The sequence below is a fragment of the Ipomoea nil genome, unplaced genomic scaffold (assembly GCF_001879475.1).
Source record: "Ipomoea nil cultivar Tokyo-kokei standard unplaced genomic scaffold, Asagao_1.1 scaffold3030, whole genome shotgun sequence".
NCBI lineage: Eukaryota > Viridiplantae > Streptophyta > Magnoliopsida > Solanales > Convolvulaceae > Ipomoea > Ipomoea nil.
The window spans coordinates 1,605,099-1,893,456 of record NW_017619458.1 but is presented as its reverse complement, the minus strand read 5'-3'; positions in this window follow the sequence as shown (position 1 = coordinate 1,893,456).

Below are 288,358 nucleotides of genomic sequence, written 5' to 3'. Positions count from 1 at the left end.
CCATCCCCTCCGGAACGGAAGAATTCGAGGTCTACAGCGATGCATCCAAGAAAGGGTTGGGATGCGTGCTGATGCAAAAAGGGAAGGTAATAGCATACGCATCCAGACAACTCAAAACCCACAAAGAAAATTACCCCACCCATGACCTCGAACTAGCCGCTATCGTTTTCGCACTAAAAATCTGGAGGCACTACTTGTATGGGGTACAATGCAAAATCTACACCGACCATAAGAGCTTAAAGTACATCTTCACCCAAAAGGACCTAAACATGAGACAACGAAGGTGGCTAGAACTCATAAAAGACTACGACCTAGACATCCAATACCACGAGGGAAAATCCAATGTCGCTGCAGACGCCCTAAGCCGAAAGATGAACCATTCCCTCAACACCACGTGGGTCTTACCGGACCAACTGTACAGGGACTTCCAAAAACTACACTTGGAAATAATAGAGCAAGGACAAACCCGCCCCAATGCCTACCTACTCAACACGCAAGCTATACCCGCCCTCTTCGAGGAGATCAAAGCAGGGCAACACCAAGACCCGGAACTAGATAAGATCCGCCACGACCTAACCCAAGGGAAGGAAGGCCCCTTCGAAGCACGCCCGGACGGTAGCCTCCGTTACAAAGGAAGGTGGTGTGTACCCTCAACGCACCCTCACTTGAAATAACGGATCTTGGAGGAAGGACACAACTCCCCGTACTCGGTCCACCCGGGAGGTGACAAGTTATACCAAGACGTAAGGAGAACGTTTTGGTGGCCAAACATGAAGAAGGAAATCGCAGATTTCGTGGCCAGGTGCCTGAATTGCCAAAGAGTAAAGGCTGAACAATGCAAGCCCAAGGGGCTCGTACAACCCCTTGAAATACCACAAGGAAAATGGGATTCCATATCCATGGACTTCGTCGGAGGGTTACCCCCAACAAGAACCGGCAAGGACAAAATCTGGGTCATAGTGGATCGGCTGACCAAAACGGCACGATTCATTGCCATCAAGGAAACTTGGACAATGACGCAACTAGCCCAAGCCTACATAAATCGAGTGGTGAAATACCACGGAGTCCCCCGAAACATTGTGTCCGATAGAGATTCCAGATTCCTCTCACAATTCTAGAAATCACTACAATCAGCATTGGGAACGCACCTAAAACTAAGCACAGCCTTTCACCCCACCACAGACGGCCAAACCGAGAGAACCATCCAAACCCTCGAGGACATGCTAAGAGCCTGCACACTAGACTTCCGAGGGACGTGGGAAGAACACCTAGACCTCATCGAGTTCTCATACAACAACAGCTACCACGCGAGCATTCGCATGGCGCCCTACGAAGCACTGTATGGTCAGAAATGTAGAACCCCATTATGTTGGGAAGATATGGTCAACCCGGTAACACTGGGCCCCCAATACCTACAAGACACCATAGTTAAAGTCAAACACATCCAGGAAAGGATGAAGGCCGCCCAAGACCGCCAGAAGTCTTACGCCGACCTAAAGAGGAAATAAGCCGAATTCAACCTCGGGGACAAGGTCTGGCTAAGGATCTCGCCCACACGAGGAGTAATGAGGTTCGGAAGAAAAGGAAAACTCAGCCCCCGGTTCATCGGTCCTTACGAAATCGTGGAGAAAATCGGGGACTTGGCCTACCGCCTCGCCTTACCCATCGAACTAGAACGAGTACACAACGTGTTCCACGTATCTCAGCTAAAGAAATACATACACGATCCAAGCCACGTACTCCAACACGAGACCATAGACCTCGACGAGTCACTAGTATACGAAGAGAAACCCGTAAGAATCCTGGACACCAAGACAAGAAATACCCGGAACCGAGTCACAGAAATGGTGAAAGTCCTCTGGACCAACCACGGGACCGAGGAAGCAACGTGGGAACTTAAGGACATGATGAAGGAGCGGTATCTCGAACTGTTCACTCCAGGTAACTAAGAGAAAACCTTTTTCACCAAGGGCTAAGCTTCGGGGACGAAGCTTCCTGTTAAGGGGGGGAGAGTGTAACACCCCGTGTTACGAGTCCTAAAACCAATTAATTAATTAATTAATAGCCCAAGAGAAAGAATAAATTATAATGATTAATTAGGGAAAAAGGCCCACCGTAGCCCATGGGCCCTCCTATATAAACCCAACCCCTAATCCCAATAGGATTAGACCCTAAATAAGATCCCTAGATCTATAAAAAGGGAACTTAGGGAGCACATAGAACTCCTCCCACAAGTCTAACGCCCCACCACCCCAAAAGAGCTCCAAGAATCCCCTTAGGATAAATCAAGAAAGCAAGGAAGCTTAAAGAAAGATCCTTCACAGCCAAGGAATTAATTAAGGCTAAGAGGTAACCCATGTCTCAACAAAACCTATTTTCATAGCTATGGTTCCCCCTTAGGGTTTCCCCCATATTATTGTGTATTGGCGAGATATGATGATTATTATTGATGTTTGATGTGATGATCCCATGAGGGATCTTGATAATCTTGATATTGGGAGATTCTTAAAGATTATGGAATTCTTGATGATTATATAGAGTTCTTGATGATTATGTGTTGTTCTTGATAATTGTGTGATGCTCCTGATGCTTATGCGTTATTCTTACCGAATCTTGTAATTAGAAGACGAACCGTATTCTTGTTGATATAAAAGTGATTAGAACCCTAGGTTGTATCGTATGATATTATTCTTGGTTTAACGGGTGGGGAAATCGCATGTTTGGGTGTTGATTATGTTTAGAAAAGCATGATAGGTTATGTGCCGTTCGTTTCTCGTATTTGATCCGTTAATTGTCTACGTGTTGTCCTTAATTGCGTTGTAAAGTGTCTAAGCATGGTTTCGGGTTCCACAACGGTTCCCGGGGCGAAATTATGAGATAAGAGTCAGTGGGGGGTAGGTGGGGGGGTGGGGACCCACCACCTACCCACGGCCGGAAATAGTATATCCGGCAGCGGGCAGCTTCCCGCCGGCGACCCGCTGCCCGGAACAGTGAGTCCGGCGGGTGGCCCCCCACCCACCGGCTACCCGCTGGAAATTCCCCCAACTTGGGATCCCGGCTTCCCCGTTTGATGTTCCCCGTTCCCCGTGGTGTCCCAACGGACTCCGTTTATCGTGCCTATGTCTAGTTTGATGTTTCAGGTACCGTTCGTATGTTTATGGGTCTATTATATTGCATGCTAGTTGAATTGGTATCCCGTTGACCTAGGTGGAAGAAGTATGAACCCCTTAGGACTATTCTTAGTAAGTGATGGATCACGCATAGGCTTTGTTATACGTTCTCTCCCCCTTCCTAATGTGTAATGTGGGTTGCGTGTGCTTGCTATGTGTTATGTGTGTGTTACCCCAATTCGGTTGCGATCGGATTGGTTATCCTAAGCTACGGTTCAGAAGCTGGCTGCAGTCAGATTGATACTCTTGGGCTACGGTCCACCGTTTGGTTGCGATCAAACGTTTCTATACGAGCTACGGTTCGTCCTTTTTCCTGGCTGCGGTCAGATGACATTCTCTTGGGCTGCGGTCCACTGTTTGGTTGCGATCAAACACTATGATGAGCTGCGGTTCATCGGTCGGTTGCGATCGACCCCTCCGTGTTGCGATACGGGGCAGGGTGCTGCGGGCCGTGTCAGAGCTATATGCGCTGACCCTCATGTATGGGCATGCGATTGGTCCTGTGGCGCCAACAAAGTGTGTTATGTGTTGTGACCTTGACAAGTTGTGATTACGAGTGTCTTGGGGAATGTGACTATGGGATTTATATTGGGGATTGTTCATGTTGGGTTATGATCATTGTTTATGCTTTGCCTTATCTGCCTTATCTGTTGTGAACTGCATATCTCGTTATAACTGTGCTTGTGTCTGGCCTTATCTGTCGAGTCATTCCCGGTTTTAAAGCTAGAGTTCATAGGATATATCTTCATGCTCAAAATGGTTTTCGTATATCTATATATATCTCTATATGTATTGTATTTCAACGCGTTGGAGTGGGTTACCAGCATCTCTCGCTGAACAGATATATTTGGCTTTCAGGCATAGAAGATTAAGTCACTGGAGCACGCTAGAACTTGGAATATAGAAGTAGATAGTTTTCCTTTTTGGCCTGCGAGCCACGGTTACGTAATTACGCTTTGAGGATATTAGTTAGTTAGCCTGAGCACTTGGGTTCTCTAGCCCAGGTGTGGCATAGCACCCCATACGCTTGTATTTATTTCTTGGGATTTAATGAGATTCTACCTTTATTATAAGTTTAAAAAGTCTTGAAAATCTGGGGTGTTACAGGAACGTAGGGAATTGGTTGATCGATTGGACATCTCCAACAAAAAGCTCAAGCGAGCCATGCAAGATTGCGGAGGTACGGAGGGAAATGAGGGACAAGAGGAGGAAGACGGGCCTAACCCGTCAGTGCACCCACAGCCAGGAGGGAACCCGAGGGGACAAGACGAGGGTTCGGTCAACGAACGCATACTCGCACAGCTCGACCGGCAGAATCAAATCATGGAAGAAGGGTTTTCATCCTTGATTCGCACCACACGCGCACTCGATCAAAGGGTAGCAGCGATCGAGGCCGCCTTGGACACTCGCGGTGCATCCAGTTCCAGCGCAGGAAACCGAAGTACAACCGAAAACTTCTCTATCACAACACCATCAAAAGTTCAGCCTACCCCAAGCCAAGACAAACGTAAGGCCGCACCCCTAAATCAGGAGGCCAAGCTACGAGGTGTCTAGGGGTGAAAGGATGGACTATAACACCGGGCTTCGGGGACGAAGCCCCTCGTAAGGGGGGGAGAGTGTAACACCCCGTGTTACGGCCCTAAAACCACTTTATTAATTAATCAATAGCCCAAGAGAAGGAATAAATTATAATGATTAATTAGGGAAAAAGGCCCACCATAGTGCATGGGCCCTCATATATAAACCCAACCCCTAAACCCAATCCTTAGTTCCAAAAGGAATAGAATTAGCGAGCCTATAATATTAGTTCCTAATTAGGACTCCTAAATATATAAATAGGGGACTTAGGAGGCACCTAGAACTTCCCACAAGATTAACGCCCCACCACCCCAAAAGAGCTCCAAGAATCCCCTTAGGAGAAATCAAGAAAGCAAGGAAGCTTAAAGAAAGATCCTTCATAGCCAAGGAATTAATTAAGGCTAAGAGGTAACCCATGTCTCAACAAAACCTATTTTCATAGCTATGATTCCCCCTTAGGGTTTCCCCCATATTATTGTGTATTGGCGAGATATGATGATTATTATTGATGTTTGATGTGATGATCCCATGAGGGATCTTGATGATCTTGATATTGGGAGATTCTTGATGATTATGGAATTCTTGATGATTATATAGAGTTCTTGATGATTATGTGTTGTTCTTGATAATTGTGTGATGCTCTTGATGTTTATGTGTTATTCTTACCGAATCTTGCAATTAGAAGACGAACCGTATACTTGTTGATATAAAAGTGATTAGAACCATAGGTTGTATCGTATGATCTTATTCTTGGATTATCGGGTGGGGAAATCGCATGGTTGGGTGTTGATTATATTAGAAAAGCATGATAGGTTATGTGTCGTTCGTTTGTCGTATTTGATCCGTTAATTGTCTACGTGTTAATTATTAGTTGCGTTGTAAAGTGTCTAAGCATGGTTTCGGGTTCCACAAAGGTTCCCGGGACGTTATTGTGTGAAACGAGTCAGTGGGGGGTAGGGGACCCGCCACCTACCCACGGCCGAGAAACACCGCCTGGCAGCGGGTAGCCGGCGGGCGGGCAGCTGCCCGCTGGCGACCCGCTGCCCAGAACAGTAAAGTCCGGCGGGCAGCCGGTGGGTGGGGTGCTGCGGGGCCGTGTCAGAGCTATGTGCTGACCCTCATGTATGGGCATGCGATTGGTCCTGTGGCGCCAACAAAGTGTGTTATGTGTTGTGACAGGGACGAGTTGTGATTACGAGTATCTTGGGGGATGTGACTATGGGATTTATGTTGGGTATTGTCCATGTTGGGTTATTATCATTGTTTATGCCTTGTCTTATCTGCCGTATCTGGTGTGAACTGCATATGCTCGTTATAACTGTTGCTTGTGTCTGGCCTTATCTGTCGAGTCATTCCCGATTTTAAAGCTAGAGTTCATAGGATATATCTTCATGCTCAAAATGGTTTTCGTATATCTATATATATCTCTATATGTATTGTATTTCAACGCGTTGGAGTGGGTTACCAGCATCTCTCGCTGAACAGATATATTTGGCTTTCAGGCACAGAGGACTAGAGCACTGGAGCGCGCTAGAACTAGAGCATAGAAGTAGATTAGCTTCCCTTTCGGCCTGCGTGCCATGTTATGCATTGTATTTCAATGGATATTAGTTAGACAGCCTGTGCACCTGGGTTCTCTAGCCCAGGTGTGGCATAGCACCCCGTACACTTATGATATACGTTGGGATGTAATGAGATATTACCTTTATTATATAAGCTTAAAATGTGTTGAAAATCTGGGGTGTTACAGTTGCACCCTTACCTTGGTGTGGTAAGCGTAGGGGGAGTTCTTTTAGAGAGGGATAAAGTGAGGGGAGGTGATGTGTAGGTTTCACAATCTCACCGCGAGTCTTAAGATTCATGATTCCTATGTTCCTTAATACCTAGAGTTCAAGCCTAATGTCCTAAAGTCCGGTCTTAAGAGTCTTATCAACTTAGGCTCTAGTACCAACTGTAACACCCCAGATTTTCAAGACATTTAAAACTTATAAAATAAAGGTGAAATCTCATTAAATCCCAAAACATAATACAAGAGTACGGGGTGCTTTGCCACACCTGAGCTAGAGAACTCAAGTGCACAGGCTAACTAACTAATATCCTCAATAATGTAAATGCATAAGCATGGCAGGCAGGCCGAAAGGGAAACTATCTACTTCTACGCTCCAAGTTCTAGCGCGCTCCAGTGACTTATTCTTCTGTGCCTGAAAGCCAAATATATCTGTTCAGCGAGAGATGCTGGTAACCCACTCCAACGCGTTGAAATACAATACATATAGTTATATACATAGATATACGAAAAGTAATTTCGAAGCATGGAGATATATCCTAAGAGACTCTAGCTTTCAAATCAGGGAACCGACTCAACAAATAGGGGTACACACAATCAACAGTCATAATCAAGCATATACAATTCTCACATAGGGTACATGTATAGATAAGCACAACCAATAATCACAATTAAGCATTACTAGCAAGAGCCCTATGGTCACGTTTCCATAACAGTCATATCATCAATTCTTCTCATCTCATCACATAGCACACTTTGTTGGCGCCACAGGACCAATCGCATGCCCATACATGAGGGTCAGTGCATATAGCTCTGACACGGCCCTGCAGCACCCTGCCCCGTCTCACAATACGGAGGGGTCGATCGCAACCGACCGATGAACCGCAGCTCTGTATAATATTTATATACCTGACCGGTCTTTACCAGCCTGGTTAACAGTTGGGATGGTTCTCAACCCATTCAACTACCCGTATAGTGGACCTCAGTCCTATATAATATTTATATACCTGACCGATCTCTACCAGCCTATTAACAGTTGGGATGGTTCTCAACCCATTCAACTGCCCGTATAGTGGACCTCAGTCCTATATAATATTTATATACCTGACCGGTCTCTACCAGCCTGGTTAACAGCTGGTATGGTTCTCAGCCCATCCGACTGCCCGTATAGCCCGATTGATCTCAACCAAATCGGGGTAACATGCACACATAACACATAGCAAGCACATGGAACACACAATAACACATTGGGAAGGGGGAGAAAACGTATAACAAAACCTATGCGTGATCCTTCACATACTAAGAATAATCCTAAGGGGTTCATATTTCTTTCACCTAGGTCAACGGGATACCAATTCAACAAGCATGCAATATATAAGACTCATAGAACCTACGAACAGTACCCGAGATATCAAACTAGACATAAGCACGATAGACGGAGTCCGTTGGGACACCACAGGGGTCGGGGGAACATCAAACGGGGAAGCCAAAATCCCAAGGTGGGGTACAAATCAGAGGGTAGCCGGTGGGTGAGGGGTTACCTGCCGGCGGCACTGTTCCGTGCAGCGGGTGCCCGGCGGGCAGCTGCCCGCCCGCCGGCTGCCCGCGTTCGGCGTTGCCCAACTAGGCCGCGGGTAGGTGGCGGGTCCCCTACCCCCCACTGACTCTTTTATCACTGGAAACGCCCTGGGAACCTTTGTGGAACCCAAAACCATGCTTAGACACTTTCAAACGCAATTGATAACACACGTAGACAATTAACGGATCAGAATCAAGAAACATACGACACATAACCTATCATGATTTTCTAAACATAATCAACACCCAATCATGCGAATTCCCACCCAATATACCAAGAATAATTCCATACGAATTCCACAATATAACCTAGGGTTCTAATTATTTTTAAATCAACAAGAACACAATTCATCTTCCAAATTCAAGATTCGGTAGGAATATCATATAATTATCAAGAACCTCATATAATCATTAAGAACATTAAGAATACCATTTAATCATCAAGAACGTCATATAATCATCAAGAACGTCATAATTATCAAGAACCTTTCACCATCAAGATCACCCATGGAGTCATCCCACCAATCATCAATAATAATATCACAAATCATCAATACACAATAATATGGGGAAATCCTAAGAGGGGAATCATAGCTATGAAAATAGGTTTTGTTGAGACATGGGTTACCTCTTAGCCTTAATTAATTCCTTGGCTATGAAGGGTCTTTCTTTAAGCTTTCTTCTTTCTTGATTTCTCCTAAGGGGATTCTTGGAACTTCTTGTGTGGTGAGATATTATTGTGGTGAAAGATCTAGGTGCCTTCTATATCCCTATTTATATATTTAAGACTCCTAATTAGGGCTTGAATGGTATGGGTTTACTAATTATATTCCTTATAGGACTAAGGACTTGTTTTAGGGATAAGGGTCCGTGGTCCATAGTGGACCATATTAATTAATTAAAGAGAATCCTAATCATAATCTGAATAGTAAAAGGCCTACTTCCTTTATTCCTAATAGGCCTAAGACTCTCATTTAGGCAAGGGTCCACAGTTCATGGTGGACTTCATTAATTAATTAAAGGGAAACTTAACCGAATTAAATCATATTTAATTATTATTAACGGGATTAATTAAATAATTAATCCGGGATTGAAGGCCGTAACACGGGGTGTTACAGGTACCATGTCTTACGAAGAAAGACCGCTTCGGATTTTGGATTCCAAAACCAGGGAGACTTGCAGGAAGTCAGTAAATATGTAAAAGTTTGGTGGTCTCATCATGGTGTAGAAGAAGCAACTTTAGAGTTGGAGTTGGCTATGAGAGAGCGTTATCCGGAGTTGTTCACCTCAGGTACCTCGTCCTATCTTTCTTGTTGAATAGTTTTGGGAGTAGGCGTAGGTTTGTAGTTGATGTTTTGAGCTTAAGTGTGGTTTAGAAGGCTTTTGGTTGTTGTGTCTTGGCCTTAGAGTTTGTGTTGCTCAAGGAATTTCTTTTGTGATATCTTAAAATCTTGCAATGTCTTGACTTCCTGACAACCTTACACCTTTTGAATTCTTGAAGTTTTGGTAAAGAGGTATTCTTGCTTTCCTTTGTCACATTGTTGATTCATGTTACCCGTCTTGTTTGAACTCGTCGTGCCCAAGCTTCGAGGACGAAGCTTCTTGTTAGGGGGAGAGAATGTGACACCCCGTAAATCCGAACTCTAGTTAAGGATTAATTAGAGAATTAATCCTAGCATTCTTGTTAATTTATTTCTAAAAAAATCCTGAAAATTCAATAGTCGGAGGACTAGAATTTGACTTGTCAACCAAGGTCAAAGGGTTGTACCTTATGCTTGTTGGGTTGTTCCCTTGTTTCCTTATTCTTCTAACTTTAGTAAGGGAAAAGGTGTCTTTCTACCTAAAGTTTGTGCTTCAAGCTAACCTAGCAACATCCCTTCATTTCATCCACCAACACTCTAAACACAAAATCTCCATCTTCTCTCTAAGAATTTGGGTAGCTTCTTCTCCAAGCCTAAAATTGGGCATCCAAAATCTTATAAGTTATCTTCGAAGATTCTTACTTTCCTAATCTTGAGCACAGGGGAGGGTAAGATCCTTGATCTCTTGGTGTTTTTAGCATCCTTTTAGTTGTCTTTTTCTAAAAATAGAATCTTTGTTGTCTTTTGTTTTGTTTATGAAGTTGGTGTTGAACAAGGGCTTTAAGAGAAGCTTTCTAAGTGTGAGAAAGTGAAGTTTTAGGCTTCAAAGGTAACCCACGCTTTACAAAACCTATTTTCTTACTTATATGATGATTTTTTGGATTCTACTTGTGATTCTTGTATTTAAATGTGAGATTTGATGCATTGTCTTGTGGTAATGCATGTTTAGAGCTTGTTATTAGGGTTCTTGTATGCCATTGCTTGGATATTTCTTGGGTTCAAGTCATATTGTTGTATTGTGTGAGATTTTGGGTGTTTTGGACTTGAATTTGAACTTGTTGTTGAAAATCCCCGAAGGGATTATTTTAGAGCACAGGTCGGTACCCGCGAGCGGAACGGCAGGCAGAGGCCTACCCGCCGCCCCACCCGCGGGGAACAAGGCTCGTAGGTTCTGTACCCGCGGGTGGAACCACGGGCGGAGGTCCACCCGTGGCCCCACCCGCGGGGAACACATATGGTGGTTGGCGGGGTTTTATCCCCGTGATTCTTTTGATTCGGTATTGATGTTTTGACCCCCCGATGTTGTTTTATTGGGTTATTTGTGAGTCTTCTTGATGTTTCGTATGTCTGGAACGGTATGTTAGGAATCCATGTAGGATTTGGTGTCTTGAATCGTGCTAAGTGTCCAACTTTGTGATTCATTGGACTATTGTGAGTCTTGTATGTTCTATGGAACTACTTTTGGTTTACCCGTTTGATAAGCATGCTAGTTTGATGTTGAAATGCTAGTGTGTGCGGTTTGTTCTTTCCTATTGAGATTGGAAACTTGTGTTCACCATCGTTTGGTGTCGGATTGTGATCCTTCGTTGTTGAGTACGGTTTCATGTAGTCTTTGTTGTGATCCATTGATTGATTCCTATGATGTGACCGTGTGTAAGCGTTGTACCCTTTGATTGATGCTTGATTAGGGTATTATGGAACCTTAGTCTTCCTTGTAATGATGAGGTCCTCGTGTGTCCATGATTGAAATTAGTGGTGTGACCTGAGCGTAGGCTCATATGTAGGTGGTTGTGTGAATGAAATGAATAGTACCCTCGTGTACTCATATGTAGGTGGTTTTGTTGGAGGTTGTTGGAGGGGGTATGACGGTCCCTGGCGGTATAAGGTTGGACTCAGAAGTACAGGGTGGCACTCGGAGGTAATGGTTGGAACTGAAATAAGGCCGGGGGTAGCCATAAGGTTGTAACAGGGCATAAGGTTGGAACTATGATACTTGTGACATGTACTTGTCACTGTGGCATGTAGTTGCCAATGTGTTTATGTGTATTCTTTGCTAATGAGCATGTCTTCATGTATTCTACTTTATGATAAGTAGAATACATCTCGAGTTGTGTTGGTTACAATGGGTATTCTTGTCTTGTTGTTGTCATAAGGATGTTGATTTCTTTTTCCTTGAGAGTGTGAATGAGTCTTTGAAGTTGACTTCTTCTCTATGACTTTTGAAATGATATATACTGTATTCCGTTTCGAAAATAGTTTTGACTTATACTTATTTATATACGCTATTTAACGCGTATTGATGGGTTACCAGCAATGTTCGTTGACCGGGTGTCATCCCCTATCTTTATGTTGCTTTACAGGTTTGAGTAGCATCTTGGAGAGCGCGCTAGCAGATCGTTAGTTAGTGTAGCTCCTTGTGACTTGTTTTAGTTAGACTTGTGGCCTTTGAGCCGTGGATTTTTATAAGAATGACTATGACGTCTTGTTTAGACTTAGCCTGTGCACCTATAGATGTGTAGGTGTGGCATAACATCTCCCGTACTTGTCTATTAGCTTCCGCTTAATTTAATCTTGATGAGTAGACTTTATCTCTTCCTTAAGCTTTAATTGGTTTTAAAAGTTGTTGAAAATCGGGGGTGTTACATACAGTATATAGCATTTCAAAACCATAGAGAGAAGTCAACTTCAAAGACTCATCAAACACTCTCAAAGAAAAGGGGGATTACCATCCTCACAACAACGACAAGACCTCAAACATAAGAGACAAACAACTCGGGATGCATTCTACTGATCACAAAGTAGAATACATCAAGACATGCTCATAAGCAAGGAATCACATTCACACAGTGGCAACTACATGCCAAAGTGACAACTACATGTCACAAGTATCCCAAATAGTTCCAACCTTTTGCCCTGTTCCAACCTTATAGCAACCCCTGGCCTTATTTCAGTTCCAACCATTACCTCCGAGTGCCACCTTGTACTTCTGAGTCCAACCTTATACCTGTAACACCCCATGTTACGACCCCTAAGATCAACTAAATCATTTAATCAATTACCCAAAAGAAAGAATTAAATCACAATAATTAATTAGGAAAGGCCCACCATAGTCCACGGGCCCTTATCCCTAAACCCAATCCTTAGTCCCAAAAGAGATAGAATTAGCAAGCCCATAATATTAGTTCCTAACTAGGACTCCTAAATATATAAATAGGGGACTTAAGAGGCACCTAGAAACACCCCACCACAATAAACGCCCCAACACCCCAAAGAGCTCCAAGAATCCCCTAGAAGAAATCAAGAAAGCAAGAAAGCTTAAAGAAAGACCCTTCATAGCCGAGGAATAAATTAAGGCTAAGAGGTAACCCATGTCTCAACAAAACCTATTTCATAGCTAAGATTTCCCCATAGGATTTCCCCATATTATTGTGTATTGATGATTTGTGATATTATTATTGATGATTGATGGGATAATTCCATGGGTGATCTTGATGATAAAAGGTTCTTGATAACTATGGTGTTCTTAACGATTATGTGGAGTTCTTGATGATTATATGGTGTTCTTGATAATTGTATGGTGTTCTTGATGCTTAAGTGTTATTTGTATCGAATCTTGTAATTAGAAGGCGAACCGTATTCTTGTTGATATAAAAGTAATTAGAACCCTAGGTTGATGTTCTTGATGCTTATGTGATATTGTAATTAGAAGATGAATCATATTCTTGTTGGATTAAAAATAATTAGAACCCTAGGTTATATCGTGGAATTCGCATGGTATTATTCTTGGTGTATTGGGTGGGATTTCGCATGATTGGGTGGTTATTAGGTATAGAAAAGCATGATAGGTTATGTACCGTTTGATTCTTGATTTTGATCCGTTAAATCGTCTACGTGTGTTATCAATTGCGTTTGAAAGTGTCTAAGCATGGTCTCGGGTTCCACAAAGGTTCCCGGGGCGTTTTTTGTGTTAATGAGTCAGTGGGGGGTAGGTGGGGGTAGGAAACCCGCCAACTACCCGCGGTAAAAAAGGGGCTGTTCCGGCAGCGGGCAGCCGGCGGGCGGGCAGCTGCCCGCCGGCGACCCGCTGCCCGGAACAGTGTTTACCGGCGGGCAGCCGGCGGGTGGCCCCCACCCACCCGCTACCCGCTGGAAATTCCCACACTTGGGACCCCGACTTCCCCGTTTGATGTTTCCCCGACCACCGTGGTGTCCCAACGGACTCCGTCTATCGTGCCTATGTATAGTTTGATGTTTCGGGTACCGTTCGTAGGTTGTATGAGTCCTATATATTGCATGCTAGTTGAATTGGTATCCCACTGACCTAGGTGAAACGAGTATGAACCCCTTAGGACCATTCTTAGTATGTGAAGGATCACGCATAGGTTTTGTTATACGTTTTCTCCCCCTTCCCAATGTGTTAATGTGGGTTGCATGTGCTTGCTATGTGTTATGTGTGCATGTTACCCCGATTTGGTTGAGATCAATCGGGCTATACGGGCAGTCGGTTGTGCTGAGAACCGTACCGGCTGTTAACCAGGCTGGTAGAGACCGGTCAGGTATATAAATATTATATAGGACTAAGTTCCACTATACGAGCAGTCGGATGGGCTGAGAACCATACCAGCTGTTAACCAGGCTGGTAAAGACCGGTCAGGTATATAAATATTATATAGGACAAAGGTCCACTATACGGGCAGTTGAATGGGTTGAGAACCATCCCAACTGTTAACCAGGCTGGTAAAGACCGATCAGGTATATAAACATTATATAGTACTGCGGTTCATTAGTCGGTTGCGGTCGACTCCTCCGTAATGTGAGACGGGGCAGGGTGCTGCGGGGCCGTGTCAGAGCTATATGCGCTGACCCTCATGTATGGGCATGCGATTGGTCCTGTGGCGCGAACAAAGTGTGCTATGTGATGAGATATGGATGAGTTGTGTTTATGAGTATATTGGGGGATGTGACTATGGGATCTATGCTGGGGATTGTTTATGTTGGGTCATGATTATTAATTGTGCTCAGCTTTATCTGTCTTGCCTGTTGTGGATTGTATACGCTTGTTATAACTGTTGCTTGTGTCTAGCCTTATCTGTCGAGTCATTCCCGGTTTTAAAAGCTAGAGTTTCGTAGGATATATCTTCATGCTTTAAAATGGTTTTCGTATATCTATATATATCTCTATATGTATTGTATTTCAACGCGTTGGAGTGGGTTACCAGCATCTCTTGCTGAACAGATATATTTGGCTTTCAGGCACAGACGAGTAGTTCACTGGAGCGCGCTAGAAGCTTGGACGTAGCTTAGATAGTTTTTCCCTTTCGGCCTGCTTGGCATGATTTAGTACTGATACTATTTGAGGATATGACTCTAGGATAAGACTCTTAAGACCAGACTTTAGGACAATAGGCTCGAACTCTAAGTATTTAGGAACATAGGATTCAGGAATCTTAGGACACGCGGTGAGATTGTGAAACCTACACATAACCTCCCTTACCTGGAGAAAAACTTTCCCCCAAAGAAAGACACCAAGCCCCAATTTAACGTTCTTATAAACATTGACCCAGGAAGACGACAACATGGCACCCAACAGAAGACAATCAAGGACTCCAGAACCCGCCGCGCACGACCCCCTAACCCAAACGCTACAACAACTAACACAAGTCGCCCAAGCACTAAGCGACGTGGCTCTCCGCAACGACAGGCCCCCACCACCTCCGTCGAACGCAAAACGCAGACTTCGCCCAACAAGTCTCTAACCACCGACCACCCACGTTCTCAGGAGAGGAGGATCTCGTAATCCTGGAAGAATGGATCCGAACCCTTGACAAAATTCTCGGGTTAGTGGAATGCCCAGAAGAACGCCGCGTGGAGATAGCCTCGTTCTACTTCGGACACGAGGCCAATCTCTGGTGGATCCACGAGGGTCCCACTTACCAACAAGAACCGGGGTTCAACTGGGAACAACTCAAAACGCGACTACGAGAGAGGTTCTATCCAACACACGTGAGAGCATCCATGTACGAGGAGTTTCTCCATCTGAAACAAGGGACAACTACCGTTATGGAATACCACAAACGATTCCTTGAACTAGCACGCTTCGCACCCGAACTTGTCCCCACCGAGGTAACCAAAATAGAGAGATTCGAATCGGGCCTCAACTTTGAAGCCCGAAAAGCACTAGTGGTAAGCAGACCTCGGACTCTCAACGAGGCTTACTCCAGTGCCGCTAATCTCTACCGAATCCAACTACTCCAACGCGGGGTTCAGGAGCAAATGCGAAAGAGGAACCCCGGAGGAGGGGCACCACCAGTAAAAAGAACAAGAAGCGACGCCAACACGAGGCCAGGCAACCTGACCAACCAAAGGCCACCTCTGGGGAACAACGACGCTAGCGACAGGGGCTTTCCTTGCCCGAAATGCAACAAGAACCATAGAGGCAAGGATTGCATGGGCAAACCCTTGTGATGCTTCAACTGCGGAGAGGAAGGACACAAGGCCTTCCTTTGCACCCAACCCCAAAGAGCACGCACTACCACCATGGGACAACATGGGGGCACCGCTCATCAAGGAAACTACGGCGCTCCCGGAAAAATATTCGTCATGAGCCGCACCCAAGCCGACCTCGGGAACGAGGGAAATCTCGAGGGAGGAAACCTGAGCCCAGAAGACGGGGACCACGCAAACCCCGTGGGAGAAAGCCAAGAAGACGAATTCTGTCTAGGTTAGATTGGCAATTTCTTGTAATCACCTTCGTGGTAGAACTACTTACTTAGCTTAATTACTTGAAAATATTATAAATAAAAGATTAGTTCGAAATTCGGTTCTATTTACGAGGGGTAGAACTAAAAATAAAAACTATACAAACCTCACCACTAGAAACTGAAATAAGGAAAAAGACAAGGGCCCCATCATCAAAGAGCCTAATGTCACCAATGAGAATTGAACTCTTAACCTCCCACTTATAAGACCAAGGTCTTAACCACTAGGCTAAATGTGTTTCTTGAAACTTCAAGGGAACACTACCTTTTTAAAACCCCACAAAATCCCTAAAACCCACAAAATCCCCAAATCAAAAACCCTTCTCCTTCTTCTTCCTCCCTTTCTCCTTCCCCATTATTTCCTTCTCCCTCTCACACCACACCGCCCCACCCAAAGGACCCGGCGACCACCCAACACCACCGCCAACGAATCTCCACCGTTGGCCGAACACCGCCCGTCAGCGCCACGCCGCCGCGCCACCGCCCCCGTCGCGCACGACGCACACGGCAGCAACCCGCTGCCACGCAACGCCGAACGCACAAGGCTACCGTCACCAGCACGCCGTCGCCTCCCCTCGCCGGACCAACGCCAGAACGCCGCTCGCCGTCGTCTCCCGCGAAAAACAAAGAAAAAACTGCCACCGTGAATTCGCCGAAAAACTCGCCGGAAAACCACCGCCGTCTCGCCGGAAAAGGAACCGCCAGAAAACGTCACCAACAAACGAGCACCCCAATGCCAAAGAAACCCCTCGGAATCCGCACCCCGGAGTGGAGCAATGCCGATTACACCGTAATCGGAGGTAAAACACTTGAACCCGACCAATTCTCTCCGGAATTGGTTGACATGCTTAAACATCAAGGGCTCTTAGACACTTACCTCGCCATCAAAGGGGATACATACCCCGACTTGGTGAAAGAATTCTACCAACACCTTGTGGCCACCAAACGAGGTGACAAGGTAGAAATCACCACCAAGGTCCGTGGCAAGGAAATTGTGCTTTCCGATGGCCGTTTGGCCAAACTCTTGAAATTGACCACCACAGGTGTGGCAAACTACGACCGAAAAGGGTGGATCGATACCCAACACACGGGGTACAAGGACTACCTCGGGTACCTACTCGGGAAAGAGGACGGGTTCACCTCGGCCACGCGACCCAACCGGAAGTGGCTATCGGCGGAGCAAAAGATATTGGTTATGATTGTAACCGATAACCTCCTGCCCACCAATAATAAGAGCAAGGACGTAGGGAGCTGAGAGTGCACCTTTGCCTATCTACTGAAACATAAAATCAAGTTCAACCTGCCGGCACTCATGCTAAAACACATGGAGTTTTGCAAGACAAACAACCGTCTTAGCCTACCCTGCGGGATGACCCTGAGTTGGATCATGGAGAAAAAGGGGGTGGATCTAAGCCACACCGAGGTCAAGACCGCAAATGGCATGGTCTTTAACGCCCAAAACCTACGCCGCAATGACATCTACTACACCGAGGGAGGACATTACCTCACCCTCGAAGAAATCTGCAAAAAACCCGAGGATGAGCGAAGAGAACTGGTCGACCAACTAGACATCTCCAACAAAAAGCTCAAGGGGCAATGCAAGACTGCGGAATTCTGGAGGGAAATGAGGACCAGGAGGAGGATGACGAGCCCAACCCAATAGTGCAACCACGATCAGGAGGAAATCCAAAGGAGCAAAACGAGGGCTCAATCAATGAACGCATACTCGCACAGCTCAACCGACAAAACCAAATCATGGAGGAAGGATTCTCATCCTTGATCCGTACGACACGTGCACTAGACTAGAGGGTGGCAGCAGTCGAGGCCACCTTGGGCACTCGCGGGGCGTCCAGCTCAGGAGCAGGAGACCGACGTAGACCTAAAACCCTTCTATCACAACACCACCAGAAATCCAGTCTACCCCAGCTAAGGCAAAACGTGGGGCCACATTCCTAACCAGGAGGCCAAGATGCGGGATGCCTGGGGGTGAAAGAATGGATTAATACACCGGGCTTCGGGGACGAAGCCCCTCATAAGGGGGGGAGAGTGTAACACCCCGTGTTACGACCCCTAAGATCAACTAAATCATTTAATCAATTACCCAAAAGGAAGAATTAAATCACAATAATTAATTAGGAAAGGCCCACCATAGTCCACGGGCCCTTATCCCTAAACCCAATCCTTAGTCCCAAAAGAGATAGAATTAGCAAGCCCATAATATTAGTTCCTAACTAGGACTCCTAACTATATAAATAGGGGACTTAAGAGGCACCTAGAAACCCCCCACCACAATAAACGCCCCACCATCCCAAAGAGCTCGAAGAATCCCCTAGAAGAAATCAAGAAAGCAAGAAAGCTTAAAGAAAGACCCTTCATAGCCGAGGAATTAATTAAGGCTAAGAGGTAACCCATGTCTCAACAAAATCTATTTTCATAGCTATGATTTCCCCATAGGATTTCCCCATATTATTGTGTATTGATGATTTGTGATATTATTATTGATGATTGATGGGATAATTCCATGGGTGATCTTGATGATAAAAGGTTCTTGATAACTATGGTGTTCTTAACGATTATGTGGAGTTCTTGATGATTATATGGTGTTCTTGATGCTTAAGTGTTATTTGTATCGAATCTTGTAATTAGAAGACGAACCGTATTCTTGTTGATATAAAAGTAATTAGAACCCTAGGTTGATGTTCTTGTTGGCGTTCTTGATGCTTATGTGAAATTGTAATTAGAAGACAAATCATATTCTTGTTGGATTAAAAATAATTAGAACCCTAGGTTTTATCGTGGAATTCGCATGGTATTATTCTTGGTGTATTGGGTGGGATTTCGCATGATTGGGTGGTTATTAGGTCTAGAAAAGCATGATAGGTTATGCACCGTTTGATTCTTGATTTTGATCCGTTAAATCGTCTACGTGTGTTATCAATTGCGTTTGAAAGTGTTTAAGCATGGTCTCGGGTTCCACGAAGGTTCCCGGGGCGTTTTTGGTGTTAATGAGTCAGTGGGGGGTAGGTGGGGGTAGGGGACCCGCCACCTACCCGCGGTAAAAAAGGGGCAGTTCCGGCAGTGGGCAGCTGCCCGCCGGCGACCAGCTGCCCGGAACAGTGTTTACCGACGGGCAGCCGGCGGGTGGCCCCCACCCACTGGCTACCCGCTGGAAATTCCCACACTTGGGACCCCGACTTCCCCGTTTCATGTTTCCCCGACCCCCATGGTGTCCCAACGGACTCCGTCTATCATGCCTATGTCTAGTTTGATGCTTCGGGTACCGTTCGTAGGTTGTATGAGTCCTATATATTGCATGCTAGTTGAATTGGTATCCCGCTGACCTAGGTGAAAGGAGTATGAATCCCTTAGGACCATTCTTAGTATGTGAAGGATCACGCATAGGTTTTGTTATCTGTTTTCTCCCCCTTCCCAATGTGTTAATGTGGGTTGCATGTGCTTGCTATGTGTTATGTGTGCATGTTACCCCGATTTGGTTGAGATCAATCGGGCTATACGGGCAGTCGGGTGGGCTGAGAACCATACCGGCTGTTAACCAGGCTGGTAGAGACCGGTCAGGTATATAAATATTATATAGGACTAAGTTCCACTATACGGGCAGTCGGATGGGCTGAAAACCATACCGGCTGTTAACCAGGCTGGTAAAGACTGGTCAAGTATATAAATATTATATAGGACAAAGGTCCACTATACGGGCAGTTGAATGGGTTGAGAACCATCCCAACTGTTAACCAGGCTGGTAAAGACCGATCAGGTATATAAACATTATATAGAACTGCGGTTCATTAGTCGGTTGCGATCGACTCCTCCGTAATGTGAGACGGAGCAGGGTGCTGCGGGGCCGTGTCAGAGCTATATGCGCTGACCCTCATGTATGGGCATGCGATTGGTCCTGTGGCGCCAATAAAGTGTGCTATGTGATGAGATATGGATGAGTTGTGTTTATGAGTATATTGGGGGATGTGACTATGGGATCTATGCTGGGGATTGTTTATGTTGGGTCATGATTATTAATTGTGCTCAGCTTTATCTGTCTTGCCTGTTGTGGATTGTATACGCTTGTTATAACTGTTGCTTGTGTCTAGCCTTATCTGTCGAGTCATTCCCGGTTTTAAAAGCTAGAGTCTCGTAGGATATATCTTCATGCTTTAAAATGGTTTTCGTATATCTATATATATCTCTATATGTATTGTATTTCAACGCGTTGGAGTGGGTTACCAGCATCTTTCGCTGAACAGATATATTTGGCTTTCAGGCACAGACGAGTAGTTCACTGGAGCGCGCTAGAAGCTTGGACGTAGCTTAGATAGTTTTTCCCTTTCGGCCTGCGTGGCATGATTTAGTACTGATACTATTTGAGGATATTAGTCAGTTTGTCTGTGCACCTGAGTTCTCTAGCTCAGGTGTGGCATAGCACCCCATACTCTTGTACTATGTTTTGGGATTCAACGAGATTTCACCTTTATTTTATAAGTTTTAAATATCCTGAAAATCTGGGGTGTTACAATACCGCCAGGGACCGTCATCCCCCCTCCAACAACCTCCATCAAAACCACCTACATATGAGTACACAACCACCTCCGAGTAACCCCTGTACTTCTGTGTCCAACCTTATGCCTCTGGGAACCGTCGTTCCCCCCACCAACATTTCCACCAACAGATCAGTACACGAGGGTATGATTCATTTCACACAACCACCAACATGTGACCCAAGCTCAAGTAACAACCACCAACATATAAAATCATAGTCACACAAGTCATCATCATTACCAAGAAGACTAAGGCCCAACAATAGGAATCAATCAAGAGATCACAATGAAGATATGAGCCCATACTCAATCAACAAAGGATTACAATCCAACACCAAATGATTGTCAACACAAGTTGCCAATCCCAATAAGAAGGAACAAACCACACATACTAGCATTTCAACATCAAACTATCATGCTTATCAAACGGGTAAACCAAAAGTAGTTCCAAAAAATATTCAAGACTCACATTAGTCCAACGAATCACAAAGTCAGACTCTTAGCACGATTCAAGACCCCAAATCCTACATGGATTCCTAACACACCGTTCTAGACATACGAAACATCAAGAAGAATCACAAATAGCTCAATAAAACAACATCGGGAGGTCAAAACATCAATATCGAGTGAAAAGAATCAAGGGGAACAAATCCCCGGCTAACACCAAAATAGTACCCCGCTGGTGGAGCCACGGGTAGACCACCACATGCGGTTCCGCCCGCGGGTACATAACCCACGAGGCACCTGTTCCCCGCGGGTGGCGGCGGGTAGGCCTCTGCCCGCCGTTCCGCCCGCAGTTACTACACCCTGTACACCATAATCCCTTCGGGGATTTTCAACAACAAGTCCAAATTCAAGTCCAAAACTCCCAAAATCTCACTCACAACAACAATATGACTTGAACCCAAGAAATAGCCAAGCAATGGCGTTCAAGAACAATAAAAACAAGCTCTAAACATGCATCACCACAAGACAATGCATCAAATCTCACAAAATCAATTCAAAAACCACAAGTAGAAGCCAAGAATCATCATATAAGTAAGAAAATAGGTTCTGTAACGCATGGGTTACCTTTGTAGCCTAATAACTTCCTCTTATCACCCTTAGAAAGCCTTTCTTAAAGCTCCTCTTCCACACCAACTTCATACACAAACCATAAGACAACAAAGATTCTATCTTTAGAAAAAGACACCTAAAAGGAGGTTAAAAACACCAAAAGGCCAAGGATCTTACCCTCCCCTATGCTCAAGATGAAGAAAGTAGGAATCTTGGAAGCCAAACTTGCAAGACTTGGATGCTCAAATCCTAGCTTAGAGAAGAAGCTACACCTTTTTAGAGAGAGACTAGAGATTTTTGTGTTCAGATTGTAGGGTGAATGAAATGAAAGAGTGTTGCAAGGTTAGCTTGAACCACAAACCTTATGTAAAAAGACACCCCTACCTTTACTAATGTTGGAAAGACAAGGAAACAAGGGCACAACTCAAGAAGCACAAGGTACAACCCTTTGACTTAAGTGACTAGTCCAAAATCAAGTCCCTCGACTATTGAATTTCAGGATTTTTAGGAATAAATTAACAAAGAGGCTAGGATTAATTCTCTAATTAATCCTTGATTAGAGTTTGGATTTACGGGGTGTCACATCCTCTCCCCCTAATAAGAAGCTTTGTCCCCAAAGCTCGGGCACGACGAGTTCAAACAAACAGGTAACAACGAATCACAATGTGACAAAAAGGAATAAGAATACCAATAAACAAGACTTCAAGGATCCAAAAGGTGTAAAATTTTCAAGAATCATGAAAATGCAAGGTTTCATAAGGTCACAAAAGTAATTTCTTGAGCAACACAAGCATTAACACTACCTTACAAACAGCTAGGAGCTTTCTACACCGCACCTAAACTCAACACAACTAGATTCTAACAAAGAAAAACAACTAAACCAACGACCCAAACAACAAACTAACAAACAAGATAAATGAGAAAGAGCAACAAGCACAGCCAACAAGTAACAACTACTAAACGGCAACAACAAATGAGAAAAGAAACGAGCTTACCCCAACTCCGGGCATAAGAGGACTCATCCTCCGACTCCTCGGCATCCTCGTCCAAGTCTTCCTCAGCTCCACCACGGATAGAACCGGCCTCCAACTTGTCCAACATCCGGTTGACGGCGACGAACTGAGTCTTCATGAAAGAGAAACCTTCCTCAATCATCCGGTTCTACGGACGAAGAAGGGTCACCACACGCTCCTTGTGTGTCATTGCATCATGCTCCTTTTTGGTTCTCACTTCTTTCCTCCTTATGTTTTCTTCACTTTCGGAGTCGCTCTCCTCGACCTCCTCTGCTTCTTCTCCTTCTTCTCCCTCTTCCCGCTCCCCTTCACCTTCGCTCTCGACATCTCCACCCAAGCTCTGAACCGCTAGGTTCAACTTCCCAACGGGAATCTCAAGCTCTTCAACTAACGAACTCCTCTCAGCCGGGGTTTTCCTTGCGACCTCTTCAAGAGTGATGTATTCACCATCATCCAGCTGAAACAGGTTGCAACTGCGGAGATTTGTGGCATCCAGAACCATCTTGCCCATCGGTTTAGGCACACACCCTTCAACACTCACTCCCTTCTCAGTAAAGATCCAACTTAAAACCATGCCATAAGGCAAACTCTTCCGGTTATGGTCTCGACAATAGACCATATGTTGCAACATCAACGCAGGCAGGTTGAACTTCACCTTGTTTTTCTGATAGAAAGCAAACGTGCATTCCAGCTTACCCAACAAACGACTTTTGTTGTTATTAGGCAACAAGCAGTCAGAAACGAGCATGACCAAAATCTTTTGCTCGGCAGATAGCCACTTCCTCTCCGGCCTCGTGGCGTGGGTGAACCCACTAGTTCTTCCCAAAAGATAACTCAGATAATATCGATAACTCATGTTGTTCGTCTCAATCCAAGAGTCACCACTGTACTGCGAGACTCCCGTAGTTGTCAAACTCAAAAGTTGAGCCAACCGCTTTTTGGTCAAGACAACCTTCACACCTCCCACTTTAGAGGTAACTTCCAACCTTCCACTATCTTTGGTCACAGTCATGTGACGGTAGAACTCCTTTACCAAACTCGGGTAAGTCTCGGTCCTAATGGCGAGATACAAATCCAACAACCCTTGGTAGTTCAACAATTCCAACAAAGAACTCGAGAAAGAGTCAGGATCAAAAGCTTTACCTTCCAAGACTAGATAATGGGCATCCAACCATTCCACTCTTCTAGCAGATTTAGACCTCCTAGGCATGACTCTGAGATGACCCAAAACCAAAGTTGACCCAAACTTCTCTTCTTCTTCTTCCTTTTTCTCTTCTCTCTCGGCTTCGATTCCGGCTAGGCGGCGACGACGAGGCGGGGTCGTCGGTGCGGTGGTAACGACAAGGCTGGCGTGGCTGGTCGTCAGCGGGTGGAGTTCGGCGACAGGCAGGGGGGGTGGTCTCGGGTGTTGCTACGCACGGGTGGAGGGAGAAAGGGGGGAAGGGTTTGGGAAATTTGGGGAAAAGAAGATTTTAATTTGGGGATTTTTGGGATAGGTTGGAAATTATAGGTTAAAAGGAATTTAAGTGGAGTAAAGTTCAAAAAATACAATTGGTTTAGATGGTTCAAGGGTTGGGTTAGAAACTTGTAAACTTGGGTTTGAAACTTAGTAGTTATGAATTAAACTCCCATTAACTTTTTAGGCTTAACTTAAGAGGTTACATTAATAATTGGCTGCTGTGAGGTTTGAATTAAATGTGTACTCATAAGGAATCTTTCAAAAGAATAACAAGCAAAGACACCCAAAAAGATGCAACGATAACACGAAAGAAAGTATGCTTGCAAGATAAAAGGTAGGCTCAAGAGGATTACCTGCGGGATCTTCCTCCACCAAACCCTCGGTCTCAGCTTGTGACCGGCTCATCACGAACAATCTGCCCGAAGGCTTCATCCTAGCCACACCTCGATTGGAACCCCCTCCCGACGGTCCACTTGAACCCGAGCTAGGTGGCAAGGCTCTCTAATTGGTTTGGAGTCGGCATTCAAAGGCTTTGTGACCCCTTTCCCCGCACTTGAAGCATCGAAGCGCTTATCCCTGGAAGTCCTTCCCAACGTGGTCTTTCCCACATCTCTTGCATCAAAGAGTCTTCCCTAGAGCTCCACTCTCAACTCGAGTCGATCCTTGAGGTGGAGGAGGTGCGTGTCTGGCTCTGGAATCTTGTCTCGGCTTCTTGAAGCTATGGGACCCACTTCCTTCATTTCTCTTCTTGGCAAACTAAAATGACCCTCGCTGCAGCTGTTGCACTCGATATAGATCGGCCGCACTCAGATAAGCCTCCTTCATAGTTGAGCCCTGCCACAAACTTCTCCATCGTTGCTAGCTCGGTGGGAACTAGTATCCAAACAAAACGGGTGAGCTCAAGGAAGCGCTCGTGGTATTCCACCATGGATGATGACCCCTGCTGAAGATGTAAGAACTCCTCGTACATGGCGGCTCGGACGTGAGATGGATAGAACCGCTCCCTCATCTTGTCTTTCAGGGCTGACCAGTTGAAACCAGGCTCTTCCTAGCAGGCGGGACCCTCGTGCACCCACCAGAGATCAGCCTCGTGACTGAAGTAGAAAGAAGTCAGCTCCACGCGGCGATCCTCAGGACAACCCACAACGGCGAAGATCTTACCAAGCGACCGGATCCACTCCTCGAGTATCATAGGATCCTCCTCTCCGGCAAAAACTGGCGGCCTATGCCCTGAGACTAAGCGTCCCACATCCCGATTCCCGGCAGGCGGCAGCGGAGGAGCAGGGTGGTTGTTGTGCAGAAGGGCTTCACTCAGGGTCTGCATCGTTTGTGTCAGATGCTGCAGGTTCTGAGCCAGCTACTCGTTGGTCGGCGTCTCAGGCGTACAGGCGTGATGACGAGGCAGAGCCATGGCAAGACTTCTATAGAAACAACACGGTTACGGTAGGTACAAACAAATAACGCACCCTTACCTGGCGCTAACTACGAGAACGCTAGAACTAAACATAAACAACGAAGCAATGTAACACGCGACAAACAACACACAGCTCACCGCGTGTCCTAAAAGTCCTAAGTCCTAAACACTTAGACACTTAACTTCTTAAAGTCCGAATCCTAATATCCTAGGCTCAAACCTAGCTTCTGATACCAACTATAACACCGCCGATTTTTACCACATTTTTAAAACTTAAATGCATAGGAAAACGTCTAATCATCAAGATATAAAACAACGGAAGCTATATAAAATCAGGATATGTTATGCCACACCAATTTCAGACATAGGTGCACAGGCGGGAAAAACTAACAATTCAAACAAGTCATAAAGCGTAAAGGCACACAGGCCGCTAACTAGGCTCACAGGCCAACAAAACATAGCGTCAACATAGGACAACAAATCTAACTAGCGATCCATGTCTAGCGCTCTCGGGCATCTACTCATAACCTGTAGAGCAAGGGAAAATAACATTGGGATAACACCCGGTCAGCGAATATTGCTGGGAACCCATCAATACGCGTTAAGTAACATATATAGATAAGAACAAACAAAACCATTTCAAAACGGAATACAGTATATACCATTTCAAAACCATAGAGAGAAGTCAACTTCAAAGACTCATCAAACACTGTCAAAGAAAAGGGGGATTACCATCCTCACAGCAGCGACAAGACCTCAAACATAAGAGACAAACAACTCAGGATGCATTCTACTGATCACAAGTAAAATACATCAAGACATGCACATAAGCAAGGAATCACATTCACACAGTGGCAACTACATGCCACAGTGACAAGTACATGTCACAAGTATCCCAAATAGTTCCAACCTTATGCCCTGTTCCAACCTTATGGCTACCCCCGGCATTATTTCAGTTCCAACCATTACCTCCGAGTAACCCCTGTACTTCTGAGTCCAACCTTATGCCTCCGGGAACCATCGTTCCCTCACCTACATCCACTAACACCAACATTTCCACCAACATATCAGTACACGAGGGTAAGATTCATTTCACACAACCACCATCATGTGAGCCAAGCTCAAGTAACAACCACCAACATATAAATCATAGTCACACAAGTCATCATCATTACCAAGAAGACTAAGACCCAACAATAGCCTCAATCAAGTATCAACAAAGGGTACAACGAATTGCATACATTCACATCATAGGAATCAATCAAGAGATCACAATGAAGATATGAGCCCATACTCAATCAACAAAGGATTACAATCCAACACCAAATGATTGTCAACACAACTTGCCAATCCCAATAAGAAGGAACAAACCACACATACTAGCATTCCAACATCAAACTAGCATGCTTATGAAACGGGTAAACCAAAAGTAGTTCCAAAGAACATTCAAGACTTACATTAGTACAACGAATCACAAAGTCGGACCCATAGCACGATTCAAGGCCCCAAATCCTCCACGGATTCCAAACACACCGTTCTAGACATACAAAACATCTAGAATACTCACAAATAGCCCAATAAAACAACATCAGGAGGTCAAAACATCAATATCGAGTCAAAAGATTCACGGGGAACAAATCCCTGGCCAACACCAAAATGGTACCCCGTGGGTGGGGCCACGGGTGGACCTCCACCCGCGGTTCCGCCCGCGGGTACATAACCCACGAAGGAACTGTTTACCGCGGGTGGGGTGGCGGGTAGGCCTCTACCCGCCGTTCCACCCGCGGGTACCACACCCTGTACACCATAATCCCTTCGGGGATTTTCAACAACAAATCTAAATTCAAGTCCAAAACACCTAAAATCTCGCACACAACAACAACATGACTTGAACCCAAGAAATAGCGAAGCAATGGCATTCAAGAACCCTAAGAACAAGCTCTAAACATGCATCACCACAAGACAATGCTTCAAATCTCACAAAATCAACACAAGAACCACAAGTAAAAGCCAAGAATCATCATATAATTAAGAAAATAGGTTTTTTAAAGCATGGGTTACCTTTGTAGCCTAATAACTTCCTCTTATCACCCTTAGAAAGCCTTTCCTAAAGCTTCTCTTCCACACCAACTTAATACACAAACCAAAAGACAACAAAGATTCTATCTTTAGAAAAAGACACCTAAAAGGAGGTTAAAAACACCAAAAGGCCAAGGATCTTACCCTCCCGTATGCTCAAGATGAAGAAAGTAGGAATCTTGGAAGCCAAACTTGTAAGAATTGGATGCTCAAATCCTAGCTTGGAGAATAAGCTACACCTTTTTAGAGAGAGGCTAGAGATTTTTGTGTTTAGATTGTAAGGTGAATGAAATGAAAGAGTGTTGCTAGGTTAGCTTGAACCACAAGCCTAAGGTAGAAAGACATCCATACCCTTACTAATGTTGGAAAGACAAGGAATCAAGGGCACATCTCAAGAAGCACAAGGTACAACTCTTTGACTTAAGTGACTAGTCCAAAATCTAGTCCCTCGACTATTGAATTTTAGGAATAAATTAACAAAGAGACTAGGATTAATTCTCTAATTAATCCTTGATTAGAGTTTGGATTTACGGGGTGTCACAGTTTTGGTTTCTCTGTTTATAACACCCCCCAAACAAGACCTATATAAAAGCCTTAACACATGTAGATTAAGCGACAAAACTAGCACAACGGAAGATAAAAACGAAACTGAATAAAAAGAAATCCAACGGGGTGTCACGCCACGTCTACCAAACACGGTAAACGCTACGGCAAACAATCTACAAGTGTGTACATCTATACCAAAACATCAGTCTAACTACATTGGCGCACAGGCCACAAAAGCAAGGATAAAGGTGCTAAGCTACCAGGCTCTAAACATCGCGCTCGTCTAAACATCACCTGAAAGATACAAAGACAAACATTGGGACGACGCCCGGTCAGCGAATAATGCTGGTAACCCACCAATACCGTTAAGTATCATAAATAGATAGATATAAGTCATAAAAACCATTTTTGAAATGGAATACATATATATAAGTCAAAACCAAGATCAACAGTCAACACAAGACTCATCACTCTCAAGGATAACACAGGAACACATCCCAAACCACAAAGGTTAACCACACACAAGGATAAAGACTCACCCAACGGCAACACATGCCACAACAACACAAGCCTCCGTGACTACACACGTCACGAGAGAAGATCACACAACGCCGGCTTTACAAGCCCTCGCAACATCACCCATCACAAGTTGGTATGCCTTCCTTATGCCATGTTCCAACCTTATGGCTACCCCCAACCTTGTACCTTCTTTCCAACCATTACCTCCAGGAACCCCTGTACTTCTTAGTCCAACCTTATTCCCCCGGGACCATCGTCCCCCACCAACAACCACCAACGAACACCACCAATCACGGCAACACATGCCGGGATAACACATTTTATCCCCCAAAAACGTGGACCCATCACTCAGGCCACAACTCCATAATCACGTCACGACCACCACGAGGACCGCTGCAATACCTTGGTGACTAGTGTCCCATACCACTAATCGTGCAATCCAGGTAGAGCCACACACGCACCACAACTCAACAAGAGTCAAACAACGGATCACAACGAAGGTATGAAACATACTCAATCAAGGAACGGGTCACAGCCCAACGACAACAAAGATGAATAACACAAGTTATCATCAACCAAACGGAAGGTACAAACTACACACACGCTAGCATTAAGATAACAAACTAGCATGCTTATCAACGGGGAAACTCAAGATAGTTCCGAGGAACACACAAGACACCTCTTGGTCCAACGAAACACAATGTTGAACACTTAGCACGATTCAAGACACCAAAGTCCTACATGGGTACCTACCATATAGTTCTAGACGTACGAAACATCAAGAAGACGCTCAAATAGTTCCACAAAAGAACAACGGGAAGCCAAAAGATCAAATACCGAGTCAAACGAATCACGGGGAACAAATCCCATCTCAACTCCACTGTGTTCCCCGCAGGTGGACCCACGGGTAGGCTCCCACCCGTGGTTCCGCCCGCGAGTACACTACCCACGAGGCTACATGTTCCCCGTGGGTGGGCGGCGGGTGGAGCTCGAGCCGTCGTTCCGCCCGCGGGTATATCTACCTGTGCAAAATAATCCCTTCGGGGATTTTCTTCTCCAAACACAAATTCAAGTCCAAAACATGCCAAATCTCACCAAACACAACAAAATGACTTGAACCATGGAAAATGCCAAGCAATGGCACAAAGGAACCCTAAACACAAGCTCTAGATACGCAATGTCACAAGACAAATGCATAAACCCTCACATTTCATAGCAAAACACATGTAGAATCCAAGAAATCACATATAGGTAAGCAAAATTGGTTTTGTAGAGCATGGGTTACCTCTTGAAGACAAAAAGACTTCACTCTACACCACAACAAACTCTCCACAAGGCTTACTTTCCAAACCCACTTCAAGATTAAACCAAAAGATCATAAAGATCCTACCTTTAAGAAAAAGACAACTAAGATGGAACCAAAAACACAAGATGAACTTAGATCTTACCCTCCTAGATGCCCAAATGGGTGAAAGGTTGAATCTTGGAAGCAAATCTTGGAATCTTGAGAAGGGTCTCAACTTGGCTTGGAGAATAAGCTACACTTCTTTTCTAGAGAGAAGGTAGAACTATTTTCTAAGAATTGTAGGGAATGAAATGAAGAAGTCTTCTAGGTTAGGTTACAATACTAACTCTTGGTGAAAAAACAAGAATACCCTTACTAACCCTTAGAAAGTGTAAGGAACAAGGGAACTCCCCTCAAAGCACAAGGTACAACACAACTTAAACGTTGACTAGTCAAATTTTAGGAATTAATTCCTCAAATAAAAATAGGATTAATTACTCAATTAATCCATGGATTGAATGTGGATTTTTGGGGTGTCACACTGTTGCCTTAGCAATTGTTGCGCGGTGCAAAATGTTTAAAAGTCTATTCACCCCCCCCCCCCCCCTCCTCCCTATAGACTTTTATCTTACCTCTTTTGGGACCAACAATTGGTATCAGAGCATGTTGCCTATTTGGGTCAACCTGTTTCTGACAACTAGGCAGATCCATTTTATCCAGTGTGCGTAATTAGATTATTTATCTCTCACATCATTCGAGAAGATGCATAAAGATTTAGCTCAAAATCTATTATTCTCACTTGATAAATTTGATGATTGGAAAGTTCGTATGAAGGTTCATTTATCGGCGTTACATGATGAAATGTGAGAAGTTATCTCTAATGGCCCGATCGAAATATTGAAAGTAAATACGACATTTTTTCTATCACTGGATGCTCAATAGTTCGTACCAAAGCCAAAACCGGAATGGGCGTCGAATGATAGAAAAAGGAACAATCTTGACAACATTGCTAAAGATATTCTGTTCAAAGCCATTTATGATACAATATTCCCAAAAGTTCGAAAATGTTCAAGTGCCAAAGAAATTTGGGATACTCTCATCAAGATTGGAGAAGGAGATGAACAAGAGAAACACAATAAGCTCACTATTGCCATGAAGACGTTCGAGGACTTCAAGATGCTCTCAAATGAATCCATTGTTGATATGGAAGCTCGAATGATCAAGATTGTTGGAGAAATTAATGTCCTTGGCAAAAATATTAGCCAAAAGGAAATTATTCTCAAAATCCTACGAGGCATACCATCTACATGGGACATGAAGGTTACGGCTATGCGAGATCACCGAGATCTAAGAATATTGTCAACCGACAAATATTTTAGTTATCTTAAAGCATATGAGTTCGAGTTGAAGGCCAAAGATGATGAAGTTCATGAAGCTCGAAATTCTGCTCTAAGGGCCCAACAACCGTCAACCTCTAGGTCAGTAGATACTATTGATTTTATGACTGACGAACAGTTTGCTCTTTTTTGTTAGAAAATTCAAAAGGTTCATGCAAAAGGGAGACAACAAAAACTTCTCTCGTGGAATCCAAAATGCTGTTCGAAAAGCTCATGAAGAAAAACTAGAAGATGAAAATAAAGATCTATGCTACAATTGCCGCAAACCCATACATTTTAAAATGAATTGTCCATATCCGATCATTAGCAAGAATCAAGGAAAAAATGTTGAATCTACACCGAATAAATCCGAAAGCAAGGATCGAAAGTTCAAGCGTGACAAAAGAAAAGCTCTCGTTAGCAACGAACCAACTGAAAATGATTAGTCGGATGGATTGTCATCAAGCGATGAAAGCTCAAGTTCGGAAGATGACACGGCTCTAGTATGCAAGTCAATTGAGTTGAGTACAAGTGAAGATTTCTTTATGGCTCTTGGAGCAGAGGAGGAAAAGGTAACATCTAATTATTTCAATTCTGTTAGTTCCTCTTTTTCTCGTGAATCTATTAGCAGTCTAATGCGAGATTATCAAGAGATTTTGCTCACTCATCCTCAACTCAAGGAGCGCAATAATATTCTAATTTTGAAAAAGAAGAGTTGAATAAAAGAATGCAAGATGCTTTACATGAAGTGAGTAAGTGGAAGAGTGAAAATATTCACCTTCAAGAAGAGTGTAAAGCAAGAGAGGTTAGAGAACATAACCTTCGAGCTACCATTGCTACGTTTACTAATTCGTCGAAAATCATGGATAAAATGGTGAGCATGCAAAAGCCATATGGAGATAGAACCGGACTTGGTTATGACTCCACATGTTCTCAAACCCCTCAAAATCTGACTAATCTTACTACTCCTTTAACTAATAAAGTGCAAATGATAAAATTTGTGAAAAGTAGAATAGCACGATGAGGCAAGGACTTGGCTATCATGAGAAAGAAAAGTTGACGATAGGTCGAAACAGTTCAATACTAGGGCAAAGCAACAAAAATTCTTCAAGCAAAGATATGTCAAAGAGTCAAGTGCAAAAATAATTTTTAGAAAAGAGGGAAGCTTTTCTAGAAATAGAGTTGGGAGATTATATCCCACTGAACAGGATTAGTTGTATGATAGATTTAATGCTTTTTATAGACCAAAGCAACAATCCTCTTCCCAGGTGCCAAAATATAAAAATGTTTTTCAAAACTCGGCGCCAAAAATGTTTTCAAAAGTCAATTATGATTATCGTGTCTCAAACGGTTACAAACCGCCTTATCTTAATTCAATAGGATCTAGGTGGGTTTTGTAACACCCCGTGTTACGACCTCTAACCCAAACTAATTATTTAATTACTTACCCTAAAAAGAGAATTAATTTCCATTAATTAACTAGGAAGCGTCCACCATAGACCGTGGACCCTTATCCCTAAACCAAACCCATAGTCCTATAAGAAATAGAATTAGCAAACCCATATCATTCAGACCCAAATTAGGACACTTAGACTTATAAATAGGGACATAGGAGGCACCTAGAATTGAAACCGCAATAGATATCACCACACAAGAATCCCAAAGAATTCTCTTATCACCCACATAGGAGAAATCAAGAAGAAGAGATCTTAGAGAAAGAACCTTAATAGCCAAGGAATCTAATTAAGGCTAAGAGGTAACCCATGTCTCAACAAAACCTATTTTCTTTGCTATAATCTTCTTCTTTGGCTCATTCTCTATGCTTGTGTCTTGATAAATCTTTTATGATGATGATGATATGATCTTGATATTGATGAGATGATCTTATGAGTTGATCTTGATATTCTTGATGATTACAATAGGATCTTGATAATTGTGTGTTGATTCTTGATAAATCTTGATGTTCTTGATTTTAAAGATAAAGTATGATTTTGTGATTTAAATATGATTAGAGCCCTAGGTTGAATCGTGAATTTCGTATTATGATATTCTTGGTATATTTGGGTGGGAATTCGCATGTTCGGGTGTTGATTATGTTAGAAGTCATGTTAGGATGTGTTCGATGTGATTCTTGGTTTTGATCCGTTATTTGACTACGTGGTGTCGTCGTTTGCGTTTAAAAGTGTCTAAACATGGTTTCGGGTTCCACAAAAGATCCCGGGACCCAAGTATTGAAAAAGAGTCAGTGGGGCGGTAGGTGGGAACCCGCCACCTACCCGCTGCCCCTAAAAGGCGTCGCCGGCAGCGTGCAGCCGGCGGCAGGCGACTGTCCGTCGGGCACCCGCTGCCCAGCATCTCGCCGCCGGCGGGTGGTCCTCCACCAGCCCGCCACCCGCTGGAAATTCCCAAGTGGGAAGGTGGTTTTTCCCCGTTTGATGTTTCCCCAACCCTCGTGGTGTCCCAACGGACTCCGTTTTATCGTGCTTGAGTCTAGTTTGATGTTTCGGGTACCATTCGTAGGATAAAAGAGTCTTGTGTATTGCATGCTAGTTGAATTGGTATCCCGTTGGCCTAGGTGACAGATGTATGAACCCCTTAAGAATATTCCTAGTATGTGGATGACCATGCATAAGTTTATTTAGACGTTTTCTACCCCTTCCCAATGTGCTAAAGTGGGTTCCATGTGCTTGCTATGTGTTATGTGTTCATGATACCCCAATTTGATTGCGATCAACTTGGCTATATGGGCAGTTGGATGGGTTGAGAACCATACCAACTGTTAACCAGGCGGTTGCGATAGGTCAGGTATATAAATATTATATAGGGCTACGGTCCACCGTTTGGTTGCGATCAAACGTTTTACATGAGCTGCGGTTCATAATCTGGTTTCGTTCAGAAATACACTTTGGGTTGCGGTCCACTGTTTGGTTGCGATCAAACATTATGATGAGCTGCAGTTCATCGGTCGGTTGTGATCGACCCCTTGTGCTGCGGTACAAGCAGGGTGTAACACCCCCTAAAAACATGCTATATAAAAGCCTTAAACATGCAGATAACAAAACCAAAAAAACAATCACAGCGGAAGACTGAAAGATAGATAGATAGATAGATAGATAGATATAATCTGGAACACGGGGTGCTATGCCACGTTCACCAACAACAACACGGGAACACATCCCAAGACCACAAAGAACAACACGACTCACAAGAACGGCTCAAGGCATGATCTATCGTCACACAATAGATCAAAACCCGACATTGTAACACCCCAATTTTCCACGACCAAAATTCGAGAAAATTTTAATTTTTTTTCTTCTTTTATTTAATTAGAAACCATCGTATAGTTTACGGAAGCTAAACAAAACAAGGGGAAAAGGGATGCTACCGCCACGTTTAGATACAAGCTATATCTAAACGCACAGGCTAAAATTAACACTACTAAAACAACTAATAATATAATATATTACAATGCATTAAATACAATTGTCTAAATTGTCTAGTAAATTAAAAACTCCAAATACTAATCAATAAGGGTAAAATCGCTCTCATGCTCCAAATGCTCATGCAACATCACCTGCAAAATAACTAAAAAGGGGACAAACTCAGCATTGAACAGCTGGTAAGACTTACTCCACCCTGTAAAACATTTGCACATAACACATAACACATAGGAGCATATAACTTGCACATAAACCCCTTATAACATTTTTACTCTCAATAATACCAATAGTCTTTAATCATTAAAAAAATATATATATTGAGGAAATCACACATCCAATTACAAAAATATCCATAACAACTTCTAGCAAATCGACTAAGGCATTGCCTATCCATAGTCCAAGATTATTCAACCATTATTCTTTCCTCAAAATTCGCCACAAACCTTTATCTCAACATTTTCATATAACCATATCCTCAAAACATTTCATAACATCATCACCACTCAAAAATTCCATTAGATCATACTATAATCACCAAAATAATTTCCATATAACCAATTAAGGAAAATTACCAAACTCACAATTTAACAAACAAAAGAGAGTTTCCAATCTCTCAAGATAACCACTAAATGGAGAGTATCCAAAACTCTCAAAATAACCAGCAAAGGTAAATTTTTCCAATAATTGGTTAAACTTTTCACATGTCCAACAATAGTTAATATATATAGTGTCAAGGAGGAATGGATCCAAATGGAAAATTTCAAGCTTCCAAACCAAATCATAACAAAACCAAATCCAAAATATATAAACCAGACGAATCTACGAACCGGTGGCCAATCAAATTAGAGAGATCTCGGCTCTCATAATAATAATAGTAACCAAAAAAGAGAGTTCAAAACTCCAAGTATCACCATCCTTCGAGATAAAATATCTATGCAACTATAACTTTCAAAATTCGCATCTTATATCAAAAGTCGTTGCACCCAAGTAATACTTTCAACCTTACACTTGTCTCTACAACCATTATAACGATTAGCATGCCATGAACCAAATATAAATAGGCCATCAATACTAATCTTTCAACTAATACTAATATACCAAATACACATGCTTTACACCTAATTATTGAACTAAGACACATTGTATGTAATTATACATAACCAAATATCCTACACTAATCACTGTGCACAACACACTAATTATTTACCTCTGTATACACACAACTTACGTATTCATTCCAAATCACAATTTCCAAGCATATAGACATACACTGCCTAATACATATATACGAGTAGATGAACTTACAATACACATACGAATTATTCCATACAAACATATATATCTATTACAAATAATTTAGATACTAAACACAATTTTCACCAGGATCATGAGTCACATAAACACTTAGTAAAATGATTTTGCTTTGGGGTAAATAAATTTTTGGATAGACATAAATCTTACCCAAGAAATAAAAGTGTCCACTTCGTATACCCGAAATACTAAAAGTTGATGATTCTCATCCACTAGCTCTAATTGATGATGATAGAGAAGACTATGATGATGAAGAATAACATTCTTTTCTTGGTTGTTCGGCAAATGAGTGTAGGAGATGGAGAGAAAATAATTGAAAAAGGAATTGAAGATGAATAGAAAAATATATTTAGGTAATTAGGATAATTAATTAAGAAGATTAGAAATATTAGAAATGGGGTGGATTTGAGTAGATTAGGGAGAGTTGTATGTAATGTGTGTGTGTGTATTAAAAAAAATTGGGCATTGATTAGGAATGATTAGGTAATTTATCTATATATATATATATATATATATATATAAATATAACATAAGAATTGACTAGGAATAATTAGCTACCGAATAGGTACACATATATTTAGGTAATTAGGATAATTAATTAAGAAGATTAGAAATATTAGAAATATATACAATACACGTACCACATACAAATATCACATATATAGCAAGTATATACCATATACTTAAGAAGCTAAGTGTTAGGCTTAGGACTCTAGGTTGCGCGGTGAGCTGTGTGTTGCTTTCTGTCTTGCTTGTTTGCTCTCTTTTGGTAAGCTCGTTGTTGTTGTAGAAGTTTGCGATGCCTCCTCGTCCTCGCGCTCGCACCCCGGAGACACCGACGAACGAGCAGCTCGCTCAGAATCTCCATCAGCTGACGCAGACGATGCAGACGCTCAGTGAAGCCTTGCTGAACAACAATCAAGCTGTGCCGCCTCCTCCCCCTGCTGGGCACCGCGATGTAGGTCGTTTGGTGTCGGGACATCGGAGTTTGATAAAGAAGACCCGGTAGTCTTGGAAGAGTAGCTACGGGTGTTTGATAAGATCTTCACCGTTGTGGGTTGCCCCGAGGAGAGAAGAGTAGAACTGGCAACGTTCTACTTCTGCCAAGAAGCTGATCTATGGTGGGTCCACTAAGGTCCGACCTTCATTGAAGAGCCTGGGTTTGATTGGACCGCGCTCAAGGACAGAATGCGCGAGAGGTTCTACCCAGCGCATGTGCGAGCCGCCATGTTTGATGAGTTCCTTCATCTGCAACAAGGATCCTTATCTGTGGTCGAATACCACAAGAAGTTCTTAGATTTTGCGCACTTCACGAGGATGCTTGTGCCTACGGAGCTTGCTAAGGTTGATCGTTTCATTGCCGATCTGAATTATGAGGCACGAAAAGCGTTGACGGTGAGTAGGCCAAGTTCCCTTAAGGATGCGTATCTGAGTGCCGCGGATCTGTATCGTGTTCAGCAACTTCAGAAAGGATCGTATGAGCTAGCTAGGAAGAGAGTTGAGAGCTGAGGTTCTTCCACCTTCAAGAAGCCCCGACCGAGTTTTCAAGTCAAGGCCATGTCATCTTCTTCTCAAGGACCTATCAGTGTGGAGCATCAAGATCAAGCTTAGTCGGTTGTTTGTCGAAGATGTGGGAAGGTGCACGCAGGCCAAGATTGCCATGGCCAGGCGTTTAGATGTTTCCGATGCGGGGATCATGGTCACAAAGTCGCGGAGTGTCCCCAGCTTGCCGGTCAGAGAGCGTTGTCGCCACCCCCGAGAGCCGGAGGAGCGTCAGGAGGGAGTTCGGGTCGCGGAGCTGTCGGAGCTAGGCCACCTGGAAGGGTTTTCGTGATGGCACGTTCTCAGGCTGAGTCAGATGGCTTGATGGAGGATGAAGTGGCAAGTAACCCCTTTCTTCTAGCCTATCCTTGTTTTTCCGAAATCATCGTGTCCGTTGTTGTCTTGAGTGTTACCTTGTGTTTCATAGTTATCTTTTGCTTGGCAATCTTTGGTATGCCTTTCTTTGATAGCAACTCTTTTGGGGTTTAATGTAGACCATTCTTGCTAAGTGATTCCTTTAGTTTGGTATATAAGCTTCGTTGTGAAGTTAGCAATCCATTCTTGTCATGTTTTGCGATTTGGGCCAATTCTACAATCTTTATATTTGGTTGTTCTTACAACAATTCCTTGTGAACTCCCTAAATTTTCCGAGTATTCTTTGAATTTGGAAATAGCAAAATTCATGCCAAAAACCGAGCCTAATCTTTGTTAACCCAACCTCTAAACCACTTGAGCCAATTGTCTTTCTTGAAACCTAACCAATTTTAATTCCACTTAAACCACAAATTTTCACTTTACCCAAATCCCTAAATTAAATCATCTTTTTCCCCAATTTCTCCCAAATCCCTAAATTTCCCAAATCTTCTTCCCTCTTCTTCTTTCCCACCCATGTGTAGCCGAGCACCCCACCCCGTAGCTTCACCTGCAACCCGCCACCACCAACCCGTCGTCGCTCTACCTGCCGCCATTTGCCGCCGAGTCGCCGCTGTCGTGCCGTCGCCGGAGCTGTGCCGCCGAGAGGGGGAAGCCGAGCAAGAGAGCGAGAGAGAGAGGACAAAGAGGAGAAGCCTTGGGTCCTTTTTGTTGAGCTTTGGATCATCTTCAATCATACCTAGAAGGTCAAGTTTGGCAAGAAAATCGGAATGGGTGGATACCAATTACCTCGTCCTTGAAGGTAAAGCTTTTGATCTGGAATCTTTTCCTAGTTCCTTGATGGATATGCTTAGGTATCAAGGTTTGTTGGATGGGTTTCTCACCATAAGGGCCGAGACTTACCCGAGTTTGGTGAAAGAGTTTTATCATCACATGGTTGTGACAAGGGAGGGTGATAAGTTGGAGATCACCTCTAAGGTGAGGGGTATGAAGGTTGTGTTATCTGAAAAGAGGTTGGCTCAGTTGTTGAGTTTGTCTGCTACCGGAGTGGCTCAGTACAGTGGTCATTCTTAGGTTAGTACGGATACCATGGGATACCGTGACTATTTGAGCTATCTGTTGGGCCGTACGAGTGGTTTCACTCAAGCCTCTAGGCCGGAGAAGAAGTGGTTGTCTGCGGAGCAAAGGATCTTGGTGATGTTGGTGTCGGATTGTTTGTTGCCTAATAACAACAAAAGCAGTTTGTTGGGTAAGTTGGAGTGCACCTTTGCCTTTTGCCTCAAGAACATGGTTAAGTTTAACCTGCCTGCTTTGATGATGCAACACATGGTGTTTTGCCGGGATCACAATCAGAAGAGCTTACCTTATGGGATGGTGCTGAGTTGGATCTTGGTTAAGAAGGGTGTTAGTGTGGACGGCTGCCTCCCAAAGGCCGTGAGAAAGATGGTGTTGGATACCACCAATCTACGGAGTTGCAATCTGTTTCGGTTGTATGATGATGAGTACATCACGCATGAAGAGGTTGCAAGGAAAGCACCTGATGAGCGGGCGGAGTTAGCTGCTGAGCTTGGAATCCATGCCGGAAAGTTGAGCCTCGTAGTCTAGAGTTTGGGCGGTGACGAAGAAGCTGAGGAGGAAGCAGACCAAGAGGAAGAAGTAGGAGCACCGGAGGCCGTCGAAGAAGAAGAGAGTGATACGGACAATGAGGAATACCGGAGGAGGAAAGAAGCTCGCACGAAGAGGGAGCATGACGTCATGGCGCATGAGGAGCGCGTTGCCACCTTGCTTCTTCAGCAGAACAGCATGATCGCCGAAGGCTTTGCGTTTATGAAGGCGCAGTTCGTCGCAGTGCATCAGAGGTTGGATCAGATTGAAGCTAGTTCTAGCCGCAGAGACGAAGACGAAGAGGAGTCTGAAGAGGCCGAGGAGTCGGAGAGTGAGGAGTTCTAGCTGGTGTTGCGGTAATCCCGTTCGCCTTTTTCCTTGTTGTTTCCTCCTTAGCCGTTGTTAGGTTGGTGATAGGTTGTTGTTTGCCTTGTGTGCTTGCTTGTTTTTGCTTGTTGCCTTGTTGTTTCGCTAGTGTGGTAGTTGGTGTTTGGGTTGTTAGTCTAGTTCTTGTGTAACACCCCGAAATTTTTCAACTTTTAAGACTTATATAATAAAGGTAAATTCTCATTAAATCCCAAAACATAATATGATAGAGTGCGGGGTGCTATGCCACACCTGAGCTAGAGAACTCAGGTGCACAGGCTAACTAACTAATATTCTCAATAATGTAAATACATAAGCATGGCACGCAGGCCGAACGGGAAACTATCTACTCTACGCTCCAAGTCTCTAGCGCGCTCCAGTGTCTACTCCTCTGTGCCTGAAAGCCAAATATATCTGTTCAGCGAGAGATGCTGGTAACCCACTCCAACGCGTTGAAATATAGTATAGATATATATATATATATATATATATATATATATATATATATATATATATATATATATATATATATATAGTTTTAAAACCAGGAATAGACTCAGCAAATAGGGATAAGCACATCAGACAACAATAATAACATCATAAGGAATACGCATTTACGGTCACAAGCCACTTCTCAATTCCAATCCACATCATCATCCAATCATCATTCATATCACATAATCATTGATGGCGCCACGGGACCAATCGCATGCCCTGAACATGAGGGTTAATGCCTATAGCATTAACACGGCCTCGCAGCACCCTACCTCAGTACCGCGGTACGAGGGGAGTTGATCGCAACCAACCCTTTGAGAACCGCTGACGAACCCAACGTCGGACCACGATCCGACACACCGCTGACGCGCATAGTCGGTGGACCGCGATCCCCTTAACAAGGGGGGACTTACGACCCTACACACCGTTGATGCGCACAATCGGTAGACCGTAGCGGATCAAGCCCGAAACACCGCTGAGCTAAACTCAGTCGGTGGGCAAAGATCCTCGGAGACTATGGTCCTACATACCGATGTCCCACCACTCGGTGGATCGCAGCCAGCCGTAGCCCTACACACCGCCTGATTGCTCAGGTCGGTGGACTACAGCCTTCCTTGGCTTGTTGGCCCTACACACCGCCTGGCGCGTCCAGGTCGGTGGGTCATATCACCGAGGTCCATGTGGACCTTCAGTCCTATACATAATCTTTATATACCTGACTGGTCTCTACCAGCCTGGTTAACAGTTGGGATGGTTCTCAGCCCATTCAACTGCTCGTACAGTGGACCTTAGTCTTATATCATATCAATATCCCTGACCGATCTTAACCGGCCCGGTTAACAGTTGGGATGGTTCTCAACCCATTCAACTGCCCATATAGCCCAATTGATCTTAACCAAGTTGGGGTCATGCATCACGTAACACACAATAACACATAATTCACATAGGGAAGGGGGAGACATATAATTAAGCTTACTTGTGATCATTCACATACTAAGAATAATTCCTAACGGCTCATATAACTTCCACCTAGGTCCACGGGTTACCAATTCAACTAGCATGCAATTCCTAGGACTTGTTTAACCTACGAATGGTACCCAAAATTCCAAACTAGACTCAGGCACGACAAACGGGTCCGTTGGGACACCATGGGGAATGGGGAACATCAAACGGGGAAGCCGTGGACCCGGGGTGGGGTATGGACCAGAGCCGCTGGGTGGGGGTCACCTGCCGGCTGCCCGCTGGTGGGCACTGTTCCGGGCCGGCTGCCCGCTGCCTGGCAGTGCCCCTTTGGGCAGCGGGTAGGTGGTGGGTTCCCCCACCCCCACCAACCCCCCACTGACTCATTCATCACAAATTCGTCCCGGGATCCTTTTTGGAACCCGAAACCATGCTTAGACACTTTTAAACGCAAATAACGACATCACATAAGCAATTAACGGATCAAAAGCAAGAATCAAGCAAGAATCATGTAGGACTTATCCTATTACGGCTTCTAAATATAAGCAACACCCGATTATGCGAATTCCCGCCCAAATATAAATCAAGAACATTCTCAATACAAATTCCCAAACCAACCTAGGGCTCTAATCCCACCCAAATTATCATGAACATATTTTATTTTTAACATCAAGAAAATATCAAGATTCTTCAAGAATCATCAATTCATAATCAAGAACTTCTTTCTAACATCAAGGTCATCAAGATTCTCAAGAAAGCATATATCTTATCAATCATCAAGAACATAACATAATTATCATAGAATAATTCAATCAAGACACAAGAATATAGAGCGAGGACAAGGAAAGAGATTATAGCGAATAAAATAGGTTTTGTTGAGACATGGGTTACCTCTTAGCCTTAACTAATTTCCTTGGCTATGAAGGGTCTTTCTTTAAGATTTCCCCTTTCTTGATTTCTCCTAAGGGAATTCTTGGAACTTCTTGTGTGGTGAGAGATTATTTGTGGTGTGAATTCTAGGTTCCTCCTATGCCTCTATTTATATAATTAAGAGTTCTAATTAGGGTCTAGGTGGCATGGGTTTACTAATTCTATTTATTATAGGACTAAGGGGTTGGCTTTAGGAATAAAGGCCCACGGACCATGGTGGACCCCCTTTTAGCTAATTAGTAGATTTTAACTCCCTTTTTGGGCTGAGTACTTAATTAATTAATTTGGGGTTTAGGGATCGTAACACGGGGTGTTACATCTTGGTTGTTGTCTAGAAGTCGGTGGTTGGGTTGAGGCTAGAGTTCTTGATGCTCAATCTATCTGTTTGTTAAACTCTTGCCAATCCTTGAATTTGAAATGCCTTCTTCTTTGCTTTGGAATCCTTGTGAGTTCTTTTGGAGTCTTTGACAAAAGAGTAATTCTTGAACTTCTTGTCACAATGTCGTTTCCACTCACCATTTGCTTTTAATTCGTCGTACACAAGCTTCGGGGACGAAGCTTCTTTGAAGGGGGAGAGGATGTGACACCCCAAAAATCCACATTCCATCCATGGAATAATTGATTAATTAATTCTATTTTATTTGAAGAATTAATTCCTAAAATCCTGATTTTTAATACTCAAGGACTTGTATTTGACTAGTCAACCTTAAAGTTGTGTTGTACCTTTAGCTTTGAGGGGAGTTCCCTTGTTCCTTACACTTTCTAAAGGTTAGTAAGGGTATTCTTGACTTTTCACCAAGTGTTAGTATTGTAACCTAACTTAGAAGACTTCTTCATTTCATTCCTTACAATTCTTAGAAATTAGCTCTACCTTCTATCTAGAAAAGAAGTGTAGCTTATTCTCCAAGCCAAGTTGAGACCCTTGTCAAGATTCCAAGATTTGCTTCCATGATTCAACCTTTCACCTATTCGGGCATCTATGAGGGTAAGATCTAAGTTCATCTTGTGTTTTTGGTTCCATCTTAGTTGTCTTTTTCTTAAAGGTAGGATCTTTATGATCTTTTGGTTTAATATTGAAGTGGGTTTGGAAAATAAGCCTTGTGGGGAGCTTGTTGTGGTGTAAAGTGAAGTCTTTTGAGCTACAAGAGGTAACCCACGCTCTACAAAACCTATTTTGCTTACCTATATGTGATTTCTTGGATTCTACTTGTGCTTTGCCATGAAATGTGAGGGTTTATTCATTTGTCTTGTGATATTGCATATCTAGAGCTTGTGTTTAGGGTTCCTTTGTGCCATTGCTTGGCATTTTCCATGATTCAAGTCATTTTGTTGTGTTGGGTGAGATTTGGCATGTTTTGGACTTGAATTTAAGTTTGGAGAAGAAAATCCCCGAAGGGATTTGTTGTGGAACAGGAGTGTTCCCGCGGGCGGAACGGCGGCCGGGGCACCACCCGCCGGCCTACCCGCGGGTACACGGCCTTGTGGGAATATGTTCCCGCGGGTGGAACCACGGGTGGGGCACTACCCGTGGATCCAACCGCGGGGAACACAATGGTGTTGAGATGGGAATTGTTCCCCGTGATTCTTTTGACTCGGTATTTGGTCTTTTGACTTCCCGATGTTCTTTTGTGGAACTATTTGAGTGTCTTCTTGATGTTTCGTATGTCTAGAACTATATGGTAGGTATCCATGTAGGACTTTGGTGTCTTGAATCACGCTAAGTGTTCAACATTGTGTTTCGTTGGACCAAGAGGTGTCTTGTGTGTTCCTCGGAACAATCTTGAGTTTCTCCGTTGTTAAGCATGCTAGTTTATTGTCTTAATGCTAGCGTGTGTGTGGTTTGTACCTTCCGTTTGGTTGATGATAACTTGTGTTATTCATCGTTGATGTTGTTGGGCTGTGACCCATTCCTTGATTGACTATGTTTCATACCTTCGTTGTGATCCATTGTTTGACTCTTGTTGAGTTGTGGTGCGTGTGTGGCTTTACCTGGACTGCACGATTTGTGGTATGGGACACTAGTCACCAAGGTATTGCAGCGGTCCTCGTGGTGGTCGTGACGTGATTATGGAGTTGTGGCCTTTGTGTAAGGTTCACGTTTTTGGGGGATAACATGTGTTATCCGGGCATGTGTTGCCGTGTAGGGTACCTTGTGTACTATGAATTGGTGGTCTCGTTGGTGGTCGTTGGTGGGGGACGACGGTCCCGGGGAAATCAAGTTGCACTACGAAGTACAAGGGTCCTGGAGGTACTGGTTGGAAGAAGATATAAGGTTGGGGGTAGCCATAAGGTTGGAACAGGGCATAACGAAGGCATATCAACTCGTGATGGGTGATGTTGCGAGGGCTTGTATAGCCGGCATTGTGTGTTCTTCTCTCGTGACATGTGTAGTCACAGAGGCATGTGTTGCTTTGGCAAGTGTTGCCGTTGGGTGAGTCTTATTCCTTTGCGTTGAGGTTAACCTTTGTGTTTTGGGATGTGTTCCCGTGTTATCTTTGTGAGCGATGAGTTTTGTGTTGACTGTTGATCTTGGCTTTTGACTTATATACTTATGTATTCCGTTTCGAAAATGGTTTTACAACTTATATCTATTTATGTATGATATTTCACATGTATTGGTGGGTTACCAGCAATTATCGCTGATCGGGCGTCGTCCCAATGTTTATCTTTGTATCTTTTAGGTGATGCTTAGACGAGCGCGATGTCTAGTTCCTGGTAGCTTCGTACCCTCATCCTTGTTTTGTGGCCTGTGCGCCAATGTAGTTTTAGACTGATGTTTTTGGGATAGATGTATACACTTTCAGATTGTTTGCCAAAGCGTTTACTGTGTTTGGTAGACGTGGCGTGACACCCCGTTCGAATTTCTTTTATCCAGTTTTCGTTTTATCTTCCGCTGTGCTAGTTTTGTCGTCTAATCTTCATGTGTTAAGGCTTTTTACCTAGCCTGTTTAGGGGGGGGGGGTGTTACAGTTGGTATCAGAGCCTTGGTTTTGAGCCTAGGAAGAGTTAAGTCTAGACTTTCTAAGTGGTTAAGTGTGTTTTGAGACCTTAGGACTCTAGGTTGCGCAGTGAGCTGTGTGTTGTTTTCTGTCTTTCTTGTTTGCTCTCTTTTGGTAACCTCGTTGTTGTTGTAGAAGTTTGCGATGCCTCCTCTTCCTCGCACTCGCACCCCGGAGACTCCGACGAACGAGCAGCTCGCTCAGAATCTCCAAAAGCTGACACAGACGATGCACCCCTGTACAACCAAGCCCAACCTTTTCCCTCCTGGGACCGTCGTCCCCCACCAACGAGACCACCAATTTCATAGTACACGAGGGTACCGTACACACACACGGCAACACATGCCACCCAAGAATCATGTGAAACTTACACAAAGGTCACAACTCCATAATCACGTGACGGCCACCACGAGGACTGCTGCAATACCTTGGTGACTAGTGTCCCATACCACTAATCGTGCAATCCAGGTAAAGCCACACACACATCACACCTCAACAGGAATGAATCAACGGATCACAACGAAGATATGAAACCATACTCAATCAAGGAATGGATCACAGTCCAACAACAACAACGATGAATAACACAAGTTATCATCAACCAATAGGAATGTAAAAACAACACACATGCTAGCATTTAAACACCGAACTAGCATGCTTATCATATGGGTAAACCAAACGTAGTTCCGAGGAACACACAAGACTCATCACGGTTCAACGAAACACAATGTTGAACACTTAGCACGATTCAAGACACCAAAACCTACATGGAATCCTATCATATAGTTCTAGACATATGAAACATCAAGAAGACACTCAAATAGTTCCACGAAAGAACATCGGGAAGTCAAAAGACCAAATACCTAGTTAAAAGAATCACGGGGAACAAATCCCTCAACATCCACAACACGTACCCTGTGGGTGGGCCCACGGGTAGGCCCTTACCCGCGGTTCCGCCTGCGGGTACAGGCTACCCAACCAGTGTACCCCGCGGGTGGGCGGCGGGTTGGACCCCTACTCGTCGTTCCGCCCGCGGGTATGACCCTGTACACAATTCAACACTTTGCGGATTTTCTTCTCCAAACTCAAATTCAAGTCCAAAACATGCCAAATCTCACGAAATACAACAAAATGACTTGAATCAAAGGAAATTCCAAGCAATGGCACAAATGAACCCTAAACACAAGCTCTAGATATGCATTTTCACAAGATCATGCATCAACACTCACATTTCATAGCAAAACACATGTAGAATCCAAGAAATCTTCATATAGGTAATCAAAATAGATTTTGTAGAGCATGGGTTACCTCTTGTAGACTAAAGACTTCACTTTACACCTTAATAAGCTCTTCTCAAGGCTCACCTTCCAAACCCACTTCAAGAACAAACCAAAAGATCATAAAGATTCTATCTTTACGAAAAGACACCTAAGATGAAACCAAAAACACAAGATGAACTTTGATCTTACCCTCCTAGATGCTCAAATATAAGAAAGGTTGAATCTTGGAAGCAACTCTTAAAGTCTTGGCAAGGCTCCAACTTGGCTTGGAAGAAAAACTACTCACCTTTTTTAGAGATAAGGTGGAGCAAGATATTTAGATAGTGTAAGGATAGAATGAAGAAGGTCTACTAGGTTAGGTTACAATACTAACACCAAGTGAAAGGTCAAGAATACCCTTACTAACATAAGGAGGTGTAAGGAACAAGGGAACTCCTTACAAAGCTTAAGGTACAACTTTGACTTTGGGGTTGACTAGTCAATTACTAGTCCCCAACTATTAAATTTTCAGGATTTTATGAATTAATTCACCAATGGAAATAGGATTAATTACTCAATTAATCCCTTAATTGAATTTGGATTTCGGGGTGTCACACAGGGTGCTTTGGGGCAATGCCAGAGCTATATGTGCTGGCACTTCGTGTATGGGCGCGTGAAGGGTCCTGCGTCACCACCAAAATGTGCTTATGTGATTGAGATAATGACTGAATGATAATATGAATGATGTGAAACAATCTTGTGACCTTAGGATATATGCTAGTACCTTTATATGCATGATTATAACTGTTGCATGTGCTTGTCCCTACTTATTGAGTCTATTATCGGTTTTAAAAACTAGAGTCTCCTAAGTATATATCTTCCTACTTCAAAATTGTTTTCCTACATCTATATATATATATATATATATATATATATATATATATATATATATATATATATATATATATATATATATATATATATATATATATAATATACATGTGTATTCAAATGAGGACAAGTATATTATAGAGGATTGTGAGGACAGATGTAGTGTGTGCCATTAGCTGGTATGTCGTGTGCATGGCCGAATGTAGTCGTGTGCCACAATTTGTATGTCGCGTACTAAATTTGTTAATTTATAGAGCCTAGGTTCGAAACCTGATATCTACATATATTCTTGTGTGCCATTATGTATTAAGTTGTGTGCTTGTTATTAATTTGTTGTGTGCCCATTATTTGTCCTCACTGTCCTCTATATATTGTTGTCCTCATTTGAACTCAACCCTATATATATATATATATATATATATATATATATATATATATATATATATGCCTATATTGTATTTTAACTTGTTGGAGTGGGCTACCAGCATTATTCGCTGAACAGATATATTTGGATTTCAGGAAAATATGAGTAGCTCCGGAGCGCGCTAGAGGACCGAGGCTTAGATAGTTAGTTTTCCTTTCGGCCTGCGTGCCATGATGATGTATTGACATTGGTTTGAGGATATTTAGTTAGTATAGCCTGTGCATCTGAGTTCTCCAGCTCAGATGTGGCATAGCACCCCAAACTCTTAAGTTTAGCAATGCTCTATTTTGGTATTAATAATAGTATTACCTTTATTATATAAGTTTTCAAAAATTTCGAAAATCAGGGGTGTTACAAGTTTATTTACCAAAAATCACTAACAGTAAAGGACCCAAGCAAGTATGGGTACCCAAAACCAACTAATCTTTTTTGCAGGATATTTGGTACATCGATAGTGGTTGATCACGCCACATGACTAGAAATAAATCATATCTAGTGAATTTCAAGAAAATCCATGGAGCAAAAGTTATATTTGGAGGAAATCAAAATTATGGAATTACAAAAGGAGTTGGTTAGTTCAATTGAAAGAAATGGATTAAAGATCGAAGATGTCTCAATCGTTGAAGGCCTAAAATTCAATTTGTTGAGCACTAGTCAATTTTTTGATAAACGCTATCTTGTGGAATTTTCCAAAGATAATTGTCTAATAAAAATGAGCTCTCAAATGAAGTTGTGCTCACTAGAAAAAGGCGAAAGAACATGTACGTTGTTGATTGGAGCACAAGCAAGGATTTTGTATGCTTAATGGCCAGAAATTCGAATGAAGCAAATTGGGAATGGCATAGAAAGCTCAATCACTTAAACTTCAATACTATCAATCAACTTGCAAAGAAAAATCTATTTGAAGGATTACCAAGTATCGTCTTCAAGAAGGACCAAGTGTGTGATGCATGCCAACGCGGAAAGCAAATCAAATCATCATTCAAGTCTAAGACGAACGAATCAACATCAAGACCGCTAAGCTTGCTACACATGGACTTAATTGGACCGGTTGATCCAATAAGTGTAAGTGGTAAGAAATATACTCTTGTTTTTGTTGATGTTTTTTCCAGGTACACTTGGACCGTGTTTCTCAAGAAGAAGAACGAAGTTGAGCAAGTGTTGCTGAAGCTGTTGAAGCAATTTCAAAACGAGAAAGAATTGCAAATATCAAAAATTCGAACTGATCGTGGAACCGAGTTCGTGAACAGCGTGATACAATCATTTTGAAATACGCAAGAAATTTCACATCAATTATCTGCCGCAAGAACACCACAACAAAATGGTGTTGCCGAAAGATGAAACCGGACGCTTAAAGAAGTCGCACGAGTGATGATTAGTGCAGCTGGTCTCCCGAAAAGATATTGGGCGGAATCTATCACACTGCCTGTTACACTCAAAATCGATGCATGATCCACAAGTGGAGCTATTCAAATTGAGAAAACCAAATATTGGTTATTTTCATATTTTTGGATGCAAGTGCTTTATTCATATTAATGATAAATTGCATCTAAAAGCTTTTGATGAGTGTGCAGATGAAGGAATTTTTCTTGGATATTCAACTACCAGCAAAGGAATCAGAGTTTTGAACAAAAGAACAATGGTGGTTGAAGAGTCCATACACATGGTATTTGATGAAAAATCACACGTCAATATTGGAGCTCTGGACGAAAATGACGAAAATATTGAACAAAATGGTAACAAGTGTCATATTGATTTTTGTGATACTGATGATACGTGTGAAGATAATATTTTGCAGGGAATGGATGAGTTGGAAATTAATTGTCTAGAAATTCTCATCTCTCATCCAGTAAGAAATGAAGTTAGCGATGCAGTTGGTATTGAAATTGCAAATCAACCCAAGGATGCAGTTGAAGTAGAAATTGCAAATCATCCCTTGGATACAATTATATTACTGGAGAAGTTGGTAATCAATTTCAAGAAGAAATTTGAACCAGTGCTACTAGTTCTTAACCACTGGATCCACCCAGTACCATGCACCCATTTGAACCAGACTTAAGATGGCTCAAAAATCACCCACCAGAATTAGTGATCGGAAATGTTCGAGATGACGTGAAAACAAGATCATCTACCATGGAAGCATTGTTCACATGTTATCTATCTCAGATTGAACCAAAAGAAGTGGACGAAGCTCTAAATGATCCGAGTTGGATTGACGCCATGCAAGAGGAACTCGATCAATTCAAGCGGAATGACGTTTGGGAACTTGTTCCAAGACCAATGAACCACAATCTCGTAGGAACTAAATGGGTCTGCCAGAACAAAGCAAACGAAGAAGGCGTGATTGTTAGGAATAAAGCAAGGCTCGTTGCAAAGGGATACTCTCAAGAAGAATGAATAGATTTTGATGAAACTTTTGCACCAGTAGCCAGACTTGAAGCAATAATGATTTTCCTAGCCTACTCGAAGAAGAAGTTTATGTCGAACAACCCCCAGGTTTTGAGGTAAAAGGCGAAGGTGATAAAGTCTACAAACTTAAAAAGGCATTGTATAGGTTAAAACAAGCACCTAGAGCTTGGTATGATACCTTGTCAATGTTCTTGATAAGCTATGGATTCACCAAAGGCCTTGTTGAAAAAACTCTCTTTAAAATTCAAGATGGTAATAATATTTTATTAGTGCAAATCTATGTTCATGATATTATTTTTGGAAGCACTAACAATTCTTTGTGTGGGAAGTTTTCAAAGCTTATGCAGAATAAATTCGAAATGAGCATGATGGGTGAATTGAATGATTTCATGGGCTTACAAATCAAACATTTGAAGGAAGGAATATTCATCAATCAAGCAAAGTACACCCGCGGCTTGATAAAGAAGTTTGGCCTTGATGGAAAATCATCAATCAAAATTCCAATGAGTACATCAATGAGGCTAGACAAGGGCGAAGATGGAAAAGATGTCGATTAAATGAAATATAGAGGAATGATTGGTTCACTTTTATACCTCACTGCAAGCAGGCCAGACAATTCATTCATTTCTTCAGTGTCGAATTAATTTTAAAAATAGAACAAAATTATTTTATTCATACACCGATTGATTGTAAAATTTTTTAATAGGATGAAAAAGCTACTTTGGAATTTCTTAATACTGGATTTATAAAAATAATATTTTGGGTTGTTACACTCTATCCCCCTTAAAGGAAGTTTCGTCCCGAAAATTAGAAGGAACGGATCGATTTTCTCAAAACGGAAGCTTTCAAAAAGATGGTAAGAATCTCAAGAATTGGCTTAAAAGTTTCTCTTGGAATTCTAAGAAGAAATGGAATCTCTGAGTTCCAAAACAAGTACCGAAGCAACTAAGGCACTAAGCTTAATCTAACTGCTAGAATTCACTAATTCAAAGCTTCTTTGTTACTTCCCTTATTCTTATCGTTCTTACCACTTCCTTGGTCTCCACATTTGAACTTCTACGTTTTCTCTCATGAAAACTGAGAGTGTTTCACAAACACTTTTCTTTCTTATTCAGTAGCATCTTTGTAACACCCCGGATTTTCAAGACTTTTAAAACTTATATAATAAAGATAGAATCTCATTAAATCCCAAAATACGATACAAAGAGTACGGGGTGCAATGCCACACCTAAGCTAGAGAACTCAGGTGCACAGGCTAACTAACTAATATCCTCAATAATGTAAACGCATAGACATGGCACGCAGGCCGAAAGGGAAACTATCTACTTCTACGCTCCAAGTTCTAGCACGCTCCAGTGACTTACTCTTCTGTGCCTGAAAGCCAAATATATCTGTTCAGCGAGAGATGCTGGTAACCCACTCCAACGCGTTAAAATACAATACATATAGATATATATATATATAGATATACGAAAACCATTTTGAACATGAAGATATATTCTACGAAATCTAGCTTTTGAAACAGGGATAGACTCAACAGATGGGGCTAAGCACAGATAGCAGTTTATACCAAGCATATACAATTCACAATAGGCAAGACAGACAAGATAAACACAATTAATAATCATAACCTAACACATACGATTCCCAATATGAATCCCATAGTCACATCCCCAAGGCACTCATAACAAAAACTCCTCCATATCTCATCACATAGCACACTTTCTTGGCGCCACAGGACCAATCGTATGCCCATACATGAGGGTCAGTGCATATAGCTCTGACACTGCCCCGCAGCACCCTGTCCCGTATCGCAACACGGAGGGGTCGATCGCAACCGACCAATGAACCGCAGCTCATCATAGTTTGATCGCAACCAAACAGTGGACCGCAGCCCAAGAGTATGTCATCTGACCGCAGCCAGGAAATATGAACCGCAGCTCATGTAGAAACGTTTGATCGCAACTAAACGGTGGACCGCAGCCCAAGAGTGTAAATCTGACCGCAGCCAGCTTCTGAACCGCAGCTCAGGAATAACCAATCCGATCGCAACCGAATTGGGGCATCATGCACACATAACACATAGCAAGCACATGCAACCGACATTAACACATTGAGAAGGGGGAGAAAACGTATAACCAAAACCAATGCGTGATCCTTCACATACTAAGAATAATCCTAAGGGGTTCATACTTCTTTCACCTAGGTCAACGGGATACCAATTCAACTAGCATGCAATATATAAGACTCATACAACCTACGAACGGTACCCGAAATATCAAACTAGACATAGGCACGATAGACGGAGTCCGTTGGGACACCACGGGGGTCGGGGAAACAACAAACAGGGAAGCCAAAATCCCAAAGTGGGGTCCAAACCAGCGGGTAGCCGGTGGGTGAGGGATCACCCGCCAGCTGCCCGCCAGCGGTAGCTAATCCGGGCAGCGGGTGCCCGGCGGGCAGTTGCCCGCCCGCCGGCTGCCCGCTACCGGCGTTGCCCAAGAAGGCCACGGGTAGGTGGCGGGTCCCCTACCCCCACCTTCCCCCCACTGACTCTTTTTCACCAAAAACGCCCCGGGAACCTTTGTGGAACCCGAAACCATGCTTAGACACTTTCAAACGCAATTGATAACACACGTAGACAATTAACGGGTCAAAGATGGAGAAACATATGGCACATAACCTATCATGCTTTTCTAAACATAATCAACACCCAATCATGCGAATTCCCACCCAATATACCAAGAATAATTCCATACGATACAACCTAGGGTTCTAATTATTTTTAAATCAACAAGGACACAATTCATCTTCCAATATCAAGATTCGGTAAGAATATCTTATAAACATCAAGAACATCCTACAATCATCAAGAACATCATATAATCATCAAGAACGTCATATAATCATCAAGAACACCATAATTATCAAGAACCTTTTATCATCAAGATCACCCATGGAATTATCCCATCAATCATCAATAATAATATCACAAATCATCAATACACAATAATATGGGGAAATCCTACGGGGGAAACCATAGCTATGAAAATAGGTTTTGTTGATACATGGGTTACCTCTTAGCCTTAATTAATTCCTTGGCTATGAAGGGTCTTTCTTGAAGCTTTCTTCTTTCTTGATTTCTCCTAGGGGAATTCTTGGAACTTCTTGTGTGGTGAGGGATTATTGTGGTGGGGATTCTAGGTGCCTCCTTATGTTCCCTATTTATATATCTAAGAGTCTTACTTAGGCCTAATTACTATAGGTTTGCTAACTCTATTCCTTTTGGGACTAAGGATTGGGTTAGGGATAAGGGCCCGTGGACTATGGTCGGCCTTTCCTAATTAATTATTCTGATTTAATTCTTTCTTTTGGGTAATTTGGTTAAATGATTAATTGGGTTTAGGTATCGTAACACGGGGTGTTACACTCTCCCCCCCTTAACAGGAAGCTTCGTCCCCGAAGCTTGGTCCTTGTCGAGTGACTTCTTCTTAGTTACCTGGTGTGAAATGTTCGGGGTAGCGCTCCTTCATTGTGTCCTTGAGTTCCCATGTCGCTTCCTCGGTCCCATGGTTGGTCCAGAGGACTTTCACCATTTCTATGGCTCGACGTCGGGTGGTTCTTGTCTTGGTGTCCATGATTCTCACGGGTTTTTCTTCGTATACTAGTGACTCGTCGAGGTCCACGACCCCGGGTTGAAGCACGTGGCTTGGGTCGTGCATGTATTTCTTTAGCTGGGATATGTGGAATACGTTGTGTACTCGTTCTAGTTCAACAGGTAGAGCGAGGCGATAGGCTAGGTTCCCAACTCTTTCTATGATTTCATAGGGGCCGATAAATCGTGGGCTGAGTTTCCCTTTTCTTCCGAATCTCACTACCCCCCGTGTGGGCGAGATTCTCAACCAGACCTTGTCCCCGGTGTTGAATTCGGCTTGTTTCCTCCTTAGGTCGGCGTAGGACTTCTGGCGGTCCTGGGCAGCCTTCATCCTTTCCTGGATGTGTTTGACCTTGGTTATGGTATCTTGTAGGTATTGGGGTCCTAGTGCTACTGGGTCTACCATGTCTTCCCAACAAAAGGGGGTTCTACACTTCTGTCCGTATAAAGCTTCGTAGGGTGCCATACGAATGCTTGCGTGGTAGCTGTTGTTGTATGAGAATTCAATAAGGTCTAGGTGTTCCTCCCATGTCCCTTGAAAGTCTAACACACAGGCTCTTAACATGTCTTCGAGAGTCTGAATGGTTCTCTCGTTTTGGCCGTCAGTGGTGGGGTGGAAGGCGGTGCTCAGCTTTAGTTGTGTCCCCAAACTAATTGCAGCGATTTCCAGAATTGTGAGAGAAACCGAGAGTCTCTATCCGACAACATGTTCCGGGGGACTCCGTGGTACTTCACTATTCGGCTCAAGTAGGCTTGGGCCAGTTGTGTCATTGTCCATGTTTCCTTCATGGCATTGAATCGTGCCGTTTTGGTTAGTCGGTCCACTACGACCCAAATTTTATCCTTGCCGGTTTTTGTTGGGGGTAACCCTCCGACGAAGTCCATGGATATGGAATCCCACTTTCCTTATGGTATCTCAAGGGGTTGTACGAGTCCCTTGGGTTTGCATCGTTCGGCCTTCACCCTTTGGCAATTCAGGCATTTGGCCACGAAATCTGCGATTTCCCTTCTCATGTTGGGCCACCAAAATGACCTTTTCACATCTTGGTATAGTTTGTCACCCCCTGGGTGAACTGAGTATGGGGAGTTGTGCCCTTCTTCCAAGATCTGTTGTTTCAGGTGGCGGTGCGTCGAGGGCACGCACCACCTATCTCGGTAACGGAGACTGCCGTCTTCGTGTATTTCGAAAGGCCCTTCCTTCCCCTGGGTTAGGTCGAGACGGATTTTATCTAGTTCCGGATCCTGCTGTTGTCCTATTTTGATTTCCTCGAAGAGTGTAGGTATGATTTGCGTGTTGAATAAGTGGACGTCGGGGTGGACTTGATCTTGGTCTATTATTTCCAAATTCAAAGTCTTTGGAAGTCCTTGTACGACTGGTCCGGTAGGATCCAGGTGGCATTGAGGGAGTGGTTAGTCTTCCTGCTTAGGGCCTCTGCCACAATGTTAGCTTTCCCTTCGTGGTATTAGATGTCTAGATCGTAGTCCTTTATGAGTTCTAGCCATCTTCGTTGTCTCATGTTTAGGTCTTTCTGGGTGAAGATGTACTTTAGGCTCTTATGGTCCGTGTAAATCTTGCATTACACCCCATATAAGTAATGCCTCCAAATCTTTAGTGTGAACACGATAGCGGCTAGTTCGAGGTCGTGGGTGGGGTAGTTCTCTTTGTGGGTTTTGAGTTGCCTAGATGCGTATGCTATTACCCTGCCCTTTTTGCATTAGCACGCACCCCAATCCCTTTTTGGACGCGTCACTGAAGACCTCGAACCCTTCCTCCCCGGAGGGGATGGCGAGCACGGGTGCCGTGGTCAGCTTATCCTTCAATTCTTGAAAGGCCGAGATACAGTCATTGTCCCATCGGAAGGGGGTTTCCTTTTTCATGAGTTTGTTGAGGGGTTGGGCTATCCTGGTGAAGTCGGGTACAAACCTCCTGTAGTAGCCAGCCAAGACTAGGAAGCTTCGGACTTCTGTGTTGTCCATTCCTTAACGGCACGGATTTTGGCGGGGTCCACCTTAATTCCTTCCTTGGCTATCACGTAGCCTAGGAAGACCACACTGTCTTTCCAGAATTCGCATTTAGTGAACTTGGCGTATAGTTGGTGCTCTCTCAGGGTCTGCAGGGTTATGCGGAGGTGTCTTTCATGTTCTTCCTTGTTTCGGGAGTAGACTAGGATGTCGTCAATGAATACAATGACGAAGTCATCCAAGTGGGGTCAGAATACCCGGTTCATGAGGTCCATGAATATGGCGGGTGCATTAGTGAGTCCGAAGGGCATTACTGTGAATTCATAGTGGTCGTAACAGGTCCGGAAGGCTGTTTTCTAGATGTCTGGTTTGGCCACTTGTATTTGGCGATATCCGGACCTTAGGTCAATTTTTGAGAATACCCCTGCCCCTTTTAGTTGGTCGAAAAAGTCATCGATCCGAGGGTATTCTTTATTGTGACTTGGTTAAGTTCCCGGTAGTCGATGCACAGGCGCATGCTTCCATCCTTCTTTTTAACAAATAGTACTGGTGCCCCCCATGGGAAGGTGCTGGGGCGGATGTACCCTTTATCTAGCAATTCCTGTAGTTGTGTTTTCAGTTCCTTCATTTCTTTTGGTGCCAACCTGTAGAGTGGTTTAGAGATCGGGGCAGTGCCAGGTATGAGGTCAATGGTGAACTCGACTTCTCTGACTGGGGGTGCCCTGGGGATTTCGTCCGGGAAGACGTCGGTGAATTCGTTTACCACTGGAATGGTTTGTGGTCCGGGGGTTTTGGTGTTGAGGTCCTCGACCGAGCATAGGAAGGCCTCGCTTCCCTTGGTTAGGTATTTCTTCATTTTCATCATGTTCACCAATTTGATCCCTGATTCCTGGGGGGGGTCCCGCGGTGTGATACCTTTTTACCGTTTGGTCCCCGTAGGACCACTTTTTGTTCTCCACATAGGATTTGCGCTTGGAATTTCCCTAGCTAGTCCATGCCCAAGATCACTTGTACCCCATCTAGCTTGAATTGTATTAAGTTGCTAGGAAATTCCAGCCCTTGGATGGTAATCATTACGTTCTCGTACATGCGGTTGCATTTTATGATTTCGCCGGAGGCCACCATGACCTGAAGTCGGACCTTGGTGCTGGTGTTGAGGCCGAGCTGAGTGGCAAACTCGATTGCTATAAACGAGTTGGTAGCCCCTGAGTAGAACAATATAGTGGCGGGGGTGGCGTGTACCAGGAAGGTTCCGGAGACTATGTTGTTGTCTCCGATCCTGGCTTTGCTTAGAGTAAGGATCCTTTCCTGAATGGTTGGCGTTGAGACCTTGTGAGGTGAGATGGCCCTCGGGTGGGGTTTGTGTGATCCCCCTTAGGTTTCCTTTTGTACCCCAGACGTGTCTCCCGGGGTTGGTTTGATACTTGTTGTAGTTGAGATGCCTTGGCATAGGCTTCCCCGAGGGTTCCTGGCTCTTGTGTGGGCGGGGCTTTTTGGTGTTCGGGATCAAGGCCTGTTATGAACTTCTTGATCTTGATCCTCTCGGTGGGTACTAGCTCGGGGATGAGGCAGGCCAGCCGATGGAATCGTTGGTAGTATTCCGTGATTGGGGCTGCACCTTGTTTTATGTGGAGGAACTCTTCATATACGGTGGCTCTTAGATGATTGGGGTAGAATTGTTCTCGTAGTCATGTTTTTAGAGTTTCCCAGTTAAATTCGTGGTTTTGTTCACATGCGGGTCCCTCGTAGGCCCACCAGGCATCGGCCTCGTGCCTGAAGTAGAAGGAGGCTATTCTGACTTGGTGGTCTTCTGGGCATTCGGTTGTCCGGAATATCTTGTCAAAAGTTTCGATCCATTCCTCGAGGACCGTGGGATCTTCGCTCCCCGAGAAGGTGGGTGGTCGATGATTTGAAACTTGTCGGGCGACGTCTGAGTTTGTGTTTGATGGAGGAGGCAGGGGCATGTTGTTGCGAAGAGCTACGTCGCTTAGTGCCTGGGCGACTTGCGTTAGTTGTTGTAGTGTTTGGGTCAGGGGGTCGTGTATGGTGGGTTCCGGAGTCCTTGATTGTCTTCTGTTGGGTGCCATGCTGTCATCTTTTTGAGTCAATGTTTATAAGAACATTAAATTGGAGCTTGGCGTCCTTCTTTGACGTGATAAGCGGAGGAAGGTTTTCTTTAGACAAGGAAGGAATGAAGTGAGGGGGTTTATGTGTAGGTTTCACAATCTCACCGCGCGTCCTAAAATTCCCGCGTCCTATGTTCCTAAATACCTAGAGTTCAAGCCTAATGTCCTAAAGTCCGGTTTCAAGAGTCTTATCCTAGGGTCAAACTTAGGCTCTGATACCAACTGTAACACCCCAGATTTTCAAGACTTTTAAAACTTATATAATAAAGATAGAATCTCATTAAACCCCAAAATACGATACAAAGAGTACGGGGTGCTACGCCACACCTAAGCTAGAGAACTCAGGTGCACAGGCTAACTAACTAATATCCTCAATAATGTAAACGCATAGACATGGCACGCAGGCCGAAAGGGAAACTATCTACTTCTACGATCCAAGTTCTAGTGCGCTCCAGTGACTTACTCTTCTGTGCCTAAAAGCCAAATATATCTGTTCAGCGAGAGATGCTGGTAACCCACTCCAACGCGTTAAAATACAATACATATAGATATATATATATATAGATATACGAAAACCATTTTGAACATGAAGATATATTCTACGAAATCTAGCTTTTGAAACAGGGATAGACTCAACAGATAGGGCTAAGCACAGATAGCAGTTTATACCAAGCATATACAGTTCACAATAGGCAAGACAGACAAGATAAGCACAATTAATAATCATAACCTAACATATACGATTCCCAATATGAATCCCATAGTCACATCCCCAAGGCACTCATAACAACAACTCCTCCATATCTCATCACATACCACACTTTGTTGGAGCCACAGGACCAATCGCATGCCCATACATGAGGGTCAGCGCTTATAGCTCTGACACAGCGCCGGAGCACCCTGCCCCGTATCGCAACACGGAGGGGTCGATCGCAACCGACCGATGAACCGCAGCTCATCATAGTTTGATCGCAACCAAACAGTGGACCGCAGCCCAAGAGTATGTCATCTGACTGCAGCCAGGAAATATGAACCGCAGCTCATGTAGAAACGTTTGATCGCAACCAAACGGTGGACCGCAGCCCAAGAGTGTAAATCTGACCGCAGCTCAGGAATAACCAATCCGATCACAACCGAATTGGGGCATCATGCACACATAACACATAGCAAGCATATGCAACCCACATTAACGCATTGGGAAGGGGGAGAAAACGTATAACCAAAACCTATGCGTGATCCTTCACATACTAAGAATAATCCTAAGGGGTTCATACTTCTTTCACCTAGGTCAACGGGATACCAATTCAACTAGCATGCAATATATAAGACTCATACAACGTACGAACGGTACCCGAAATATCAAACTAGACATAGGCACAATAGACGGAGTCCGTTGGGACACCACGGGGGTCGGGGGAACATCAAACGGGGAAGCCAAAATCCCAAAGTGGGGTCCAAACCAGCGGGTCGCCGGTGGGTGAGGGATCACCCGCCGGTGGTAGCTAATTCGAGCAGCGGGTGCCCGGCGGGCAGCTGCCCGCTGCCGGCATTGCCCAAGAAGGCCGCGGGTAGGTGGCGGGTCCCCTACCCCCCACTGACTCTTTTTCACCAAAAATGCCCCGGGAACCTTTGTGGAACCCAAAACCGTGCTTAGACACTTTCAAACGCAATTGATAACACACGTAGACAATTAACGGGTCAAAGATCGAGAAACATATGGCACATACCCTATCATGCTTTGCTAAACATAATCAACACCCAATCATGCGAATTCCCACCCAATATACCAAGAATAATTCCATACGATACAACCTAGGGTTCTAATCATTTTTAAATTAACAAGGACACAGTTCATCTTCCAATATCAAGATTCGGTAAGAATATCATATAAACATCAAGAACATCCTACAATCATCAAGAACATCATATAATCATCAAGAACATCATATAATCATCAAGAACACCATAATTATCAAGAACCTTTTATCATCAAGATCACCCATGGAATTATCCCATCAATCATCAATAATAATATCACAAATCATCAATACACAATAATATGGGGAAATCCTACGGGGGAAATCATAGCTATGAAAATAGGTTTTGTTGTGTAACACCCCTGATTTTCAAGACATTTAAAACTTAATAATAAAGGTAACATCTCATTAAATCCCAAAGCGTAACATAAGTGTACGGGGTGCTATGCCACACCTGGGCTAGAGAACCCAGGTGCACAGGCTGTCTAACTACTATCCTCCGAAATATAAATGCATAACATGGCACGCAGGCCGAAAGGGAAACTATACTACTTCTACGCTCCAGTTCTAGCGCGCTCCAGTGCTCTAATCCTCTGTGCCTGAAAGCCAAATATATCTGTTCAGCGAGAGATGCTGGTAACCCACTCCAACGCGTTGAAATACAATACATATAGCAATATATATATAAACATACGAAAACCATTTTGAGCATGAGAATATATCCTACGAACTCTAGCTTTAAAACCGGGAATGACTCGACAGATAAGGTCAGACACAAGCAACAGTTATAACGAGCATATGCAGTTCACAACAGATAAGGCAGATAAGGCAGAGCATAAACAATGATCATAACCCAACATGAACAATCCCCAATATAAATCCCATAGTCACATCCCCCAGGACACTCATAATCACAACTCGTCCACGTCACAACACATAACGCACGTTGTTGGCGCCACAGGACCACTCGCATGCCCATACATGCGGGTCAGCGCATATAGCTCTGACACGGCCCCACAGCACCATGCCCCGTATCGCAACACGGGGAGGTCGATCGCAACCGACCGATGAACCGCAGCTCATCATAATGTTTGATCGCAACCAAACAGTGGACCGCAGCCCAAGAGAGTGTGTCATCCGACTGTAGCCAGGAATTCCCATCTGACTACAGCCAGCCTCTGAACCGCAGCTCAGGAAAGATGTCACCTGATTGCAGCCAGGAATTCCCATCTGACTACAACCAGCTTCTGGACCGCAGCCCAGGATACCGTCATCCGACTGCAGCCAGGAATTCCCATCTAACTGTAGCCGGCTTCTGAACCGCAGCTCAGGATAACCAATCCGATCGCAACCAAATTGGGGCAACACGCACACATAACACATAGCAAGCACATGCAACCCACATTACACATTGGGAAGGGGGATAGAGCGTATAACAACCTTATGCGTGATCCATCACGTACTAAGAATAGTCCTAAGGGGTTCATACTTCTTCCACCTAGGTCAACGGGATACCAATTCAACTAGCATGCAATATAATAGACTCATAAACCTACGAACGGTACCCGAAATATCAAACTAGACATAGGCACGACCAACGGGGTCCGTTGGGACACCACAGGGATCGGGGAAACATCAAACAGGGAAGCCGGGGTCCCGAGGGGGGGGAAAATTCCAGCGGGTAGCCGGTGGGTGGGGGTCCACCCGCCGGCTGCCCGCCGGCCATCACTGTTCCGGGCAGCGGGTGCCCGGCGGGCAGCTGCCCGCCCGCCGGCTGCCCGCTGCCGGAACTGCCCGGAGTTGCCACGGGTAGGTGGCGGGTCCCCTACCCCCACCTACCCCCCACTGACTCTTTTCATCACTTTTCACCCCGGGAACCGTTGTGGAACCCGAAACCATGCTTAGACGCTTTTCAACGCAATTAACGACAACACGTAGACAATTAACGGATCAAATACGAGAAACGAACGGCACCTAACCTATCATGCTTTTCTAAACATAATCAACACCCAAACATGCGATTTTCCCACCCGATAATCCAAGAATAATATCATACGATACAACCTAGGGTTCTAATCACTTTTATATCAACAAGAATACAATTTGTCTTCTAATTGCAAGATTCGGTAGGAACAACACATAATCATCAAGGATACCAATTAATCATCAAAAACATCATAATCATTAAGAACAACACATAATCATCAAAACCCCAATTAATCATCAAGAACATCATAATTATCAAGAAACTCCCAATATCAAGATTATCAAGATTCCTCATGGAATCATTATATCGACATCAATAATAATCATCATCAATCGCCATTTACAACAACATGGGGGAAACCCAAAGGGGAAATCATAGCAATGAAAATAGGTTTTGTTGAGACATGGGTTACCTCTTAGCCTTAATTAATTCCTTGGCTATGAAGGATCTTTCTTTAAGCTTTCTTGCTTTCTTGATTTCTTCTAAGGGAATACTTGGAGCTCTCCTGGGATGATGGGGCGTCTAGGCGTGTGGGAGGGGGTTCTAGGTGCTCCCTAAGTTCCCTATTTATAGATCCAAGGTTTATTTAGAGTTTATTCCTATTGGGTTTAGGGGTTGGGTTTATATAATTGGGCCCATGGGCTATGGTGGCCTTTTTCCCTAATTAACCATTATAATTTATTCTTTCTCCTGGGTTATTAATTAATTAATTAATTAATCAGTTGGTTTTAGGATCCGTAACACGGGGTGTTACATGTTGAGACATGGGTTACCTCTTAGCCTTAATTAATTCCTTGGCTATGAAGGGTCTTTCTTGAAGCTTTCTTCTTTCTTGATTTCTCCTAGGGGAATTCTTGGAACTTCTTGTGTGGTGAGGGATTATTGTGGTGGGGATTCTAGGTGCCTCCTTATGTTCCCTATTTATATATCTAAGAGTCTTGCTTAGGCCTAATTACTATAGGTTTGCTAACTCTATTACTTTTGGGACTAAGGATTGGGTTAGGGATAAGGGCCCGTGGACTATGGTGGGCCTTTCCTAATTAATTATTCTGATTTAATTCTTTCTTTTGGGTAATTTGGTTAAATGATTAATTGGTTTTAGGGATCGTAACACGGGGTGTTACAATCTTGCTCATCTTTACTAGGGTCAAACACCCATAAAGTTCGAGTTAAAACCGATCTCAACCTCTCTTGCTTGAACTACTATATACTTCCTTTCATACTGTTATCACCCCTCAAGGATAAGTTACACGTAATGAGATCTAATTCTCATAACACTGCTACTTTCACTCTGATCGTAGTTGATAAACTTCAACTACCTCGATCCTTTCGTTTGACGTCATCACTTCCTCACCGTTTACTTAATCCTTTAACTATTGATAGCAAACAAAATCAACCTTCACTACCGCTTTCACTTCTCAAGTTCATCATTCAATTTCTATTATTATACTAGACATAATGTCGTAGTCCTTCTTTCATACCATACATGGGTACTCATCTTAAGGATATATCAACCCTCCTGACCACGTAATGTGATCCAACTCACTCTTAGTTCTCTTTATTACAGACAAAAATGTAGCAATTTTCTTTCAATCTGGTTCGGTGTATTCCTTTATGGCTTCCTTAATACTTCCATGGTATAACTTATCCCTTTACCAAGCACTTCGTTATAAAACTTCTTGATACTACTTAACTTTCCTTGTTACTTTTATCAACTTGTTACTTATCTCTTGCTAGCCTTGTTCACCTTCTCTACCTCAAGGGATTTCCCACACGAGAAATACGATCATACACCCCTCTTCACTTTAAATCAGTGCCAACTTATAAGTCTCTTTTACTAAGTCTTTTCCAAAACTTATTATTGTTCGATAAACTCCGAATTGATTATTCCCCTTCTTACTAATATTTACCATCGCTTTTATACGAAACTCTTATCGTTACTTTCTTCCTTGCCTTAGCGACGTTCATCCTTTCAGAAGTCCTTCGATGCAAAGTCTCATTCTTCATCAAGAAAGTTATACGATTGTGCTAATCGTTTAGATTTACTTCTGCCAATCTCATTCCTTCAATTGCCCAATCATTCTATTGTAAGTTCAACTGCTTCTTGTTTCATTCTCATTACCAACATTCTTCTTTAAGTTCTCACATAACTTATCCTCCTTTAAACTTACATTCTTTTACTTGTCCCTTTATGCTTAGTTCTTTCCTTAACTTCTTCACACCTCATGGGAACCCACAACTTACTGACAACGCTCCTTACTATCTTTATATCTTTCATAGCCCAATGTTACCATCCATCGTCTTAGAGTTCCACAACTTTAGAGTTCACAACTCCTAGCTCGTTTCCTTCTTATCTTCTTAAAGGTAGATGGTACTGCCTTCTGTTTGTGTAATCCAATCCTAAGTTCCAAGTCTTCTATTTCCCGAGTTTAACTCTTACTCTTTGGTTTAACCTTTTGTCTTCACGTTTGATCTTTGAAGGTTCCTTCACCATTGATCTCGAAAGCATCCACTTGGCGTAGTTTGTTTCTTTCTACTTGCATTAGCATTCACACTTGTCTTTACTTCACGATTGAGAACCTTTAAACCTTCATCTTTACGCTCCCGTTTCTTCTTTTTCTTCATATTTATCTCCAATTGTTTCTTCATATTTGTCTCTACTTGCACGGAGATTCTCTTCTACTTTTTGGGGTTTGCTTAGGTCTTGCAGACGATGCTACACGTGCGAGGATGCCTCTCTTTTCGAGCAAGGACAGCTGCAACTGACTCCAAACTGCACGTGGAGTAAATTCTTCATCACGTTCTCCGATTGTCTGGTTGCCATGCTACTACCTTACTTCTTTGCAACAAAAGATCTAACTACTTCTAACTTTCCTTTCTCAAAAGCAAAGATCACACAAATAACACACAAATAGGATATAAGCACAACTCTTATACTTAGCACATTAACAACTTTCACATAACTTTTAAATTCTCAACTTTTAACTCTTCAACTTTTTAAGGGTAACAACAAGGCTTAAACAAGCCAACTGTTGAACTAACAAACTTGAATTCACCAGATAGGTGTACACTTGATTTGAAGGAATTTCGACTTCACAAAAGAGGAAAGTAAGAGATTTCTAAATTTGAAACTTGAGAGAACTATTGGTTACAACCCAAGTCCTGCTTATCAAAGTCAAGATTTTCCAAGATTCAACAAAGTCTTGTGAAACAAAACTGTAGACCGGATCCCAAAAGAAGGTATAAAAGAGAGATGATCTAGAATCAATAGCTCAATAGCTCAATAACAAGGAAAGGATGTCACACTGGACGATCTTAATACTATGCCAACTTGATCCGTGTGTACAAAAAGAACACATGGTCAATAAAATAGCTCTTCAAGAACAAAACACTTTCAAGAATACTCAATAGATACAAGCTCATAGGAATTACTCAACAAATATGGATTCCAACGACATAACAACAACGAATAGATTTTGGCTCAACGTCTCAATAGATTCCAACAATATGGATTTCAAGGGATATAAGCTTAATTCAAATACAATGAGATCCCAAGAATAGGGCTTTCAACAAGATCTTACTAGCTTCAAGATTTAATTATACTAGCATTGCAAGTCAACGGAAGCTCACAAGAATACTTAGAAGGAATTTATAAACATTCTAGATGCAGATTCAACAATAAATCGTGGAATGTCAAGAATAGACATTAGCAATGATTCAAGGCTCAACTCAAACAAAACTACTTCTCATACTCAACTCTAGACATTAGATAGCTTCGATAGATATTGAAAACAAACTGAAAGTAGTCAGAATGACTCAGGGATCAATATCAAGCTACGAGAAAATTTCCAGATGCATAAGCTCAAACTCGATGATAAAATTTCAAGAATTATCATACCATTAACAACAAGGGATTTGGAATGGAAGTTTGGCAGAATGAGCACAACAAGATACACAGGAATTAACTACTTTTAACTTCTCTATTCTTTAAGCAAGGCTTACAACAAGTAAGACACATAAACAAGCAAAGACATCTCTTCTCATCTACTTTAACAACTTTACAAGAACAACTTCTCTTCTAAGCTTTAACTTCCAAGCTCTTGGTTTTTCTCTTTCAACTACTCTCTTTACTTTTCTACTTTACTCAAAGCAGATATCAAAGGCATAACAAGCACATTGGTAAATCATATAAACAAGGCACAAGTATAAACTCGTATACTTTCATACTAGCACTCTTATAAAACTTCCACTTTCAAACTTTAACTTTCACAATCTCAACTTTTAACTTTCACTATAGCTTCTCACTGAAAAACTTCTCTGTTTCACTTTCAAAAGATAGAAACACGTACTTTAAACACAATGATAAAGCACAAACATATAAGCAAACACAAAGGAAATCACGAGATCTCCGCGTTCTTAACTGACACTTAGAGTTTCTCTTAACTCTGATTCTCATACTCGGTCACTGGACTTAGAGTCCTTCTCATCTCAGTTTTCATAAGTTAGGGTCCTTCCCCTAATCTTATCCTTCTTAGGATTTCACTTAGAGTTATCATCTTAACTTGTCTTTCTTAAGAATTCAACTTAAAGGTCTTTCCTCAACTTGTCCTTCCTAGGACTTGCACTTAGAGTTTCTATACTCAATCTTAAGGGTCAAACTTCCTAAGTTTCCCGCGGTTCGTACCGCTCTGATACAAATCTGTAACACCCCACTTTTGTAACTCTTAATTATCTCTCTAAACAGTCATTAATATAAACTAAGCAACAGAAAATTAGATGAAAGTAGTGAGGGTGTCACCGCCACAACCACCACTCTTGGTAATTGCACAGGCTAAAGGGGTAAAACTATAACATACGATTAAGTCTGGGTACTAAAATAAATACTGAAAAGTAAGGGGGAAATACGTCACCCCCAAAACAGTCTACAAACATCATCATAAAGTATAGGGCCATAAGTCTAAATCCATAAAGACATCATAAGTAAAACTAGAGTTTAGACAACTCAGACTAAGAGACTAATCTAACTCGATCTCTTCTCACTGCTAGGCCCACCTGAAAGGGGTTTTGCAATCAACACATAAACAAACAGGAAAAACACCCGTTAGCACGAAGCTAAGTATAACCACACTCAACCCTGTAAAGCATTTTAGCATGTACTTGGAAAACATTTAATATCATTATATCAACAAACTAATCTCAAATCATCTTTAGATTATCGTATTCTTTCTAGATGCTTGCACCCTATAATAACAGCTGACATGCTTATATATGTATAAGACTGATCACGTAGATTCATCAGCATATAGGCTTCTCAGATAGCTTATCAAGCAATTCATGCTTACAAATAGGATCATGCTAAAAGACCATATAAATCAGGTGTTCACTTGCTTCCACACTTTTATCACATAACTTATTAAGTAGAACTTCTACTACATCACAATAGTCATGCTCGAGGAAATATATCAAGTTAAACTTCTCAAATAACAATCTTTTACAAAGCTCTATTCGTATACAAACATGTATAGCATTATGATTCTTCTTATGCAATCATGTGCAACCATATATTCTTACTCGTATGCAATCTCGTGCAACAATATAATCATACTCTTATGCAATCTAGTGAAAAAATATACTCATACTCATATGCAATCTTGTGCAACAATATAATCATATTCTTATGCAATCTAGTGCAACAATATACTCTTTCTCATATGCAATCTCGTACAACAATATAATCATATTCTTATGCAATCTAGTGCAACAATATACTCTTTCTCATATGCAATCTCGTGCAACAATATAATCATATTCTTATGCAATCTAGAGCAACAATATACTCTTACTCATATGCAATCTCGTGCAACAATACACTCTTACTCATATGCAATCTAGTGTATCAAAATAACCATGTTCTTATGCAATCTAGTACAATAATATAATCATACACTCATTTGTATATATTAAAGTACTTTCTGTGGAGGTTCCTGTGTTACTTTCTCGAGTCTCTCTTGACTCTCTTTCTTTCTATCGAGTCTATATTGACTCTCTTTCCTGAGTCTCGGTTGACTCTCTTTCGCGAGTCTCTGTTGACTCTCTTTCTTTCTATCGAGTCTATATTGAATCTCTTTCTTGAGTCTCTGTTTACTCTCTTTCTCGGGTCTCTGTTGACTCTCTTTCTCTCTCTTACACTCGTAGATGACTTAGGGTTTCACAGAAGTGTGACTTACCCCATCGGGAACGGCATAATTCCGACCCAATATCTCCTACCGTCTACGGAACCAATCTCATGGTTCAAACTCTGTGGAATCAGGTATCGAACTATTAGTGTGCACACCCCCTAATTAGGATTCCAAGCCCGGTGGGAAGTTTCCAACCTCGTAACATGGGAATACGCCGTGTTACATATACTGGGACCGCAATGTCCATAATAATCTTCCGAGATGAACATAGTCCAAACGGTATCCTCCAAAACCTCATCGATATAGATAATACATAATTATATCTCTCATGCATCAATCTCATGCACGCAACAATTCTATTATTTCTTAATGCATCAAAGAATGATATACCACATGTTTATGGTTTTTGAAAGTATTTTTGGACTCACGTAGGTCCCTTATGCATTTTCGAAATATGCATCATGTGAAATGTCAAAATGCTCTATAACATGCTTCTAAATCATGTATACACTAACATGAAGTATTCAAAAATATATCAACATGCTCGGTTTGCAAAATAGCAGTTTCTATACATTTCACTCAACATCTATGCTTCTATTCTCATTGATCAAATAATACAATTTAATCATGCTTTCGTAATAAATCTACTTCTTAAAGGATCATGCTTCTTTACTCAATAAAATCGTTATTTGATCACAAAATCAACAATTTCTCAAACACAGAGAGTTTAGTCAAATATGCACTGTGTAACATTTCTTCACAAAATCCTTCTTAACATACTTGTTTTTAATCCAAATTCAATGAAATCAACGCCAAAACGTGCGTCAAGACGATCCCGAAGAGCCGAGCCATAAGGGCCCGTAACACTCGGTCCGAAACGACACGCAGTTGAGCCACAAGGGCCCGTCCACTGCACAAAATCTCATCAGTACCAAACTCAAGGACCTGGGGCGGGACTCTTCATGGTCCGCCCCTAGAGCCCTGTTAAGAAGCCGAGACTAGGCGACGGCCCTCTTCTAGGGCCGTGCCCTAGTCCTGTGGTGGCACGGCTCTAGCAGGCGGGCCTTTCGATGGGTCGCGGCTAGGGCCGCCACTCTGGTCTGGTGCACACTGTGTTGTGCACCAGATAGCATTTCTCGTACAAAAACTTCTTCAAACATGTCCAAAACAATCTCAACAACTCATAAACACATACCAAAGCATTTCTAAGCATAAACACATCAAAAGGTCATAGTTTCTACTCATTTCTACTCAAAACTAGGTTTCACAAAGCCAAATCTAAAGAGGAACCCATGGGGTTATACCTCTTGTAGTGTAGTCTTCTTACTTGGATCTCTTCTTCCTCTTGGCCTAGCTTGAACCTCCTTCACCACCTACATTTCCCGACACACCTTCTATCCTTAGCCTATAACCTTAAAGACCAAAGAAAACTACAAGAGAAAAGATGCTATAGGATTGAGGATGAACAAGCTTACTAGGTTGATGTTTCTCTCCTTTGATGTTGGCAGCCAAAGTTGGGAGGAAGAGGCAAAGATTGAAATCAGGAAAATGAGATGGAATAAGGGGTTTATATAGGGTTCAAAACCCTAGGATGATTCACAATAACTGGTTGAGGGTAAAGGGGTAATTTCCCTAAGCTAACAGATGACTTTATAAGGAATTTTTGGATGTCTTGTGGTCCACCATGTATCATGAACCATAGACTAGAAATGATATTTCTTTATTACTTTGGGGTGGAAAGTGAATTTTCCCAAAAGCTATATGGATGAACACTTGTTCAAAATTCCCTTTTGAATTCTCCCGGTCTCAGTCGGATAAAATTCTCGATTTAAATCTTGGTACGCAAAGTACCTGAAAACTTTGGAATTTTCGAACGAAATTCATTTGTTCGGTGTCGAATTAATTTTAAAAATGGAACAAAATTATTTTATTCATACACCGATTGATCGCAAAAAATTTTAATATGATGAAAAAGCTACTTTGAAATTTCTTAATACTGAATATATAAAAATAATATTTTGGGTTGTTATAATATCGTATTTATCAAGGAGGAGTGGATACCAAGTGTAGAGTCTTTAAGCTCTCAACTTAACCACCAAGAGGCATCATAAGCCAATCATGAAAAAAAAAATTAGAATTCCAATGTGAGTTCTACCGGCTCACTCCGGTTTCCATAACTGAGATAAATTTCAAATTTGTGAGTTCTTCCGGCTCACTCGGGTATAATAAAAAAATATTTTTGTGAGTTCTCCCAACTCACCCCGATAGAATGACCAAATTCCAGTCAGTTGGTTGTGAGTTTTCCGGCTCACACCAGCACCAAATATCACCATCCTCCAAGACTAAGATATGTATATATATATAAACTTTCATGTCAAAATATTTCTTTTCCAAACTTTAGTTGATAATAAACTAATAATATGAACGTGGAATAATTTGATTTCACCACATATATAAATGGCAATCGTTATGCTGTGCATCCGTATGCACCATGCATGGTGCATACGGATGCCAAAACGACCTCGTTTTATTAAAAAACGCGCGTCTCCCCTTTAAAAAAAAAATTCAGGTTCGATTCCCAGCAACAACATTATATTGTTCATTCATTCTGGAATTTTAGTTCATAGATTATGGAATTATAGTTCATTGATTATGGAATTATAGTTCATCGATTATGGAATTGTAGTTCATCGATTATGAAATTTTAGTTTATAGATTTTGGAATTTTAGTTCATTCATTCTGGAATTTTTAGTTCATAGATTAGATTATGGAATTATAGTTCATCGATTATGGAATTATAGTTCATCGATTATGGAATTATAGTCCATCGATTATGGAATTTTAGTTCATATGTTGTTGCTGGGAATCGAACCTGATTTTTTTTTTTAAGGGGAGACGCGCGTTTTATTAAAACGACGTCGTTTTGGCATCCGTATGCACCATGCATGGTGCATACGGATGCACAACATAATTTGCCTATAAATGGTGTAGCTTGTCAAAGAGTTAATACCATCTGAGGTCCTCCGAGTATAGTGATTTTTCCACGTTTAGTCCTAAACTTTCAAATTGACCATCTGTGGTCCTTCGACTTTCAAATTTAACCATCCGTGGTCCAAGTTAACCACCCATGGTCCTTCAACTATTAAATTTTAACCAACCATGGTCCTTTTAAGAGGACCACAACTGGTTAAATTTCAAAACTTGAAGGACCATATGTGGTTAACTTGGACCACAAATGGTTAAATTTGAAAGTCGAAGCACCATAAATGGTCAATTTGAAAGTTTAGGACTAAACGTGGCAAAACCACTATACTCGGAGGACCTCGGATGGTATTAACTCCTTGTCAAAATTACACTTTTTTCAAATTGATCACATTTGATCATTATTTTTAATATATAAATTTCAAAAATTCCAAGCCAAGTATTTACACAACACACGGGTTCGACACATCGAAACCCATTCTCGATACTTCGAGAATCACCACTCACAACGTTACCATTTATCGATAAATGTACTTGTGTCACCATAATATTATAATCACATAATATCACACATAATTTGTGAAATCATATAACTTTGATTTATATAACATCATATCATAACCACATTCACACATTATTAAAACATATATATACTTTGAGGTAAATATAAAATTTTAGTGAACATGAAATCTTACCAAAATGATGATCCTAGCAACTCTATAAACTGCACAACCTCCATCTCTTATCCTTCTTTCTCTCCTCTTTCTTCTTTCTTTTCGTCCCTTTTCTTTCTTTTTCTTCGATTCATCCCCTACGGCCCCCTTCTTATATAACCTTTATTTCTTGTAATAATAAATAATGAATAATGATATTACCTAATCTGCTAATCAATTAACAAACAATATACTGCTACTCCAATCATTATAATAACGGCTAATCACCTTTTTTTTTTATCCAATCATTTCTCTGCTGAAATCAAAACAAAATAACCATTTTGCAACTTGCAACCTAAAACCCCAAGATTAACATACAAGTCTCAAACCACCACACCAATTCATATCTTGAGTTATCTCTTATCCAATTAAATATATATTTATACATATACGAAAAAGAATATAAGGCTTTCTTTTAGGCATAATAGATAAATATATCAATTTAATTTTTATAGGAATAATTTTCAAAAATTCTATTTTCAAAAATTCTTTTGCAACATACAAAAATATTTTAAGGGTGAACTAAATAATATTTTCTCAAAATTATATTTTTGTTTAAAATTACCGGGTATCACAATATTGATATACTACTTTGAGATTATATCCTTGTTGAATCTTTCTTTGGAACCCGGCCCGTTGGTATTGATCTATTACTTTGGGATTACATCCTTCTTATATCCTTCTTTAGAATCCGTTGGCATTGAAGTATTATTTTGAGATTACATCTTTGTTGTACCTTATCTTGGTAATCTGTTGATATTGAACTATTGCTTGAGATTATTCATTGTTGAATATCATTCTATTTTACTGTCCATGCTTCTTGAGATTCCTTTGTCGAATTGAATCCCTTGTTCCCTTTTGAGGTGGGATCCCTCATTTTCCTTATAGAACTGAGTACCCTTTTCTTGACGAATCCTTTCTATCTTTTCAACCTCGTTCTTGTTTTTCTCTTGAAATGATTCTATGCAAGGTAACAACCATATTTTCTAAGTTGTCATATTGATAACCCGGGCGTTTTTCTTGACCTATGTTGTTCTTAGTATAAATTTAAACCCTTCTTCCAAAAAGGCTGAACCCCAACCCTAAGGGCCCCCCACACCCCGACCCGACAGAGCATAAATTTAAACCCTTCATTCTTCTTGTGAAATTAAATACCTCTCTGTTAAGAAGTTATTTTCATTTCTTTCAAATCTCTTTAGTGTGATCGTCATCGTGACCTTGATAACCTTGACCTTGTTCTTGATCAACAGTACTCTTGAGTTCAAATTTCAAGACTTCTTATTTTTCTCACTCCGTGAAGTCAAACTCTTTTAAAAATCAAGTGTACATTCTTAAATGTTTTCCTTGAACTCACTCCTACTTTGGTTCAACTCTTCTTCCCTACCCCGGTTGAAGCTTCGGGGACTAAGCCTGTTTTTAAGGTGTGTATAATGTAACAACCCAAAAATTATTCTTTCCAAATAAGCCTATTTTATAAATAACTAGTCAAAATCTCTTCCAAAAGTCAACACAAAAGTCAATCTGAGAGGAACCTGTGAACCTAATAGTCAAGTTTTCTTTCAAAACTTGATTTCAAAATAAGCCAATCGTATTTCTACATCTCTTATATTGTATTATAGTTTGAATTTAACCTAACTTTTGACCTGAAATTATAACCCAAAGTTCAAAACCCAAATTCCCAATTTTACCCCCCTTTGGCGTGAAATGATCAGATTTGAATAACCTAGGGTTTTGTGCCCAAGGTACATAATGTTACTATTCCAAGAGATGTTGCCGGAGAAGAAGATGATGTATCAGCTTCAGGAGCTTGAGAAATAGCTATTGGATGATAATGATGAGGAGGAAGGCAATATAGTATCTACCATAACCAACAAGTGCGAGGTGGTGTAACCAAATAATCCTATGAAAAGATTATTTTTAGAAAAAATACAACCACAAGCAACAAAAGGTTTAGGGTTAATACGAGTCAAGCAAAACACTCTTTTTTTTTTTAAATATTATTTGCTACCTCACAAAGGTGCTAGCAGCGTTGTAACTTACGTTTCCCAAGATAAAACATACTACAACTCAATGTTTAAGCAATCAAACAAGTGAGCCTAACCAATTAGAACACGGGATGAACATAGAAATAAAGGGAGAAAGATGAGCATATTTTTTGGGGAGTAAAAACGTAGGCAAAAATTGTATTTTTTTTTTTTAAAATCTGCTACACGACCATGGAATATATAGAAGATATTGTATTCAATAACATTAAACCTGGAATTTATACTGATATTTAAATCGGTCTGTGTAACCTTCATAACAGACAACCATTAGTCTAGAAATTAATTCAATATTTTAAAATTGAAATTAATTTGTAACTAATTATGTAACATCATAGTTAATTCCCAGAATGATACTCCGAAGAATGGTTCGAATGGTTCAAAATGTGAGTAGTTCGAAAGGTAACTATTTCGAATTATACCCGAAAGCTTATGACGGGACCTTTAGTTTTGATCCCCACAGATGGCGCCAATGGGCCAACCTTCTTTACTCTAACAGGCTCAAAGGCTTTATTATAGACAAGGGTACACGGTCCACCATGGACCATATCAATAGTTTATGAGATTCTAGGCCAAATTAATTTCTTTTAACCACTCTTAACGGACATTATTAAAATAATGATGGGGCGACTTAAGAATTAATTAAATAATTAGTTCGGATTTGGAGGGTAAAATTACGGGGTGTTACAATACTCGCCTGGGATCCTGGTCTCCCGAGTGCTTGCACTGCTGGGGCTACGATAGATGCCCTTTCTCATGAATCGATATATATTCTGCCACACTCAAGTCTGACTACCATTTTCGCTCCACAGGCTGAGTACCAGATTTGGGGTATCTATTAGGTACGTTTAAAGAATATTTGGCAAAATATATAGCGTCAATATTCAACCCACCTGAGCTCTAGAAGAGTCATGAGATTATTATACAGAATGTTAACTGTAGTGACAATCTTGATGGTTGTATAATATCATTTTTACATTCTTTTTGAAACAAAGTTTTTATCATATTTATTCATGTAGACTTTGAAGATTGTTATTCAGAGGGAGAGACGGGGAGTACATTTTACTCACTAGATTTTTCCCGTTGAGTTTTTCTAGTATGGTTTTTAACGAGGCATGAGTCTGATATAGTAATAACTAACAATGGGAAAAGTTTCAAATAAATACTTAATAGACAAACTCCAAAATCATAGAGATAATGCCCCGAAGGCTTATAGTTATACTTTTTTTCTCTTAACTAAGTATTTTTCCCATAGGATTTTCTTAAGTTAAGGTTTTTAATGAGGCAACCAAAATAACACATGCATAAATTACCCATATAATCGTGTACTCTTTTCTCAACTAGGTTTTTTCCACAGGGTTTTTCTAGCGAGTTTATAACGAGGCATGATTATGGTAAGATAATGTCCAAGGGGGAGTGTTATAAATAATATTATGTGTGGATATTATGATTTGTAAGGGTTGTAACGGCAATATTATTATTGTCATTATTATTAGTCTATTATACATATGTTGTACCCTTTTGTATTGAAGATGATGATGGAATGAAATGGTTACAACTTTGTCTCAACATTGTTATTCTCTTCTTCTTCCTTTCATTTGTTTGTTTTCATTACAAATACGATTCCGTTATCCGGAAATGGCTACGAGTGATAAGCAATAATCACAACACATTTGTGAATATTCAATTCTGTACACATTTTAACAATTACAATCGATTTGGTTTAAAAAAATAAAAAATAAAAATTAGAATCAAGTTATTATTCCTTTTTGTTTTGCAAACTGAATACGGAACGGTATCACCATTACAATTAATATGAGACTAATAATTTCAACCCATTCTAACCATTTTTATTTAAATAATGAAATATCAAATAAGTTATTCTTTTCATTCAAAATAATGAAATTTTTTTTCAGCATATTCTATCACAATATAAAAAGAATAATGCAATATTATGAAATAGTATAATCTGCATTTGGTAAATTTGGATGGAGTAAAGTAGGGTGTGCACGAGTCACTAAGGGCATATTTTGTATCTATGAATCGCACAAATATAAAACATTGGCAAAATTTTAATTTTTTTGACTTATAATTTTTCTCACTAAAATGATTTTAATTACCAAAATATAATAGATTGGAAAAATTCAATATTATAATTTTCACCAAATTTAAAAATTTCATATTCATTAGTCAAATGTGAAATTCATCAATTTAATTTCAATTTAGTAAAAAAGTTGTGTAAATTACAAATTTGTAACATTATTTATTATTGTACCATGTATAGTAAAATAACAAAATATGGTAATCATTTTCCTAGTTAGGATATTCACGTTGATTTCTTTGGATAGATTTACACATCGGTTACAATATTTTATAAGAAATTACCCTAAATTGCCTCAAAGACAATGCATATAAATGCCTAAGAATCAGACTTCAAAAGAAACAACTCAAAGGTCATATACAAATACAAAGAGAAAGATGGTGTCGAGTAAAACGGTGTCCATGCTTGTCTTCTTTATGGTTATTCTATTAGGTTTGTTTTATCTCTTCTTCCCTTTAGGCTTTATTAATAACAAAGTATTAAAACGATAATTCTAATTTTTATTTCAAAGAAGTAAAAATAAATAAAATTGAGATTATGGTTTCCTAACTCAATATGCAATTATTTTGCAGCTTCACCAGTAGTGAATGTTATGGGACAGTCTATTTCAAATGGTGCAGGAGGTGGTTTTGCCTCCCCAAATAGTTGCGTGACGGATAAAGATTGTGACAAAAGTTGTCATTGTCCTCCCTCTGGCATCGGAAATAAGTGCGATGGAGGGCTTTGTGTTTGTGGTTGTACAATTGGCCGTAACAATGGCCATTAATTCAGATTAATTTCTTAAATGATGACTAATATGATTTTTAAAATCTGCATCAATATTCAATATTGTTCTATTTTATTTTGATACATATATTCAGGCATGTAGAATAATTTCTTATTCGAATTCATATTATTTTCGTATATTGAGTAAACCAATCCTATTTAATTAACGTAATAAAATGAATTAAAGTTATAAATGATGTTAAATCTACAACGTAAGTTAACCATTGTGAAAATAGAAATTAAGCCGTTAGAGACTTTCCTTAGTAGGTAGTGATCCACCTAGCTTCCATGGCATATCAGCAATGTCACATAAAGCATGAACCATAGTCGACGTATTCGAGTTCTTGTATGTTGCGCAATCCACAGATCCCAAAAAGAATGATGTTGACTATCCTCCTGGAATTTGCGTTAGAAACTCTCTCATTATTCTTAGTAGTGCCGAAATCCAAGGGAAAACCGTTGGAAGAGATGTCTAAACAGATTGAGAGAGAAGAAGAAGAGATATAAAGCACACTCAAAGGAATTTGACTTAATGGCCAGATGAGCTGCACTTTTAGAGCAAGAAATGGAGAAGAAAGAGAAGTGAGGAAGAAAAGACAAATTTGCCCACATTTTTTAGCCATTAAAAATTTCTGGCGAGTTCAAGCCGACAATTTGATCTGAGTAATTAAAATTGAGAAAAATTGATTAATTATGGAGTTAAATTGACAGTTTTTAAACTCGTTGACTCCAATTAAAAATATCATTATTGTCTTTGGATAAAAAATGAATTTTATCAAAATTTATGTTTAGTATATTGCAATTAGTATATTATATGTTCATATTTTGTCAGTTCATTATGTTTTTATAATGGTCCCGTTTTAGTATATTGCAAGTCAAAATGAACTGGTAATATACTAAAAATGACCCTTCAATATACTAAATGAATCGGTATTACGAGTCCAGCTTGCTTCATGAACGTTCAGTTGTTATACAATGGACCATGGTCCAATATGATGGTCTAATGATAGAGTTAAAATGATACTTTAGTGTTGCATCATAATTAAAATTGAAATTAATTTGTGTCTAATTATGTAACATCATAATTAATTCCTAGAATGGTACTCCGAAGACTTGTTTGAATGGCTCAAAACGTGAGTAGTTCGAAAGGTAACTATTTCGAATGATACCCGAAAGCTTATGACGGGACCTCTAGTTTTGATCCCCACAGATAGCGCCAATGTTGGTTTTACGACCTTGGGTAGCCGTTCGGCAGGCCAACACTACCGTACAATACTAGGGTTTTAGATTGGACTAAGAGATGGTTAAAGAGAGACAGAATAACAAGATGCTATTAAAGAAGATTTTGACGCTTTACATGGTGACCCCGAGGGAGCATTTATATATGGATATAGATCCTCTATAAGGTAAGTAGGCCAAAGGAAATATTCAAATCAACTTTCGAATCTACCATAATTAATGATGTAAATCCTTAAACTGAAAAAATGAAGCTAGTTGTTGAACAAGGAAAGGAATCTCCGCAGAATCTATCTTTAACCGCCTCTCGGCGCACACTCGATCGGGGACTTATCGACTGCGCTGCGAGATTGCCTGGCTAGGGAGGCTGAGGCACCTAGACACGAACACCCCGACTATCGAGCCTGGTCGCCAATTTGAGCCCTCTAGAGAATTCAGTTAGCTCTACGAGGCTTGTCGCCCGTCTCAGCCAGCCGGGTACCCTGACCAGGAGCATACCTGTAACACCCCTGATTTTCAGGCATATTTTAAAACAATTAAAGCTTACGAAATATGAATAAGTCTATCATTAATACCAAAATAAGCGGAAGCTAATCAAGATAGTTGGAGGTGTTATGCCATATCTAAGCTTGAGAACTTAGATGCACATGCTACAAACTAACTAATCAAGATCCATAATCATTCGAATACAAAATGGCTCACAGGCCGTCCAACTAAAGCTAATACTAACTATGTTTGGGAACCACGGCTCCATCTAGCGCGCTCTCATATCAACTAGTCTGTACCTGAAAAACATATGGTGTAGCAACCGTTAGCGAATAATGCTAAGTAACCCACTCCCACGCGTTGAGTACAATATATGTAGATATAAGAAAATCATTTTGAGACTTGGGAACACATAAATATAGTCTTAAACAACTCTAGCATTAAAATCATATTATCGACTTGTAGGAGGATACACTCATCAACATAACCAGACTCATGACATACCAATAGCATTGACACGATAAGACCACATTAAGATACAAGCATACAAACCATGACCACATGAAAAGACAACGATGAGAGACCACAACAACAGACCATGACCATATGACACATCCATGTTCCAACCTTATACCAAGTTCCAACCTTTACACCGCTCCATCCTTATATCATTTCCAACCTGTACCTCCGAGGCCACCCTGTACACCAGTCCAACCTTATCCCTCCGGAGCGATGCTCCCCGCCTGCTTTTTAGCCTACTTGTCTAACGATCTTAGCACACACAGTGCCATAAACTTGATTGTACTGCAATACAATAATCTAAGCACACGCAGTGCCATAAACCTAATTGCACCGCAGCGCAATAATCTAAGCACACGCAGTGCCATAACCTGATTGTATCGCAACACAATAATCTAAGCACACGCAGTGCCATAACATAGGTACCGCAGCACTGTAACACAAGATAAATGCACCGCAGTGCAATATCATAAGCACATGCAATGCCACCCCATAAGATAATTGTACCGCAGCACAATATCATAACGCCAACTTCAATTCAACATCATGGACTTCAATACAACATTCAAGACTCGACAATGTCATCAACAAGGGACATGCAATCAAGGAAGGGTACGACATATGTACAAACTCATAATGACAAGTGACATCAAGACAACCATAAGACCCACCGGGAACATCATAGGCCAAACTTTGAACCAACGAGATACAGATTTTAGACCACATGCATAATTCGAGACTCACGAATCCTACTATGGTACATAGGACATCATTCTAGACTTGCAAACATCGAAGAAGACACTTCTTGGCACGGAGATCGTCCCAACGGAGGCCGATGGAGCATCGCGCCGGACATGCAAGCGGGTGGACAACCACCCATCGGACTACCCGCCGGCGGAACCACCTGTTCCAGCAGTTGGAGCGGCGGGTGGTCGTCCACCCGCCAGCCGCCCGCTGGAACAGCACACACGAGTGGTCAGGGTTCGTCCCCCCACCGACTACCCGCTGGTACCAAACATATGGCTAATTTCCCCACTTCGGGAATCAAACAATTATGCCCAAATTCAAGTCCAAACACATCAAAACTCACATCAACAATAATAGGGACTTGAATAAATAGAATAACCCAAAGAATAACATTATTGAACCCTAATCACAAGCTCTAAACATGCATAAACACAAGAATATGCATAAAATCACTCAAGATCATCAAGAACATCAAGAAACCCAAGAAATCATAATACAAACCATAAATACAAGCTCTATCAAGGCATAATCACAAGATAACGCATTACATCATTCGAGGATACCAATAAATCATAATATAACAAAGAAAATAGGTTTTGTAAGACATGTGTTACCTTTTAGCTTAATTAAACTTCTCACAACTCCTAAGATCTTCCTTCAAGGTCCTCTTCCAATTGATCCTTCCTAAGCTTGGTGATGGGGAATTCTTTGACTACGTTTTGGGGAGGGATTTTCGAGTGAGAGAATAGGGATGGGTGAAAAGGGTTCTAAATTCTTTCTAATTCCTTTTAAATATGTTTAGGATTCCTAATGAGAATCTGAAAAGTAATGGGCCTACCTTCTTTAATCTAATAGGCTCAAAGGCTTTATTATAGACAAGGGTACACGGTCCACCATGGACCATATCAATAATTTATGAGATTCTAGGCCAAATTAATTTCTTTTAACCACTCTTAATGGAAATTATTAAAATAATGATGGGGCGACTTAAGAATTAATTAAATAATTAGTTTGGGTTTGGAGGGTAAAATTACGGGGTGGTACAATACTCGCCTGGGATCCTGGTCTCCTGAGTGCTTGCGCTGTTGGGGCTACAATAGATGCCCTTTCTCATGAATCGATATGTATTCTGCCACACTCGAGTCTGACTACCCCTTTCGCTCCCCAGGCTGAGTACCAGATTTGCGGTATCTATTAGGTACGTTTAAAGAATATTTGGCAAAATATATAGCGTCAATATTCAACCCACCTGAGCTCTAGAAGAGTCATGAGATTATTATGCAGAATGTTAACTCTAGTGACAATCTTGAAGGTTGTATAATATCATTTTTACATTCTTTTTGAAACAATGTTTTTATCATATTTATTCATGTAGACTTTGAAGATTGTTATATTCAGAGGGAGAGACGGGGAGTACATTTTACTCACTAGATTTTTCCCGTTGAGTTTTTCTAGTATGGTTTTTAACGAGGCATGAGTATGATATAGTAATAACTAACAATGGGAAAAGTTTCAAATAAATACTTAATAGACAAACTCCAAAATCTTAGAGATAATGCCCTGAAGGCTTATAGTTGTACTTTTTTTCTCTTAACTAAGTATTTTTCCATAGGGTTTTCTTAAGTTAAGGTTTTTAATGAGGCAACCAAAATAACACATATGCATAAATTACCCATATAATCGTGTACTCTTTTCTCAACTAGGTTTCTTGCACAGGGTTTTTCTAGCGAGTTTATAACGAGACATGATTATGGTAAGATAATGTCCAAGGGGAGTGCTATAAATAATATTATGTGTGGATATTATGATTTGTAACGGGTGTAACGGCAATATTATTATTGTCATTATTATTAGTCTATTATACATATGTTGTACCCTTTTGTATTGAAGATGATGATGGAATGAAATGGTTACAACTTTGTCTCTACATTGTTATTCTCTTCTTCTTCCTTTCATTTGTTTGTTTCCATTACAAATACGATTCCGTTATCCGGAAATGTCTACGAGTGATAAGCAATAATCACAACACATTTGTGAATATTCAATTCTGTACACATTTTAACAATTACAATCGATTTGGGTTAAAAAAAAAATAAAACAATTAGAATCAAGTTATTATTCCTTTTTGTTTTGCAAACTGAATACGGAACGGTATCACCATTACAATTAATATGAGACTAATAATTTCAACCCATTCTAACCTTTTTTATTTGAATAATGAAATATCAAATAAGTTATTCTTTTCACTCAAAAATAATGAAATTTTTTTTCAGCATATTCTATCACAATATAAAAAGGATAATGCAATATTATGAAATAGTATAATCAGCATCTGGTATATTTGGATGGAGTAAAGCGGGTGTGCACGAGTCACTAAGGGCATATTTTGAATATATGCATCGCACAAATATAAAAGATTGGCAAAATTTTAATTTTTTTGACTTATAATTTGTCTCACTAAAGTGATTTTAATTACCAAAATATAATATTTTTTTAAAAATTCAATATTATAATTTTCACCAAACTTATAAATTTCATATTCATTAGTCAAATGTGGAATTCATTAGTTTAATTTCAATTTAGTAAAAAAGTTGTGTAAATTACAAATTTGTAACATTATTTATTATTGTACCATGTATAGTAAAACAACAAAATAAGATAATCATTTTCCTAGTTAGGATATTCACGTTGATTTCTTTGGAAAGATTTACACATCGGTTACAATATTTTATAAGAAATTACCCTAAATTGCCTCAAGACAATGCATATAAATACCTAAGAGTCAGACTTCAAAAGAAACAACTCAAAGGGCATATAAAAATACAAAGACAAAGATGGTGTCGACCAAAACGGTGTCCATGCTTGTCTTCTTTGTGGTTATTCTATTAGGTTCGTTTTATCTCTTCTTCCCTTTAGGCTTTAATAATAACAAAGTATTAAAACGATAATTCTAATTTTTATTTCAAAGAAGTAAAAATAATTAAAATTGAGATTATGGTTTCCTAACTCAATATGCAATTATTTTGCAGCTTCACCAGTAGTGAATGTTATGGGACAGTCCATTTCAAATGGTGCAGGAGGTGGTTTTGCCTCCCCAAATGGTTGCGTGACGGATAAAGATTGTGACAAAAGTTGTCATTGTCCTCCCTCTGGCATCGGAAATAAGTGCGATGGAGGGCTTTGTGTTTGTGGTTGTACAATTGGCCGTAACAATGGCCATTAATTTAGATTAATTTCTTAAATGATGACTAATATGATTTTTAAAATCTGCTTCAATATTCAATATTGTTCTATTTTATTTTGATACATATATTCAGGGGGAAAATGGCACTTTTTCCTCCTGTGTTATATACTTATAGCACTTTTTCCCCCTATATTATTTAAGTGGCAATTTTCCCCCCTGATATATTAAATGGACATATTTACCCTTAAAATAAATATTTCCTTTATTTTACTTCTCCAACAAATTATAACCACAATTTGAAAAAATAAAATACATTAATTTTAATAAACGGAAACCCAAATATTGGGTTATGTTATGAATCATAACCGAATTTTTTTTTATTTGATTGCTATAGTGTTCGGTTCAGTTCGAACCGAACCGTGGCCATCCCTACGTATAAACAATAATTTGTTGAACAAGAGAAATAAATAAAATATGTATTTAAGGGTAAAAATGTCTATTTAATATTATCAGGGGGAAAAACCGCCACTTTTATAATAATTGAGGGGGCAAATGTGGATGCATGAATAACTCAGGGGGAAAAAGTGCTATAAGCATATAACATAGGGGGAAAAAGTGCCATTTTCCCTATATTCAGGCATGTAGAATAATTTCTTATTCGAATTCATATTATTTTCGTATATTTAGTAATCTAATCGTATTTAATTAACGTAATAATATGAATTGAAGGTTCAAATGATGTTAAATCTACAACGTAACTTAACCATTGTGAAAATAGCAATTAAGCCCTTAGAGACTTTTCTTAGTAGGTAGTGGTCCACCTTGCTTCCATGGCACATCAGCAACGTCAGAGTAAGCAAGAACCATAGTCGACGTATTCGAGTTCTCGTATGTTGCGCAATCTACTGATCCCAAAAAGACTGATGTAGACTATCTTCCTAGAATTTGCGTTAGAAACTCTCCCATTATTCTTGGTAGTGCCGAAATCCAAGGGGAAATCGTTGGAAGAGATATCTAATTAAACAGATTGAGGGAGAAGAAGTAGAGATAGAAAGCACACTCAAAGGAATTTGACTTAATGGCCAGATGAGCTGCACTTTTAGAGCAAGAAATGGAGAAGAAAGAGAAGTGAGGAAGAAAAGACAAATATGCCCACATTTTTTAGCCATTAAAAATTTCTGGCGAGTTCAAGCCGACAATTTGATCTGAGTAATTAAAATTGAGAAAAATTGATTAATTATGGAGTTAAATTGACAGTTTTTAAACTCGTAGACTCCAATTAAAAATATCATTATAGTCTTTGGATAAAAATTGAATTTTATCAAAATTTATGTTTAGTATATTGCAATTAGTATATTATATGTTCATATTTTGTCAGTTCATTATGTTTTTATAATGGTCCCCGTTTTAGTATACTGCAAGTCAAAATGAACTGGTAATATACTAAAAATGAGCCTTCAATATACTAAATGAATCGGTATCACGAGTCCAGCTTGCTTCATGAACGTTCAGTTGTTATACAATGGACCATGGTCCAATATGATGGTCTAATGATAGAGTTAAAATGATACTTTAGTGTTGCATCATAATTAAAATTGAAATTAATTTTTGTCTAATTATGTAACATCATAATTAATTCCTAGAATGGTACTCCGAAGACTTGTTCGAATGGCTCAAAACGTGAGTAGTTCGAAAGGTAACTATTTCGAATGATACCCGAAAGCTTATGACGGGATCTCTAGTTTTGATCCCCACAGATAGCGCCAATGTTGGTTTTACAACCTTGGGTAGCCGTTCGGCAGGCCAACACTACCGTACAATACTAGGGTTTTAGATTGGACTAAGAGATGTTGAAAGAGAGACAGAATAACGAGATGCTATTAAAGAAGATTTTGACGCTTTACATGGTGACCCCGAGGGAGCGTTTATACATGGATATAGATCCTCTATAAGGTAAGTAGGCCAAAGGAAATATTCAAATCAACTTTCGAATCTACCATAATTAATGATCAAATCAATTTTCAGCATATTCTATCACAATATAAAAAGGATAATGCAATATTATGAAATAGTATAATCAGCATCTGGTATATTTGGATGGAGTAAAGCAGGGTGTGCACGAGTCACTAAGGGCATATTTTGAATATATGCATCGCACAAATATAAAAGATTGGCAAAATTTTAATTTTTTTGACTTATAATTTGTCTCACTAAAGTGATTTTAATTACCAAAATATAATATTTTTTTAAAAATTCAATATTATAATTTTCACCAAATTTATAAATTTCATATTCATTAGTCAAATGTGGAATTCATTAGTTTAATTTCAATTTAGTAAAAAAGTTGTGTAAATTACAAATTTGTAACATTATTTATTATTGTACCATGTATAGTAAAACAACAAAATAAGATAATCATTTTCCTAGTTAGGATATTCACGTTGATTTCTTTGGAAAGATTTACACATCGGTTACAATATTTTATAAGAAATTACCCTAAATTGCCTCAAGACAATGCATATAAATACCTAAGAGTCAGACTTCAAAAGAAACAACTCAAAGGGCATATAAAAATACAAAGACAAAGATGGTGTCGACCAAAACGGTGTCCATGCTTGTCTTCTTTGTGGTTATTCTATTAGGTTCGTTTTATCTCTTCTTCCCTTTAGGCTTTAATAATAACAAAGTATTAAAACGATAATTCTAATTTTTATTTCAAAGAAGTAAAAATAAATAAAATTGAGATTATGGTTTCCTAACTCAATATGCAATTATTTTGCAGCTTCACCAGTAGTGAATGTTATGGGACAGTCTATTTCAAATGGTGCAGGAGGTGGTTTTGCCTCCCCAAATGGTTGCGTGACGGATAAAGATTGTGACAAAAGTTGTCATTGTCCTCCCTCTGGCATCGGAAATAAGTGCGATGGAGGGCTTTGTGTTTGTGGTTGTACAATTGGCCGTAACAATGGCCATTAATTTAGATTAATTTCTTAAATGATGACTAATATGATTTTTAAAATCTGCTTCAATATTCAATATTGTTCTATTTTATTTTGATACATATATTCAGGCATGTAGAATAATTTCTTATTCGAATTCATATTATTTTCGTATATTGAGTAATCTAATCGTATTTAATTAACGTAATAATATGAATTGAAGGTTCAAATGATGTTAAATTTACAACGTAACTTAACCATTGTGAAAATAGCAATTAAGCCCTTAGAGACTTTTCTTAGTAGGTAGTGGTCCACCTTGCTTCCATGGCACATCAGCAACGTCAGAGTAAGCAAGAACCATTGTCGACGTATTCGAGTTCTCGTATGTTGCGCAATCTACTGATCCCAAAAAGACTGATGTAGACTATCTTCCTAGAATTTGCGTTAGAAACTCTCCCATTATTCTTGGTAGTGCCGAAATCCAAGGGGAAATCGTTGGAAGAGATATCTAATTAAACAGATTGAGGGAGAAGAAGTAGATATAGAAAGCACACTCAAAGGAATTTGACTTAATGGCCAGATGAGCTGCACTTTTAGAGCAAGAAATGGAGAAGAAAGAGAAGTGAGGAAGAAAAGACAAATTTGCCCACATTTTTTAGCCATTAAAAATTTCTGGCGAGTTCAAGCCGACAATTTGATCTGAGTAATTAAAATTGAGAAAAATTGATTAATTGTGGAGTTAAATTGACAGTTTTTAAACTCGTAGACTCCAATTAAAAATATCATTATAGTCTTTGGATAAAAAATGAATTTTATCAAAATTTATGTTTAGTATATTGCAATTAGTATATTATATGTTCATATTTTGTCAGTTCATTATGTTTTTATAATGGTCCCCGTTTTAGTATACTGCAAGTCAAAATGAACTGGTAATATACTAAAAATGAGCCTTCAATATACTAAATGAATCGGTATTACGAGTCCAGCTTGCTTCATGAACGTTCAGTTGTGGATAGTTATGCTGTGCATCCGTATGCACTATGCATGGTGCATACGGATGCAGAAATGACGTCGTTTTATTAAAAACGCGCGTTTCTCCTTAAAAAAAAAAAAATTCAGGTTCGATTCCCAGCAACAACATTATTCATTCTGGAATTTTAGTTCATAGATTATTGAATTTTAGTTCATTGATTCTGGAATAATAGTTCATCGATTCTGGAATTGTAGTTCATCGATTCTGAAATTTTAGTTCATAGATTCTGGAATTTTAGTTCATTCATTCTGAAATTTTTAGTTCATAGATTAGATTATGGAAATATAGTTCATCGATTATGGAATTATAGTTTATCGATTCTGGAATTCTAATTCATATGTTGTTGATGGGAATCGAACTTGAATTTTTTTTAAGAGGAGACGCGCATTTTTAATAAAACGATGTCGTTTTTGCATCCGTATGCACTATGTATGGTGCATACGGATGCAGAACATAATTTGCCATGTTGTTATACAATGGACCATGGTCCAATATGATTGCGACCGGGCTTGAAATTTCTGTGCTTATTTTCTGGGGTAGGAAATCATTTTTATATGCTTTTACCATGGCCCAACGTTCATGGAAATTTTACTGTGGACTATGGTTCATGTATCACCGTGAACCATATGCTTTTACTATGTTTTTTTTTTTTTTTTTTTTTTTTTTTTGGTTCCATTTTTCATGCACAATAATTTCATTTTTCAGGCACATTAATTTCACTATAACAACACTAAAGTATAATTTTAATTCTTCTACAGTTTCATTTAATAATATACGTTATCGCATGAACTTTATTTTTATTTTTTATTTTTTTGGTTTCATTTTCAATACACAATAGTTTTATTATAATAACATTGAATTATTATTTTAATTACACTTCATGTTCATTCGACAATGTATGTTATTTTATGAGTCCTATTTTTTAGTTTCAATTTTCTTTACACACACTAGTTTCATTATACTAACCCTAAAGTATCATTATAATTTTGCGACAGTTTTATTTGACAATCTACGTTACTACATGAGCTCTGTTTTTTTTGTTTCATTTTCCACCCACATTAGTTTCATTATATATAACAACACTAAAGTATCATTTTAAGTCTGCTATAGTTTCATTTGACAATCATATTGGACCATTGTCCACTATGTAACAACTGAACGTTCATGTTGCAAGCTGGACTCATAATATCTATTCATCTTTAGTATATTGAAGACTTTTTTTTTAGTATATAAACAGTTCATTTTTGACTTGCAATATATTAAAATTGAACCTTTATCAAAACATAATGAACTAACGATTTCCCCTTAGATTTTGAAGGCTCTTCTTCTTCTCCCTCGATCTCTTTAGACATCTCTTCCAACGATTTCCCCTTGGATTTCGGCACAGCGATTTGAACAACATGCCTAAAATGTTGATGCAGCAAAGAACAATTAGAGAGTTTCTAACAAAAATTCCAGGAGGATAGTATACATCAGTCTTTTTGGGTTTAGTGGATTGAGCACCATACAAGAACTCGAATGCACCGCCTATGGTTCATGCTTTCCCTGACGTTGCTGCTATGCCATGGAAGGTGGACGACAACCTACCTAGGAAAGTCTCTGTTGGGACTTATCAGTTTAGGTCTCTTATATCTCCTCTGTTGGCGGAGAAGAAGATGATGTATCAGCTTCAAGAGCTTGAGAAATAGCTATTGGATGATAATGATGAGGAGGAAGGCAATATAGTATCTACCATAACCAACAAGTGCGAGGTGGGTGTAACCAAATAATCCTATGAAAAGATAATTTCTAGAAAAAATACAACCACAAGCAACAAAAGGTTTATGGTTAATACGAGTCGAGTGAAACACTCTTTTTTTAAAATATTATTTGCTACCTCCTAAAGATTCTAATAGCGTTGTAGCCTACGTTTCCCAAGATAAAACGTACTACGACTCAATGTTTGAACAATCAAACAAGTGAGCCTAACCAATTAGAACACGGGATGAACATAGAAAGAAAGGGAGAAAGATGAGCATATTTTTTGGGGAATTAAAACGTAGGCAAAAATTGTATTTTTTTTTTATTAAAAAATCTGCTACACGACCATGGAATATATAAGAGAGATTGTATTCAATAGTATTAAACGTGGCATTTATACTGATATTTGAATCGGTCTGTGTAACCCTTCATAACAGACAACCATATTAGTCTAGAAATTAATTCTAAAATTTAAAATTGAAATTAATTTGTAACTAATTATGTAACATCATAATTAATTCCCAGAATGATACTCGAAGACTGGTTCGAATGATTCAAAACGTGAGTAGTTCTAAAGGTAACTATTTCAAATGATACCCAAAAGCTTATGACGGGACCTTTAGTTTTGATCCCTGTAGATGGCGCCAATGTTGGTTTTATGGCCTTGGGTAGCCGTTCGGCATTCCAACACTGCCGTAAAGTACTAGGGTTTTAGATTTGACTAAGAGATGTTGAAAGAGAGACAGAATAACTAGATGATATTAAAGAAGATTTTGACCCTTTACATGGTGACCCCGAGGGGCAAAGGAAATATTCAAATCAACTTTAGAATCTACCATAATTAATTATGTAACTCCTTAAACTGAAAAAATGAAGCTAATTGTTGAACAAGGAAAGGAATCTCCGCAGAATCCTTCATTAACTGCCTCTCGGCGCACACTTAGTCGGGGACTTACCGACTGCCTAGCGAGATAGCCTGGCTAGGGAGGCTGATGCACCCAGACAAGGACACTCCGACAACCGAGCCTGGTCACCCATTACAGCCCTCTAGAGAACTCAATCAGCGCTACCGAGCCTTGTCGCTCGTCTGAACCAGCAAGGTACCCTGACCAAGAGCATACCCTCCTGGCGGCCTGGTCTCCTGGGTGCTCGCGCTGCTGGGGCTACGAGCGATGCCCTTTCTCATGAATGGATAGGTATTCTGCCACACTCGAGTCTGACTACCCCTTACGCTCCTCAGGCTGAGTGCCAGATTTGGTGTATCTATTAGGTATGTTTAAAGAAAAAATATATAGCGTTAATATTCAACCCACGTGAGCTCTAGAAGAGTCATGGGATTATTATACAGAATGTTAACTCTAGTGACAATCTTGAAGGTGGTAACATATCATTTTTACATTCTTTTTGAAACAATGTTTTTATCATATTTATTCATGTAGGACTTTGAAGAATGTTATCTTCAGGGGTGAGACGGGGAGTACATTTTACTCACTAGATTTTTACCGTTGAGTTTTTCTAGTGTGATTTTTAACGAGGCATGAGTATGTAATATCAATGGGAAAAGTTGCAAATAAGTACTTAATTAGACAAATCCCAAAATCCTAAAGATAATGCCCTGAAGGCTTATAGTTATACTCTTTTTTCCCTTAACTAAGTATTTTTTCCATAGGGTTTTCTTAAGTTAAGGTTTTTAATGAGGAAACCAAAATAACACATGAATTACCCATTTAATCGTGTACTCTTTTCTCAACTAGGTTTTTTTCACAGGGTTTTTCTAGAGAGATTTTAACGAGGCATGATTATGATAAGATAATCCCAAGGAGAAGTGTTACAAATAATATTATGTGTGGATATTATGATTTGTAACGCTTATAACGGGTGTAACAACAATATTATTATTGTCATTATTATTAGTCTATTATACATATGTTGTTCCCTTTTGTATTGAAGATGATGGAATGAAATTGTTACAACTTTGTCTCTACATTTTTATTCTCTTCTTCTTCCGATCATTTCATTTGTTTCTTTCCATTACAAATACGATTCCTTTATCCGGAGATGGCTACTAGTGAATCGCAATAATCACAACATTTTTGTGAATATTCAAAACTGTACACATTTTAACAATTACAATCAAGTTGATTTAAAAAAAAAAACAAAAAAAAATAATTACAATCAAGTTATTATTCGTTTTTGTTTTGCAAACTGCATACGGTATCACTATTACCATTAATATGAGACTAATAATTTCAACCCTTTCTAACCTTTTTTATTTGAATAATGAAATATCAAATAAGTTATTCTTTTCACTCAAAAATAATGAATTTTTTTTCAGCATATTCTATCACAATATAAAAAGGATAATGCAATATTATGAAATAGTATAATCAGCATCTGGTATATTTGGATGGAGTAAAGCAGGGTGTGCACGAGTCACTAAGGGCATATTTTGAATATATGCATCGCACAAATATAAAAGATTGGCAAAATTTTAATTTTTTGACTTATAATTTGTCTCACTAAAGTGATTTTAATTACCAAAATATAATATTTTTTTAAAAATTCAATATTATAATTTTCACCAAATTTATAAATTTCATATTCATTAGTCAAATGTGGAATTCATTAGTTTAATTTCAATTTAGTAAAAAAGTTGTGTAAATTACAAATTTGTAACATTATTTATTATTGTACCATGTATAGTAAAACAACAAAATAAGATAATCATTTTCCTAGTTAGGATATTCACGTTGATTTCTTTGGAAAGATTTACACATCGGTTACAATATTTTATAAGAAATTACCCTAAATTGCCTCAAGACAATGCATATAAATACCTAAGAGTCAGACTTCAAAAGAAACAACTCAAAGGGCATATAAAAATACAAAGACAAAGATGGTGTCGACCAAAACGGTGTCCATGCTTGTCTTCTTTGTGGTTATTCTATTAGGTTCGTTTTATCTCTTCTTCCCTTTAGGCTTTAATAATAACAAAGTATTAAAACGATAATTCTAATTTTTATTTCAAAGAAGTAAAAATAATTAAAATTGAGATTATGGTTTCCTAACTCAATATGCAATTATTTTGCAGCTTCACCAGTAGTGAATGTTATGGGACAGTCTATTTCAAATGGTGCAGGAGGTGGTTTTGCCTCCCCAAATGGTTGCGTGACGGATAAAGATTGTGACAAAAGTTGTCATTGTCCTCCCTCTGGCATCGGAAATAAGTGCGATGGAGGGCTTTGTGTTTGTGGTTGTACAATTGGCCGTAACAATGGCCATTAATTTAGATTAATTTCTTAAATGATGACTAATATGATTTTTAAAATCTGCTTCAATATTCAATATTGTTCTATTTTATTTTGATACATATATTCAGGCATGTAGAATAATTTCTTATTCGAATTCATATTATTTTCGTATATTGAGTAATCTAATCGTATTTAATTAACGTAATAATATGAATTGAAGGTTCAAATGATGTTAAATCTACAACGTAAGTTAACCATTGTGAAAATAGCAATTAAGCCCTTAGAGACTTTTCTTAGTAGGTAGTGGTCCACCTTGCTTCCATGGCACATCAGCAATGTCAGAGTAAGCAAGAACCATAGTCGACGTATTCGAGTTCTCGTATGTTGCGCAATCTACTGATCCCAAAAAGACTGATGTAGACTATCTTCCTAGAATTTGCGTTAGAAACTCTCCCATTATTCTTGGTAGTGCCGAAATCCAAGGGGAAATCGTTGGAAGAGATGTCTAATTAAACAGATTGAGGGAGAAGAAGTAGAGATAGAAAGCACACTCAAAGGAATTTGACTTAATGGCCAGATGAGCTGCACTTTTAGAGCAAGAAATGGAGAAGAAAGAGAAGTGAGGAAGAAAAGACAAATTTGCCCACAGAACAGAGGAAATGCTTTATATCTCCGACCCACAAGGAAGGACGCGGTGGGAAGGAAGCAGCCCCTCCCCGGCCGGAGAGCCTCCAGGACAAGGAGGCGGCCAGTGGGTCCACGGCGACTGGCGGAGCTTTAGCCATTGGCCCACATCCATCTATCCTACCTAAACGGTGGAAGCGAGGGAATCTAGGAGCGTAAAGCGGGGAAGGGATCGTTTGTTTTATTCTTCTGAAGGTGGGAAAAAAGATAAGGTCGTGGAGAGTATCTGCTAAATCGCGGAAACTCCCCGTATGTGGCCGTCGATCGATGAATTGAGAAAGATAGGGGGGAACCTGGCTCACAAACCGGGGGATCTGGGGGCTTTTGCTTGTTTTTTTATTTTTTACGAAAATTTTATTGCGACCGGGCTTGAAATTTCTGTGCATATTTTCTAGGGTAGGAAATCATTTTTATATGCTTTTACCATGGCCCAATGTTCATGAAAATTTTACTGTGGACTATGGTTCATGTATCACCATGAACCATATGCTTTTACCATGTTTTTTTTTCTTTTTTTTTTTTTTTTCATTTTTCATGCACAATAGTTTCATTTTTCAGGCACATTAGTTTCACTATAACAACACTAAAGTATCATTTTAATTCTACTACAGTTTCATTTAATAATATACGTTATGTCATGAACTTTATTTTTTTCTTTTTTTTGGGTTTCATTTTCAATATAAACTAGTTTTATTATAATAACATTGAAGTATTATTTTAATTACATTTCATGTTCATTCGACAATGTATGTTATTTTATGAGTCCTATTTTTTAATTTCAATTTTCTTTACACACACTAGTTTCATTATAGTAACCCTAAAATATCATTATAATTTTACAACAGTTTTATTTGACAATCTACGTTACTACATGAGCTCGGTTTTTTAGTTTCATTTTCCACCAAATTAGTTTCATTATATATAGCAACACTAAAGTATCATTTTAAGTCTGCTATAGTTTCATTTGACAATCATATTGGACCATTGTCCACTATGTAACAACTGAACGTTCATGTTGCAAGCTGGACACATAATATCTATTCATCTTTAGTATATTGAAGGTTTTTTTTTTTTTTTTTTTTTTTTTTTTTTTTTTTTTTTTTTGTATATAAACAGTTCATTTTTGACTTGCAATATATTAAAACTGGACCTTTATCAAAACATAATGAACTAACGGTTTCCCCTTGGATTTTGAAGGCTCTTATTCTTCTTCTCCCTCGATCTCTTTAGACATCTCTTCCAACGATTTCCCCTTCGATTTCGGCACTAGCGATTTGAACAACATGCCTAAAATGTTGATGCAGCAAAGAACAATTAGAGAGTTTCTAACAAAAATTCTAGGAGGATAGTATACATCAGTCTTTTTGGGTTTAGTGGATTGAGCACCATACAAGAACTCGAATGCACCGCCTATGGTTCATGCTTTCCCTGACGTTGCTGCTATGCCATGGAAGGTGGACGACAACCTACCTAGGAAAGTCTCTGTTGGGACTTATCAGTTTAGGTCTCTTATATCTCCTCTGTTGGCGGAGAAGAAGATGATGTATCAGCTTCAAGAGCTTGAGAAATAGCTATTGGATGATAATGATGAGGAGGAAGGCAATATAGTATCTACCATAACCAACAAGTGCGAGGTGGGTGTAACCAAATAATCCTATGAAAAGATAATTTCTAGAAAAAATACAACCACAAGCAACAAAAGGTTTATGGTTAATACGAGTCGAGTGAAACACTCATTTTTTAAAATATTATTTGCTACCTCCTAAAGATTCTAATAGCGTTGTAGCCTACGTTTCCCAAGATAAAACGTACTACGACTCAATGTTTGAGCAATCAAACAAGTGAGCCTAACCAATTAGAACACGGGATGAACATAGAAAGAAAGGGTGAAAGATGAGCATATTTTTCGGGGAGTAAAAACATAGGCGAAAATTGTTTTTTTATTTATTAAAAAATCTGCTACACGACCATGAAATATATAGGAGAGATTGTATTCAATAGCATTATGTTAGGAACTCTTGTATTAGGATTTTGATGATACCAATGTAACTTAGAATGTAGACCCCTAACTTTCGTTATTTCCATCGCTGCTTTCGTTCTAGACGAAAGTTTCCATAACTCATCTTGTAATTCGTGTTAAGTTAGACAAAGACAAGAAAAACGAGTTATGTTTCTTAGTTAGGTCTACGAAAGCGAGAAGAGACAAAGAGCACTAGATCAAAGGCTTCAACAACGAAAGATCACCTCAGGTTATCAACTATCTCGACAAGACAGCAACATTTATGAAGAGTTATCAAGACACAAATTCTCTCCCATAACGAGAATAATGTCTCTACTGTCTGAGTTGATTAACCTTTATAGGGACAAAAAAGACCTTAAAGTGTGAGACACACATACCAAGGAGTATTAATTGAAGCTGTACTATACTTCAGAAGCTAGAAGACAAAAACCCTAAGGTTGTTCATGTCTACAACGGCTACATGGTACAGACCGCATTAATGGAGCATTTATTGCGCCAAGCTTCCCGGTCCTTACCCACTGGATAATAGGTTTGAAATTTCATATCCCTCCAATGGATGAAATTTTCCACTACTATAAATACTCACCTTCATCAACTTAGAAGGTGCTGGTTCTTTTCACTCGATCATACTTTCAAGCAAAAGATCTTATACAAGCTCACATCCTTACCAAGCTTTTGTGAACCAGTTGTCAAGGTGTGAAGATTCTTAAAAGAACTCCATCAATCTTCATCTTCCACTTTGAAGAAGTCTTGCAACTTATACGAAGCAATTATCCTTCATTCAGTCAAGACTTCACCGTGTTGGAGAAATCAGAAATCATTTTCTACCAACCTCAACTCTGAAGAAGACGTTGATAGATGCGGAGTAAACTCGCGGAGTTGAAAAACCTACAAGAAGCTGTCCGGCTTAGTGATCAAGGAAGCTTTCGTGTATTTGTACTAACGAGTGATAGTGCAAACCTTCCATAAGTTGTGGAAGAAGAGTGGAGTAGGCAAAGTTGGCCGAACACTATAAAAACTCTCGTCTCTCTATCTTTTTACTTTCGTGCTTTACATTCTAGCATTGCATTATCATTCGTCCAAACCGAAAGTTTTCTTAAAACTTCAAACTATGCAAAGAAACTAAAAACAACTTAATCTATCCGCTGCACTACAACCCCGAAAGGTTGTTATCTGCCAAAAATCGAGGATAGTCTATTCACCCCCCCCCCCCCTCTAGACTCTCGTTCTAACACTACCGGGACCAATAAGTGGTATCAGAGCCAATACCTTGATCGGTAAAGGTTTTGCATTTACTGCCTGGTAGATCCCTTATCAAAAGTTTTCTGAAAAGTTGCATATTTTCAGCTTTGCACATTTTTCGTAAAAATGGAAAAAGATCATGCTAACCATACAAAAAGGCTTGCCTTTAACCTCTCCAAGTTTGATGACTGGAAAATTAGGATGCATGCTCTTCTCTCAGCAATTCATGACGAAATGTGGGATGTAATAACCACAGGACCAATCACCATCATGATGGCGAATACACAAGCTGCTGCACAAGGAACAGGTGCTGAGTAGATGATACCAAAGCCGAAGAGTCAACTCACTTCAGAGGAAAGAACAAGAGCGAACCTGGATAATGTAGCACGAAACATTCTTTACAACTCTCTCGACGACTCCTTGTTCCCCAGAGTCCGAAAATGCAAAAATGCTATGGAGATCTGGAACGTTCTGATGAACCTGGGTGAAGGAGATAAACATGAGAAGGACAACAAATTGACAGTGGCCATGAAGAAGTTCGAGGACTTCAAGATGTTGCCGAATGAAGCAGTCACAGACATGGAACTAAGGTTCGCCAGGCTCATGGGTGATCTGTCTGATCTCGGGAAGGAATTATCCGAAAAAGAAAAGTGTAACACCCCTCTAAAACAAGCTAAAACAACAGCCTTACACATGCAGATAACTCAACAAAACACTAGCACAGCGGAAGATAAAAAGGTAACTGGATAAAAGCAAATCCAAGCAGGGGTGTTATGCCACGTTTACCAACAATGATAAACGCTACGGCAGTCAAATCTGCATTGTCTACACAACTGTGAGCATATAACCATTAATGTGTATCCAACTATCAGCTTAGGCTTTTAGTTGAGATGGAGCACATGCTTCAATTTGGTATCAGAGCCAGACCAAAGGTCATAGGTTCAAATCTCAGCGCCACCCATAAGCGACTACGGTTTACCGGTCCACGTGTTGCTTGGAACCCACCGCACACGTGAGGGGGCGTGTGAGCATATAAACATTAATGTGTATCCAACTATCAGGTCAGCGAATAATGCTGGTAACCCACCAATACCTGTTTAGTATCATACATAGGTACTCAACACTCGTCAACAAAGATACGAGAACACATCCCAAAACCACAAAGGATAACCGCAACGCACCAAGAGTAAACACCAACTCAACACTCATCAACAAAGATACGAGAACACATCCCAAAACCACAAAGGATAACCGCAACGCAAAGGATAAAGACAAGACCGATCACCTGAAAGATAAACATGGGACGGCCTATCATACATAGGTAGGATATATATATAAAAATCATGTAAACACCAACTCAACACTCGTCAACAAAGAAAATCATGTAAACACCAACTCAACACTCGTCAACAAAGATACGGGAACACATCCCAAAACCACAAAGGATAACCGCAACGCAAAGGATAAAGACAAGACCGATGGCAACACATGCCCTTGTGACTACACACGTCACAAGAAAGAGAACACCAAAGCACGGCAACACAAGCCCTCGTGACATCACCCACCATGAGTTGATATGCCTTCCTTATGCCCTGTTCCAACCTTATGGCTACCCCCAACCTTGTATCTTCTTTCCAACCATTACCTTCAGGACCCCCTGTACTTCTTAGTCCAACCTTATCCTTCCTGGGACAGTCGTCCCCCACCAACAAACCACCAACAAAGCCACCAATTCATAGTACACAAGGTACCGTACACACATGGTACACATGCCCGGATAACACATGTTATCCCCCATAAAACGTGAACCTTACACAAAGGCCACACCTCCATAATCACGTCACGGCCACCACGAGGACTGCTGCAATACCTTGGTGACTAGTGTCCCATACCAGTAATCATGCAATCCAGGTAAAGCCACACACACATCACACCACAACAGTAATCAATCAACGGATCACAACGAAGATATGAAACCATACTCAATCAAGGAATGGGTCAGAGCCCAACTACAACAACGATGAATAACACAAGTTATCATCCACCAATCGGAAGGTACAAACAACACACACGCTAGCATTTAAACACCGAACTAGCATGCTTATCAAACGGGTAAACCAAAGGTAGTTCCGAAGAACACACAAAACTCTTCACGATTCAACGAAACACAATGTTGAACACTTAGCACGATTCAAGACTCCAAAGTCCTACATGGATTCCTACCATATAGTTCTAGACATACGAAACATCAAGAAGACACTCAAATAGTTCCACAAAAGAACATCGGGAAGTCAAAAGACCAAATACCGAGTCAAAAGAATCACGGGGAACAAATCCCATCACAACACCAACCGTGTACCCGCGGGTGGACCCACGGGTAGTGCCCCACCCGTGGTTCCGCCCGCGGGAACACCTTCACACAAGGCCATGTACCCGCGGGTAGGCCGGCGGGTGGTTCCCCGCCCGCCGTTCCGCCCGCGGGTACACACTTGTACCACAACAAATCCCTTCGGGATTTTCTTCTCCAAACACAAATTCAAGTCCAAAACATGCCAAAACTCACCCAATACAACAAAATGACTTGAACCATAGGAAATGCCAAGCAATGGCACACAAGAACCCTAAACACAAGCTCTAGATATGCAATATCATAAGACAAATGCATAAACCCTCACATTTCATAGCAAAACACAAGTAGAATCCAAGAAATCACATATAGGTAAGCAAAATAGGTTTTGTAGAGCATGGGTTACCTCTTGTAGACCAAAAGACTTCACTTTACACAACAACAAGCTCCCCACAAGGCTTACTTTCCAAACCCACTTCAAGATTAAACCAAAAGATCATAAAGATCCTACATTTAAGAAAAAGACAACTAAGATGAAACCAAAAACACAAGATGGACTTAGATCTTACCCTCCTAGATGCCCAAATAGGTGAAAGGTTGAATCTTGGTAGCAAATCTTGGAATCTTGACAAGGGTCTCAACTTAGTTTGGAGAATAAGCTACTCACCTTTCTAGAGAGAAGGTAGAGCTAATTTCTAGGAAATGTAAGGAATGAAATGAAGAAGTCTTCTAGGTTAGGTTACAATACTAACTCTTGGTGAAAAGTCAAGGATACCCTTACTAACCTTTAGAAAGTGTAAGGAACAAGGGAACTCCCCTCAAAGCTCAAAGTACAACATAGCTTTGAAGTTTACTAGTCAAATACTAGTCCTCGAGTATTAAAAATCAGGATTTTAGGAATTAATTCTTCAATTATCAAAATTATGCACATATAGCCCCTCCCGTAACAGACCTGTGGTTCCCCACCGCTGTCCATCGCTGGTACTTCGAGTCGAGGGAGGGAAAAAACAACTAAATTACATATTTAGTCCGACTTAACGGTGTCGTACACTAACGGGGAACCACATGTCCGTTACGGGAGGGGCTGTATGTGCACCATTTTGATAATTGAGAGGCAACATTTACACCACTCATAATTCAGGGGTGACATTGATAATTGACATATTATAGAGGGACATTTTTTACAATTTTCCCTAGGATTAATTACTCAATTAATCCATGGATTGAATGTGGATTTTTGGGGTGTCACATCCTCTCCCCCTTCAACGAAGCTTCGTCCCCGAAGCTTGGGTACGACGAATTAAAAGCAAACGGTGAAAAGAAACAACATTGTGACGAGAGGTTCAAGAACAAATTCTCTTTTGGTCAAAGACTCCAAAAGAACTCACAAGGATTCCAAAGAAAAGAAGTATTCCAAAGCAAGAAAGAAGGCATTTCAAATTCAAGGATTGGTAAGAGGTTTACAAACGAATAGATTGAGCATCAAGAACTCTAGCCTCAACACAACCACCGACTTCTAGAAAACAACCAAGAACTAGACAACTAACTCCAAACACCAACTATCAAGCTAGCTAAACAATAAGGCAACAAGCAAAAACAAGCAAGCACACAAAGCAAGCAACAACCTACCACCAAACTAACAACGGCTAAGAAGGAAACAACAAGGAAAAAGGCGAACGGGATTACCACAACACAAGCTAGAACTCCTCACTCTCTGACTCCTCGGCCTCCTCAGACTCCTCTTCATCTTCGTCTCTGCGGCTCGAACTGGCTTCAATCTGATCCAGCCTCCGATGCACTGCGACGAACTGCGCCTTCATAAACGCGAAGCCTTCTGCGATCATGCTGTTCTGCTGACGAAGCAAGGTGACAACGCGCTCCTCATGCGCCATGACGTCATGCTCCTTCTTCGTGCGAACTTCTTTCCTCCTCCGGTTTTCCTCACTGTCCGAATAACTTTCTTCAGCTTCGGCGGCCTCCGGTGCTCCCACTTCTTCTTCTTGGTCTGCTTCCTCCTCAACTTCTTCGTCACCTCTCAAACTCTGGACTGCGAGGCTCAACTTCCCGGCATGGATTCCAAGCTCAGCTGCTAACTCCGCCCGTTCATCTGGTGCTTTTCTTGCAACCTCATCAAGCGTGATGTACTCACCATCATCCAACTGGAACAGATTACAACTCCGAAGATTGATGGCATCCAACACCATCTTTCCCACGGCCTTCGGAAGACAACCGTCCACACTAACACCCTTCCTAACCAAGATCCAACTCAACACCATCCCGTATGGTAAGCTCTTCCGATTTTGATCCCGGCAAAACACCATGTGTTGCAACATCAAAGCAGGCAAGTTGAACTTAACCATGTTCTTGAGGCAAAAGGCAAAGGTCCACTCCAACTTTCCCAACAAACTGCTTTTGTTGTTATTAGGCAACAAACAATCCGATACCAACATAACCAAAATCCTTTGCTCCGTAGACAACAACTTTTTTTCTGGCCTTGAGGCTTGAGTGAAACCACTCGTACGGCCCAACAGATAGCTCAAATAGTCCCGGTACCCCATGGTATCCGTACTAATCCAAGAATGACCACTGTACTGAGCCACTCCAGTAGCAGACAAACTCAACAACTGAGCCAACCTCTTTTCAGATAACACAACCTTCACACCTCTCACCTTAGAGGTGATCTCAAACTTATCACCCTCCTTTGTCACAACCATGTGACGATAGAATTCCTTAACCAAACTTGGGTAAGTCTCGGCCCTTATGGCGAGAAACCCATCCAACAAACCTTGAAATCTAAACATATACAACAAGGAATTAGGAAAAGATTTCGGATCAAAAGCTTTACCTTCAAGAACGAGGTAATGGACATCCACCAATTCCGCTTTTCTTGCCAAACTTGACCTTCTAGGCATGATTGAAGATGACCCAAAGCTCAACAAAAAGGCCCCAAGATTCTTTCTCTTTTTTTTCTTCTTCTTTCTCTCTTCTCGCTGCTTTCCTTCGCGACCTCCGGCGATCGGCCTGCTCGGCGGGGAAGCTCCGGCGTGCGGCGACAGCAGCTCGGCTTGGCGGCGGTGGTCCGGTGGAGGGTTGCTGGTGGCGACGGGTTGGGGGGGGGGGGTGGTCTCGGCTGAACACACGGGTAGAGAGAGGGGAGGAAGAAAGGAAAACAAATTGGGGTGTAGGGATTTGGGGAAGGAATTGGGGAAAAGATGATTTAATTTGGAGATTTGGGTAAAGATGAAGATTTATGGTCCAAATGGAATTAAAATTGAATAAGTTACAAGGAAAACAATTAGCTCAAGTGGTTTGGAGGTTCGGTTAGCAAAAAATAGGCTCGGGTTCAAAACTCAAAGATTATAATTAAACATTTTGGCTTGACTTTTAAGCTACACAAGAGAGACTTTTCGGTATGGATTTCCTAATTTCAATTCCAAAGAATACTTGGAAAAATTTAAAGGATTCACAAAAGAATAGCTAACTTTCACAACGAAACTTATATGCCAAACTAAAGAAGTCACTTAACAAGAAGAGCTTACGCCTAACTCCAAGAGAATCATTACCAAAGAAAAGCTTGCCAAGGATTGCCAAGTAACTCAAATAGACAACAATGAAACACAAAGTAATACTCAAGACAACAAGGAACACGATATTTGCGAAAAACATTGATGGGCTAAGATAGGATTACCTGCCAACTCCTCTTCCACCAAACCCTCAGACTCTGCTTGTGAACGCCCCATCACGAAGACTCTCCCTGGTGGCCTAGCTCTAACAACTCCATGACCCGAACTACCTCCCGATGTTCCTCCGGCTCCCGGGGGTGGCGGCAACGCTCTCTGACCGGCTAGCTGAGGGCACTCCGCGACCTTGTGACATCGGAAACACCGAAGCACTTGGCCATGACAATCTTGGCCTGCATGCACCTTCCCACATCTTAGGCAAACAACCGACTTAGCTTGATTCCCTTGCTCCATCCAGTTAGGTCCTTGAGATGAGGATGACACTGACTTGGCTTGAAAACTCGGTAGGGGCTTCTTGAAGGTGGAAGAACCTCCGCTCTCAACCCTCTTCCTAGCTGGCTCATACGATCCTTTCTGAAGCTGCTGAACACGATACAGATCCGCGTCACTCAGATATGCATCCTTAAGGGAACTTGGCCTACTCACTGTCAACGCTTTTCGTGCCTCATAATTCAGGCCGGCAACGAATCTCTCAACCTTAGCAAGCTCCGTAGGCACAAGCATCCGAGCAAAGCGCGCCAACTCCAAGAACTTCTTGTGGTACTCAACCACAGACAGGGATCCTTGCTGCAGGTGAAGGAACTCATCAAACATGGCTGCTTGCACATGCGCTGGGTAGAACCTCTCGCGCATCCTATCCTTAAGCGCGGACCAGCCAAACTCAGGCTCTTCAAGGAAGGTCGGATCTTCATGGACCCACCACAGATCAGCTTCTTGGTAAAAGTAGAATGTTGCCAGTTCTACTCTTCTCTCATCGGGACAACCTACAACCGCGAAGATCTTGTCAAACACCCTCATCCATTCTTCCAAAACCAACGGGTCTTCCTCACCCGCGAAGGTTGGCTGTAACACCCCAGATTTTCAAGACATTTTAAGCTTATATAATAAAGGTAATATCTCATTACATCCCAAAGTATATCATAAGTGTACGGGGTGCTATGCCACACCTGGGCTAGAGAACCCAGGTGCACAGGCTGTCTAACTAATATCCATTGAAATAAAATGCATAACATGGCACGCAGGCCGAAAGGGAAGCTAATCTACTTCTATGCTCTAGTTCTAGCGCGCTCCAGTGCTCTAGCCCTCTGTGCCTGAAAGCCAAATATATCTGTTCAGCGAGAGATGCTGGTAACCCACTCTAACGCGTTGAAATACAATACATATAGAGATATATATAGATATACGAAAACCATTTTGAGCATGAAGATATATCCTACGAACTCTAGCTTTAAAATCGGGAATGACTCGACAGATAAGGCCAGACACAAGCAACAGTTATAACGAGCATATGCAGTTCACAACAGATACGGCAGATAAGGCAAGGCATAAACAATGATCATAACCCAACATGGACAATCCCCAACATAAATCCCATAGTCACATCCCCCAAGATACTCGTAATCACAACTCGTCCCTGTCACAACACATAACACACTTTGTTGGCGCCACAGGACCAATCGCATGCCCATACATGAGGCTCAGCGCATATAGCTCTGACACGGCCCCGCAGCACCCTGCCCCATATCGCAACACGAAGGGGTCGATCGCAACCGACCGATGAACCGCAGCTCATCATAGTGTTTGATCGCAACCAAACAGTGGACCGCAGCCCAAGAGAATGTCATCTGACCGCAGCCAGGAAAAAGGACGAACTGCAGCTCGTATAGAAATGTTTGATCGCAACCAAACGGTGGACCGCAGCCCAAGAGTATCAATCTGACCGCAGCCAGCTTCTGAACCGCAGCTCAGGATAACCAATCCGATCGCAACCGAATTGGGGTAACACACACACATAACACATAGCAAGCACATGCATCCCACATTACACATTAGGAAGAGGGAGGAAACGTATAACAAAACCTATGCGTGATCCATCACATACTAAGAATAGTCCTAAGGGATTCATACTTCTACCACCTAGGTCAACGGGATACCAATTCAACTAGCATGCAATATAATAGACTCATAAACCTACGAACGGTACCCGAAACATCAAACTAGACATAGGCACGATAAACGGAGTCCGTTGGGACACCACGGGGAACGGGGGAACATCAAACGGGGAAGCCGGGATCCCAAGGTGGGATAATTTCCAGAGGGTAGCCGGTGGGTGGGGGCCACCCGCCGGCTGCCCGCCGGACTTTACTGTTCCGGGCAGCGGGTCGCCGGCGGGCAGCTGCCTGCCCGTCGGCTACCCGCTGCCGGGCGGTGTTTCTCGGCCGTGGGTAGGTGGCGGGTCCCCTACCCCCCACTGACTCTTTTCACACAATAACGTCCCGGGAACCTTTGTGGAACCCGAAACCATGCTTAGACACTTTACAACGCAACTAATAATTAACACGTAGACAATTAACGGATCAAATACGAGAAACGAACGACACATAACCTATCATGCTTTTCTAATATAATCAACACCCAAACATGCGATTTCCCCACCCGATAATCCAAGAATAAGATCATACGATACAACCTAGGGTTCTAATCACTTTTATATCAACAAGTATACGGTTCGTCTTCTAATTGCAAGATTCGGTAAGAATAACACATAAACATCAAGAGCATCACACAATTATCAAGAACGACACATAATCATCAAGAACTCTATATAATCATCAAGAATTCCATAATCATTAAGAATCTCCCAATATCAAGATCATCAAGATCCCTCATGGGATCATCACATCAAACATCAATAATAATCATCATATCTCGCCAATACACAATAATATAGGGGAAACCCTAAGGGGGAATCATAGCTATGAAAATAGGTTTTGTTGAGACATGGGTTACCTCTTACCCTTAATTAATTCCTTGGCTATGAAGGATCTTTCTTTAAGCTTCCTTGCTTTCTTGATTTCTCCTAAGGGGATTCTTGGAGCTCTTTTGGGGTGGTGGGGCGTTAATCTTGTGGGAAGTTCTAGGTGCCTCCTAAGTCCCCTATTTATATATTTAGGAGTCCTAATTAGGAACTAATATTATAGGCTCGCTAATTCTATTCCTTTTGGAACTAAGGGTTGGGTTTAGGGGTTGGGTTTATATATGAGGGCCCATGGACTATGGTGGGCCTTTTTCCCTAATTAATCATTATAATTTATTCCTTCTCTTGGGCTATTGATTAATTAATTAAATGGTTTTAGGGGCCGTAACACTGGGTGTTACTTTGGCGGCCTAGAATTAGTAAACCCATGCCACCTAGACCCTAATTAGGACTCTTAATTATATAAATAGAGGCATAGGAGGCACCTAGAATTCACACCACAAATAATCTCTCACCACACAAGAAGTTCCAAGAATTCCCTTAGGAGAAATCAAGAAAGGAGAAATCATAAAGAAAGACCCTTCATAGCCAAGGAAATTAATTAAGGCTAAGAGCTAACCCTTGTCTCAACAAAACCTATTTTCTTCGCTATAATCTCTTTCCTTGGCCTCCCTCTATATTCTTGTGTCTTGATTGAATTCTTCTATGATAATTATGTTATGTACTTGATGATTGATAAGATATATGCTTTCTTGAGAATCTTGATGACCTTGATGTTAGAAAGAAGTTCTTGATTATGAATTGATGATTCTTGACGAATCTTGATATTTTCTTGATGTTAAAAATAAAATATGTTCTTGATAATTTGGGTGGGATTAGAGCCCTAGGTTGCATTGGGAATTTGTATTGAGAATGTTCTTGATTTATATTTGGGCGGGAATTCGCATGATCGGGTGTTGCTTATATTTAGAAGCCGTAATAGGATAAGTCCTACATGATTCTTGCTTTTGATCCGTTAATTGCTTATGTGATGTCGTTATTTGCGTTTAAAAGTGTTTAAGCATGGTTTCAGGTTCCACAAAGGATCCCGGGACGAATTTGTGATGAATGAGTCAGTGGGGGGTTGGTGGGGGTGGGGGAACCCACCACCTACCCGCTGCCCAAAGGGGCACTGCCCGGCAGCGGGCAGCCGGCTACCCGCTGCCCTGAACGGTGCCCACCGGCGGGTGACCCCCGCCCACCGGCTACCCGCTAGTCCATACCCCACCCCGAGTCCCCGGCTTCCCTGTTTGATGTTCCCCGTTCCACACGGTGTCCCAACATACCCTGTTTGTCGTGCCTGAGTCTAGTTTGGAATTTCGGGTACCATTCGTAGGTTAACCAAGTCTTAGGAATTGCATGTTAGTTGAATTGGTAACCCGTGGACCTAGGTGGAAGTTATATGAGCCCTTAGGAATTATTCTTAGTATGTGAATGATCACAAGTAAGCTTAATTATATGTCTCCCCCTTCCCTATGTGAATTATGTGCTATTGTATGTTACGTGATGCATGACCCCAACTTGGTTAAGATCAATTGGGCTATACGGGCAGTTGAATGGGTTGAGAACCATCCCAACTGTTAACCGGGCCAGTTAAGATCGGTCAGGGATATTGGTATGATATAGGAGTGAGGTCTACTATACGGGCAGTTGAATGGGCTGAGAACCATCCCAACTGTTAACCAAGCTAGTAGAGACCGGTCAGGTATATAAAGATTATGTATAGGACTGAAGGTCCACATGGTCCTTGGTGATATGACCCACCGACCTGGACACGCCAGGCGGTGTGTAGGCCCAACAAGTCGAGGAAGGCTGTAGTCCACCGACCTGAGCAATCAGGCGGTGTGTAGGGCTACGGCTGGCTGCGATGCACCGAGTGGTGGGACATCGGTATGTAGGACCGTAGTCTCCGAGGATCTTTGCCCACCGACTGAGTTTAGCTCAGCGGTGTGTCGGGCTTGATCCGCTACGGCCCACCGGTTGTGCGCATCAACGGTGTGTAGGGTCGTAAGTCCCCCCTTGTAAAGGGGATCGCGGTCCACCGTCTAGGCGCGTCAGCGGTGTGTCGGATCGTGGTCCGGCGTTGAGTTCGTCAGCGGTTCTCAAAGGGTTGGTTGCGATCAACTCCCCTCGTACCGCGGTACTGAAGTAGGGTGCTGCGGGGTCGTGTTAATGCTATAGGCATTAACCCTCATGTTCGGGGCATGCGATTGGTCCCGTGACGCCATCAATGATTATGTGATATGAATGATGATTGGATGATGATGTGGATTGGAATTGAGAAGTGGCTTGTGACCGTAAATGCGTATTCCTTATGACGTTATTATTGTTGTCTGATGTGCTTATCCCTATTTGCTGAGTCTATTCTTGGTTTTAAAACTAGTGTCTCTTAAGTATATATCTTCCTGCTTCGAAATGATTTTTGTATATCTATATATATATATCTATCTATACTATATTTCAATGCGTTGGAGTGGGTTACCAGCATCTCTCTGTAACACCCCGTGTTATGATCCCTAAAATCAATTAAATCATTTAATCAATTACCAGAAAGAATTAATTAAATCACAATAATTAATTAGGAAAGGCCCACCATAGTCCACGGGCCCTTATCCCTAAACCCAATCCTTAGTTCCAAAAGAAATAGAATTAGCAAGCCTATAATACTAGTTCCTAACTAAGACTCCTAAATATATAAATAGGGGGCTTAAGAGGCACCTAGAAACCCCCCACCACAATAAACGTTCCACCACCCCAAAGAGCTCCAAGAATCCCCTTAGAAGAAATCAAGAAAGCAAGAAAGCTTAAAAAAAGACCCTTCATAGCCAATGAATTAATTAAGGCTAAGAGGTAACCCATGTCTCAACAAAACCTATTTTCATAGCTATGATTCCCCTCTTAGGATTTCCCCATATTATTGTGTATTGCTGATTTGTGATATTATTGATGATTGATGGGATAATTCCATGGGTGATCTTGATGATGAAAGGTTCCTGATAATTATGGTGTTCTTGATGATTATATGACGTTCTTGATGATTATATGATGTTCTTGATGATTATATAATATTCTTACCGGATCTTGATATTAGAAGATGAATCGTGACCTTGTTGATTTAAAATTGATTAGAACCCTAGGTTGTATCGTATGGAATTATTCTTGGTATATTGGGTGGGAATTCGCATGATTGGGTGTTTATTACGTTTAGAAAAGCATGATAGGTTACGTGCCGTTTGTTTCCTGATTTTGATCCGTTAATTGTCTACGTGTGTTATCAATTGCGTTTGAAAGTGTCTAAGCATGGTTTCGGGTTCCACAAAGGTTCCCGGGGCATTTTTGATGAAAAGAGTCGGTGGGGGGTAGGGGACCCGCCACCTACCCGCGGCCTTCTTGGGCAACGCCGGCAGCGGGCAGCTGCCCGCCGGGCACCTGCTGCCCGGAATGGCTGCCGGCTACCCGCTGGTTTGCACCCTAATTGGGGATTTTGGCTTCCCCGTTTGATGTTCCCCCGACCGCCGTGGTGTCCCAACGGACTCCGTCTATCGTGCCTATGTCAAGTTTTATTTTCGGGTATCGTTCGTAGGTCGTATGGGTCTTATATATTGCATGCTAGTTGAATTGGTATCCCGTTGACTTAGGTGAAAGAAGTATGAACCCCTTAGGACTATTCTTAGTATGTGAAGGATCACGCGTAGGTTTTGTTATACGTTTTCTCCCCCTTCCAAATGTGTTAATGTGGGTTGCATGTGCTTGCTATGTGTTATGTGTGCATGTTACCCCGACTTGGTTGAGATCAATCGGGCTATACGGGCAGTCGGGTGGGCTGAGAACCATACCGGCTGTTAACCAGGCTGGTAGAGACCGGTCAGGTATATAAATATTATATAGGAATAAGATCCACTATATGGGCAGTTGAATGGGTTGAGAACCATCCCAACTGTTAACCAGGCTAGTAGAGACCGGTCAGGTATATAAATATTATATAGGACAGAGGTCTCTAACAGCCCGGTTAACAGTTGGGATGGTTCTCAACCCATTCAACTGCCCGTATAGTGGATCTTAGTCCTATATAATATTTATATTCCTGACCGGTCTCTACCAGCCTGGTTAACAGCCGGTATGGTTCTCAACCCACCCGACTGCCCGTATAGCTCGATTGATCTCAACCAAGTCGGGGTTACATGCACACATAACACATAGCAAGCACATGCAACCCACATTAACACATTGGGAAGGGGGAGAAAACGTATAACAAAACCTATGCGTGATCCTTCACATACTAAGAATAGTCCTAAGGGGTTCATACTTCTTTCACCTAAGTCAACGGGGTACCAATTCAACTAGCATGCAATATATAAGACCCATACGACCTACGAACGGTACCCGAAAATCAAACTAGACATAGGCACGATAGACGGGGTCCGTTGGGACACCACGGGGGTCGGGGGAACATCAAACGGGGAAGCCAAAATCCCCAATTGGGGTGCAAACCAGCGGGTAGCCGGTGGGTGTGGGTTCACCCGCCGACGGCAGCCATTCCGGGCAGCGGGTGCCCGGCGGGCAGCTGCCCGCACGCCGGCTGCTCGCTGCCGGCGTTGCCCAAGGAGGCCGCGGGTAGGTGGCGGGTCCCCTACCCCCACCTACCCCCCACTGACTCTTTTCATCAAAAACGCCCCGGGAACCTTTGTGGAACCCGAAACCATGCTTGGACACTTTCAAACGCAATTGATAACACACGTAGACAATTAACGGATCAAAATCAGGAAACAAACGGCACATAACCTATCATGCTTTTCTAAACATAATAAACACCCAATCATGCGAATTCCCACCCAATATACCAAGAATAATTCCATACGATACAACCTAGGGTTCTAATCAATTTTAAATCAACAAGGTCACGATTCATCTTCTAATATCAAGATTCGGTAAGAATATTATATAAACATCGGGAACATCCTACAATCATCAAGAACATCATATAATCATCAAGAACGTCATATAATCATCAAGAACACCATAATTATCAGGAACCTTTCATCATCAAGATCACCCATGGAATTATCCCATCAATCATCAATAATAACACAAATCATCAATACACAATAATATGGGGAAATCCTAAGAGGGGAATCATAGCTATGAAAATAGTTTTTGTTGAGACATGGGTTACCTCTTAGCCTTAATTAATTCCTTAGCTATGAAGGGTCTTTCTTTAAGCTTTCTTGCTTTCTTGATTTCTTCTAAGGGGATTCTTGGAGCTCTTTGGGGTGGTGGAACGTTTATTGTGGTGGGGGTTTCTAGGTGCCTCTCAAGCCCCCTATTTATATATTTAGGAGTCCTAGTTAGGAACTAATATTATAGGCTTGCTAATTCTATTTCTTTTGGAACTAAGGATTAGGTTGGGGGATAAGGGCCCATGGACTATTGTGGGCCTTTCCTAATTAATTATTGTGATTTAATTCTTTCTTTTGGGTAATTTGTTAAATGATTAATTGGTTTTAGGGATCGTAACACGGGGTGTTACACTCGCCCCCTCTTACGAGGGGCTTCGTCCCCGAAGCCCGGTGTGCTAATCCATTCTTTCACCCCTAGGCATCCTGTATCTTGGCCTCTCGGTTAGGAATATGGCCCCACGTTTTGCCTTAGCTGGGGTAGACTGGATTTCTGGTGGTGTTGTGATAGAAAGGTTTTGGGTCTACCTCGGTCTCCTACTCCTGAGCTGGACGCCCCGCGAGTGCCCAGGGTGGCCTCGATAGCTGCCACCCTCTGATCTAGTGCGCGTGTCGTACGGATCAAGGATGAGAACCCTTCTTCCATGATTTGGTTTTGCCGGTTGAGCTGTGCGAGTATTAGTTCATTGATTGAGCCCTCGCTTTGCTCCCTTGGGTTCCCTCCTGATTGTGGTTGCACCGACGGGTTGGGTTCGTCGTCCTCCTCCTGGTCCTCAATTCCCTCTAGGATTCCGCAGTCATGCATTGCTCGTTTGAGCTTCTTGTTGGAGATGTCTAGTTGGTTGACCAATTCTCTTCGTTCATCCTCGGGTTTTCGGCAAATTTCTTCGAGGGTGAGGTAATGTCCTCCCTCGGTGTAGTAGATATCATTGCGGCGTAGGTTCTGGGCATTAAAGACCATGCCATTTGCAGTCTTGACCTTGGTGTGGCTTAGGTCCACCCCCTTTTTCTCCATGATCCAACTTAGGATCATCCCGTAGGGTAGGCTAAGTCGGTTGCTTGATTTGCAAAACTCCATGTGTTTTAGCATGAGGGCCGGCAGGTTGAACTTGATTTTGTGTTTCAAGAAGTAGGCAAAGGTGCACTCTAAACTCCCCACGTCCTTGCTTTTATTGTTCGTAGGCAGGAGGCTATCGGTTACAATCATAACCAATATCTTTTCTTCCGCCGATAGCCACTTTCTATTCGGTCGTGTGGCCGAGGTGAATCCTTCCTCTCTCCCGAGTAGGTACCCGAGGTAGTCTTTGTACCCCGTGTTTTGGGTGTCAATCCACCCCTTTCGGTCATAGCTTGACACACCTGTGGTGGTCAATTTCAAAAGTTTGGCCAAACGACCTTCAGAGAGTATGATTTCCTTGCCGCGGACCTTGGTGGTGATTTCTAGCTTATCACCCCGTTTGGTGGCTACAAGATGTTGATAGAATTCTTTCACCAATTCGGGGTACGTATCCCCCTTGATGGCGAGATACGTATCCAAAAGCCCTTGGTGATTAAGCATATTAACCAATTCCGGAGAAAATTGGTCGGGTTCAAGGGCTTTACCTCCGATTACGGTATAATCGGCGTTGCTCCATTCCGGGGTACGGGTTCCAAGGGGCTTCTTTGGCATCTTGGTTTTCGGCGAGGCGGCGTTTTCCGGCGAGTCTTCGGCGAGTTCTCCGGCGAGTCTTCGGCGAAGAGGTGGCGCGGGTTTCTGGTCGACGCGGCGGCGGCGGGCTTGGCTTCGGCGGTGGTTCGACGCGGTGGTGGTGGTTTTGGGTGGAACCGGCAATGGCGAGGCGTGTGGCAGCGGGGTTCGTCTGGGTGGGTGGCGGATGGTGACGGCGTCGCGGGTTGCCTCCGGGTAGCGACGGTGGTGTGCGGTGGTGCGTTGCTTGGACGGCCGGCGGTGGTTCGGCTAGTGATGGCGACGGGTGGGTGGTGGTTGATGGGTGTTGTTGGGTCGGCGGGGGTGAGAGGGAGAAGAGGGGAGAGAGAGAGAGGGTGTGGAAGAAGAAGAAGAAGAAGAAGAAGAAGGGTTTTTTTGATTTGGGGATTTTGTGGGTTTTAGGGATTTTGTAGTGCTTTAACAAGGGAGTGTTCCCTTGGGGTTTCAAGAAACACCTTTAGCTTAGTGGTCAAGACCTTGATCTTGTAAGTGGGAGGTCAAGGGTTCCATTCCTATTTGTAACACTAGGCTCTATAATGATGGGGCCCTTGTTTTTTTCCTTCTTTTGACTTCTAGTGGTGAGACTTGGCTAGTTTGTATAGTTCTAGTTCGACCGCCGTAAATAGGACTGAATTTTGAACCAATCTTTTATTTATAATATCTCCGAAGTAATTAAGCTAAATAAGTAATTCTACCTAGGGGTGTAAATGAGCCAAGCCGCTCGAGAGTCGCTCGTGAGCGGTTAGGTCAACGCTCGGCTCGAACTCGGTCAAAATCGAGCTCGGCTCGAGCTCGAGCAGCTCGTGGATTAAACAAGCACGAGCCGAGCTTAGGTATTGTAGGCTCGCGGCTCGACGAGCCGCTCGCGAGCCTTATAATATATTATATAATATATATAATATATACTCCGTAATATGATTATATTATATTTAGTATATAAAAATAATAATTAGGGGAGGAAAATTAAAATAGTTTGATAATTATGTATGCATAAAAGTTATAAAACAAAGTAGTTTAAATTTTAAATCAAACAGGTCAAATTCGAGATCAAAATTGAGCTCAAATTCAAACCTAAACTCGAGTTCGAATTCGAGCAGTGCTATCATTAACGAGCTCGAGCATGAGCCTACCCAGGCTCGGGCTCGGCTCGGCTCGTTTACACCCCTAATTCTACCACGAAGGTGGTTACAAGAAATTGCCTACCTAACCTAGACAGAATTCGTCTTCTTGGTTTTCTCCCACAGGGTTTGTGTGGTCCTCGTCTTCCGGGTTTAGGTTTCCTTCCTCGAGATTGCTCTCGTTCCCGAGGTCGGCTTGAGTGCGGCTCATGACGAATATTTTTCCAGGAGCGCCGTAGTTTCCTTGATGGGAGGTGCCCCCATGTTGTCCCATGGTGGTAGTGCGTGGTTTCTGGGGTTGGGCGCAATGGAAGGCCTTGTGTCCTTCTTCTCCGCAGTTGAAGCACCGCAAGGGATTGCCCATGCAATCCTTGCCTCTATGGTTCTTGTTGCACTTTGGACAAGGAAAGCTCCTGTTGTTAGCGTCGTTGTTCCCCAGGGGTGGCCTTTGGTTGGTCGGGTTACTCGGTCTTGTATTGGTGTCGTTTCTTGCTCTCTTTACTGGTGGTGCCCCTCCTCCGGGGTTCCTCTTTCGTATCTGTTCTTGGACCCCGCGTTGGAGTAGTTGGATTCGGTAGAGGTTAGCGGCACTGGAGTAGGCCTCGTTGAGAGTCCGAGGTCTTCTTACCACTAGTGCCTTTCGGGCTTCAAAGTTGAGGCCCGATACGAATCTTTCTATTTTGGTCACCTCGGTGGGGACTAGTTCTGGTGCTAAGCGTGCTAGTTCAAGGAATCGTTTGTGGTATTCCATGACGGTAGCTGCCCCTTGTTTCAGATGGAGAAACTCCTCGTACATGGATGCCCTCACGTGCGTTGGATAGAATCGCTCTCGTAGTCGCGTTTTGAGCTGCTCCCAGTTGAACCCCGGTTCTTGTTGGTAAGTGGGACCCTCGTGGATCCACCAGAGATCGGCCTCGTGTCCGAAGTAGAACGAGGCTTATCTCCACGCGGCGTTCTTCTGGGCATTCCACTAACCTGAGAATTTTGTCAAGGGTTCGGATCCACTCCTCCAGGATCACGGATCCTCTTCTCCTGAGAACGTGGGTGGTCGCTGGTTAGAGACTTGTCGGGCGAAGTCTGCGTTTGCGCTTGACGGAGGTGGTGGGGGCCTGTCGTTGCGGAGAGCCACGTCGCTCAGTGCCTGGGCGACTTGCGTTAGTTGTTGTAGTGTTTGGGTCAGGGGGTCGTGCGTGGTGGGTTCTGGAGTCCTTGATTGTCTTCTGTTGGGTGCCATGCTGTCGTCTTTCTGAGTCAATGTTTATAAGAACATCAAATAAGAGCTTGGTGTCCTTCCTTGACGTGATAAGCGGAGGATGGTTTTCTTTAGACAAGGAAGGAATGAAGTGAGGGGGTTTATGTGTAGGTTTCACAATCTCGCCGCGCGTCCTAAAATTTCCGAGTCCTATGTTCCTAAATACCTAGAGTTCAAGCCTAATGTCCTAAAGTTCGGTCATAAGAGTCTTAACCTAGGGTCAAACTTAGGCTCTGATACCAACTGTAACACCCCAGATTTTCAGGATATTTAAAACTTATAAAATAAAGGTGAAATCTCATTAAATCCCAAAACATAACACAAGAGTATGGGGTGCTATGCCACACCTGAGCTAGAGAACTCAGGTGCACAGGCTAACTAACTAATATCCTCAAATAGTATCAATACTAAATCATGGCACGCAGGCCGAAGGGGAAAAACTATCTAAGTTACGTCCAAGCTTCTAGCGCGCTCCAGTTATCTACTCGTCTGTGCCTGAAAGCCAAATATATCTGTTCAGCGAGAGATGCTGGTAACTCACTCCAACGCGTTGAAATACAATACATATATATATATATATATATATATATATATATATATATATATATATATATATATATATATATATATATATATATATATACATATATGAAAAGTCATTTTGAACATGAGGATATCTCCTACAAACTCTAGCTTTTAAAACAGGGATAGACTCAACAGATAGGGCTAAGCACAGACAGCAGTTATACCGATCATATACAGATTACAACAGGCAAGACAGATAAGATAAGCACAATTAATAATCATAACTCAACATATACAATCCCCGGTATAAATCTCATAGTCTCATCCCCAAGATACTCATAACAACAACTCATCCATACTTCATCACATAGCACACTTTGTTGGCGCCACAAGACCAATCGCATGCCCATACATGAGGGTAAGCGCATATAGCTCTGACACGGCCCCGCAACACCCTGCCCCGTTTCACAGCACGGAGGGGTCGATCGCAACCGACCGATGAGCCGCAGCTCTATATAATGTTTATGTACCTGACCGGTCTCAACCAGCCTGGTTGACAGTTGGGATGGTTCTCAACCCATTCAACTGCCCGTATAGTGGACCTCTGTCCTATATAATATTTATATACCTGACCGGTCTCTACCAGCCTGGTTAACAGTTGGGATGGTTCTCAACCCATTCAACTGCCCGTATAGTGGACATCTGTCCTATATAATATTTATATACCTGACCGGTCTCTACCAGCCTGGTTAACAGTTGGGATGGTTCTCAACCCATTCAACTGCCCGTATAGTGGATCTTAGTCCTATATAATATTTATATACCTGATCGGTCTCTACCAGCCTGGTTAACAGCCGGTATGGTTCTCAGCCCACCCGACTGCCCGTATAGCCCGATTGATCTCAACTAAGTCGGGGTAACATGCACACATAACACATAGCAAGCACATGCAACCCACATTAACACATTGGGAAAGGGGAGAAAACGTATAAGAAAACCTATGCGTGATCCTTCACATACTAAGAATAGTCCTAAGGGGTTCATATTTCTTTCACCTAAGTCAACGGGGTACCAATTCAACTAGCACGCAATATATAAGACCCATACGACCTACGAACGGTACCCGAAAATCAAACTAGACATAGGCACGATAGACGGAGTCCGTTGGGACACCACGGGGGTCGGGGGAACATCAAACGGGGAAGCCAAAATCCCCAATTGGGGTTCAAACCAGCGGGTAGACGGTGGGTGTGGGTTCACCCGCCGGCTGCCCGCCGGTGGCAGCCATTCCGGGCAGCGGGTGCCCGGCGGGCAGCTGCCCGCCCGCCGGCTGCCCGCTGCCGGCGTTGCCCAAGGAGGCCGCGGGTAGGTGGCGGGTCCCCTACCCCCACCTACCCCCCACTAACTCTTTTCATCAAAAACGCCCCGGAAACCTTTGTGGAACCCGAAACCATGGTTGGACACTTTCAAACGCAATTGATAACACACGTAGACAATTAACGGATCAAAATCAGGAAACAAACGGCACATAACCTATCATGATTTTCTAAACATAATAAACACCCAATCATGCGAATTCCCACCCAATATACCAAGAATAATTCCATACGATACAACCTAGGGTTCTAATCAATTTTAAATCAACAAGGTCACGATTCATCTTCTAATATCAAGATTCAGTAAGAATATTATATAAACATCAGGAACATCCTACAATCATCAAGAACATCATATAATCATCAAGAACATCATATAATCATCAAGAACACCGTAATTATCAAGAACCTTTCATCATCAAGATCACCCATGGAATTATCCCATCAATCATCAATAATAACACAAATCATCAATACACAATAATATGGGGAAATCCTAAGAGGGGAATCATAGCTATGAAAATAGGTTTTGTTGAGACATGGGTTACCTCTTAGCCTTAATTAATTCCTTGGCTATGAAGGGTCTTTCTTTAAGCTTTCTTGCTTTCTTGATTTCTTCTAAGGGGATTCTTGGAGCTCTTTGGGGTGGTGGAACGTTTATTGTGGTGGGGGTTTCTAGGTGCCTCTCAAGCCCCCTATTTATATATTTAGGAGTCCTAGTTAGGAACTAATATTATAGGCTTGCTAATTCTATTTCTTTTGGAACTAAGGATTGGGTTGAGGGATAAGGGCCCATGGACTATGGTGGGCCTTTCCTAATTAATTATTGTGATTTAATTCTTTCTTTTGGGTAATTTGTTAAATGATTAATTGGTTTTAGGGATCATAACACGGGGTGTTACATCCATTCTCAACGTGTCCCAGGCATGCCAGAAGGGTCGATTACCAACATATAGCTAACCTTGTTAGTCATGCGCTAGCCGGAAGGGTCGATTACCAACATATAGCTAACCTTGTTAGTCATGCGCTAGCTGGAAGGGTCGATTACCAACATATAGCTAACCTTGTTAGTCATGCGCTAGCCGGAAGGGTCGATTACCAACATATAGCTAACCTTGTTAGTCATGCGCTAGCTGGAAGGGTCGATTACCAACATATAGCTAACCTTGATAGTCATGAGCTAGCCGGAAGAGTCGATTACCAACCCCGGCCCCTATCATACCGCCCTTAACCGCGGCCTACACATCATACCGCACCATTATGAACACCACCCCATATTGTTTTTTTATACTTGATAATTATTATTATTTTGTTGAATTCATAGATTGGTCTTAATTGTAATATAATTGAAAATAAAACTTTAATGAATTTACTTTGAAATTTTGGTGAATAATTTTATATTTAAATATGAACAAAAATAGAACTATTAAATTAACTTTTGAATTGTATTTTTTCTTTGTTAAATTATAGGTAAAAGATAAGGTGTACTACTTTAATACATAAGAGTTGGTGTGGCTTGGTAGATTTAGCTTTGTTTGTTATGTCAATAGTCTTGGGTTTTATCCTTTATGGTGGAATTTTTAACCTATTTTATACAATCATTGTCTTGGTTCTCAAAGACAACACATAAGCAAACTCGTAATATACTAGATGTTGCGCTTGAATACATGAGTGTTGGTGTGGCTTGGTGGGTTTAGCTTAGTTTATTATGTTAGAGGTCTTAGGTTCTATTCTTCTTGGGGTAATTCTTTAACTATTTTTTAAAATTATTGTCTTGGTTTTCACAAACAACACAGAAGCAACCCAGTTATATACGAGATGTTGTACCTTTAAACATAAGAGTTTGTGTTGTTTAGTTGGTTAAATTGTTTATTTGTTAAGTTTGAGGTCATAGGTTCAACTCTTGTTGTTGCATCTTTGCTTATTTGTCTGTGTTTTTAAAACTGTTCTCTTTGTAGTGTTGTGTATTCAAATACGCTTAAAGACAATATACCAAAGACAACGGTTAAATAAAACCGTTGTCTTAAACAAATAAAGAACGCGCAACGACAACGGTTATATAAAACCGTTGTCGTTTTAGTGTTGTGTATTCGAGTGCGCTTAACGACAACACACCAACGACAACGGTTAAATAAAACCGTTGTCCTTTTTTTTAAAAAAAAAAAGACCGCACAAAGACAACGGTTTTAAACAATTGTTGTCTTTCTAGTGTTGTGTATTCCAGTGCGCTTAAAGACAACACACCAATGACAACAGTTAAAAAAAACCGTTGTCTTATTTAAAAAAAAAAAACGCACATAGACAACAGTTTTAAAAAACTGTTGTCGTTGTGGTGTTGTCTTTTCACAAAATGCACAGAGACAACACACTTATAACAACGGTTAAGTAAAAACCGTTGTCTTTGACAAAAGTGTTGCATCAAAGACAACGGTTTTGGATCAAACTGTTGTCTTTTATACAAAAGACAACACTTTTCTTAAAAACTGTTGTCTTTCTAGTGTTGTCTATGTGCATTTTTCTTGTAGTGAAGTCTCTTTTACTAAGTCTTTTCCAAAACTTGTTATAGTTCGATAAACTCCGAATTGATTATTCCCCTTCTTACTAATATTTACCATCACTTTTATACGAAACTCTTATCGTTACTTTCTTCCTTGCCTTAGCCACGTTCATCCTTTTAGAAGTCCTTCGATGCAAAGTCTCATTCTTCTTCAAGAAAGTTATACGATTGTGCTAATCGTTTAGATTTACTTCTGCCAATCTCATTCCTTCAATTGCCCAATCATTCTATTATAAGTTCAACTGCTTCTTGTTTCATTCTCATTACCAACATTCTTCTTTAAGTTCTCACATAACTTATCCTCCTTTAAACTTACATTCTTTTACTTGTCCCTTTGTGCTTAGTTCTTTCCTTAACTTCTTCACACCTCATGGGAACCCACAACTTACTGACAACGCTCCTTACTATCTTTATATCTTTCATAGCCCAAAGTTACCATCCATCGTCTTAGAGTTCCACAACTTTGGAGTTCACAACTCCTAGCCCGTTTCCTTCTTATCTTCTTAAAGGTAGATGGTACTGCCTTCAATTTGTGTAATCCAATCCTAAGTTCCAAGTCTTCTATTTCCCGAGTTTAACTCTTACTCTTTGGTTTAACCTTTTGTCTTCAAGTTTGATCTTTGAAGGTTCCTTCACCATTGATCTCGAAAGCATCCACTTGGCGTAGTTTGTTTCTTTCTACTTGCATTAGCATTCACACTTGTCTTTACTTCACGATTGAGAACCTTTAAACCTTCATCTTTACGCTCCCGTTTCTTCTTTTTCTTCATATTTATCTCCAATTGTTTCTTCATATTTGTCTCTAGTTGCACGGAGATTCTCTTCTACTTTTTGGGGTTTGCTTAGGTCTTGCAGACGATGCTGCACGTGCGAGGATGCCTCTCTTTTCGAGCAAGGACAACTGCAACTGACTCCAAACTGCACGTGGAGTAAACTCTTCATCACGTTCTCCGATTGTCTGGTTGCCATGCTACTACCTTACTTCTTCGCAACAAAAGATCTAACTACTTCTAACTTTCCTTTCTCAAAAACAAAGATCACACAAATAACACACATATAGGATATAAGCACAACTCTTATACTTAGCACATTAACAACTTTCACATAACTTTTAAATTCTCAACTTTTAACTCTTCAACTTTTTAAGGGTAACAACAAGGCTAAACGAGCCAACTGTTGAACTAACAAACTTGAATTCACCAGATAGGTGTACACTTGATTTGAAGGAATTTCGACTTCACAAAAGAGGAAAGTAAGAGATTTCTAAATTTGAAACTTGAGAGAACTATTGGTTACAACCCAAGTCCTGCTTATCAAAGTCAAGATTTTCCAAGATTCAACAAAGTCTTGTGAAACAAAACTGTAGATCGGATCCCAAAAGAAGGTATAAAAGAGAGATGATCTAGAATCAATAGCTCAATAGCTCAATAACAAGGAAAGGATGTCACACTGGACGATCTTAATACTATGCCAACTTGATCCGTGTGTACAAAAAGAACACATGTCAATAAAATAGCTCTTCAAGAACAAAACACTTTCAAGAATACTCAATAGATACAAGCTCATAGGAATTACTCAACAAATATGGATTCCAATGGCATAACAACAACGAATAGATTTTGGCTCAACGTCTCAATAGATTCCAACAATATGGATTTCAAGGGATATAAGCTTAATTCAAATACAATGAGATCCCAAGAATAGGGCTTTCAACAAGATCTTACTAGCTTCAAGATTTAATTATACTAGCATTGCAAGTCAACGGAAGCTCACAAGAATACTTAGAAGGAATTTATAAACATTCTAGATGCAGATTCAACAATAAATCGTGGAATGTCAAGAATAGACATTAGCAATGATTCAAGGCTCAACTCAAACAAAACAACTTCTCATACTCAACTCTAGACATTAGATAGCTTCGATAGATATTGAAAACAAACTGAAAGTAGTCAGAATGACTCAGGGATCAATATCAAGCTACGAGAAAATTTCCAGATGCATAAGCTCAAACTCGATGATAAAATTTCAAGAATTATCATACCATTAACAACAAAGGATTTGGAATGGAAGTTTGGCAGAATGAGCACAACAAGATACTCAGGAATTAACAACTTTTAACTTCTCTATTCTTTAAGCAAGGCTTACAACAAGTAAGATACATAAACAAGCAAAGACATCTCTTCTCATCTACTTTAACAACTTTACAAGAACAACTTCTCTTCTAAGCTTTAACTTCCAAGCTCTTGGTTTTTCTCTTTCAACTACTCTCTTTACTTTTCTACTTTACTCAAAGCAGATATCAAAGGCATAACAAGGACATTGGTAAATCATATAAACAAGGCACAAGTATAAACTCGTATACTTTCATACTAGCACTCTTATAAAACTTCCACTTTCAAACTTTAACTTTCACAATCTCAACTTTTAACTTTCACTTTAGCTTCTCACTGAAAAACTTCTCTGTTTCACTTTCAAAAGATATAAACACGTACTTTAAACACAATGATAAAGCACAAACATATAAGCAAACACAAAGGAAATCACGAGATCTCCGCGTTCTTAACTGACACTTAGAGTTTCTCTTAACTCTGATTCTCATACTCGGTCACTGGACTTAGAGTCCTTCTCATCTCAGTTTTCATAACTTAGGGTCCTTTCCCTAATCTTATCCTTCTTAGGATTTCACTTAGAGTTATCATCTTAACTTGTCTTTCTTAAGAATTCAACTTAAAGGTCTTTCCTCAACTTGTCCTTCCTAGGACTTTCACTTAGAGTTTCTATACTCAATCTTAAGGGTCAAACTTCCTAAGTTTCCCGCGATTCGTACCGCTCTGATACAAATCTGTAACACCCCACTTTTGTAACTCTTAATTATCTCTCTAAATAGTCATTAATAAAACTAAGCAACGGAAAATTAGATGAAAGTAGTGAGGGTGTCACCGCCACAACCACCACTCTTGGTGATTGCACAGGCTAAAGGGGTAAAACTATAACATACGATTAAGTCTGGGTACTAAAATAAATACTGAAAAGTAAGGGGGAAATACGTCACCCCCAAAACAGTCTACAAACATCATCATAAAGTATAGGGCCATAAGTCTAAATCCATAAAGACATCATAAGTAGAACTAGAGTTTAGACAGCTCAGACTAAGAGACTAATCTAACTCGATCTCTTCTCACTGTTGGGCCCACCTGAAAGGGGTTTTGCAAGCAACACATAGACAAACAGGAAAAACACCCGTTAGCACGAAGCTAAGTATAACCACACTCAACCATGTAAAGCATTTTAGCATGTACATGGAAAACATTTAATATCATTATATCAACAAACTAATCTCAAATCATCTTTAGATTATCGTATTCTTTCTAGATGCTTGCACCCTATAATAACAGCTAACATGCTTATATATGTATAAGACTGATCACGTAGATTCATCAGCATATAGACTTCTCAGATAGCTTATCAAGCAATTCATGCTTACAAATAGGATCATGCTAAAAGACCATATAAATCAGGTGTTCACTTGCTTCCACACTTTTATCACATAACTTATTAAGTAGAACTTCTACTACATCACAATAGTCATGCTCGAGGAAATATATCAAGTTAAACTTCTCAAATAACAATCTTTTACGAAGCTCTATTCGTATACAAACATGTATAGCATTATGATCATGCTTCTTATGCAATCAAGTGCAACCATATATTCTTACGCGTATGCAATCTCGTGCAACAATATAATCATACTCTTATGCAATCTAGTGCAAAAATATACTCATACTCATATGCAATCTTGTGCAACAATATAATCATATTCTTATGCAATCTAGTGCAACAATATACTCTTTCTCATATGCAATCTCGTGCAACAATATAATCATATTCTTATGCAATCTAGTGCAACAATATACTCTTTCTCATATGCAATCTCGTGCAACAATATAATCATATTCTTATGCAATCTAGTGCAACAATATACTCTTACTCATATGCAATCTCGTGCAACAATACACTCTTACTCATATGCAATCTAGTGTATCAAAATATCCATGTTCTTATGCAATCTAGTACAATAATATAATCATACACTCATTTGTATATATTAAAGTACTTTCTGTGGAGGTTCCTGTGTTACTTTCTCGAGTCTCTCTTGACTCTCTTTCTTTCTATCGAGTCTATATTGACTCTCTTTCCTGAGTCTCTGTTGACTCTCTTTCTCGAGTCTCTGTTGACTCTCTTTCTTTCTATCGAGTCTATATTGAATCTCTTTCTTGAGTCTCTGTTGACTCTCTTTCTCGGGTCTCTGTTGACTCTCTTTCTTTCTCTTACACTCGTAGACAACTTAGGGTTTCACAGAAGTGTGACTTACCCCATCGGGAACGGCATAATTCCGACCCAATATCTCCTACCGTCTACGGAACCAATCTCGTGGTTCAAACTTTGTGGAATCAGGTATCGAACTATTAGTGTGCACACCCCCTAATTAGGATTCCAAGCCCGATGGGAAGTTTCCAACCTCGTAACATGGGAATACGCCGCGTTACATATACTGGGACCGCAATGTCCATAATAATCTTCCGAGAGGAACATAGTCCAAACGGTATCCTCCAAAACCTCATCGATATAGATAATACATAATTATATCTCTCATGCATCAATCTCATGCACACAACAATTCTATTATTTCTCAATGCATCAAAGAATGATATACCACATGTTTATGATTTTTGAAAGTATTTTTGGACTCACGTTGGTCCCTTATGCATTTTCGAAATATGCATCATGTGAAATGTCAAAATGCTCTATAACATGCTTCTAAATCATGTATACACTAACATGAAGTATTCAAAAATATATCAACATGCTCAGTTTGCAAAATAGCAATTTCTATACATTTCACTCGACATCTATGCTTCTATTCTCATTGATCAAATAATACAATTTAATCATGCTTTCGTAATAAATCTACTTCTCAAAGGATCATGCTTCTTTACTCAATAAAATCGTTATTTGATCACAAAATCAACAATTTCTCAAAACACAGAGAATTTAGCCAAATATGCACTGTGTAACATTTCTTCACAAAATCCTTCTTAACATACTTGTTTTTAATCCAAATTCAACGAAATCAAAGCCAAAACGTGCGTCAAGACGATCCCGAAGAGCCGAGCCACAAGGGCCCGTAACACTCGGTCCGAAACAACACGCAGTTGAGCCACAAGGGCCCGTCCACTGCACAAAATCTCATCAGTACCAAACTCAAGGACCTGGGGCGGGACTCTTCATGGTCCGCCCCTAGAGCCCCGTTAAGAAGCCGAGACTAGGCGACGGCCCTCTTCTAGGGCCGTGCCCTAGTCCTGTGGTGGCACGGCTCTAGCAGGCGGGCCTTCCGATGAGTCGCGGCTAGGGCCGCCACTCTAGTCTGGTGCACACTGTGTTGTGCACCAGATAACTTTTCTCCTGCAAAAACTTCTTCAAACATGTCCAAAACAATCTCAACAACTCATAAACACATACCAAAGCATTTCTAAGCATAAACACATCAAAAGGTCATAGTTTCTACTCATTTCTAATCAAAACTAGGTTTCACAGAGCCAAATCTAAAGAGGAACCCATGGGGTTATACCTCTTGTAGTCTAGTCTTCTTACTTGGATCTCTTCTTCCTCTTGGCCTAGCTTGAACCTCCTTCACCACCTACATTTCCCGACACACCTTCTATCCTTAGCCTATAACCTTAAAGACCAAAGAAAACTACAAGTGAAAAGATGCTATAGGATGGAGGATGAACAAGCTAACTAGGTTGATGTTTCTCTCCTTTGATGTTGGCAGCCAAAGTTGGGAGGAAGAGGCAAAGATTGAAATCAGGAAAATGAGATTGAATAAGGGGTTTATATAGGGTTCAAAACCCTAGGATGATTCACAATAACTGGTTGAGGGTAAAGGGGTAATTTCCCTAAGCTAACAAATGACTTTATAAGGAATTTTTGGATGTCTTGTGGTCCACCATGTATCATGAACCATAGACTAGAAATGATATTTCTTTATTACTTTGGGGTGGAAAGTGAATTTTCCCAAAAGCTTTATGGATGAACACTTGTTCAAAATTCCCTTTTGAATTCTCCCGGTCTCAGTCGGATAAAATTCTCGATTTAAATCTTGGTACGCAAAGTACCTGAAAACTTTAGAATTTTCGAACGAAATTCATTTGTTCGGTGTCGAATTAATTTTAAAAATGGAACAAAATTATTTTATTCATACACCGATTGATCGCAAAAATTTTTAATATGATGAAAAAGCTACTTTGAAATTTCTTAATACTGAATATATAAAAATAATGTTTTGGGTTGTTATAATATCGTATTTATCAAGGAGGAGTGGATACCAAGTGTAGAGTCTTTAAGCTCTCAACTTAACCACCAAGAGGCATCATAAGCCAATCATGAAAAAAAAATTAGAATTCCAATGTGAGTTCTACCGGCTCACTCCGGTTTCCATAACTGAGATAAATTTCAAATTTGTGAGTTCTTCCAGCTCACTCCGGTATAATAAAAAAATATTTTTATGAGTTCTCCCAGCTCAACCCGATAGAATGACCAAATTCCAGTCAGTTGGTTGTGAGTTTTCCGGCTCACACCAGCACCAAATATCACCATCCTCCAAGATTAACATATGTATATATATATATATATATATATATATATATATATATATATATATATATATATATATATATATATATATAAACTTTCATGTCAAAATATTTCTTTTCCAAACTTTAGTTGATAATAAACTAATAATATGAACGTGGAATAATTTGATTTCACCACATATATAAATGGCAATCGTTATGCTGTGCATCCGTATGCACCATGCATGGTGCATACGGATGCCAAAACGACGTCGTTTTATTAAAAAACTCGCGTCTCCCCTTTAAAAAAAATTCAGGTTCGATTCCCAGCAACAACATTATATTGTTCATTCATTCTAGAATTTTAGTTCGTAGATTATGGAATTATAGTTCATTGATTATGGAATTATAGTTCATCGATTATGGAATTGTAGTTCATCGATTATGAAATTTTAGTTTATAGATTTTGGAATTTTAGTTCATTCATTCTGGAAATTTTAGTTCATAGATTAGATTATGGAATTATAGTTCATCGATTATGGAATTATAGTTCATCGATTATGGAATTATAGTCCATCGATTATGGAATTTTAGTTCATATGTTGTTGCTGGGAATCGAACCTGATTTTTTTTTAAGGGGAGACGCGCGTTTTATTAAAACGACGTCATTTTGGCATCCGTATGCACCATGCATGGTGCATACGGATGCACAGCATAATTTGCCTATAAATGGTGTAGCTTGTCAAAATTACACTTTTTTCAAATTGATCACATTTGATCATTATTTTTAATATATAAATTTCAAAAATTCCAAGCCAAGTATTTACACAACACACGAGTTCGACACATCGAAACCCATTCTCGATACTTCGAGAATCACCACTCACAACGTTACCATTTATCGATAAATGTACTTGTGTCACCATAATATTATAATCACATTATATCACACATAATTTGTGAAATCATATAACTTTGATTTATATAACATCATAACATAACCACATTCACACATTATAAAAACATATATACTTTGAGGTAAATATAAAATTTTAGTGAACATGAAATCTTACCAAAATGATGATCCTAGCAACTCTATAAACTGCACAACCTCCATCTCTTATCCTTCTTTCTCTCCTCTTTCTTCTTTCTTTTCGTCCCTTTTCTTTCTTTTTCTTCGATTCATCCCCTACGGCCCCCTTCTTATATAACTTTTATTTCTTGTAATAATAAATAATGAATAATGATATTACCTAATCTGCTAATCAATTAACAAACAATATACTGCTACTCCAATCATTATAATAACGGCTAATCACCTTTTTTTTTTTTTTTCATCCAATCATTTCTCTGCTGAAATCAAAACAAAATAACCATTTTGCAACTTGCAACCTAAAACCCCAAGATTAACATACAAGTCTCAAACCACCACACCAATTCATGTCTTCAGTTATCTCTTATCCAATTAAATATATATTTATACATATACGAAAAAGAATATAAGGCTTTCTTTTAGGCATAATAGATAAATATATCAATTTAATTTTTATAGGAATAATTTTCAAAAATTCTATTTTCAAAAATTCTTTTGCAACATACAAAAATATTTTAAGGGTGAACTAAATAATATTTTCTCAAAATTATATTTTTGTTTAAAATTACCGGGTATCACAATATTGATATACTACTTTGAGATTATATCCTTGTTGAATCTTTCTTTGGAACCCGGCCCGTTGGTATTGATCTATTACTTTGGGATTACATCCTTCTTATATCCTTCTTTAGAATCCGTTGGCATTGAAGTATTATTTTGAGATTACATCTTTGTTGTACCTTATCTTGGTAATCTGTTGATATTGAACTATTGCTTGAGATTATTCATTGTTGAATATCATTCTATTTTACTGTCCATGCTTCTTGAGATTCCTTTGTCGAATTGAATCCCTTGTTCCCTTTTGAGGTGGGATCCCTCATTTTCCTTATAGAACTGAGTACCCTTTTCTTGACGAATCCTTTCTATCTTTTCAACCTCGTTCTTGTTTTTCTCTTGAAATGATTCTATGCAAGGTAACAACCATATTTTCTAAGTTGTCATATTGATAACCCGGGCGTTTTTCTTGACCTATGTTGTTCTTAGTATAAATTTAAACCCTTCTTCCAAAAAGGCTGAACCCCAACCCTAAGGGCCCCCCACACCCCGACCCGACAGAGCATAAATTTAAACCCTTCATTCTTCTTGTGAAATTAAATACCTCATTGTTAAGAAGTCATTTTCATTTCTTTCAAATCTCTTTAGTGTGATCGTCATCGTGACCTTGATAACCTTGACCTTGTTCTTGATCAACAGTACTCTTGAGTTCAAATTTCAAGACTTCTTATTTTTCTCACTCCGTGAAGTCAAACTCTTTTAAAAATCAAGTGTACATTCTTAAATGTTTTCCTTGAACTCACTCCTACTTTGGTTCAACTCTTCTTCCCTACCCCGGTTGAAGCTTCGGGGACTAAGCCTGTTTTTAAGGTGTGTATAATGTAACAACCCAAAAATTATTCTTTCCAAATAAGCCTATTTTATAAATAACTAGTCAAAATCTCTTCCAAAAGTCAACACAAAAGTCAATCTGAGAGGAACCTGTGAACCTAATAGTCAAGTTTTCTTTCAAAACTTGATTTCAAAATAAGCCAATCGTATTTCTACATCTCTTATATTGTATTATAGTTTGAATTTAACCTAACTTTTGACCCAAAATTATAACCCAAAGTTCAAAACCCAAATTCCCAATTTTACCCCCCTTTGGCGTGAAATGATCAGATTTGAATAACCTAGGGTTTTGTGCCCAAGGTACATAATGTTACTATTCCAAGAGATGTTGCCGGAGAAGAAGATGATGTATCAGCTTCAGGAGCTTGAGAAATAGCTATTGGATGATAATGATGAGGAGGAAGGCAATATAGTATCTACCATAACCAACAAGTGCGAGGTGGGTGTAACCAAATAATCCTATGAAAAGATTATTTTTAGAAAAAATACAACCACAAGCAACAAAAGGTTTAGGGTTAATACGAGTCAAGCAAAACACTCTTTTTTTTTTTTAAATATTATTTGCTACCTCACAAAGGTGCTAGCAGCGTTGTAACTTACGTTTCCCAAGATAAAACATACTACGACTCAATGTTTAAGCAATCAAACAAGTGAGCCTAACCAATTAGAACACGGGATGAACATAGAAATAAAGGGAGAAAGATGAGCATATTTTTTGGGGAGTAAAAACGTAGGCAAAAATTGTATTTTTTTTTTAAAAAATCTGCTACACGACCATGGAATATATAGAAGATATTGTATTCAATAACATTAAACCTGGAATTTATACTGATATTTAAATCGGTCTGTGTAACCTTCATAACAGACAACCATTAGTCTAGAAATTAATTCAATATTTTAAAATTGAAATTAATTTGTAACTAATTATGTAACATCATAGTTAATTCCCAGAATGATACTCCGAAGAATGGTTCGAATGGTTCAAAATGTGAGTAGTTCGAAAGGTAACTATTTCAAATTATACCCGAAAGCTTATGACGGGACCTTTAGTTTTGATCCCCACAGATGGCGCCAATGGGCCAACCTTCTTTACTCTAACAGGCTCAAAGGCTTTATTATAGACAAGGGTACACGGTCCACCATGGACCATATCAATACTTTATGAGATTCTAGGCCAAATTAATTTCTTTTAACCACTCTTAACGGACATTATTAAAATAATGATGGGGCGACTTAAGAATTAATTAAATAATTAGTTCGGATTTGGAGGGTAAAATTACGGGGTGTTACAATACTCGCCTGGGATCCTGGTCTCCCGAGTGCTTGCACTGCTGGGGCTACGATAGATGCCCTTTCTCATGAATCGATATATATTCTGCCACACTCAAGTCTGACTACCCCTTTCGCTCCACAGGCTGAGTACCAGATTTGGGGTATCTATTAGGTACGTTTAAAGAATATTTGGCAAAATATATAGCGTCAATATTCAACCCACCTGAGCTCTAGAAGAGTCATGAGATTATTATACAGAATGTTAACTGTAGTGACAATCTTGATGGTTGTATAATATCATTTTTACATTCTTTTTGAAACAAAGTTTTTATCATATTTATTCATGTAGACTTTGAAGATTGTTATTCAGAGGGAGAGACGGGGAGTACATTTTACTCACTAGATTTTTCCCGTTGAGTTTTTCTAGTATGGTTTTTAACGAGGCATGAGTCTGATATAGTAATAACTAACAATGGGAAAAGTTTCAAATAAATACTTAATAGACAAACTCCAAAATCTTAGAGATAATGCCCCGAAGGCTTATAGTTGTACTTTTTTTCTCTTAACTAAGTATTTTTCCCATAGGATTTTCTTAAGTTAAGGTTTTTAATGAGGCAACCAAAATAACACATGCATAAATTACCCATATAATCGTGTACTCTTTTCTCAACTAGGTTTTTCCACAGGGTTTTTCTAGCGAGTTTATAACGAGGCATGATTATGGTAAGATAATGTCCAAGGGGGAGTGTTATAAATAATATTATGTGTGGATATTATGATTTGTAAGGGTTGTAACGGCAATATTATTATTGTCATTATTATTAGTCTATTATACATATGTTGTACCCTTTTGTATTGAAGATGATGATGGAATGAAATGGTTACAACTTTGTCTCTACATTGTTATTCTCTTCTTCTTCCTTTCATTTGTTTGTTTTCATTACAAATACGATTCCGTTATCCGGAAATGGCTACGAGTGATAAGCAATAATCACAACACATTTGTGAATATTCAATTCTGTACACATTTTAACAATTACAATCGATTTGGGTTAAAAAAAAAATAAAACAATTAGAATCAAGTTATTATTCCTTTTTGTTTTGCAAACTGAATACGGAACGGTATAACCATTACAATTAATATGAGACTAATAATTTCAACCCATTCTAACCTTTTTTATTTAAATAATGAAATATCAAATAAGTTATTCTTTTCACTCAAAATAATGAAATTTTTTTTCAGCATATTCTATCACAATATAAAAAGGATAATACAATATTATGAAATAGTATAATCTGCATTTGGTACATTTGGATGGAGTAAAGTAGGGTGTGCACGAGTCACTAAGGGCATATTTTGTATCTATGAATCGCACAAATATAAAACATTGGCAAAATTTTAATTTTTTTGACTTATAATTTTTCTCACTAAAATGATTTTAATTACCAAAATATAATAGATTGGAAAAATTCAATATTATAATTTTCACCAAATTTAAAAATTTCATATTCATTAGTCAAATGTGAAATTCATCAATTTAATTTCAATTTAGTAAAAAAGTTGTGTAAATTACAAATTTGTAACATTATTTATTATTGAACCATGTATAGTAAAACAACAAAATAAGGTAATCATTTTCCAAGTTAGGATATTCACGTTGATTTCTTTGGATAGATTTACACATCGGTTACAATATTTTATAAGAAATTACCCTAAATTGCCTCAAGACAATGCATATAAATACCTAAGAGTCAGACTTCAAAAGAAACAACTCAAAGGGCATATAAAAATACAAAGACAAAGATGGTGTCGACCAAAACGGTGTCCATGCTTGTCTTCTTTGTGGTTATTCTATTAGGTTCGTTTTATCTCTTCTTCCCTTTAGGCTTTAATAATAACAAAGTATTAAAACGATAATTCTAATTTTCATTTCAAAGAAGTAAAAATAATTAAAATTGAGATTATGGTTTCCTAACTCAATATGCAATTATTTTGCAGCTTCACCAGTAGTGAATGTTATGGGACAGTCTATTTCAAATGGTGCAGGAGGTGGTTTTGCCTCCCCAAATGGTTGCGTGACGGATAAAGATTGTGACAAAAGTTGTCATTGTCCTCCCTCTGGCATCGGAAATAAGTGCGATGGAGGGCTTTGTGTTTGTGGTTGTACAATTGGCCGTAACAATGGCCATTAATTTAGATTAATTTCTTAAATGATGACTAATATGATTTTTAAAATCTGCTTCAATATTCAATATTGTTCTATTTTATTTTGATACATATATTCAGGCATGTAGAATAATTTCTTATTCGAATTCATATTATTTTCGTATATTGAGTAATCTAATCGTATTTAATTAACGTAATAATATGAATTGAAGGTTCAAATGATGTTAAATCTACAACGTAACTTAACCATTGTGAAAATAGCAATTAAGCCCTTAGAGACTTTTCTTAGTAGGTAGTGGTCCACCTTGCTTCCATGGCACATCAGCAACATCAGAGTAAGCAAGAACCATAGTCGACGTATTCGAGTTCTCGTATGTTGCGCAATCTACTGATCCCAAAAAGACTGATGTAGACTATCTTCCTAGAATTTGCGTTAGAAACTCTCCCATTATTCTTGGTAGTGCCGAAATCCAAGGGGAAATCGTTGGAAGAGATATCTAATTAAACAGATTGAGGGAGAAGAAGTAGAGATAGAAAGCACACTCAAAGGAATTTGACTTAATGGCCAGATGAGCTGCACTTTTAGAGCAAGAAATGGAGAAGAAAGAGAAGTGAGGAAGAAAAGACAAATTTGCCCACATTTTTTAGCCATTAAAAATTTCTGACGAGTTCAAGCCGACAATTTGATCTGAGTAATTAAAATTGAGAAAAATTGATTAATTATGGAGTTAAATTGACAGTTTTTAAACTCGTAGACTCCAATTAAAAATATCATTATAGTCTTTGGATAAAAAATGAATTTTATCAAAATTTATGTTTAGTATATTGCAATTAGTATATTATATGTTCATATTTTGTCAGTTCATTATGTTTTTATAATGGTCCCCGTTTTAGTATACTGCAAGTCAAAATGAACTGGTAATATACTAAAAATGAGCCTTCAATATACTAAATGAATCGGTATTACGAGTCCAGCTTGCTTCATGAACGTTCAGTTGTTATACAATGGACCATGGTCCAATATGATGGTCTAATGATAGAGTTAAAATGATACTTTAGTGTTGCATCATAATTAAAATTGAAATTAATTTTTGTCTAATTATGTAACATCATAATTAATTCCTAGAATGGTACTCCGAAGACTTGTTCGAATGGCTCAAAACGTGAGTAGTTCGAAAGGTAACTATTTCGAATGATACCCGAAAGCTTATGACGGGACCTCTAGTTTTGATCCCCACAGATAGCGCCAATGTTGGTTTTACGACCTTGGGTAGACGTTCGGCAGGCCAACACTACCGTACAATACTAGGGTTTTAGATTGGACTAAGAGATGTTGAAAGAGAGACAGAATAACGAGATGCTATTAAAGAAGATTTTGACGCTTTACATGGTGACCCCGAGGGAGCATTTATACATGGATATAGATCCTCTATAAGGTAAGTAGGCCAAAGGAAATATTCAAATCAACTTTCGAATCTACCATAATTAATGATCAAATCAATTTTCAGCATATCCTATCACAATATAAAAAGGATAATGCAATATTATGAAATAGTATAATCAGCATCTGGTATATTTGGATGGAGTAAAGCAGGGTGTGCACGAGTCACTAAGGGCATATTTTGAATATGCATCGCACAAATATAAAAGATTGGCAAAATTTTAATTTTTTTGACTTATAATTTGTTTCACTAAAGTGATTTTAATTACCAAAATATAATTTTTTTTAAAAATTCAATATTATAATTTTCACCAAATTTATAAATTTCATATTCATTAGTCAAATGTGGAATTCATTAGTTTAATTTCAATTTAGTAAAAAAGTTGTGTAAATTACAAATTTGTAACATTATTTATTATTGTACCATGTATAGTAAAACAACAAAATAAGATAATCATTTTCCTAGTTAGGATATTCACGTTGATTTCTTTGGAAAGATTTACACATCGGTTACAATATTTTGTAAGAAATTACCCTAAATTGCCTCAAGACAATGCATATAAATACCTAAGAGTCAGACTTCAAAAGAAACAACTCAAAGGGCATATAAAAATACAAAGACAAAGATGGTGTCGACCAAAACGGTGTCCATGCTTGTCTTCTTTGTGGTTATTCTATTAGGTTTGTTTTATCTCTTCTTCCCTTTAGGCTTTAATAATAACAAAGTATTAAAACGATAATTCTAATTTTTATTTCAAAGAAGTAAAAATAATTAAAATTGAGATTATGGTTTCCTAACTCAATATGCAATTATTTTGCAGCTTCACCAGTAGTGAATGTTATGGGACAGTCTATTTCAAATGGTGCAGGAGGTGGTTTTGCCTCCCCAAATGGTTGCGTGACGGATAAAGATTGTGACAAAAGTTGTCATTGTCCTCCCTCTAGCATCGGAAATAAGTGCGATGGAGGGCTTTGTGTTTGTGGTTGTACAATTGGCCGTAACAATGGCCATTAATTTAGATTAATTTCTTAAATGATGACTAATATGATTTTTAAAATCTGCTTCAATATTCAATATTGTTCTATTTTATTTTGATACATATATTCAGGCATGTAGAATAATTTCTTATTCGAATTCATATTATTTTCGTATATTTAGTAATCTAATCGTATTTAATTAACGTAATAATATGAATTGAAGGTTCAAATGATGTTAAATCTACAACGTAACTTAACCATTGTGAAAATAGCAATTAAGCCCTTAGGGACTTTTCTTAGTAGGTAGTGGTCCACCTTGCTTCCATGGCACATCAGCAACGTCAGAGTAAGCAAGAACCATAGTCGACGTATTCGAGTTCTCGTATGTTGCGCAATCTACTGATCCCAAAAAGACTGATGGAGACTATCTTCCTAGAATTTGCGTTAGAAACTCTCCCATTATTCTTGGTAGTGCCGAAATCCAAGGGGAAATCGTTGGAAGAGATATCTAATTAAACAGATTGAGGGAGAAGAAGTAGATATAGAAAGCACACTCAAAGGAATTTGACTTAATGGCCAGATGAGCTGCACTTTTAGAGCAAGAAATGGAGAAGAAAGAGAAGTGAGGAAGAAAAGACAAATTTGCCCACATTTTTTAGCCATTAAAAATTTCTGGCGAGTTCAAGCCGACAATTTGATCTGAGTAATTAAAATTGAGAAAAATTGATTAATTATGGAGTTAAATTGACAGTTTTTAAACTCGTAGACTCCAATTAAAAATATCATTATAGTCTTTGGATAAAAAATGAATTTTATCAAAATTTATGTTTAGTATATTGCAATTAGTATATTATATGTTCATATTTTGTCAGTTCATTATGTTTTTATAATGGTCCCGTTTTAGTATACTGCAAGTCAAAATGAACTGGTAATATACTAAAAATGAGCCTTCAATATACTAAATGAATCGGTATTACGAGCCCAGCTTGCTTCATGAACGTTCAGTTGTTATACAATGGACCATGGTCCAATATGATGGTCTAATGATAGAGTTAAAATGATACTTTAGTGTTGCATCATAATTAAAATTGAAATTAATTTTTGTCTAATTATGTAACATCATAATTAATTCCTAGAATGGTACTCCGAAGACTTGTTCGAATGGCTCAAAACGTGAGTAGTTCGAAAGGTAACTATTTCGAATGATACCCGAAAGCTTATGACGGGACCTCTAGTTTTGATCCCCACAGATAGCGCCAATGTTGGTTTTACGACCTTGGGTAGCCGTTCGGCAAGCCAACACTACCGTACAATACTAGGGTTTTAGATTGGACTAAGAGATGTTGAAAGAGAGACAGAATAACGAGATGCTATTAAAGAAGATTTTGACGCTTTACAAGGTGACCCCGAGGGAGCATTTATACATGGATATAGATCCCCTATAAGGTAAGTAGGCCAAAGGAAATATTCAAATTAACTTTCGAATCTACCATAATTAATGATCAAATCAATTTTCAGCATATTCTATCACAATATAAAAAGGATAATGCAATATTATGAAATAGTATAATCAGCATCTGGTATATTTGGATGGAGTAAAGCAGGGTGTGCACGAGTCACTAAGGGCATATTTTGAATATATGCATCGCACAAATATAAAAGATTGGCAAAATTTTAATTTTTTTGACTTATAATTTGTCTCACTAAACTGATTTTAATTACCAAAATATAATATTTTTTTTAAAATTCAATATTATAATTTTTACCAAATTTATAAATTTCATATTCATTAGTCAAATGTGGAATTCATTAGTTTAATTTCAATTTAGTAAAAAAGTTGTGTAAATTACAAATTTGTAACATTATTTATTATTGTACCATGTATAGTAAAACAACAAAATAAGATAATCATTTTCCTAGTTAGGATATTCACGTTGATTTCTTTGGAAAGATTTACACATCGGTTACAATATTTTATAAGAAATTACCCTAAATTGCCTCAAGACAATGCATATAAATACCTAAGAGTCAGACTTCAAAAGAAACAACTCAAAGGGCATATAAAAATACAAAGACAAAGATGGTGTCGACCAAAACGGTGTCCATGCTTGTCTTCTTTGTGGTTATTCTATTAGGTTTGTTTTATCTCTTCTTCCCTTTAGGCTTTAATAATAACAAAGTATTAAAACGATAATTCTAATTTTTATTTCAAAGAAGTAAAAATAAATAAAATTGAGATTATGGTTTCCTAACTCAATATGCAATTATTTTGCAGCTTCACCAGTAGTGAATGTTATGGGACAGTCTATTTCAAATGGTGCAGGAGGTGGTTTTGCCTCCCCAAATGGTTGCGTGACGGATAAATATTGTGACAAAAGTTGTCATTGTCCTCCCTCTGGCATCGGAAATAAGTGCGATGGAGGGCTTTGTGTTTGTGGTTGTACAATTGGCCGTAACAATGGCCATTAATTTAGATTAATTTCTTAAATGATGACTAATATGATTTTTAAAATCTGCTTCAATATTCAATATTGTTCTATTTTATTTTGATACATATATTCAGGCATATAGAATAATTTCTTATTCGAATTCATATTATTTTCGTATATTGAGTAATCTAATCGTATTTAATTAACGTAATAATATGAATTGAAGGTTCAAATGATGTTAAATCTACAACGTAACTTAACCATTGTGAAAATAGCAATTAAGCCCTTAGAGACTTTTCTTAGTAGGTAGTGGTCCACCTTGCTTCCATGGCACATCAGCAACGTCAGAGTAAGCAAGAACCATAGTCAACGTATTCGAGTTCTCGTATGTTGCGCAATCTACTGATCCCAAAAAGACTGATGTAGACTATCTTCCTAGAATTTGCGTTAGAAACTCTCCCATTATTCTTGGTAGTGCCGAAATTCATGGGGAAATCGTTGGAAGAGATGTCTAATTAAACAGATTGAGGGAGAAGAAGTAGAGATAGAAAGCACACTCAAAGGAATTTGACTTAATGGCCAGATGAGCTGCACTTTTAGAGCAAGAAATGGAGAAGAAAGAGAAGTGAGGAAGAAAAGACAAATTTGCCCACATTTTTTAGCCATTAAAAATTTCTGGCGAGTTCAAGCCGACAATTTGATCTGAGTAATTAAAATTGAGAAAAATTGATTAATTATGGAGTTAAATTGACAGTTTTTAAACTCGTAGACTCCAATTAAAAATATCATTATAGTCTTTGGATAAAAAATGAATTTTATCAAAATTTATGTTTAGTATATTGCAATTAGTATATTATTTGTTCATATTTTGTTAGTTCATTATGTTTTTATAAAGGTCTGATTTTAGTATATTGCAAGTCAAAATAAACTGGTAATATAGTAAAAATGAGCCTTCAATATACTAAATATGAATCGGTATTACGAGTCGAGCTTGGTTCATGAACGTTCAGTTGTGGATAGTTATGCTGTGCATCCGTATGCACTATGCATGGTGCATACGGATGCCAAAACGACGTCGTTTTATTAAAAACGCGCGTTTCTCCTTAAAAAAAAAAAATTCAGGTTCGATTCCCAGCAACAACATTATTCATTCTGGAATTTTACTTCATAGATTATTGAATTTTAGTTCATTGATTCTGGAATAATAGTTTATCGATTCTGGAATTGTAGTTCATCGATTCTGGAATTGTAATTCATCGATTCTGAAATTTTAGTTCATAGATTCTGGAATTTTAGTTCATTCATTCTGAAATTTTTAGTTCATAGATTAGATTATGGAAATATAGTTCATCGATTATGGAATTATAGTTCATCGATTCTGGAATTCTAATTCATATGTTGTTGATGGGAATCGAACTTGAATTTTTTTTAAGAGGAGACGCGCATTTTTAATAAAACGATGTCGTTTTTGCATCCTTATGCACTATGTATGGTGCATACGGATGCAGAACATAATTTGCCATGTTGTTATACAATGGACCATGGTCCAATATGATTGCGACCGGGCTTGAAATTTCTGTGCTTATTTTCTGGGGTAGGAAATCATTTTTATATGCTTTTACCATGGCCCAACGTTCATGGAAATTTTACTGTGGACTATGGTTCATGTATCACCGTGAACCATATGCTTTTACTATGTTTTTTTTTTTTTTTTTGGTTCCATTTTTCATGCACAATAATTTCATTTTTCAGGCACATTAATTTCACTATAACAACACTAAAGTATAATTTTAATTCTTCTACAGTTTCATTTAATAATATACGTTACCGCATGAACTTTATTTTTATTTTTTCTTTTTTTTGGTTTCATTTTCAATACACAATAGTTTTATTATAATAACATTGAATTATTATTTTAATTACACTTCATGTTCATTCGACAATGTATGTTATTTTATGAGTCCTATTTTTTAGTTTCAATTTTCTTTACACACACTAGTTTCATTATACTAACCCTAAAGTATCATTATAATTTTGCAACAGTTTTATTTGACAATCTACGTTACTACATGAGCTCTGTTTTTTTGTTTCATTTTCCACCCACATTAGTTTCATTATATATAACAACACTAAAGTATCATTTTAAGTCTGCTATAGTTTCTTTTGACAATCATATTGGACCATTGTCCACTATGTAACAACTGAACGTTCATGTTGCAAGCTGGACTCATAATATCTATTCATTTTTAGTATATTGAAGACTTTTTTTTTTTAGTATATAAACAGTTCATTTTTGACTTGCAATATATTAAAATTGAACCTTTATCAAAACATAATGAACTAACGATTTCCCCTTGGATTTTGAAGGCTCTTCTTCTTCTCCCTCGATCTCTTTAGACATCTCTTCCAACGATTTCCCCTTGGATTTCGGCACTAGCGATTTGAACAACATGCCTAAAATGTTGATGCAGCAAAGAACAATTAGAGAGTTTCTAACAAAAATTCCAGGAGGATAGTATACATCAGTCTTTTTGGGTTTAGTGGATTGAGCACCATACAAGAACTCGAATGCACCGCCTATGGTTCATGCTTTCCCTGACGTTGCTGCTATGCCATGGAAGGTGGACGACAACCTACCTAGGAAAGTCTCTGTTGGGACTTATCAGTTTAGGTCTCTTATATCTCCTCTGTTGGCGGAGAAGAAGATGATGTATCAGCTTCAAGAGCTTGAGAAATAGCTATTGGATGATAATGATGAGGAGGAAGGCAATATAGTATCTACCATAACCAACAAGTGCGAGGTGGGTGTAACCAAATAATCCTATGAAAAGATAATTTCTAGAAAAAATACAACCACAAGCAACAAAAGGTTTATGGTTAATACGAGTCGAGTGAAACACTCTTTTTTTTTAAAATATTATTTGCTACCTCCTAAAGATTCTAATAGCGTTGTAGCCTACGTTTCCCAAGATAAAACGTACTACGACTCAATGTTTGAGCAATCAAACAAGTGAGCCTAACCAATTAGAACACGGGATGAACATAGAAAGAAAGGGAGAAAGATGAGCATATTTTTTGGGGAATTAAAACGTAGGCAAAAATTGTATTTTTTTTTATTAAAAAATCTGCTACACGACCATGGAATATATAAGAGAGATTGTATTCAATAGTATTAAACGTGGCATTTATACTGATATTTGAATCGGTCTGTGTAACCCTTCATAACAGACAACCATATTAGTCTAGAAATTAATTCTAAAATTTAAAATTGAAATTAATTTGTAACTAATTATGTAACATCATAATTAATTCCCAGAATGATACTCGAAGACTGGTTCGAATGATTCAAAACGTGAGTAGTTCTAAAGGTAACTATTTCAAATGATACCCGAAAGCTTATGACGGGACCTTTAGTTTTGATCCCTGTAGATGGCGCCAATGTTGGTTTTATGGCCTTGGGTAGCCGTTCGGCATTCCAACACTACCGTAAAGTACTAGGGTTTTAGATTGGACTAAGAGATGTTGAAAGAGAGACAGAATAACGAGATGATATTAAAGAAGATTTTGACCCTTTACATGGTGACCCCGAGGGGCAAAGGAAATATTCAAATCAACTTTAGAATCTACCATAATTAATTATGTAACTCCTTAAACTGAAAAAATGAAGCTAATTGTTGAACAAGGAAAGGAATCTCCGCAGAATCCTTCATTAACTGCCTCTCGGCGCACACTCAGTCGGGGACTTACCGACTGCCTAGCGAGATAGCCTGGCTAGGGAGGCTGATGCACCCAGACAAGGACACTCCGACAACCGAGCCTGGTCACCCATTACAGCCCTCTAGAGAACTCAATCAGCGCTACTGAGCCTTGTCGCTCGTCTGAACCAGCAAGGTACCCTGACCAAGAGCATACCCTCCTGGCGGCCTGGTCTCCCGGGTGCTCGCGCTGCTGGGGCTACGAGCGATGCCCTTTCTCATGAATGGATAGGTATTCTGCCACACTCGAGTCTGACTACCCCTTACGCTCCTCAGGCTGAGTGCCAGATTTGGTGTATCTATTAGGTATGTTTAAAGAAAAAATATATAGCGTCAATATTCAACCCACGTGAGCTCTAGAAGAGTCATGGGATTATTATACAGAATGTTAACTCTAGTGACAATCTTGAAGGTGGTAACATATCATTTTTACATTCTTTTTGAAACAATGTTTTTATCATATTTATTCATGTAGGACTTTGAAGAATGTTATCTTCAGGGGTGAGACGGGGAGTACATTTTACTCACTAGATTTTTCCCGTTGAGTTTTTCTAGTGTGATTTTTAACGAGGCATGAGTATGTAATATCAATGGGAAAAGTTGCAAATAAGTACTTAATTAGACAAATCCCAAAATCCTAAAGATAATGCCCTGAAGGCTTATAGTTATACTCTTTTTTCCCTTAACTAAGTATTTTTTCCATAGGGTTTTCTTAAGTTAAGGTTTTTAATGAGGAAACCAAAATAACACATGAATTATCCATTTAATCGTGTACTCTTTTCTCAACTAGGTTTTTTTTCACAGGGTTTTTCTAGAGAGATTTTAACGAGGCATGATTATGATAAGATAATCCCAAGGAGAAGTGTTACAAATAATATTATGTGTGGATATTATGATTTGTAACGCTTATAACGGGTGTAACAGCAATATTATTATTGTCATTATTATTAGTCTATTATACATATGTTGTACCCTTTTGTATTGAAGATGATGGAATGAAATTGTTACAACTTTGTCTCTACATTTTTATTCTCTTCTTCTTCCGATGATTTCATTTGTTTCTTTCCATTACAAATACGATTCCTTTATCCGGAGATGGCTACTAGTGAATCGCAATAATCACAACATTTTTGTGAATATTCAAATCTGTACACATTTTAACAATTACAATCAAGTTGATTTAAAAAAAAAAAACATAAAAAAAAAACAATTACAATCAAGTTATTATTCGTTTTTGTTTTGCAAACTGCATACGGTATCACCATTACCATTAATATGAGACTAATAATTTCAACCCTTTCTAACCTTTTTTATTTGAATAATGAAATAAGTTATTCTTTTCACTCAAAAATAATGAATTTTTTTTTCAGCATATTCTATCACAATATAAAAAGGATAATGCAATATTATGAAATAGTATAATCAGCATCTGGTATATTTGGATGGAGTAAAGCAGGGTGTGCACGAGTCACTAAGGGCATATTTTGAATATATGCATCGCACAAATATAAAAGATTGGCAAAATTTTAATTTTTTTGACTTATAATTTGTCTCACTAAAGTGATTTTAATTACCAAAATATAATATTTTTTTAAAAATTCAATATTATAATTTTCACCAAATTTATAAATTTCATATTCATTAGTCAAATGTGGAATTCATTAGTTTAATTTCAATTTAGTAAAAAAGTTGTGTAAATTACAAATTTGTAACATTATTTATTATTGTACCATGTATAGTAAAACAACAAAATAAGATAATCATTTTCCTAGTTAGGATATTCACGTTGATTTCTTTGAAAAGATTTACACATCGGTTACAATATTTTATAAGAAATTACCCTAAATTGCCTCAAGACAATGCATATAAATACCTAAGAGTCAGACTTCAAAAGAAACAACTCAAAGGGCATATAAAAATACAAAGACAAAGATGGTGTCGACCAAAACGGTGTCCATGCTTGTCTTCTTTGTGGTTATTCTATTAGGTTCGTTTTATCTCTTCTTCCCTTTAGGCTTTAATAATAACAAAGTATTAAAACGATAATTCTAATTTTTATTTCAAAGAAGTAAAAATAAATAAAATTGAGATTATGGTTTCCTAACTCAATATGCAATTATTTTGCAGCTTCACCAGTAGTGAATGTTATGGGACAGTCTATTTCAAATGGTGCAGGAGGTGGTTTTGCCTCCCCAAATGGTTGCGTGACGGATAAAGATTGTGACAAAAGTTGTCATTGTCCTCCCTCTGGCATCGGAAATAAGTGCGATGGAGGGCTTTGTGTTTGTGGTTGTACAATTGGCCGTAACAATGGCCATTAATTTAGATTAATTTCTTAAATGATGACTAATATGATTTTTAAAATCTGCTTCAATATTCAATATTGTTCTATTTTATTTTGATACATATATTCAGGCATATAGAATAATTTCTTATTCGAATTCATATTATTTTCGTATATTGAGTAATCTAATCGTATTTAATTAACGTAATAATATGAATTGAAGGTTCAAATGATGTTAAATCTACAACGTAACTTAACCATTGTGAAAATAGCAATTAAGCCCTTAGAGACTTTTCTTAGTAGGTAGTGGTCCACCTTGCTTCCATGGCACATCAGCAACGTCAGAGTAAGCAAGAACCATAGTCAACGTATTCGAGTTCTCGTATGTTGCGCAATCTACTGATCCCAAAAAGACTGATGTAGACTATCTTCCTAGAATTTGCGTTAGAAACTCTCCCATTATTCTTGGTAGTGCCGAAATTCAAGGGGAAATCGTTGGAAGAGATGTCTAATTAAACAGATTGAGGGAGAAGAAGTAGAGATAGAAAGCACACTCAAAGGAATTTGACTTAATGGCCAGATGAGCTGCACTTTTAGAGCAAGAAATGGAGAAGAAAGAGAAGTGAGGAAGAAAAGACAAATTTGCCCACATTTTTTAGCCATTAAAAATTTCTGGCGAGTTCAAGCCGACAATTTGATCTGAGTAATTAAAATTGAGAAAAATTGATTAATTATGGAGTTAAATTGACAGTTTTTAAACTCGTAGACTCCAATTAAAAATATCATTATAGTCTTTGGATAAAAAATGAATTTTATCAAAATTTATGTTTAGTATATTGCAATTAGTATATTATATGTTCATATTTTGTCAGTTCATTATGTTTTTATAATGGTCCCGTTTTAGTATACTGCAAGTCAAAATGAACTGGTAATATACTAAAAATGAGCCTTCAATATACTAAATGAATCGGTATTACGAGTCCAGCTTGCTTCATGAACGTTCAGTTGTTATACAATGGACCATGGTCCAATATGATGGTCTAATGATAGAGTTAAAATGATACTTTAGTGTTGCATCATAATTAAAATTGAAATTAATTTTTTTCTAATTATGTAACATCATAATTAATTCCTAGAATGGTACTCCGAAGACTTGTTCGAATGGCTCAAAACGTGAGTAGTTCGAAAGGTAACTATTTCGAATGATACCCGAAAGCTTATGACGGGACCTCTAGTTTTGATCCCCACAGATAGCGCCAATGTTGGTTTTACGACCTTGGGTAGCCGTTCGGCAGGCCAACACTACCGTACAATACTAGGGTTTTAGATTGGACTAAGAGATGTTGAAAGAGAGACAGAATAACGAGATGCTATTAAAGAAGATTTTGACGCTTTACATGGTGACCCCGAGGGAGCATTTATACATGGATATAGATCCTCTATAAGGTAAGTTGGCCAAAGGAAATATTCAAATCAACTTTCGAATCTACCATAATTAATGATCAAATCAATTTTCAGCATATTCTATCACAATATAAAAAGGATAATGCAATATTATGAAATAGTATAATCAGCATCTGGTATATTTGGATGGAGTAAAGCAGGGTGTGCACGAGTCACTAAGGGCATATTTTGAATATATGCATCGCACAAATATAAAAGATTGGCAAAGTTTTAATTTTTTTGACTTATAATTTGTCTCACTAAAGTGATTTTAATTACCAAAATATAATATTTTTTTAAAAATTCAATATTATAATTTTTACCAAATTTATAAATTTCATATTCATTAGTCAAATGTGGAATTCATTAGTTTAATTTCAATTTAGTAAAAAAGTTGTGTAAATTACAAATTTGTAACATTATTTATTATTGTACCATGTATAGTAAAACAACAAAATAAGATAATCATTTTCCTAGTTAGGATATTCACGTTGATTTCTTTGGAAAGATTTACACATCGGTTACAATATTTTATAAGAAATTACCCTAAATTGCCTCAAGACAATGCATATAAATACCTAAGAGTCAGACTTCAAAAGAAACAACTCAAAGGGCATATAAAAATACAAAGACAAAGATGGTGTCGACCAAAACGGTGTCCATGCTTGTCTTCTTTGTGGTTATTCTATTAGGTTTGTTTTATCTCTTCTTCCCTTTAGGCTTTAATAATAACAAAGTATTAAAACGATAATTCTAATTTTTATTTCAAAGAAGTAAAAATAAATAAAATTGAGATTATGGTTTCCTAACTCAATATGCAATTATTTTGCAGCTTCACCAGTAGTGAATGTTATGGGACAGTCTATTTCAAATGGTGCAGGAGGTGGTTTTGCCTCCCCAAATGGTTGCGTGACGGATAAAGATTGTGACAAAAGTTGTCATTGTCCTCCCTCTGGCATCGGAAATAAGTGCGATGGAGGGCTTTGTGTTTGTGGTTGTACAATTGGCCGTAACAATGGCCATTAATTTAGATTAATTTCTTAAATGATGACTAATATGATTTTTAAAATCTGCTTCAATATTCAATATTGTTCTATTTTATTTTGATACATATATTCAGGCATATAGAATAATTTCTTATTCGAATTCATATTATTTTCGTATATTGAGTAATCTAATCGTATTTAATTAACGTAATAATATGAATTGAAGGTTCAAATGATGTTAAATCTACAACGTAACTTAACCATTGTGAAAATAGCAATTAAGCCCTTAGAGACTTTTCTTAGTAGGTAGTGGTCCACCTTGCTTCCATGGCACATCAGCAACGTCAGAGTAAGCAAGAACCATAGTCAACGTATTCGAGTTCTCGTATGTTGCGCAATTTACTGATCCCAAAAAGACTGATGTAGACTATCTTCCTAGAATTTGCGTTAGAAACTCTCCCATTATTCTTGGTAGTGCCGAAATTCAAGGGGAAATCGTTGGAAGAGATGTCTAATTAAACAGATTGAGGGAGAAGAAGTAGAGATAGAAAGCACACTCAAAGGAATTTGACTTAATGGCCAGATGAGCTGCACTTTTAGAGCAAGAAATGGAGAAGAAAGAGAAGTGAGGAAGAAAAGACAAATTTGCCCACATTTTTTAGCCATTAAAAATTTCTGGCGAGTTCAAGCCGACAATTTGATCTGAGTAATTAAAATTGAGAAAAATTGATTAATTATGGAGTTAAATTGACAGTTTTTAAACTCGTAGACTCCAATTAAAAATATCATTATAGTCTTTGGATAAAAAATGAATTTTATCAAAATTTATGTTTAGTATATTGCAATTAGTATATTATTTGTTCATATTTTGTTAGTTCATTATGTTTTTATAAAGGTCTGATTTTAGTATATTGCAAGTCAAAATAAACTGGTAATATAGTAAAAATGAGCCTTCAATATACTAAATATGAATCGGTATTACGAGTCGAGCTTGGTTCATGAACGTTCAGTTGTGGATAGTTATGCTGTGCATCCGTATGCACTATGCATGGTGCATACGGATGCCAAAACGACGTCGTTTTATTAAAAACGCGCGTTTCTCCTTAAAAAAAAAAAATTCAGGTTCGATTCCCAGCAACAACATTATTCATTCTGGAATTTTACTTCATAGATTATTGAATTTTAGTTCATTGATTCTGGAATAATAGTTCATTTTTGACTTGCAATATATTAAAACTGGACCTTTATCAAAACATAATGAACTAACGGTTTCCCCTTGGATTTTGAAGGCTCTTCTTCTTCTCCCTCGATCTCTTTAGACATCTCTTCCAACGATTTCCCCTTGGATTTCGGCACTAGCGATTTGAACAACATGCCTAAAATGTTGATGCAGCAAAGAATAATTAGAGAGTTTCTAACAAAAATTCCAGGAGGATAGTATACATCAGTCTTTTTGGGTTTAGTGGATTGAGCACCATACAAGAACTCGAATGCACCGCCTATGGTTCATGCTTTCCCTGACGTTGCTGCTATGCCATGGAAGGTGGACGACAACCTACCTAGGAAAGTCTCTGTTGGGACTTATCAGTTTAGGTCTCTTATATCTCCTCTGTTGGCGGAGAAGAAGATGATGTATCAGCTTCAAGAGCTTGAGAAATAGCTATTGGATGATAATGATGAGGAGGAAGGCAATATAGTATCTACCATAACCAACAAGTGCGAGGTGGGTGTAACCAAATAATCCAATGAAAAGATAATTTCTAGAAAAAATACAACCACAAGCAACAAAAGGTTTATGGTTAATACGAGTCGAGTGAAACACTCTTTTTTTTTTTAAAATATTATTTGCTACCTCCTAAAGATTCTAATAGCGTTGTAGCCTACGTTTCCCAAGATAAAACGTACTACGACTCAATGTTTGAGCAATCAAACAAGTGAGCCTAACCAATTAGAACACGGGATGAACATAGAAAGAAAGGGAGAAAGATGAGCATATTTTTTGGGGAATTAAAACGTAGGCAAAAATTGTATTTTTTTTTTATTAAAAAATCTGCTACATGACCATGGAATATATAAGAGAGATTGTATTCAATAGTATTAAACGTGGCATTTATACTGATATTTGAATCGGTCTGTGTAACCCTTCATAACAGACAACCATATTAGTCTAGAAATTAATTCTAAAATTTAAAATTGAAATTAATTTGTAACTAATTATGTAACATCATAATTAATTCCCAGAATGATACTCGAAGACTGGTTCGAATGATTCAAAACGTGAGTAGTTCTAAAGGTAACTATTTCAAATGATACCCGAAAGCTTATGACGGGACCTTTAGTTTTGATCCCTGTAGATGGCGCCAATGTTGGTTTTATGGCCTTGGGTAGCCGTTCGGCATTCCAACACTACCGTAAAGTACTAGGGTTTTAGATTGGACTAAGAGATGTTGAAAGAGAGACAGAATAACGAGATGATATCAAAGAAGATTTTGACCCTTTACATGGTGACCCCGAGGGGCAAAGGAAATATTCAAATCAACTTTAGAATCTACCATAATTAATTATGTAACTCCTAAAACTGAAAAAATGAAGCTAATTGTTGAACAAGGAAATGAATCTCCGCAGAATCCTTCATTAACTGCCTCTCGGCGCACACTCAGTCGGGGACTTACCGACTGCCTAGCGAGATAGCCTGGCTAGGGAGGCTGATGCACCCAGACAAGGACACTCCGACAACCGAGCCTGGTCACCCATTTCAGCCCTCTAGAGAACTCAATCAGCGCTACTGAGCCTTGTCGCTCGTCTGAACCAGCAAGGTACCCTGACCAAGAGCATACCCTCCTGGCGGCCTGGTCTCCCGGGTGCTCGCGCTGCTGGGGCTACGAGCGATGCCCTTTCTCATGAATAGATAGGTATTTTGCCACACTCGAGTCTGACTACCCCTTACGCTCCTCAGGCTGAGTGCCAGATTTGGTGTATCTATTAGGTATGTTTAAAGAAAAAAATATATAGCGTCAATATTCAACCCACGTGAGCTCTAGAAGAGTCATGGGATTATTATACAGAATGTTAACTCTAGTGACAATCTTGAAGGTGGTAACATATCATTTTTACATTCTTTTTGAAACAATGTTTTTATCATATTTATTCATGTAGGACTTTGAAGAATGTTATCTTCAGGGGTGAGACGGGGAGTACATTTTACTCACTAGATTTTTCCCGTTGAGTTTTTCTAGTGTGATTTTTAACGAGGCATGAGTATGTAATATCAATGGGAAAAGTTGCAAATAAGTACTTAATTAGAAAAATCCCAAAATCCTAAAGATAATGCCCTGAAGGCTTATAGTTATACTCTTTTTTCCCTTAACTAAGTACTTTTTCCATAGGGTTTTCTTAAGTTAAGGTTTTTAATGAGGAAACCAAAATAACACATGAATTACCCATTTAATCGTGTACTCTTTTCTCAACTAGGTTTTTTTCACAGGGTTTTTCTAGAGAGATTTTAACGAGGCATGATTATGATAAGATAATCCCAAGGAGAAGTGTTACAAATAATATTATGTGTGGATATTATGATTTGTAACGCTTATAACGGGTGTAACAGCAATATTATTATTGTCATTATTATTAGTCTATTATACATATGTTGTTCCCTTTTGTATTGAAGATGATGGAATGAAATTGTTACAACTTTGTCTCTACATTTTTATTCTCTTCTTCTTCCGATGATTTCATTTGTTTCTTTCCATTACAAAAACGATTCCTTTATCCGGAGATGGCTACTAGTGAATCGCAATAATCACAACATTTTTGTGAATATTCAAATCTGTACACATTTTAACAATTACAATCAAGTTGATTTAAAAAAAAAAACAAAAAAAAAATAATTACAATCAAGTTATTATTCGTTTTTGTTTTGCAAACTGCATACGGTATCACCATTACCATTAATATGAGACTAATAATTTCAACCCTTTCTAACCTTTTTTATTTGAATAATGAAATATCAAATAAGTTATTCTTTTCACTCAAAAATAATGAATTTTTTTTCAGCATATTCTATCACAATATAAAAAGGATAATGCAATATTATGAAATAGTATAATCAGCATCTGGTATATTTGGATGGAGTAAAGCAGGGTGTGCACGAGTCACTAAGGGCATATTTTGAATATATGCATCGCACAAATATAAAAGATTGGCAAAATTTTAATTTTTTTGACTTATAATTTGTCTCACTAAAGTGATTTTAATTACCAAAATATAATATTTTTTTAAAAATTCAATATTATAATTTTCACCAAATTTATAAATTTCATATTCATTAGTCAAATGTGGAATTCATTAGTTTAATTTCAATTTAGTAAAAAAGTTGTGTAAATTACAAATTTGTAACATTATTTATTATTGTACCATGTATAGTAAAACAACAAAATAAGATAATCATTTTCCTAGTTAGGATATTCACGTTGATTTCTTTGGAAAGATTTACACATCGGTTACAATATTTTATAAGAAATTACCCTAAATTGCCTCAAGACAATGCATATAAATACCTAAGAGTCAGACTTCAAAAGAAACAACTCAAAGGGCATATAAAAATACAAAGACAAAGATGGTGTCGACCAAAACGGTGTCCATGCTTGTCTTCTTTGTGGTTATTCTATTAGGTTCGTTTTATCTCTTCTTCCCTTTAGGCTTTAATAATAACAAAGTATTAAAACGATAATTCTAATTTTTATTTCAAAGAAGTAAAAATAAATAAAATTGAGATTATGGTTTCCTAACTCAATATGCAATTATTTTGCAGCTTCACCATTAGTGAATGTTATGGGACAGTCTATTTCAAATGGTGCAGGAGGTGGTTTTGCCTCCCCAAATGGTTGCGTGACGGATAAAGATTGTGACAAAAGTTGTCATTGTCCTCCCTCTAGCATCGGAAATAAGTGCGATGGAGGGCTTTGTGTTTGTGGTTGTACAATTGGCCGTAACAATGGCCATTAATTTAGATTAATTTCTTAAATGATGACTAATATGATTTTTAAAATCTGCTTCAATATTCAATATTGTTCTATTTTATTTTGATACATATATTCAGGCATGTAGAATAATTTCTTATTCGAATTCATATTATTTTCGTATATTGAGTAATCTAATCTTATTTAATTAACGTAATAATATGAATTGAAGGTTCAAATGATGTTAAATCTACAACGTAACTTAACCATTGTGAAAATAGCAATTAAGCCCTTAGAGACTTTTCTTAGTAGGTAGTGGTCCACCTTGCTTCCATGGCACATCAGCAACGTCAGAGTAAGCAAGAACCATAGTCAACATATTCGAGTTCTCGTATGTTGCGCAATCTACTGATCCCAAAAAGACTGATGTAGACTATCTTCCTAGAATTTGCGTTAGAAACTCTCCCATTATTCTTGGTAGTGCCGAAATCCAAGGGGAAATCGTTGGAAGAGATGTCTAATTGAACAGATTGAGGGAGAAGAAGTAGAGATAGAAAGCACACTCAAAGGAATTTGACTTAATGGCCAGATGAGCTGCACTTTTAGAGCAAGAAATGGAGAAGAAAGAAAACTGAGGAAGAAAAGACAAATTTGCCCCCATTTTTTATCCATTAAAAATTTCTGGCGAGTTCAAGACGACAATTTGATCTGAGGAATTAAAATTGAGAAAATTTGATTAATTGTGGAGTTAAATTGATAGTTTTTAAACTCGTAGACTCCAATTAAAAATATCATTATAGTCTTTGTATAAAAAATGAATTTTATCAAAATTTATGTTTAGTATATTGCAATTAGTATATTATATGTTCATATTTTGTCAGTTCATTATGTTTTTATAAAGGTCTGATTTTAGTATATTGCAAGTCAAAATGAACTGGTAATATACTAAAACTGAGCCTTCAATATACTAAATATGAATCGGTATGACGAGTCCAGCTTGCTTCATGAACGTTCAGTTGTTATACAATGGACCATGAATCAATATGATTGTCAAATGATAGAGTTAAAACGATACTTTAATGTTGCCTGCATTAAGATTTAAAACTTGTCGTCTACTTTCAGGAAATGTTTGGAATTTTACAGGCTGATGGACCTCCGGGCATTGAAACCGGAAAGTATTCACAATAAGGAATGGAATCAAGGGTTCAAGAGCACAGAACAGAGGAAATGCTTTATATCTCAGACACACAAGGAAGGACGCGGTGGGAAGGAAGCAGCCCCTCCCCGGCAGGAGAGCCTCCAGGACAAGGAGGCGGCCAGTGGGTCCACGGCGACTGGCGGAGCTTTAGCCATTGGGCCACATCCATCTATCCTACCTAAACGGTGGAAGCGAGGGAATCTAGGAGCGTAAAGCGGGGAAGGGATCGTTTGTTTTATTCTTCTGAAGGTGGGAAAAAAGATAAGGTCGTGGAGAGTATCTGCTAAATCGCGGAGACTCCCCGTATGTGGCCGTCGATCGATGAATTGAGAAAGATAGGGGGGAACCTGGCTCACAAACCGGGGGATCTGGGGGCTTTTGCTTGTTTTTTTATTTTTTACGAAAATTTTATTGCGACCGGGCTTGAAATTTCTGTGCATATTTTCTAGGGTAGGAAATCATTTTTATATGCTTTTACCATGGCCCAATGTTCATGAAAATTTTACTGTGGACTATGGTTCATGTATCACCATGAACCATATGCTTTTACCATGTTTTTTTTTCTTTTTTTTTTTTTTTTTTTTTTTCATTTTTCATGCACAATAGTTTCATTTTTCAGGCATATTAGTTTCACTATAACAACACTAAAGTATCATTTTAATTCTACTACAGTTTCATTTAATAATATACGTTATGTCATGAACTTTATTTTTTTCTTTTTTTTTGGGTTTCATTTTCAATATAAACTAGTTTTATTATAATAACATTGAAGTATTATTTTAATTACATTTCATGTTCATTCGACAATGTATGTTATTTTATGAGTCCTATTTTTTAATTTCAATTTTCTTTACACACACTAGTTTCATTATAGTAACCCTAAAATATCATTATAATTTTACAACAGTTTTATTTGACAATCTACGTTACTACATGAGCTCGGTTTTTTAGTTTCATTTTCCACCAAATTAGTTTCATTATATATAGCAACACTAAAGTATCATTTTAAGTCTGCTATAGTTTCATTTGACAATCATATTGGACCATTGTCCACTATGTAACAACTGAACGTTCATGTTGTAAGCTGGACACATAATATCTATTCATCTTTAGTATATTGAAGGTTTTTTTTTTTTTTTTTTTTTTTTTTTTTTTTTTTTTTTTGTATATAAACAGTTCATTTTTGACTTGCAATATATTAAAACTGGACCTTTATCAAAACATAATGAACTAACGGTTTCCCCTTGGATTTTGAAGGCTCTTATTCTTCTTCTCCCTCGATCTCTTAAGACATCTCTTCCAACGATTTCCCCTTCGATTTCAGCACTAGCGATGTGAACAACATGCCTAAAATGTTGATGCAGCAAAGAACAATTAGAGAGTTTCTAACAAAAATTCCAAGAGGATAGTTTACATCAGTCTTTTTGGGTTTAATGGACTGAGCACCATACAAGAACTCGAATACTGCCTATGGTTCATGCTTTCCCTGACGTTGCTGCTATGCCTTGGAAGGTGGACCACAACCTACCCCGGAAAGTCTCTGTTGGGACTTATCAACTAAGTTCTCTTATATCTCCTCTGTTGCCGGAGAAGATGATGATATATCAGCTTCAAGAGCTTGAGAAATAGCTATTGGATGATAATGATGAGGAGGAAGGCAATATAGTATCTACCATAACCAACAAGTGCGAGGTGGGTGTAACCAAATAATCATATGAAAAGATTATTTTTAGAAAAAACACAACCACAAGCAACAAAAGGTTTATGGTTAATGTGAGTCGAGAAAAACACTCTTTTTTTAAAATATTATTTGCTACCTCCCAAAGGTGCTAGTAGCGTTGTAGCCTACGTTTCCCAAGATAAAACGTACTACGACTCAATGTTTGAGCAATCAAACAAGTGAGCCTAACCAATTAGAACACGGGATGAACATAGAAAGAAAGGGTGAAAGATGAGCATATTTTTTGGGGAGTAAAAACATAGGCGAAAATTGTTTTTTTATTTATTAAAAAATCTGCTACACGACCATGAAATATATAGGAGAGATTGTATTCAATAGCATTATGTTAGGAACTCTTGTATTAGGATTTTGATGATACCAATGTAACTTAGAATGTAGACCCCTAACTTTCGTTATTTCCATCGCTGCTTTCGTTCTAGACGGAAGTTTCCATAACTCATCTTGTAATTCGTGTTAAGTTAGACAAAGACAAGAAAAACGAGTTATGTTTCTTAGTTAGGTCTACGAAAGCGAGAAGAGACAAAGAGCACTAGATCAAAGGCTTCAACAACGAAAGATCACCTCAGGTTATCAACCATCTCGACAAGACAGCAACATTTATGAAGAGTTATCAAGACACAAATTCTCTCCCATAACGAGAATAATGTCTCTACTGTCTGAGTTGATTAACCTTTATAGGGACAAAAAAGACCTTAAAGTGTGAGACACACATACCAAGGAGTATTAATTGAAGCTGTACTATACTTCAGAAGCTAGAAGACAAAAACCCTAAGGTTGTTCATGTCTACAACGGCTACATGGTACAGACCGCATTAATGGAGCATTTATTGCGCCAAGCTTCCCGGTCCTTACCCACTGGATAATAGGTTTGAAATTTCATATCCTTCCAATGGATGAAATTTTCCACTCCTATAAATACTCACCTTCATCAACTTAGAAGGTGCTGGTTCTTTTCACTCGATCATACTTTCAAGCAAAAGATCTTATACAAGCTCACATCCTTACCAAGCTTTTGTGAACCAGTTGTCAAGGTGTGAAGATTCTTAAAAGAACTCCATCAATCTTCATCTTCCACTTTGAAGAAGTCTTGCAACTTATACGAAGCAATTATCCTTCATTCAGTCAAGACTTCACCGTGTTGGAGAAATCAGAAATCATTTTCTACCAACCTCAACTCTGAAGAAGACGTTGATAGATGCGGAGTAAACTCGCGGAGTTGAAAAACCTACAGGAAGCTGTCCGGCTTAGTGATCAAGGAAGCTTTCGTGTATTTGTACTAACGAGTGATAGTGCAAACCTTCCATAAGTTGTGGAAGAAGAGTGGAGTAGGCAAAGTTGGCCGAACACTATAAAAACTCTCGTCTCTCTATCTTTTTACTTTCATGCTTTACATTCTAGCATTGCATTATCATTCGTCCAAACCGAAAGTTTTCTTAAAACTTCAAACTATGCAAAGAAACTAAAAACAACTTAATCTATCCGCTGCACTACAACCCCGAAAGGTTGTTATCTGCCAAAAATCGAGGATAGTCTATTCACCCCCCCCCCTCTAGACTCTCGTTCTAACACTACCGGGACCAATAAGTGGTATCAGAGCCAATACCTTGATCGGTAAAGGTTTTGCATTTACTGCCTGGTAGATCCCTTATCAAAAGTTTTCTGAAAAGTTGCATATTTTCAGCTTTGCACATTTTTCGTAAAAATGGAAAAAGATCATGCTAACCATACAAAAAGGCTTGCCTTTAACCTCTCCAAGTTTGATGACTGGAAAATTAGGATGCATGCTCTTCTCTCAGCAATTCATGACGAAATGTGGGATGTAATAACCACAGGACCAATCACCATCATGATGGCGAATACACAAGCTGCTGCACAAGGAACAGGTGCCGAGTAGATGATACCAAAGCCGAAGAGTCAACTCACTTCAGAGGAAAGAACAAGAGCGAACCTGGATAATGTAGCACGAAACATTCTTTACAACTCTCTCGACGACTCCTTGTTCCCCAGAGTCCGAAAATGCAAAAATGCTATGGAGATCTGGAACGTTCTGATGAACCTGGGTGAAGGAGATAAACATGAGAAGGACAACAAATTGACAGTGGCCATGAAGAAGTTCGAGGACTTCAAGATGTTGCCGAATGAAGCAGTCACAGACATGGAACTAAGGTTCGCCAGGCTCATGGGTGATCTGTCTGATCTCGGGAAGGAATTATCCGAAAAAGAAAAGTGTAACACCCCTCTAAAACAAGCTAAAACAACAGCCTTACACATGCAGATAACTCAACAAAACACTAGCACAGCGGAAGATAAAAAGGTAACTGGATAAAAGCAAATCCAAGCAGGGGTGTTATGCCACGTTTACCAACAATGATAAACGCTACGGCGGTCAAATCTGCATTGTGTACACAACTGTGAGCATATAACCATTAATGTGTATCCAACTATCAGCTTAGGCTTTTAGTTGAGATGGAGCACATGCTTCAATTTGGTATCAGAGCCAGACCAAAGGTCATAGGTTCAAATCTCAGCGCCACCCGTAAGCGACTACAGTTTACCACGGTTTACCGGTCGACGTGTTGCTTGGAACCCACCGCACACGTGAGGGGGCGTGTGAGCATATAACCATTAATGTGTATCCAACTATCAGGTCAGCGAATAATGCTGGTAACCCACCAATACCTGTTTAGTATCATACATAGGTAGGACCAATACCTGTTTAGTATCATACATGTAACCCACCAATACCTGTTTAGTATCCTACATAGGTAGGACCAATACCTGTTTAGTATCATACATAGGTAGGATATATATACAAATATCATTTCGAAACAGAATACATATATATATGTGTAAAACCAAGAGTAAACACCAACTCAACACTCGTCAACAAAGATACGAGAACACATCCCAAAACCACAAAGGATAACCGCAACGCAAAGGATAAAGACAAGACCGATCACCTGAAAGATAAACATGGGACGGCCTATCATACATAGGTAGGATATATATATAAAAATCATGTAAACACCAACTCAACACTCGTCAACAAAGATACGGGAACACATCCCAAAACCACAAAGGATAACCGCAACGCAAAGGATAAAGACAAGACCGATGGCAACACATGCCCTTGTGACTACACACGTCACAAGAAAGAGAACACCAAAGCACGGCAACACAAGCCCTCGTGACATCACCCACCATGAGTTGATATGCCTTCCTTATGCCCTGTTCCAACCTTATGGCTACCCCCAACCTTGTATCTTCTTTCCAACCATTACCTTCAGGACCCCCTGTACTTCTTAGTCCAACCTTATCCCTCCTGGGACAGTCGTCCCCCACCAACAAACCACCAACAAAGCCACCAATTCATAGTACACAAGGTACCGTACACACATGGTACACATGCCCGGATAACACATGTTATCCCCCATAAAACGTGAACCTTACACAAAGGCCACACCTCCATAATCACGTCACGGCCACCACGAGGACCGCTGCAATACCTTGGTGACTAGTGTCCCATACCAGTAATCATGCAATCCAGGTAAAGCCACACACACATCACACCACAACAGTAATCAATCAACGGATCACAACGAAGATATGAAACCATACTCAATCAAGGAATGGGTCAGAGCCCAACTACAACAACGATGAATAACACAAGTTATCATCCACCAATCGGAAGGTACAAACAACACACACGCTAGCATTTAAACACCGAACTAGCATGCTTATCAAACGGGTAAACTAAAGGTAGTTCCGAAGAACACACAAAACTCTTCACGATTCAACGAAACACAATGTTGAACACTTAGCACGATTCAAGACTCCAAAGTCCTACATGGATTCCTACCATATAGTTCTAGACATACGAAACATCAAGAAGACACTCAAATAGTTTCACAAAAGAACATCGGGAAGTCAAAAGACCAAATACCGAGTCAAAAGAATCACGGGGAACAAATCCCATCACAACACCAACCGTGTACCCGCGGGTGGACCCACGGGTAGTGCCCCACCCGTGGTTTCGCTCGCGGGAACACCTTCACACAAGGCCATGTACCCGCGGGTAGGCCGGCGGGTGGTTCCCCGCCCGCCGTTCCGCCCGCGGGTACACACTTGTACCACAACAAATCCCTTCGGGGATTTTCTTCTCCAAACACAAATTCAAGTCCAAAACATGCCAAATCTCACCCAATACAACAAAATGACTTGAACCATAGGAAATTCCAAGCAATGGCACACAAGAACCCTAAACACAAGCTCTAGATATGCAATATCATAAGACAAATGCATAAACCCTCACATTTCATAGCAAAACACAAGTAGAATCCAAGAAATCACATATAGGTAAGCAAAATAGGTTTTGTAGAGCATGGGTTACCTCTTGTAGACCAAAAGACTTCACTTTACACCACAACAAGCTCCCCACAAGGCTTACTTTCCAAACCCACTTCAAGATTAAACCAAAAGATCATAAAGATCCTACATTTAAGAAAAAGACAACTAAGATGAAACCAAAAACACAAGATGGACTTAGATCTTACCCTCCTAGATGCCCAAATAGGTGAAAGGTTGAATCTTGGTAGCAAATCTTGGAATCTTGACAAGGGTCTCAACTTAGTTTGGAGAATAAGCTACTCACCTTTCTAGAGAGAAGGTAGAGCTAATTTCTAGGAAATGTAAGGAATGAAATGAAGAAGTCTTCTAGGTTAGGTTACAATACTAACTCTTGGTGAAAAGTCAAGGATACCCTTACTAACCTTTAGAAAGTGTAAGGAACAAGGGAACTCCCCTCAAAGTTCAAAGTACAACATAGCTTTGAAGTTTACTAGTCAAATACTAGTCCTCGAGTATTAAAAATCAGGATTTTAGGAATTAATTCTTCAATTATCAAAATTATGCACATATAGCCCCTCCCGTAACAGACCTGTGGTTCCCCACCGCTGTCCATCGCTGGTACTTCGAGTCGAGGGAGGGAAAAAACAACTAAATTACATATTTAGTCCGACTTAACGGTGTCGTACACTAACGGGGAACCACATGTCCGTTACGGGAGGGGCTGTATGTGCACCGTTTTGATAATTGAGAGGCAACATTTACACCACTCATAATTCAGGGGTGACATTGATAATTGGGACATATTATAGAGGGATATTTTTTACAATTTTCCCTAGGATTAATTACTCAATTAATCCATGGATTGAATGTGGATTTTTGGGGTGTCACATCCTCTCCCCCTTCAACGAAGCTTCGTCCCCGAAGCTTGGGTACGACGAATTAAAAGCAAACGGTGAAAAGAAACAACATTGTGACGAGAGGTTCAAGAACAAATTCTCTTTTGGTCAAAGACTCCAAAAGAACTCACAAGGATTCCAAAGAAAAGAAGTATTCCAAAGCAAGAAAGAAGGCATTTCAAATTCAAGGATTGGTAAGAGGTTTACAAACGAATAGATTGAGCATCAAGAACTCTAGCCTCAACACAACCACCGACTTCTAGAAAACAACCAAGAACTAGACAACTAACTCCAAACACCAACTATCAAGCTAGCTAAACAACAAGGCAACAAGCAAAAACAAGCAAGCACACAAAGCAAGCAACAACCTACCACCAAACTAACAACGGCTAAGAAGGAAACAACAAGGAAAAAGGCGAACGGGATTACCACAACACAAGCTAGAACTCCTCACTCTCTGACTCATCGGGACAACCTACAACCGCGAAGATCTTGTCAAACACCCTCATCCATTCTTCCAAAACCAACGGGTCTTCCTCACCCGCGAAGGTTGGCTGTAACACCCCAGATTTTCAAGACATTTTAAGCTTATATAATAAAGGTAATATCTCATTACATCCCAAAGTATATCATAAGTGTACGGGGTGCTATGCCACACCTGGGCTAGAGAACCCAGGTGCACAGGCTGTCTAACTAATATCCATTGAAATAAAATGCATAACATGGTACGCAGGCCGAAAGGGAAGCTAATCTACTTCTATGCTCTAGTTCTAGCGCGCTCCAGTGCTCTAGCCCTCTGTGCCTGAAAGCCAAATATATCTGTTCAGCGAGAGATGCTGGTAACCCACTCTAACGCGTTAAAATACAATACATATAGAGATATATATAGATATACGAAAACCATTTTGAGCATGAAGATATATCCTACGAACTCTAGCTTTAAAACCGGGAATGACTCGACAGATAAGGCCAGAGACAAGCAACAGTTATAACGAGCATATGCAGTTCACAACAGATACGGCAGATAAGGCAAGGCATAAACAATGATCATAACCCAACATGGACAATCCCCAACATAAATCCCATAGTCACATCCCCCAAGATACTCGTAATCACAACTCGTCCCTGTCACAACACATAACACACTTTGTTAGCGCTACAGGACCAATCGCATGCCCATACATGAGGCTCAGCGCATATAGCTCTGACACGCCCCGCAGCACCCTGCCCCGTATCGCAACACGGAGGGGTCGATCGCAACCGACCGATGAACCGCAGCTCATCATAGTGTTTGATCGCAACCAAACAGTGGACCGCAGCCCAAGAGAATGTCATCTGACCGCAGCCAGGAAAAAGGACGAATCGCAGCTCGTATAGAAACGTTTGATCGCAACCAAACGGTGGACCGCAGCCCAAGAGTATCAATCTGACCGCAGCCAGCTTCTGAACCGCAGCTCAGGATAACCAATCTGATCGCAACCGAATTGGGGTAACACACACACATAACACATACCAAGCACATGCAACCCACATTACACATTAGGAAGAGGGAGGAAACGTATAACAAAACCTATGCGTGATCCATCACAGACTAAGAATAGTCCTAAGGGATTCACACTTCTACCACCTAGGTCAACGGGATACCAATTCAACTAGCATGCAATATAATAGACTCATAAACCTACGAACGGTACCTGAAACATCAAACTAGACATAGGCACGATAAACGGAGTCCGTTGGGACACCACGGGGAACGGGGGAACATCAAACGGGGAAGCCGGGATCCCAAGGTGGGATAAATTCCAGCGGGTAGCCGGTGGGTGGGGGGCCACCCGCCGGCTGCCCGCCGGACTTTACTGTTCCGGGCAGCGGGTCGCCGGCGGGCAGCTGCCTGCCCGTCGGCTACCCGCTGCCGGGCGGTGTTTCTCGGCCGTGGGTAGGTGGCGGGTCCCCTACCCCCCACCTACCCCCCACTAACTCTTTTCACACAATAACGTCCCGGGAACCTTTGTGGAACCCGAAACCATGCTTAGACACTTTACAACGCAACTAATAATTAACACGTAGACAATTAACGGATCAAATACGAGAAACGAACGACACATAACCTATCATGCTTTTCTAATATAATCAACACCCAAACATGCGATTTCCCCACCCGATAATCCAAGAATAAGATCATATGATACAACCTAGGGTTCTAATCACTTTTATATCAACAAGTATACGGTTCGTCTTCTAATTGCAAGATTCGGTAAGAATAACACATAAACATCAAGAGCATCACACAATTATCAAGAACGACACGTAATCATCAAGAACTCTATATAATCATCAAGAATTCCATAATCATCAAGAATCTTCCAATATCAAGATCATCAAGATCCCTCATGGGATCATCACATCAAACATCAATAATAATCATCATATCTCACCAATACACAATAATATGGGGGAAACCCTAAGGGGGAATCATAGCTATGAAAATAGGTTTTGTTGAAACATGGGTTACCTCTTAGCCTTAATTAATTCCTTGGCTATGAAGGATCTTTCTTTAAGCTTCCTTGCTTTCTTGATTTCTCCTAAGGGGATTCTTGGAGCTCTTTTGGGGTGGTGGGGCGTTAATCTTGTGGGAAGTTCTAGGTGCCTCCTAAGTCCCTATTTATATATTTAGGAGTCCTAATTAGGAACTAATATTATAGGCTCGCTAATTCTATTCCTTTTGGAACTAAGGATTGGGTTTAGGGGTTGGGTTTATATATGAGGGCCCATGGACTATGGTGGGCCTTTTTCCCTAATTAATCATTATAATTTATTCCTTCTCTTGGGCTATTGATTAATTAATTAAATGGTTTTAGGGGCCGTAACACGGGGTGTTACACTCTCCCCCCCCTTACGAGGGGCTTCGTCCCCGAAGCCTGGTGTTATAGTCTATCCTTTCACCCCTAGACACCTCGTAGCTCGGCCTCCTGATTTAGGGTTGCGGCCTTACGTTTGTCTTGGCTTGGGGTAGGCTGAACTTTTGATGGTGTTGTGATAGAGAAGTTTTCGGTTGTACCTCGGTTTCCTGCGCTGGAACTGGATGCACCGCGAGTGCCCAAGGCGGCCTCGATCGCTGCTACCCTTTGATCGAGTGCGCGTGTGGTGCGAATCAAGGATGAGAACCCTTCTTCCGTGATTTGATTCTGCCGGTCGAGCTGTGAGAGTATGCGTTCGTTGACCGAACCCTCGTCTTGTCCCCTCGGGTTCCCTCCTGGCTGTGGGTGCACTGACGGGTTAGGCCCGTCTTCCTCCTCTTGTCCCTCATTTCCCTCCGTACCTCCGCAATCTTGTATGGCTCACTTGAGCTTTTTGTTGGAGATGTCCAATCGATCAACCAATTCCCTACGTTCCTCCTCGGGTTTTTGGCAAATTTCCTCGAGGGTGAGATAGTGTCCTCCTTCGGTGTAGTAGATGTCGTTGCGGCGGAGGTTCTGGGCATTGAAAACCATGCATTGGCGGTTTTGACCTCAGTGTGGCTTATGTCTACCCCCTTTTTCTCCATGATCCAACTTAGGATCATCCCGTAGGGTAGGCTAAGCCGGTTGTTTGTCTTGCAGAACGCTATGTGCTTTAGCATGAGTGCCGGCAGGTTGAACTTGATTTTATGTTTTAGGAGATACGCAAAGCTGCACTCCAAGCTCCCCACATCCTTGCTCTTGTTATTGGTGGGCAAGAGGCTATCGGTTACAATCATAACCAATATCTTTTGCTCCGCCGATAGCCACTTTCGGTTTGGTCGAGTGGCCGAGGTGAAGCCGTCCCCTTTCCCGAGTAAGTACCCGAGATAGTCCTTGTATCCCGTAGTTTGGGTATCAATCCACCCCTTTCGGTCATAGTTAGACACACCCGTGGTGGTCAATTTCAAGAGCTTGGCCAACCGGCCTTCGGAAAGCACAATTTCCTTGCCACGGACCTTGGTGGCGATTTCTATCTTGTCACCCCATTTGGTGGCCACAAGGTGTTGATAGAACTCCTTCACCAACTCGGGGTATGTATCCCCTTTGAGGGTGAGGTATGCGTCTAGGAGCCCTTGGTGTTTAAGCATATCGACCAATTCCGGAGAGAATTGGTCGGGTTCAAGACTTTTACCTCCGATCACGGTGTAATCGGCGTTGTTCCATTCCGGGGTGCAGATTCCGAGGGGCTTTTTCGGCATCGTGAATCTCTCTTTGGTGGTGAGAAATTCCGGCAAAATTTCCGGCAGCCTTCCGGTGAACCTCCGGCGAACTTTTCTGGCGAGACGGCGGGGCTCCGGCGTGTCCTTCCTGGCGGCCGAGTGTGCGGCGATTCGTGGTGCTCCGGTGGTGGATCAGCGATGGGAGGTGACGGTCTTAGCGAGGGAGAGAGGCGGCTTCGGGGTGGTGCGCCGCGAGACAGCGAATGGTGGCCGGGCAGTCTTCGGGCGAGGGCGGCTGGGCGCTGTTGCGGTGGTGCAGCGGCGCGGACTGGCGGGAGGCGGTCGGACGGTGGCGGCGTTCGTGCGGCGGTGGCGTCGAGTGGTTTGTGGGTGGTTGCTACGGTGGGACGGCGGGTTGTGTGGAAGAGAGAAGGAGAGGGAGTGGGGAAGAAGAAGGGGAGGAAGAAGAAGAAGGGTTTTTGATTTGGGGGTTTTGTGGGTTTTGGGGACTTGGAGGGGTTTAACAAGGGAGTATTCCCTTGAGGTTTCAAGAAACTCTCATGGCTTAGTGGTTAAAAGCTTGGGTTTGTAAGTGTGAGGTCTAGAGTTCAATTCCCATTAGTGATATTAGGCATTTCTTGATGGTATGATTTTTGTCCTTTTCCTTCTTTCGTCCTTTAGTGGGGGAAGGGTTGGGTTGATAGTGTAACTTGTGCTTTACCTCCGTAGTGGAATTGAAATTCGATCAAAATCTTTATTCATAATACTTTCGAAATAGCTAAGCTAAATAAGTGGTCTTTACGACACGGGGGGTGGTTACAAGGGGTGTGAGGGTTTATCCTAGACAGAACTCGTTTTCTGGATTTTCTTCTGTGGGATCCGTATGGTCCTCGTCCTCCGGGATTGGGTTTCCCCCTTCTAGGTCCTCTTCGTTTCCGAGGTTGGCTTGAGTGTGGCTCATAACGAATACCTTTCCGAGAGCGCCGTAACTTCCTTGATCACCGGTGCCCCCGTGTTGGCCCACGGTGGCGGGGCGCGGTCTTTGGGGTCGAGTGCACTGGAAGGCCTTGTGCCCCTCCTCTCCGCAGTTGAAGCATTGCCAGGGGTTGCCTGCGCAATCCTTGCCCCTGTGGCTTTTGTTGCATCTCGGGCAAGGGAAGCTTCTTGGATTAGCTTCGTTGTTTCCCAGGGTCGGTCTTTGGTTGGTCGAGTTGTTCGTCCTTGTGCCGGTGTCGTTTCTCGTTCTTTTCACTGGCGGTGCCCCACTTCCGGTGTTTCTTCTTCGTATTTGTTCCTGAACTCCGCGTTGGAGTAGTTGGATTCGATAGAGATTCGCGGCACTGGAGTAAGCCTCGTTGAGGGTCCGAGGCCTGCTTACCACTAGCACCTTTCGAGCTTCGAAGTTGAGGCCCGACACGAATCTCTCTATCTTGGTTACCTCGGTGGGGACTAGCTCTGGCGCGAAGCGTGCCAGTTCGAGGAATCGTTTATGGTATTCTATGACGGTGGTCGTTCCTTGTTTTAGATGAAGGAACTCTTCGTACATGGATGCTTTTACGTGGGTTGGATAGAATCTCTCTCGTAGTCGTGTCTTGAGGTTCTCCCAATTGAACCCCGGTTCTTGTCGATAAGTGGGTCCCTCGTGGATCCACCAGAGATCGGCCTCGTGCCCGAAGTAGAACGAGGCTATCTCTACGCGGCGTTCCTCCGGGCATTCTACTACCCCAAAAATCTTATCAAGGGTTCGGATCCATTCTTCTAGGACCGCGGGATCCTCTTTTCCCGAAAACGTGGGTGGTCGGTGATTTGAAACTTGTCGGGCGACGTTTGAGTTTGCGTTTGATGGAGGTGGTGGGGGCCTGTTGTTATGAAGGGCCGCGTCACTTAGTGCCTGTGCGATTTGTGTCAGCTGCCGCAGGGTTTGGGTCAAGGGGTCGTCTGTGGCGGGCTCTGGAGTTCTTGAGTGCCTTCTGTTCGGTGCCATGCTATCGTCTTTCTGGTCAGTGTTTATAAGAACGTTAAATTAGAGTCTGACGCACTTCTTACGAAGTGATAAGTGGGGAAGGGTTTTAGAATGAGGAAGGGTAAAGTGTAGGGAATAGGGATGTCAACGGGGCGGGATGGGGGCGGGGGACATACCCCCCATCCCCGTCCCCGACTTTCTTCCCATTCCCCATTCCCCATCCCCATCCCCACCGGGGAATGAAAAATTCCCCAATCCCCATCCCCACGGGGATTATTCGGGGACGGGGAATCCCCACCCCGTTAATAAGTTATTAAAAATAAAAATTAAACATTAAAAAAAATTTAAATAAATAACGCATATATATTCATCCCCAACTCAAAGTTGTATTCAATATTTTACAATTAAAGATTTTATTTAAATATGCATGACATACAATGACAAGAATACTTCTAAAATTATATATTTTGTATACAAAGTACTACATTTGTGTGTGTTGTGTAGCAATATATATATATATATATATATATATATATATATATATATATATATATATATATATATATATATATATATATATATATATATATATATATATATATATATATATATATATATATATATATCGGGGACAGGGCGGGGCGGGGAGAGTACTCCCCATCCCCGCCCCCGTCCCTGGCGGGGAATTCAAAATTGCCCCCATCCCCATCCCCGATCCCCTATTTCTGTCCCCATCCCCGTCCCCGTAGGGACGGGGAATCGAGTTCCCCGTCGGGTGCGGGTTCAATTGACATCCCTAGTAGGGAAGTTATGTGTAGGTTTCACAATCTCACCGCGCGTCCTAAGATTCCTGAGTCCTATGTTCCTAGGTACCTAGAGTTCAAGCCCAATGTCCTAAAGTCCGGTCTTAAGAGTCTTTTCCTAGGGTCAAACATAGGCTCTGATACCAACTGTAACACCCCAGATTTTCAAGACATTTTAAGCTTATATAATAAAGGTAATATCTCATTACATCCCAAAGTATATCATAAGTGTACGGGGTGCTATGCCACACCTGGGCTAGAGAACCCAGGTGCACAGGCTGTCTAACTAATATCCATTGAAATACAATGCATAACATGGCACGCAGGCCGAAAGGGAAGCTAATCTACTTCTATGCTCTAGTTCTAGCGCGCTCCAGTGCTCTAGTCCTCTGTGCCTGAAAGCCAAATATATCTGTTCAGCGAGAGATGCTGGTAACCCACTCTAACGCGTTGAAATACAATACATATAGAGATATATATAGATATACGAAAACCATTTTGAGCATGAAGATATATCCTACGAACTCTAGCTTTAAAACCGGGAATGACTCGACAGATAAGGCCAGACACAAGCAACAGTTATAACGAGCATATGCAGTTCACAACAGATACGGCAGATAAGGCAAGGCATAAACAATGATCATAACCCAACATGGACAATCCCCAACATAAATCCCATAGTCACATCCCCCAAGATACTCGTAATCACAACTCGTCCCTGTCACAACACATAACACACTTTGTTGGCGCCACAGGACCAATCGCATGCCCATACATGAGGCTCAGCGCATATAGCTCTGACACGGCCCCGCAGCACCCTGCCCCGTATCGCAACACGGAGGGGTCGATCGCAACCGACCGATGAACCGCAGCTCATCATAGTGTTTGATCGCAACCAAACAGTGGACCGCAGCCCAAGAGAATGTCATCTGACCGCAGCCAGGAAAAAGGACGAACCGCAGCTCGTATAGAAACGTTTGATCGCAACCAAACGGTGGACCGCAGCCCAAGAGTATCAATCTGACCGCAGCCAGCTTCTGAACCGCAGCTTAGGATAACCAATCCGATCGCAACCGAATTGGGGTAACACACACACATAACACATACCAAGCACATGCAACCCACATTACACATTAGGAAGAGGGAGGAAACGTATAACAAAACCTATGCGTGATCCATCACATACTAAGAATAGTCCTAAGGGATTCATACTTCTACCACCTAGGTCAACGGGATACCAATTCAACTAGCATGCAATATAATAGACTCATAAACCTACGAACGGTACCCGAAACATCAAACTAGACATAGGCACGATAAACGGAGTCCGTTGGGACACCACGGGGAACGGGGTAACATCAAACGGGGAAGCCGGGATCCCAAGGTGGGATAATTTCCAACGGGTAGCCGGTGGGTGGGGGGCCACCCGCCGGCTGCCCGCCGGACTTTACTGTTCCGGGCAGCGGGTCGCCGGCGGGCAGCTGCCCGCCCGCCGGCTACCCGCTGCCGGGCGGTGTTTCTCGGCCGTGGGTAGGTGGCGGGTCCCCTACCCCCCACTGACTCTTTTCACACAATAACGTCCCGGGAACCTTTGTGGAACCCGAAACCATGCTTAGACACTTTACAACGCAACTAATAATTAACACGTAGACAATTAACGGATCAAATACGAGAAACGAACGACACATAACCTATCATGCTTTTCTAATATAATCAACACCCAAACATGCGATTTCCCCACCCGATAATCCAAGAATAAGATCATACGATACAACCTAGGGTTCTAATCACTTTTATATCAACAAGTATACGGTTCGTCTTCTAATTGCAAGATTCGGTAAGAATAACACATAAACATCAAGAGCATCACACAATTATCAAGAATGACACATAATCATCAAGAACTCTATATAATCATCAAGAATTCCATAATCATTAAGAATCTCCCAATATCAAGATCATCAAGATCCCTCATGGGATCATCACATCAAACATCAATAATAATCATCATATCTCGCCAATACACAATAATATGGGGGAAACCCTAAGGGGGAATCATAGCTATGAAAATAGGTTTTGTTGAGACATGGGTTACCTCTTAGCCTTAATTAATTCCTTGGCTATGAAGGATCTTTCTTTAAGCTTCCTTGCTTTCTTGATTTCTCCTAAGGGGATTCTTGGAGCTCTTTTGGGCTGGTGGGTCGTTAATCTTGTGGGAAGTTCTAGGTGCCTCCTAAGTCCCCTATTTATATATTTAGGAGTCCTAATTAGGAACTAATATTATAGGCTCGCTAATTCTATTCCTTTTGGAACTAAGGATTGGGTTTAGGGGTTGGGTTTATATATGAGGGCCCATGGACTATGGTGGGCCTTTTTCCCTAATTAATCATTATAATTTATTCCTTCTCTTGGGCTATTGATTAATTAATTAAATGGTTTTAGGGGCCGTAACACTGGGTGTTACATTGGCGGCCTAGAATTAGTAAACCCATGCCACCTAGACCCTAATTAGGACTCTTAATTATATAAATAGAGGCATAGGAGGCACCTAGAATTCACACCACAAATAATCTCTCACCACACAAGAAGTTCCAAGAATTCCCTTAGGAGAAATCAAGAAAGGAGAAATCTTGAAAGGAGAAATCTTAAAGAAAGACCCTTCATAGCCAAGGAAATTAATTAAGGCTAAGAGCTAACCCTTGTCTCAACAAAACCTATTTTCTTCGCTATAATCTCTTTCCTTGGCCTCCCTCTATATTCTTGTGTCTTGATTGAATTCTTCTATGATAATTATGTTATGTACTTGATGATTGATAAGATATATGCTTTCTTGAGAATCTTGATGACCTTGATGTTAGAAAGAAGTTCTTGATTATGAATTGATGATTATTGACGAATCTTGATATTTTCTTGATGTTAAAAATAAAATATGTTCTTGATAATTTGGGTGGGATTAGAGCCCTAGGTTGCATTGGGAATTTGTATTGAGAATGTTCTTGATTTATATTTGGGCGGGAATTCGCATGATCGGGTGTTGCTTATATTTAGAAGCCGTAATAGGATAAGTCCTACATGATTCTTGCTTTTGATCCGTTAATTGCTTATGTGATGTCGTTATTTGCGTTTAAAAGTGTTTAAGCATGGTTTCAGGTTCCACAAAGGATCCCGGGACGAATTTGTGATGAATGAGTTAGTGGGGGGTTGGTGGGGGTGGGGGAACCCACCACCTACCCGCTGCCCAAAGGGGCACTGCCCGGCAGCAGGCAGCCGGCTACCCGCTGCCCTGAACGGTGCCCACCGGCGGGTGACCCCCACCCACCGGCTACCCGCTAGTCCATACCCCACCCCGAGTCCCCGGCTTCCCTGTTTGATGTTCCCCGTTCCACACGGTGTCCCAACATACCCCGTTTGTCGTGCCTGAGTCTAGTTTGGAATTTCGGGTACCATTCGTAGGTTAACCAAGTCTTAGGAATTGCATGTTAGTTGAATTGGTAACCCGTGGACCTAGGTGGAAGTTATATGAGCCCTTAGGAATTATTCTTAGTATGTGAATGATCACAAGTAAGCTTAATTATATGTCTCCCCCTTCCCTATGTGAATTATGTGCTATTGTATGTTACGTGATGCATGACCCCAACTTGGTTAAGATCAATTGGGCTATACGGGCAGTTGAATGGGTTGAGAACCATCCCAACTGTTAACTTGGCCAGTTAAGATCGGTCAGGGATATTGGTATGATATAGGACTGAGGTCTACTATACGGGCAGTTGAATGGGCTGAGAACCATCCCAACTGTTAACCAAGCTGGTAGAGACCGGTCAGGTATATAAAGATTATGTATAGGACTGAAGGTCCACATGGTCCTCGGTGATATGACCCACCGACCTGGACACGCCAGGCGGTGTGTAGGGCCAACAAGTCGAGGAAGGCTGTAGTCCACCGACCTGAGCAATCAGGCGGTGTGTAGGGCTACGGCTGGCTGCGCTGCACCGAGTGGTGGGACATCGGTATGTAGGACCGTAGTCTCCGAGGATCTTTGCCCACCGACTGAGTTTAGCTTAGCGGTGTGTCGGGCTTGATCCGCTACGGCCCACCGGTTGTGCGCATCAACGGTGTGTAGGGTCGTAAGTCCCCCCTTGTAAAGGGGATCGCGGTCCACCGTCTGGGCGCGTCAGCGGTGTGTCGGATCGTGGTCCGACGTTGAGTTCGTCAGCGGTTCTCAAAGGGTTGGTTGCGATCAACTCCCCTCGTACCGCGGTACTGAGGTAGGGTGCTGCAGGGTCGTGTTAATGCTATAGGCATTAACCCTCATGTTCGGGGCATGCGATTGGTCCCATGACGCCATCAACGATTATGTGATATGAATGATGATTGGATGATGATGTGGATTGGAATTGAGAAGTGGCTTGTGACCGTAAATGCGTATTCCTTATGACGTTATTATTGTTGTCTGATGTGCTTGTCCCTATTTGCTGAGTCTGTTCTTGGTTTTAAAACTAGTGTCTCTTAAGTATATATCTTCCTGCTTCGAAATGATTTTTGTATATCTATATATATATATCTATCTATACTATATTTCAATGCGTTGGAGTGGGTTACCAGCATCTCTCTGTAACACCCCGTGTTATGATCCCTAAAATCAATTAAATCATTTAATCAATTACCCAAAAGAAAGAATTAAATCACAATAATTAATTAGGAAAGGCCCACCATAGTCCACGGGCCCTTATCCCTAAACCCAATCCTTAGTTCCAAAAGAAATAGAATTAGCAAGCCTATAATACTAGTTCCTAACTAAGACTCCTAAATATATAAATAGGGGGCTTAAGAGGCACCTAGAAACCCCCCACCACAATAAACGTTCCACCACCCCAAAGAGCTCCAAGAATCCCCTTAGAAGAAATCAAGAAAGCAAGAAAGCTTAAAAAAAGACCCTTCATAGCCAAGGAATTAATTAAGGCTAAGAGGTAACCCATGTCTCAACAAAACCTATTTTCATAGCTATGATTCCCCTCTTAGGATTTCCCCATATTATTGTGTATTGCTGATTTGTGATATTATTGATGATTGATGGGATAATTCCATGGGTGATCTTGATGATGAAAGGTTCCTGATAATTATGGTGTTCTTGATGATTATATGACGTTCTTGATGATTATATGATGTTCTTGATGATTATATAATATTCTTATCGGATCTTGATATTAGAAGATGAATCGTGACCTTGTTGATTTAAAATTGATTAGAACCCTAGGTTGTATCGTATGGAATTATTCTTGGTATATTGGGTGGGAATTCGCATGATTGGGTGTTTATTACGTTTAGAAAAGCATGATAGGTTACGTGCCGTTTGTTTCCTGATTTTGATCCGTTAATTGTCTACGTGTGTTATCAATTGCGTTTGAAAGTGTCTAAGCATGGTTTCGGGTTCCACAAAGGTTCCCGGGGCATTTTTGATGAAAAGAGTCGGTGGGGGGTAGGTGGGGGTAGGGGACCCGCCACCTACCCGCGGCCTTCTTGGGCAACGCCGGCAGCGGGCAGCTGCCCGCCGGGCACCTGCTGCCCGGAATGGCTGCCGGCTACCCGCTGGTTTGCACCCTAATTGGGGATTTTGGCTTCCCCGTTTGATGTTCCCCCGACCGCCGTGGTGTCCCAACGGACTCCGTCTATCGTGCCTATGTCTAGTTTTATTTTCGGGTACCGTTCGTAGGTCGTATGGGTCTTATATGTTGCATGCTAGTTGAATTGGTATCCCGTTGACTTAGGTGAAAGAAGTATGAACCCTTAGGACTATTCTTAGTATGTGAAGGATCACGCGTAGGTTTTGTTATACGTTTTCTCCCCCTTCCAAATGTGTTAATGTGGGTTGCATGTGCTTGCTATGTGTTATGTGTGCATGTTACCCCGACTTGGTTGAGATCAATCGGGCTATACGGGCAGTCGGGTGGGCTGAGAACCCTACCGGCTGTTAACCAGGCTGGTAGAGACCGGTCAGGTATATAAATATTATATAGGACTAAGATCCACTATACGGGCAGTTGAATGGGTTGAGAACCATCCCAACTGTTAACCAGGCTGGTAGAGACCGGTCAGGTATATAAATATTATATAGGACAGAGGTCTCTACCAGCCCGGTTAACAGTTGGGATGGTTCTCAACCCATTCAACTGCCCGTATAGTGGATCTTAGTCCTATATAATATTTATATTCCTGACCGGTCTCTACCAGCCTGGTTAACAGCCGGTATGGTTCTCAACCCACCCGACTGCCCGTATAGCTCGATTGATCTCAACCAAGTCGGGGTTACATGCACACATAACACATAGCAAGCACATGCAACCCACATTAACACATTGGGAAGGGGGAGAAAACGTATAACAAAACCTATGCGTGATCCTTCACATACTAAGAATAGTCCTAAGGGGTTCATACTTCTTTCACCTAAGTCAACGGGGTACCAATTCAACTAGCATGCAATATATAAGACCCATACGACCTACGAACGGTACCCGAAAATCAAACTAGACATAGGCACGATAGACGGGGTCCGTTGGGACACCACGGGGGTCGGGGAACATCAAACGGGGAAGCCAAAATCCCCAATTGGGGTGCAAACCAGCGGGTAGCCGGTGGGTATGGGTTCACCCGCCGGCGGCAGCCATTCCGGGCAGCGGGTGCCCGGCGGGCAGCTGCCCGCACGCCGGCTGCTCGCTGCCGGCGTTGCCCAAGGAGGCCGCGGGTAGGTGGCGGGTCCCCTACCCCCACCTACCCCCCACTGGCTCTTTTCATCAAAAACGCCCCGGGAACCTTTGTGGAACCCGAAACCATGCTTGGACACTTTCAAACGCAATTGATAACACACGTAGACAATTAACGGATCAAAATCAGGAAACAAACGGCACATAACCTATCATGCTTTTCTAAACATAATAAACACCCAATCATGCGAATTCCCACCCAATATTCCAAGAATAATTCCATACGATACAACCTAGGGTTCTAATCAATTTTAAATCAACAAGGTCACGATTCATCTTCTAATATCAAGATTCGGTAAGAATATTATATAAACATCAGGAACATCCTACAATCATCAAGAACATCATATAATCATCAAGAACGTCATATAATCATCAAGAACACCATAATTATCAGGAACCTTTCATCATCAAGATCACCCATGGAATTATCCCATCAATCATCAATAATAACACAAATCATCAATACACAATAATATGGGGAAATCCTAAGAGGGGAATCATAGCTATGAAAATAGGTTTTGTTGAGACATGGGTTACCTCTTAGCCTTAATTAATTCCTTAGCTATGAAGGGTCTTTCTTTAAGCTTTCTTGCTTTCTTGATTTCTTCTAAGGGGATTCTTGGAGCTCTTTGGGGTGGTGGAACGTTTATTGTGGTGGGGGTTTCTAGGTGCCTCTCAAGCCCCCTATTTATATATTTAGGAGTCCTAGTTAGGAACTAATATTATAGGCTTGCTAATTCTATTTCTTTTGGAACTAAGGATTGGGTTGGGGGATAAGGGCCCATGGACTATTGTGGGCCTTTCCTAATTAATTATTGTGATTTAATTCTTTCTTTTGGGTAATTTGTTAAATGATTAATTGGTTTTAGGGATCGTAACACGGGGTGTTACACTCTCCCCCTCTTACGAGGGGCTTCGTCCCCGAAGCCCGGTGTGCTAATCCATTCTTTCAACCCTAGGCATCCCGTATCTTGGCCTCTCGGTTAGGAATATGGCCCCACGTTTTGCCTTAGCTGGGATAGACTGGATTTCTGGTGGTGTTGTGATAGAAAGGTTTTGGGTCTACCTCGGTCTCCTGCTCCTGAGCTGGACGCCCCGCGAGTGCCCAGGGTGGTCTCGATTGCTGCCACCCTCTGATCTAGTGCGCGTGTCGTACGGATCAAGGATGAGAACCCTTCTTCCATGATTTGGTTTTGCCGGTTGAGCTGTGCGAGTATTAGTTCATTGATTGAGCCCTCGCTTTGCTCCCTTGGGTTCCCTCCTGATTGTGGTTGCACCGACGGGTTGGGTTCGTCGTCCTCCTCCTGGTCCTCAATTCCCTCTAGGATTCCGCAGTCATGCATTGCTCGTTTGAGCTTCTTGTTGGAGATGTCTAGTTGGTTGACCAATTCTCTTCGTTCATCCTCGGGTTTTCGGCAAATTTCTTCGAGGGTGAGGCAATGTCCTCCCTCGGTGTAGTAGATATCATTGCGGCGTAGGTTCTGGGCATTAAAGACCAAGCCATTTGCAGTCTTGACCTCGGTGTGGCTTAGGTCCACCCCCTTTTTCTCCATGATCCAACTTAGGATCATCCCGTAGGGTAGGCTAAGTCGGTTGCTTGATTTGCAAAACTCCATGTGTTTTAGCATGAGGGCCGGCAGGTTGAACTTGATTTTGTGTTTCAAGAAGTAGGCAAAGGTGCACTCTAAACTCCCCATGTCCTTGCTTTTATTGTTCGTAGGCAGGAGGCTATCAGTTACAATCATAACCAATATCTTTTCTTCCGCCGATAGCCACTTTCTATTCGGTCGTGTGGCCGAGGTGAATCCTTCTTCTCTCCTGAGTAGGTACCCGAGGTAGTCTTTGTACCCCGTGTTTTGGGTGTCAATCCACCCCTTTCGGTCATAGCTTGACACACCTGTGGTGGTCAATTTCAAAAGTTTGGCCAAACGGCCTTCAGAGAGTATGATTTCCTTGCCGCGGACCTTGGTGGTGATTTCTAGCTTATCACCCCGTTTGGTGGCTACAAGATGTTGATAGAATTCTTTCACCAATTCGGGGTACGTATCCCCCTTGATGGCGAGATACGTATCCAAAAGCCCTTGGTGATTAAGCATATTAACCAATTCCGGAGAAAATTGGTCGGGTTCAAGGGCTTTACCTCCGATTACGGTATAATCGGCGTTGCTCCATTCTGGGGTACGGGTTCCAAGGGGCTTCTTTGGCATCTTGGTTTTCGGCGAGGCGGCGTTTTCCGGCGAGTCTTCGGCGAGTTCTCCGGCGAGTCTTCGGTGAAGAGGTGGCGCGGGTTTCTGGTCGACGCGGCGGCGGCGGGCTTGGCTTCGGCGGTGGTTCGACGCGGTGGTGGTGGTTTTGGGTGGAACCGGCAATGGCGAGGCGTGTGGCAGCGGGGTTCGTCCGGGTGGGTGGCGGATGGTGACGGCGTCGCGGGTTGCCTCCGGGTAGCGACGGTGGTGTGCGGTGGTGCGTTGCTTGGACGGCCGGCGGTGGTTCGGCTAGTGACGGCGACGGGTGGGTGGTGGTTGATGGGTGTTGTTGGGTCGGCGGGGGTGAGAGGGAGAAGAGGGGAGAGAGAGAGAGGGTGTGGAAGAAGAAGAAGAAGAAGAAGAAGAAGAGGAAGAAGAAGGGTTTTTTTGATTTGGGGATTTTGTGGGTTTTAGGGATTTTGTAGTGCTTTAACAAGGGAGTGTTCCCTTGGGGTTTCAAGAAACACCTTTAGCTTAGTGGTCAAGACCTTGATCTTGTAAGTGGGAGGTCAAGGGTTCCATTCTTATTTGTAACACTAGGCTCTATAATGATGGGGCCCTTGGTTTTTTCCTTCTTTTTGACTTCTAGTGGTGAGACTTGGCTAGTTTATATAGTTCTAGTTCGACCGCCGTAAATAGGACCGAATTTTGAACCGATCTTTTATTTATAATATCTCCGAAGTAATTAAGCTAAATAAGTAATTCTACCTAGGGGTGTAAATGAGCCAAGCCGCTCGAGAGTCGCTCGTGAGCGGTTCGGTCAACGCTCGGCTCGAACTCGGTCAAAATCGAGCTCGGCTCGAGCTCGAGCAGCTCGTGGATTAAACAAGCACGAGCCGAGCTTAGGTATTGTAGGCTCGCGGCTCGACGAGCCGCTCGCGAGCCTTATAATATATTATATAATATATACTCCGTAATATGATTATATTATATTTAGTATATAAAAATAATAATTAGGGGAGGAAAATTAAAATAGTTTGATAATTATGTATGCATAAAAGTTATAAAACAAAGTAGTTTAAATTTTAAATCAAACAGGTCAAATTCGAGATCAAAATTGAGCTCAAATTCAAACCTAAACTCGAGTTCGAATTCGAGCCTAAACTCGAGCTCGAGTTCAGGCTCGAATTCGAGCTCGAGCTCGAGCAGCTCGACAATTGCCGAGCTCGAGCTCGAGCATCAGTTCACGAGTTCGAACGAGCTCGAGCTCGAGCTCGAGCTCGAGCAGTGCTATCATTAACGAGCTCGAGCATGAGCCTACCCAGGCTCGGGCTCGGCTCAGCTCGTTTACACCCCTAATTCTACCACGAAGGTGGTTACAAGAAATTGCCTACCTAACCTAGACAGAATTCGTCTTCTTGGTTTTCTCCCACGGGGTTTGTGTGGTCCTCGTCTTCCGGGATTAGGTTTCCTTCCTCGAGATTGCTCTCGTTCCCGAGGTCGGCTTGAGTGCGGCTCATGACGAATATTTTTCCAGGAGCGCCGTAGTTTCCTTGATGGGAGGTGCCCCCATGTTGTCCCATGGTGGTAGTGCGTGGTTTCTGGGGTTGGGCGCAATGGAAGGCCTTGTGTCCTTCTTCTCCGCAGTTGAAGCACCGCAAGGGATTGCCCATGCAATCCTTGCCTCTATGGTTCTTGTTGCACTTTGGACAAGGAAAGCTCCTGTTGTTAGCGTCGTTGTTCCCCAGGGGTGGCCTTTGGTTGGTCGGGTTACTCGGTCTTGTATTGGTGTGGTTTCTTGCTCTCTTTACTGGTGGTGCCCCTCCTCCGGGGTTCCTCTTTCGTATCTGTTCTTGGACCCCGCGTTGGAGTAGTTGGATTCGGTAGAGGTTAGCGGCACTGGAGTAGGCCTCATTGAGAGTCCGAGGTCTTCTTACCACTAGTGCCTTTCGGGCTTCAAAGTTGAGGCCCGATACGAATCTTTCTATTTTGGTCACCTCGGTGGGGACTAGTTCTGGTGCTAAGCGTGCTAGTTCAAGGAATCGTTTGTGGTATTCCATGATGGTAGCTGCCCCTTGTTTCAGATGGAGAAACTCCTCGTACATGGATGCCCTCACGTGCGTTGGATAGAATCGCTCTCGTAGTCGCGTTTTGAGCTGCTCCCAGTTGAACCCCGGTTCTTGTTGGTAAGTGGGACCCTCGTGGATCCACCAGAGATCGGCCTCGTGTCCGAAGTAGAACGAGGCTTATCTCCACGCGGCGTTCTTCTGGGCATTCTACTAACCTGAGAATTTTGTCAAGGGTTCGGATCCACTCCTCCAGGATCACGGGATCCTCTTCTCCTGAGAACGTGGGTGGTCGCTGGTTAGAGACTTGTCGGGCGAAGTCTGCGTTTGCGCTTGACGGAGGTGGTGGGGGCCTGTCGTTGCGGAGAGCCACGTCGCTCAGTGTCTGGGCGACTTGCGTTAGTTGTTGTAGTGTTTGGGTCAGGGGGTCGTGCGTGGTGGGTTCTGGAGTCCTTGATTGTCTTCTGTTGGGTGCCATGCTGTCGTCTTTCTGAGTCAATGTTTATAAGAACATCAAATTAGAGCTTGGTGTCCTTCCTTGACGTGATAAGCGGAGGATGGTTTTCTTTAGACAAGGAAGGAATGAAGTGAGGGGGTTTATGTGTAGGTTTCACAATCTCGCCGCGCGTCCTAAAATTCCCGAGTCCTATGTTCCTAAATACCTAGAGTTCAAGCCTAATGTCCTAAAGTTCGGTCATAAGAGTCTTAACCTAGGGTCAAACTTAGGCTCTGATACCAACTGTAACACCCCAGATTTTCAGGATATTTAAAACTTATAAAATAAAGGTGAAATCTCATTAAATCCCAAAACATAACACAAGAGTATGGGGTGCTATGCCACACCTGAGCTAGAGAACTCAGGTGCACAGGCTAACTAACTAATATCCTCAAATAGTATCAATACTAAATCATGGCACGCAGGCCGAAGGGGAAAAACTATCTAAGTTACGTCCAAGCTTCTAGCGCGCTCCAGTTATCTACTCGTCTGTGCCTGAAAGCCAAATATATCTGTTCAGCGAGAGATGCTGGTAACCCACTCCAACGCGTTGAAATACAATACATGTAGATATATATATATATATATATATATATATATATATATATATATATATATATATATATATATATATATATATATACATATATGAAAAGTCATTTTGAACATGAGGATATCTCCTACAAACTCTAGCTTTTAAAACAGGGATAGACTCAACAGATAGGGTTAAGCACAGACAGCAGTTATACCGATCATATACAGATTACAACAGGCAAGACAGATAAGATAAGCACAATTAATAATCATAACTCAACATATACAATCCCCGGTATAAATCTCATAGTCTCATCCCCAAGATACTCATAACAACAACTCATCCATACTTCATCACATAGCACACTTTGTTGGCGCCACAAGACCAATCGCATGCCCATACATGAGGGTAAGCGCATATAGCTCTGACACGGCCCCGCAACACCCTGCCCCGTTTCACAGCACGGAGGGGTCGATCGCAACCGACCGATGAGCCGCAGCTCTATATAATGTTTATGTACCTGACCGGTCTCAACCAGCCTGGATGACAGTTGGGATGGTTCTCAACCCATTCAACTGCCCGTATAGTGGACCTCTGTCCTATATAATATTTATATACCTGACCGGTCTCTACCAGCCTGGTTAACAGTTGGGATGGTTCTCAACCCATTCAACTGCCCGTATAGTGGACATCTGTCCTATATAATATTTATATACCTGACCGGTCTCTACCAGCCTGGTTAACAGTTGGGATGGTTCTCAACCCATTCAACTGCCCGTATAGTGGATCTTAGTCCTATATAATATTTATATACCTGATCGGTCTCTACCAGCCTGGTTAACAGCCGGTATGGTTCTCAGCCCACCCGACTGCCCGTATAGCCCGATTGATCTCAACTAAGTCGGGGTAACATGCACACATAACACATAGCAAGCACATGCAACCCACATTAACACATTCGGAAGGGGGAGAAAACGTATAAGAAAACCTATGCGTGATCCTTCACATACTAAGAATAGTCCTAAGGGGTTCATATTTCTTTCACCTAAGTCAACGGGGTACCAATTCAACTAGCACGCAATATATAAGACCCATACGACCTACGAACGGTACCCGAAAATCAAACTAGACATAGGCACGATAGACGGAGTCCGTTGGGACACCACGGGGGTCGGGGGAACATCAAACGGGGAAGCCAAAATCCCCAATTGGGGTTCAAACCAGCGGGTAGACGGTGGGTGTGGGTTCACCCGCCGGCGTTGCCCAAGGAGGCCGCGGGTAGGTGGCGGGTCCCCTACCCCCACCTACCCCCCACTGACTCTTTTCATCAAAAACGCCCCGGAAACCTTTGTGGAACCCGAAACCATGCTTGGACACTTTCAAACGCAATTGATAACACACGTAGACAATTAACGGATCAAAATCAGGAAACAAACAGCACATAACCTATCATGCTTTTCTAAACATATTAAACACCCAATCATGCGAATTCCCACCCAATATACCAAGAATAATTCCATACGATACAACCTAGGGTTCTAATCAATTTTAAATCAACAAGGTCACGATTCATCTTCTAATATCAAGATTCAGTAAGAATATTATATAAACATCAGGAACATCCTACAATCATCAAGAACATCATATAATCATCAAGAACATCATATAATCATCAAGAACACCGTAATTATCAAGAACCTTTCATCATCAAGATCACCCATGGAATTATCCCATCAATCATCAATAATAACACAAATCATCAATACACAATAATATGGGGAAATCCTAAGAGGGGAATCATAGCTATGAAAATAGGTTTTGTTGAGACATGGGTTACCTCTTAGCCTTAATTAATTCCTTGGCTATGAAGGGTCTTTCTTTAAGCTTTCTTGCTTTCTTGATTTCTTCTAAGGGGATTCTTGGAGCTCTTTGGGGTGGTGGAACGTTTATTGTGGTGGGGGTTTCTAGGTGCCTCTCAAGCCCCCTATTTATATATTTAGGAGTCCTAGTTAGGAACTAATATTATAGGCTTGCTAATTCTATTTCTTTTGGAACTAAGGATTGGGTTGAGGGATAAGGGCCCATGGACTATGGTGGGCCTTTCCTAATTAATTATTGTGATTTAATTCTTTCTTTTGGGTAATTTGTTAAATGATTAATTGGTTTTAGGGATCATAACACGGGGTGTTACATCCATTCTCAACGTGTCCCAGGCATGCCAGAAGGGTCGATTACCAACATATAGCTAACCTTGTTAGTCATGCGCTAGCCGGAAGGGTCGATTACCAACATATAGCTAACCTTGTTAGTCATGCGCTAGCCGGAAGGGTCGATTACCAACATATAGCTAACCTTGTTAGTCATGCGCTAGCCGGAAGGGTCGATTACCAACATATAGCTAACCTTGTTAGTCATGCGCTAGCTGGAAGGGTCGATTACCAACATATAGCTAACCTTGATAGTCATGAGCTAGCCGGAAGAGTCGATTACCAACCCCGGCCCCTATCATACCGCCCTTAACCGCGGCCTACACATCATACCGCACCATTATGAACACCACCCCATATTGTTTTTTATACTTGATAATTATTATTATTTTGTTGAATTCATAGATTGGTCTTAATTGTAATATAATTGAAAATAAAACTTTAATGAATTTACTTTGAAATTTTGGTGAATAATTTTATATTTAAATATGAACAAAAATAGAACTATTAAATTAACTTTTGAATTGTATTTTTTCTTTGTTAAATTATAGGTAAAAGATAAGGTGTACTACTTTAATACATAAGAGTTGGTGTGGCTTGGTAGATTTAGCTTTGTTTGTTATGTTAATAGTCTTGGGTTTTATCCTTTATGGTGGCATTTTTAACCTATTTTATACAATCATTGTCTTGGTTCTCAAAGACAACACATAAGCAAACTCGTAATATACTAGATGTTGCGCTTGAATACATGAGTGTTGGTGTGGCTTGGTGGGTTTAGCTTAGTTTATTATGTTAGAAGTCTTAGGTTCTATTCTTCTTGGGGGTAATTCTTCAACTATTTTTTAAAATTATTGTCTTGGTTTTCACAAACAACACAGAAGCAACCCAGTTATATACGAGATGTTGTACCTTTAAACATAAGAGTTTGTGTTGTTTAGTTGGTTAAATTGCTTATTTGTTAAGTTTGAGGTCATAGGTTCAACTCTTGTTGTTGCATCTTTGCTTATTTGCCTGTGTTTTTAAAACTGTTCTCTTTGTAGTGTTGTGTATTCAAATACGCTTAAAGACAATATACCAAAGACAACGGTTAAATAAAACCGTTGTCTTAAACAAATAAAGAACGCGCAACGACAACGGTTATATAAAACCGTTGTCGTTTTAGTGTTGTGTATTCGAGTGCGCTTAACGACAACACACCAACGACAACGGTTAAATAAAACCGTTGTCCTTTTTTTTTAAAAAAAAGACCGCACAAAGACAACGGTTTTAAACAACTGTTGTCTTTCTAGTGTTGTGTATTCCAGTGCGCTTAAAGACAACACACCAATGACAACAGTTAAAAAAAACCGTTGTCTTATTTAAAAAAAAAACGCACATAGACAACAGTTTTAAAAAACTGTTGTCGTTGTGGTGTTGTCTTTTCACAAAATGCACAGAGACAACACACTTATAACAACGGTTAAGTAAAAACCGTTGTCTTTGACAAAAGTGTTGCATCAAAGACAACGGTTTTGGATCAAACTGTTGTCTTTTATACAAAAGACAACACTTTTCTTAAAAACTGTTGTCTTTCTAGTGTTGTCTATGTGCATTTTTCTTGTAGTGAAGTCTCTTTTACTAAGTCTTTTCCAAAACTTGTTATAGTTCGATAAACTCCGAATTGATTATTCCCCTTCTTACTAATATTTACCATCACTTTTATACGAAACTCTTATCGTTACTTTCTTCCTTGCCTTAGCCACGTTCATCCTTTCAGAAGTCCTTCGATGCAAAGTCTCATTCTTCTTCAAGAAAGTTATACGATTGTGCTAATCGTTTAGATTTACTTCTGCCAATCTCATTCCTTCAATTGCCCAATCATTCTATTATAAGTTCAACTGCTTCTTGTTTCATTCTCATTACCAACATTCTTCTTTAAGTTCTCACACAACTTATCCTCCTTTAAACTTACATTCTTTTACTTGTCCCTTTGTGCTTAGTTCTTTCCTTAACTTCTTCACACCTCATGGGAACCCACAACTTACTGACAACGCTCCTTACTATCTTTATATCTTTCATAGCCCAAAGTTACCATCCATCGTCTTAGAGTTCCACAACTTTGGAGTTCACAACTCCTAGCTCGTTTCCTTCTTATCTTCTTAAAGGTAGATGGTATTGCCTTCAATTTGTGTAATCCAATCCTAAGTTCCAAGTCTTCTATTTCCCGAGTTTAACTCTTACTCTTTGGTTTAACCTTTTGTCTTCAAGTTTGATCTTTGAAGGTTCCTTCACCATTGATCTCGAAAGCATCCACTTGGCGTAGTTTGTTTCTTTCTACTTGCATTAGCATTCACACTTGTCTTTACTTCACGATTGAGAACCTTTAAACCTTCATCTTTACGCTCCCGTTTCTTCTTTTTCTTCATATTTATCTCCAATTGTTTCTTCATATTTGTCTCTAGTTGCACGGAGATTCTCTTCTACTTTTTGGGGTTTGCTTAGGTCTTGCAGACGATGCTGCACGTGCGAGGATGCCTCTCTTTTCGAGCAAGGACAGCTGCAACTGACTCCAAACTGCACGTGGAGTAAACTCTTCATCACGTTCTCCGATTGTCTGGTTGCCATGCTACTACCTTACTTCTTCGCAACAAAAGATCTAACTACTTCTAACTTTCCTTTCTCAAAAACAAAGATCACACAAATAACACACATATAGGATATAAGCACAACTCTTATACTTAGCACATTAACAACTTTCACATAACTTTTAAATTCTCAACTTTTAACTCTTCAACTTTTTAAGGGTAACAACAAGGCTAAACGAGCCAACTGTTGAACTAACAAACTTGAATTCACCAGATAGGTGTACACTTGATTTGAAGGAATTTCGACTTCACAAAAGAGGAAAGTAAGAGATTTCTAAATTTGAAACTTGAGAGAACTATTGGTTACAACCCAAGTCCTGCTTATCAAAGTCAAGATTTTCCAAGATTCAACAAAGTCTTGTGAAACAAAACTGTAGATCGGATCCCAAAAGAAGGTATAAAAGAGAGATGATCTAGAATCAATAGCTCAATAGCTCAATAACAAGGAAAGGATGTCACACTGGACGATCTTAATACTATGCCAACTTGATCCGTGTGTACAAAAAGAACACATGTCAATAAAATAGCTCTTCAAGAACAAAACACTTTCAAGAATACTCAATAGATACAAGCTCATAGGAATTACTCAACAAATATGGATTCCAATGGCATAACAACAACGAATAGATTTTGGCTCAACGTCTCAATAGATTCCAACAATATGGATTTCAAGGGATATAAGCTTAATTCAAATACAATGAGATCCCAAGAATAGGGCTTTCAACAAGATCTTACTAGCTTCAAGATTTAATTATACTAGCATTGCAAGTCAACGGAAGCTCACAAGAATACTTAGAAGGAATTTATAAACATTCTAGATGCAGATTCAACAATAAATCGTGGAATGTCAAGAATAGACATTAGCAATGATTCAAGGCTCAACTCAAACAAAACAACTTCTCATACTCAACTCTAGACATTAGATAGCTTCGATAGATATTGAAAACAAACTGAAAGTAGTCAGAATGACTCAGGGATCAATATCAAGCTACGAGAAAATTTCCAGATGCATAAGCTCAAACTCGATGATAAAATTTCAAGAATTATCATACCATTAACAACAAAGGATTTGGAATGGAAGTTTGGCAGAATGAGCACAACAAGATACTCAGGAATTAACTACTTTTAACTTCTCTATTCTTTAAGCAAGGCTTACAACAAGTAAGATACATAAACAAGCAAAGACATCTCTTCTCATCTACTTTAACAACTTTACAAGAACAACTTCTCTTCTAAGCTTTAACTTCCAAGCTCTTGGTTTTTCTCTTTCAACTACTCTCTTTACTTTTCTACTTTACTCAAAGCAGATATCAAAGGCATAACAAGGACATTGGTAAATCATATAAACAAGGCACAAGTATAAACTCGTATACTTTCATACTAGCACTCTTATAAAACTTCCACTTTCAAACTTTAACTTTCACAATCTCAACTTTTAACTTTCACTTTAGCTTCTCACTGAAAAACTTCTCTGTTTCACTTTCAAAAGATAGAAACACGTACTTTAAACACAATGATAAAGCACAAACATATAAGCAAACACAAAGGAAATCACGAGATCTCCGCGTTCTTAACTGACACTTAGAGTTTCTCTTAACTCTGATTCTCATACTCGGTCACTGGACTTAGAGTCCTTCTCATCTCAGTTTTCATAACTTAGGGTCCTTTCCCTAATCTTATCCTTCTTAGGATTTCACTTAGAGTTATCATCTTAACTTGTCTTTCTTAAGAATTCAACTTAAAGGTCTTTCCTCAACTTGTCCTTCCTAGGACTTTCACTTAGAGTTTCTATACTCAATCTTAAGGGTCAAACTTCCTAAGTTTCTCGCGATTCGTACCGCTCTGATACAAATCTGTAACACCCCACTTTTGTAACTCTTAATTATCTCTCTAAATAGTCATTAATATAAACTAAGCAACGGAAAATTAGATGAAAGTAGTGAGGGTGTCACCGCCACAACCACCACTCTTGGTGATTGCACAGGCTAAAGGGGTAAAACTATAACATACGATTAAGTCTGGGTACTAAAATAAATACTGAAAAGTAAGGGGGAAATACGTCACCCCCAAAACAGTCTACAAACATCATCATAAAGTATAGGGCCATAAGTCTAAATCCATAAAGACATCATAAGTAGAACTAGAGTTTAGACAGCTCAGACTAAGAGACTAATCTAACTCGATCTCTTCTCACTGTTGGGCCCACCTGAAAGGGGTTTTGCAAGCAACACATAGACAAACAGGAAAAACACCCGTTAGCACGAAGCTAAGTATAACCACACTCAACCCTGTAAAGCATTTTAGCATGTACATGGAAAACATTTAATATCATTATATCAACAAACTAATCTCAAATCATCTTTAGATTATCGTATTCTTTCTAGATGCTTGCACCCTATAATAACAGCTAACATGCTTATATATGTATAAGACTGATCACGTAGATTCATCAGCATATAGACTTCTCAGATAGCTTATCAAGCAATTCATGCTTACAAATAGGATCATGCTAAAAGACCATATAAATCAGGTGTTCACTTGCTTCCACACTTTTATCACATAACTTATTAAGTAGAACTTCTACTACATCACAATAGTCATGCTCGAGGAAATATATCAAGTTAAACTTCTCAAATAACAATCTTTTACGAAGCTCTATTCGTATACAAACATGTATAGCATTATGATCATGCTTCTTATGCAATCAAGTGCAACCATATATTCTTACGCGTATGCAATCTCGTGCAACAATATAATCATACTCTTATGCAATCTAGTGCAAAAATATACTCATACTCATATGCAATCTTGTGCAACAATATAATCATATTCTTATGCAATCTAGTGCAACAATATACTCTTTCTCATATGCAATCTCGTGCAACAATATAATCATATTCTTATGCAATCTAGTGCAACAATATACTCTTTCTCATATGCAATCTCGTGCAACAATATAATCATATTCTTATGCAATCTAGTGCAACAATATACTCTTACTCATATGCAATCTCGTGCAACAATACACTCTTACTCATATGCAATCTAGTGTATCAAAATATCCATGTTCTTATGCAATCTAGTACAATAATATAATCATACACTCATTTGTATATATTAAAGTACTTTCTGTGGAGGTTCCTGTGTTACTTTCTCGAGTCTCTCTTGACTCTCTTTCTTTCTATCGAGTCTATATTGACTCTCTTTCCTGAGTCTCTGTTGACTCTCTTTCTCGAGTCTCTGTTGACTCTCTTTCTTTCTATCGAGTCTATATTGAATCTCTTTCTTGAGTCTCTGTTGACTCTCTTTCTCGGGTCTCTGTTGACTCTCTTTCTTTCTCTTACACTCGTAGACGACTTAGGGTTTCACAGAAGTGTGACTTACCCCATCGGGAACGGCATAATTCCGACCCAATATCTCCTACCGTCTACGGAACCAATCTCGTGGTTCAAACTTTGTGGAATCAGGTATCGAACTATTAGTGTGCACACCCCCTAATTAGGATTCCAAGCCCGGTGGGAAGTTTCCAACCTCGTAACGTGGGAATACGCCGCGTTACATATACTGGGACCGCAATGTCCATAATAATCTTCCGAGAGGAACATAGTCCAAACGGTATCCTCCAAAACCTCATCGATATAGATAATACATAATTATATCTCTCATGCATCAATCTCATGCACACAACAATTCTATTATTTCTCAATGCATCAAAGAATGATATACCACATGTTTATGGTTTTTGAAAGTATTTTTGGACTCACGTTGGTCCCTTATGCATTTTCGAAATATGCATCATGTGAAATGTCAAAATGCTCTATAACATGCTTCTAAATCATGTATACACTAACATGAAGTATTCAAAAATATATCAACATGCTCAGTTTGCAAAATAGCAATTTCTATACATTTCACTCGACATCTATGCTTCTATTCTCATTGATCAAATAATACAATTTAATCATGCTTTCGTAATAAATCTACTTCTCAAAGGATCATGCTTCTTTACTCAATAAAATCGTTATTTGATCACAAAATCAACAATTTCTCAAAACACAGAGAATTTAGCCAAATATGCACTGTGTAACATTTCTTCACAAAATCCTTCTTAACATACTTGTTTTTAATCCAAATTCAACGAAATCAAAGCCAAAACGTGCGTCAAGACGATATATATATATATATATATATATATATATATATATATATATATATATATACATAAACTTTCATGTCAAAATATTTCTTTTCCAAACTTTAGTTGATAATAAACTAATAATATGAACGTGGAATAATTTGATTTCACCACATATATAAATGGCAATCGTTATGCTGTGCATCCGTATGCACCATGCATGGTGCATACGGATGCCAAAACGACGTCGTTTTATTAAAAAACTCGCGTCTCCCCTTTAAAAAAAATTCAGGTTCGATTCCCAGCAACAACATTATATTGTTCATTCATTCTAGAATTTTAGTTCGTAGATTATGGAATTATAGTTCATTGATTATGGAATTATAGTTCATCGATTATGGAATTGTAGTTCATCGATTATGAAATTTTAGTTTATAGATTTTGGAATTTTAGTTCATTCATTCTGGAAATTTTAGTTCATAGATTAGATTATGGAATTATAGTTCATCGATTATGGAATTATAGTTCATCGATTATGGAATTATAGTCCATCGATTATGGAATTTTAGTTCATATGTTGTTGCTGGGAATCGAACCTGATTTTTTTTAATGGGAGACGCGCGTTTTATTAAAACGACGTCATTTTGGCATCCGTATGCAGAGCATAATTTGCCTATAAATGGTGTAGCTTGTCAAAATTACACTTTTTTCAAATTGATCACATTTGATCATTATTTTTAATATATAAATTTCAAAAATTCCAAGCCAAGTATTTACACAACACACGAGTTCGACACATCGAAACCCATTCTCGATACTTCGAGAATCACCACTCACAACGTTACCATTTATCGAAAAATGTACTTGTGTCACCATAATATTATAATCACATTATATCACACATAATTTGTGAAATCATATAACTTTGATTTATATAACATCATAACATAACCACATTCACACATTATAAAAACATATATACTTTTAGGTAAATATAAAATTTTAGTGAACATGAAATCTTACCAAAATGATGATCCTAGCAACTCTATAAACTGCACAACCTCCATCTCTTATCCTTCTTTCTCTCCTCTTTCTTCTTTCTTTTCGTCCCTTTTCTTTCTTTTTCTTCGATTCATCCCCTACGGCCCCTTCTTATATAACTTTTATTTCTTGTAATAATAAATAATGAATAATGATATTACCTAATCTGCTAATCAATTAACAAACAATATACTGCTACTCCAATCATTATAATAACGGCTAATCACCTTTTTTTTTTTTTTTTCATCCAATCATTTCTCTGCTGAAATCAAAACAAAATAACCATTTTGCAACTTGCAACCTAAAACCCCAAGATTAACATACAAGTCTCAAACCACCACACCAATTCATGTCTTCAGTTATCTCTTATCCAATTAAATATATATTTATACATATACGAAAAAGAATATAAGGCTTTCTTTTAGGCATAATAGATAAATATATCAATTTAATTTTTATAGGAATAATTTTCAAAAATTCTATTTTCAAAAATTCTTTTGCAACATACAAAAATATTTTAAGGGTGAACTAAATAATATTTTCTCAAAATTATATTTTTGTTTAAAATTACCGGGTATCACAATATTGATATACTACTTTGAGATTATATCCTTGTTGAATCTTTCTTTGGAACCCGGCCCGTTGGTATTGATCTATTACTTTGGGATTACATCCTTCTTATATCCTTCTTTAGAATCCGTTGGCATTGAACTATTATTTTGAGATTACATCTTTGTTGTACCTTATCTTTGTAATCTGTTGATATTGAACTATTGCTTGAGATTATTCATTGTTGAATATCATTCTTTTGGAACCTATTTTACTGTCCATGCTTCTTGAGATTCCTTTGTCGAATTGAATCCCTTGTTCCCTTTTGAGGTGGGATCCCTCATTTTCCTTATAGAACTGAGTACCCTTTTCTTGACGAATCCTTTCTATCTTTTCAACCTCGTTCTTGTTTTTCTCTTGAAATAATTCTATGCAAGGTAACAACCGTATTTTCTAAGTTGTCATATTGATAACCCGGGCGTTGTTCTTGACCTATGTTGTTCTTAGTATAAATTTAAACCCTTCTTCCAAAAAAGGCTGAACCCCAACCCTAAGGGCCCCCCACACCCCGACCCGACAGAGCATAAATTTAAACCCTTCATTCTTCTTGTGAAATTAAATACCTCTCTGTTAAGAAGTCATTTTCATTTCTTTCAAACTCTTTAGTGTGATCTTCATCGTGACCTTGATAACCTTGACCTTGTTCTTGATCAACAGTACTCTTGAGTTCAAATTTCAAGACTTCTTATTTTTCTCACTCCGTGAAGTCAAACTCTTTAAAAAATCAAGTGTACATTCTTAAATGTTTTCCTTGAACTCACTCCTACTTTGGTTCAACTCTTCTTCCCTACCCCGGTCGAAGCTTCGGGGACTAAGCCTGTTTTTAAGGTGTGTATAATGTAACAACCCAAAAATTATTCTTTCCAAATAAGCCTATTTTATAAATAACTAGTCAAAATCTCTTCCAAAAGTCAACACAAAAGTCAATCTGAGAGGAACCTTTGAACCTAATAGTCAAGTTTTCTTTCAAAACTTGATTTCAAAATAAGCCAATCGTATTTCTACATCTCTTATATTGTATTATAGTTTGAATTTAACCTAACTTTTGACCCGAAATTATAACCCAAAGTTCAAAACCCAAATTCCCAATTTTACCCCCCTTTGGCGTGAAATGATCAGATTTGAATAGCCTAGGGTTTTGTGCCCAAGGTACATAATGTTACTATTCCAAGAGTTGTTGTCGGAGAAGAAGATGATGTATCAGCGTCAGGAGCTTGAGAAATAGCTATTGGATGATAATGATGAGGAGGAAGGCAATATAGTATCTACCATAACCAACAAGTGCGAGGTGGGTGTAACCAAATAATCCTATGAAAAGATTATTTTTAGAAAAAATACAACCACAAGCAACAAAAGGTTTAGGGTTAATACGAGTCAAGCAAAACACTCTTTTTTTTAAAATATTATTTGCTACCTCACAAAGGTGCTAGCAGCGTTGTAACTTACGTTTCCCAAGATAAAACATACTACGACTCAATGTTTAAGCAATCAAACAAGTGAGCCTAACCAATTAGAACACGGGATGAACAAAGAAAGAAAGGGAGAAAGATGAGCATATTTTTTGGGGAGTAAAACCGTAGGCGAAAATTGTATTTTTTTTTTTAAAAAAATCTGCTACACGACCATGGAATATATAGAAGATATTGTATTCAATAACATTAAACCTGGAATTTATACTGATATTTAAATCGGTCTGTGTAACCTTCATAACAGACAACCATTAGTCTAGAAATTAATTCAATATTTTAAAATCGAAATTAATTTGTAACTAATTATGTAACATCATAGTTAATTCCCAGAATGATACTCCGAAGAATGGTTCGAATGGTTCAAAATGTGAGTAGTTCGAAAGGTAACTATTTCGAATTATACCCGAAAGCTTATGACGGGACCTTTAGTTTTGATCCCCACAGATGGCGCCAATGGGCCAACCTTCTTTACTCTAACAGGCTCAAAGGCTTTATTATAGACAAGGGTACACGGTCCACCATGGACCATATCAATAGTTTATGAGATTCTAGGCCAAATTAATTTCTTTTAACCATTCTTAACGGAAATTATTAAAATAATGATGGGGCGACTTAAGAATTAATTAAATAATTAGTTCGGGTTTGGAGGGTAAAATTACGGGGTGTTACAATACTCGCCTGGGATCTTGGTCTCCCGAGTGCTTGCACTGCTGGGGCTAAGATAGATGCCCTTTCTCATGAATCGATATGTATTCTACCACACTCAAGTCTGACTACCCCTTTCGCTCCACAGGCTGAGTACCAGATTTGGGGTATCTATTAGGTACGTTTAAAGAATATTTGGCAAAATATATAGCGTCAATATTCAACCCACCTGAGCTCTAGAAGAGTCATGAGATTATTATACAGAATGTTAACTGTAGTGACAATCTTGAAGGTTGTATAATATCATTTTTACATTCTTTTTGAAACGATGTTTTTATCATATTTATTCATGTAGACTTTGAAGATTGTTATTCCGAGGGAGAGACGGGGAGTAAATTTTACTCACTAGATTTTTCCCGTTGAGTTTTTCTAGTATGGTTTTTAACGAGGCATGAGTCTGATATAGTAATAACTAACAATGGGAAAAGTTTCAAATAAATACTTAATAGACAAACTCCAAAATCTTAGAGATAATGCCCTGAAGGCTTATAGTTGTACTTTTTTTCTCTTAACTAAGTATTTTTCCCATAGGATTTTCTTAAGTTAAGGTTTTTAATTAGGCAACCAAAATAACACATGCATAAATTACCCATATAATCGTGTACTCTTTTCTCAACTAGGTTTTTTCCACAGGGTTTTTCTAGCGAGTTTATAACGAGGCATGATTATGGTAAGATAATGTCCAAGGGAGAGTGTTATAAATAATATTATGTGTGGATATTATGATTTGTAACGGTTGTAACGGCAATATTATTATTGTCATTATTATTAGTCTATTATACATATGTTGTACCCTTTTGTATTGAAGATGATGATGGAATGAAATGGTTACAACTTTGTCTCTACATTGTTATTCTCTTCTTCTTCCTTTCATTTATTTGTTTCCATTACAAATACGATTCCGTTATCCAGAAATGGCTACGAGTGATAAGCAATAATCACAACACATTTGTGAATATTCAATTATGTACACATTTTAACAATTACAATCGATTTGGTTTTAAAAAAAAAAAAAAACAATTAGAATCAAGTTATTATTCCTTTTTGTTTTGCAAACTGAATACGGAACGGTATCACCATTACAATTAATATGAGACTAATAATTTCAACCCATTCTAACCTTTTTTATTTGAATAATGAAATATCAAATAAGTTATTCTTTTCACTCAAAAATAATGAAATTTTTTTTCAGCATATTCTATCACAATATAAAAAGGATAATGCAATATTATGAAATAGTATAATCTGCATTTGGTATATTTGGATGGAGTAAAGTAGGGTGTGCACGAGTCACTAAGGGCATATTTTGTATCTATGAATCGCACAAATATAAAACATTGGCAAAATTTTAATTTTTTTGAGTTATAATTTTTCTCACTAAAATGATTTTAATTAACAAAATATAATAGATTGGAAAAATTCAATATTACAATTTTCACCAAATTTAAAAATTTCATATTCATTAGTCAAATGTGAAATTCATCAATTTAATTTCAATTTAGTAAAAAAGTTGTGTAAATTACAAATTTGTAACATTATTTATTATTGTACCATGTATAGTAAAACAACAAAATAAGGTAATCATTTTCCTAGTTAGGATATTCACGTTGATTTCTTTGGATAGATTTACACATCGGTTACAATATTTTATAAGAAATTACCCTAAATCGCCTCAAAGACAATGCATATAAATACCTAAGAATCAGACTTCAAAAGAAACAACTCAAAGGTCATATACAAATACAAAGAGAAAGATGGTGTCGAGTAAAACGGTGTCCATGCTTGTCTTCTTTTATGGTTATTCTATTAGGTTTGTTTTATCTCTTCTTCCCTTTAGGCTTTAATAATAACAAATTATTAAAACGATAATTCTAATTTTTATTTCAAAGAAGTAAAAATAAATAAAATTGAGATTATGGTTTCCTAACTCAATATGCAATTATTTTGCAGCTTCACCAGTAGTGAATGTTATGGGACAGTCTATCTCAAATGGTGCAAGAGGTGGTTTTGCCTCCCCAAATAGTTGCGTGACGGATAAAGATTGTGACAAAAGTTGTCATTGTCCTCCCTCTGGCATCGGAAATAAGTGCGATGGAGGGCTTTGTGTTTGTGGTTGTACAATTGGCCGTAACAATGACCATTAATTCAGATTAATTTCTTAAATGATGACTAATATGATTTTTAAAATCTGCATCAATATTCAATATTGTTCTATTTTATTTTGATACATATATTCAGGCATGTAGAATAATTTCTTATTCGAATTCATATTATTTTTGTATATTCAGTAAACCAATCCTATTTAATTAACGTAATAAAATGAATTAAAGTTATAAATGATGTTTAATCTACAACGTAACTTAACCATTGTGAAAATAGAAATTAAGCCCTTAGAGACTTTCCTTAGTAGGTAGTGATCCACCGAGCTTCCATGGCATATCAGCAATGTCACATAAAGCATGAACCATAGTCGACGTATTCGAGTTCTTGTATGTTGCGCAATCCACAGATCCCAAAAAGAATGATGTTGACTATCCTCCTGGAATTTGCGTTAGAAACTCTCTCATTATTCTTAGTAGTGCCGAAATCCAAGGGAAAACCGTTGGAAGAGATGTCTAAACAGATTGAGGGAGAAGAAGAAGAGATATAAAGTACACTCAAAGGAATTTGACTTAATGGCCAGATGAGCTGCACTTTAAGAGCAAGAAATGGAGAAGAAAGAGAAGTGAGGAAGAAAAGACAAATTTGCCCACATTTTTTAGCCATTAAAAATTTCTGGCGAGTTCAAGCCGACAATTTGATCTGAGTAATTAAAATTGAGAAAAATTGATTAATTATGGAGTTAAATTGACAGTTTTTAAACTCGTAGACTCCAATTAAAAATATCATTATAGTCTTTGGATAAAAAATGAATTTTATCAAAATTTATGTTTAGTATATTGCAATTAGTATATTATATGTTCATATTTTGTCAGTTCATTATGTTTTTATAATGGTCCGATTTTAGTATATTGCAAGTCAAAATGGACTAGTAATATACTAAAAATGAGCCTTCAATATACTAAATGAATCGGTACTACGAGTCCAGCTTGCTTCATGAACGTTCAGTTGTTATACAATAGACCATGGTCCAATATGATGGTCTAATGATAGAGTTAAAATGATACTTTAGTGTTGCATCATAATTAAAATTGAAATTAATTTGTAACTAATTATGTAGCATCATAATTAATTCCTAGAATGGTACTCCGAAGACTTGTTCGAATGGTTCAAAACGTGAGTAGTTCGAAAGGTAACTATTTCGAATGATACCCGAAAGCTTATGACGGGACCTCTAGTTTTGATCCTCACAGATAGCGCCAATGTTGGTTTTACGGCCTTGGGTAGCCGTTCGGCAGGCCAACACTACCGTACAATACTAGGGTTTTAGATTGGACTAAGAGATGTTGAAAGAGAGACAGAATAACGAGATGCTATTAAAGAGGATTTTGACGCTTTACATGGTGGCCCCGAGGGAGCATTTATACATGGATATAGATCCTCTATAAGGTAAGTAGGCCAAAGGAAATATTCAAATCAACTTTCGAATCTACCATAATTAATGATGTAAATCCTTAAACTGAAAATATGAAGCTACTTGTTGAACAAGGAAAGGAATCTCCGCAGAATCTATCTTTAACCGCCTCTCGGCGCACACTCGATCGGGGACTTATCGACTGCACTGCGAGATAGCCTGGCTAGGGAGGCTGAGGCACCTAGACACGGACACTCCGACTATCGAGCCTGGTCGCCAATTTGAGCCCTCTAGAGAATTCAGTTAGCTCTACGAGGCTTGTCGCCCGTCTCAGCCAGCTGGGTACCCTGACCAGGAGCATACCTGTAACACCCCTGATTTTCAGGCATATTTTAAAACAATTAAAGCTTACGAAATATGAATAAGTCTATCATTAATACCAAAATAAGCGGAAGCTAATCAAGATAGTTGGAGGTGTTATGCCATATCTAAGCTTGAGAACTTAGATGCACATGCTACAAACTAACTAATCAAGATCCATAATCATTCGAATACAAAATGGCTCACAGGCCGTCCAACTAAAGCTAATACTAACTATGTTTGGGAACCACGGCTCCATCTAGCGCGCTCTCATATCAACTAGTCTGTACCTGAAAAACATATGGTGTAGCAACCGTTAGCGAATAATGCTAAGTAACCCACTCCCACGCGTTGAGTACAATATATGTAGATATAAGAAAATCATTTTGAGACTTGGGAATACATAAATATAGTCTTAAACAACTCTAGCATTAAAATCATATTATCGACTTGTAGGAGGATACACTCATGAACATAACCAGACTCATGACATACCAATAGCATTGACACGATAAGACCACATTAAGATACAAGCATACAAACCATGACCACATGAAAAGACAACGATGAGAGACCACAACAACAGACCTTGACCATATGACACATCCATGTTCCAACCTTATACCAAGTTCCAACCTTTACACCGCTCCATCCTTATATCAGTTACACCAGTCCAACCTTATCCCTCCAGAGCGATGCTCCCCGCCTGCTTTTTAGCCTACTTGTCTAACAATCTTAGCACACACAGTGCCATAAACTTGATTGTACTGCAATATAATAATCTAAGCACACGCAGTGCCATAAACCTAATTGCACCGCAGCGCAATAATCTAAGCACACGTAGTGCCATAACCTGATTGTATCGCAACACAATAATCTAAGCACATGCAGTGCCATAACATAGGTACCGCAGCACTGTAACACAAGATAAATGCACCGCAGTGCAATATCATAAGCACATGCAATGCCACCCCATAAGATAATTGTACCGCAGCACAATATCATAACGCCAGCTTCAATTCAACATCATGGACTTCAATACAACATTCAAGACTCGACAATGTCATCAACAAGGGACATGCAATCAGGGAAGGGTATGACATATGTACAAACTCACAATGACAAGTGACATCAAGACAACCATAAGACCCACCGGGAACATCATAGGCCAAACTTTGAACCAACGAGATACAGGTTTTAGACCACATGCATAATTCGAGACTCACGAATCCTACTATGGTACATAGGACATCATTCTAGACTTGCAAACATCGAAGAAGACACTTCTTGGCACGGAGATCGACCCAACGGAGGCCGATGGAGCATCGCGCCGGACATGCCAGCGGGTGGACAACCACCCGTCGGACTACCCACCTGCGGAACCACCTGTTCCAGCAGTTGGAGCGGCGGGTGGTCGTCCACCCGCCAGCAGCCCGCTGGAACAGCACACACTGACCGGCGGGTGGTCAGGGTTCCTCCCCCCACCGGCTACCCGCTGGTACCAAACATATGGCTAATTTCCCCACTTCGGGAATCAAACAATTATGCCCAAATTCAAGTCCAAACACATCAAAACTCACATCAACAATAATAGGGACTTGAATAAATAGAATAACCCAAAGAATAACATTATTGAACCCTAATCACAAGCTCTAAACATGCATAAACACAAGAATATGCATAAAATCACTCAAGATCATCAAGAACATCAAGAAACCCAAGAAATCATAATACAAACCATAAATACAAGCTCTATCAAGGCATAATCACAAGATAACGCATTACATCATTCGAGGATACCAATAAATCATAATATAGCAAAGAAAATAGGTTTTGTAAGACATGTGTTACCTTTTAGCTTAATTAAACTTCTCACAACTCCTAAGATCTTCCTTCAAGGTCCTCTTCCAATTGATCCTTCCTAAGCTTGGTGATGGGGAATTCTTTGACTGCGTTTTGGGGAGGGATTTTCGAGTGAGAGAATAGGGATGGGTGAAAAGGGTTCTAAATGCTTTCTAATTCCTTTTAAATATGTTTAGGATTCCTAATGAGAATCTGAAAAGTAATGGGCCTACCTTCTTTAATCTAATAGGCTCAAAGGCTTTATTATAGACAAGGGTACACGGTCCACCATGGACCATATCAATAATTTATGAGATTCTAGGCCAAACTAATTTCTTCTAACCACTCTTAATGGACATTATTAAAATAATGATGGGGCGACTTAAGAATTAATTAAATAATTAGTTTGGGTTTGGAGGGTAAAATTACGGGGTGTTACAATACTCGCCTGGGATCCTGGTCTCCTGAGTGCTTGCGCTGTTGGGGCTACGATAGATGCCCTTTCTCATGAATCGATATGTATTCTGCCACACTCGAGTCTGACTACCCCTTTCGCTCCCCAGGCTGAGTACCAGATTTGCGGTATCAATTAGGTACGTTTAAAGAATATTTGGCAAAATATATAGCGTCAATATTCAACCAACCTGAGCTCTAGAAGAGTCATGAGATTATTATGCAGAATGTTAACTCTAGTGACAATCTTGAAGGTTGTATAATATCATTTTTACATTCTTTTTGAAACAATGTTTTTATCATATTTATTCATGTAGACTTTGAAGATTGTTATATTCAGAGGGAGAGACGGGGAGTACATTTTACTCACTAGATTTTCCCCGTTGAATTTTTCTAGTTATTAGATTTTCACCTAGTTACTAGAGACGGGGAGTACATTTTACTCACTAGATTTTCACCATTACCATCAAGTTATTATTCCTTTTTGTTTTGCAAACTGAATACGGTATCACCATTACCATTAATATGAGACTAGTAATTTCAACCCATTCTAACCTTTTTTATTTGAATAATGAAATATAAAATAAGTTATTCTTTTCACTGAAAAATAATGACGTTTTTTTTTTCAGTATATTCTATCACAATATAAAAATGATAATGCAATATTATGAAATAGTATAATCTGCATTTGGTATATTTTGATGGAGTAAAGCAGGGTGTGCACGAGTCACTAAGGGCATATTTTGTATATATGAATCACACAAATATAAAAGATTGGCAAAATTTTAATTTTTTTTGACTTATAATTTGTCTCACTAAAATGATTTTAATTACCAAAATATAATAGATTGGAAAAATTCAATATTATAATTTTCACCAAATTCAAAAATTTCATATTCATTACTCAAATGTGAAATTCATCAGTTTAATTTCAATTTAGTAAAAAACTTGTTGAAATTACAAATTTGTAACATTATATATTATTGTACCATGTATAGTAAAACAACAAAATAAGGTAATCATTTTCCTAGTTAGGATATTCACGTTGATTTCTTTGGATAGATTTACACATCGGTTACAATATTTTATAAGAAATTACCCTAAATTGCCTCAAGACAATGCATATAAATACCTAAGAGTCAGACTTCAAAAGAAACAACTCAAAGGGCATATAAAAATACAAAGAGAAAGATGGTGTCGACCAAAACGGTGTCCATGCTTGTCTTCTTTGTGGTTATTCTATTAGGTTTGTTTTATCTCTTCTTCCCTTTAGGCTTTAATAATAACAAAGTATTAAAACGATAATTCTAATTTTTATTTCAAAGAAGTAAAAATAAATAAAATTGAGATTATGGTTTCCTCACTCAATATGCAATTATTTTGCAGCTTCACCAGTAGTGAATGTTATGGGACAGTCTATTTCAAATGGTGCAGGAGGTGGTTTTGCCTCCCCAAATGGTTGCGTGACGGATAAAGATTGTGACAAAAGTTGTCATTGTCCTCCCTCTGGCATCGGAAATAAGTGCGATGGAGGGCTTTGTGTTTGTGGTTGTACAATTGGCCGTAACAATGGCCATTAATTTAGATTAATTTCTTAAATGATGACTAATATGATTTTTAAAATCTGCTTCAATATTCAATATTGTTCTATTTTATTTTGATACATATATTCAACCATGTAGAATAATTTCTTATTCGAATTCATATTATTTTCGTATATTGAGTAATCTAATCGTATTTAATTAACGTAATAATATGAATTGAAGGTTCAAATGATGTTAAATCTACAACGTAACTTAACCATTGTGAAAATAGCAATTAAACCCTTAGAGACTTTTCTTAGTAGGTAGTGGTCCACCTTGCTTCCATGGCACATCAGCAATGTCAGAGTAAGCAAGAACCATAGTCGACGTATTCGAGTTCTCGTATGTTGCGCAATCTACTGATCCCAAAAAGACTGATGTAGACTATCTTCCTAGAATTTGTGTTAGAAACTCTCCCATTATTCTTGGTAGTGCCGAAATCCAAGGGGAAATCGTTGGAAGAGATGTCTAATTAAACAGATTGCGGGAGAAGAAGTAGAGATAGAAAGCACACTCAAAGGAATTTGACTTAATGGCCAGATGAGCTGCACTTTTAGAGCAAGAAATGGAGAAGAAAGAAAACTGAGGAAGAAAAGACAAATTTGCACCCATTTTTTATCCATTAAAAATTTCTTGCGAGTTCAAGACGACAATTTGATCTGAGGAATTAAAATTGAGAAAAATTGATTAATTATGGAGTTAAATTGACAGTTTTTAAACTCGTAGACTCCAATTAAAAATATCATTATAGTCTTTGTATAAAAAATGAATTTTATCAAAATTTATGTTTAGTATATTGCAATTAGTATATTATATGTTCATATTTTGTCAGTTCATTATGTTTTTATAAAGGTCTGATTTTAGTATATTGCAAGTCAAAATGAACTGTTAATTTATTAAAAATGAGCCTTCAATATACTAAATATGAATCGGTATTACGAGTCCAGCTTGCTTCATGAACGTTCAGTTGTTATACAATGGACCATGGTCCAATATGATTGTCAAATGATAGAGTTAAAACGATACTTTAATGTTGCTACCTTGTTTTTTTATTTTTTACGAAAATTTTATTGCGACCGGGCTTGAAATTTCTGTGCATATTTTCTAGGGTAGGAAATCATTTATATATGCTTTTACCATGGCCCAATGTTCATGAAAATTTTACTGTGGACTATGGTTCATGTATCACCATGAACCATATGCTTTTACCATGTTTTTTTTTTTTTTTTTTTTTTTTTTTTTTTTCATGCACAATAGTTTCATTTTCAGGCACATTAGTTTCACTATAACAACACTAAAGTATCATTTTAATTCTACTACAGTTTCATTTAATAATATACGTTATGGCATGAACTTTATTTTTTTCTTTTTTTGGTTTCATTTTCAATATACACTAGTTTTATTATAATAACATTGAAGTATTATTCTAATTACATTTCATGTTCATTCGACAATGTATGTTATTTTATGAGTCCTATTTTTTAATTTCAATTTTCTTTACACACACTAGTTTCATTATAGTAACCCTAAAGTATCATTATAATTTTACAACAGTTTTATTTGACAATCTACGTTACTACATGAGCTCGGTTTTTTAGTTTCATTTTCCACCAAATTAGTTTCATTATATACAGCAACGCTAAAGTATCATTTTAAGTCTGCTATAGTTTCATTTGACAATCATATTGGACCATTGTCTACTATGTAACAACTGAACGTTCATGTTGCAAGCTGGACTCATAATATCTATTCATCTTTAGTATATTGAAGTTTTTGTTTTTTGTTTTTTTTTTTGTTTTTTTTTTTTTTTGTATATAAACAGTTCATTTTTGACTTGCAATATATTAAAACTGGACCTTTAATTTATCAAAACATAATGAACTAACGATTTCCCCTTGGATTTTGAAGGCTCTTCTTCTTCTTCTCCCTCGATCTCTTTAGACATCTCTTCCAACGATTTCCCCTTGGATTTCGGCACTAGCGATGTGAACAACATGCCTAAAATGTTGATGCAGCAAAGAACAATTAGACAGTTTTTAACAAAAATTCCAAGAGGATAGTTTACATCAGTCTTTTTGGGTTTAATGGACTGAGCACCATACAAGAACTCGAATGCACCGCCTATGGTTCATGCTTTCCCTGACGTTGCTGCTATGCTATGGAAGGTGGACCACAACCTACCCCGGAAAGTCTCTGTTGCGACTTATCAACTTAGTTCTCTTATATCTCCTCTGTTGCCGGAGAAGAAGATGATATATCAGCTTCAAGAGCTTGAGAAATAGCTATTGGATGATAATGATGAGGAGGAAGGCAATATAGTATCTACCATAACCAACAAGTGCGAGGTGGGTGTAACCAAATAATCCTATGAAAAGATTATTTTTAGAAAAAACACAACCACAAGCAACAAAAGGTTTATGGTTAATGCGAGTCGAGAAAAAAACTCTTTTTTTAAAATATTATTTGCTACCTCCCAAATGTGCTAGTAGCGTTGTAGCCTACGTTTCCCAAGATAAAACGTACTACGACTCAATGTTTGAGCAATCAAACAAGTGAGCCTAACCAATTAGAACACGGGATGAACATAGAAAGAAAGGGTGAAAGATGAGCATATTTTTTGGGGAGTAAAAACGTAGGCGAAAATTGTTTTTTTATTTATTAAAAAATCTGCTACACGACCATGGAATATATAGGAGAGATTGTATTCAATAGCATTATGTTAGGAACTCTTGTATTAGGATTTTGATGATACCAATGTAACTTAGAATGTAGACCCCTAACTTTCGTTATTTCCATCGCTGCTTTCGTTCTAGACGTAAGTTTCCATAACTCATCTTGTAATTCGTGTTAAGTTAGACAAACGAGTTATGTTTCTTAGTTAGGTCTACCAAAGCGAGAAGAGACAAAGAGCACGAGATCAAAGGCTTCAACAACGAAAGATCACCTCAGGTTATCAACCATCTCGACAAGACAGCAACATTTATGAAGAGTTATCAAGACACTCATTCTCTCCCATAATGAGAATAATGTCTCTACTGTCTGAGTTGATTAACCTTTATAGGGACAAAAAAGACCTTAAAGTGTGAGACACACATACCAAGGAGTATTAAATGAAGCTGTACTATACTTCAGAAGCTAGAAGACAAAAACCCTAAGGTTGTTCATGTCTACAACGGCTACATGGTACAAACCGCATTAATGGAGCATTTATTGCGCCAAGCTTCCCGGTCCTTACCCACTGGATAATAGGTTTGAAATTTCATATCCCTTCAATGGATGAAATTTTCCACTCCTATAAATACTCACCTTCATCAACTTAGAAGGTGCTGGTTCTTTTCACTCGATCATACTTTCAAGCAAAAGATCTTATACAAGCTCACATCCTTACCAAGCTTTTGTGAACCAGTTGTCAAGGTGTGAAGATTCTTAAAAGAACTCCATCAATCTTCATCTTCCACTTTGAAGAAGTCTTGCAACTTATACGAAGCAATTATCCTTCATTCAGTCAAGACTTCACCGTGTTGGAGAAATCAGAAATCATTTTCTACCAACCTCAACTCTGAAGAAGACGTTGATAGATGCGGATCGGAGTAAACTCGCGGAGTTGAAAAAACCTACAGGAAGCTGTCGGGCTTAGTGATCAAGGAAGCTTTCGTGTATTTGTACTAACGAGTGATAGTGCAAACCTTCCATAAGTTGTGGAAGAAGAGTGGAGTAGGCAAAGTTGGCCGAACACTATAAAAACTCTCGTCTCTCTATCTTTTTACTTTCGTGCTTTACATTCTAGCATTGCATTATCATTCGTCCAAACCGAAAGTTTTCTTAAAACTTCAAACTGTGCAAAGAAACTAAAAACAACTTAATCTATCCGCTGCACTACAACCCCGAAAGGTTGTTATCTGCCAAAAATCGAGGATAGTCTATTCACCCCCCACCCCCCTCTAAACTCTCGTTCTAACACTACCGGGAGCAACGAGTGGTATCAGAGCCAATACCTTGATCGGTAAAGGTTTTGCATTTACTGCCTGGTAGATCCCTTATCAAAAGTTTTCTGAAAAGTTGCATATTTTCAGCTTTGCACATTTTTCGTAAAAATGGAAAAGATCATGCTAACCATACAAAAAGGTTTGCCTTTAACCTCTCCAAGTTTGATGACTGGAAAATTAGGATGCATGCTCTTCTCTCAGCAATTCATGACGAAATGTGGGATGTAATAACCACAAGACCAATCACCATCATGATGGCGAATACACAGGCTGCTGCACAAGGAGCAGGTGCTGAGTAGATGATACCAAAGCTGAAGAGTCAACTCACTTCAGAGGAAAGAACAAGAGCGAACTTGGATAATGTAGCATGAAACATTCCTTACAACTCTCTCGACGACTCCTTGTTCCCCAGAGTCTGAAAATGCAAAAATGCTATGGAAATCTGGAACGTTCTGATGAACCTGGGTGAAGGAGACGAACATGAGAAGGACAACAAATTGACAGTGGCCATGAAGAAGTTCGAGGACTTCAAGATGTTGCCGAATGAAGCAGTCACAGACATGGAACTGATGTTCGCCAGGCTCATGGGTGATCTGTCTGATCTCGGGAAGGAATTATCCGAAAAAGAAAAGTGTAACACCCCTCTAAAACAAGCTAAAACAACAGCCTTACACATGCAGATAACTCAACAAAACACTAGCACAGCGGAAGATAAAAAGGTAACTGGATAAAAGCAAATCCAAGCAGGGGTGTTATGCCACATTTACCAACTATCAGGTCAGCGAATAATGCTGGTAACCCACCAATACCTGTTTAGTATCATACATAGGTAGGATATATATACAAATATCATTTCGAAACAGAATACATATATATATGTGTAAAACCAAGAGTAAACACCAACTCAACACTCGTCAACAAAGATATGAGAACACATCCCAAAACCACAAAGGATAATCGCAACGCAAAGGATAAAGACAAGACCGATCACCTGAAAGATAAACATGGGACGGCCTATCATACATAGGTAGGATATATATACAAAAATCACTTCGAAACGGAATACATATATATATTTGTAAAGCCAAGAGTAAACACCAACTCAACACTCGTCAACAAAGATACGAGAACACATCCCAAAACCACAAAGGATAACCGCAACGCAAAGGATAAAGACAAGACCGATGGCAACACATGCCCTTGTGACTACACACGTCACAAGAAAGAGAACACCAAAGCACGGCAACACAAGCCCTCGTGACATCACCCACCATGAGTTGATATGCCTTCCTTATGCCCTGTTCCAACCTTATGGCTACCCCCAACCTTGTATCTTCTTTCCAACCATTACCTTCAGGACCCCCTGTACTTCTTAGTCCAACCTTATCCCTCCTGGGACAGTCGTCCCCCACCAACAAACCACCAACAAAGCCACCAATTCATAGTACACAAGGTACCATACACACATGGTACACATGCCCGGATAACACATGTTATCCCCCATAAAACGTGAACCGTACACAAAGGCCACACCTCCATAATCACGTCACGCCCACCACGAGGACCACTGCAATACCTTGGTGACTAGTGTCCCATACCAGTAATCGTGCAATCCAGGTAAAGCCACACACACATCACACCACAACAGTAATCAATCAACGGATCACAACGAAGATATGAAACCATACTCAATCAAGGAATGGGTCATAGCCCAACTACAACAACGATGAATAACACAAGTTATCATCCACCAATCGGAAGGTACAAACAACACACACGCTAGCATTTACACACCGAACTAGCATGCTTATCAAACGGGTAAACCAAAGGTAGTTCCGAAGAACACACAAAACTCTTCACGGTTCAACGAAACACAATGTTGAACACTTAGCACGATTCAAGACTCCAAAGTCCTACATGGATTCCTACCATATAGTTCTAGACATACGAAACATCAAGAAGACACTCAAATAGTTCCACAAAAGAACATCGGGAAGTCAAAACACCAAATACCGAGTCAAAAGAATCACGGGGAACAAATCCCATCACAACACCCACCGTGTACCCGCGGGTGGACCCACGGGTAGTGCCCCACCCGTGGTTCCGCCCGCGGGAACACCTTCACACAAGGCCATGTACCCGCGGGTAGGCCGGCGGGTGGTTCCCCGCCCGCCGTTCCGCCCGCGGGTACACACTTGTACCACAACAAATCCCTTCGGGGATTTTTTTCTCCAAACACAAATTCAAGTCCAAAACATGCCAAATCTCACCCAATACAACAAAATGACTTGAACCATAGGAAATGCCAAGCAATGGCACACAAGAACCCTAAACACAAGCTCTAGATATGCAATATCATAAGACAAATGCATAAACCCTCACATTTCATAGCAAAACACAAGTAGAATCCAAGAAATCACATATAGGTAAGCAAAATAGGTTTTGTAGAGCATGGGTTACCTCTTGTAGACCAAAAGACTTCACTTTACACCACAACAAGCTCCCCACAAGGCTTACTTTCCAAACCCACTTCAAGATTAAACCAAAAGATCATAAAGATCCTACATTTAAGAAAAAGACAACTAAGATGAAACCAAAAACACAAGATGGAATTAGATCTTACCCTCCTAGATGCCCAAATAGGTGAAAGGTTGAATCTTGGTAGAAAATCTTGGAATCTTGACAAGGGTCTCAACTTAGTTTGGAGAATAAGCTACTCACCTTTCTAGAGAGAAGGTAGAGCTAATTTCTAGGAAATGTAAGGAATGAAATGAAGAAGTCTTCTAGGTTAGGTTACAATACTAACTCTTGGTGAAAAGTCAAGGATACCCTTACTAACCTTTAGAAAGTGTAAGGAACAAGGGAACTCCCCTCAAAGCTCAAAGTACAACATAGCTTTGAAGTTTACTAGTCAAATACAAGTCCTCGAGTATTAAAAATCAGGATTTTAGGAATTAATTCTTCAATTTTCAAAATTATGCACATATAGCCCCTCCCGTAACAGACCTGTGGTTCCCACCACTGTCCATCGCTGGTACTTCGAGTCGAGGGAGGGAAAAAACAACTAAATTACATATTTAGTCCGACTTAACGGTGTCGTACACTAACGGTGAACCACATGTCCGTTATGGGAGGGGCTATATGTGCACCGTTTTGATAATTGAGGGGCAACATTTACACCACTCATAATTCAGGGGTGACATTGATAATTGACATATTATAGAGGGACATTTTTTACAATTTTCCCTAGGATTAATTACTCAATTAATCCATGGATTGAATGTGGATTTTTGGGGTGTCACATCCTCTCCCCCTTCAACGAAGCTTCGTCCCCGAAGCTTGGGTACGACGAATTAAAAGCAAACGGTGAAAAGAAACAACATTGTGACGAGAGGTTCAAGAACAAATTCTCTTTTGGTCAAAGACTCCAAAAGAACTCACAAGGATTCCAAAGAAAAGAAGTATTCCAAAGCAAGAAAGAAGGCATTTCAAATTCAAGGATTGGTAAGAGGTTTACAAACGAATAGATTGAGCATCAAGAACTCTAGCCTCAACACAATCACCGACTTCTAGAAAACAACCAAGAACTAGACAACTAACTCCAAACACCAACTATCAAGCTAGCTAAACAACAAGGCAACAAGCAAAAACAAGCAAGCACACAAAGCAAGCAACAACCTACCACCAAACTAACAACGGCTAAGAAGGAAACAACAAGGAAAAAGGCGAACGGGATTACCACAACACAAGCTAGAACTCCTCACTCTCTGACTCCTCGGCCTCCTCAGACTCTTCTTTGTCTTCGTCTCTGCGGCTCGAACTGGCTTCAATCTGATCCAGCCTCCGATGCACTGCGACGAACTGCGCCTTCATAAACGCGAAGCCTTCTGCGATCATGCTGTTCTGCTGACGAAGCAAGGTGACAACGCGCTCCTCATGCGCCATGACGTCATGTTCCTTCTTCGTGCGAACTTCTTTCCTCCTCCGATTTTCCTCACTGTCCGAATCACTTTCTTCAGCTTCGGCGGCCTCCGGTGCTCCCACTTCTTCTTCTTGGTCTGCTTCCTCCTCAACTTCTTCGTCACCTCTCAAACTCTGGACTGCGAGGCTCAACTTCCCGGCATGGATTCCAAGCTCAGCTGCTAACTCCGCCCGTTCATCTGGTGCTTTTCTTGCAACCTCATCAAGCGTGATGTACTCACCATCATCCAACTGGAACAGATTACAACTCCGGAGATTGGTGGCATCCAACACCATCTTTCCCACGGCCTTCGGAAGACAACCGTCCACACTAACACCCTTCCTAACCAAGATCCAACTCAACACCATCCCGTATGGTAAGCTCTTCCGATTTTGATCCCGGCAAAACACCATGTGTTGCAACATCAAAGCAGGCAAGTTGAACTTAACCATGTTCTTGAGGCAAAAGGCAAAGGTGCACTCCAACTTTCCCAACAAACTGCTTTTGTTGTTATTAGTCAACAAACAATCCGATACCAACATAACCAAAATCCTTTGCTCCGTAGACAACAACTTTTTTTCTGGCCTTGAGGCTTGAGTGAAACCACTTGTACGGCCCAACAGATAGCTCAAATAGTCCCGGTACCCATGGTATCCGTACTATTCCAAGAATGACCACTGTACTGAGCCACTCCAGTAGCAGACAAACTCAACAACTGAGCCAACCTCTTTTCAGATAACACAACCTTCACACCTCTCACCTTAGAGGTGATCTCAAACTTATCTCCCTCCTTTGTCACAACCATGTGACGATAGAATTCCTTAACCAAACTTGGGTAAGTCTCGGCCCTTATGGCGAGAAACCCATCCAACAAACCTTGAAATCTAAGCATATCCAACAAGGAATTAGGAAAAGATTCTGGATCAAAAGCTTTACCTTCAAGAACGAGGTAATGGACATCCACCAATTCCGCTTTTCTTGGCAAACTTGACCTTCTAAGCATGATTGAAGATGACCCAAAGCTCAACAAAAAGGACCCAAGATTATTTCTCTTTTTTTTCTTCTTTTTTCTCTCTTCTCGCTGCTTTCCTTCGCGACCTCCGGCGATCGGCCTGCTCGGCGGGGAAGCTCCGGCGTGCGGCGGCAGCAGCTCGGCTTGGCGACGGTGGTCCGGTGGAGGGTTGCTGGTGGCGACGGGTTGGGGGAGGGGTGGTCTCGGCTGAACACACGGGTAGAGAGAGGGGAGGAAGAAAGGAAAATAAATTGGGGTCTAGGGATTTGGGGAAGGAATTGGGGAAAAGATGATTTAATTTGGGGATTTGGGTAAAGATGAAGATTTATGGTCCAAATGGAATTAAAATTGAATAAATTTTGAGGAAAACAATTAGCTCAAGTGGTTTGGAGGTTTGATTAGCAAAGAATAGGCTCGGGTTTGAAACTCAAAGATTATAATTAAACATTTTGGCTTGACTTTTAAGCTACACAAGAGAGACTTTTTGGTATGGATTTCCTAATTTTAATTCCAAAGAATACTTGGAAAAATTTAAAGGATTCACAAAAGAATAGCTAAGTTTCACAACGAAACTTATATGCCAAACTAAAGAAGTCACTTAACAAGAAGAGCTTACGCCTAACTCCAAGAGAATCATTACCAAAGAAAAGCTTGCCAATGATTGCCAAGTAACTCAAATAGACAACAACGAAACACAAAGTAATACTCAAGACAACAAGGAACACGATATTTGCAAAAAATATTGATGGGCTAAGATAGGATTACCTGCCAACTCCTCCTCCACCAAACCCTCAGACTCTGCTTGTGAACGCCCCATCACGAAGACTCTCCCTGGTGGCCTAGCTCCAATAGCTCCACGACCCGAACTACCTCCCGATGTTCCTCCGGCTCCCGGGGGTGGCGGCAACGCTCTCTGACCGGCTAGCTGAGGGCACTCCGCGACCTTGTGACCACGATCTCCACATCGGAAACACCGAAGCACTTGGCCATGACAATCTTGGCCTGCGTGCACCTTCCCACATCTTAGGAAAACAACCGACTTAGCTTGATTCCCTTGCTCCATCCGGTTAGGTCCTTGAGATGAGGATGACACTGACTTGGCTTGAAAACTCGGTCGGGGTTTCTTGAAGGTGGAAGAACCTCCGCTCTCAACCCTCTTCCTAGCTAGCTCATACGATCCTTTCTGAAGCTGCTGAACATGATACAGATCCGCGGCACTCAGATACGCATCCTAAAGGGAACTTGGCCTACTCACCGTCAACGCTTTTCGTGCCTCATAATTCAGGCCGGCAACAAATCTCTCAACCTTAGCAAGCTCCGTAGGCACAAGCATCCGAGCAAAGCGCGCCAACTCCAAGAACTTCTTGTGGTACTCAACCACAGACAGGGATCCTTGCTACAGGTGAAGGAACTCATCAAACATGGCTGCTTGCACATGCGCTGGGTAGAACCTCTCGCGCATCCTATCCTTAAGCGCGGACCAGCCAAACTCAGGCTCTTCAAGGAAGGTCGGATCTTCGTGGACCCACCACAGATCAGCTTCTTGGTAAAAGTAGAATGTTGCCAGTTCTACTCTTCTCTCATCGGGACAGCCTACAACCGCGAAGATCTTGTCAAACACCCTCATCCATTCTTCCAAAACCAACGGGTCTTCCTCACCCGCGAAGGTTGGCGGCCTAGAATTAGTAAACCCATGCCACCTAGACCCTAATTAGGACTCTTAATTTTATAAATAGAGGCATAGGAGGCACCTAGAATTCACACCACAAATAGTCTCTCACCACACAAGAAGTTCCAAGAATTCCCTTAGGAGAAATCAAGAAAGGAGAAATCTTAAAGAAAGACCCTTCATAGCCAAGGAAATTAATTAAGGCTAAGAGCTAACCCATGTCTGAACAAAACCTATTTTCTTCGCTATAATCTCTTTCCTTGGCCTCCCTTTTTATTCTTGTGTCTTGATTGAATTCTTCTATGATAATTATGTTATGTACTTGGTGATTGATAAGATATATGCTTTCTTGAGAATCTTGATGACCTTGATGTTAGAAAGAAGTTCTTGATTATGAATTGATGAATCTTGACGAATCTTGATATTTTCTTGATGTTAAAAATAAAATATGTTCTTGATAATTTGGGTGGGATTAGAGCCCTAGGTTGGATTGGGAATTTGTATTGAGAATGTTCTTGATTTATATTTGGGCGGGAATTCGCATGATCGGGTGTTGCTTATATTTAGAAGCCGTAATAGGATAAGTCCTACATGATTCTTGCTTTTGATCCGTTAATTGCTTATGTGATGTCGTTATTTGCGTTTAAAAGTGTCTAAGCATGGTTTCGGGTTCCACAAAGGATCCCGGGACGAATTTGTGATGAATGAGTCAGTGGGGGGTAGGTGGGGGTGGGGGAACCCACCACCTACCCGCTGCCCAAAGGGGCACTGCCCGGCAGCGGGCAGCCACCGGGCAGCCGGCTACCCGCTGCCCTGAACGGTGCCCACCGGCGGGCAGCCGGCGGGTGACCCCCACCCACCGGCTACCTGCTAGTCCATACCCCACCCCGGGTCCCTGGCTTCCCTGTTTGATGTTCCCCATTCCACACGGTGTCCCAACATACCCCGTTTGTCGTGCCTGAGTCTAGTTTGGAATTTTGGTTACGATTCGTAGGTTAAACAAGTCTTAGGAATTGCATGTTAGTTGAATTGGTAACCCGTGGACCTAGGTGGAAGTTATATGAGCCCTTAGGAATTATTCTTAGTATGTGAATGATCACAAGTAAGCTTAATTATATGTCTCCCCCTTCCCTATGTGAATTATGTGCTATTGTGTGTTACGTGATGCATGAACCCAACTTGGTTAAGATCAATTGGGCTATACGGGTAGTTGAATGGGTTGAGAACCATCCCAACTGTTAACCGGGCCAGTTAAGATCGGTCAGGGATTTTGGTATGATATAGGACTGAGGTCTACTATACGGACAGTTGAATGGGCTGAGAACCATCCCAACTGTTAACCAAGCTGGTAGAGACCGGTCAGGTATATAAAGATTATGTATAGGACTGAAGGTCCACATGGTCCTCAGTGATATGACCCACCGACCTGGACGCGCCAGGCGGTGTGTAGGGCCAACAAGCCGAGGAAGGCTGTAGTCCACCGACCTGAGCAAACAGGCGGTGTGTAGGGCTACGGCTGGCTGCGATGCACCGAGTGGTGGGACATCGGTATGTAGGACCGTAGTCTCCGAGGATCTTTGCCCACCGACTGAGTTTAGCTCAGCGGTGTGTCGGGCTTGATCCGCTACGGCCCACCGATTGTGCGCATCAACGGTGTGTAGGGTCGTAAGTCCCCCCTTGTAAAGGGGATCGCGGTCCACCGTCTGGGCGCGTCAGCGGTGTGTCAGATCGTGGTCCGACGTTGAGTTCGTCAGCGGTTCTCAAAGGGTTGGTTGCGATCAACTCCCCTCGTACCGCGGTACTGAGGTAGGGTGCTGCGGGGTCGTGTTAATGCTATAGGCATTAACCCTCATGTTCGGGGCATGCGATTGGTCCCGTGGCGCCATCAATAATTATGTGATATGAATGATGATTGGATGATGATGTGGATTGGAATTGAGAAGTGGCTTGTGACCGTAAATGCGTATTCCTTATGACGTTATTATTGTTGTCTGATGTGCTTATCCCTATTTGCTGAGTCTATTCTTGGTTTTAAAACTAGTGTCTCTTAAGTATATATCTTCCTTCTTCGAAATGATTTTTGTATATCTATATATATATCTATATATACTATATTTCAATGCGTTGGAGTCGGTTACCAGCATCTCTCTGTAACACCCCGTGTTACGATCCCTAAAATCAATTAAATCATTTAATCAATTACCCAAAAGAGAGAATTAAATCACAATAATTAATTAGGAAAGGCCCACCATAGTCCACGGGCCCTTATCCCTAAACCCAATCCTTAGTTCCAAAAGAAATAGAATTAGCAAGCCTATAATATTAATTCCTAACTAAGACTCCTAAATATATAAATAGGGGGCTTAAGAGGCACCTAGAAACCCCCCACCACAATAAACGTTCCACCACCCCAAAGAGCTCCAAGAATCCCCTTAGAAGAAATCAAGAAAGCAAGAAAGCTTAAAGAAAGACCCTTCATAGCCAAGGAATTAATTAAGGCTAAGAGGTAACCCATGTCTCAACAAAACCTATTTTCATAGCTATGATTCCCCTCTTAGGATTTCCCCATATTATTGTGTATTGCTGATTTGTGTTATTATTGATGATTGATGGGATAATTCCATGGGTGATCTTGATGATGAAAGGTTCCTGATAATTATGGTGTTCTTGATGATTATATGACGTTCTTGATGATTATATGATGTTCTTGATGAGTGTAGGATGTCCCTGATGATTATATAATATTCTTACCGAATCTTGATATTAGAAGATGAATCGTGACCTTGTTGATTTAAAATTGATTAGAACCCTAGGTTGTATCGTATGGAATTATTCTTGGTATATTGGGTGGGAATTCGCATGATTGGGTGTTTATTACGTTTAGAAAAGCATGATAGGTTACGTGCCGTTTGTTTCCTGATTTTGATCCGTTAATTGTCTACGTGTGTTATCAATTGCGTTTGAAAGTGTCTAAGCATGGTTTCGGGTTCCACAAAGGTTCCCGGGGCGTTTTTGATGAAAAGAGTCGGTGGGGGGGTAGGTGGGGGTAGGGGACCCGCCACCTACCCGCGGCCTTCTTGGGCAACGCCGGCAGCGGGCAGCTGCCCGCCGGGCACCCGCTGCCCGGAATGGCTGCCGCCGGCGGGCAGCCGGCGGGTGAACCCTCACCCACCGGCTACCCGCTGGTTTGCACCCCAATTGGGGATTTTGGCTTCCCCGTTTGATGTTCCCCCGACCCCCGTGGTGTCCCAACGGACTCCGTCTATCGTGCCTATGTCTAGTTTTATTTTCGGGTACCGTTCGTAGGTCGTATGGGTCTTATATATTGCATGCTAGTTGAATTGGTATCACGTTGACTTAGGTGAAAGAAGTATGAACCCCTTAGGACTATTCTTAGTATGTGAAGGATCACGCATAGGTTTTGTTATACGTTTTCTCCCCCTTCCCAATGTGTTAATGTGGGTTGCATGTGCTTGCTATGTGTTATGTGTGCATGTTACCCCGACTTGGTTGAGATCAATCGGGCTATACGGGCAGTCGGGTGGGCTGAGAACCATACCGGCTGTTAACCAACAGTTATAAAGCCGGGAATGACTCGACAGATAAGGCTAGACACCAGCAACAGTTATAACAAGCGTATACAATCCACAACAGGCAAGACAGATAAAGCTGAACACAATTAATAATCATAACCCAACATAAACAATCCCCAGCATAAATCCCATAGTCAACACCCCCAAGATACTCATTATCACAACTCATCCATATCTCATCACATAGCACACTTTGTTGGCGCCACAGGACCAATCGCATGCCCATACATGAGGGTCAGCGCATATAGCTCTGACACGGCCCCGCAGCACCCTGCCCCGTATCGCAACACGGAGGGGTCGATCGCAACCGACCGATGAACCGTAGCTCATCATAATGTTTGATCGCAACCAAACAGTGGACCGCAGCCCAATAGAATGTCATCTGACCGCAGCCAGGAAATATGAACGGCAGCTCATGTAAAAACGTTTGATCGCAACCAAACGGTGGACCGCAGCCCAAGAGTGTAAATCTGACCGCAGCCAGCTTCTGAACCGCAGCTCAGGGTAACCAATCCGATCGCAACCGAATTGGGGTATCATGCACACATAACACATAGCAAGCACATGCAACCCACATTAACACATTGGGAAGGGGAGGAAGCGTATAACAAAACCTATGCGTGATCCTTCACATACTAAGAATGGTCCTAAGGGGTTCATACTTCTTCCACCTAGGTCAACGGGATACCAATTCAACTAGCATGCAAAATATAAGACTCATAAACCTACGAACGGTACCCGACACATCAAACTAGACACGGCACGATGAACGGAGTCCGTTAGGACACCACGGGGATCGGGGAAACATCAAACGGGGAAGCCGGGGTCCCAAATGGGGGAGATTTCCAGCGGGTAGTCGGTGGGTGGGGAGCCACCCACCGGCAGCCCGCCGGTAAGCACTGTTCCGGGCAGCGGGTCGCCGGCGGGCAGCTGCCCGCTGCCGGAGACGTCCCTTCTGGCCGCGGGTAGGTGGCGGGTCCCCTACCCCCCACCTACCCCCCACTGATTCTTTATACACAAAACGCCCCGGGAACCATTGTGGAACCCGAAACCATGCTTAGACACTTTATAATGCAATTAACGATCAACACGTAGACAATTAACGGATCAAATACGAGAAACGTACGGCACATAACCTATCATGCTTTTCTAAACATAATCGACACCCAAACATGCGATTTCCCCACCTGATACACCAAGAATAATATCATACGATTCAACCTAGGGTTCTAAGAACATAAGCATCAAGAACATCACACAAGCATCAAGAACGCCAACAAGAACATCAACCTAGGGTTCTAATTATTTTTAAATCAACAAGAACACAATTCATCTTCCAAAATCAAGATTCAGTAGGAATATCATATAACTATCAAGAACCTCATATAATCATTAAGAACATCAAGAACACCATATAATTATCAAGAACGTTATACAATCGTCAAGAACACCATAATTATCAAGAACCTCTCATCATCAAGATCACCCATGGAATCATACCACCAATCATCAATAATAATATCACAAATCATTAATACACAATAATATGGGGAAACCCTAAGAGGGGAATCATAGCTATGAAAATAGGTTTTGTTGAGACATGGGTTACCTCTTAGCCTTAATTAATTCCTTGGTTACGAAGGATCTTTCTTTAACCTTTTTTGCTTTCTTGATTTCTTCTAAGGGGATTCTTGGAGCTCTTTTGGGGTGGTGAGGCGTTATTCTTGTTGTGGGGATCTAGGTGCCTCCTATATCCCTATTTATATATTTAAGACTCCTAATTAGGGTCTGAATGGTATAGGTTTACTAATTCTATTCCTTATAGGACTAAGGGCTTATTTTAGGAATAAGGGTCCATGGTCCATAGTGGACCATATTAATTAATTAAGGGGAATCCTAATCGTAGTCTGAGTAGTAAAAGGCGTACTTCCTTTATTCTTAATAGATAACTAGGTCTAGGATTCCTAATTAGAATCTGAATAGTAAAGGGTTTACTTTCTTTATTCCTAATAGGCTTAAGACTCTAATTTTGGCAAGGGTCCACGGTTCATGGTGGACCTTATTAATTAATTTAAAGGAAACCTAACCGAATTAAATTATATTTAATTATTATTAACGGGATTAATTAAATAATTAATCCGGGATTGAAGGCCATAACACGGGGTGTTACACAACCCCTCAACAAACTCATGAAAAAGGAAACCCCCTTCCGATGGGACAACGACTGCATCTCGGCTTTCCAAGAATTGAAGGATAAGCTAACCACGGCACCCGTACTCGCCATCCCTTCCGGAGAGGAAGGATTCGAGGTCTTTAGCGACGCATCCAAAAAGGGACTGGGGTGCATACTAATGCAAAAAGGCCGAGTAAGAGCCTACGCATCCAGGAAGCTCAAAACCCACGAAGAGAACTACCCCACCCACGACCTCGAACTAGCCGTCATCGTGTTCGCACTAAAAATTTGGAGGCATTACTTATATGGGGTGCAATGCAAGATTTACACGGACCATAAGAGCCTAAAATACATCTTCACCCAGAAGGACCTAAACATGAGAGAACGAAGGTGGTTAGAACTCATAAAGGACTACGACCTGGACGTCCAATACAACGAGGGAAAAGCTAACGTTGTGGCGGATGCCCTAAGTAGGAAGACTAGCCACGCCCTCAACACCACCTGGATCCTACCGGACCAGCTGTATAGGGACTTCCAAAGACTGAATTTGGAAATAATAAAGCAAGATCAAATCTACCCCGACGCCCACTTGCTCAACGCACAAGTCATACCTACACTCTTCGAAGAAATCAAAATAGGACAACAGCAGGACCCGGAACTAGATAAGATCTGCCGCGACCTGACCCAGGGGAAGGAAGGGCCCTTCAAAATACACGAAGACGACAGTCTCCGTTACCAAGGAAGGTGGTGCGTGCCCTCAACGCACTCCCACTTGAAACAAAAAATCTTGGAAGAAGGACACAACTCCCCATACTCAGTTCACCCAGGAGGTGACAAACTATACCAAGACTTAAAAAGGTCGTTTTGGTGGCCCAACATGAAAAAGGAGATCGCGGATTTCGTGGCCAAGTGCCTGAATTGCCAAGGGGTGAAGACCGAACGATGCAAGCCCAAGGGACTCGTACAACCCCTTGAGATACCACAAGGGAAGTGGGATTCCATATCCATGGACGTCGGAGGAGGATTACCCCCAACAAAGACCGGCAAGGATAAGATTTGGGTCACAGTAGACCGACTAACCAAAACGGCGCGATTCATCGCTATGAAGGAAACGTGGACAATGACGCAACTAGCCCAAGCCTACTTGAGTCGAGTAGTGAAGTACCACAGAGTTCCCCGAAACATCATATCCGACAGAGACTCCAGGTTCCTATCACAATTCTGGAAATCCCTGCAACTAGCCTTGGGAACACAACTAAAGCTAAGCACCGCCTTCCACCCCACCACGGACGGCCAAACCGAGAGAACCATTCAAACTCTCGAAGACATGCTAAGAGCCTGTGTGTTAGACTTTCAAGGGATAAGGGAGGAACACCTAGACCTCATCGAATTTTCATACAACAACAGCTACTACGCAAGCATTCGTATGGAACCCTACGAAGCTCTATACGGACAAAAGTGTAGAACCCCCTTATGTTGGGAAGACATGGTCGACCCAATAGCACTAGGGCCCCAACACCTACAAGATACCATCACCAAGATCAAGCACATCCGGGAAAGGATGAAGACTGCCCAGGACCGCCAGAAGTCCTATGCCGACCTAAAAAGGAAACAAGCCGAGTTCAACACCGGGGACAAGGTTTGGTTGAGAATCTCGCCTACACGGGGGGTGATGAGATTCGGAAGAAAAGGGAAGCTCAGCCCACGATTCATCGGCCCCTACGAGATTATAGAAAGAGTTGGGAACCTAGCCTATCGCCTCGCGCTACCTGTTGAACTAGAACGAGTACACAACGTATTCCACGTATCCCAGCTAAAGAAATACATGCACGATCCGAGACACGTACTTCAACCAGAGGTTGTGGACCTCGACGAGTCACTAGTATACGAAGAAAAACCCGTGAGAATCCTTGACACCAAGACGCGGACGACACGACGTCGAACCATAGAAATGGTGAAACTTCTCTGGACCCATCATGGGACCGAGGAAGCAACATGGGAACTCAAGGACACGATGAGGGAACGCTACCTCGAACTATTCGCACCAGGTAACTCGGAAGAAGTCACTCGACAAGGACCAAGCTTCGGGGACGAAGCTTCCTGTTAAGGGGGGGGGGGGGGGGGGAGAGTGTAACACCCCGTGTTACGATCCCTAAAATCAATTACCCAAAAGAAAGAATTAAATCACAATAATTAATTAGGAAAGGCCCACCATAGTCCACGGGCCCTTATCCCTAAACCCAATCCTTAGTTCCAAAAGAAATAGAATTAGCTAGCCTATACTATTAGTTCCTAACTAAGACTCCTAAATATATAAATAGGGGGCTTAAGAGGCACCTAGAAACCCCCCACCACAATAAACGTTCCACCACCCCAAAGAGCTCCAAGAATCCCCTTAGAAGAAATCAAGAAAGCAAGAAAGCTTAAAGAAAGACCCTTCATTGCCAAGGAATTAATTAAGGCTAAGAGGTAACCCATGTCTCAACAAAACCTATTTTCATAGCTATGATTCCCCTCTTAGGATTTCCCCATATTATTGTGTATTGCTGATTTGTGTTATTATTGATGATTGATGGGATAATTCCATGGGTGATTTTGATGATGAAAGGTTCCTGATAATTATGGTGTTCTTGATGATTATATGACGTTCTTGATGATTATATGATGTTCTTGATGAGTGTAGGATGTCCCTGATGATTATATAATATTCTTACGAATCTTGATATTAGAAAATGAATCGTGACCTTGTTGATTTAAAATTGATTAGAACCCTAGGTTGTATCGTATGGAATTATTCTTGGTATATTGGGTGGGAATTCGCATGATTGGGTGTTTATTACGTTTAGAAAAGCATGATAGGTTACGTGCCATTTGTTTCCTGATTTTGATCCGTTAATTGTCTACGTGTGTTATCAATTGCGTTTGAAAGTGTCTAAGCATGGTTTCGGGTTCCACAAAGGTTCCCGGGGCGTTTTTGATGAAAAGAGTTGGTGGGGGGTAGGTGGGGGTAGGGGACCCGCCCCCTACCCGTGGCCTTCTTGGGCAACACCGGCAGCGGGCGGGCAGCTGCCCGCCGGGCACCCGCTGCCCGGAATGGCTGTCGCCGGCGGGCAGTCGGCGGGTGAACCCTCACCCACCGGCTACCCGCTGGTTTGCACCCCAATTGGGGATTTTGACTTTCCCATTTGATGTTCCCTCGACCCCCGTGGTGTCCCAACGGACTCCGTCTATCGTGCCTATGTCTAGTTTGATTTTCGGGTACCGTTCGTAGGTCGTATGGGTCTTATATATTGCATGCTAGTTGAATTGGTATCCCATTGACTTAGGTGAAAGAAGTATGAACCCCTTAGGACTATTCTTAGTATGTGAAGGATCACGCATAGGTTTTGTTATACGTTTTCTCCCCCTTCCCAATGTGTTAATGTGGGTTGCATGTGCTTGCTATGTGTTATGTGTGCATGTTACCCCGACTTGGTTGAGATCAATCGGACTATACGGGCTGTCGGGTGGGCTGAGAACCATACCTGTGATACCCGGTATTTTTCTATGGCTATGCTTCGGGGACGAAGCATCTTTTAAGGAGGGTAGAGTGTCATACCCCATATTTTTCGACACTGTATGTATATTTCGTAATCCTTGTTCTCCGGATTTTATTTTAATTCTTAGGCTTCCTAATAATCCTGCAGTTAATATTCTTAATCCTACGATATATGTATATATATAAATTCCTAATCCTATGATGTATATAACTTGCGTACAGTGTAAGTATATAGATATGATAGGAATATATATATGATGTTACGTACCTAATCTATATATTTTATACATATGTATATTTTAATATATAAGTCAGCACATGCTGGATATAATAAAAAAAATAAAGGAAAACCTAGGCTATGTGATATAGATATTTATATAGTTATATATTACGTGTACAGTTATAGATAGGTGCCTAAGCTAATTATTAGATTATCCTAATTAGTTATTATTAGCTAATGTAGGTATCCTACTCCCTGACCACGACTAATATTAGTAGTTTCATTAGACTAAGTAATCTCAAATAGTGTTGGTAATTATGCACGGCTAAATAGGAGAAGGCAGAACCTAGCAAATCCGGAATTTTGTTTACTAATTTCCTCAAACAACGTCACCAGTTTCTCATCATCATCATCTTTAGCCGACACCATTAATTCACACCTCGCCTTCTCAATTCGAATGAGAGTTTACGGAGGGACGATCGTAGGATTCGGTTCAAGGATTTTATTGATTTAAGAATTTAGGTAAGATTTATGTTCACTCAAAATATTTTACCCCAAATCAAAAACTGATTTTACTAAGTGTTTATGTGCAAAATCTCTCAAAGATTATCCTCTTAATATTTTTGAATAATTGCTATGTGCCTTTGATTTTCGTAGAATTGGTGGCAAATACATGAGATTATATGCTGTGGAATTTCCTATGTATGATCATATGTTATTAGCAGTTTCGAAATATCATATTTGGGCACATGAAATTTGGGTATATTTTCTATAATTATTGCATTCAGGTGAGTACATGATTATGTGTTCGTATGTTGGCCGCAGTGTATATAATTGTGTTTCTGTATCTATATATAAAAGATTTGTATGTTTTGCATTCTGTACTTAAATATATGTTTATGTGCAATTAGTACTTTGGTGCTATAATTCAATAACATTTATTATTATATGATATACAGTATGGATATTTGATACATTATATTTAGTACGGTAATTAGGTGTAAATCACTTATATGAGGAATTTGGAGTAAATATTTGATACATGGTATGCTAAGTGATGTATATGGAGTATGTTAAATGGTGTGTACATTTGAATAAGTGTGGCAGTGTGTTATATTACACATATATTTGATTATGGTGGAGAGAACAAACTATTTGGTATAAAACTTACATTTAATTAAATTTGGTCATGGAGGATTTGTACCTGGATTTTTATTGTGAGGTTGGTCTCTCACATTTGATTATGGAACCAGTGTGGGGTTGGTCTCGCACATTTGATTCTGGAATATTATTATATACCTTGTGGGGTTGGTCTCTCACAATCGAGTTCGTTCTACCCATTGGGGTTGGTCTCTCAATGGGGGTATGCATACTTAAGGGATTGATCTCGTGCCAACTGGGTTGGTCTCTGGTTGGTTGGTTTTGGTCACTGGGGCCGAAGTAATGGTCCTTGCCTTGTATTTTTCCTCCTCATTGATTTGGTGGTTAATAAAGGATTAAATCCTAATGTTGATAAAAGTGGTAAAATGTGGAAGTTGTGAAATTATAAATTATATTTATTATGTGGTTGATTTGTTAATTGGTAATTAAATGTGAAGAAGTGGTATTAGGGAATGTTGCAAGTATAATATGATTAAGGGGTTAATGTGGAATTATATGCTCCAAGGTGTTATGTGTTATGTGTAAAATGTTTACAGGGTGGAGTAAGTCTTACCAGCTGTTGTATGCTGAATTTGTTCCCCCTTTAGTTATTTTGCAGGTAATGTGGAACGAGTATCTGGAGCATGAGAGCGATTCATCTTTTAGAACTTTGAAGTTTTATATTATTTTAGAAAAATCTAGAAGTGAATTCTTAGACAATTGTATTTAATGCGTTGTAATAGAACAAATTATGGGTTGTTTTTAGTAGTGTTGTTTTTAGCCTGTGGGTTTGGATATAGGTTGTTGTCTAAACGTGGCGGTAGCATCCCCTTTTCCTTTTGTTTTGTTTAGCTTCCGCAACTAAAAATGGTTTTTAATAAAATAAATTCATTTTTATAAGTTATTTTGGTTAATGGAAAATGGGGGTGTTACAATACCGGCTGTTAACCAGGCTGGTAGAGACCGGTCAGGTATATAAATATTATATAGGACTAAGATCCACTATACGGGCAGTTGAATGGGTTGAGAACCATCCCAACTGTTAACCAGACTAGTAGAGACCGATCAGGTATATAAATATTATATAGGACAGAGGTCCACTATACGGGCAGTTGAATGGGTTGAGAACCATCCCAACTGTTAACCAGGCTGGTAGAGACCGGTCAGGTATATAAATATTATATAGAGCTGCGGCTCATCGGTCGGTTGCGATCGACCCCTCCGTGCTGTGAGACGGGGCAGGGTGCTGCGGGCCGTGTCAGAGCTATATGCGCTGACCCTCATGTATGGGCATGCGATTGGTCCTGTGGCGCCAACAAAGTGTGCTATGTGATGAAGTATGGATGAGTTGTTGTTATGAGTATCTTGGGGATGAGACTATGAGATTTATACCGGGGATTGTATATGTTGGGTTATGATCATTAATTGTGCTCATCTTATCTGTCTTGCCTGTTGTAAACTGTATATGATCAGTATAACTGCTGTCTGTGCTTAGCCCTATCTGTTGAGTCTATCCCTGTTTTAAAAGCTAGAGTTCGTAGGAGATATCCTCATGTTCAAAATGACTTTTCATATATCTATATATATATATATATATGTATTGTATTTCAACGCGTTGGAGTGGGTTACCAGCATCTCTCGCTGAACAGATATATTTGGCTTTCAGGCACAAACGAGTAGATCACTGGAGTGCGCTAGAAGCTTGGACGTAGCTTAGATAGTTTTTCCCTTTCGGCCTGCGTGCCATGATTTAGTATTGATACTATTTGAGGATATTAGTCAGTTAGCCTGTGCACCTGAGTTCTCTAGCTCAGGTGTGGCATAGCACCCCATACTCTCGTATTATGTTTTGGGATTTAATGAGATTTCACCGTTATTTTATAAGTTTTAAATATCCTGAAAATCTGGGGTGTTACACTCTCGCTAAACAGATATATTTGGCTTTTAGGCACAGAGGAGTAGACACTGGAGCGCGCTAGAGACTTGGAGCGTAGAGTAGATAGTTTCCCTTTCAGCCTTCGTGCCATGCTTATGTATTTACATTATTGAGGATAATAGTTAGTTAGCCTGTGCACCTGAGTTCTCTAGCTCAGGTGTGACATAGCACCCCGCACTCTATCATATTATGTTTTGGGATTTAATGAGAATTTACCTTTATTATATATATATATAAGTCTTAAAAGTTGAAAAATTTCGGGCTGTTATAGCAAACTTCTAGAACAACAACACTTTTACGAAAAGATAGCAAACAAGCAAAGAACAGAAAGCAACACACAGCTCATCGCGCAACCTAGAGTTCTAAGCCTAACACTTAGCTTCTTAAGGTCGCATAGAAGTCTCAAAACACACTTAACCACTTAGAAAGTCTAGACTTAACCCTTCCTAGGCTCAAAACCTAGGCTTTGATACCAACTGTAACACCCCTCTAAAACAAGCTAAAACAACAGCCTTACACATGCAGATAACACAACAAAACACTAGCATAGCGGAAGATAAAAAGGAAACTGGATAAAAGCAAATCCAAGCAGGGGGGTTATGCCACGTTTACCAACAATGATAAACGCTACGGTGGTCAAATCTGCATTGTGTACACAACTATCCCAAAATCCATAAGTCTATCACTACATTGGCTCACAGGCCAAAAACAAGGGAAATGCACTAAACTACCAGGCACTAGACATCTCGCTCGTCTAAACATCACCTGAAAGATCACAAAGATAAACATGGGACGACGCCCGGTCAACAAATAATGCTGGTAACCCACCAATACCTGTTAAATATCATACATAGGTAGGATATATATACAAAAATCATTTCGAAACGGAATACATATACATATATATGTGTTAAACCAAGAGAAAACACCAACTCAAGACTCAACACTCGTCAACAAAGATACGGGAACACATCCCAAAACCACAAAGGATAACCGCAACGCAAAGGATAAAGATAAGACCGATGGCAACACATGCGCTTGTGACTACACATGTCACAAGACAGTTCTTAGTCCAACCTTATCCCTCTTGGGACCGTCGTCCCCCACCAACAAACCACCAACAAAGCCACCAATTCATAGTACACAAGGTACCGTACACACATGACACACATGCCCGGATAACACATGTTATCCCCCATAAAACGTGAACCTTACACAAAGGTCACAACTCCATAATCACGTCACGACCACGACGAGGACCGCTGCAATACCTTGATGACTAGTGTCCCATACCACTTATTGTGCAATCCAGGTAAAACCACACACACATCACACCACAACAGTAATCAATCAACGGATCGCAACGAAGATATGAAACCATACTCAATCAAGGAATGGGTCACAGCCCAACTACAACAACGATGAATAACACAAGTTATCATCTACCAATCGAAAGGTACAAACAACACACACGCTAGCAGTTAAACACCGAACTATCATGCTTATCAAACGGGTAAACCAAAGGTAGTTCCAAAGAACACACAAAACTCTTCACGGTTCAACGAAACACAATGTTGAACACTTAGCACGATTCAAGACACCAAAGTCCTGAAGATCCTTCAAATAAAATAGGATTAATTACTTAATTAATCCATGGATTGAATGTGGATTTTTGGGGTGTCACAAAAAGAACCTGAAGATCCTTCGTGGCCTACCGAAGTCTTGGGAGATGAAGGTCACAACAATGAGAGATCACCGAGACATGAAGACCACATGCACAACAAAGATTTTTAGTGATCTTAAGGCTTACGAGTTTGAGCATGAACCAAAGGATGCTGATGAACCCAAAACAAGAAATGTCGCTCTTGTGGCCAACCAGCAAGCATCAACATCAAATAGGTCAAAGTCTAACTCTTGTGAATTTCTATCTGATGAACAATATGCTCTATTTGTTAGGAAAATGAAGAGGTTTATGAGGAAGAACAACCTCCAAGATTCTCATCGTTCGGGACACCGAAGACAACACGAGAGTTCACCCTAAGCCAGGACATTTCAAGGCAAATTATCCACATCTAATTGTGAATAAGCACTAAGATGGCAATGATATTAAAAGCCCATCCAACGAAGCAGGAGAAAGCTACAAGAGAAATGACAAGCCATAATCATCGAACTCTAGAAACGAAAGAAGAAGGAAAGCTATGGTAGTGAACAAAACATCTGACACTACCGAAGCCGAAAGCAGTTCCTCAAGTTCAAGTTCGGATTATGATAGTACTGAAGAAGAAAATGGACTGCTATATCTGTTTAGCCAAGAGTCAGATGAACTATGCCTTATGGCCGATGATGATGAGGTAAATTCACAATCATCCTCCTGTTATTCAGCAGAGTCTAGTTCTATAAGAAGTCAAGCTTCCAATGAATCAGTTACCGAAATGATGAGGGAGTTCAAGATAACAAAAGTCACATACTCTAAATTAAAGGAGGAGAACTCTCGGCTTATGATCAGCTACAATGCGCTAAGGCAAGTTCGAATTGAGAACATAAAGCTAGCCATTGCTAAAGATCAACTTGAGAAAAATGTTCTCGCTCTAAAAGAGCAGTGTACAGAAAGAGAAAAGAGAGAGCAACGATTACATGAAATCTTACATTCATTCAACAATTCGTCCAATCTAATGGACCGAGTGGTGAACGGATCAAGATTGCCCGGGGAAAGAACGAGAATTGGTTTTGACCCCAGTTCCTCTTCACAAATCGTCTTGAACAAATCCACCAATGCTTACTCTCAGGAGAGTTTTCAATCAGCATTTGTTCAAGGCCCCACCCAGATGTCTGAGCCTATGACGAATGTTAACAGTGTCGCTATGCCACAATCAACAAGCCAAACGAAAGGAAAGGCTGTACAACGAATTGTGGAACATAGAGTTGAAAAATTCTTCAAAGCCAATCCTAGACATAGATATGTCAAAAGGAATGGACCAAATGGCAATGGACAAAACCTACACCATAAAAAGGGCCAGCCTTATAGGAATATTCAATCAAGGAAGACACCGAATGTTAACCAGAGGCAATATCGTCCAAAATCCACACGAAAGAATCATGCTCAAGGAATCCCGAGAAATGGACGATCAGACAAAACGAAAGATCCTTCAAAAGATCTGGATATGGCAATGGATGGACTGGGCCATCAGAGGAAGATTGGTTTGTTTACCCAGAACCTCTATCAAGAGAACAATTTGAGAAAATACATCTGCGTAAACAAACTAATTATTTCAAGCAGTTTCACAATCCTCCTGAAGAATATTTTTGAGAGAGATACAATGCTAAAACCTTTGCCAAGATCAATTATGATTATCGCAAATCTAATGAATATAGAGGACCAAGGATGAGTCAAGGAAACTCTAGCTTCATGTGGATCCCAAAGTTGACATCTAACCCTCAAGGACCTGTAACTCAAGGGGTACCTAAAAGCGTATAATCTTTCTTGCGGGATAAACAAGTCATATGGTATGTTAATAGTGGTTACTCAAGACATATGACTGGTGACAAAGCAATGTTGAGCAACTTTAAAGAAATTGACGGACCCAAAGTCATCTTTGGAGGCGAAACGAGTGGCAAAACACGTGGAACAGGAGACATTATAAAAAATGGAATAACTATTCAAGATGTATCGTACGTTGAAGGGCTAAAATTCAATCTTCTAAGCACGAGTCAATTCTGTGACAAAGGCTACAAAGTTGAATTCTCTAAAGACAAATGTAGTATAGTCAGCACGAGAGATGGTGAAACTGTTCTAACAGGCCAGCGAAAGAAAAACATGTACGTTGTTTCTTGGAATTCATTTAACGCTAACGTTTGTCTTGTTGTTAAGAATAATGCAGATTTAAGCCAGGAATGGCACAACAAGTTGAGTTACCTAAATCTAAAGACAATCAACAAGCTTGCCAAGAAAGATCTCGTGAAAGGCCTACCGAAGGGAAACAAATCAAATCATCATTCAAATCCAAAGACACTGATGCAAACTCTCGACCTTTAAATCTTCAACATATGGATCTCTTCGGACCAGTTGATCCAGCAAGTCTAAGTGGGAGAAAGTATACTCTCGTTGTAGTAGATGATCACACGAGATATACTTGTGTGCTCTTCTTAAAGAAAAAGAATGAAACGGAAATTGTTCTACCAAATCTCTTGAGACAGCTTCAAACAGAAAAGGAAGTCAAAATTATCTGAATAAGATCAGATCAAGGAACTGAATTCGCCAATAAAGTTATTGTAACACCCCAGATTTTCAAAACTTTTGAAACTTATATAAAGAAGGTTAAATCTCATTAAATCCCAAAATATAATATAAAGAGTACGGGGTGCTATGCCACACCTGAGCTAGAGAACTCAGGTGCACAGGCTAACTAACTAATATCCTCAACAAAGCGAATGTGGCACGCATGCCGAAAGGGAAACAATCTACTACTATGCTCCACGGTTCTAGCGCGCTCCAGTGTCTACTCTTCTGTGCCTGAAAGCCAAATATATCTGTTCAGCGAGAGATGCTGGTAACCCACTCCAACGCGTTGAAATACAATACATATAGACATATATATAGATATACGAAAACCATTTTGAAGCATGAAGATATATCCTAAGAAACTCTAGCTTTCAAAACAGGGAATAGACTTAACAGATAGAGCTTAGCATAGGCAACGGTCATAATCAAGCATATACAATTCATAAGCATAGGGAAACAGGCAAGGCAGATAAAGATAAGCATAGTTAATATCCATAACCCGACATATATGATTCCCGGCACAAATACCAAAGTCACCTCCCAAGACACTCATAACAACAACTCATTCATATCTCATCACATAGCACACTTTGTTGGCGCCACAAGACCAATCGCATGCCCATACATGAGGGTCAGCGCATATAGCTCTGACACGGCCCCGCAGCACCCTGCCCCGTATCGCAACACGGAGGGGTCGATCGCAACCGACTGATGAACCGCAGCTCATCATAGTTTGATCGCAACCAAACAGTGGACCGCAGCCCAAGAGTATGTCATTTGACCGCAGCTAGGAAATATGAACCGCAGCTCATGCAGAAACGTTTGATCGCAACCAAACAGTGGACTGCAGGCCGAGAGTGTAGATCTGACCGTAGCCAGCTTCTGAACCGCAGCTCAGGAATAACCAATCCGATCGCAACCGGATTGGGATATCATGCACACATAACACATAGCAAGCACATGCAACCCACATTAACACATTGGGAAGGGGGAGAAAACGTATAACAAAACCTATGCGTGATCCTTCACATACTAAGAATAGTCCTAAGGGGTACATACCTCTTTCACCTAGGTCAACGGGATACCAATTCAACTAGCATGCAATATATAAGACTCATACAACCTACGAACGGTACCCGAAATATCAAACTAGACATAGGCACGATAGACGGAGTCCGTTGGGACACCACGGGGATCGGGGGTGGGGGGGGGGGGGGAGACATCAACGGGGAAGCCAAAATCCCAAGGTGGGGTACAAACCAGCGGGTAGCTGGTGGGTCAGAGTTCACCCTCTGGCTGCCCGCCGGCGGCAGCCTTCTCGGGCAGCGGGTGCCCGGCGGGCAGCTGCCCGCCCGCTGCCGGCGACGCCATCTTTAGCCGCGGGTAGGTGGCGGGTCCCCTACCCCCACCTACCCCCCACTGACTCTTTTTCACCAATTAACGCCCCGGGAACCTTTGGGGAACCCGAAACCATGCTTACACACTTTCAAACGCAATTGATAACACACATAGACAATTAACGGATCAAAACCCAGAAACATACGACACATAACCCATCATGCTTTTCTAAACACAATTAACAACTGAGCATGCGATTTCCCACCCAATACACCAAGAGTAATATCATACGATACAACCTAGGGTTCTAATAACTTTTAAATCATCAAGGACATAATTCATCTTCTAATATCAAGATTCGGTAAGAATATCACATAAACACCAAGAACATTCTACAATCATCAAGAACATCATATAATCATCAAGAATGTCATATAATCATCAAGAACGTCATATAATCATCAAGAACACCAAGAACACCATATAATCATCAAGAACACCAAGAACACCATATAATCATCAAGAACCTCTTATCATCAAGATTACCCATGGAATCATAACACCAATTATCAAGATCATTACAACGAATCATCAACACACAAGAATATGGGGGAAATCGTAAGAGGGGAATCATAGCTATGAAAATAGGTTTTGTTGAGACATGGGTTACCTTTTAGCCTTAATTAATTCCTTGGCTATGAAGGGTCTTTCTTGAAGCTTTCTTCTTTCTTGATTTCTCCTAGGGGAATTGTTGGAACTTCTTGTGTGGTGAGGGATTATTGTGGTGGGGGTTCTAGGTGCCTCTTAAGTCCCCTATTTATATACCTAGGAGTCATAATTAGGAACTAATATTATAGGCTTGCTAATTCTATTCCTTTTTGGACTAAGGGCTTGTTTTAGGGATAAGGGTCCATGGTCCATAGTGGACCATATTAATTAATTAAAGAGAATCCTAATCATACTCTGAATAGTAAAAGGTTTACTTTCTTTATTCCTAGTAGGCTTAAGACTCAAATTTAGGCAAAGGTCCACGGTTCATGGTGGGCCTTTATTAATTAATTAAAGGGAAACCTAACCGAATTAAATCATATTTAATTATTATTAACGGGATTAATTAAATAATTAATCCGGGATTGAAGGCCGTAACACGATGTAACAGCCCGTGTTACGGCCCCTAAAACCACTTAATTAATTAATCAATAGCCCAAGAGAAAGAATAAATCATAATGATTAATTAGGGAAAAAGGCCCACCATAGTCCATGGGTCCTCATATATAAACCCAACCCCTAAACCCAATCCTTAGTTCCAAAAGGAATAGAATTAGCGAGCCTATAATATTAGTTCCTAATTAGGACTCCTAAATATATAAATAGGGGACTTAGGAGGCACCTAGAACCTCCCACAAGAATAACGCCCCACCACCCCAAAAGAGCTCCAAGAATCCCTTTAGGAGAAATCAAGAAAGCAAGGAAGCTTAAAGAAAGATCCTTCGTAGCCAAGGAATTATTAAGGCTAAGAGGTAACCCATGTCTCAACAAAACCTATTTTCATAGCTATGATTCCCCCTTAGGGTTTCCCCCATATTATTGTGTATTGGCGAGATATGATGATTGTTATTGATGTTTGATGTGATGATCCCATGAGGGATCTTGATAATCTTGATATTGGGAGATTCTTGATGATTATGGAATTCTTGATGATTATATAGAGTTCTTAATGATTATGTGTTGTTCTTGATAATTGTGTGATGCTCTTGATGCTTATGCGTTATTCTTACCGAATCTTGTAATTAGAAGACGAACCGTATTCTTGTTGATATAAAAGTGATTAGAACCCAAGGTTGTATCGTATGATATTATTCTTGGTTTATCGGGTGGGGAAATCGCATGTTTAGGTGTTGATTATGTTTAGAAAAGCATGATAGGTTATGTGCCGTTCGTTTCTCGTATTTGATCCGTTAATTGTCTACGTGTTGTCGTTAATTGCGTTGTAAAGTGTCTAAGCATGGTTTCGGGTTCCACAACGGTTCCCGGGGCGAAATTATTTGATACGAGTCAGTGGGGGGTAGGTGGGGGGGTGGGGACCCGCCACCTACCCACGGCGGGAAATAGTATATCCGGCAGCGGGCAGCCGGCGGGCGGGCAGCTGCCCGCCGGCGACCCGCTGCCCGGAACAGTGAGTCCGGCGGGCAGCCGGCGGGTGGCCCCCCCACCCACCGGCTACCCGCTGGAAATTTCCCCAACTTGGGATCCCAGCTTCCCCGTTTGATGTTCCCCGTTCCCCGTGGTGTCCCAACGGACTCCGTTTATCGTGCCTATGTCTGGTTTGATGTTTCGGGTACCGTTCTTAGGTTTATGGGTCTATTATATTGCATGCTAGTTGAATTGGTATCCCGTTGACCTAAGTGGAAGAAGTATGAACCCCTTAGGACTGTTCTTAGTAAGTGTTGGACCACGCATAGGTTTTTGTTATACGTTCTCTCCCCCTTCCTAATGTGTAATGTGGGTTGCATGTGCTTGCTATGTGTTATGTGTGTGTTACCCCAATTCGGTTGCGATCGGATTGGTTATCCTGAGCTACGGTTCAGAAGCTGGCTGCGGTCAGATTGATACTCTTGGGCTGCGGTCCACCGTTTGGTTGCGATCAAACGTTTCTATACGAGCTGCGGTTCGTCCTTTTTCCTGGATGCGGTCAGATGACATTCTCTTGGGCTGTGGTCCACTGTTTGGTTGCGATCAAACACTATGATGAGCTGCGGTTCATCGGTCGGTTGCGATCGACCCCTCCGTGTTGCGATACGGGGCAGGGTGCTGCGGGGCCGTGTCAGAGCTATATGCGCTGACCCTCATGTATGGGCATGCGATTGGTCCTGTGGCGCCAACAAAGTGTGTTATGTGTTGTGACCTGGACGAGTTGTGATTACGAGTGTCTTGGGGGATGTGACTATGGGATTTATATTGGGGATTGTTCATGTTGGGTTATGATCATTGTTTATGCTTTGCCTTGTCTGCCTTATCTGTTGTGAACTGCATATGCTCGTTATAACTGTGCTTGTGTCTAGCCTTATCTGTCGAGTCATTCCCGGTTTTAAAGCTAGTGTTCGTAGGGTATATCTTCATGCTCAAAATGGTTTTCGTATATCTATATATATCTCTATATGTATTGTATTTCAACGCGTTGGAGTGGGTTACCAGCATCTCTCGCTGAACAGATATATTTGGCTTTCAGGCACAGAGGACTAGAGCACTGGAGCGCGCTAGAACTAGAGCGTAGAAGTAGAGTAGTTTCCCTTTCGGCCTGCGTGCCATATTATGCATTGTGTTTCAATGGATATTAGTTAGATAGCCTGTGCACCTGGGTTCTGTAGCCCAGGTGTGGCATAGCACCCCGTACACTTGTGATATACTTCGGGATGTAATGAGATATTACCTTTATTATATAAGCTTAAAATGTCTTGAAAATCTGGGGTGTTACAGTTATCAAAGAATTTGTGGACAAAACATAATCTTTCATCAACTATCGACAGCACGAACTCCTCAACAAAACGGAGTAGCCGAAAGAAGGAACGGAACTTTGAAAGAAGCCGCGCGAACAATGATTGCACATTCGGGTTTACCAAAGCGGTTTTGGGCCAAAGCTGTAAACACAACATGCTACACACAAAATCGATCTTTAATCAACAAGTCCCATAACAAAACTCCATACGAACTATGGAAAGGTAAGACACCGAGTATTGGTTATTTTCATGTCTTTGGTTGTAGGTGTTTCATTCACAATAATGGGAAGAATCATCTGAAAGCTTTCGACGAAAGAGCGGATGAAGGATTGTTAATGGGCTACTCCTCTGTGAGTAAGGCTTTCAGGGTTCTAAACAAAAGAACAATGGTTATCGAGGAATCCATACATGTCAAGTTCGATGAGAAATCTGAGAAAAGTCCTGTTGACATTAAATCATCTATCAATCCAAATCAAAGTTCTCAAGAACCAAATGAAGAAGAAATCTCAGATGATGAAGACATTTTAACCTCCTACACGAGATATCAGTTAAAGCCTTCTGAACCCGAAGTTTTAGCTCTAGAAGGTGATGGCATGCAACAAAATGTTCCCAATATCCAGACACCATCTGAACCTATGATTTATGTTGAGCTACCTTATATCCCTAAGATGGACTTACAAAATCAGCAAAGTTCGTTTGAACTCGATCTTAGATGGTTAAGAGACCATCCCCCCGATCAAGTCATAGGGAATATCCAAGAAGGAGTAAGAACTCGGGCTAACGTTCATGAGAACATGATGGCATGCCTCTTATCTCAAATAGAACCAAAATCTATAGAAGAAGCCCTATGTGATCCTGACTGGGTGACAGCCATGCAAGAAGAACTTCAAAAATTCGAAAGGAACAAGGTCTGGGAATTGGTTGCTAGACCCACCCATCAAAATGTTATTGGTACGAAGTGGGTATTCAGAAACAAGATTAGTGAAGACGGCCTAATTGTTAGGAACAAAGCTCGTCACGTCGCAAAAGGCTACTGCCAAGAAGAAGGTATTGATTTTGATGAAACCTTCGCTCCTGTGGCAAGGCTTGAAGCAATAAGAATATTCCTAGCCTACGCAACACACAAGAATTTCAAGGTATATCAAATGGATGTGAAAAGGGCCTTCCTGAATGGTTTGTTAGAAGAAGAAGTATATGTTGAACAACCACCAGGCTTCGCCATCGAATGTGAGCATGAAAAGGTATATCATCTAAAGAAATCTCTAAATGGTCTCAAGCAAGCTCCAAGGGCATGGTATGATACTTTTGTAACACCCCGAAATTTTTAAAAACTTTTAAGACTATGTAACAAAGGTAAATAGTCATAAATCCCAAAATGCTTGTAAGAATACGGAGTGTTATGCCACACCCGAGCTAGAGAACTCAGGTGCACAGGCTAAATTCTAAAACCTCAATAAGTATCAATACAAAATCATGGCACGCAGGCCAAAAGGGAAAACTATCTAATCTACGCCTCAAGTTTCTAGCGCGCTCCAGTGATCTGCTCGTCTGTGCCTGAAAGCGAAATATATCTGTTCAGCGAGAGATGCTGGTAACCCACTCCAACGCGTTGAAATACAATACATATAGATATATACATAGTTATACGAAAAACCATTTCGAAGTATGAAGATATATCATAAGAGACTCTAGCTTTCAAAACAGGGAATAGACTCAACATATAGGGCTTAGCACAAAAAACGGTCATAATCAAGCATATACACTTCATAAGCATAGGGAAACAGGCAAGGCAGATAAAGATAAGCATAGTTAATATCCATAACCCAACATATACGATTCCCGACATAAATCCCAAAGTCACCTCCCGAGACACTCACAACAACAACTCATCCATATCTCATCACATAGCACACTTTGTTGGCACCACAGGATCAATCGCATGCCCATACATGAGGGTCAGCGCTTATAGCTCTGACACGGCCCCGCAGCACCCTGCCCGTATCGCAACACGGAGCGGTCGATCGCAACCGACCGATGAACCGCAGCTCATCATAGATTGATCGCAACCAAACAGTGGACCGCAGCCCAAGAGTATATCATCTGACCGCAGCCAGGAAATATGAACCGCAGCTCATGTAGAAACGTTTGATCGCAACCAAACGGTGGACCACAACCCTATATAATATTTATATACCTGACCGATCGCAACCGGCCGGGTTACAGTCAGTATGGTTCTCAACCCATCCAACTGCCCGTATAACCGATTTGATCGCAACCAAATTGGGGTATCATGCACACATAACCCATAGCAAGCACATGCAACCCACATTAACACATTGGGAAGGGGGGAGAAAAACGTATAACAAAACCTATGCGTGATCCTTCACATACTAAGAATAACCCTAAGGGGTTCATACTTCTTTCACCTAGGTCAACGGGATACCAATTCAATTAGCATGCAATATATAAGACTCATACAACCTACGAACGGTACCCAAAATATCAAACTAAACATAGGCACGATAGACGGAGTCAGTTGGGACACCACGGGGGTCGGGGGAACATCAAACGGGGAAGCTGGAACCCGAGGTAGGGTATTTTCCAGCGGGTAGCCGGTCGGTGAGGGTTCACCCGCAGGCTGCCCGCTGGTGGCGTGACTCCGGGCAGCGGGTGGCCGGCGGGCAGCTGCCCGTTGCCGGCGTTGCCCAAATAGGCCGCGGGTAGGTGGCGGGTCCCCTACCCCCACCTACCCCCCACTAACTCTTTTTCACCAAAAACGCCCCGGGAACCTTTGTGGAACCCGAAACCATGCTTAGACACTTTCAAACGCAATTGATAACACACGTAGACAGTTAACGGGTCAAAATCAAGAAACATACGGCGCATAACCTATCATGCTTTTCTAAACATAATCAACACTCAAACATACAAATTCCCACCCAATCTACCAAGAATAATACCATACGAATTCCACGATATAACCTAGGGTTCTAATTAGTTTTAAATCAACAAGAACACAATTCATCTTCTAATATCACGATTCGGTAGGAATATCATATAAACATCAAGAACATCATATAATCATCAAGAACATCAAGAACACCATATAATCATCAAGAACCTCTTATCATCAAGATTATCCATGGAATCACAACACCAATTATCAAGATCATTATAACTAATCATCAACACACAAGAATATGGGGGAAATCCTAAGAGGGGAATTATAGCTATGAAAATAGGTTTTGTTGAGACATGGGTTACCTTTTAGCCTTAATTAATTCCTTGGCTATGAAGGGTCTTTCTTGAAGCTTTCTTCTTTCATGATTTCTTCTAGGGGAATTCTTGGAACTTCTTGTGTGGTAAGGGATTATTGTGGTGGGGGTTCTAGGTGCCTCTTAAGTCCCCTATTTATATACCTAGGAGTCCTAATTTGGGACTAATATTATAGGCTTGCTAATTCTATTCCTTTTAGGGCTAGGGGTTGGGTTTTAGGGGTGAGGGCCCACGGACTATGGCGGGCCTTTTCCGAATTAATTATTGAAATTTAATTCTTTCTTCTGGGAAATTGGTTAAATGATTAATCGGTTTTAGGGGTCCTAACACGGGGTGTTACACTCTCCCCCCCTTATGAGGGGCTTCGTCCCCGAAGCCCGGTGTGTTTAATCCATTCTTTCACCCCTAGACATCCCGCATCTTGGCCTCCTGGATAGGAATGTGGCCTCACGTTTTTGCCTTAGCTGGGGTTGTCTGGACTTCTGTTGTGTTGTGGTAGGAATGTTTTGGGTCTACCTCGGTCTCCTGCCCCTGAGCTGGATGCCCCGCGAGTGCCCAAGGTGGCCTCGATTGCTGCCACCCTCTGATTTAGTGTGCGTGTCGTACGGATTAATGATGAGAACCCTTCCTCCATGATTTGGTTTTGCCGGTTGAGCTGTGCGAGTATGCGTTCATTGATTGAGCCCTCGTTTTGCTCCCTTGGGTTCCCTCCTGATCGTGGGTGCACCGATGGGTTAGGTTCGTCATCCTCCTCCTGACCCTCATTTCGCTCCAGGACTCCACAATCTTGCATTGCCCGTTTGAGTTTCTTGTTGGAAATGTCTAATTGGTCGACTAACTCTCTTCGCTCTTCCTCGGGTTTGAGGCAAATTTCTTTGAGGGTGAGGTAATGTCCTCCCTCAGTGTAGTAGATATCATTGCAGCGTAGGTTCTGGGCATTAAAGACCATGCCATTTGCGGTTTTGACCTCGGTGTGGCTTAGGTACACCCCCTTTTTCTCCATGATCCAACTTAGGATCATCCCGTAGGGTAGGCTAAGTCGGTTGCTTGTTTTGCAAAACTCCATGTGTTTTAGCATGAGGGCCGGCAGGATGACCTTTATTTTGTGTTTCAAGAGGTAGGCAAAGGTGCACTCTAAACTCCCCACGTCCTTGCTCTTATTGTTTGTGGGCAAGAGGCTATCGGTTACAATCATAACCAATATCTTTTGCTCTGCCGTTAGCCATTTCCTATTCGGTCGTGTGGCCGAGGTGAATCCTTGCTCTTTCCCGAGTAGGTACCCGAGATAGTCTTTGTACTCCGTGCTATGGGTATCAGTCCACCCCTTTCGATCGTAGCTTGACACAACCGTGGTGGTCAATTTTAAGAGCTTGGCCAGGCAGCCTTCGGAGAGTATAATTTCCTTGCCTCGCGGACCTTGGTGGTGATTTCTAGCTTATCACCACGTTTGGTGGCTACTAGATGTTGATAGAATTCTTTCACCAATTCAGGGTACGTATCCCCCTTGATGGCGAGATCATATCCAAAAGTCCTTGGTGATTAAGCATATCAACCAATTCCGGAGAAAATTGGTCTGGTTCAAGGGCTTTACCTCCGATTACGGTGTAATCGGCGTTGCTCCATTCCGGGGTACGGGTCCCGAGGGATTTCTTTGGAATTGTGAGGTCTTCCTTGATGATAAGATTTTCCGGCGGCGTTGTGGTGAAGGTTCCCGGCGACGGGGCGGTGGCAGATTCTGCTTCGACGGCGGCTTGGCGAGGGGGCGGTGGTCTTTGGTTCAGGCTGGCAATGGCGGTGAGTCGTGGCAGCGGGGGTGCTCCAGGCGGTTGACGGGAGGCGGTGATGTTGCGGGCTACTTCCGGGTGACGGCGGCGTGTGGTGGGGCGACACCTGGGCGATCGTCGGTGGCTCCGGCGGTTGACGGCGGCTGGTCGGGTTGCTGGTCTGGTGCTTTGGGGCGGCGGGGTGGTGAGATGGGTAGGTAGGGTGTGGAAGAGGGAGTGTGGAAGAAGAAAAGGAAGGAGAAGGGTTTTTGATTTGGGGATTTTGTGGGTTTTAAGGATTTGTGGGGGTTTAAGAAGGGACTGTTCTCTTGGGATTTCAAGAAACACCCTTAGCTTAGTGGTTAAGACCTTAGCCTTATAAGTGGGAGGTCAAGGGTTCAATTCCCATTGGTAACACTAGGCCCTTTGATGATGGGGCCCTTGTCTTTTTCCTTCTTTTGTCTTATAGTGGTGAGGGCTTGGCTAGTTTGTATAGTTTTAGTTCTACCCCCGTAAGTAGGACCGAATTTCGAACTAATCTTTCATTTATAATATTTCCAAAGTAATGAAGCTAAGTAAGTAATTCTACTACGGAGGTGATTACAAGGAAATCACTGAACTATTCTAGACAGAACTCGTCCTCTTGATTTTCTTCCACGGGGTTTGTATGGTCCTCGTCTTCTGGGGTTAGGTTCCCTTCCTCGTGGTTGCTCTCGTTCCCGAGTTCGGCCTGGGTGCGGCTCATGACGTATATCTTTCCGGGAGCGCCGTAGTTTCCTTGATGAGCGGTGCCCCCGTGTTGACCCGTGGTGGTGGTGCGTGGTCTTTGGGGTTGGGTGCACTGGAAGGCCTTGTGTCCTTCCCCTCCGCAATTGAAGCATCGTAAGGGATTGCCCATGCAATCCTTGCCTCTATGGTTCTTGTTGCATTTCGGACAAGGAAAGCTTCTGGCGCTAGTGTCGTTGTTTCCCTGGGATGGCCTTTGGTTGGTCAGGTTACTCGGTCTTGCGTTGCTGTCGTTTCTTGCCCTTTTAACCGGTGGTGCCCCTCCTCTGGTGATCCTCTTTCGTATTTGTTCCTGAACCCCGCGTTGGAATAGCTGGATTCGATAGAGGTTAGCGGCACTGGAGTAAGCCTCGTTGAGAGTCCGAGGTCTGCTTACCACCAGTGCTTTTTGGGCTTCAAAGTTGAGGCCCGATACGAACCTCTCTATTTTGGTTACCTCGGTGGGGACTAGTTCTGGTGCGAAGCGTGCCAGTTCAAGGAATCGTTTGTGGTATTCCATGACGGTAGCTGTCCCTTGTTTCAAATGGAGAAACTCCTCGTACATGGATGCTTTTACGTGTGTTGGATAGAATCGCTCTCGTAGTCGCGTTTTGAGGTTTTCCCAGTTGAACCCTGGTTCTTGTTGGTAAGCGGGACCCTCGTGGATCCACCAAAGATCGGCCTCGTGTCCGAAGTAGAACGAGGCTATCTCCACGTGACGTTCTTCTGGGCATTCCACTAACCCGAGAATTTTGTCGAGGGTCCGGATCCATTCCTCTAGGATCACGGGGTCCTCTTCTCCTGAGAACGTGGGTGGTCGATGGTTTGAAACTTGTCGGGCGACGTCTGAGTTCGTGTTTGATGAAGGAGGCGGGGGCCTGTTGTTGCGAAGAGCTACGTCGCTTAGTGCCTGGGCGACTTGCGTTAGTTGTTGTAGCGTTTGGGTCAGGGGGTCATGTGTGATGGGTTCTGGAGATCTTGATTGTTTGCTGTTTGGTGCCATGCTGTCGTCTTTCTGCGTCAATGTTTATAAAAACGTTAAGTTAGAGCTTGGTGCTCTTCTTTTGATGCGATAAGCGGGGGAAAAATTTCTCTTTAGATGGGGAGGGATAAAGTGAGGGGAGGTTATGTGTAGGTTTCACAATCTCACCGCGCGTCCTAGGATTCCCGAATCCTATGTCCCTAAGGTTCAAGTCTATGTCCTAATGTCTGTCTTAATAGTCTTATCCTAGGTCAAACTTAGGCTCTGATACCAACTGTAACACCCCGAAATTTTTAAAAACTTTTAAGACTATGTAACAAAGGTAAATGGTCATAAATCCCAAAATGCTTGTAAGAATACGGAGTGTTATGCCACACCCGAGCTAGAGAACTCAGGTGCACAGGCTAAATTCTAAAACCTCAATCCGTATCAATACAAAATCATGGCACGCAGGCCAAAAGGGAAAACTATCTAATCTACGCCCCAAGCTTCTAGCGCGCTCCAGTGATCTACTCGTCTGTGCCTGAAAGCCAAATATATCTGTTCAGAGAGAGATGCTGGTAACCCACTTCAACGCGTTGAAATACAATACATATAGATATATACATAGTTATACGAAAAACCATTTCGAAGCATGAAGATATATCCTAAGAGACTCTGGCTTTCAAAACAGGGAATAGACTCAACAGATAGGGCTTAACACAGACAACAGTCATAATCAAGCATATACACTTCATAAGCATAGGGAATCAGGCAAGGCAGATAAAGATAAGCATAGTTAATATCCATAACCCAACATATACGATTCCCGGCATAAATCCCAAAGTCACCTCCCGAGACACTCACAAAGAAAACTCATCCATATCTCATCACATAGCACACTTTGTTGGCACCACAGGACCAATCGTACGCCCATACATGAGGGTCAGCGCATATAGCTCTGACACGGCCCCGCAGCACCCTGCCCCGTATCGCAACACGGAGGGGTCCATCGCAACCGACCGATGAACCGCGGCTCATCATAGTTTGATCGCAACCAAAAAGTGGACCGCAACCCAAGAGTATGTCATCTGACCACAACCAGGAAATATGAACCGCAGTGTAACACCCCAGATTTTCAAGACATTTAAAACTTATAAAATAAAGGCGAAATCTCATGAAATCCCAAAACATAATACAAGAGTACAGGGTGCTATGCCACAGCTGAGCTAGAGAACTCAGGTGCATAGGCTAACTAACTAATATCCTCAATAATGTAAATGCATAAGCATGACACGCAGGCCGAAAGGGAAACTATCTACTTCTACGCTCCAAGTACTAGCGCGCTCCAGTGACTTATTTTTCTGTGCCTAAAAGCCAAATATATCTGTTCAGCGAGAGAGGTTGGTAACCCACTCCAACGCGTTGAAATACAATACATATAGTTATATACATAGATATACGAAAAGTCATTTCGAAGCATGAAGATATATCCTAAGAGACTCTAGCTTTCAAATCAGGGAACCGACTCGACAAATAGGGGTACACACAATCAACAGTCATAATCAAGCACATACAATTCTCACATAGGGCACAGTTATAGATAAGCACAACCAATAATCACAATTAAGCATTACTAGCAAGAGCCCTATGGTCACGTTTCCATAACAGTTATATCATCAATTCTTCTCATCTCATCACATAGCACGCTTTGTTGGCGCCACAGGACCAATCGCATGCCCATACATGAGGGTCAGCGCATATAGCTCTGACACGGCCCCGCAGCACCCTGCCCCGTCTCACAATACGGAGGGGTCGATCGCAACCGACCAATGAGCCGCAGCTCTATATAATATTTATATACCTGACCGGTCTTTACCAGCCTGGTTAACAGTTGGGATGGTTCTCAACCCTTTCAACTGCCCGTATAGTGGACCTTTGTCCTATATAATATTTATATACCTGACCGGTCTCAACCAGCCTGGTTAACAGTTGGGATGGTTCTCAACCCATTCAACTGCCCGTATAGTGGACCTCAGTCCAATATAATATTTATATACCTGAACGGTCTCTACCAGCCTGGTTAACAGTCGTATGGTTCTCAGCCCACCCGACTGCCCGTATAGCCCGATTGATCTCAACCAAATCAGGGTAACATGCACACATAACACATAGCAAGCACATGCAACCCACATTAACACATTGGGAAGGGGGAGAAAACGTATAACAAAACTTATGCGTGATCCTTCACATACTAAGAATATTCCTAAGGGGTTCATATTTCTTTCACCTAGGTCAACGTGATACCAATTCAACTAGCATGCAATATATAAGACTCATACGGCCTACGAACAGTACCCGAAAATCAAACTAGATATAGGTACGATAGACGGAGTCCATTGGGACACCACGGGGGTCAGGGGAACATCAAACGGGGAAGCCAAAATCCCAAATTGGGTACAAACCAGCGGGTAGCCGGTGGGTGAGCGGTCACCCACTGGTTGCCCGGCGGGCAGCTGCCCGCCCGCCGGCTGCCCGCTGCCGGCGTTGCCCGACTAGACCGTGGGTAGGTGGTGGGTCCCCTACCCCCACCTACCCCCCACTGACTCTTTTTCACCAAAAACGCCCCGGGAACCTTGTGGAACCCGAAACCATGCTTAGACACTTTCAAACGCAATTGATAACACACGTAGACAATTAACGGATCAAAATCAAGAAACATACGGCACATAACCTATCACGCTTTTCTAAACATAATCAACACCCAATCATGTGAATTCCCACCCAATATACCAAGAATAATACCATACGAATTCCACGATATAACCTAGGGTTCTAATCATTTTTAAATCAACAAGAACACAATCCACCTTCCAAAATCAAGATTCGGTAGGAATATCATATAACTATCATGAACCTCATATAATCATTAAGAACATCAAGAACACCATATAATTATCAAGAACGTCATATAATCATCAAGAACACCATAATTATCAAGAACCTCTCCTTATCAAAATCATCCATGGAATCTTCCCACCAATCATCAATAATAATATCACCAATAATCAATACACAATAATATGGGGAAATCCTAAGAGGGGAATCATAGCTATGAAAATAGGTTTTGTTGGAACTTCTTGTATGTTGAGAGATTATTGTGGTGAAAGATCTAGGTGCCTTCTATATCCCTATTTATATATTTAAGACTCCTAATTAGGGCCTGAATGGTATGGGTTTACTAATTCTATTCGTTATAGGACTAAGGACTTGTTTTAGGGATAAAGGTCCATGGTCCATAGTGGACCATATTGATTAATTAAAGAGAATCCTAATCATAATCTAAATAGTAAAAGGCCTACTTCCTTTATACCTAATAGGCCTAAGACTCTCATTTTGGCAAGGGTCCACGGTTCATGGTGGACCTCATTAATTAATTAAAGGGAAACCTAACCGAATTAAATCATATTTAATTATTATTAACGGGATTAATTAAATAATTAATCCGGAATTAAAGGCCGTAACATGGGGTGTTACACGCAGCTCATGTAGAAACGTTTGATCGCAACCAAACGGTGGACCGCAACCCTATATAATATTTATATACCTGACCGATCGCAACCGGCCTGGTTAACAGTCAGTATGGTTCTCAACCCATCCAACTGCCCGTATAACCAATTTGATCGCAACCAAATTGGGGTATCATGCACACATAACCCATAGTAAGCACATGCAACCCACATTAACACATTGGGAAGGGGGGAGAAAAACGTATAACAAAACCTATGCGTGATCCTTCACATACTAAGAATAACCCTAAGGGGTTCATACTTCTTTCACCTAGGTCAACGGGGTACCAATTCAACTAGCATGCAATATATAAGACTCATACAACCTACGAACGGTACCCGAAATATCAAACTAGACATAGGCACGATAGACGGAGTCCGTTGGGAAACCACGGGGGTCGGGGGAACATCAAACGAGGAAGCCGGAATCCGAGGTAGGGTATTTTCCAGCGGGTAGCGGGTGGGTGAGGGTTCACTCTGTAACACCCCAGATTTTTAAGACATTTAAAGCTTATATAACAAGGATAACATCTCATTAAATCCCAAAGTATAACATAAGCGTACGGGGTGCTATGCCACACCTGGGCTAGAGAACCCAGGTGCACAGGCTATCTAACTAATATCCTCCGAAATATAAATGCATAACATGGCACGCAGGCCGAAAGGGAAACTACTCTACTTCTACGTTCCAGTCTAGCGCGCTCCAGTGCTCTAATCCTCTGTGCCTGAAAGCCAAATATATCTGTTCAGCGAGAAATGCTGGTAACCCACTCCAACGCGTTGAAATACAATACATAAAGAGATATATATAGATATACGAAAACCATTTTGAGCATGAAGGTATATCCTACGAACTCTAGCTTTTAAAACCGGGAAGGACTCGACAGATAAGGCTAGACACAGGCAACAGTTATAACAAGCGTATACAATGGGCAAGGCAGATAAAGCTGAGCACAATTAATAATCATAATCCAACATAAACAATCCCCAGCATAAATCCCATAGTCACATCCCCCCAAGATCCCCATAATCACCACTCATCCATATCTCATCACATAGCACACTTTGTTGGCGCCACAGGACCAATCGCATGCCCATACATGAGGGTCAGCGCATATAGCTCTGACACGGCCCCGCAGCACCCTGCCCCGTATCGCAACACGGAGGGGTCGATCGCAACCGACCGATGAACCACAGCTCATCATAGTTTGATCGCAACCAAACAGTGGACCGCAACCAAGAGTATGTCATCTGACCGCAGCCAGGAAAGTGTGAACCGCAGCTCATGTAGAAACGTTTGATCGCAACCAAACGGTGGACCGCAGCCCAAGAGTGTAAATCTGACTGCAGCCAGCTTCTGAACCGCAGCTCAGGAATAACCAATCCGATCGCAACCGAATCAGGGTGTCATGCACACATAACACATAGCAAGCACATGCAACCCACGTTAACACATTTGGAACGGGAGAAAGCGTATAACAAAACCTATGCGTGATCCTTCACATACTAAGAATGGTCCTAAGGGGTTCATACTTCTTCCACCAAGGTCAACGGGATACCAATTCAACTAGTATGCAATATATAAGACTCATAAACCTACGAACGGTACCCGAAACATCAAACTAGACACGGCACGATGAACGGAGTCCATTGGGACACCACGGGGATCAGGGAAACATCAAACGGGGAAGCCGGGGTCCCAAATGGGGGAGATTTCCAGCGGGTAGCAGGTGGGTGGGGGGCCACCCGCCGGTAAGCACTGTTCCGGGCAGCGGGTCGCCGGCGGGCAGCTGACCGCCCGCCGGCTGCCCGCTGCCGGAGACGTCCCTTCTGGCCGCGGGTAGGTGGCGGGTCCCCTACCCCGCCACCTACCCCCCACTGACTCTTCGTACCATGCTTAGACACTTTACAACGCAATTAACGATCAACACGTAGACAATTAACGGATCTAATACGAGAAACGTACGGCACATAACCTATCATGCATTTCTAAACATAATCGACACCCAAACATGCGATTTCCCCACCCGATACACCAAGAATAATATCATACGGTACAACCTAGGGTTCTAATCACTTTTATACCAACAAGAATACGATTCGTCTTCTAATTACAAGATTCGGTAAGAATATCACATAAGCATCAAGAATGCCATACAATTATCAAGAACGATATATAAACATCAAGAACTCCACATAATCATCAAGAACACCATAATTATCAAGAATCTTCCAATATCAAGATCACCCATGGAATTATCCCATCAATCATCAATAATAATATCACAAATCATCAATACACAATAATATGGGGAATTCTACGGGGGAAATCATAGCTATGAAAATAGGTTTTGATGAGACATGGGTTACCTCTTAGCCTTAATTAATTCCTTGGCTATGAAGGGTCTTTCTTTAAGCTTTCTTGCTTTCTTGATTTCTTCTAAGGGGATTCTTGGAGCTCTTTTGGGGTGGTGGGGCGTTATTCTTGTGGGAGTTATAGGTGCTTTCAAGGTTCCCTATTTATATATCTAAGGGTCTTATTTAGGGTCTAATCCTTTTAGGACTAGGGGTTGGGTTTAGGGATGAGGGCCCATGGACTATGGTGGGCCTTCTTCCCTAATTAATTATTATATTTTATTCTTTCTCTTGGGCTAAGGGTTAATTAATTAATTGGTTTTAGGGGTCGTAACACGATGTGTTACACACTCGCCGGCTGCCCGCCGGTGGCGTGACTCCGGGCAGCGGGTGCCAGGCGGGCAGCTGCCCGCCCGCCGGTTGCCCGCTGCCAGCGTTGCCCAAATAGGCCGCGGGTAGGTGGCGGGTCCCCTACACCCCACTGACTCTTTTTCACCAAAAACGCCCCGGGAACCTTTGTGGAACCCGAAACCATGCTTAGACACTTTCAAACGCAATTGATAACACACGTAGACAGTTAACGGATCAAAATCAAGAAACATAGGGCGCATAACCTATCATGCTTTTCTAAACATAATCAACACCCAAACATACAAATTCCCACCCAATCTACGAAGAATAATACCATACGAATTCCACGATATAACCTAGGGTTCTAATTACTTTTAAATCAACAAGAACACAATTCATCTTCTAATATCACGATTTGGTAGGAATATCATATAAACATCAAGAACACCATATAATCATCAAGAACACCAAGAACACCATATAATCATCAAGAACCTCTTATCATCAAGATTACCCATGGAATCAGAACACCAATTATCAAGATCATTATAAGGAATCATCAACACACAAGAATATGGGGGAAATCCTAAGAGGGGAATCATAGCTATGAAAATTGTTTTTGTTGAGACATGGGTTACCTTTTAGCCTTAATTAATTCCTTGGCTATGAAGGGTCTTTCTTGAAGCTTTCTTCTTTCTTGATTTCTCCTAGGGGAATTCTTGGAACTTCTTGTGTGATAAGGGATTATTGTGGTGGGGGTTCTAGGTGCCTCTTAAGTCCCCTATTTATATACCTAGGAGTCCTAATTAGGGACTAATATTATAGGCTTGCTAATTCTATTCCTTTTAGGGCTAGGGGTTGGGTTTTAGGGGTGAAGGCCCACGGACTATGGTGGGCCTTTTCCTAATTAATTATTGTAATTTAATTCTTTCTTCTGGGCAATTGGTTAAACGATTAATCGGATTTAGGGGTCGTAACACGGAGTGTTACAACTTTACCTTTCTTTCTCTTAAACTGTGGTTTCACGAAAGGAGCCGTAGATAAGACGATCTTTCGTATCAAAGATAATGATCATATCCTCCTGGTACAAATCTATGTTGATGACATCATTTTCGGGAGTACGAATCCTACTTTACGTGAAAAGTTCTCAAATTTCATGCAAGGCAAATTTGAAATGAGCATGATGGGAAAACTAAATTACTTTCTGGGATTGCAAGTGAAGCAATGCTCAGATGGAATTTTTATAAATCAAGCCAAGTACACTAAGGACTTAATCCGAAAGTTTTGCATTGACGGAAAAACATCCGTCAAGATTCCTATGATCACATCTCTTAGAATGGACATTGATAACGAAGGAAAAGATGTGGGTCAGAAGAACTTTCGTGGCATTATTGGATCCCTCCTATACTTAACAGCAAGCAGACCTGACATTTCGTTTGTTGTTGGGTATGTGCTAGATTTCAAGCTAAACCGAAGGAAAGCCATCTGAGTGCAACCAAAAAGATCTTAAGATACCTTAAAGGAAAGCCATCTGATTTTGCTGGATGTCGAATTGATCGTAAAAGCACTTCGGGAACCTGCTAGTTCCTAGGGGGAAGGCTTGTTTCTTGGTTTAGCAAAAAGCAACACTCTATTGCTATCAGCACGGCTGAAGCTGAATATATAACAACTAGGAGTTGTTGTGCTCAGTTAAAAGATTATGGCATCAATGCACGAGAAATATGCATTAAATGCGATAATACCAGTGCCATTGCCATTACACACAATCCTGTTCTACACTCACGAACCAAGCACATTGATATCAAATATCATTTCATTCGTAATCATGTTGAAAGAAAAGACATATCTCTTGAATATGTTAGAACTGATGATCAGCTTGCAAATATTCTTACGAAACCTCTAAGTGAAGCAAGATTCTCCCTCCTGAGACATGAAATGGGGATGATTGAAATGGCATGAAGATTGAGAATCAAATCTGCAAAGATTCACACAATATTCCCATAAAATCTCCTCGATATATACATCATGAAGATTTTGACCACTCTTACACGCAAAATCTCTATAAAAGGGAAAACCTCTCGTCACCAAATCCACACTAACCTACCCTTTGAGTAGAAATCTAGTTTTTGTTTTTGATTGTGCAGGTATGGCAAACGACAAAGGAAAGGAGAAAGCAGTCAAGCTAGAAAAATAGGATGATCCAAACATACTGTACAATGCAGGGATTGTAACCATAAAACATGAAGCTGAAGGTTTCCACATATCTTTCAACCCGAAAGAAGGAGAAAACCGATACTACCCTAGTGAAGCTCTGGACGAAATCTCTCAAGCTAGGAGGAAGCTTTATCTAAAAGAATCCGAAAAACATGCGAAGGAACGCATCATGCTTCTATCTCGAAAAGGAAGCAAATCCTTCAAAACCTCTGGAAGGTTCACTATTCGAGATGATTCAGCTTCCTGTGTGGACCATGCTGAACTTCAGATCATAAGGTCTCCCACTCTTCTCACATGTGAATTAGATGAGTACTCATTCGGGGAGCGTCAAACGCAAGGAGAAATTAGATTAAATTAAGAATCTACTTGTCTCATGACTTTCTTATTAGTCTATTTTCAGAGAAATCATCATTCGTCCCTGACCTTTTGTTCATCTTTGCTTCGTGATAATAATGATGATTATTCTCTGCCACGAAAATGTATTAGTCTATCATCTGTGCATTTGGGAATCTAAATTTTCTAAATATCTCTGATCTTGGAATCATCATCTTCTTTGAAAATATTAGTTGAAAGTCTTCTAAATGGTCAGTTGAAGAAATTGATGGTGATTAATTATAGCATTCAATGCTTCATGGATTTTTGCCTCAACATCTCTATGCTTCGTGGCTATAAAAGGAGGACCTATCTTTCTCTAATCCATCATCTCCTATCTCAAAATGTATCCTAAAAAACCTTTCACCAGAGGAGACTCACAAAGAAGAAAGGAAATGGTTCGAAAAATCAGGGAAGAGCAAGGTGATCTCTACCTTGGAAATAGCCTTAGAGCTCCCCTGGAAATGACCTCTGACAGTGAATCATCTCATCTCTATGATGAAATGGCTGGATACATAGTCGAAGAACCTGAAGAACCCCTCAATAGGAGGAAATCCCTACAGACCTGCCTAACAAGCATATTGACAAAGACTATCTCAAATATCTGAATGAAAAACCCAAGTCTGAAGAAAACACTGACAAAGATGGATCTGTTTTGTCATCAGATTTAAACATTCTGAGAACCGGCAAGTGGTACAAGAAAATGTGGGGAGAGCTTATGAAGCCAAAAGCTGAGCCGAGCGAGCAAAAGGAAGAAAGGAGAAAGAAAATTTGAGCTATTAATTATGTATCTCCTATTTTGTAATCTTCCTTTCGGAACAATAATATGATCTTCGTTCTAATGGCATTTATATGAGTTTACATTAGTGCTGAACGAAACTTTATTTGTTTGGTTTGCATTCACATATCTCGTTCCTAAACGGATATCTCTGACCGAGCTTTATTCTCTTGGAAATGATTATATTCTCTCTAGTTTCGATGGAGCAAGAAAATTATCTCAGTGACTGGTCATTCATGGCTACCCCTTTTGATGAATTCCTCTCCTATAAGAAGGGATCTCTCGTGCAAAATAGAATCACTCCTCTCATAATCCTTCAAGTTCGAAGCACTATCTATCGTTATGGACAAAGGGAAGAAGATGTGCTTTCCAACCAAGGATCTGACAAAGAAAGTTCACTTTGAGATCAATCCTTCTCAAGAACACAACAATTCTTCAAAGGAAGGATCATCCTCTGGTGACGGATTTGCCAAAGTTTCAAGTCTCTCTCGCTTCCTCACTCTTGTGGAGCTAGCACCTCAACTTAAAACTGAAGAGAAATACACAGCAATGCATGCTGCAGCTCAAGCACGAGTCAAGACTGAAATGGATGCCATGGAAAAGAGAGGACTTTCCAGAGAAGCTATGGGAACTGATCACGAAAAAATTGTGGATGAAGTGTTCGCTCTCAAAATCACCAAAATGGAAAATGTTGAGAATGCCCGAAAGAAGAGGGAAGACAAAGTGTAAAAGCTCGTATAGCCTAGATCACGAGAGATGCAGTCAAGTTTTTAATATCTATATGTTTCGTGTAATAATCATCTCTCGGGCTTTGTCATGTGTTTTCGTTGTATGTCTTGTATAGGTTCACGAAACTTTATTTGTTTCGTGGACTTGTTTCTTTGTGATAAGTAAAATATGTTATGTTTCGGTTTTGAGGCGTGCTCAAGAAGACACACTGTATCCAGATCATCTGAACCGTTGATACATATTTTTAGTGGCCATCGTGTGACCGAGAAAACCGGTCCACTACCCCATGATCTCTGTTAGTTGATCTGACCTGCATTTAATGCACCTAAAGGCACTCAAGTGGTTTTTTCTCTCCTCTTTAATGAAGAATGATCAAAATTGATCTGCAAATGATCTTATCATATCTTTATCACCAGATCAGTTACCCCTTTAGTGGAATTGGAACCGATTGAATTTCGAAATTCAAATCATCCACAATTCACAAGGGTCACCCGGTTCTCCATATACCCTAGACCCACGTCAACCCTACATAAATCCGCCTTCTACCATCTTTCATCTTTTTCCTTCATCCTCACCCTCAAATCCATCATCTCACCAAAACTCTCTCAAAATTCTCTCAAATGGCTAAGAAATCTAAAACCACACCATCAGACGTCGAACCTGAAGCACCATCTACAGTGGAGATACCCACCTTCCCAACAGACGACATCAACTTCATTGAGTCACGGACTATCTTCATCGCTGGTGGTAGTATGTGGGATGCCTATGGTTTCTTAGAGTACGTCATCGCCCTAATACAAGAAACCGGTTTGTACAAGTTTGCAGTTCATCTTTATACATTTTGGTTTCCCACAGATGTTGCTCAGTTTTATCTGAATGCAAGTGTATCCCCGGATGGACTCACCATATCTTCGAGAGTCAACCAAACTGATGTGACAATCACATCGGAGGATATTCGAGCAGCCTACGAATTTCCTCAGCGAGATGAGTCATACAAGCCGAACTTCGCTTTCTACCATTATGATCAAAATGACTTCTATAGATTTATCAAAAACAAGCAAGCTCCTAGTGTAATCTCGTGGCCCTTAAAGAAGAAGTGGTTCCGCCTGGACTACAAGTTCACAGTGGATATCTTTAACAAGATCGTAGAGCACAAGACATCGGGCATAGACGACGTGACAAAGGACAAGTTAAAATTGTGGCACGCATTTCTCAATGAACACAAGGTCGATTGGTTATAAGTCATCTTCAACAATCTTCTCCATGTCATCACACATGGTAGAACATCTCCTGGAGATATCTCAAAGAAGATGGGGTTCGGATTTTTGGTAAGTCATCTCCTTACCACGAAAAATATCCCCCTAAGAGCAAGAGCAAGGCCTGGACAGAAGGCGTGCTGGTGAGCTGTCGTAGGCTCCCAAATTAAAACCTTACAAACGTAGTAGCGGGAGTAAGAGTCGATCCCACGAGGAGTAACTAGTTTAATGTATGTGCTCAAATTAAAGGAAAAGGGGGGGGGGGGGGGGGGGGGGGGGTTTGGTATGAAAGTGATAATCAAAGTAAATAAACGAATAAAGTAACGAAAACAATATATTGAAAACACTTATAATAAAAAACCTTGGTTAGTAAAGATCCACCACCGGAATATAAAACTGATCATTGATTCATAAAGTAATTAATATGCAATTGAATATTTGTCGTGAAATTATTTCATTTTCGTTTTCCCTTAGTTATAGGTAACTAAAGCACACTCGGTTTAATTACCCCTAACTACTAAATAACCTAAGACAAGCACTATAGATTTAATTTAATAGCAGCAATAGGAACTAGGAAAACCAACAAACTAAATAACACAAGCACAAGCGGTTGCATTTAACTTAGGAAAATATTCTACCCGAGTCCAATTATCACTAAGCCGTCAATAATTAACCCAGTTGCTACTGAATATTAGAATAATTTGTAGCACAACATTATCTAATATAGCAAATAATTATATCAAGTAAATAACTAGTAGGTCTCCCTAGCAACTAAATGATACAACTATTCAAATAACTTAGAAGAATATTTAATACCCAAATGCATAAAAATTATATAATAAAAATAAATAAATAATCTTACAGCATAATCAATTCCGGGGCTTCAATTCACTAAACCAAGCTAAAGAAATTAGCAATGAATGGACATTGATAACAGTTTTACAGAATAATCGAGAGGGAAAGAATGAATATATTACAATAAGAAACTCCTACTATTTATAGCATTCTAAAAATAGGTCAAATGAACCTCTACCATCCATTCCCTATTATTGCGTCATTCGTCCGAAGACTTCCACTATTTGCGCCAAAATGAGTGAATTGAAACATTCAATTCTTCTATGCATTTCCGCTGCTTTGACCAACATAACCAACATAATACTAAATTATTATATATATATATATATATATATATATATATATATATATTAGTAAGTATTATATTTTATATATATGTAGTATGTAGTACGTAGTAAATACTATTATATATTATATATTATATATATTTATATTATTAGTAGTACGTAATATATATGTATTCTATATATTTGTTTATTAGATATATTATATATTATTATTATTATTACTATTATTATTATTATTATTATTATTATTAGTAGTAGTAGCAGTAGTAGTAGTAGGATGGTACGTAGTATATACATATATATTATAATATATTATATATTTATTTAGTATTATATTTAGCTCATAAATTGTTAAACTCTAAAAGTAACTAATTGTTAAATAATATGAAATAATTAATACGAAAATATTATAAAAATGTACCTAAAATATGAGTGTAAAATGCTCATATCAAATTCCCCTATACTAAAACATTTGCTTGTCCCCAAGCAAAAATATTATTTTCGAAGTAAATAAATAAAATCCCCAAAACTCATAACATATCATGAACAACAATCTGAAGCACCCTGCAATTAATAAGATAACACCCCTGTCTGAAAATTGAGAAAACTAAATAAGTAAGCCCTCACAGGAATATCACTCATCACTCAAGTGTTTGATGGGTATAAATTTCACTCAAGTTCATTCCTATAAAATTGCTCTACCATAGGCTTGCATATCTTCTCAATCACCACTACAAGAGTCATGTATGACACAAATCATAAGGACTTTCCACAGGTTGTAATGGGGCTAGGGTTAAGGTAGGGAATATTTTGGAAAGTAGCTTAAACAAAAGCTTTCAAACTAGAGGAGCAAATAAATACAAATAATCCAAGATACTTGCTCAACACCAAGTATAGAATGCTTCCTCAGTATTACTAGAATTTCCCCTTATTTCATTTATTTAGACGTAACTTCAACTCAAAATCAATTGCTGATTCTTTCTCATTTTCTCATAACTTTTCAACAATATTTTTCTTTTTCAAACATATATTCTCCATTTTTCCATTTTTTTTCATTTTTTCAATTTTTCAATTTCCATATTTTTTTGTAATCATGAATTGTCTTCGTTTTCTTTTTCACAGAAGACCAGTGACAAATCGGCAATGAAGATACAACCCACCTCATTCTCCATCATATTTACACAAGAAAGTGACCTCCCCCACACTTCTTCCTCACAACCTCACGTAGATTACACGAATAATTCAAAATTTGCTCCACTAGTTATTCAGCTGGGTGAAGGCATTATTTTTAGATATAAAAGGCTTGTAATGTGGTTCAAAAAAAAGAAAAGAATGGCCATAAAGTTCAAAGTGGTTAACATGGGGAAATAAATCATAGGACAAATCGGTTATTTGGCTAGTGAGGCTCAAGATCAAATAATGGCCTTAATCACACTTGAATCATGCATGGTCTAATTAGCTTTAAAAGAAAATCAAGGCAAGTTCTAGAGAAACAAAATTATGGAAGAAATCGCACAATAGAAAGAAAATAAGACCGAAGTGTCAGTCAATGGCTCAAAACACTCACATGTTTATTGCTTACTTAATATAGCCACTACATATCAAACAGGAAATGCTAACAAACTAATCACAATTTGCCAATCTATTTATTCAATCATATTATGAATTCCAAGAAGGGAAAAAAATATAATTTTTTTTTTCAAAATAATACTTATTTTGCATCAAATACTAGTAAAATATTTTTTGAAAATTTTTGAAACTTTTGACATAAGCAAACAAATAATAAAACTAAATTCCCTCCCCCACACTTATTATCAACATTGTCCCCAATGTTGAATAAAAATTACAGAAAAAGGGTTATTGAATGAGAATAGAGAATAAAAGAAAAAGAAATGGAATAAACACACCTTAGGTTGCCTCCCAAGCAGCGCCTTTGTTTATCGTCGTTGGCTCGACTTATGATATTTCTTTAAATTTCCATCATCTTTTTGAGTACCTTCGATGATTATGAGTATTCAAAGAAATAGTCCCTTCATGCAGATTAGTACTCAAAGATAATTTATTATTTCTTTCTTTTCCATTCGAAGCAATTTCATCAAATGTAACAAACTTCAAAGAATAAAAAAAAATTACAAAATTATTATCACTAGGAGATTTCATGGTATCATAAATATTAAAAGTCATAAGTTTACCATTGGACTCCATTGTAAGCATACCACTATGAATATCAATTTTTGTTTTTGCAGTTTTTAAGAATGGCCTTCCTAACAAAATATGATTATTATTTTCCATATCAAGCACATAAAAATCAGCAGGAAAAACCAAGTTATCAACTTCAACAATCAAATCCTTAATCACACCCCTAGGATATGTAGTAGATCCATCAGCCAGTTGAATTATTATACTAGATTTATTCAGGGGTCCAAGATTTAAAGAAGCATAAACAGAATATGGCATGACATTAATAGAAGCTCCTAAATCTAACATAGCATTTTCAAATTTCACCCCACTTATCATGCATGGAATAGTAAACATACCTGGGTCTTTGCACTTTTCAGGAAGATTGCTTTGACTAGCCATAGAGACATTCTCTTGCACTTTCACTTCCTCAATTCTTCCATTATTTCGTTTCTTTTTTCATAGTGCGTACCTCTTTTAGAAAATTTGCATAGCGAGGTACTTTTTTCATAGAATCTAAAAATGGTTTATTAGCCTCACATTCACGAAAGGTCTCATACATATCATTATTTGAGTTTCCTCTTATTGGTTCTAAAAGAGCTTGAGGAAATGGGGGTACTGGTTCATAATCAGAAAAAGATGAAAGCTTACCTTGGGGCTTCTCTTTATTGTTGGCAATGATTCCTGCACTTATTTCCTTGTTTAAATCAACATTCTTTTCCAGCGACATACTTTCAACACTAATTGCACTTACATTCTCTTTAGGATTAACAACTGTTTGAGAGGGTAATTTGCCAGAACTCTGTGCTTCCAACCGACTAGCCGTAATTGCTAGTTGGCCCATTTGTCTTTCCAAGTTTTGAATACTAGCATTTGTTTCTTATATACTAGCCTTTGTTTCTTGATGGAATATTTGTGTTTCTTGTTGAAACTGCAGAGTGTTAGTAGCAAGAGATTTAACAATATCTTCTAGATTCATACCTGAGCTAGAGCCTTAGGTTGGTTGTTGTCTTGAAGGAAATGGTTGTCTATACTGCTGAAAATTGGAACGATTCTGAACAAACTGGTTCCCTTGTGAGTTCCCATAGCTAAGGTTTGGGTGATCCCTCCATCCAGGATTATATGTATTGGAGAACGGATCATACTTACCTTGAGGTTGTCCTGGAAAACCTCCAGCCACGTTGACTTGTTCAATAGTTTCTTCTTGAAGAGTTGGACAGGCATCAATTTGGTGCCCAACTACCGAGCAAATTCCACATGCTTTTACAGATTGCACACTGCCGACAGCTAATTAACGAACAAGAGTAGTTAAACCAGAAATTTGTTGTTCGAGAGCAGAAATATTTACCTCATTCACTTGCTTATACGGTCTATTGCCAAACTGTTGAGAATTTGCAGCCATGTTCGCAATTAGAGTTCTTGGAGCGTCTGGTGTCTTGTCAACTAAGGCACCACCGCTTGCGGCATCAATCATGCTTCTATCCATTGGAAAAAGTCCTTCATAAAAGTATTGAATGAGTAATTGATCAGTAATTTGATGGTGTGGGCAACTTGCACATAGTTTTTTGAAACGCTCCCAATATTCATATAATGACTCTCCATTGTTTTGCCTTATACCACAGATTTCCTTTCTAATGTTGGCCGCCCTTGAAGCTGGGAAATATTTTTCAAGGAATGATGTCTTTAAGTTATTCCATGTGGTGATGCTTCCGGAGGGTAAATAATATAGCCAATCCTTCGCTGAATCTTTCAAAGAAAAGGGAAAGGCTCTCAACTTGATTTGTTCTTCAGTAACCCCTGTGGGTTTCATACTCGAACACACCACATGGAATTCCTTTAAGTGCTTGTGCGGATCTTCACCTGCAAGTCCATGAAAAGAAGGCAAAAGATGAATTAATCCAGATTTTAATTCAAATTGGACATTAGCATCCAGAGCAGGGAAAGTGATGCATAAAGGTTGGTGATCTAAATTTGGAGCTCCAAGCTCTTTTAATATCCGATTTTGAGCCATGGGTTCCTCTTCTAAATCAGATTTGGTAGAATTGGTAGTCAGATCACTAAACTCTAATTTCTTCAGAGCTTGTTTCCTCCACCTGCGTACAGTTCTTTGAATTTCTGAATTGTATGGCAAGACTTCTTTGTTAGCAGATCGAGTTATAGGCATAAACCGTTAAAGATAGTGTAGCAATTATGTAAAAGTAACGAAATAAAAGAAAATTATATTATTGATGATTTTTTTTGGGACAAATTAACGAGAAAAACAAACAAACAAACAAATAAATAAATAAACAAACACAAAATAAGCTAGAAAATCTCCCCGGCAACGGCACCAAAATTTGGTGAGCTGTCGTAGGCTCCCAAATTAAAACCTTACAAACGTAGTAGTGGGAGTAAGAGTCGATCCCACGAGGAGTAACTAGTTTAATGTATGTGCTCAAATTAAAGGAAAAGGGGGGGGAGGGGGGGGGGGGTTGGTATGAAAGTGATAATCAAAGTAAATAAACGAAAACAATATATTGAAAACACTTATAATAAAAAACCTTGGTTAGTGAAGATCCACCATCGGAATATAAAACTGATCATTGATTCATAAAGTAATTAATATGCAATTGAATATTTGTCGTGAAATTATTTCATTTCTGTTTTCCCTTAGTTACAGGTAACTAAAGCACACGCGGTTTAATTACCCCTAACTACTAAATAACCTAAGACAAGCGCTATAGATTTAATTTAATAGCAGCAATAGGAACTAGGAAAACCAACAAACTAAATAACACAAGCACAAGCGATTGCATTTAACTTAGGAAAATATTCTACCCGAGTCCAATTATCACTAAGCCGTCAATAATTAACCCAGTTGCTACTGAATATTAGAATAATTTGTAGCACAACATTATCTAATATAGCAAATAATTATATCAAGTAGATAACTAGTAGGCCTCCCTAGCAATTAAATGCTACAACTATTCAAATAACTTAGAAGAATATTTAATACCCAAATGCATAAAAATTATATAATAAAAATAAATAAATAATCTTACAGCATAATCAATTCCGGGGCTTCAATTCACTAAACCAAGCTAAAGAAATTAGCAATGAATGGACATTGATAACAGTTTTACAGAATAATCGAGAGGGAAAGAATGAATATTTTACAATAAGAAACTCCTACTATTTATAGCATTCTAAAAATAGGTCAAATGAACCTCTACCATCCATTCCCTATTATTGCGTCATTCGTCCGAAGACTTCCACTATTTGGGCCAAAATGAGTGAATTGAAACATTCAATTCTTCTATGCATTTCCGCTGCTTTGACCAACATAACCAACATAATACTAAATTATTATTATTATTATTATTATTATTATATATATATATATATATATATATATATATATATATATATATTAGTAAGTATTATATTTTATATATATGTAGTATGTAGTACGTAGTAAATACTATTATATATTATATATTATATATATTTATATTATTAGTAGTACGTAATATATATGTATTCTATATATTTCTTTATTAGATATATTATATATTATTATTATTATTACTATTATTATTATTATTATTATTATTATTAGTAGTAGCAGTAGTAGTAGTAGGATGGTACGTAGTATATACATATATATTATAATATATTATATATTTATTTAGTATTATATTTAGCTCATAAATTGTTAAAGTCTAAAAGTAACTAATTGTTAAATAATATGAAATAATTAATACGAAAATATTATAAAAATGTACCTAAAATATGAGTGTAAAATGCTCATATCAAATTCCCCTATACTAAAACATTTGCTTGTCCCCAAGCAAAAATATTATTTGCGAAGTAAATAATATATAATAGTATTTACTACGTACTACATACTACATATATATAAATACTATTATATATTATATAATATTATATATATATATATATATATATATATATATATATATATATATTATTAGTAGTACGTAATATATATGTATTCTATATATTTGTTTATTTGATATATTATATATTATTATTATTATTATTATTATTATTATTATTATTAGTAGTAGTAGTAGTAGTAGTATTAGTAGGATGGTACGTAGTATATACATATATATTATAATATATTATATATTTATTTAGTATTATATTTAGCTCATAAATTGTTAAACTCTAAAAATAACTAATTGTTAAATAATATGAAATAATTAATACGAAAATATTATAAAAATGTACCTAAAATATGAGTGTAAAATGCTCGTATCACGTGCCACATAAAGTATAAACCCACGGGTTACGACAAGCAGAAAGCGTTGGAGTTGGAGATACCATTGGAATTTGTCAAATCTAAACGCAATTCTAAGAAGGCGAAAGATTTGGAAGATGACCAACCAAAGCCTAAACGACGAAAGAAAGAAAAGAGTTTGTCTCATGTCAAGACGAAAGAGGTACCAGAGGAGCAAGCGATTCCAGACGAAAGGACGACTCAAACACCACCTGTTTCATCAAAGAATCCAGTCGTTGTGGAGGATTCTTCAGATGATAATGAAAATATCGTTCTCTCCACTCTCGGACAAAAATCAACCGGAATATTTCGCTCTCCTGTAAAAGCAAAATATGTTCCCCCTCCTTCGTCATAGTTGGATGAAAAGGCGAAAGAAGTATCTTCTCAGGGGGAAGATAAGGCGAAAGAAGCATCTTCTCTGAAAGAAGATAAGGCAAAAGAAGCATCTTCTAAGATGGAAGATAAGGCGAAAGAAGCATCTTCTAAGAGGGAAGATAAGTCGAAAATCTCAAAGAAAAGGAAGGATAGATCTTCCACAGACGCAAATCCTCCAAAAATCCTCCATCCACAAGAATCCATCTCAGCAGAGCGATTATCTCCATGTTCGACACAAGAACCTGCTGTTATGGAAACGGAGGTCAATCACTTAAGTCTACCACAAGAACCTAGCTTGCCAGAAGAGACGAGAGAAGTGATTGCCAACCCAATTGTTGCTGATGTTCTTCCCACCGAAAGTTCCCTCCCATAAGAACCTACCTTTGCAGAACAGGTATCGAATATTCTGACACAAGAACCTGCATCGGTAGTTGCGGACGAAAGTTTGATAGCTGAAAAAGCTGTTGTCCCGAAAGCAATTGTGACAGTACCAAAAGCTGTACCAATCCCTCCATTAAGAGATCAACTACTTCGGGAATCTATGGAGAATGATTTCAATCGGGTCATGCAATGGCAAAAATGGCGCACATCTCCATTAGATACTCTTCTTGAAACATCTGAAGCAATGAAGGACGAGGAAGAATTTGCCTTGGAGTGGCTCGGCAGGAAAGATGTTTATGAAGCATTGCGTCTTGAAACGATTAGACGAGTATATTCCTACAAAGTGACCAATCGCAGTCTCGGGAAAGAGAAGGCACCCATTTGCATTGAGCTTAACAAGCCGCCTTTGGATCCAGTTTTTGTTGAAGAAATGAAGGAGCTTAGATATGCACTACTCCTATCTAAGATTAAAACTGAATTGGAAAAAAACTCATCAAAATGATCCGGGATGAAATGTCAGCGGATTAAAAGATGATGAAGGAAGGGAGATTGATCCCGAAGATGAACAAAACCAAGAAGACGACCATGCTGAAGATGCTGATGATGAAAATGAAAATGAAGATGCTGATGATGAAAATGATGGTGATGCTGCAGATGATGATGAAGATGATGATGAAGATGATGATGAAGATGATAATAATGATGATGATGACAATAATAAGGGTAACCCGAACTATGACAGTGAATCTCCTCTCTTAGTTAATGATGACCCTTTACCCGAAAGAACTTCATCTCACCACTCATCAAGTGATGACAAAAGGGAAGCATCACTTCGGCCTAAGCTCTCAACAGCAAGTGGATTGCGTGAAGCCTCCCCTCGGATTGGAATTCCTCCTACTGAAGATATTTCAACTGGACCTATTGAAGATTTATCTCGTGCCATTGTCCCCCATATTGATCACATGGACGAATCACCTATCAAGAGAGAAGATGCTGCAATTCGTGTGGGAAAAATGGATGCCTCACCTTTTCTTATCAGCTCAGCAGTGGTGGTAAAAAGAATGCACCACCCAGAGAGGAACCAATGGATACTTCACCCACAAACTGTGACACCCCAAAATCCAAATTCAATTAACGGATTAATTCAGTAATTAATCCTATTTCAATTAGTGAATTAATTCCTAAAATCCTGAAAATTCAATACTTGGGGACTAATAATTGACTAGTCAACCCCAAAGTCAAAGTTGTACCTTCAGCTTTGTAAGGAGTTCCCTTGTTCCTTACACTTCCTAATGTTAGTAAGGGCATTCTTGACCTTTCACATGGTGTTAGTATTGTAACCTAACCTAGTAGACCATCTTCATTCTATCCTTACACTTTCTAAAAATCTAGCTCCACCTTCTCTCTAAAAAAAGGTGAGTAGTTTTTCTTCTAAGCCAAGTTGGAGCCTTGCCAAGACTTCAAGAGTTTCTTCCAAGATTCAACCTTTCTTATATTTGGGCATCTAGGAGGGTAAGATCTAAGTTCATCTTGTGTTTTTGGTTTCATCTTAGGTGTCTTTTCTTAAAGATAGGATCTTTATGATCTTTTGGTTTGTTCTTGAAGTGGGTTAGGACCCTTCCTTATTTCAAAACCCTTTCTACCCTTCAGACCCCATTCTCAATCCCATGTTTTAACGATTCCATACAAGTGGCAACCTTACAACCTAAGTTGCAACCTTAAAAACTTGATCCTAATTCCTGAATTCACCGTGTCCTCAAGTTTGAAACCCACTCTCTTAACCCTGTAAAACCTAATCGCTCCAAAAAACCCAACACACATAGGCGTGCAAGTATACAATTTCCCCATGGAATACCTTCTCTATAGGACCACGGTTCTTCTCTTGACTCGTTAACCCTGCAATGATTTCCAAGCTTCGGGGACGAAGCTTCTCGTAAGGGAGGGAGAGTGTAACACCCCGTGTTACGGCCTTCAATCCCGGATTAATTATTAAATTAATCCCGTTAATAATAATTAAATATGATTTAATTCGGTTAGGTTTCCTTTAATTAATTAATAAAGGTCCACCATGAACCGTGGACCCTTGCCTAAATTAGAGTCCTAAGCCTATTAGGAATAAAGAAAGTAAACCCTTTAGTATTCAGATTCTAATTAGGAATCCTAGACCTAGTTATCTATTAGGAATAAAGGAAGTAGGCCTTTTACTATTTAGACTATGATTAGGATTCCCTTTAATTAATTAATATGGTCCACTATGGACCATGGACCCTTATCCCTAAACCCAAACCTTAGTTCCAAAAGGAATAGAATTAGCAAGCCTATAATATTAGTTCCTAACCAGGACTCCTAAATATATAAATAGGGGACTTAAGAGGCACCTAGAACCCCCCACCACAATAAACGTTCCACCACCCCAAAGTGCTCCAAGAATCCCCTTAGAAGAAATCAAGAAAGCAAGAAAGCTTAAAGAAAGACCCTTCATAGCCAAGGAATTAATTAAGGCTAAGAGGTAACCCATGTCTCAACAAAACCTATTTTCATACCTATGATTCCCCCTTAGGGTTTCCCCCATATTATTGTGATTGGCGAGATATGATGATAATTATTGATGTTTGATGTGATGATCCCATGAAGGATCTTGATAATCTTGATATTGGGAGATTCTTGATAATTACGGTGTTCTTGGCAATTATATGGAGTTCTTGATGATTATGTGTTGTTCTTGATAATTATGTGATGCTCTTGATGTTTATGTGTTATTCTTACCGAACCTTGCAATTAGAAGACGAACCGTATTCTTGTGATATAAAAGTGATTAGAACTCTAGGTTGTATCGTATGATCTTATTCTTGGTTTATCGGGTGGGGAAATCGCATGTTTGGGTGTTGATTATATTTAGAAAAGCATGATAGGTTATGTGCCGTCCGTTTCTTGTATTTGATTCGTTAATTGTCTACGTGTTGTCGTTAATTGCGCAGTGAAGTGTCTAAGCATGGTTTCGGATTCCACAACGGTTCCCGGGGCGTAAAGTGTGTGAAAAGAGTCAGTGGGGGGTAGGGGACCCGCCACCTACCCGCGGCCGTGAAACACCGCCCGGCAGCGGGTGGCCGGCGGGCGGGCAACTGCCCGCCGGCGACCCGCTGCCCGGTACAGTATTATCCGGCGGGCAGCCGGCGGGTGGCCCCCACCCATCGGCTACCCGCTGGAAATTCCCCCATCTCGGGATCCTGGCTTCCCCGTTTGATATTCCCCCGTTCCCCGTGGTGTCCCAACGGACTCCGTTTATCGTGCCTATGTCTAGTTTGATGTTCCGGGTACCGTTCGTAGGTTTATGAGTCTATTGTATTGCATGCTAGTTGAATTGGTATCCCGTTGACCTAGGTGGAAGGAGTATGAACCCCTTAGGACTATTCTTAGTATGTGATGGATCACACATAGGTTTTGTTATACGTTTTCTCCCCCTTCCTAATGTGTAATGTGGGTTGCATGTGCTTGCTATGTGTTATGTGTGTGTTACCCCAATTCGGTTGCGATCGGATTGGTTATCCTGAGATGCGGTTCAGAAGCTGGCTGCGGTCAGATTGATACTCTTGGGCTGCGGTCGACCGTTTGGTTGCGATCAAACGTTTCTATACGAGCTGCGGTTCGTCCTTTTTCCTGGCTGCGGTCAGATGACATTCTCTTAGGCTGCGGTCCACTGTTTGGTTGCGATCAAACACTATGATGAGCTGCGGTTCATCGGTCGGTTGCGATCGACCCCTCCGTGTTGCGATACGGGGCAGGGTGCTGCGGGGCCGTGTCAGAGCTATATGCGCTGACCCTCATGTATGGGCATGCGATTGGTCCTGTGGCGCCAACAAAGTGTGTTATGTGTGTGACATGGACGAGTTGTGATTACGAGTGTCTTGGGGGATGTGACTATGGGATTTATATTGGGGATTGTTCATGTTGGGTTATGATCATTGTTTATGCTTTGCCTTATCTGCCTTATCTGTTGTGAACTGCATATGCTTGTTATAACTGTTGATTGTGTCTAGCCTTATCTGTTGAGTCATTCCCGGTTTTAAAGCTAGAGTTCGTAGGATATATCTTCATGCTCAAAATGGTTTTCGTATATCTATATATACCTCTATATGTATTGTATTTCAATGCGTTGGAGTGGGTTACCAGCATCTCTCGCTGAACAGATATATTTGGCTTTCAGGCACAGAAGATTAAGTCACTGGAATGCGCTAGAACTTAGAAGTAGATAGTTTCCCTTTTGGCCTGCATGCCACGTTTACGTATTTACGCTTTGAGGATATTAGTTAGTTAGCCTGTGCACTTGGGTTCTCTAGCCCAGGTGTGGCATAGCACCCCGAACGCTTGTATTTATATCTTGGGATTTAATAAGATTCTACCTTTATTATATGTTTTAAATGTCTTGAAAATCTGGGGTGTTACAGTTGTACCCGCGGGCGGAACGGCGAGTAGGGGTCCAGCCCGCCGCCCACCCGCGGGGTACACTGGTTAGGAGCTTGTACCCGCGGGCGGAACCGCGGGTAGAGGCCTACCTGTGGGCCTACCCGCGGGTACGTATTGTGGTGATGGCAGGGATTTGTTCCCCGTGATTCTTTTGACTCGGTATTTGGTCTTTTGACTTCCCGTTGTTCTTTTGTGGAACTATTTGAGTGTCTTCTTGATGTTTCGTATGTCTAGAACTATGTGGTAGGTATCCATATAGGTCTTTGGTGTCTTGAATCGTGCTAAGTGTTCAGCATTGTGTTTCGTTGAACCATGATGAGTTTTGTGTGTTCCTCGGAACTACCTATGGTTTACCCGTTTGATAAGCATGCTAATTCGGTGTTTAAATGCTAGCGTGTGCGGTGTTTGTACCATCCTTTGGTTGATGATAACTTGCGTTATTCATCGTTGTTGTTTTTGGGCTGTGACTCACTCCTTGATTGAGTATGGTTTCATATCTTCGTTGTGATCCGTTGATTGATTCATGTTGAGGTGTGATGTGTGTGTGTGGATTTACCTGGATTGCACGATTAGTGGTATGGGACACTAGTCACCAATGTATTGCAACGGTCCTCGTGGTGGCCATGACATGATTATGGAGTTGTGACCTGTGTGTCAGGTTCACGTATTTTCTTGGGAAGGCATGTGTTGCCGTGTGTGTGATCAGTACCTTCGTGTACTATGAAATTGGTGGTTTTGTTGGCGGTTTGTCGGCGGATGGTGACAACGGTCCTCGGAGGGAAAAGGTTGGACTTAGTTGTACAGGGGTCCTGGAGGTAATGGTTGGAAGAAGAAATAAGGTTGGGGGTAGCCATAAAGTTGGAATCGGGCATAAGGAAAGCTTATCAACTCGTGATGGGTGATGTCACGAGGGCTTGTGTAGCCACTGTGGTGAGTTCTTCTCTTGTGACGTGTGTAGTCACAAAGGCATGTGTTGCCGTTGGGTAAGTCTTATTCCTTTGCGTTGTGCTTGTCAGGTTTTGATCTATTGAGTGATGATAGATCATGCCTTGACTCTTCTTGTGAGTCATGTTGTTCCTTGTGGTCTTGGGATGTGTTCCCGTGTTATTGTTGAGAGTGATGAGTCTTGCGTTGAATATTGCTCTTGGTTTTGTACTTATATATATGTATTCCGTTTCGAAAATGGCTTTACAACTTATATCTTATCTATGTATGTTATTTCAAAAGTATTGGTGGGTTACCAGCATTATTCGCTGACCGGGCGTCGTCCCATGTTTTATTGTGTTCTTTCAGGTGATGTCTAGGCGAGCGCGCGGTCTAGTACTTGCTAGAATAGATTTCCCCTCTCGTTTTGTGGCCTGTGAGCCAGTGTAGATGTAGAACTTTGAACTTATGGGATTAGTTGTGAACATTGCAGATATTACCTGTGCGTTCTTCTGTATAGTGAACGTCGCATAACACCCTGTGTTTCAGACTTTACCTATCCATCTATCGTTCAGACTTCCGCTGTGTTGAATGTTTAGTTCCGTTATCTGCATATTTTAAGGCTTTTTATAGCATGTTTTTAGGGGGTGTTACACAAACATTGAGGCCCATTCTCTACCATTTTCTGCACGTCGTATCATGAACCGTATGATGGGCATGGTTCATACAGCCGAAGTTATTCACCAAGAATATCTGTCCCTTCGCCGCAAGGATTCCCAAACCTTGGAAGAATTATCCAAGAAAGTAGACCAACTTATGTGTACTCAAGCTCAATCTCGTCCTCCACCTCAAAGATCCTATAAAGCTCAACTAGCGAAAGAACTTCATCAGCTTCAAACTGCTGTGAACAAGGTGGCACGTTAGCAGCATGAAATGAAGCACTCTCACTACAGTCTGAAGGAGGGAGTTGATTTGGCATTCACAAAGATTGAGATTGCACACGATAACTCCTATCAAATGGGTCAATATTCGCTCCAAATCCTTGGATATGTGCAAGACATCTTGATTGCTATTAGCAATTTGTCTCCCCCAGCTCCTACTACGTGTGCTGATGATGCCAAAAAGGGGGAAAAGAGGAATCCTGATGATAAGGATGATGATCATCATAGGGTTGCACAAAGAGACTCTAATAGTAGAAGCAAAAAGTCTCTGCCGCCACATCCAGCTTCCAAGTCTCGTGATCACCAGCCTTCACAATCAAGACATCACTCATCTCGTGATCACCAACCTTCACAATCCCGACATCACTCTATAAAGCCTCGCCAATCTTTAGGTTCTGATTCTAAATACATATTCAGTGGACTTTCTAGGAGAGAAAGGAAGAACGTCAAGCAAAAGCTTATGAGAGATAGAACTATAACAATGGATGGTGTGGGAAATTTTGTTGATTTTAAGCCTTATGAAGAAGGAAGCGGAAAACGTTTTGAAGGATGCAATGTTCATGTCTGGATGAAGACAAGAGATAACCATACAACGCAATACCACATAAGTTCTCAAAACGAAAGGATCAAGATAACTAACAGAGAGTTATGGGACAAGCATGAAAAGGAAGCACTAGAAAGAGAGCATGAACTTCGTGAAAGAGAACGAGTAAAGGAGCTAATCAAAGATGTCACGAAAGTGACCAAGAAATCTGAACCAGGAGTCATATACAATGCAGCTTTTAAAATTCACGCCGAATCTGGAAAAAGCTACACAAAAGGAATGCAATCTTTCGAGCTCATCTCTTGGTGGAAATTAGGCATTGTAGAAGGAGAAAACATTCTTGATGCTTACAACAACTATATAAGCCTCAACATCAAAGGAAAATATGGAGATCTAGTCAAGAAGAACCCAATCAAAGTTTTCAGAGATAGTATCAATGAAGATATTGATTGTGACAGAATGCTCAAGGAGCAAAGAGAGAGAGACAACTGTGAACTAAAGGAGGCCAAATTGCATAAGCGAAACTGTTAGAAATGTAAAATACTTTACATTCTGCTCTCCTTAAATTTTTGTAAGTGTTTTAACTATATAAAAATTCTTCGTTGTTACATCCTTCGCGTCTTTTGTCTAAGTTACTTGTCAGTATCCTGTCAATAATTTGTATTGTCTTTAGAAATGACTTGTAAACTCTCGATAATGGCTGTTTGAAATAAAGAATCCTTTATGGGTCATTTATCAGCCTTATGAGAAGAGTATAGGTTTTGGCATCACCAAAAAGGGGGAAATTCTTAGGAACTCTTGTATTAGGATTTTGATGATACCAATGTAACTTAGAATGTAGACCCCTAACTTTCGTTATTTCCATCGCTGCTTTCGTTCTAGACGAAAGTTGCCATAACTCATATTGTAATTCGTGTTAAGTTAGACAAACACACGAAAATCAAGTTATGTTTATTAGTTAGGTCTACCAAAGCGAGAAGAGACAAAGAGCACGAGATCAAAGGCTTCAACAACGAAACATCACCTCAGGTTATCAACCCTCTCGACAAGACATCAACATTGATGAAGAGTTATCAAGACACGCATTCTCTCACATAACAAGAAGAATGTCTCTACTGTCTGAGTTGATTAACCTTTATAGGGACAAAAAGGACCTTAAAGTGTGAGACACACATACCAAGGAGCATTAAATGAAGCTGTATTATACTTCAGAAGTTAGAAGACAAAAACCCTAAGGTTGTTCATGTCTACAACGGCTACATGGTACAAACCGCATTAATGGAGCATTTATTGCGCCAAGCTCCCCGGTCCTTACCCACTGGATAATAGGTTTGAAATTTCATCTCCCTCAAACGGATGAAATTTTCCACTCCTATAAATACTCACCTTCATTGTGACACCCCAAAAATCCACACTCCAAACCATGAATTAATTGAGTAATTAATTCTATTTCTTTTGAGGAATTGATTCCTAAAATCCTGATTTTTTGATACTCAAGGACTAGTATTTGACTATCAATCTTTAAGTGGTGTTGTACCTTGTGCTTTGAGAGGAGTTCCCTTGTTCCTTACACTTTTTAAGAGTTAGTAAGGGTATCCTTGTCTTTTCACCAAGAGCTAGTTTTATAACCTAAACCTAGAAGACTTCTTCATTTTCATCCCTTACATTTCCTAGAAAATATCTCTACCTTCTCTCTAGAATAGAAGAGTAACTTGTTCTTCAAGCCAAAAGAAGCCTTTGTCAAGATTCCAAGTTTTGCTTCCAAGATTCAATCTTTCCTCTATTTTGGCATCTAGAAGGTTAAGATCTAAGCTTGTCTAGTCTTTTTGGTTCCATCTTAGTTGTCTTTTTCTTAAAGGTTGGATCTTTATGATCTTTTGGTTTGATCTTGAAGTGGGTTTGGCTAGTGAGCTTAGTGGAGAACTTGTTGTTGTGTAAGAAGAGTCTTTTGGTCTTCAAGAGGTAACCCATGCTCTACAAAACCTATTTTGCTTACCTATATATGATTTATTGGCTTCTACATGTTTTTTGCTATGAAATGTGAGAGTATGCATTTATCTTGTGATATTTCATATCTAGAGCTTGTGTTTAGGATTCTTTTGTGCCATTGCTTGGCAAGTTCCTTGGTTCAAGTCATTTTGTTGTGTTTGGTGAGATTTGGCATGTTTTGGACTTGAATTTGTGTTTGGAGGAGAAAATCCCCGAAGGGATTTGTTGTGGTACAGGGACGTACCCGCGGGCGGAACGACGGGCGGGGCACCACCCACCGGCCTACCCGTGGGGACCGTATGCCTTGTGCGTGTTGTACCCGCGGGCGGGACCACGGGTGGGGCACTACCCGTGGGTCCACCCGCGGGGAACACGTTGGAGTTGAGATGGGATTTGTTCCCTGTGATTCGTTTGTCTTGGTCTTTTATCTTTTGGCCTCCCGATGTTCTTTTGTGGAACTATTTGAGCGTATTCTTAATGTTTCGTAGGTCTAGAGCTTTATGGTAGGTATCCATGTAGGATCTTTGGTGCTGTGTATCGTGCTAAGTGTTCAACATTGTGTTTCGTTTAACCGTGTGGTGTCTTGTGTGTTCCTCGGAACTATCTTGAGTTTTCCCGTTGTTGAGCTTGCTAGTTATTATCTTAATGCTAGCGTGGTTGTTGTCATTGGGTGATGACCCGTCTCTTGTTTGAGTATGTTTCATACCTCTTTTGCGATCCGTTGCTTGTTTCGTGTGAGTGGTGGTGCGTGTGTGGCTCTACCTGGATTGCACGATTAGTGGTATGGGACGCTAGTCACCTAGGTATTGCAGCAGTCCTCGTGGTGGCCGTGACGTGATTTTATGGAGTTGTGGCTGAGTCCACGTGTTTGGGGGATAACATTGTGTTATCCGGGCATGTGTTGCCGTGAATTGGTGGGTTTTCGTTGTTGGTTATAGGTGGGGGACGACGGTCCCAGCGGAATAAGGTTGGACTTGGCTGTACAGGGGTTTTCTGGAGGTAATGGTTGGCTTTGAAGGTACAAGGTTGGGGGTAGCCATAAGGTTGGAACAGGGCATAAGGAAGGCATATCAACTCGTGATGTGTGATGTCACGAGGGCTTGTGAAGCCGTTGTTGTGGTGAGTTCTCTTCTCTCGTGACGTGTGTAGTCACGGAGGCTTGTGGTGTGGTGTTTTGGCATGTGTTGCCGTTTGGTGAGTCTTTACCCTTGTGTGTGGTTAACCTTTGTGGTTGGGACGTGTTCCCGGTGTTATCCTTGTGAGTGGTGAGTCTTGTGTTGTCTTTTGATCTTGGCTTTTGACTTATATATATGTATTCCGTTTCGAAAATGGTTTTCATATTATATATCTACCTATTTATGATACTTAACGTTATTGGTGGGTTACCAGCATCTTTCGCTGACCGGGCGTCGCCCCGATGTTTATCTTTGTATCTTTCAGGTGATGCGTAGTCGAGCGCGATGTCTAGAGCCGGTAGCTTAGCACCTGTATCTTTAGACTGTGTAGTTGAGGCCTGTGTGCCAATGTCTTTGGATTGTTATAGTTTGTTGTTTTTGGGATAGTGTTACACTTGCAGATTGTCGCCGTAGCGTATGCCAAGTGTGGTATACGTGGCATAACACCCCATTTTGGATTCCTTTTATCCAGTTATCTTTCTATCTTCTGTTGTGCTAGTGTTTGTTGTTAATCTGCATGTGTTAAGACTTGTTTTTAGGTCTTGTTGTTTTGTGGGCGGTGTTACAGTTGGTATTAGAGCCTAGGTTTGAACCTTGGTTTAGAGCCTAGGAAGAGTTGAGTCTAGACTTTCTAAGTGTTTAAGTGTGTTTTGAGACATCTAAGCGACCTTAAGAAGCTAAGTGTTAGGCTTAGGATTCTAGGTTGCGCGGTGAGATGTGTGTTGCTCTCTGTCTCGCTTGCTTGCTTTTTGTGGTAACCTTGTTGTTGTAGCAGAAGTGCGATGCCTCCTCGTCCTCGCGCCCGCTCCCTAGAGACCCCGACCAACGAGCAGCTCGCCCAGAATCTCCATCAGTTGACGCAGACGATGCAGTCTCTCAGTGAAGCTCTGTTGAACAACAATCAAGCTGCACCGCCTCCGCCTCCGGTTGGGCACCGCGATGTGGGTCGTATAGTGTCAGGGCATCAGCCGCCTTCCTTTGCTGGTGAAGAAGACCCTCTAGTCATTGAAGAGTGGCTACGGGTGTTTGATAAGATTTTTACCGTGGTGGGTTGTCCCGAAGAGAGGGGAGTAGAACTGGCAACGTTCTACTTCTGCCAAGAAGCTGATCTGTGGTGGGTTCACGAGAGTCCGGCCTTTCTTGAAGAGCCTGGGTTTGATTGGACCGCGCTCAAGGACAGAATGCGCGAAAGCTTCTACCCAGCGCATGTGCGAGCCGCCATGTTTGATGAGTTCCTTCATCTGCAGCAAGGACCCCTATTTGTGGTGGAGTACCAAAAGAAGTTTTTAGAGCTGGCGCGCGTCGCGACGGTGTTGGTGCCTACAGAGCTTGCCAAGGTTGAGCGTTTCGTTGCCGGTCTGAATTATGAGGCACGAAAACGTTGACGGTGAGTAGGCCTAGTTCCCTCAAGGATACGTATCTGTGTTCCGCGGATCTGTTTCGTGTTCAGCAGCTTCAGAAGAGTTCGCTTGAGTTGGCTAGGAAGAGAGTTGAGAGTGGTGGTTCTTTTGCTTTCAAGATGCCCCGACTGAGTTTTCCAGCTAGAGTTGTGTCATCTTCTTCTCAAGGACCAGTTAGGATGGAGCCTCCGGTTCAAGCTAAGTCGGTTGGTTATCGCAAGTGTGGGAAGGTGCATCCGGGTCAAGTTTGTTATGGCCAGGCGTTTAAGTGTTTTCGCTGTGGGGTTGTTGGTCATAGAGTTGCGGAGTGTCCTCAGCTTGTCGGTCAGAGAGTGTTGCCGCCACCCCCGGGAGTCGGAGGAGCACCAGGAAGGAGTTCGAGTCGTGGAGCTATTGGAGCTAGGCCGCCGGGGAGAGTTTTTGTGATGGCGCGTTCGCAGGCGGAGTCGGAGGGTCTGGTGGAGGAGGAGTTAGCAGGTAACCCTTGTTTTGAGCCTATCCTTATGTCCCCGAGAGCTTTGTGTTCTTTGTTGCCTTGGGTGCTATCTTGTGTTTCGCAGTGTCCTTTGTGTTCTTTGTTGCCTTGGGTGTTACCTTGTGTTTTGTAGTTGCCCTTATTTGGCAATCCTTGGCTTGTTTCCCCTGCTTGTTTTTCGTTGGATGCTTAGTATAGACTCTTTTGTTGCTAAGTATTTTCTTTAGTTGACATCTTGTTTGTGGTAGCCATCTATCCTTGAGTTATCTTGTGCTTAGCCCAATTCTTCAACCTTTGTACTTGGTTGTTCTTACAACAATTCCTTGTGTTTTTCCCTAAATTTTCGAAGTATTCTTTGATTTGGAAAAAAATAGCCAATCCCTACCAAAATCTTTCCTTGTGTAGCCTAAAAGTTGAGCCTAATGTTTCTTTGTAACCTTAGCCTATTTCTTTTCTACCGAACCTCTAAACCACTTGAGGCAATTATCTTTCTTGAAACCTAACCCATTTTAATTCTTTGTAAACCTTAAATTCCACCTTGTTCAAAATCCCCAAATTTAATCATTTTTTTCCCCAATCTCACCCAAATCCCTAATTTCTTTCCCCAAAATTCTCTTCATCTTTTTCCTTCTCCTTACCCGTGAGCTACCCGACACACCACCCCATCCCATCGCCTAGCACCACCTGCCCGTCGCCGTTCGCCGCCGCCTCGCCACCGCCGGAGTTCGTCGTCCCGTCGCCGCCGCCGTTCTGCTGTGCCGTGTCGTCGAGAGCAGCCGCGAGAGAGCGAGAGCTCGAGAGAGAGAGAGAGAGCCGCGAGAGTGTGGTAGAAGAAGAAGAAGTTGTAGGCTTTGTTTGTTGAGCTTTGGATCATCTTTCACCATGCCTAGAAAGTCAAGTTTGGCAAGAAAAGCGGAATGGGTGGATGGCCACTACCTTGTGCTTGAAGGTAAAGCTTTTGACCCGGAATCTTTTTAAAGTTCCTTGTTGGATTTGCTTAAGTTTCAAGGTATGCTAGATGGTTTTCTCGCCATAAGGGCCGAGACTTACCTGAGTTTGGTGAAAGAGTTTTACCGTCACATGGTTGTGACGAAGGAAGGTGAAAGGCTTGAGATCACCTCTAAGGTGAGAGGTGTGAAGGTTGTGTTTTCTGGGAAGAGGTTAGCTCAGTTGTTGAGTTTGTCTGCTACCGGAATGGCTCAGTACAGTGGCCATTCTTGGGTTAGTACGGATACCATGGGGTACCGTGACTATTTGAGTTATCTGTTTGGCCGTACGAGTGGTTTCACTCAAGCTTCGAGGCCGGAAAGGAAGTGGTTGTCTGCGGAACAAAGGATCTTGGTTATGTTGGTGTCAGATTGTTTGTTGCCTAACAACAACAAGAGCAGTTTGTTGGGTAAGTTGAAGTGTACCTTTGCTTTCTGTCTGAAGAATATGGTTAAGTTCAATCTGCCTGCTTTGATGATGCAACACATGGTGTTTTGCCGGGATCACAACCGGAAGAGTTTGTCGTATGGAATGGTGCTAAGTTGGATCTTGGTTAAGAAAGGTGTTAGTGTGGATGGTTGTCCCTCGAAGGCTGTGGGAAAGATGGTGTTGGATACCGCCAATCTCCAGAGTTGTAATCTTTTTCAGTTGGATAGTGGTGAGTACATCACGCTTGAAGAGGTTGATAGGAGAACACCTGTTGAGAGAGCAGAGTTAGCTGTTGAGCTTGAGATTCATGCCGGGAAGTTGAGCCTTGCAGTTCAAAGTTTGGGTGGTGATGAAGAAGTTGAGGAGGAAACAGATCAGGAAGAAGAGGAAGGAGCACTGGAGACCGCTGAAGCTGAAGTAAGTGAATCAGACGGTGAGGAACGCCGTAGAAGGGAAGAAGTTCGCACCAAGAGAGGGCAGGATGTCGCCTCTTTGCTTCATCAGCAGAACAGTTTGATCGCCGAAGGTTTTGCGTTTGGGAGGTCTCAGTTTGCCGCAGTGCATCAGAGGCTGGATCGGTTTGAAGCTAGTTCTAGTCACAGAGTTAAACCCGAAGAAGAAGAGTCTGAAGAGGCCGAAGAGTCGGAGAGTGAAGAGTTCTAGTGGTGTTGTGGTAACCCCGTTCGTTTCTTCTTTGTTGTTTCTTAGCTGTTGTAGCTTGGTGTTTGGTTGTTGTGTGCTTTGTGTGCTTGCTTGTTTTGTTTGTTGCCTTGTTGCTTAGCTAGTGTGTTAGTTGGTGTTTGGGTTAGTTCTTAGTTGTTGTCTAGAAGTTGGTTGTTGTGTTGAGGTTAGAGTTCTTGATGCCCAATCTATCCGTTTGTTGACCTCTTGCCTATCCTTGAATTCGTAATGTTTTCTTCTTTACCTTGGAACCATGTGAGAACTTTTGGAGTTTTTGACCAAAAGGGATATTCTTGAAATTCTTGTCACAATTTTGTTTCCTTGTTACCTTTCGTTCTTAATTCGTTGTACCCAAGTTTCGGGGACGAAACTTCTTTGAAGGGAGAGAGGATGTAACACCCCAAAAATCCACACTCCAAACCATGAATTAATTGAGTAATTAATTCTATTTCTTTTGAGGAATTGATTCCTAAAATCCTGATTTTTTGATACTCAAAGGACTAGTATTTGACTAGCCAATCTTTAAGTGGTGTTGTACCTTGTGCTTTGAGAGGAGTTCCCTTGTTCCTTACACTTTTTAAGAGTTAGTAAGGGAATCCTTGTCTTTTCACCAAGAGCTAGTTTTATAACCTAAACCTAGAAGACTTCTTCGTTTTTCATCCCTTACATTTCCTAGAAAATATCTCTACCTTCTCTCTAGAATAAAAGAGTAGCTTGTTCTTCAAGCCAAAAGAAGCCTTTGTCAAGATTCCAAGTTTTGCTTCCAAGATTCAATCTTTCCTCTATTTTGGCATCTAGAAGGGTAAGATCTAAGCCTGTCTAGTCTTTTTGGTTCCATCTTAGTTGTCTTTTTCTTAAAGGTTGGATCTTTATGATCTTTTGGTTTGATCTTGAAGTGGGTTTGGCTAGTGAGCTTAGTGGAGAGCTTGTTGTGGTGTAAGAAGAGTCTTTTGGTCTTCAAGAGGTAACCCATGCTCTACAAAACCTATTTTGCTTACCTATATATGATTTCTTGGCTTCTACATGTGTTTTGCTATGAAATGTGAGAGTTTATGCATTTATCTTGTGATATTGCATATCTAGAGCTTGTGTTTAGGATTCCTTCGTGCCATTGCTTGGCATGTTCCTTGGTTCAAGTCATTTTGTTGTGTTTGGTGAGATTTGGCATGTTTTGGACTTGAATTTGTGTTTGGAGGAGAAAATCCCCGAAGGGATTTGTTGTGGTACAGGGACGTACCCGCGGGCGGAACGACGGGCGGGGCACCACCCGCCGGCCTACCCGCGGGGGACGTATACCTTGTGGGTGTTGTACCCGCGGGCGGGACCACGGGTGGGGCACTACCCGTGGGTCCACCCGCCGGGAACACGTTGGAGTTGAGATGGGATTTGTTCCCCGTGATTCGTTTGTCTTGGTCTTTGATCTTTTGGCCTCCCGATATTCTTTTGTGTAACTATTTGAGCGTCTTCTTGATGTTTCGTAGGTCTAGAGCTTTATGGTAGGTATCCATGTAGGATCTTTGGTGTTGTGTATCGTGCTAAGTGTTCAACATTGTGTTTCGTTGAACCGTGTGGTGTCTTGTGTGTTCCTCGGAACTATCTTGAGTTTCCCCATTGTTGAGCTTGCTAGTTATTATCTTAATGCTAGTTGTTGTCGTTGGCTGATGACCCGTCTCTTGTTTGAGTAAGTTTCATACCTCTTTTGCGATCCATTGGTTGTTTCGTGTGAATGGTGGTGCGTGTGTGGCTCTACCTGGATTGCACGATTAGTGGTATGGGACGCTAGTCACCAAGGTATTGCAGCGGTCCTCGTGGTGGCCGTGACGTGATTTTATGGAGTTGTGGCTGAGTCCACGTGTTTGGGGGATAACATTGTGTTATCCGGGCATGTGTTGCCGTGAATTGGTGGGTTTTCGTTGGTGGTTATAGGTGGGGGACGACGGTCCCGGCGGAATAAGGTTGGACATGGCTGTACAGGGGTTTTCCGGAGGTAATGGTTGGCTTTGAAGGTACAAGGTTGGGGGTAGCCATAAGGTTGGAACAGGGCATAAGGAAGGCATATCAACTCGTGATGTGTGATGTCACGAGGGCTTGTGAAGCCGTTGTTGTGGTGAGTTCTCTTCTCTCGTGATGTGTGTAGTCACGGAGGCTTGTGGTGTGGTGTTTTGGCATGTGTTGCCGTTTGGTGAGTGTTTACCCTTGTGTGTGGTTAACCTTTGTGGTTGGGACGTGTTCCCGGTGTTATCCTTGTGAGTGGTGAGTCTTGTGTTGTCTTTTGATCTTGGCTTTTGACTTATATATATGTATTCCATTTCGAAAATGGTTTTCATAATATATATCTACCTATTTATGATACTTAACGGTATTGGTGGGTTACCAGCATCTTTCGCTGACCGGGCGTCGCCCCGATGTTTATCTTTGTATCTTTCAGGTGATGCGTAGTCGAGCGTGATGTCTAGAGCCGGTAGCTTAGCACCTGTATCTTTAGACTGTGTAGTTGAGGCATGTGTGCCAATGTCTTTAGATTTTTCTAGTTTGTTGTTTTTGGGATAGTGTTACACTTTCAGATTGTCGCCGTAGCGTATGCCAAGTGTGGTATACGTGGCATAACACCCCGTTTTGGATTCCTTTTGTCCAGTTATCTTTCTTTCTTCCGCTGTGCTAGTGTTTGTTGTTAATCTGCATGTGTTAAGACTTGTTTTTAGGTCTTATTGTTTTGTGGGGGGTGTTACATTCATCAACTTAGAAGGTGCTAGTTCTTTTCACTCGATCATACTTTCAAGCAAAAGTTCTTATACAAGCTCACCTCCTTACCAAGCTTTTGTGAACCAGTTGTCAAGGTGTGAAGATTCTTAAAAGAAGTCCATCAATCTTCATCTTCCACTTTGAAGAAGTCTTGCAACTTGTACGAAGCAATTATCCTTCACTCAGTCAATACTTTACCGTGTTGGAGAAATCAGAAATCATTTTCTACCAACCTCAACTCTGAAGAAGGCGTTGATAGAGGCGGAGTAAACTCGCGGAGTTGAAAAACCTACAAGAAGCTGTCCGGCTTAGTGATCAAGGAAGCTTTCGTGTATTTGTATTAATGAGTGATAGTGCAAACCTTCCATAAGTTGTGGAAGAAGAGTGGAGTAGGCAAAGTTGGCCGAACCACTATAAAACTCTCGTCTCTCTATCTTTTTACTTTCGTGCTTTACATTCTAGCATTGCATTATCATTCGTCCAAACCGAATGTTGTCTTAAAACTTCAAACTGTGCAAAGAAACTAAAACCAACATAATCTATCAGCTGCGCTACAACCCCGAAAGGTTGCTATCTGCCAAAAATCGAGGAGAGTCTATTCACCCCCCCCCCCCCCCCCCACCCTATAGACTCTCGTTCTAACACTACCAGGACCAACACATTAAACCTGACATTTATACTGATATTTGAATCGGTCTGTGTAACCTTCATAACATACAACCACTAGTCTAGAAATTAATTCTAAAATTTAAAAATGAAATAAATTTGTAACTAATTATGTAACATCATAATTAATTCCCAGAATGATACTTCGAAGACTGGTTTGAATGGTTCAAAACGTGAGTAGTTCTAAAGGTAACTATTTCAAATGATACCCGAAAGCTTATGACGGGACCTTTAGTTTTGATCCCCGCAGATGGCGCCAATGTTGGTTTTATGGCCTTGGGTAGCCATTCGGCATTCCAACACTACCGTAAAGTACTAGGGTTTTAGATTGGACTAAGAGATGTTGAAAGAGAGACAGAATAACGAGATGTTATTAAAGAAGATTTTGACCCTTTACATGGTAACCCCGAGGGGCAAAGGAAATATTCAAATCAACTTTAGAATCTACCATAATTAATGATGTAACTCCTTAAACTGAAAAAATGAAGCTAATTGTTGAACAAGGAAAGGAATCTCCGCAGAATCCTTCATTAACTGCCTCTCGGCGCACACTCGGTCGGGAACTTACCGACTGCCTAGCGAGATAGCTTGGCTAGGGAGGCTGAGGCACCCAGACAAGGACACTCCGACTACCGAGCCTGGTCACCCATTAGAGCCCTCTAGAGAACTCAATCAGCGCTACCGAGCCTTGTCGCCCGTATGAGCCAGCAAGGTACCCTGACCAGGAGCATACCCGCTTGGCGGCCTGATCTCCCGGGTGCTCGCGCTGCTGCGGCTACGAGCGATGCCCTTTCTCATGAACCGAAAGGTATTATGCCACACTCGAGTCTGACTACCCCTTACGCTCCCCAGGCTGAGTTTCAGATTTGGTGTATCTATTAGGTATGTTTAAAGAATATTTGGCAAAATATATAGCGTCAATATTCAACCTACGTGAGCTCTAGAAGAGTCATGAGATTATTATACAGAATGTTAACTCTAGTGACAATCTTGAAGGTGGTAACATATCATATTTACATTCTTTTTGAAACAATGTTTTTATCATATTTATTCATGTAGGATTTTGAAGAATGTTATCTTCAGGGGTGAGACGGGGAGTACATTTTACTCAATAGATTTTTCCCGTTGAGTTTTTCTAGTGTGATTTTTAACGAGGCATGAGTATGATATAGTAATATCAATGGGAAAAGTTGCAAATAAATACTTAATTAGACAAATCCCAAAATCCTAAAGATAATGCCCTGAAGGCTTATAGTTGTACTCTTTTTTCCCTTAACTGAGTATTTTTTCCATAGGGTTTTCTTAATTTAAGGTTTTTAATGAGGAAACCAAAATAACACATGAATTACCCATATAATCGTGTACTCTTTTCTCAACTAGGTTTTTTTCACTCGGGTTTTCTTGAGAGATTTTAACGAGGCATGATTATGGTAAGATAATCCCAAGGAGAAGTGTTACAAATAATATTATGTGTGGATATTATAATTTGTAACGGTTATAACGGGTGTAACAACAATATTATTATTGTCATTATTATTAGTGTATTATACATATGTTGTACCCTTTTGTATTGAAGATGATGGAATGAAATGGTTACAACTTTGTCTCTACATTGTTATTCTCTTCTTCTTCCGATCATTTCATTTGTTTCTTTCCATTTCAAATACGATTCCTTTATCCGGAGATGGCTATGAGTGAATGGCAATAATCACAACATTTTTGTGAATATTCAAATCTGTACACATTTTAACAATTACAATCAAGTTGATTTTTTAAAAAAAAAAACAAAAAAAAAAAATTACAATCAAGTTATTATTCGTTTTTGTTTTGCAAACTGCATATGGTATCACCATTACCATTAATATGACACTAATAATTTCAACACTTTCTAACCTTTTTTATTTGAATAATGAAATATCAAATAAGTTATTCTTTTCACTCAAAAATAATGAATTTTTTTTCAGCATATTCTATCACAATATAAAAAGGATAATGCAATACTATGAAATAGTATAATCTGCATCCGGTATATTTGGATGGAGTAAAACAGGGTGGGCACGAGTCACTAAGGGCATTTTTTGTATATATGAATCGCACAAATATAAAAGATTGGCAAAATTTTAATTTTCTTGACTTATAATTTGTCTCACTAAAGTGATTTTAATTACCAAAATATAATAGATTGGAAAAATTCAATATTATAATTTTCACCAAATTTAAAATTTTCATATTCATTAGTCAAATGTGAAATTCATCAGTTTAATTTCAATTTATAAAAAAAGTTGTGTAAATTACAAATTTGTAACATTATTTATTATTGTACCATGTATAGTAAAACAACAAAATAAGATAATCATTTTCCTAATTAGGATATTCACGTTGATTTCTTTGGATAGATTTACACATCGGTTACAATATTTTATAAAACCCTAAATTGCCTCAAGACAATGCATATAAATACCTAAGAATTAGACTTTAAAAGAAACAACTCAAAGGGCATATACAAATACAAAGAGAAAGATGGTGTCGGGCAAAATGGTGTCCATGCTTGTCTTCTTTATGGTTATTCTATTAGGTTTGTTTTATCTATTCTTCCCTTTAGGATTTAATAATAACAAAGTATTAAAACGATAATTCTAATTTTTATTTCAAAAAAGTACAAATAAATAAAATTGAGATTATGGTTTCCTAACTCAATATGAAATTATTTTGCAGGTTCACCAGTAGTGAATGTTATGGGAGAATCTATTTCAAACGGTGCAGGCGGTGGTTTTGCCTCCCCAAATGGTTGCGTGACGGATAAAGATTGTGACAAAAGTTGTCATTGTCCCCCCTCCGGCATAGGAAATAAGTGCGATGGAGGGATTTGTGTTTGTGGTTGTACAATTGGCCGTAACAATAGCCATTAATTGAGATTAATTTCTTAATGACTAATACGATTTTTTAAATCTATTTCAATATTCAATATTGTTCTATTTTGTTTTTATACATATATGCGGGCATGTAGAATAATTTCTTATTCGAATTCATATTATTTTCGTATATTAAGTAATCTAATCGTATTTAATTAACGTAATAATATGAATTGAAGTTTCAAATCATGTTAAATCTACAACGTAACTTAACCATTGTGAAAATAGCAATTAAGCCCTTAGAGACTTTTCTTAGTAGGTAGTGGTCCACATAGCTTCCATGGCATATCAGCAACGTCACATAAATCATGAACCATAGTCGACGTATTCGAGTTCTTGTATGTTGCGTAATCTACTGATCCCAAAAAGACTGATGTCGACTATCCTCCTGGAATTTGCGTTAGAAACTCACTCATTATTCTTGGTAGTGCCGAAATCCAAGGGGAAATCGTTGGAAGAGATGTCTAAACAGATTGAGGGAGAAGAAGAAGAAATATAAAGCACACTCAAAGGAATTTGACTTAACGGCCAGATGAGCTGCACTTTTAGAGCAAGAAATGGAGAAGAAAGAGAAGTGAGGGAGAAAAGACAAATTTGCCCCCATTTTTTAGCCATTAAAAATTTCTGGAGATTTCAAGCCGACAATTTGATCTAAGGAATTAAAATTGAGAAAAATTGATTAATTGTGGAGCTAAATTGACAGTTTTTAAACTCGTTATACTCCAATTAAAAATATCATTATAGTCTTTGGATAAAAAATGAATTATATCAAAATTTATGTTTAGTATATTGCAATTATAGTATATTATATGTTCATATTTTTTCAGTTCATTATGTTTTTATAAAGGTCCTATTTTAGTATATTGCAAGTCAAAATGAACTGGTAATATACTAAAAATGAATCGGTATTACGAGTCCAGCTTGCTTCATGAACGTTCAGTTGTTATACAATGGATCATGGTCTGATATGATTGTCAAATGATAAAGTTAAAACGATACTTTAGTGTTGCATCATAATTAAAATTGAAATTAATTTGTAACTAATTATGTAATATCGATCATAATTAAAGAAGATTTTGACCCTTTACATGGTGACCCCGAGGGGGCATTTATACATGGATATAGATCCTCTATAAGGTAAGTAGGGCAAAGGAAATATTCAAATCAACTTTAGAATCTATCATAATTAATGATGAAACTCCTTAAACTGAAAAAATGAAGCTACTTGTTGAACAAGGAAAGGAATCTCCGCAGAATCTATCATTAACCGCCTCTCGGTGCACACTCGGTCGGGGACTTATCGACTGCCCTGCGAGATAGCCTGGCTAGGGAGGCTGAGGCACCTAGACAAGGACACTCTGACTATCGAGCCAGGTCGCCCAAGTGACACCCCAAAAATCCACATTCAATCCATGGATTAATGGAGTAATTAATCCTATTTTATTCCAAGATTTGCAACCAAGATTCAACCTTTCACCTATTCGGGCATCTAGGAGGGTAAGATCTAAGTCCATCTTGTGTTTTTGGTTTCATCTTAGTTGTCTTTTTCTTAAAGGTAGGATCTTTATGATCTTTTGGTTTAATCTTGAAGTGGGTTTGGAAAGTAAGCCTTGTGGGGAGCTTGTTGTGGTGTAAAGTGAAGTCTTTTGGTCTACAAGAGGTAACCCATGCTCTACAAAACCAATTTTGCTTACCTATATGTGATTTCTTGGATTCTACATGTGTTTTGCTATGAAATGTGAGGGTTTATGCATTTGTCTTGTGAAATTGCATATCTAGAGCTTGTGTTTAGGGTTCCTTTGTGCCATTGCTTGGCATTTTCCAGGGTTCAAGTCATTTTGTTGTGTTTGGTGAGATTTGGCATGTTTTGGACTTGAATTTGTGATTGGAGAAGAAAATCCCCGAAAGGATTTGTTGTGGTATAGGATTGTACCCGCGGGCGGAACGGCGGGCGGGGCACCACCTGCCGGCCTACCCGCGGGTACATGGCCTTGTGGGATGATGTTCCTGCGGGTGGGACCACGGGTTGGGGGCACTACCCGTCGGTCCACCCGCGGGTACATGGTTGGTATTGTGACGGGATTTGTTCCCCGTGATTCTTTTGACTCGGTATTTCGTCTTTTGACTTCCCGATGTTCTTTGTAGAACTATTTGAGCGTTTTCTTGGTGTTTCATATGTCTAGAACTATATGGTAGGTATCCATGTAGGAATTTGGTGTCTTTAATCGTGCTAAGTGTTCAACATTTTGTTTCGTTGGACCAAGAGGTGTCTTGTGTGTTCCTCGGAACTATCTTGAGTTTCTCCGTTGTTAAGCATGCTAGTTTATTGTCTTAATGCTAGCGTGTGTGTGGATTGTACTTTCCGTTTGGTTGATGATAACTTGTGTTATCCATCGTTGATGTTGTTGGGCTGTGACCCGTTCCTTGATTGAGTATGTTTCATATCTTCGTTGTGATCCGTTGATTGATTCCTGTTGTGGTGTGATGCGTGTGTGGCTTTACCTGGATTGCACGATTAGTGGTATGGGACACTAGTCACCAAGGTATTGCAGCTGTCCTCGTGGTGGCCGTGACGTGATTATGGAGTTGTGGCCTTTGTGTAAGGTTCACGTTTTTGGGGGATAACATGTGTTATCCGGGCATGTGTTGCCGTGTACGGTACCTTGTGTACTATGAATTGGTGGTCTTGTTGGTGGTTTGTTGGTGGGGGACGACGGTTCCTGGAGGGAAAAGGTTGGACTAAGAAGTACAGGGGTCCTGGAGGTAATGGTTGGAAGAAGATACAAGGTTGGGGGTAGCCATAAGGTTGGAACCGGGCATAAGGAAGGCATATCAACTCGTGATGGGTGATGTCACGAGGGCTTGTGTAGCCGTTGTTGTGAGTTCTCTTCTTGTGACGTGTGTACTCACAAGGGCATGTGTTGCCATCGGTCTTGTCTTTATCCTTTGTGTTGTGGTTAACCTTTGTTGTTTGGGATGTGTTCCCGTGTTATCTTTGAGAGTGATGAGTCTTGTGTTGACTGTTGATCTTGGTTTTTGACTTATATACTTATGTATTCCGTTTCGGAAATGGATTTACAACTTATATCTATCTATGTATGATATTTCACATGTATTGGTGGGTTACCAGCATTATTCGCTGACCGGGCGTCGTCCCAATGTTTATCTTTGTATCTTTTAGGTGATGTCTAGACGAGCGCGATGTTTAGAAGCCGGTAGTCTAGTACCTTTACGTTTGTTTCTTGGCCTGTGTGCCGTTGTAGTGTTAGATTGTGACCTTTTGGGATAGATGTATACACTTGCAGATTGATCGCCGTGACGTTTACCGTGTTTGGTAGACGTGGCGTAACACCCCGTTTGGATTTCTTTTATCCAGTTCTCGTTTTATCTTCCGCTGTGCTAGTTTTGCTGTGTGATCTGCATGTGTTAAGGCTTTTTTATCTAGGTCGTGTTTTGGGGGGGGGGGGGGGGGTATTACACCTGGTCTCCCGAGTGCTTGCGCTGCTGGGGCTACGATAGATGCCCTTTCTCATGAATCGATAAGTATTCTATCACACTCGAGTCTAACTACCCCTTTCGCTCCCCAGGCTGAGTGCCAGCTTTGGCGTATCTATTAGGTATGTTTAAAGAATATTTGGCAAAAAATATAGCGTCAATATTCAACCCACGTGAGCTCTAGAAGATTCATGAGATTATTATACAGAATGATAGCTCTAGTGACAATCTTGAAGGTTGTATAATATCATTTTTACATTCTTTTTGAAACAATGTTGTTATCATATTTATTCATGTAGACTTTGAAGATTGTTATATTCAGGGGGGAGAAACGGGGAGTACATTTTACTCACTAGATTTTTCCCGTTGAGTTTTTCTAGTATGGTTTTTAACGAGACATGAGTATGATATAGTAATAACTAACAATGGGAAAAGTTTCAAATAAATACTTAATAGACAAACTCCAAAATCTTAGAGATAATGCCCTGAAGACTTATAGTTGTACTTTTTTTCTCTTAACTAAGTATTTTTCCCATAGGGTTTTCTTAAGTTAAGGTTTTGAATGAGGCAACCAAAATAACACATGCATAAATTACCCATATAATCGTGTACTCTTTTCTCAACTAGGTTTTTTCCACAGGGGTTTTCTAGCGAGTTTAACGAGACATGATTATGGTAAGATAATGTCCAAGGGGGAGTGTTATAAATAATATTATGTGTGGATATTATGATTTGTAATGGTTGTAACGGCAATATTATTATTGTCATTATTATTAATCTATTATACATATGTTGAACCCTTTTGTATTGAAGATGATGATGGAATGAAATGGTTACAATTTTGTCTGTACATTGTTATTCTCTTCTTCTTCCTTTCATTTGTTTGTTTCTATTACAAATACGATTCCTTTATCCGGAAATGGCTACGAGTGAATGTCAATAATCACAACATTTTTGTGAATATTCAAATCTGTACACATTTTAACAATTACAATCGAGTTGGTTTTCAAAAAAAAAAAAAAAAAACAATTAGAATCAAGTTATTATTCCTTTTTGTTTTGCAAACTGAATACGAAATGGTATCACCATTACCATTAATATGAGACTAATAATTTCAACCCATTCTAACCTTTTTTATTTGAATAATGAAATATCAAATAAGTTATTCTTTTCACTCAAAAATAATGAAGTTTTTTTTTCAGCATATTCTATCACAATATAAAAAGGATAAAGAAATATTATGAAATAGTATAATCTGCATTTGGTATATTTGGATGGAGTAAAGCAGGGTGTGCACGAATCACTAAGGGCATATTTTGTATATATGAATCGCACAAATATAAAAGATTGGCAAAATTTTAATTTTTTTTTACTTATAATTTGTCTCACTAAAATGATTTTAATTACCGAAATATAATAGATTGGAAAAATTCAATATTATAATTTTCACCGAATTTAAAAATTTCATATTCATTAGTCAAATGTGAAATTAATCAGTTTAATTTCAATTTAGTAAAAAAATTGTGTAAATTACAAATTTGAAACATTATTTATTATTGTACCATGTATAGTAAAACAACAAAATAAGATAATCATTTTCCTAGTTAGGATATTCACGTTGATTTCTTTGGATAGATTTACACATCGGTTACAATATTTTTTAAGAAATTACCCTAAATTGCCTCAAGACAATGCATATAAATACCTAAGTATTAGACTTCAAAAGAAACAACTCAAAGGTCATATACAAATACAAAGAGAAAGATGGTGTCGAGCAAAACGGTGTCCATGCTTGTCTTCTTTATGGTTATTCTATTAGGTTTGTTTTATATCTTCTTCCCTTTAGGCTTTAATAATAACAAAGTATTAAAACGATAATTCTAATTTTTATTTGAAAAAAGTAAAAATAAATAAAATTGAGATTATGGTTTCCTAACTCAATATGCAATTATTTTGCAGGTCCACCAGTAGTGAATGTTATGGGACAGTCTATTTCAAATGGTGCAGGCGATGGTTTTGCCTCCCCAAATGGTTGCGTGACGGATTGTAACACCCCAGATTTTCAAGACATTTAAAACTTATAAAATAAAGGTGAAATCTCATTAAATCCCAAAACATAATACGAGAGTACGGGGTGCTATGCCACACTAGAGCTAGAGAACTCAGGTGCACAGGCTAACTAACTGATATCCTCAATAATGTAAATGCATAAGCATGGCACGCAGGCCGAAAGGGAAACTATCTACTTCTACGCTCCAAGTTCTAGCGCGCTCCAGTGACTTATTCAAATGGTGCAGGCGATGGTTTTGCCTCCCCAAATGGTTGTGTGACGGATAAAGATTGTGACAAAAGTTGTCATTGTCCTCCCTCCGGCATCGGAAATAAGTGCGATGGAGGGATTTGTGTTTGTGGTTGTACAATTGGTCGTAACAATGGCCATTAATTCAGATTGATTTCTTAAATGACTAATATGATTTTAAAAATCGTCTTCAATATTCAATATTGTTCTATTTTGTTTTGATACATATATTCAGGCATGTAGAATAATTTCTTATTTGAATTCATATTATTTTCGTATATTGAGTAATCCAATCGTATTTAATTAACGTAATAAAATGAATTAAAGTTTCAAATGATGTTAAATATACAACGTAACTTAACCATTGTGAAAATAGCAATTAAGCCCTAGAGACTTTCCTTTGTAGGTAGTGATCCACCTAGCTTCCATGGCATATCAGCAACGTCACATAAAGCAGGAACCATAGTCGACGTATTCGAGTTCTTGTATGTTGCGCAATCCACTGATCCCAAAAAGAATGATGTTCACTATCCTCCTGGAGTTTGCGTTAGAAACTCTCTCATTATTATTAGTAGTGCCGAAATCCAAGGGAAAATCGTTGGAAGAGATGTCTAAACAGATTGAGGGAGGAGAAGAAGAGATAGAAAGCACAGTCAAAGGAATTTGACTTAATGGCCAGATGAGATGCACTTTTAGAGCAAGAAATGGAGAAGAAAGAGAAGTGAGGAAGAAATGACAAATTTGCCCCCATTTTGTAGCCATTAAAAATTTCAGGCGAGTTCAAGCCGACAATTTGATCTAAGGAATTAAAATTGAGAAAAATTGATTAATTGTGGAGTTAAATTGACAGTTTTTAAACTCGTAGACTCCAATTAAAAATATCATTATAGTCTTTGGATAAAAAATGAATTTTATCAAAATTTATGTTTAGTATATTGCAATTATAGTATATTATATGTTCATATTTTTTCAGTTCATTATGTTTTTATAAAGGTCCGATTTCAGTATATTGCAAGTCAAAATGAACTAGTAATATACTAAATATGAATCGGTATTACGAGTCCAGCTTGCTTCATGAACGTTCAGTTGTTATACAATGGATCATGGTCCAATAGGATTGTCAAATGATAGAGTTAAAACGATACTTTAGTGTTGCATCATAATTAAAATTGAAATTAATTTGTAACTAATTATGTAACATCATAATTAAAGAAGATTTTGTCCCTTTACATGGTGACCCCGAGGGAGCATTTATACATGGATATAGATCCTCTATAAGGTAAGTAGGGCAAAGGAAATATTTAAATCAACTTTAGAATCTACCATAATTAATGATATAACTCCTTAAACTGAAAAAATGAAGCTACTGGTTGAACAAGGAAAGGAATCTCCGCAGAATCTATCATTAACCGTCTCTCGGCGCACACTCGGTCGGGGACTTATCGACTGCCCTGCGAGATAGCCTGGCTAGGGAGGCTGAGGCATCTAGACAAGGACACTCCGACTATCGGGCCTGGTCGCCCATCTGAGCCCTCTAGAGAATTGAGTCAGCTCTACCGAGGCTTGTCGCCCGTCTCAGCTAACCAGGTACCCTGACCAGGAGCATACCTGTAACAACTCTGATTTTCAGGCATATTTTAAAACAATTAAAGCTTACAAATATGAATAAGTCTATCATTAATACCAAAATAAGCGGAAGCTAATCAAGATAGTTAGAGGTGTTATGCCATATCTAAGCTTGAGAACTTAGATGCACAGGCGACAAATTAACTAATCAAGATCCATAATCATTCGAATACAAAATGGTTCACAGGCCATCCAACTAAAGCTAATACTAACTATGTCTGGGAACTACGGCTCCAGCTAGCGCGCTCTCATATCAACTAGTCTGTACTTGAAAAGCATATGGTGTAGCAACCGTTAGCGAATAATGCTAAGTAACCCACTCCCCACCTGCTTTTCAACCTTCTTGTCCAACGATCTTAGCACACGCAGTGCCATAAACTTGATTGTACCGCAATACAATAATCTAAGCACACGTAGTTCCATAAACCTAATTGCACCACAGCGCAATAATCTAAGCACACGCAGTGCCATAACCTGATTGTATCGCAACACAAAAATCTAAGCACACGCAGTGCCATAACATAGGTACCATAGCACCGTAACACAAGATAAATGCATCGCAGTGCAATATCATAAGCACACGCAATGCCACCCCATAAGATAATTGTACGGCAGCACAATATCATAACACCAGCTTCAATTTAACATCATGGACTTCAATACAACATTCAAGACTCGATAATGTCATAAACAAAGGACAATCAGGGAAGGGTACGACATACGTACAAACTCACAATGACAAGTGACATCAAGACAGCCATAAGACCCACCGGGAACATCGTAGGCCATACTGTTGGTCCCGATAGGGTGGTGAAAGTCTAGAGGGGGGGGTGTGAATAGACTTTCAAGCTTTTTTCGAAATAAGTAACTCTTTGGTAACTTCAACTCTAAGTAACGAGTAAATAGAGTAAGTTTAAACTGCACAGCGGAATAAGTAGTATGTAAAGAGTTATGCCCAATCAATAATTTAAATACGCATGTAAGATAGGTACAGATGATATTTAAAGTGACAGAGATATCTTGAATATATAAAGGAGATGGTCCACTCAATATATAATAGCAATATTCAAGATTATAAATAAATATTGTATCACGTCGAACGTGTGATGAATGTTACATGCAACACGTCAAACTTGCTTAGAATAAATCACTATTTAAGCTTGAGAAGTTTGAGTCACATGCATACGTGAAAACACACTAAACCCGGATGAATAAGGTTAACTGTGAATAGTAAACGGGTTAGTCGGATAAGATAGATAGATAGAGCAAATTATGTAAGTGCGGTATGTAAATGAGAGAGGCAATTTATAGTGGTTCGGAAGTGGCGTAATCTTCCTAGTCCACTTTTCTCCTTTCGCGTCTAGGAGAAATTCACTATAATTTCACACACAGTTACAATAGTGAATAAGCGCTACACAAGCACTTCTTCCGGATGTCTTGCACACAGCTACACCCAACTCCGAGTGTCTCGCACACAGCTACACTCAACTCCGAGTATTTCGCACACAGCTATACTCAACGCCAACTAAGTGTCTTGCACACAGCTACACTTAGCAACTACGAGTGTTTTGCACACAGCTACACTCACTAGAGTATTTCGCACACAGCTATACTCTTTTTACAATTACAAATACAAAGGTAATTGTATCTCTCTCCAACTAGATTTGAGACTATTCAGACTAAGTCTCTAAGAATATTTGAGCACTTGCACTTTTAAATTTTCGTGTGTATTGCACTTCTATCTCGTGTCTATCTTGTTCACCTCTGCTCCACACACACTTTGTCTTCAAGTCTTCATGGCTTTTTATAGGCAATCAAATATATCCGTTGAAGTGGGATAATTTGATATTTGAAATTTGAATCTTCATAGCCTGATATTGTTGACAATAGTAGGTCTTCAATTTTCATTTGATTGTCAACTTGCCTGACAAATAATATTTTATCACAACTTGATTTTCTAGTTGTTTTTTAAAATATTATTTTTCTTGTCACATTGAATATCCAACGTATCTTTGAAATAAATTCATCTGATAGAATTTATTTCTAGGATAAGTTTTTATAAATATTTTTTCCGTTCTGATCAAATGTCTTTCAGGCAATTTTGGATTCTTGTGGCATGTGGGTTGCTCTTAAATTAAGTCCTTGGGGGGGAATCGATCTCGGGTGTGATCATTTTGAGTAAGGACTTCTACCATTTCGCCGTTAAGCTCATCCAGTCATTCTTTGCAACGCCATTCCTTTATGCTTCTTTCTCGGATGAATACTCGTAAGACCAAAATTAATTTCTCAAATTAATTTTGTTCTTCCTATGGTAGGTTCCTTTTGACTCGATATTCTGATTTATGATGCCTGTACTAAAAGACCTAAAAACTAAGGGGATCTAAAGTACATTTGGCTCATCAAAACTTACAAAAAAATATTCCTATCAATTTCCCCCCTTTTTGATGACGCCAAAACCTATACTCAGTCATTTGGCTTGTCTTTTAAAATCAATTATTTTTCAAAAGATTTTATTAACTTAGACATAGCCAAGACAAGTTTAACATTTGATTTTGACTCTAGGAAAGGTATTTTTAGCAACTAAAATTCCTATTCGCATTTTTGGATTTTAATAATAATGAATTTTTGCATTTTTCCAATTTATGCGATTTGATACAATCTAAGCTAAAAATGTTACCTTTCAAGACAAATAAAATAAATAAATAACAAGGAAAACTTAATAGCATCATAATCAGATATTTCGAATCATTCCAACTTGTTCCAAAATGTTCATTGGATTCATGTTCCCGTGGACCATACAAAATAAATGTGACAATCATACAAATCATATAATGACTTTGTTTCTCTTCTCTTTAAGCACATGATTTATATGATTTTGAACATCAATGAAATTGTCACTAATGGCATAATTGTTGCATACCTGCCCAACTGAATAATAGTTGAATGCTTCGATGATGTTGTTTCCGGGCAGTATACCTTCTTCATACCATATGATGCATTCTTCTAGGCTTCTTCCATTTTGTAGCTCGGCATCATTGACTTTGATATAGTCCTTTAGAACCATGATCATCAAAGCTCTAGCATAGCTTTGGATTCTTCTGAAATTCTCGTTTGAAACCCACAAATTTTGATCACTTGGACCACTCTTCTTCATACCCTTTGGTAGATCATTCAAAGTCACCAACTTTGGCATTTCAACTCTACCATCTCTTGGTGTGGATTCCAAATAGAGAGTTGCACGGTTATACCAATTGATTTGCTCAACATTTCCTCCTGCACAAACAATGTCACGAAAAGAACGGTTAGTGGTATTTGCGCTGCTTGATCCTCCTGGACTGCCAGCCTCACCACCACCGAACCAATATTCTAAACCTCCTCTTCTAGCAACATTTCTACCAGCAGATCTGCCTCCTCCACCTCTACTACTGCTTGTGCCAACATTTCGGGTGGCCATGGCAGTCATCATCATTTCAAGCATGCCTTCCAAATGACTGAATCTCTCTTCCCCCTTTTTGGCGTAATCAAGGAGTGTATGAACCGATTCTCGAAGAGATGAAATAGATTCGGAAATATTCTCATATGATCCCCAAAGGCAGCCTACTTTGGTGTTGACGGAGATGAGATCCGTGTGGACATCACTAATCTGCTTCTCATGTTGATGAACAACATTGAGAATTCCTTGGCTTTGACTCACGGCAATTGCTTCATTTGCCTTTCCAGAATTCTTGAGGATTTGAGAGAGTTGGATGTAGAACTCATTGAGTTGCCCCTTGACATTTGCATTCAATCCTCCAACTTGTCTCTCAAGTGCTTGGTGGGTGTCGATCAAATGTTGTTGACTCCTCCGATTTTCATCAAAAGATGTTTCAAATTTTCCACCTTTAGTATTGACAACATGATCCACATGAGTGTAGATGCCTTGAAACATGCTTTCCATTCGGTCAACAAGGCTTAGTACAACTTTCTCTAGATTTTCCAATTTTTCCTTTGAGGTTGTGCCATCAATGTCTTGCTCTTCTCGGGTTGTGGGAACACACCTTGCTCCTTCTTGAGCAGAATTGACTTCAAGCATGTGAGATTGTGCTTGATTTTCCACTTGATATTCTTCTCTTTCCGGTGTGTGTAACACGTGCGTGTTACCTTGTCCACTTTTTGCATGAATGGATTGAATTTCCTCCGTGTGTTGGCTAGCTTGCATGGCATTTTGATCTTGACTTATTTCAGTGAAATTCAAAACACTCACATCATATAAACCACTGTCCATTAAATGTGCACCACATGTGACATTTTCTTCTTCTACATTCCTTGTGACAAATTCCTCAATATAAACTAGGAAATCGTCTTCCGTAGGCATTTCTCCTTGGACTGTGACATCAACAGTAGCTTCGGCCAACTTAGCTTTTAATTTATTCACAAATATTCCATTCACTGTAGACATCAAAGTTGCATGGCCAACATCAAAATTAC